The 261,875-nt window shown below is 48.1% G+C and overlaps 1 protein-coding gene across 3 annotated transcripts; it reads left to right on the forward strand.

Annotated features, from left to right (window-relative positions):
• The first annotated feature begins 43,447 nt into the window (after positions 1 to 43,447).
• Positions 43,448 to 176,268, forward strand: NCK2 (NCK adaptor protein 2). Of its 3 annotated transcripts, none has more exons than XM_061211280.1 (5): positions 43,448 to 43,630; positions 107,032 to 107,214; positions 132,810 to 133,051; positions 152,060 to 152,769; positions 174,967 to 176,267. In XM_061211280.1, exons 3-5 carry the CDS (start codon positions 132,826 to 132,828, stop codon positions 175,159 to 175,161), a joined length of 1,131 nt encoding a protein of 376 aa, XP_061067263.1. In that variant the 5' UTR covers positions 43,448 to 43,630; positions 107,032 to 107,214; positions 132,810 to 132,825; the 3' UTR covers positions 175,162 to 176,267. The 3 variants fall into 3 exon arrangements, with proteins under 3 accessions (XP_061067263.1, XP_061067264.1, XP_061067265.1); XM_061211281.1 differs by having other exon boundaries at positions 132,813 to 133,051; XM_061211282.1 differs by lacking the exons at positions 43,448 to 43,630; positions 107,032 to 107,214; positions 132,810 to 133,051 and adding an exon at positions 134,547 to 135,760 and having other exon boundaries at positions 174,967 to 176,268.
• Positions 176,269 to 261,875: the final 85,607 nt, after the last annotated feature.

Here is a 261,875-nt window from a genome sequence, read left to right on the forward strand (position 1 = left end):
TCCTGGGAGCATCCTGGGGACGTTACAACCCTCTGATGATCTGCCTTTGTTTTATAGGGTAGCGTCCAGCGTGCTGACCTGGGCCTTCAGCGTGAGGCGCTGACCCCGCAGTGGAGCCCCAGCGCCACTGCAGTGAATCAGTGCTTTGTGGGCACAGATGCCAATGTTCCCCTTTCTTTTTATGAAGAACGCTGTCTTTCAGGGATTGTACTTACATGCTGTAGTCAGGGGAATCTTCCACCCATCTCCAATCATTGAAGGATAAATATGCAGCAGTGTTTCAGCACTGTTGCTTCTTTGTTTGTTATAAACCAAAATACAGCGGGCTAGTTTTCCAGCCGGTGGAAAAATGCCTGTGTCTTGATAGAAGTAGGCTTCGGTTTCATACGAAGGAAATTTGAGCGAGGACAGGGCGTCTGTTCTGTAGATGCTCTTTCCACGGTGTTGTGATCACTCTATCAGGCATGGTCCCGGGGGCTCTGAACACAGGCTCCTGCAGTTTCTTGAATCAGAAATTGGGAAAACCGACTGGGGCTTCTGTACGCTGACACCAGAAGTGGTTCCTGAGCCCGGCATGCCCTCTGGGCGGTTTGTGGGCGCACGTGGCTGCCATGGATGGGCAGGCCCTCAGCACCCCAGGGGCCAGCCTGGCCTCATGGCTTCGCCACCCTGCACCCTCAGATTCCCAACTGGTCCAGCTGTGCAGACTTCACCTTGAACAGAAAATTCAAACAACTCTTGAGCACTGTCCTTTGTAAACGTTCTCCACTAACTACCCTGCGAACTTGATTAGTAGGCAATTGGCCATACGCCATTCATTTTTGTGAATCTTGCTTTATCACTATTGAAGAGGAAAGCATCTAACTAAAACATGGCCTTTCACATTTGAACATTAGAGTCCTTGATCTCGGAGAATGGAACCCTAGACGTCATTCGTGCCACACTGTCTTCTTGGGGTTTTTCCGGAGTAGATTCGGAGAACGAGTCTAGGACAAGTAGTTTACCTGCAAGACGGTCCCAGGGCAATGAAGGCAAGGCAGGCAGCAGAGGGCAGAGCTATGGGCTGAACCTGTGTCCCCCAAGGTCATCCTTGGAAGCCCTGACCCCTCGTGTGATGGTGTAAGAAGGTGTGACCTGTGGGAGGTGGTCGGGGCACCAGGGTGGAGCCCTCAGGCACGGGACTAATGCCCTAGAAGAAGCATCGCGAGATGACCTCTCTCCAACATGCAGCAAGAAGGCATCCACCTGGGAGCCTCAACGAAGGTTCTCCCCAGGACGAGCCACACTGGCTGGCGCCTTGATCTTAGACGTCCAGCCTCCAGAACTGTGAGAAATAAATGCCTGTCCTTTAAGCCCCAAGTCTTTTTTGTCACAAGAGCCGGAGCTGATGGAGACAGGAGGTTGTTTTTAAGCAAGTTACCAACGAGGGCAGCTGGCGCTCCATCCATCTGGGGACCCTAAGCAGCATCCTGGGGCTCCAGCCTCACCTGGGCGAGAGGGAGCTGGGGTATTTGTCCACCAATTCGGTCAGTGGGTGAAAGCACGGGGTGCTGGGTGCTCCTTCTCTGGCTCTTCCAGTTGCTGGGGCTCTGAGCTCGGAGAGGGTCCTCAGGCTGAGAGACGCGGGTGGTGAGGTTGGCATTCAAGGCCCCCCACTGCGTGGCCTGAGGGGAGGGGTCTGCCCCTCCCCCTCGCCGGGGGAGGGCGGTGTAAGCCGGGCGGCTCAGGGACAACGAGGCCATCAGTGCAGGTGGGGGCTGGTGACAAGGCTGAGAGCCCTGGGACGTGAGGTCGAGCGGGGCCATGCAGGGCGCAGAGGGGACGCGGGCTCTGACCTCTGAGCGAGGAGAAGGCCGGTGGCGCTCTGAGCACGGCAGGGGCGCGCTCGGACACATGGTGTAAAGGCACCACCTACACTGACGCTTCGGACGGGAGCGTAGAAGCGAGGAGACCGCTTAGACAGCTGTGGAAATAAGTCCCCTGCAAACGAGGACACGGTTTGCACCCGAGCGTGGCTGGAAAGGCCATTAAGAGTGACCTATTGTGGTTATATTTTGAATACATCAGGAAAGGCATCACAGGACACACAATATCCTCCCCAGGCAAACAAGCGTTGTTCTCGCCGGTGGGGAGGGGCAGGGTGGGCCTGGAGTGTATTACACCTGATCTTTAGGAGACGTGGCATCCAGCCCAGGTCAGCTCTTACCAAAGTTTCGTGGTTACAAGACTCGGGTCAAATCAATGTCTTACCTTAAACTTCAGTTTTCTCATCTGCAGGACCGAGCGGTCACTTCTGCTTCAGAACCCATGCTGTTCTGTCTCCTTAACAGCTTCACCCGTAAGGTGAAACACAGCTTCTGAGTCTGTCACTGCCACTGGGGTCCCCTCCGGGGGCCGAGCACCACGTCCCCCAGCCCTTCTTCATGTTTCCTTGTTCTTCCGCGGGCATCCCAGCCTCATTGTGACACAGGTCCAGTTAAAATTAAATTGATACGGCTAAGTTGAGAGTAAAACATCAGCTAGTCATACGAAGCCCACGTTTAGCCTTTAAAGACCCCCCACTTTGGGGAAGTTAAAGAACCGGAGAAGAGATGCAGGGTCACCGATTCCAGAGCTGACATGGTAGACAGGGGGCAGTGTCTGTGGTGGATGCCATGAGAAACACACCAGCAGAGGAAAGGAAACAGGGAGGGAGCCCTCCTAGGGAGGGGAGGGGGCCAGATGCGTCACCAATAGTGAAGGCTCAAGGTGTCGGGGGGAAGTGAATAAAGAAATCCAAGCCATGATGTGGAGGTGCCTTGGTGCCCACGTGAATAACAGAAACCAGACTAGTTAAAGCGGGGAGTGGGGCTGAGGGGAGAAGGGCTGGGTTCGGGCTCAGGGCTCTTAGGAGCATACAGGATGCTCTGAGACCTGGGAAGAACGATAAGAGAGGTCATCACGTGTACTGCCCACGAGCACTCACTGTGCACCAGGCTGGTGCTAATCACCCGCCATCCAGCTCACCTCCTGCCAGCCCTGCAGGGCGGGCTGCAGGCCCACGACCCCTCCCCGAAAACGCTCTGGGGAGACGTTTCAGAATTCAGAGTTTTTCTGATTGCAGAACAGAAACAGGTGCCTATATCATATATCACCCGAGCCCCCCCCGCAGAATCAAACACACAGCATGTACAGTCACTGGCATGAACACAGAGAGTACAGAGCCTCACGCTGACGCAGGCCAGATTTTGCCTGAAAACTCTCAGTTTTTGAACTCTCTGGATTTCAAAATCATAGATGAGGGATTAAAGGAGCCCCATTTTACGAATTATATAATAGAGGGACAGGAAGGGGATTTAAAGAGCCCAGGTCACAGTCTCAGGAAGAATAGGAGGGGGAGGAAACCAGACTCTCAGACCCCAGGCTATGCTTTCACACAAAACAAAACAAAACTCAAAAAGAAAGCAGCTAAATTAACATTTACAAATGACTCACTAATGTCTACAGAACATATCATATATCAACTTGGCTAATTATTAAACTCAATATACACGGACATTTTAACGCACTTGAAAACAGTTTGTAGATTTTTCATTTTGCAAAAATCCTCCAGTGGTTTCCATGGTTGCTGAGTCACTTGAAGATAAGTAATTTCAAAAGTAGAATGATAAAAATTCTTTTAATTTCTAGAGCCAAAAATTACATTTAATAAGGCAGTGGATGCATTTTAATATTTAAAAAATTTTTATTAGGGTATAAGTGACATTTAACAATATATTAGTTTCAAGTGTACAACGTAATGATGCGATATTTGTGTATTTGCAGAATGATCACCACAAGAAGTCTAGTCACCACACACAGTTACATGTTTTTTCCTTGTGATGAGAGCCTTTAAGATCTATTCTCTTAGCAACTTTCAAATATACAATACAGAATTGTTAATTATAGTCACCATGCTGTACATTACATCCTCAGGAATAGTTTTATTCATATTTTTATATATGTTAGGAATTCCAAAAACAGTTGTACCTAAAATCTATAAAGGTCTTAAAACTTCTTTTGGAAGAAATGGGGTAGGAAAACATTACCTTTTATTATAAGCTCATTATTCTATTTTATTTTGAAAGCATGTACTATATTGAGGGGTTTTTTTAATGAAAAAACTCTAACCTTCATATATTCCATGATGACTCAAAGATACAACTGTGTAGTTGGTATAAATATTTTATGATATATTTTGATAAAATATGCCTTAACTGCCTTATTGAATAATTCACTCTGAATCTGAATGAAGTCACACGGCAGTTGATCTGTTTTTGTCTGCAGAGAAAGGATTTCTGGATTTTTTCTCCAGAGACACCCTGGGATTCGCAGTCACCTTACATCACTGGCTGCTCAGGCCGGAGCCCATAGGGCCACCTTCTGGACCATGTCCTGCCCTGAGGAGAGGGCAGCAATCTGCCGCCTGAGGCCCTGCCTCTGCCTGTGGCCGTGCAGCTCCGAGGACCAGCTCACCTGGGCCAAGACGCCGAGTGCACTTGAAACCAGACTCATCCCTGGAGGCTTGGAGTTGCAGGATTGCCCTCAGCATCTTCTTTCCTTGCTGCCCAAAGCAGAACAAGCAAACGCTGCTGAAGTGTGAGTAGGAGAAAGAGAAAGAGAAACTAATACCTCCCCACTCATCAGGTCAACTTCTAAATAAGCGCATGACCTCCTGGCATTTTTCTTGTCCTTCCAGATCCTGGTAGAGCACGTCTGTGGATGCTGTGTTTCCATCACTACTTGTGTTCCTACAAGCCGTCTCCCTAAAAGTGCTGCAGGCCCTGCCCCAGGTGAGAAAGAGTTACTTGCAATTATTTCATGTTATTATTATACAATCAACCATCCTTTAAAAGACCACTTAACCATGACATCTTTTAATGACTCGACGTAGCCTTGGTCTTAGCTGTTCACTTGAAATAACGAAAAGAGGCCACTTTGCTGGACTTGAAAAGCCTTCACACTCCCTTCACGCCATTAACGCACGTCACCCGGCTGGGTGAGTCCTGGGTTGTGGTGTGTGCGGGTTCATGATGTTTTTTTCCCTTCCAGGCTGATGAGACTTCACTCCTGCTGTAGGGGTGTTTGTCTTCACATGACCAGGACAAGAGACGGGGCCAGAGAAGATCTAAATTCCATGGAATTTTTTTCTAACCAGATACTGCAGATTTGGGGGGGTGGGCAATTTTTATTCTTATTTCAAATTCTCTGAGCCATGGATTTCTCACAGTTTAAGAATCTGCTTAGGGACTTCCCTGGAGGTCCAGTGGTTAAGACTTCGCCTTCCAATGCAGGGGGTGCGGGTTCAATCCCTGGTCGGGGAGCTAAGATCCCACATGCCTCAGGGCCAAAAAAACAAAACATCAGGCAGAAGCAATATTGTAACAAATTCAATAAAGACTTTAAAAATGGTCCACATCAAAAAAAAAAAAGTCAAAAAAGAAAAAAAAATCTGCTTAGTATTTTAACAGCCGTTTTAGGAGAAACTTCTGAATTTTCTGGCCTCTAGTTTAGATACGGGCTTCTGATCCTGGAAAACAGAAAATGTAAGTTTGTGGGTCAGCATATCAGCTCCTGGGATGACACTCGGTTTCCCAGGAAAGATTCCTGGGAGAAAGAAGATGAAATGGTCTTTATCTTTTTGACAATCCCACCTGGTATGTGGGGTTTTTTTTAACCTTCAAAGAGAACATCCAGACTTGAGGATTCTGAGTTTTGACCTTCACAGTTTTAGATCAGATCTGCCCGGCACAGAATTGGGACTTTTCCATTGTCCATGAAACTGCCAAAGCATGGAAGGTAATCTTTCTCACTTATCTCGGCTAAAATACCACCAATTAAAAAGTTGGGGCTTCCCTGGTGGCACAGTGGTTGAGAATCTGCCTGCCAATGAAGGGGACACGGGTTCGAGCCCTGGTCTGGGAAGATCCCACATGCCACGGAGCAACTAAGCCCGTGAGCCACAACTACTGAGCCTGCGCGTCTGGAGCCTGTGCTCCGCAACGGGAGAGGCCGCGACAGTGAGAGGCCCGCGCACCGCGATGAAGAGTGGCCCCCGCTCGCCGCAACTGGAGAAAGCCCTCGCACAGAAACGAAGACCCAACACAGCCAAAAATAAATAAATAAATTTATATATATATATATAAAAAAAAGAAAGTTGCTTCTAATATAAAAAGCAACTCAAAACTACGCAATAGGTTTCGTTAGAAAAAATTAAAAATTTTTTTTAAGTTTTAGAGTTTGTTTATGAAAACCAGTCATCTGTCTCAATTTTTTATTTTACGAAATAAAAGTAAGGGAAAGATTTCTGAGTATGTGAAGAACTCTATTAATTTTTTCTGGGCAATTAGTCCAGAGAGAAGAATTGGTGTTTGATGGATGAACAGATATAAAATCACAGAGCATTAGGGATAGAAGGAATGACAGAATCGTTTAGACCAAGTCCTTCTCTTGGGTAGAGGGATGGAAGCCCAGTGAGGCACAGCGAGCCCCGCCCCCGCCGTCCCACGGCCCCTCATCTGTGGACCCAGCCATGCATCCACGCTCAGATCCATCTGGGAATCCAGCCCAAGAGGATCCCACTTGTGAAGGCCTCTCTCTGCTGCCTCTGGCTCAATTTGCTTGCAAACTAAGCTTTCCGCAGATCAAAGATCCCGCCCTCCCTGTGGCCCCGCCCCTCCAAACCACGTGGATTCTGCTGCAGCGATTTGCCTTTAGCATTGCACTCAGGGCTGGTGGCACCCAGTGGGACTTGCACCCAGCCCTTCTGAGGCCCAATCAATTCTCTTTCCGAACCACCTTCTGCTGGGAGAAAAGTAGTGACCAGACACGACAGCCTGGGATGAGCGGGACTTCTTACTGAAGAGCCGCTCTGGGGTCCGCAGCCCGGAAGCTGCGGGGAGAATTCAGTGTCTGCTGCTGTGGCCCTTCGGGTGCGCCTCCTTCCACCCCGTGGTCTGGTGCTTTGCAAACCGGAAACATTTATTTTTTCTAGAAGCCAGAAATATCCTTTTGAACCAAACAGTTCCAAATACTCCACGATTCTTGACAGCCCTGAAATGACTGGCCCTCTGCCTTTCCAGTTAGTTTTCGCTTCTGTTCTGGGGGTCTTCGTTGAGTGCAGGTGTTTCTTGACACCCTGCTGACAGCCCACTGCCCTGGGAGGGAGACCGCGGTCCCCCCGACGTCTGGAGTGCGGTCCTGCCCCCGTCTCTTCCCAAGGGGGCCCGATTTGTCCCGATGTTCACGTTTTATGCAGAGCCGTCTTTATAACAAGTATTTGCTGCCAGCCTCTTGCAGCTCTGAGAGCAGCCCGCTTTCTCTCTCAGGGCAACTTTATGAGGACGTCGGCAGAGCCCACTTCCCCGCCCTCTCACCCACTTCCTCCTCCCATCTCAGCCCTAAGAAGTGGTGATTTGGCAAATATCCAACTGATTTGATTAATATAGACAGGCTACCTGAATAATTTAGACCGCAAAGTGGATTTTTTTAGTCACTAAGCCACTCCACCTTGCCAGTGGTGTACATCTATCAAATTAGATGGAAAAATGCCAAGACTCCATTTGCTGTCGTCCTGCGAAGTTACAGCCCGGGCAACGGACGAGGTCCTGGGTTGCCTGAGGTCTGTGACAAGGGTTGGACAAAGAACTTCAATTCTCCATCCATCCTTTAAATTCAGGCATTGTTTTCTTTTCCCCAGAGGTTTTCAAACTGTGTCTCAGTTGTGAAATCCTTTATACGCGTAAAATTTTAGGGAGAAGCCCAAGAGGTAAATGGAGAAGACCTGGTTGGCCACACACAGACACTGTCCCCCCAGCGTTGAAGTGCATGTGGAAATACACTGATTTACAGAAAAGTTATCCTCGACCAAATTCAGCTATTCAATTTGTGTGGGTGAGGGAAAAGAAGAAAGAAAATAGATGGCACACTCAAGATTAGGATAATCCGAGGAGGTTTGCTTAAAAAAGTGTGGCCCAGTGCAGGGAACCGAAGTGCAGGAACTCAGGCCAGGAGCAGAGGCTTTGTGGCCGTTCTGAGACCCAGAGGGAGACGGGCAGGGAGAGGGCATCGGAGCCTGGAGGCAGAGGGGGGGCCGTACAGGGGAGGCTCCACGTCCGGCTCTTCACTCCGCTGGCAGGGCCTCACAAAGATCTACAGCCTCTCAGAACTGAATGATTCCAAAGGCTCCCTAACAGGCTTTCCCACTGTGGAGCTAACTGTCCTGAAACCTGGTGGGAGGTCAAGGCTGGGAAGCTCCCACAATGTTCTAGTCTAGCTCACTTGTGGTTCTTGAGCCCTGCTGGACCATCCGTGCCTGGGATTATAAAGCCAATGCTTTTATCCCCTTTCCTCCCCCTGGAAACCCATCTCAGCTCCATGGAACTTTGGGAGTTTGCTAGGTCTTCTAATGATGCACTAAAGTCGACTTCTCAGAAACTTCCACTGTTTGCTATTAGTTGTAGGAGTGCAGAGAAAGCCAATTCTCTCTTTCATACAAGAGCCATTTGTTCCTACATTCTAACACCCAGGTACCCAGTGCCCACCTAGCTGGATGCCTTCCACCTGCCCAACTGCTGGCGAGCCCTGCTTGCCTCCTGCCAACCGGCCCAGCTGATCGCTTGGTACACAGAGAGCCCTCAACAGATATTCATTAATGAGTGAATACATCCTGCGTGTGATTTCTCCTCTGTGATACTCTCCCGTTTCAATTATTTAAGGGAAGTAATGTGTGACTGCAGCTTGAGGCTCCTGCTGGTTTACTAACCGCCAAGGCTTGTTATCCTGAGGTTATTCTAACTCCAGTGAATGTTTTTTAAAATTTTCAAATCAAATAGTAGAATCTTATAAAGATTAAGGATGTGTTAGTCTTCTAGGGCTGCCATAACCCACTACCACAGACTGAGTGGCTTAAACAACAGAAATGTATTCTTTCACAGTCGTGGAGGCTGGAAGGCCAAGATCAAGGTTCAGCAGTGTTGGTTTCTCCTGAGGCCTCTCTCCTTGGCTTGTAGATGGCCACCTTCTCCCTGTGCCCTCATGTGTCCTTTTCCTTCTATGCATGCGTGTCTGTGTCCAAAGCTCCTCTTCTTATAAGGACTCCATTCATTTTGCCTTAGGACCCACCCTAAAGGCCTCATTTTAACTTGATCACCTCTTTAAGACCTTCTCTCCCAATACAGTCACATCCTGAGGTACTGGGGGTTAGGACTTCAACATGTGAATTTTGGGAGCACACAATTCTGCCCATGACAGAAGGTCACCCAATTCAACCTTCATTCTGGTCCCTTTGCAGAAACGTCTTCCAAAACATCAGTCATACACGTCCCCGCCAGGCACCTGCTGGGGTCCCTGTGAGGATGGACAGCTCACGTTTCACAAGCCAGAATATTCCTTTTTCTTTTTCTTTTAACGTTTATTGGAGTAGAGTTGATTTACCATGTTGTGTTAGTTTCAGGTGTACAGCAACGTGAGTCTGTCATACATACATATATACCCACTCTTTTTTAGCTTCTTTTCCCGTAGAGGTCATTACAGAGTATCGAGCAGCGTTCCCTGTGCTGGGCAGTAACTCCTTGTTAGTTACCTGTTTTATACATAGTAGCGCGTGTGTGTCAGTTTGAGTGCTAGTTTCTGCACACATTGGACCACGGTGATCACCCTTGAACATTCTCCTTTGCTCTCTTGCTTTAGAAACAGCAAGGGGGAGGGGACCTTTCCTTCTGCCACGGGGGAGCTGCACTTACAGACAGACTCAGCTTCACCGCTGACCCACAGCAAAGGAGGTGCCTCGACTGGGCCCCGGCTGAGAGCGCTCGGGTCAGAACCACTGGCGAGTGACAGCCTCAGAGGTCCTTTTCCCACGCGAATGTGGAGCCAGCTCCCCGGGCCAGGATTTTCCCAGGGCGGCTGCAGCTGGAAAGCCCTCCCTCCCTCTCACACCTCTTCACGGAAGTATCGGTTCCCGAGTCCCACGCAGGGGCTCAGAATCTACACGCTCCTATGTGTCGCCAGCATTTCCATAGTTCCTTAGTGTTGACACGGGATGAAGCCATCCCATAAATGTGGTTTAATAACAGACAGGCCTTTGTTCTTCAGAAGGGAGCCTAGTAGCAAGAGAAAGCCGTGCAGGCAGGCCAAGGTCAGGGCGGCTGCCGCGGATCACCCACTGCTCTTGGCGACGTCTCCGGCCCCAGGAGGCCCTCTGACCTCGCAGGGCAGCATGCAGGCCGGAAATCGCCTGCTTCCTTCTGGCCTTGATCAAACTACATGTCCATATTTCTCACTCACATTAATGTTTAATAGCATGGAGCCAAAACCTTTAAAGGCATGCTTCTAATCACGACTCCAAGTTCAGGCAAATCTTCCACGGATGCCTTTCACGCTGTGCGATTATACTCCATCTGCCACCTCCCTCCCCACCCCCCCCCAGCCCTGTCGGGCTCTGCCTTTGGGAGGCCAGCCCAGGGGCTTCTGGTTGGGTTTGGTCAAGAAGCTGCAGGAAACTGCAAGACAGGAAGAGAGGGGTTGCGTTCCCCCCACCTGCCCCCACCCCCACCCTGCTCAGGGCCACGCCAGGACGCCAGCCTCCTCCTCCAGGAAGCCTCCTCCTTCCCCAGGTCTAGGGGTGATGGGCTGCCGTCCGTGCCACCATCTGGATGCCCTCGTGTCTCTCCTTGAGGCCCCTACCCCTGCCCACAGCCTCTTGACCCGGCTGACTTGGATTCCGTTTCCTGCCAGGACCGTCACGATACAAACCCTCTGGAGAAGATCCCGAAGGAAAGAGAAAAATCTAGTTCTCATTCCCTCTGACTGTCCCAACTCGTACCCTGAACGTCAGTGAAACTCTTCTACCTGGGGTACCAAAAATCAGAGGACTTCAACCCAACTGCACATCAGAATTACTCAAAAAAAAAAATTTTTTTTTTTGAAGCATCAGCATCTGGGCTCCACCCTCAGAGAGTCTGGCTCCTTTGACCTGGGGGGCAGGGGGGGTCCACCCAGCCCGATGCAGGCGGATCAGACCGTAAACATCGGGCTGGGTGGGGCGGCACCGGGCCCAGGCATCGCCTGTTTAAAGCTTTCCAGGTGATGTTGACACGCGGGCAGGCCGAGAGCCGCCGTCCTGAACACGGCTCTTCCTGCCACTATGCTTAGCAGGTGTTTTCCCTTCTCTATGGAACAGGCCCACCTGCCCCCTTCTCATCACAGAATCATCATGGAACCCCCCCTTGGGAGCCCATCTCGCGTGGGCTTTTCCATGAAGCCATTTCACTCCTCCATCCCAAGCAGGGCTTGGTCATTCGAACACTCATGGCATTTATCCCCCCTTGTGTCACTCCTCTTCTCAGGCGTCATGTGACAGCAGCTGGCAGGTGGCCTGGTCGCACGATGACCGTGTGTGTTTGGAAAGGACCTCACGGATATCTCCCCCAACTTCCTGCTCAGTGAGGGAGCGAGGCTCAGGCAGTACTGGGTCTGGGGTCTCTGGGGTCACGGCTTGGTGTCCTGTTAGCACTTTTCCAAGTTAAAAAGGCTGGAATTGATTTCAGTTCAAATTCTAAGGCTCCTCCCCTTACACCTCCCTAGCCGTGTAACTCCACATCGCTTTAAAATGTTTTGTAGAAAATCAATTCTATAATCACGTTTTAGAACAGAAGTGTTTTGTTTAGATGTTACATCTGAGTATTAATTAATTGTTACAAATCACAATCCATAGTTACAAACACTGTGTTCAAAACAATCCAATACTTTCAATAAAAACCCTGATTCACTTGGATTTCAGTCTCTAATGCTACTACATGAAATGCACTTAAAAACAAATAAACTGCTTATTTGCTTCTGGGAGGTGAAGTCGTGTGGCGGTTTCCCAGGCTGGGCTCGGGCTGTGGTCTTAGTTGAACAGTGAATGAGCAGCCCCTTCATCCTTTTTCACCTTCCTCTCCTCCCAAATGCTTCAGTCCCCTTTAGCCTTGCTCTGAAGTCTCGTGTGCTGGCCCCTGATACTGTAATTACACTTAACCGATAACTGTGGGCGTGAGTGATGGCCACCTGCTCCTTTAAAATGTTCCCCACTCCTTGCTCATCTGTACGTCAGTATTTCTGCTTCCACGAATTTAGGGTGCCAGTGGTTGGAAGATGCACGATTATCTTCTATACCACTAAGGACAAAAAATCTGAGACAAATAAATAGGCAAGCTGTCCATTGTAAGATGCCATTGACCTGCCACATGTGCCAATGTCAGAGGTGTTAACGTATGAAAAGATGTGTGTCCTAGGATCTCTGAGATAGGGGTTCCAGGCCATCCTTGCTTCCTTCCTGGGAGCTGCATGTTGACCCCATTTCTGCCTCCTGGGATTGTCCAGAGTGGACTCTGGATTCCAAATCCGTGATCCTTCACTGAGGCCACGTCACCTTCTTCCTCCTTTTATGTAACTATCATCTCTCATTAGGTTACTTTGCACCCAAAGAGGCATTTCCATTCCTTAAGAGGGGAGTTTTCCAATTGGCACAAGGAGCTTATATTTTGTGTAGTTATGACAGAGTCAAGGATCTGGAAGATAGGATCTTTCAAAGAGTCAAGTTCAGTGGTGTCCTCCCTCAGCTCACCTGGGAGCCTTTTCTGAAATACTCGGTTACTTCCATGGCAGTAGCTGAAGTTATTTCCTGTGACAGAAAAGTTCATTACATTATCCCATTTTGAAGTGGGATTGTTTCTCAGTGGAAAAAGAGTAATAAGTATTACATACATTCTCGTGTTGCTCACAAGCTGAAATCACCTTTTAGGTTCAGTTGCTTTCATCTAAACTTTTCTTTACTGTGCAGAATAAAATAGAAAATCTATTATTTTCAATGCCTGCAAATTTTTTCTTAGATTTCTCACCAGTTCTAGAATACTCAGAGACATTAAAAAATAATACTGAGGGGCTTCCCTGGTGACGCAGTGGTTAAGAATCCGCCTGCCAATGCAGGGGACACGGGTTCGGGCCCTGGTCCGGGAAGATCCCACATGCCGCGGAACAACTAAGCCCATGTGCCACAACTACTGAGCCTGCACTCTAGAGCCCGTGAGCCACAACTACTGAGCCCACGTGCCACAACTACTGAAGCCCGTGCGCTTAGAGCCCGTGCTCTGCAACAAGAGAAGCCACTGCAATGAGAAGCCCACACGCCGCAACAGAGAGTAGCCCCCGCTTGCTGCAGCTAGAGAGAGCCGGCACGCAGCAACAAAGACCCAGTGCAGCCAAAAATAAATAAATAAATAAATAAATTTATAAAAAAAAAAAAATAATAATACTGAGGACGTAGGAATGTGTTTTCTGTGATTTGACATGAACGGCTGTCCCTTGTGAGGATAGAACCAGATGTCTGTTCTCAGCAACGTCAGGCATTCGATGCTGGAGGAGGCCGCAGCACTGAGACCATCACGTGGCAGACAATTTAGATTCCCCTTTCCTAACTGAGGTCATGTTCTCTTTTGATGTTTAAAATAAACTGTTTCATTTGGTCTCTATGATCCTAATTTCTGATAGAGGAAACGTTTGAGAACTTGAAAATCAAGTCCTTTTTTTTCCCCTTTTAGAATGAACCAGAGACAGTGCATACAGGGGTGAGAGGCAGAGGCCTGGCCTCCAATCTGGGCTCTTCAGTTTCTAGCTGGGTGCCTCTGAGCAGGTTGCCACCAGAGCCTCAATCATAATAACAATCTCAGAGGGTTGCTGTGCCCATCAAAAGAGCTGGGTAATTAGGAACAGCCATCATTGTTTTATTTTATGTTTATTTTATTTTATTTTGCTATCAACATTTTAAATGCACCTACTGGGCTTCCCTAGTGGCGCAGTGGTTAAGCATCTGCCTGCCAATGCAGGGGACACGGGTTCGAGCCCTGGTCTGGGAAGATGCCACATGCCATGGAGCAACTAAGCCCGTGCACCACAACTACTGAGCCCGCGCTCTAGAGCCTGAGAGCCACAACTACTGAGCCCGTGTGCTACAACTGCTGAAGCACATGCACCTAGACCCTGTGCTCCACAACGAAGAGTAGCTCCCACTTACCGCAGCTAGAGAAAGCCCACGTGCAGCAACAAAGACCCAATGCAGCCAAAAATAAATAAATTTATAATAAATAAATAAATAAATAAATGCATGTACTCTTCAACCCAGTAATTCCATTTGCGTTTATATTATAGGAATTTACATTACAGATATACTGTCACACTTGCACCAATGTGTGTATGTGTACACACCTACTAATATGGAAATATTCATGTACTTGTGTATGTAAAAAAAAAACAACACCAGAAAGAAAAGTAAAAGGCCAACTATAATGTGCTGAAAAGAATGAATATTCTTAATACATGAGAGGCCCTCAAACTTAATCAAGAAAAGAACACCATATTATAAAAATGGGCAAAGAATGTAAGTAGTCAGTTAATGAAAGAAGAAATTTAAGTAACTGCTAAACATGTGAGTATATGTCAACATTCACCAGAAATAAAACACACAATATAAAATAAAATAAGTATATCCTATGTGTCCATTATAAAATTGGCAAGATTTTTAGAGATAGTAATAGTTATCATCAGACATCTGAAAATGAATTTCCCATGCCCTGTTGATGGGGGTGTAAGCTGTACACAGTTTCTGGAGCATATTTTAACAGTATGTATCAAACATCCGAACCTTTGTATCCCCTCTGACAAAAGAGTTCCTCTTCTAGAAATTTATCCTGAGGAAATAAATATATTTGTACTCAGAGATTCGCCTATCTTGGAACAGTGTTGATAGTAGGAGGGGGAAAAGACATGATTTAAATTTGCAACAATAAGAAATTGGTTCAATAAATTATAGAGAAATACTATTCAGTCACTTAAAATCATGCGACAGAAAGTATTCGTTGACCAGACATTCTTTCCTTGCCCTTCTCTCCATCCTAACTCCGATTCTTCTCTGAGATCTGGGTTCAACCCCCAAACGTCCAGAAAAAAATCCAGAAAATCTGGGAAAGCCTCTCCTCCCCGCAATGTAACACACTTGCTGCATTCCATAAGTCTTCTTTGAAGCATGTTTCATAATTCTCATTAAATAATTATTTCATTAATTGACTTTTGGTCTGTGGGTCCCACTGGAACGTAAGTTCCAGAAGGACAGGCAGAGAAGCTGGGTCTGGTTCATGCCCCTCAGGCAGCCCGGTGCTAGAACCGTGTAGGCAGGAGAAGATAAACTTTAACATGATTCATTCGGGGGAGAAAAAAATATCTTGCAATGTGTGTAGGAAGATAATACTTCGGAATATTAATATTTGGGTTTTTCTTTCTTAAAGTTCTTTATATGCACATTTCTCCAAGTGCCATTTAGAGGTATTCAAATTGCCAAGAGGAAAGTTAGAATTTAAGATGGCTGTAGCAGAAATGGAAAGAGAAACAGCCAATGTGATTTTTTGATCTCTAAATTAGGTTCTGGAAGCTGCCATCAGAAGCAATGGTTTTGAAAGCCAGAGCTTTTGATTTGCAAGTATTGGCTTTTGTTTGAGAAAAGATTCTTGAGACTCAAAAGGGAAGGCCCAGGAAGATTAAGGCCTTGAGTTTGCCTCAATAAACTGGATGGAAAAAAGGAGGGCCCAGATAAGGGTCACCCGCAGAGGCATGGGGGCTGGGTGAAGCCGGCCTGTGTGGCCACGTGGAGGAAAGGCCAGGCCACACTAGGAGGTGGCTGGAGCTTCTGGTCACCTGCACTGGGGACCCTGTGGGTGATAAGCCCACACACCACCCACCTCAGGACACCTATGTCAAGGGGCCCTGAGAACTGAAATTTCTTTGAGGTCTGCTAGGTGTGACTTTGTCAAGTCTTAGTTTTCTAATATATAAAATGTGGTAAAAATGCCTAACTTCTGGGGCCCATGTAAAGAGTCAATCTGTGATAGTATTTGACAAAATAGATGGTTGATACAATGAATGTTATGATAGCCTGTATCCGTTTGACATTTAGTTTTTATTAGTTTTGTATTTTACATGTAGCTTTCTGATTCAGTGGATTTCCTTTGCAATGATGTTTGATCACAAGCTCCCTGAGGGCTAGAATCTTTTTCCTCTCAACAATCACTAGGTCTTAAGTGCCTTTAAACTGAATAAATCAAGGCAATTGACCTTTAGAAGTTTCTCCTGTAGGAAAACACTAAAAGACCTCAAGCATGGTAGTTTCTTGTTATTTTTCTTATTGCACTGACCAGGACTTAGAAAAAGTGTTAGTAAACATTCTTGATTCTTCCTGATTTTAAAGGAATATTTATATCAGAGATTGTAAAGGGAAACAGAAAATCAGTGGTTTGTTTTTTCATTAGTGGGAATAAAAATGCAAACGATCTGATTGCAAATTTTACTTTGTCTACTTACTAGCTGTGGGATCTGATTTAGATTTTTAAAACTCTTCTTAGCCTTCATTTACTCAGCTGTAAAATAAGGGTAACACCAATACAGGATGTTGTGAGGAACACAAGAGAAAAACCCGGGAACAGCCCCGGGCACCTACATACTCATAAGGGTTCCCCCTCCTGTGGCTTGTCCCACCTCTGCAATTCTCTAAGGGCTTAAGGCCATCCTTGAATAAGCTATGGAGTTGGGCGTCTCCATGTGCTTTCATTTGTGCCTAGATTTGTATAAATTAGAAATAGCACTCGTGAGAGAAGGAGAGCCTCGCCGACAGGGCTGTGCCAAAGGGGAAGTGTGGCTGAGAGATACGGGAGGGGTTCTGAGGTTCCCCCGTCCCTCTGCCCTAAAGCTCCTTCTGCCTTTCAAAGGAACACAGGGCAAAGCTGGGGGTGGACCCTTCTTCCATTGCTTTTGCAAAATGAATTTGTCAGTAAAAGTCATTTTCTAGAATGTCCAGAGGCTCCCCCAGAGATTCAATTACAGGGAATAGAATCGGCTGGCGGATGTGAGAAAAGTGTAGCCGGGGGAAATAAATGATTTAATCCCCACTGCCTCGCAATGGTTTTCTTCTGTTTCAGTGAACTGCAGGAAATGCTGGGCTCTTATTTGACATCCCTTTGTTATAAGCCTATTGGTTTCATCAGAACCTTACTGTTTCCTCGTGTAAGTTATTTCCTTCTGCTATTTGCTGGTGGGATGGATTTAAAGGGGGTCTAGGGAGCCTCCAGACACCACAATGGATTAACCCTCATGTTGGAGAAGTAATTTAGAAGCCAGAGGACCCAGATTTTATTCATTCTCCAAATTTATCTAGTGACAGCCCTGGCCCTGAGCTGAACTCATGGAGTTTTGTTGCTGTTGTTTAATTTTTTTTTTATTGTGGTAAAATATACATAACGTGAAATTTACCATTTTAACCATTTTTGAGGGTATGGTTTAGTGTCAATAAGCACATTCACTTTTTTTTTTTTTTTTGCCACACCACACGGCACGTGGGATCTTAGTTCCATGACCAGGGATCGAACCTGCGCCCCCTGAATTGGGAGTAGGGAGTCTTAACCACTGGACCGCCAGGGAAGTCCCAGCACATTCACGTTGCTGCTGTGCAGCCATCCCCACCTTCCGTCTCCAGAACTTTCTCATTTTCCCAACCTGAAACTCTGTCCATTAAACACTAACTCCCCGCTTCCTCCCCAGCCCCTGGCCCCCACCATCTACTTTCTGTCTCTATGAATTGGACTTCTCTAAGTACCTAGTATAAGGGGAATCATATAGTATTTGTCTTTTTGTGACTGGCTTCTCTCACTGAGCACAGGTTCATCCATGTTGTAGCGTGTGACAGAATGTCCTTTTAAAGGCAAATAACATTTTGTTTATCCATTCACCTGTTGTTGGACAGTGGCTTTTGTGAATAATGTTGCTATGAACGTGTCACTTGAGTTTTCAGTAAAGATAGGTAAGAATTTGAATAATATTTTTAAAAAATCTCATTTGAGTGATTAGTGTTTAACCAAATGGGACACGGAGTGACTGAGGTCACAGGACCACGGGGAGGGGCTTAGTCACCTTCCTGAGCCTCTGTTCTTGGTCACTGTAGTTGAATCATCACTGGCCTGGCCCCCATTCTCTCTTGGGAATTATCATAGGAGGGAATTGTCTGGGGGAGACTTCATCCAAGGTCCGCTCACCAAGCTCGCATGTAGCTTTGTGCAACACCAGCAAATACCAGAGTCAACTGGACACACTGTAGAGACGTGGTTACACTTGCCAGCCATGAGCTACTAAGAACTGTGGGCCAAACTTTTAACAGGTGACATTTTGATGCAAAATTCTCCATGTGTCTATGCTGTGATCCCGGGACACATACCAGTCAGTTTGGATAGATAGTCTCTCTCTCTCTCTCAGGACAAAATCAGTACAGAGCTGTAGCTGCCCACGTGGTCAGGTGAAATAGGAACCAAAGCAAAAAGGCAATATTAATACAAATAAGAGGCCAAAATGTCCCAGAAACAGATGCCGGTTTGTTGGGTATGGGTTAAGGCTTAGGAGTGAGCATTTTGGAAGACTCTGTTACCCGCAGTCAAGGCTTACGTGGAGACGAAGGTCTGGGGTGGAGAGAGCCTCTGAGCTGACGTCTGCGTGCCCCTGCAGCCTGTGTGTCCTCACAGCGACTCTGCAGGGAGCTTTATTGTTCACGTCCTGCAGGTAAGGACGCCGGACCTCCTGGACGTTAAGGGATTTCTCCAGGTTCACGCAGCTGGTAATTGGCAGTGCTGGGACTCTGTTTAATCCCAGACCAATTCCTTTCCCATCCTTAATCCAGCTCCACTGGACGTATAGAAATTAGGAAGGATTCCTAGCCCATGTTACGTACACCAGTGGTTCTCAAAGTGTGGTCCGTGGACCAGCTGCATCACATCAGCATCACCTGGAAATGTCAGAGATATTGATCCCCAGGCCCACCCTCGAGTTTTGACTCCAGGGCTCTGAGGGTGGGCTGGACAGTCTGTGCTTTATGAAGCATCCCACCCCCCCGGGATTCCCCTGTCCCTCACGTGTGGGAGCGCTGAGTGATGAGGCCCCGTCGGGGGAGCTATGGAAGGTCGGTCCTTCCACGCCATCCAGGTAAGAGAGGCGGCGGGCCGGGAAATGGCTAGGAATGGGGATGAGTAGTGAAATTCAAATGCAGCCCAGACAGTATTGTGATCCCAAAGAGCGTTAGCTGACTTAAGATCACACTGTGAGGTTCACACATGGGACTGTTAACTCTGACCTAAATTTTAATTTAGCCAATTACCCTCCTCCTCCTTCCACAGCCCAGCTGTCACTTCCTGCAGCAACTGACCTCAGGTGTCCGGCATGTATTGAATAGACAGTGCCTCCTGTCTCTGAGGAATGTCGATTTCATCAACAAACACCTCCCCCAACCCCCAACCCCTGCCCGCCACCTTTTCCTGTGCTCACACACAGTGGAATTTTTGGACAAAGATTTTGGTTCTCTCTATGCATGGAGCTTGAGGCGGATTCCTAGCAAAGGAGAGGACAGATGCTCAGGAATTTACCATCCAGTCATCGGATTTGCGCAGTTTCCTGAGGGTCTCTTGGGGACCAGGAACAATGAGATGCATGTTTCAGATGTTTGAACAAGATTCAAAGGCAATTTTCAGTCCGTCAGTTGTCAACAGAAGTCACAATAGATGAATACGGGGACTTGACATTGCAAAGCCCTAAAGATCTGACGGTGGTCCTTACAGGATGGCACAGAGATGGAACAACCTCCCACGTGAAGTGACCCACTGTGACATCCTGACATCCCCCCCGTCCCGAGGAAGGACTCAGTGAGTGAGTGGCAGGGGCGGGACATGAACTGGCGAGATGGTTGGCAGAGAGTGTCAGGGTGGAAATTTGTAGGAGGGTGTTTTCTGGCCTCCCTCCCTTGGGCGGGGGGCTTCCTGGGGTGAGAGGAGAGGAAGCTGGCAGACAGTGACAGCCCTGCTGCAAATCCAGCTTCCAGGAATGCTTTGTTTCATTCCACATCATATGTTTGCCAATGTCATTGTAGCCTCGTAACCACACAGGAAAGGTGAAAATAGCCGTGCTGGAGTCACAGTGAATTAGGGTGTCTGAACCTGATCAACAAGACTGACTCAGCAGGAGCTGCCTGTGCATTTAGGAGGCAGGAGCCCTTGATAGGGATGTTCACGCCCTGCACGGACCAGTTAAACCTGCAGAGCCGGGGAGGCTGGGGTGGGGGCTTGGGGGGGTTAGAACCTGGTGGCTGTCAGAACCTCCCTCTCCTGTTAACTGACCAGACCTGGCGGGGGGTGGGGGGTGGGGGTGGGGTGGGGCGTGGCTTCCTGCTCCTGAGGCTTGTATCTCCCCGAAAGGCTGCTTTGTAAAATACAGGTCAAATGCGTGCAGCCCTGGCTGGTGCTTTAAAACTGTCAGCCTCAGCTATTGTTATATAAGTATGCAGCCTGATTATTTGAGAACCAGGGTAAGTGTTAAGGCATCTCAGATATCCGCAAAATCTTTAGGAGCCATCTCAGCGTGTGGATTTATTAGATCTATAACACTTCGAATGTTATAATATCCCAGCAAAAAGAAGGGAAATTAACATCTACTGAGCGCACAGCCCTGCAGGCACGTGTGTGTCCCAAACTTTCACAGTCCTTACACACACACTGAACCTTACGACACAGTTTTATTGTCCTTGGTTATAAATAAAGAAACAGAGATGTTGAGAGGTATGTCTGGGTTCACAGAGGCAAGAATTTGAGCCGGGATGCCTGCCCTCCCTGCCTCACGCTGGACGCCTCGAAGTTCTGTCCATTTCCTTCTCACGCTCACCTTGCCCCAGACCCTGCCCTGCCAGCCACCTGAACTCAGAGCTGCTCTTTTCACCACGTGCCCAGAACCCAGTGCGGCCGTGCCCTCCGGAGCTTGGCTGGGAACCTAGTTTCCTGTCTCAGATGGAGTTCTTGCCTGGCAGAAAATACACGGCTGTCATTTTGGATTAATTTGTGAACTGGCTCATTTCAAAAGTCATAAGAAATTAAATCACAAGCATGCAAGTAACGGTAGGAAGACAATCACAGCTAGACTTTTATGACAAAGCATCACTAGCAGTTGCATGTAAACGGAAAAGCCAACATCCATGTGATACTTTTATAGTCAATGTTTCCATTGTTCATTTTGAAAAAAAAAATGGACTTTCAAAATTTTTGAGTTTTTCCAACAGTGTAACTACAGAATTCTCAAAAATGCAGAGAAAATGATCAGAAGCTCCTATCATTTGGGGATATTTGTCTTCTTAGGACTTAAGTACTTCAATCAACAAACATGTCATGGGAAGAGGGAGGATGGACTCTGCATTAGGGGCAGCATGATCAAAGGTACAAGGTGTGGGGACTTCCCTGGTGGCGCAGTGGTTAAGAATCCGCCTGCCAATGCAGGGGACAAGGGTTCGAGCCCTGGTCCGGGGAAGATCCCACATGCCACGGAGCAGCTAAGCCCGTGTGCCACAACTACGGAGCCTGTGCTCTAGAGCCCGCGAGCCACAACTACTGGGCCCACGTGACGCAACTACTGAAGCCTGCGCGCCCTAGAGCCCGTGCTCCACAACAAGAGAAGTCACCGCAATGAGAAGCCCGTGCACCGCAATGAAGAGTAGCCCCCGCTCGCCACAGCTAGAGAAAGCCCACGCGCAGCAACAAAGACCCAATGCAGCCAAAAATAAAAATAAATTAATTAAAAAAAAAAAGAAAAGAAACTTTAAAAAAAGGTATAAGGTGTGAGGCTGTGTAGAGGGGGCACAGGGAGATGGGTGTGGATGAGCTGCAGAGGGTCTGATGGCAGAAACTGGGCCAGGAAGTTAGCTCAGGGCTCATGGCCAAGGGGCACCGTCCACTCTGCCAGCCCATTTAATGCATCAGGGTCACAGACCCAGTGCCCAAGGCCTGCAGACTTTACAGGGCCTTTGAGGACTGAGAGAAAATGATTAGCCCTACACTAGGGGTAGACTCTGCAGTGGAAGTGGGTAACATAACACCCTGCTAACCAGGCAATGGGAACTCCACCCAAGCCCTCAGCAGGTAAATGTCCGAATTACTGTACCTGAAACGCAGTCTGATGTATCTTCATGCTGCAGACCCCTCCATCCCCGGCTACTCAACACCAGCACCTGGAGGCCTGGCAGCCCTCACAAACCCCCGTATCCACCGCGCTAGGCGGCAATGACATCCCCCTGGTTCCTGCAGCCATAAGGCTTGGAATCATCCCTGGTTTTCTCTTCCACTCGCATGTCTCACCAGGAAATTCTGTAGCTCTAGCTCCAAAAGATATTTGGAATCTGATCAACTCTCACCCTCTCATCTTTCCCCCATGCCTGGGAGTGTCCCTGTCGCCCCCTCATTCCATCCTCAGCCCAGGGGAGGAACTCCTCTTCCACAGCCATCAGAGCTGCCCCTCCCTGCCCAGCCCTGCAGTGCCGGCCCATCTCCCTCGGGGCCGGAGCTACACTCCTCACAGGGGCTTCATCTCTCACTACGCTCCCCTCACCCCCTGCCCCGCTCCCCTCGCCCCCCGACCCGCTCCCCTCGCCCCCTCACCCGCTCCCCTCGCCCCCTCACCCGCTCCCCTCGCCCCCTGCCCTGCTCCCCTCGCCCCCTGCCCCGCTCCCCTCGCCCCCTGCCGCTGAGAGCCTCCCACCTCGGAGCTCTGGCTGCACCTGCTACCTACCTCTGCTTGACGTGCTGCTGCCCTACATACCCACTGGCTAACTCCCCTCCTTTCCTGCATATCCCTTCTGACTGGGTTCCTATGCTGAGTGCTCTGTTTAATTCTGCATCCCCCTCCCACCTCACGACCACCCCGCACTCAGCGCTCCAGTCTCTCCCCAGCACTAACCACCTTCTGACACACGGAGTAGTTCATTGACCTACGTTTACTGTGTGTCTCCCTGGCCAGAACGCAAGCTCTGGGCGATCAGAGCCCTTCGCTGGGTTGACTGGAGCATCCTTGCTTCTGCAATTCTTCCTGGCCAGAGACTAGCCCTCAACAAATATTTGTTGAATAAACAGTGGATGAATTAATTTGGCAGAAGTGCGGAAGATTTGTTGGAGAAGGACAAGGCGTATGCAGGTAGAAACACCCGTCTGAAATTCAGGATTCTGCTGAAAAGACAGATCCGGGCTGAAGATACAGAGTCTGACGATGTAGGCCTAGAAAGTGAAACAGCAAAATTAATGTATATAAGTTCTGAATCTTCCTTTTCCCGTTTAAAAAGACACATCAATCTTCGTGTCATTGGCTGCAGCTTTCATAAGTAGTATATTAAAGGATTGTACTATTCCAGTGGGTGGTTACACAATAACCATCTCATATTTTTTGGGCATCTTGATTCTAATTTTTGGCTGTTACTAATGACTGCTATGAATATCTTTATGTTTATAGCCTTTGCTGTATTTTGAATCATTTCATTAGAATAGATTGTCAAAGGCTAACAAAAAACCAATTTTATGGTTCTCCATAAGAGTTGTACCAATTTCACCATCTCAACATTGTTGGAAAGTACACAATTCACCCTGTTATTGGCGACACTGCCAATTAATATATGGAAATGTTGGCTTGTTTTCAATATGTATTTCGTTTTCTGTATGATTTTCATTTGCATCCTTTCCTCGATTATTTACTTGAAGCGCACTTTTTGTTTTATCAATTTGTGTTAATCATTTGCCAATCTGAGAGGTTAAAAGTGCTATTTTAATTGGCTTTTTCGTATTAGGAGTAAAGTGGACATTCTTTCTTGTGTTCAGGAGCTATCATATTTCCTCTCCCATGAACTTCTTCTATCTTTTGTCTTTGGCCTCCATTTTTAATATTCAGTTAGTCATTCAATTTTTCATTCAGTAATTATTTAGGAAGGTATACGGTGGCCAAGGTTGTTGAGGGCTCAGAGCAGATGAGGATAGGAGGCTCTGCTCCACACGGCCACCCAGGGACCCAGGCTCCTTCCATGTGTTCACCTTCCAGGCTGTTGTCCTCTCCACATGGCCACTCTGTTTGCCACCAGCAAGGCTGAGTTCTGGTCTGCGGGCAGGAGAGAGAATAAAGAGCCTGCAGTTCTCTTTGTAAAGGCAGTGCCTGGAAGGTGCACGATTCACCCACCTGCCAGGGAGACGGGGGCACAGCCGGGCATCAACCGAGCTGTTCTGCTACAGCTCAGAGGTTTTATTGAAGAAGCAGGGGAGAATGGACCTAGAGAAAAATTACAGCCTTTGCTACAAGATCTAAGTAGATTTTCCCCAGAACTGCTAAACACTTGTCCAGACACCATTTGTTAAATAAGACACACCTTTCCCTTTGTTCACGGTGATCCTCTCCTGACATAATGCTTGTTCCAACAAAAGTGTTGTTTCCTTGGCTAGTGCCCTCATCCCACTGCTGTGATTATTTAATATGCAGAAGCATGTCACTATTAAGCACCTGAAATAAATTATTATGTTTTCAAGGAGAGAGCATTTACTTCTTTTGACAGATGCATTGACAAAATGAACATTATTTTAATCTCTGTCGTTGACAATACAGTCAAAAGACATTTGAAGATTCCAAATCTGTCTTGCCAAGAAAAGAATAACATTAATAAAGTAAACGTAGGAGCACATTTAGGGTCGGTACTAGATACCCTACTCAAGTCTTGATGGAAAACGTCATATATTGGAATCTAAGCAAACACAGACATGATGACACGATACAAACAGGCTGGATGAACCCTCAAAACCTGAAGAACACAGGTATCACTTCTTCTGCACTGAAAATGGCGCTGAGTGTGAAGGGTTGGGAAGATTAGACTTTTCTGTAGCAAAGGTGGAAAGGATGGTTAAAAAAAAAAAAATTGAAAGAGAATGAAGTTGTGTTTCTCCTGAGCTGCCATGTTTAGTTTCCTTTTTTAAAAATTTTCATTATTTTTTCCAGCTCAATTATTCCTGCTTGCTAATGTCATTTATTTATTTATTTATTTATTTATTTATTTATTTATTTATTTATTTTTGGCTCTGTTGGGTCTTTGCTGCTGCACGTGGACTTCCTCTTGTTGTGGCGCTCAGGCTCTAGGGCGTGTGGGCTCAGTAGTTGTGGCTCGTGGACTCTAGAGCACAGGCTCAGTAGTTGTGGCGCACGGGCTTAGTTGCTCCGCGGCATGTGGGATCTTCCTGGACCAGGGCTCGAACCCGTGTCCCCTGCATTGGCAGGCGGATTCTTAACCACTGTGCCACCAGGGAAGCCTGATATGTTCTTTTTTTTTTTAATGGTGGTGATGGTTTCTTGGGTGTATCAAATCGTACAGTTGAAACAGGGGCAATTTAGAAAATGTCAATTCTACCTCACTAAAGCTGTTAAAAAATGAAGTACTATGTCAAAGCACGTGGTAAACATTCCCTGAGAAAATATGAACATGTCCCTTTGGAATTCATTTTGTATTATTTTAGAAAGTCGGGGACCTTGTAAATACAGCCACATGTAGGAGTCCACTGGAACAACGGGTAAAAACCTGCATCCAGAAACCCCAGGTGGTCTTCATTCGTCTATAACTGAACTGAATTCTCTTTGGAGGGTACAGTCCACACAGGTGATATAAACTTAACCTTTGTGACTGCAGTGTCCCCTCAGACACACACACACACACGCTGTTTGTAGAGTTGGTCTGCATATTCACTGTCAGGGCACTGGGGCCTCCCTGAGTGGTGACACCCATCCTGCTGGCCCTCAGGGATGTCCCTCTTCCCATGGAGTCCTGCTCGAGCCCCTCGGGCCTCCTGGGTCTGGCCATCTGTTTGTGGCACCCGTGCCACCCTCTGTTGCGGGAGCTAATCTGTGGGTCCTTCCCAGTTCTGGGTTCCAGGGAGAATCTAGAAGCATCTGAAGCTCCATTCGATGGGCCCCGGATGGAGGGTCTTGGCGCCTCCTGGGGCTCTTGCCAAGAAAAGGGGCTCACGGCCTCTTTAATCTCTGAATCCTCGAACTTCTGTAGGGTCTTTTTCTCCCCCCCGGGTCAAGCTCAGGAGAACAGGAGTCTCCGTCTCACTCTTTTCTTTCCCCACTCCTTGTCTGGGAACCAAAGCCGCCAGATAGACATCCAAATCTATTGGGTTTGTCCAAAGTGGCCTCAGATTTTGACACTTTGCCCTGAGTTCTGTCCTCTGATCTGCCCCAGAGGCCATGGATGGGGGGGCGCCCTACATCACAGAGTGGGGAGCACAAGAAAATAGGGGGAGCGTGGGGGGACCCCTGGTTGGCGCTTCACAAAGTAACGTGTGATAAACGGTTGTGTGCATGTGTTTATCCGTGCCTCCTTTTACACCAGGGAACAGATAATTGAACCTCGGTAGCTTGCACAGCAAGTGTCCATGAACTGTCAATTATTCATCCATTGATCTCCATCGAAAAGCCAGAGCTATGTTTCCATGGAAAGAAAAATCTTCAGAAATAGAGTGGAAGACATTTGATGGGGAAGAGTACAACACATGTAGGCACGTAATAGACGACACCCTAAAAATTATTCAAGTCGGCAGTGTCAGTTTAAAAAAAATTAGTTCCTTATTTTGTCAATCCTGAAAATCCGAAGTTTGGCACCTCACATTCACTGTAAGAGGAGTATAGTTGTATTAAATGAAAAAATTCTGTGCTTTTACTATTTATTTATTACTAATATTTCGTAATCTGAAGATGGGAAATGGAGATACCCAGGAATCCGTTGGGGCATAAAGGAAGCAACCCAGATGCCATTAGCCTGTCCACATTCTGTGTCTACCTCCCGGACAATCTGGCTCCTTCTGTCCCAGCTTTGCCTTCTCTAATGTGATCTAGTTGCATTTTTTAGTCACTCTCTAAATCAGACCTGCTGGCTTTTCTGATTATTCAGTTTGTAAGTCCGTGTTTCTCTTCCCTCAAGCTGCTTTTGCTCTAGTTCGCTGATCATCTATACTTCCGCTGAGGGGTGGATGGAATAATTTATGAATAACAACAACAACAACAAAGGAAAGCAGGTCATTTGGGGGTAGTTTGTTAACTCTAATACAAAGCTTTTAGTGGAGTAAAGAGTTAGAATTATTAACTGGGACGATAGTTTAGTCTTTCATGCTGCCCTATGGAAATATCTGTAGGATGAAAGATTCTGGGGAAACCTCATATCACACAACTGAAATGTTCTGGATCTCTGATCAGGGTGTTGTGTCCCAGGCTATGTATTAGCTATCTCTTATTGTGTAACAAATTACCCCAAAACGTAACACTTAGAGCCATGTGCACACGTGATCTCACAGTTTCTGTGGGTCAGAACCTGGCACAGTTTCCTGGGCGCATCTGAGTCAAGGTCTCCCGTGAGGTTACTGTCGTGCTGTTGTCCAGGGCTGTGGTCGCATCTGAAGGCTCTTCTGGGGATGAGGCTCTGCCTCCGAGTTTCCAGGTTGACCCACGTGGTTGTTGGCGGGATTCAGTCACACAGGCTGTTGGGTTGAGAGCCCAAGTTCCTCACTGGCTATTGGCTGGAGACCTCCTTCCATTCCTTCCCACATGGACCTCTCCTCGGTCAGCTCACAACACGGCAGCTGACTCCCCTCAGCATGAACAGGAGAAGGACCTCACATGAGCTGGTGCCCAAGACAGAGGCTGCAGGCTTTTTGTAACCTAATCTTGAACTTGACATCCAATCGTTTTTTCCGATTTTAATTCTCTCCTTAGTTTACCTTTAAGCTTCTTCCTTGAGCTTGCGTCAGCCAGGCTTCTTTCAAAGCGGAAGATACATCCCCTGAGTTTACGGCATGGGAGTAGCAGCGCTGGGTGTGTCCAAAGCACTGGCAAAGTTTAAAAGTCAAAACTAATGCATGTTTGAAGAGCTGCTTGGAGAAGAATTCGAATACCTCTGATGCTTCCCCTTGAGAATCCGATGAGGATCTGCTGGGGAGAGAAGGAACCGCCAAATGGCTCTCATCATCCCTCTTGGGTTTCAGGTAATAAACATTTATAAATTTGGGCTAAAAATACATCCGCCTCTTTAGTTAATGTACAAGCCTTACAATAGCTGCTGGCCTAGCGCCTGCCCCCCTCACCCCCACCCTGCACTCTGCACTGGGAGGTGGAGCAGCTGAAACCTCAGGGAATCCAGATGCTCCGGCCACTGCGATCACCAGCGCTCCTGCAACACCCCAACACCCCAGTAGTCGGGTTCAGACAGGCTGCTAAAGACTGCCATTTTTTTTTTTTTTTTTTTGGCCGTGCCTTGCGGCATGAGGAATCTCAGTTCCCTGACCAGGGATCGAACCCGTGCTCCCTGCAGTGGAAGCGTGGAGTCTTCACCACTGGACCGCCAGGGAAGTCCCCAAGACTGCAATGCTAACGTAACTTTGAGCAAAAACCGATCTGCACTTGGACTGTCTGGAACCATATATGCTTTGAGGTTTACTGCGAACTGATGAAAGCCAGAGCTTTCCTTGCCCATTTTGATGTCACCCTCTGTGGGTGTTCCAGGGAGGGATACTCCACTTCATCCCCAAATTGACACTATCACCTCCTCTTGTCTACTCTGCATTTCAGGATATGAATGAACTCATCATACAGGTTTTTCCATGTAGATCCACGTTTTCCACACACATATCCAGCGCTTTATTTAATCGCATCATGCAGATGCTATTTTTATTAGCAGTGGCAGCTGACAGGTAACCAAGCTTCACCCAGGTGGCTCTCAATGCAGCTACTGCTGATGGGTGAGCAGGGGCTGGGCCACGCAGAGATCTTGGCACGTCAGCTGCTGCTTTCCGTAGCTGCTGAAGCAAGCACAGTCCTGAAACCTGGGCACCCACCAATTAGCAAGCCCTGGAAACTGCCAGTCAGAGCAGCGAAGGCTTGGCTGCAGCAGACCTGCTGTATGTCAACCCCGATTAGGGGCAAGAATTATCTTAACCTTAAAAAGTCACTTTGTATGCAGTGAGGCATGGTAACAGTCTGACAGGTAGGGACAAGGTCTGATTACAGAGCAGGAGAAGCCCTCTGGTGTGGTGTGCCCTGCCGTTTCCAAGGGGCAGAGTTGGGCTTGCCATCTCCAGCTCTGGGGGGAGTCCCCGCTGAAAGGCTCTCAGTGTCTGTGATGAGGGGAGAGGCTGTCCACCACCATCCCTCTGTTCTGACTCGGATGTTTACAAAATGCTGGGCATGATAAGGACAGGGAAGGCTTTGTTTCCTTTTCATTCCTGAAGAGAGTGATGTCAGCCACACAGACGACCTACGGTGTGATGTGGGCTCACTCAGGCTGCCATCTGCACTTAGGAGCTGGGCTTGCTGGGAGAGTGGGGACTGCGGATTCCGCATCGCACCCTGTGGTGGGCAGTCTCTGATGGACTTCTGTGATCTGTACTTGCTGGTGTTAAAGCCCTTGTGTAATTCCCTCCCTTTGAGTGGGCACTGGACCTAGTCTCTTGCTCCTAATAAAGAGATTATGGAAAAACCGATTGGATGTCAAGTTCAAGATTAGGTTACAAAAAGCCTGCAGCCTCTGTCTTGGGCACCGGCTCATGTGAGGTCCTTCTCCTGTTCATGCTCAGGGGAGTCAGCTGCCGTGTTGTGAGCTGACCGAGGAGAGGTCCATGTGGGAAGGAATGGAAGGAGGCCTCCAGCCAATAGCCAGTGAGGAACTTGGGCTCTCAACCCAACAGCCTGTGTGACTGAATCCCGCCAACAACCACGTGGGTCAACCTGGAAACTCGGAGGCAGAGCCTCATCCCCAGAAGAGCCTTCAGATGCGACCACAGCCCTGGACAACAGCACGACAGTAACCTCACGGGAGACCTTGACTCAGATGCGCCCAGGAAACTGTGCCAGGTTCTGACCCACAGAAACTGTGAGATCACGTGTGCACATGGCTCTAAGTGTTACGTTTTGGGGTAATTTGTTACACAATAAGAGATAGCTAATACATAGCCTGGGACACAACACCCTGATCAGAGATCCAGAGCATTTCAGTTGTGTGATATGAGGTTTCCCCAGAATCTTTCATCCTACATATATTTCCATAGGGCAGCATGAAAGACTAAACTATCGTCCCAGTTAATAATTCTAACTCTTTACTCTACTAAAAGCTTTGTATTAGAGTTAACAAACTACCCCCAAATGACCTGCTTTCCTTTGTTGTTGTTATTCATAAATTATTCCATCCACCCCTCAGCGGAAGTATAGATGATCAGAGAACTAGAGCAAAAGCAGCTTGAGGGAAGAGAAACACGGACTTACAAACTGAATAATCAGAAAAGTCAGCAGGTCTGATTTAGAGAGTGACTAAAAAATGCAACTAGATCACGTTGGAGAAGGCAAAGCTGGGACAGAGAGACAAGAATGTGTGTGTGTGTGTGTATCTTTTGGATACATGTCCATTTGGGTAATAGTTCAGTCTCCTGGTTCAATAATTTTGGAAAATTGAGAAGTTAAAGTTCAAATTAGAGGAACAGAGTCTTTAGAAATGAAAAAAAAAAAAAACACCTTAAAAATCAATTTGTCTAGGGATTTTCAAAATATCTTCCCCCAAGAAGCTTCTTATAAAAGTAAAATCTTAGGTAGAACTCTAACATGTAAAACAAAAAATATGGTATTTTGTTAGCATATATTTATTTACACATTCAAATCTATAACATTGACTCATAAAATAAATCACTGAGAACTATAGTATGAATACAAAGTTTAAGAATCAGGACTTATGGGTCTCAGATGCAGTCTTATGCACCCTTCAGTGTAGCTGAACAGAATTAAAACAATTATAATTCACAAAGACAGGTAGTTCCAAATTGTAAAAGTTTTTAAAATAGCTTTTTAGCAACCTAGGATACACATCAATTAAGCTAATTCAGAAGTTTGATAGAGAAAGAGTAAGGGAATTTTTATCTAACAATATCAAAGAAGTGCTGTTAGCTCTTAATTAATAGTTGTTAAATTTGGTGATGGTTGATCAAATACCTCAGCCCATTTTAATTCTCACTGGGAAGGAAATACTTTTTAAATGTAATCTTGAACAATATACAACTATATTAATTTTAAAAAAATCAGATACAGTAGTGCAGAATTCTTTGTCAGATAGTAATTTGAAGTTTCTAAATGTCTAATCTACTTTGTTTTTCTTCCTGAGTCCAAACTTTAGTTCTCAGTTTCAATCCTGACACTGTAACTGTAATTTAAGACATGCTAACATAGGGGCCCGACGTTGCCAGGTGGAAAACCTAAATAGACATTTCACCAAGGAAGACATACAAATGGCCAAGAGGCACATGAAAAGATGCTAAACATCACTAATTATTAGAGAGATGCAAATCAAAACTACAGTGAGGTATCACCTCATGCTGGTCAGAATGTCCGTTATCAAAAAATCTACAAACAATAAATGCTGGAGAGGGTGTGGAGAAAAGGGAACCCTCTTGCACTGTTGGTAGGAATGTAAATTGATACAGCCACTATGGAAAACAGTACGGAGCTTCCTTAAAAAACTGAAAATAGAACTACCATATGACCCAGCAATCCTGCTACTGGGCATATACCCTGAGAAAACCATAATTCAAAAAGAGACATGTACCACAATGTTCATTGCAGCTCTATTTACAATAGCCAGGACATGGAAGCAAACTAAGTGTCCATCGACAGACGAATGGATAAAGAAGATGTGGCACAGATATACAATGGGATATTATTCAACCATAAAAAGAAATGAAATTGAGTTATATGTAGTGAGGTGGATGGACCTAGAGTCTGTCATACAGAGTGAAGTAAGTCAGAAAGAGAAAAACAAATACCATATGCTAACACATATATATGGAATCTAAAAAAAAAAAGAAATGGTACTGATGAATGTAGTTGCAGGGCAGGAATAAAGAGGTAGACGTAGAGAATGGACTTGAGGACACAGGGAGGGGAGGGCGAAGCTGGGGTGAAGTGAGAGTAGAAGCGACATATATACACTACCGCATGTAAAATAGATAGCTAGTGGGAAGCAGCCGCATAGCACAGGGAGATCAGCTCGGTGCTTTGTGATGACCTAGAGGGGTGGGATAGGGAGGGTGGGAGGGAGACACAAGAGCGAGGGGATATGGGTATATATGTATGCATATGGCTGATTCACTTTGGTGTACAACAGAAACTAACACAGTATTGTGAAGCAATTATACTCCAATAAAGATCAATTAAAAAAAATATATCAGCAAGATGTGCAAACACCACAGCCCTGCTGTGATTGAGGGTTTTAGGTAAAGATGCTTCTGTTATGCGATAGTAATGGTCTCAGTGTAACAAGTGAACTTCAGTATGAAAAGTAAATTTTGGAATTTACCACGTTCATCACTGTAAATATCTGAAAAGCTTACAATGGGAAGGCAATCCTTTAATAAAAGTTGTTAATTTGGATGACATTATCCAACACCTAAAAAACAATGTTGCTTCTTTGTAACAGCCAGGGCTTGTTATGCAAACACACTTGCACACATATTGGCAGTCATGTCTAGGTGAGTAGTTTTTCTACCACTGCTATCACTCATTACACAGACACCGCTGCATATTTATAAGGTTATCTGTGGTGTGTTAGTTGTGTTCTAAGCAGTTAAATTTTCCCTTTCCTAAAATGTCTGTGGTGAGAGTTTCATAAAGTGATAAATAACCCTCTTGTCTGCCTGCAGGAACACATGTAAAACCTTCAAAACGGGGAAATCACCAACATCCATATACCTGCCTATTTGCAATATGAAGGTTTTGCTCATCTCGGTCTTCAAGCCAGTTGTATCAGAACTTGGGTCTGTGCTCTTAGGTTCTATTTTAGACCATGTCATTGGACACTGGCAATCGTCGTATGATACGAACCTTCACCAGCCCGCATCTCACTGACAGCACCAATAGCACAGGGTTCAGCAGCATTCTCCAAAAGTTAAGTACTGTGAAGGGTCTGAGATTTTACCTACATAAAAAGTTAGCTTGTTTATTTTTGTTTTTATTTCCATTACTCTAGGAGGTGGGTCAAAAAAGATCTTTCTGTGGTTTCTGTCAAAGAGTGTTTTTCCTGTGTTTTCCTCTAAGAGTTTTATATCAGCCATAAAAAGGAACGAAACTGAGTTATTTGTAATGAGGTAAATGGACCTAGAATCTGTCATACAGAGTGAAGTACGTCATAAAGAGAAAAATACCGTATTCTAACGCATATATATGGAACCTAAAAAAAAAAAAAGTACTGATGAACCTAGCTGCAGGGCAGGAATAAAGAGGTAGACATAGAGAATGGACTTGAGGACACGGGGTGGGAGGGTGAAGCTGGGGCGAAGTGAGAGTCGCATCGACATATATACACTACCGAATGTAAAATAGGTAGCTAGTGGGAAGCAGCCGCATAGCACAGGGAGATCAGCTCGGTGCTTTGTGATGACCTAGAGGGGTGGGATAGGGAAGGTGGGAGGGAGGCTCAAGAGGGAGGGTATATGGGGACGTATGTATGCATATGGCTGATTCACTTTGGTGTACAACAGAAACTAACACAGTATTGTGAAGCAATTATACTCCAATAAAGACTTATTCAAAAAAAGAAAAGTTAGCTTGCATAGCCTCATGAACGCTGCCAGAAGACACGAGATGCTTGGGTCAGAGACAAAGGGCTTAGTGTTCCCAGACAGCAAGTGGCATGAGCTTCGTGTCTGCCTTGGTTCCCCCAGCCTCCAGTCTCAAGGGGGTGACACAGAGTGGCCCAGTAGATGCTGTGCATGCGGTGGGTTTACATCAGTGCTGGAAAATCTAGAGCTCAGGGAACTTGAGCTTCTTATAATGGGCAGCAAGCAATCAAATTTGCTCAACCACTGCACTGGGGGGAATCATGATCTTTATTAAACTGGACAGTAAACAAACCTGCCCTGGCCCATTGGAAGACACTACCTGTATTTCCCAAGGCTCTTTGCTGTGCAACATCTTTGAAAGGCTAGTCTGGAATGAAGATTGTCAGTGTCTCTGTTTGCAGGATGAGCACAAACATGAAAGACCTATAATCACCTCCTCATACCCAATAGCACGTTCTTCCGCTTGCCCTGAAATGTTGCAATGTAATTCGAATGACTCCATGGGAGCCTTTCCTTTTCAGATTTTACTGTTGTCTGGAGCTCTGGAGAATCTTTAAAATCCTTCAGGGGAATTCCACACTTTGAAAATCACTTCTCCAGTTCAGACCCTTATTCTACCGTATGGAAACCGAGGCATGAAGAAGTTAAGTGGCTTACCTGGCTCACAACTATTTAAGTGTCCATCCAGGTAATGGAATTATAAATCCAAGCAGTACTAGACCACTGCCAAATACCCTTTTCTTTAATCTAGAAATAGGTCGTTCAAAAGGTATCAGGCCAAAGAACTTCCCAGGGCATCTTAATTTGGAGTTCCCCATAAGCAATCTCTGAGACTAGAACTAGAGCACAAGGTTATTTGGGAGGGGAACCCAGGAAACATCATCGGGGGGAGCAGGAGAAGGAAGGAGGGTGACGTAAGTTTTTTACGAAACAAGTTACTCCTGCAGACACCTGGACGGTCATTGCACGGGGAACTCTGCGAGCCAGTGGGGCACACACCCCAGCGATCCCACCCGAGGGAGGAGGGAGCTGGCATGTTTGCCAAGCAGTTCCCAGCAGTCAGTGGCTGGGAGGACTCTGGGAGGTGCTCCTGTCCTCACACGTCTGCCTTGCGCTTGAGGGGAACAGACACTGAGCCAGAGAGAGCCTGGAGCACTGTGTCCCTGGCGGCGGACGCTGGGCCCACGGGCAGGGAAAGGGTGGGTTCCAGGGGCGTGGCTGGACACCAGCTGTGTCTGCTACACTGGGTGCAGCCGACCTTCAAGGATGGATATATACCCGAGTGCACCTTCTCTAGTCTAATTCTCCATCTCTGCATTTGGGCAAGTTCTTCAAACCTGATGGGGATACTGGCGGATGGTGATTCAAAGAAGGAATTGAAGAATACAGAAAGCACTGATCAAGGTGCGGAGGGAACGCCTACCTGAAGAGAATTAAAAATATAGGTAGCAGAAGAGAGCAAGAGACAGGAAGCAGAGGATGAGGGTGGCTAGAGCAAAGAAGCGTGGGCCTGGCAATCCAGGAGGAAACTATTCAGGGGCTGAGGGGCTGTGTATAGGAAGCCGATTACAGACTCTCTCCTTAGACCCTGTCCACGGAGGTTCGGCTGAGTCAGAAATCTCTCTCTGTTACAGATTAGAACAGTGACTCCAAAATTTTGAGCAGGAGGCTGCCTTTTTACACAAACACATGTTTTTTCAAATATCTTCTTGTGTTAGTGATAGTAGTTTAAATATCCTTTGATTAGACAGCCACAGGACTAAAAGCTACAGTGAATTCAGTAATACCACAAAACGAATTTGTGTTTTAGTCCTCACCATGGCATCTGCATGGACTTGAAAAACAGCAGTTAATGCACGTAAGTGCACGAGGTGAGGTTTGTTCAGACCGCAGGTGGGGAGAGCGCACTGGTCAGGGACCCACCGCAGTGACTCTCGGCTGAAGGTGGGCCTCGGTCTCAAAGGGGGTCATGTCAGGAGGACCCTGAAAGGTCTACCATGGAACTGCTTTAGACATGTGTTCCTGTGCCCAGAAAACACATCACATGACACCTTCCTGCGATGGAACTCCCCTGGGAAATCTGTCTCCTGAATCTCCTCCCATCCATCAGGGTAGCTGTGCGTCCAACCTGCCTTTGTGCAGAACAATGGTAAACGGAAAGTAACTGGTGCAGAAAAAGCAAAATCCTATGAATGCATAGGCTCATCTTTTTAAGGAGAACCACCCACCCCAACTTTTATTCTCAGATTACGCAATCCAAGCCTGCCAGGAAACTGCTTGTGACGGTCAGTGCATTCTCTGATGTCAAGAACCCTTGCTTTGTCGAACCAGGGGTGTGTGTGTGTGTGTGTGTGTCTGTCCTTTATAACAGCTTTTTTCAAGGTCTGAGGCAAGTTGGTATATGGCTGTTTTAATTTGGGGTCACATCCTGAGATAATGATTTGAGTGCAAGTGATTTATTTGGTAGGTGTTATAGACTAAATTGCATCCCCCCCTCAATTTATATGTTGACGTTCTAAGCTCCAATGTGCCTGTATTTGGAGATAGGGTCTTTAAAGTAATAATTAAGGTTAAATGAGGTTGTAAGAGTGGAGTCCTAATCCTACATGACTGGTGTCCTTAATAGAAGAGGAAGAGACACCAGGATGCACACACAGAGAAAAGGCCAGGTGAGGATACAGCGAGAAGGTGGTTATCTGCAAGCCAAGGACAGAAGACTTGGATGTAAGACCTGAAACCATAAAACTCCTAGAAGAAAACATAGACCATAAGCTCCTTGACATAGGTCTCGAAGACTTTTTGATTTTGACACCAAAAGCAAAGGCAACAAAAGCAAAAGTAAACAAGTGGGGCTACATCAAACTACAAAGCTTCTGCAAATCAAAGGAAACCATCAACAAAATGAAAAGGCAACATACAAAGTGGGAGAAAATATTTGCAAATCGTATATCTGATAAGGGATTAATATCCAAAATATATAAAGAACAACTCAATAGCAAAAAACCAATCTGATTTAAAAATGGTCAGAAGAACCGAATAGACATTTTTCCAAAGAAAACATACAGATGGCGCCAACAAGCACATGAGAAAGTGCTCAACATCGCTAATCATCAGGGAAATGCAAATCAAAATGAGATATCACCTCACACCTGTCAGAATGGCTATTATCAAAAAGGCAAGAAATAACCAGTGTTGGCAAGGATGTGGATAAAAGGGAACCTTTGTGCACTGCTGGTGGGAATGCAAATTGTTACAGCTACTACGGAGAACAGAATGGAGGGTCCTCAAAAATTAAAAAAATAGAACTACCATGTGATCTGGCAATCCCACCTCTGGGTACATACCTGAAGGAGATGAAATCACTATCTCAAAGAGATATCTGCACCCCCATGTTCATTACAGCATTATTCATAGCAGCCAAGACATGGAAACGACCTGAGCATCCATGGATGGATGAATGGATAAAGAATTGGATAAAGAAAACACACACACAATGGAATATTATAGTTAATAGTCAGGGGAAAGAAGTAACTATTGTCATTTGCAACAACATGGATGGACCCTGAGATACTATTTTTAGTGAAATAAGTTAGACAGAGAAAGACAAATACTGTATGATCTCATTTATATGTGGAATCTAAAAAAAACCCAAAAAAACACCCCTGCCCGCCGCAAGCTCATAGATGCAGAGAACAGATTGGTGGTTGCCAGAGGTAGGGGTGAGGGTGGATCAAACAGGTGAAGGGGGTCATAAAACATAAAAGTATAAATATACAATAAATAAGTCATGGAGAAAAAAAGAATATAGCATGAAAGTGATATAATGGGTAATTAAAATAAGTGCTCTTAATTCATCTTAGTTGTATTTCTCAGGCACCTTGTGAACCAATATTTGTATGAGAGACCATGAAAAAAAATTCACAACCACCTGTTAGCTTTGTGAACTTAGACAAGGTTTTGAAGCTTTTTAAGCCTCATCTCTAAAATGGGGGCCACTGGGCTTCCCTCGGTGGGTTGTGAGGATCAGACAAAGCACTTGGCAAGTGGTAAGAACACAGTGAATGAGTAACTATAGCATTAATAATAACTTACAATATAAATAGCCGAACATATATTGCATTTAAAAAACACTATTTCCAAAGAGTTTAATTTAATCCCACAGCATCCCTTCAAAAAACCTTTATTAACTCCCAACTTTGTATGAGGTACATACAAAGAATTCAAAGAAATTTCCCTGGAGAATTCAAAGAAATCATTCCTGCTCTGAGTCAGCTTGTGGTCTTTCAGTATCACTTAGACGTAAATGACTAAATCGAGGCATTTGGGGCTAAGTACCCCAGCAGGAGTGTGGGGAGTGAGAGGGATTCCAAGGAGAGAGAGGGTTTACTGACTAATGAGTGGAAGACACTGTTTGGAAGGGAGGGTGTCCCAGACCACCAGGTGTAAACCGCTCAGGATTATTCCTCACCCACAGCCAGTTTCCAGTTTAAAATTTCCCACCAAATTCACTGAATAGAGAGAGCTGTTCCGAGCAGCACACCACAAACAGCGAAGTGAAAAAGGTATCAGATCACGGTGTTTCTAGAACATACTTTTGCATTAACTTCTTTGTGCTTTAGCGAAGAGTGTGATTAATGAAAGCAACATTCTATCCACCAGTCCTCTACTTGAGAATTGCTTTATATTCTAGAAATCTTCCCTTTTAAAATATGCCTGTAAGACATTGAATAACTAGACTTTACATAATGGGAACCTTCACTAACTGTATGTCTCCCTGCTCAGTACTCCACTTTTAGGGAAAAAACAAGTAGTAAATTCAGAAAAACAGATATGCTTTATTAACTTTTTATTTTTTATTTATTTATTTATTAAAAACATTTTTTTTGGCTGCGTTGGGTCTTCGTTGCTGTGCGTGGGCTTTCTCTAGTTGCGGCGAGCAGGGGCTACTCTTTGTTGTGGTGCGCCGGCTTCTCATTGCGGTGGCTTCTCTTGTTGCTGAGCACAGGCTCTAGGCATGCGAGCTTCAGTAGTTGTGGCACGTGGGCTCAGTAGTTGTGGCATGTGGGTTCAGTAGTTGTGGCACGTGGGCTCAGTAGTTGTGGCTTGTGGGCTCTAGAGTGCAGGCTCGGTAGTTGTGGCGCACGGGCTTAGTTGCTCTGCAGCATGTGGGATCTTCCCGGACCAGGGCTCGAACTCGTGTCTGGCAGGTGGATTCTCAACCACTGTGCCACCAGGGAAGTCCTATTAACTGTTTACAAAGCAATTTTAGCACATGGCCTTGACTTGGTGCACACTCCACCCAATCTTATACACACTTAGCACCATAAAATGAGGATTTGTGTTCAGAATGGTGATTCTGAGGCATTATGGGTACCCCAACATCAAAAAGGTTCATTTCACTTACTATATTGCATTTTTTAAGGTAAGATAGCAATTTGCAATATATATTTTTAAGATTTTAACTTATGTTCCAGCTAAAGGGGCTTTCTGGTTAATCCTTACCCAAAATGAAAATTTGATTTAGCAGAATAGCCCATTCCTGAGGCAGCCTGATTAACTGAGGGTTTATTGTATCCCGCAGAAATGTTTCATTGGTGATGTTCACCTAAAGGCAGATTTCAAAATGGAAATGTGAGTAAAATCCTCTTAGCTTTTCTAAAGTTATGGAGCTCCTCTTAAGATTTTTCCTATCTAAAATTAATTCACCCTGCTGCTAATAATCAAAAACAATTTAAAGTTTGATCATTTTTCTATTTCAGAGCAAGCAGGCTTCAAGTTTTAAAGTTCTGACGTGTGTATCTATAACCACAGGAAGTATTCTTTGACAAAACACATACTAAAGATTGCATAGCACGCTAACTTTCCTCCAATTTTCTTTTTACGCTAAATTGCACTTGACTTTATGGTGTTACCTCATCTGTTTTTCTTTAAACAATTAGGTAACACATAGCTGTTTCCTGAAATCCAGATCATTATTCAGAGCTAGAAGCAGGAGAATTGTATTGATCAGACGTGGACAGTATCTTACTTTTTTTGGTTTGTATGAACTTTACTCTTTGTATGTGTGGCTTTAAAAAAAAAAAAAATCCTGTCAGTCCCTGAGAGATGGATGAAGAGGTAATGGGGAGGTACTTTGGAGTTTTGGTAAGAAATTATCATGCCATCTTTCTGTCCCTTCTCCCTGTAGGCAGAATGTGGATAAAATGAAACGCTGAAATCTGCAAGTCCACCAGCGTTTGCTTTGAAATTCTTACAGTGAGTTCATAAAGGCCTCTTTCAAGGCCTCCTTGCTAACACAGTCCTCTGTTCTCTTTGGCGAACTCATAAAGGTTTGCCGTTTCCGTCCATCATCTGCGGACAGAGGAAAAGGCACTGGAGTCACAGAGGAAAATCAGACGTGGTCCTGCCCTCAGGCTGTTTACATCCGAGCTGAGACATGACACAAAGAGCAATAAAGCTCATTACGCCAGTGGAATACATACAGCACTAATAGCTAGTTTTCTAGCAAAAAGTCACTTGAGGGCAGGAACCGTGACTTGCTCATTTCTGGCTTCCTGTAGAGCACTCTCTGTGTAGTATGTCAGCAATAAAGATTCATTCAATGTAACTGAACGTACAAAAACAGAACTGTTTATCTCTCACAAACCAATTTACCCAACTTTTCTATTTCTGATATGGGCACCATCCTCTTTGAAGCTACCCATATCCAAACCTGTAGGTGACACTGGATGCCCGTTCTCCTCCGCCCCCATATCCAGGAATGCCCATTCCTTTTGGGCTTTTCCTCTCCACTTGTCCTAGACTGGTTCACTCCACCCCAGTTTGAGTTATTACCTTTCTAAGTGTCGCAAACTTTTTTTTTTTTAATTTTTATTTTATATTGGAGTATAGTTGATTTACAGTGTTGTGTTAGTTTCAGGTGTACAGCAAAGTGATACAGTCATACAAATACCTATATCCATTCCTCTTCAGATTCTTTTCCCATATAGGTCATCACAGAATACTGAGTAGGGTGCCCTGTGCTCTGCAGTAGGTCCCCGTCGGTTATCTATTTTATATATAGTGTGTGTATACGTTAATCCCAACCTCCCAGTTTACCCCTCCTCCAACCAGTCACTCCACCCAAGTTTGAGTTATTACCTTTCTAAGTGTTGCAGACTTATTTAAAATTTATTTTTACATTTTTATCTTTTATTTTTTTAAGTGTTGCAAACGTCTGACCGCTCTTTCTTTCTTACCCCTCGGCGTTCTTTGGTACGGGCACCAAATGAGTCATCCCGCCACCATGATGATGTCCACACTTAATTCCTGTATCTCCTGGTCTTATCTCCTCAGGATCCTCTGCAGGCATCCTTTGCTCCCTTCTAAATGGAGTATCTTCTGTCCTCCTGGAGTCCTCCCACTTTCCCCCTCTCTGTCCTCAGGGTTCTAAGCTCCCTCCCCATCTGTTTCCAAAATCCTAGTGTTTGCATCATTCGGGGGTTTCGGTTGCAAGAAGGGAGAGTACCTCTGGCTATCTTAAGCAGAACAGGGACTTACTGAAGGAAATCAGGTAGTTTGCAGAGGGCGGGGCTGGAGGAGCTGGGAGAAGGGGGGACACCAGGAGGGTTAATGGCCTCTGTAGGGAAGTTCTGGGATCCTTCGGGCAAAAGCAAACTCCATCTCTTCCTCCCTGGCCTCTGGTACCCTCTCCAGTTCCAGAGTCCTGAGTGGGAGGGGTCTATTGGCCCATCCCAGGCCATTTGTTCTCATGGGGCGTCTGGGAGTGGAAAGGCTGAGGAGGCCACTCTGCCTCCTGCCAAGGCCAAGCCTGGAGAGAAGGAAGGAAGAAGTCGAATTGCAATGACTTTCTCCCAGGAGCTGAGATGCCTGGTGGCCTCTTGGCCAAGCCTGAGGTCATTGGAGGAGGAGCTCCCTCGGGAAGGAGATAAGTTTCCTTCTGAACCTGGTGATGTTGAAGAGCTGAGAAGCCGCCCAGAGGGGCTGCAGAAGAGCAGGAAGTTCTCTAAGGCTGCAGATCTGGGAGTTAATCACTGAAAGTCAGACTGGAAACATACAAAACATGATCAACTCTCTTAAAAAAAAGGCACGTATCAGAAGAAAAACAAAGGGCCAAAGTGTGCTTTGGGAATATGACTTTTAGAGTTTGGGAGGATAGCATGCCCGACGAGGACAGACGTGGGCAGGTCAGAAAGGTAGCTGTGTTACATAATCGAACAGACAACTGCATTTCAGGAAATAGCACAAATGCCACGTGCTTCGGAAAACTGCATGGGATAAAGACCGAGAAAGAGACATTGGGTTTTAGATAATGTCCTTGGTGACTTTACAAAGAATCAGAGAAGGATGAGGAGTTCAACTCCTGATTCAACGAAGGTTACAAAACAGACAAGCAGTAAAAAATTGGGTCAATGTTGTTACACCCATTTTGAGTAAACTAATTTATAATTGGGCCAGACCATTTACTATAATTCTGCTTTCCTTATTAGGAAGACAAAGTTTTCACAAAACAATGGACTGAGGGAGCTTCTTTCTCAACACCATAGAGCAGGTGGCTGTCCAACTCCCTGACTTTGGACCCATCCTGGCTCAGTGCACTGTATCCCCTCCAGCCACTGACCACTGAGTGCTTTCTACTGCCAGGAAGCACGCCAGGGACTTACAGGGGAGCGAGGTAAATATTATCTCCCCATTTGATAGATTTTAGGTAGGTCCAGAAACACTTGTTCCGGAGTTGAAGAAGCAGAGACTCAACCACTCAACTGCGCTTCAAAGTTATACTGGCTCCAAGGACCCTCCTTGGGTACTTCTGCTGGGGAACAAGGCAGGGGATGAGCCATTCATGCAGTGACAACGCCTTGTCACCTTGGGTAAACTATTATTGCTTAATATAATGAGAAGCCTGGAGCCTAAGAAAGAATTTCATTAACATGGATCCGGGCTATTCCACCAGGAAATCAGAATCATTTGAATACTAGGATTTCCTTTTGGGAAGCCATATGGGGAGTGGATTGATGACAGACATCTGGGTACACGTGCCTGTTTAAGGAACCTTGCGTCTTTCCCCCTTCTCTGGGGTTACAGGTAAGCATGTGGCCAGGTGACCGGAGGGTCCCACTACCAGTGACAACTCCTTCTGGGGCCCACATTCCTGCAACTCCTTCCAGGATTCTGCCCGGTGGGCGGGCTCGAGCTGGACACGAGGGAACTCAGGCACACACTTTGGGTTTCCTCCCCTTCTTTTAAGAAGTGCTTCCGACGATAACAGAGTAAAAAAGTGTCTGGTTGGGAAAGTAAATAGATACAAGGCAAATAAATAAAAATGCCCAGAAGCAATTACAGAGAGGAAGTGACATTTTTCTAAGTCACTTTTCTGATGGACCGCAGGCCTGCCTCGCCGAGGGTGCCAGGCGAAGGCTTCCGGGAGGGGGGCGGTGGCCGAGCCACAGGGCGTCCTGATAAGAAAATCAAACAAAAAGAGGATGGAAAGCCCACCCGCCGGTCCTTCGATGCCGAAGTTGCTGCCTTGCTCGCCTTTCCCGTCCTCCTATTCGCTCCCCCGGCGCGCAGGGTCGGAGCGGGGCCTCTCCTCCCCTCCCCTCGGCGCCCGGCCCGGCCCCGCGCAGGGTCCCCCGGGCCGGGCTGCGACCCCGGCCAAGCCGGGAGCCGCGAGCCGCGAGCCGCGAGCCCCGCGCCGGTCCCGGCGCCGCCCGAGCCCGGCCGCCGTGCGCGCCCAGGTGGGTCCCGGGCGGCGGGCGCGCGGGCCTGGGCGGTCCCGGCGGCGTCACGGGGCGGAGCGGAGGAGGCGGAGGAGGAAGGGCGCGCGGCGGGCGCTGCCGGGAGGGGCGGGGGTGCCGCGGCGGGAGCGGAGGCCGGAGCAGAGCGGGCCGGCGGGCGCGGGGCTCGGCGGCGGGGGTCGGCCGGGCCCGCGGGGTCCGCCCGGGCCTGAGCGTCCGCCGAGCGGCGGGAGGAGCGAGGGGCGCAGACAAAGAGCGGCGCCTGGGCGGGCGCTGCGCGGCCGCCGCCCGGGACCCGCGCCGCTGCCCCGGCCTCGGCGGGCGGCGCGCGAGGTAAGCGGGGCCCGGGCGGGGACGGGGGACCGGGGACCGGGACCGGGGCCGGGGCCGGGGCGGGGGCCGCCAACTTGGGCCGCTCTCGGAGTTGCGGCGCCGCGGGGCTGGCGGGGCGGGGCGCGCCGGGGCCGGGGGCCGGGTCCCCTCGCGGCCTGGCCCCGCGGCTGCCGGCACCTCCGGCTCTTCCCCTCCCCGGGCCGGGCGGGCTGGGCGGGCCTGCGCGGCGGTCCCGGGACTGGGCCCGCGCGGGGGCGCGGAGCGGGGGCCGGGCGCGCCCCCGGGGAGGACCGCGCGGATCGCAGGCTCCGCTCAGGACGCGGGAGGCGAGCGCGGCCCGCGGAACTTCTGTGGGTCGCGACTGTTTGCGAACCCGCGTGGAGCTGCTGTCACTTGGCGTCCGGGAGGGTCTCCGGGCCCGGCGCTTTGTGCCGGGGCCGGGCTCCGTATCCTGCCCGAGATACCGGCCCCGGAAACAAAGTTTCTCACGATCGCGCTGCCCTGGGCTTATTCTGGGCGATCGAACCACCCAGCGGTTCTGGAAGAATTCGGTGTGTGACTTGAGGGCGTAGACGGTAACTCCCTGGTGAGCGCAGTCGGCGTGGAGTGTGCGGGGGGTGTGATTGCAAAACGCTTTCGTTTGTGGACCGTGGAGATCGCCCTGGAAGGGCTGCGCGGGTGCCCGGGGGTTCCGGACTCACTGGCGTCTCTACAGCGCGGGGGACAAAGCAGGAGCGGGCGCGGGTCGGCCTCTGGCACCCAGGACAGGTCAGGTCGGCAGTGTCCCCTGTATCTGGCTTTGTTTATTTTGCCAACAGGTTTAAGGCTGAACCTGGCAAGTTTGCGTCTGCACAACGGGATGAGCAGGCCGCAGCGCTGGGCCCGCGCAGGCCCACCCTTTCCTTTGACCCCAAAGAAACTGCACCCTGCGAGGCCACCCGGTGTGGCTTGCGGGTCCCACAGGTAGGGGAGTCCTTGCCTGGTCCCGGCCCAGTGCGGCTTTCTCCTGGGCTTCGCCAAAGGGATTTTGGTAGGAATGAGAGTTATTCAGGGTGTGTTTCATCCCACTGCATTTGATATCGTAAGCAACAGGGCTTTGCAAGGCTTAAAACGACTGAAAATGAAATTAATCTGGGCTGCTTTAACTTATCAAAGCAGATCTAAACTTTGCTTCTGAACACTCCCTTAATTCACTTACCCAGTGGCCCTAGATAAACGGGTAAATTAATGACAGCATTCAGGCATGGGTGGTGGGGTTGTATAAAGAGGGTGGCAGCCAGTGAACATGAGCAGATCAAGTGGGCCTAACCAGGAGACTGAGCTGTCAATGTAGGTTTTTAGGTGTTTGGAACAGGGGTTTCCCCAGATGTGGGTGTTAACCATGTTTCTGAATTAGTGACCACGAGGGAAAATCCTACTTTGATGTTTCTCTTCTCCAGGTTGGTTAGATGTAGTTGTTTTTTAAAAATTTATTATTATTATTTTTAAATTTATTTAGTTTTGGCTGCGTTGGGTCTTCGTTGCTGTGCGTGGGCTTCCTCTAGTTGCGGTGAGCGGGGGCTTCTCTTGTTGTGGAGCGCGGGCTCAGTAGTTGTGGCTCACGAGCTCTAGAGCACAGGCTCAGTAGTTGTGGTGCACGGGCTTAGTTGCTCCGTGGCATGTGGGATCCTCCCGGGCCAGGGCTCGAACCCGTGTCCCCTGCATTGGCAGGTGGATTCTTAACCACTGCACCACCAGGGAAGCCCTAGAAGTAGTTTTGAAGAAAGTGGTCGGATCTTAGTGGTCCTCTGGCTGCAGCTAGTTGAGGCTGAAATTGGGAACTTAAAGCAGCTGTAAGCTGGTAGTAACCTAGAGGCCTCACCTGGGCCCCGGGCTTCTCAGCTGCTACCTAAATACTCAGCAGGATTGATCCTGGGCCATGGGATGAAATTGGGTGGTAAATTGCCATCCGGAGGATAGGCTGACCCGTCCCCTTCGCTCCCCATTTAAGATGGGGCCTGATTAAGGTGATTGCAAGTAGCTGTGCTCATTTGTCAGGCTTTGAGGTTTTCTTTATTACATGCCCTATACTTCAGTTCTCTTCATCCCTCATCTCTTTGAAGCTGCCATTATTTCCCAGCCTCTGTTAAAATATTTGCATTGGGGGATTATTGAGGTTTTCCAACAAACAGATCATATGTACACAATATTTGAGAAATGCGTTATCATCCACTGTAAACACACCCGAAATCTTTCTTGTGTGTATACAAACTGGATAACCTTTTAAAATACCCTGAAGTCTTCTCCATTGCCCAGAATGACCTGGAGCTTTTTCCTTGGTCACTTCATTAGCATCGGCTGGATGAGGCTGTGTTACACATGTTTCTCCGGGATACTCATGCTTGTAACTGCCCAGAATGGCCTGCAGTGAACCAGGGGAGAGGGCTGGGGACATGCTTCCTCTATATGAAGAATCAAGGGGAAGATTGCTCGCTAGAACTGCAGGGTAGGGTGGTGGACCATGTTTGGAAATCTAGTAAGCTAACTTTTTTCACAGATGAACTGGAAACTCCCCACAACTCAAACCCGAGGCTTACGAGATGAGTTTTCCCATCCAGATGAGTTGCAAATGTCCCTTCCAAAATGTTTCTCTTTCCTAAAATGAGTGATGGAAACCCTTTGTGGCGTGTTTTCAAAGGCTAAAAATGACATCGTGATGATACTGTTAAATGCTTGAGTTAAGGCAGTTTAGAAGGAGGTCAAGAGAGCCATTTAACGGTTTCAAAAGTATGGAGCTAAAGTAAAGATAGTTTCTTGTTTCTTTAGGCCATTTTAGTAACACGGTTTTAAAAATTAGACTGTTTTTTTCTTTTCCTGCATTTCACTTTGAATGGTTCCCAAAGTGTGTCAATTTCTGAAGGTATAATCAACATTAACCAGTTATAACTCCCTCCCCCAACACACACACACACATTTGTCACAGTTGGCCCCGTGGTTTGTGTTCATTCCTTGTACACACGGATGCCCAGAGAATACTGATCGAACACGTGAATATTGAGTTCTGAGCCTGTCAGTCATTAAGGCTCTAGGTTCATAAGGTTTTGTTTCCAGCGTGTCCAGGTCCAGACAATGGGAGGATTTGGTCTGGTGGCCTCTCTATTTGGTAAATTCTCTGTCAAACGAATCATTTATAGTCCTGAAGCTAAAATTAATTAAAAAAAAAAAAAAAGCGAGACGAAAAGCAAACCCAGCTATATAACTCCCTGGTGGGTTGCCTAAATATTTTACTTTTCAATAGGTTGTCTGTCCAGGTTAACCTGAACTGGAAACTCTGGGCAGAGCATTTGTTATCCTGGCCTGGTAAGCTAGCCATTTAGTGTCCTCTTACCTCTTTTTATACCATTTTTTAATGTTTTTAAGAAAAGAAGCTTCAAGTGCGCTCAGAATCGAAATACTGCAATTTCCTCTTTTGAGAGTTTTGGAAAGTGGGATCGTTTTGCTGGTTGGTAGTTAAATGAAGATCTGAAACGCCCAAGTCAGATAAAAACAACAGGTACTAGTGTTCAAATGGAAAATTATGGTTTACCAATTAGCTTTCCCATCCGCCACCATACTTAGTATCGAAATAACATGGTGACGTGGGCTCCGGCCCTGAGGTCTGTGTGAGGACCCCGGAGCCCAGAGACAGTGGCGGGGTGACAGAGCCCCCTGCCTGCTCAGCAGGAGGAGACGACCCCCAGAGGTGCTGGGCATGGTAGTCCCTGGGAGGCTGCGGGTCTGCCGCAGGTCCTGATGGGCGGAGCATGTGGACCCAGTGGGCCCCTGCCCGGCTGCAGGTGGGAGCAGGGCGGGCAGGTGAGTTCACTCTGGAGGTGACCTCCTGTCCTGATTTCGGTGTCTGAGCCCGTCGGCCTGGACAGTCTCTGCGAGTTGAAGGGCGCTTGTCCCCATTCAGTGTGTGCACGCCTGCTCAGGCTGCCCTCACAGATCCCACAGGCTGAGCGTGAAAAGGAAGCTTATTTCTCGCCCTTCTGGAGGCTGTAAAGTGAGGATCCAGGTGCTGGCAGACTCGGTTCTTGGTGAGCCTCTCTTCCTGCTGTGTCCTCACATGCCCTGCATGTGGGGAGTTCTGGCGTCTGTTCCTCTTCCTAGGAGGACACCAGTCCTGTTGGGTTAGGGCCCCACCCTTCTGACCTCATTGAACTTTAGTTGCTGCCAAGGCTCCTTCTACAGACGCAGGCACGTCGGGGGTGAGGGCTTCAACATGTGAATTCGGGGGACAGTTCAGTTCATAACAGTGCGTCACTCTGTTCAAAACCAGGCTGCTGATTTTAGGGCTTCCTGTGGCTTCTGTCACCCCGATCTGGAATCTGGTGCTTGAGGACATCTGCGGCGGGGAGGGGAGGGGATGGCAGCTCAGTGTTCATCACGCAGCCTCCACACGCGGGGAAGGCGGCCGCTGGGATCCAGATGCTTCAGGCTTTGAGGAGAACCATTAGGAGAGAGAACTAGCCCTGACCATTTCCGTTTGTGGACGCTTGCCCTCAGCCGGTGTTGGCTCAGCTGCAGCGCGGTTTTTGGATCAGGATCATGATCAACTACGAGATGTACGGAAAGTGCTGGATTTGGTAGGGAAATGAGAGCGTTTCCTGGCCGTGGATGGAGCCTGGGGCCAGGAGCATCGCTGGGGCTGCTGCTGAGACCGTGGATCTGCTGGGAGCCAGCGTCCCCTTGGCGGGTGCGGGCGGGTTTGGTGATGTCCACCCTGATCACTGCCTGTGTTGCTGGCCTGGGCCAGTGTGAGCTGTTCTAGCTGATCACCTGTGTGACTGCAGCTCTCCAGCTGCAAACCTGTTCGTTCATGACTCAGTCGGTCATTCAAGTGAATCACCCGACTTCTCTCCGGTCATTTCCACTGAAAACTCTGAACGTCACAGCTGTCGGCACCACCTCCTGACCTGCCTGCCCTCTCGTTAATGTCCCCAGCATTGACTCACTGTGTCATCCTGGACTCTCCCTTGCCTTCCAAATCCCAATCTTATTAATTTTACCTCCAAAAGATCTCTTACATCTGAGTCCTGCGGTACTTACTTCGCCTCTCGCACTGGCGGAACACCTCTCTCACCATGCCTACCACCCTGCTCACTGCACCCGGGTACTCGAGCCTGGCCGTGGTCCCATCGCTGGCTCTCCACTGCCCTCGGGTCAGTGTCCCCAGTCCTCAGTGTGGCCACCGTGGGCCTGCACCATGGGCTCCTCACTGCTTTCCCAGCCTCTAAATATGCTTCCCCACCCACAGTACACACTGGATGGCTGCCTGCTAGTTGTGATAACGTTTATTGTCAGTTTATTTTTAAAGACTTCTGTACTTTGGGGCCGATTCAGTGTTACCCTTGTAATAACAGCATCACGGCGCAACTGCAGTTTTGTGCCCCGGAACTGTACCTGACCCTTAAGGAAGGAGGAGAGGCTGGTGCCGAAAACGCTGCCTGTGTCTGTTTTAATGCGGAATGTTTCCTGCAAACGCCCCTTGAAGAGATTGTCAGGAGCCGTGCTGTCCCATTGAAATATAATGCGAGCCACAGATGGGGTTTTAACTGTCTAGTAGCCACATTAAAGATGTAAAAAGAAACAAGTGAAACTAATTTTCACAATCTGTTCTTTTACCTGGTAGAGCCAAAGTATTTTTATTTCCACGTGTTCAACATAAAACATTATTAATGTGATGATTCACATTCTTCTATTTGTGTGAAGTCTTTGAAAGCCAGCACGTGTTCTCCGTTCGTGGCATACCTCTTCCCTCGCAACATTTGGGTGTTCAGTGGCCCCATGAGGCTGGTGGCTGCATGCTGGAGAGCACAGGTCTGTACACATTGATGATGCAAGCTTCATTTAGTCCGTGTTTTCCTAAGTTGAGATAGCTGAAAAGACACAGAGGAAGCCACCTGGGATCATAATAATGGTAATTATTATTCTTTAGTGGGAAAGGTGTAATCTGTAGTTCTGAGGAATACTGTGATACTGCAGGTACTCAAGCAATTTTAGAGTACTCAAACCAGATGTGGCTACCTATAATCAGGATACTTGTATATTTTACAAATGTTTTAAAATGTGTGTAGAATTCTAGAGGTTACGTTACCAATGCAAAATAACTTTTGGGGGATTGTAGTGTTCAGTGTATTTCCGATATATTTAAGTACTTAATTTCTAAGTATAGAACCTAAAAATCGTATTTCTTTAGTGATCACTGGCTTCTTCCCTAACGCACACACACCACACGTTGTAGTGACTGTGCTGACCACGTTACACAAAATACTAGCTCATTGAATGCCTTCAAAAATTGAGTGTGGGGCTTCCCTGGTGGCGCAGTGGTTGAGAATCCGCCTGCCGATGCAGGGGACACGGGTTCGAGCCCTGGTCCGGGAAGATCCCACACGCCGCGGAGCAACTAAGCCCGTGCGCCACAACTACTGAGCCTGCGCTCTAGAGCCCGCGAGCCACAACTACTGAGCCCGCGTGCCACAAATACTGAAGCCCGCGTGCCTAGAGCCCGTGCTCCGCAACAAGAGAAGCCACTGCAATGAGAAGCCCGCGCACCGCAAGGAAGAGTAGCCCCTGCTCACCGCAACTAGAGAAAAGCCCGTGCACAGCAGTGAAGACCCAATGCAGCCAAAGATAATAAATAAATAAAAATAAATAAATTTATATAAAAAAAAACCTGAGTGTGATTTCTTGCTGTGTTTCTCTTTATAGTCGAGGATATAAAGACATAGCAGGTCAGGCTGCCGAAGGTTCCAGAGCTGGTCAGTGGCAGATCTGGAATTCACACTCAGGCTGTCTGACTTCTGAAGCTCTGCTCTAATCCACTAAGCTAGGCCACCATCTCTTCATTAAGGTGTATCTGAAAATGCATAAACAGAGCTGTAAACTTTTATGATGGTGTAAGATTGGAGAAACATAATGGAAAACCATTGATAGGGAGTAGAGCTTGGAGGTTGTTCATTCTGGGAACCTCTTACCAGCCAAGTTATGCTGGAGGCCCTGGACTTTGGAAGGGCATCACGAATAATCACCAGCTGCTCCAGTGGTCCTGGTGGGTGTGCCGCGGAGGGTCACAGAGGCGCACCGGCGAGCATCACCGGCCTTGCTGCTCCTGCCTGCCAGCCCTCCTTTCTGAGTACCACGGGCCAGGGGGCCCCCAAACAGGCACACTCTCCAGCTCAGAGCAGGGCCTCAGCATCCCCTGGAGGGTTCCTTCAAACTCACATGGCTGGACACACACCAGAGGGTCTGCAGGGGGGCCTGAGAATTTGCTTTTCTGATGAGTTCTCAGGTGATTTGGAATTTTGGAAGACTGCTGTTCTAACTTTGTGGGAACTTTGACATCAGCTGCCGTCCTAAGCGAGGCTTGTAGTGCCGGACCATCCTAAACTCGCCCTTCCGTTGTTGGAGAGCCTTGGAAGCACTGGGTAGCCTCCCCTCGGGGCAGATGGAACTGACATACAGTCGAGAGTGTGGTGCTGTTGGGGGGACTTCTGTGTGTTTCCAGGTCGGGAAGGCGGTGGTCTCCGATGGGCTATCACGCGGGCAGGCTCTCTGAATTCACAGGCTTAGATTTGCTGTCCAGCTGCTTCTCTCCATGCAGCCTGTCCCAGGAGGAGGAGCAGCAAAGATTTATTTACTTAAACAAGCTTAATAATTCTCCCAGCGGCGGTGAGGGCGGCCAGCTCGGGAGGAATCTTAGAAGAGGGAGAGATGGGCGTGAGATGCTCAGAGAAGGCGCCAGTGGCTGTCTCATTGGACGAAGCCCATCAGTGTCTGCATCGATCTTCCTTAAAGGATGTGCCTCAGTTTCGTATCCTGTGAGTTCTGGCTGAGCATTTAAGGATGTCTGCAAGTCAACAGATATTTTAATTATGTCACTTGCAAGCCTGGCTACCGAAGAGCAGTTCTGTCTCTTTCCCCCTTTCCAGCTGTGTTCGTTTTAAGGACAGTCCCTTTAAAAGCTTGTGTCCCTGTTTTCAAGTCCGTGTGTGTTGTGGGCAGGGGTGGTGGGGAGATGTCGGGATTGGGGATAAACAGCTCTCTTGTTGCTCTGAGTGATGGGAACTAGCTTGGGGATATGGACGTAGAAACTGCAAGCTGCTGGAGTATTTTTAAGAGACCACGAAATAACGAGGGATTCAGGGAGTTACTTTAGAATCGGTTTCAGGATGTTTGATATAGGTGAATAGTGAATTTTCACCAAACTGCTTTCTTTTTTAAGGAACATATTTAGGAGCAGAATCTGGCAAGACGGATATAAAAGCAGATTTTTCCTTTCTTTTGGTTCTTCCCTCTGTATTTCACATTTGTGTGTGATTCCCCGACCCTGACCATGCAGCTTAAGTCATCTGCCTTCCTTACCTGCACTCGGATGGTTTTCCTTTACGTGTTCAGTTACTGCCTTCTTCGGACTGGCCTGGCTTGTATGTACAAGCTCCCCTCCCTTTATTAAGACGTCTGTGCTGCTTCATTTCCCTTCTTAGCGTCTCCGTCGTAGGTCTCTTTCATGTGGTTCAGGAGATAAGACCCAGCGGTGACTATAAAGAAACTGTCCTCTTAAAAACGGGGGAAGGACAACAGACCCTCTGCTGTTGTCATTTTCATTTTGAAGGGTGCCTGGGTGGAACTGAGGCTCCGTTGAGGGTCGTAGATGAGGGCTCCGGTGTGTAATTGTTGCTGCTTGAACTTGACTGTGCCTTGCACCTGGCGAGCTCAGCCCCGGGAGGGAAGGCTGCCCTGCCTTCTGGAAGTAGGAGATCCTCTTTTCCGTAATGTCTCAGGTCGGAGAGAGTTGTTACAGTCAAAGGCAGAAAATGTTTTTCAACATGCTGCATACCTGAAAATTCCCATTCGTTTTTGAATTTTCCTAGCTGGTAGATTTGGGTTAAGAAATAAAAGCAATTCACTTTTGCAAATACAAGAGGATACCTTTTCAGGTGTTAATATTAAAAAAAGAAACTTGATGGGACTTCCCTGGTGGTCCAGTGGTTAAGACTGCGCTCCCAATGCAGGGGGCATGGGTTTGATCCCTGGTTGGGGAACTAAGATCCTGCATGCTGCAGTGCGGCCAAAATAAATAAGTAAACAAATAATTAAGAAAAAAAAAAGGAACTTGAGACTTGGTCCTCTACTCTTGTATGTAAATTAGTGGTTCTCAACCAGGGGTGGCTCTGCCCCTCTGGACAATTGATGGTGTCTGAGGACATTTTCCAGTTGTCAAGACTGGAGAGTGGTCCTGGTATCCAGTGGGCAAAGACCAGGGATGCTACCCAGCATCCCACAATGCACCAGACTGTCCCCACATCAGAGGGTTAACTGGTCTGAAAAGTCAGTGTTTCAGCAGCCTTGTTATGAGCGACTGCTCTTACACTTTGCTTAAACCTTTCAATTAATGGCCCATGTATTCTTTCACACAGTTGCCCTCTTGGAGATCATTTTTTTCCCTGCAGTTTTATAAACATGAAAAGTAATACCTATTTAGAAAGCTAAACAGTATTTATACACCTCTACAGTTAAGTATATAAAGGAGAAACTTTAATATAACTGAGTTAACCATGGTTTATCTGTAATATTGTTGGTGGTAAAGTATGGCATGCATTGTTTTTTAAATTTTCTACTTCTGCCTCTTTGGACCATATAAATTTGAAATGCTGATTTTGTAGGAAGCATTATGAAATCTGGCTGAACCGTGGTGACAACACATTCCCTTTAGAATGTCCACAAACAGGGAAGTAATGGGGTCCCTTATCAATTGCTTTTAATAGGTAGTTGATTTTCAGAGTTTGGTTTAATCAAAGACCTCTGTTTACTTAGCTCAGAATCCTTACAATTGGTGATTGTTTATAGAAAAAAAAAACTGTTTTTGTTGTTACTAAAGTTTATAAGATCCTAGGTTCAGCCTGCTAATCTTTGAGCTGGTCGTATCTGTTAGCTTTTGAATGTTTTATTTCCTTTTTTTATATAGTTCTAAAATAAACTCTTCAGGGGAGAGAGAACCAAAATATCACAAATTAGACCTTATCCAGGGAAGAGGAAAGGGAAAATGATAATTGGGTTGTTAGTCTCTTTCAGCGTCTGGCTCAGTGGCAGAGCTGCCTGTTAGCTGGCCTGGATTGTCATGTTCTGTCTGCACTTCTTTTTCTTTATAAGCAGGCTCTGACTTGATAAAGTCAGAGAAGCCTAGAAATTGAGAGGGCTGCCGGTTAGAAGTTTCCTTGGCTTAATCTAGATCTGTTTTCTGTAAATCATTTCCTGTTGTATTGCTCTTCCCTTTTACTTGGTCACTTCTTGTATCTCCTCTCTTCCTGTTCTGTTGCTAGGATAAACACAGAATCAGCACTCTGGACATTTTTGAACTTTTCTCGGTGGAGATGGTTAAAAGTACAGTCAGTCTTTTTTTTCCTTAACCTCCCATCCTCGTGGGCACTGAGAAAGACCTAGGAAAGATGAATAGTAACTCTCTGGACAGACTTGGAGATTCTGCAGTTGTGTGCTGCATAACATTGTGTGTGTCTAATTGTTCTGTGTGTGTCATTGTATCATTTGATCCTGACACATCGGTGGAGGAGCAAGTACTGTGACTTGGCCACTGCGGAGAGAAGGAAAGTGAGGGTCACAGGGTCAGGGACTGGCCACAGGGGTCCTGCTGTCAGGTCATGCCCCGGATCTGGAGCTGCGGACGCAGGGCTTCCTCAGGGCTTTGTGTTTATGGTATTGAAATCCCCTCTTCCCTCAAAATAAAACGTTTGCCGAGACGGGAATAAAGACACAGACCTACTAGAGAATGGACTTGAGGATATGGGGAGGGGGAGGGGTGAGATGTGACAGGGTGAGAGAGTGTCATGGACATATATACACTACCAAATGTAAAATAGATAGCTAGTGGGAAGCAGCCGCATAGCACAGGGAGATCAGCTGGGTGCTTTGTGACCACCTAGAGGGGTGGGATGGGGAGGGTGGGAGGGAGGGAGATGCAAGAGGGAAGAGATATGGGAACATATGTATATGTATAACTGATTCACTTTGTTATAAAGCAGAAACTAACACACCATTGTAAAGCAATTATACTTCAATAAAGATGTTAAAAAACAAACAAACAAACAAACAAAAAAACGTTTGCCAGCATGCAGTAACTTCCTGCCTTTTCATTATGCTAGGGGCTGGCTTCAAGCAGCCTCATCCTGAACTTCAGTAATAGCTGGTCTAAATGTGAACTCGAGACGTCTGGTTTCCTGTGAGCAGCGAGGGTGTGCGTGCTCCTTTCCCCCTGCTGCTAGTTTGGCCCAAGCTGCCCGGCTCGCTTCTAACGCCTCTCCACCTCCGTCTCATCTTCTGCGAAGCAGGGGCTTAACGCTGACGTTTTCAGAGACCTTTTGTGGCTCTGCCTTCCCTGTTTAGAAATTGCAGCTGTGCAGTTCCTTATTCGAGCAGGGTCTTCAAAGCAGAGTGGGCTGAACCAGCCTGCGTGTGGTAAACTGAGGCTGCTTGGTCCCTTTTTGTGAATCTGGCTGGAGGACCGAAGGGCACGTGTGCGGGGACAGAGCACAAGCTGCCTTCTCCATCCCGATCTGACCCACAGATCAGACTGCCGGACTAGTTTGCTGTCCCTGAATTGTCACCCAGTGAATACTTTAGAGTGCCGGCTACAGCAGAAGCACCGTGCTAGGAGCTATGGACATACGAAGGTGGACCACACAAAGCCCTGCCCTCAGGGAGCTTGTGAACCAGCCCAGAGTGATTTTGCAGGTTCACGATCGACTCTCATCTCAGTGTACAAAATGAGTGCCCGTGCATCTCTGTGGGGTCCTGTGGGTGGTGCAGGGAAGACCCATGGAAAGTCCTCAAGGCCAGGGAGAATTCATTTCAGATATTCTCGGGAGAGTCAGGCAGCCCTGAGACCGTGGAGTGTCCGCTGAGCAGGGATGGTCCCAGTTGCCACTGGTAAAGCTCTGTGGCCACTGCAGCCGGGGCCGGCACCCTGTCCTCCCCTGACACCATCCTCCCTTCCCGGGACGGCGCTGTCTTCCAGGGCCTGCGTGAGGCCACGCTGTCAGTTTGCTTAGGATGAACATGTGGTTTTGGGGTCAACTACTCCGTAATTTTCAGATTATATAAACTCTGCTTACATGTGATTTATTTGCCTACGACTTTTAGCTCTTAAAAAGAAAAAGAACAAAACTACTTATTGCTGCTTTTAATGGAATGCCGGTGTCAGGAAGCCCACTGATACTTCTAATTCCTTTTTTTTTCTAATTGATGACGGTATAAGTGCATTATGCCGTTACATTTTAATCTAGAAAAGGTTTATTTAGTCAGATTACTGCTTCGCCTGGATTGGTGATGAATATTGTAAATCTGTCCTGTTCAGGCATTTTGCAGGTTTGTTTTTTATCCTGATTGTCGAGTTCGAAGTGTTTCCTTTGAAATGTGAACTATTTGTTCGCTCCATTATAGATGTTATTTTTTGTATTTTTTCAAATGCAGTGTTTCAGGTCGTTGACCACGGCTTCATCTAGTTCCCAGATCATTGTGTCCTTTTAACAGCAAGTCGGTGGACCAGTTTCTGTGTTTCTGTTTAGCATCTGGAAATAATTTAATCCTGGCATTCAAAACAATTCAAATCATAATTAGTGATTTGTCCTCTGTTTCACACTGAACTAGTTTACAGTTCCTCCTTTAACTTTTGATGACATGGGTTAGTGTAAAATAGTTTTTGTGATACATTGTAATTAATTTGTGATACACTGTAATTAATGCTTAGTGTTTAAGTGAAACTTAATTTGAGAATAACGAGAATTTAATTTGAAGTATGAGTTTTGTGTTGGCCGTTTTAAAGATTGATTGGAATACATTGATTCCTGGCTCTCAGGGACCTTAATAGGAGAGAATTTAATGCATGCTAAATAAGTCTTTTTTGGGTCTCATTCAAGGAAGCAAGATTTTTGTTGTCGTTTACAGACTCGTGTAGACTGTTATTTTATGTATGTAAGTACAGGTCATGTGTTCTCTGAAGAACAGCAAAAATTGTTCTGTTTCAACCAAGTAAATAACCTTATACTGTTGTGTTGAGCTAATCAATAAATGTGTTTATCTCCTTTTGTTGAGTACAGTTGTTACTAATTTTTCCAAAGTACACTTTGTAATTGTTGAAAGGCGTTCATGTTATGCTTTGCATATATGGATTTATGTGTAGTATGTATAGTACATATATATTTTAAAATGAACCTTTAATTTTAGAAAAGTCTTAGATTTATAGAAAAGTTCCAAAGAGAGTACAGAGTTGCCATACCCAGCATCCAGTTTCCACTGTTGTTAACATCTTCCGTTACTCTGGTACATTGGCCACAGCTCATGAACCAAGACTGGTACTTTCTTGTTAACTGAAGTCCATACTTTTTTGGATTTTCTTACTTTTTCCCCAATGGTCTTTTCTGCCCCAGGATCCCATTCCTGGAAACTGCATTCCATTTACTCATGGTCTCCTGAGGCTCCTCTTGGTTGTGACAGTTTCTAGACTTTCCTCCTTCTGACGATATTTTCAGTGTTGAGGAGGACCAATCAAGTGTTTTGTGGAATGTTCCTCTGTTGGGATCTGTGTGGTGTTTCTCTCGTGATTAGGCTGGATTACAGGTTTGGGGGAGAAGACCACAGAGGGAGAGCATCATTTTCATCGCATCCTATCAAGGGTGCATGATATCAACGTGGCTTGTCCCCGCTAACCTTGACTTCCTGGCCGAGGTCGGCTCTGCCAGGCTGTCCACTGCGGGCCCACTGGGGAGTGACCCAGGGCTCCTCTCTTTGCACTGCAGTCTTGGAAGGAAGCCCAATGCCCTCAGAGGTCCAGTGGAGGGAAATGGAGTCACAGCCGTGAACCCTGCCCTGCAAAGGTCAGTCTGGGCCAGAGGAGGGCGGTCCTCAGTGCCAGGCTTGTCTGAAATGGTTCCGTCATGTGTGTGTGTGAGTGAGAGCAGGTGAGTGTGTGCACGTGTGACGATGGGAGTGTCCGTGGACTTTGTCCAATTTGGGCAAATAAAAACCAGCAGCAGATCTTCCTGGTTTTGGCACAGGCCCGACGCTTCACGCTCTGAGATGGCCATCCTGTGCTCAGGCAGACCCGGTGAAGGGGGGGGCGGAGGTCCTGCTGCAGTCCCAGCCCAGGGAAGGTGCGCTGCATCTGTGGACACAGCCGCTCTGGCGGCCCTTACCAGCTGCCCAGGTGCCCTGATGCGGCTCCAGGTGTGCGTGCTAGCAGATTTGGGCTGCGGGGAGTGGGCTCAGGAGCTGGCCTGGGGAGGGGATGGCGTGGGGCTTTCCTCCAGCGGCTGATCAGGCGGAAGAGGGGTTGGCCTTTCTCTGGGGTGCAGAGAGGGTCAGGGTTAATAGGGCCAGTAACCTATTTCGCTTTCCTGTTTGTACCTCCCCTGTGTCCCGCCACTGACGGTATGCTTTGAGGATGGAGGTGGAAGGCCCCCTGTGGGGATACTACTTACCGTTCCGCCCTCCCCAGAGCTACGTACATTAGAGAGAATCAGTTACGTTCATTCGCGTTCATAGAACTTGTATTAGTGCATTTTGTTTATTAAAATTAACTGCATATAAACATCTACAGTGACTTTTTTGAATATTATTTTCTTTAAATCCATGCCTCCGTGTTAAAGTATAATTTATGATTTCTATTTTGACCTGTAGTTTCTGATAATTGTTAAAAAATCTTTCACTGAATTTTTTGTTTTGACTGGGGTTGTTTATGTGAGTTTTGGCGTCTATGTGTAGAAGAATCATGACATGAAAATGAGAACTCCCACTTTGCTGGGAAACGTTTAAGGACAGCATTTTTGGAATTGGCTGGGCTTGGGTTTTCTTTATAGCAAGTCTGCTGGAAGCAGCATTCCATATGTAGAAGCAGGGCTGAACAAGGTGGTCTCTTCAGCTTCCTTCCAGCTTCAAGTTAGAAGAGGGCTTGCTGGAGGCAACGGTAGTGAGTAGGCGGCAGAGCGTCAAACCAGGGGTGTGGGAAGGAGTGGGGGACTGGTCCAGCCCTGGGCTCCCGGGTCGGGCTGTCTCCGCACATCCACACGCGTTCCTGTTACAACAGCACAGGAGCCTGTGCTCTGACGGGTCCTCCCTGGGGCCCCGCCAGAGTCTGGAATCTAGGGATTTGTTGAATCTGCCCTGGTTCATGACATCATGGGAAGTTCTGAGTGGTTCCCCAAAGGCGGTTCTTATTCCGGGGGCCCTGTGGGGAGAGGATGGACTTCAGGGGGTCCGTGGCCTTGGGGTGAAAAACTTACATTTTTGTCTTCACTAGCTATTAACTAGTGTTTCCTTCCATTGTGAAAGTAGGGAGCAAAACTCATGACGTTCACGGCCATCAGAGAAACGAGCGGGGCTTTTGTATCATCCCATCGTGGTGGCTGCAGATGGTTGGGATTTGGGCTACTCTCATCTTCCTTTGAAATTACGGGGGTTATTAGACCTGCCATACCCTCTTGGTTAGCGTATTCCTAAAGAAGCACATGTACATCTCAAATTCTTTTTTTAAATCATACTTTAGTAACTGTCTTCTCATGCAACTGCATAAAATGAAAACCATTTAAAAGCATCCTGAGCGGGAGGCCCTGGGCCTCCCCTTCTGACATGGGGAGGGCATGCACGGCACAGGGCGTGGGCCTGGCAGGTCCGGGTGCTGTCTTGTCTGATGACGGAGCTGCTGGGACCCAGGCCTCGGGCCAGAGATGGTCCACATGGGCGTCACGGAAAGTAATTTAATTTTGTTGCCTCACAGAAGTCTCTCTAGTCATGCGGTGATGACAAAACATCCCCCAAGCGCATAACATACAATCCTTTGTCTGTAAGAAAAACCTAAGAATAATTGTACTTAAATCAGATAGAAGGCCTAGTCATTGTTATTGTAAATTTAATTATTTAAATTGTCATAGTGGGAAAATATCCATTTATTATCTGAAAAAAATGAATGTAAATAGTGTTCTGGGATTTGTGATGATTTGATTGGGTTGGGTTGTAGATTCGGGACTTAGGGGTTTAGAGTAACTTCCAGCGTCAGGAAACTGTCAGGGACTTTTAAAAATCTCTCGCATTAAAGAGTTTGACTTTCTGGTTCTTGCATGTTAACGTCAGAAGGGTCCCTGGAGTTTTTGACCTTGTATTTAACAGAAATACGTTATAAAATAAGAAGTAGCTTGGAAGAAGAGTTGGTGCACGGAGCTGTGATATCAGCTGCGGGGCTGTGTGGAGGACCCTTCCTCAAGAATGAACATGGCGGTAACGACGGCCGACATTTACCTAACGTTTCGTCTGCCCTCCTCTGATAACGTTCTTCACTGTGCCCCTGCAGGCTGCCTCCTCTCCGTGTAAATAGGGAATTTATCCAAGTGCGGTGCTGGTGGCCTTTCTGGAGCGTTTTCACGTGGGTGTGTTGTATTTGCACACGTGTGCGGTGACCCTTGGTGGCAGCTGGCTGGGCGTCTTCACCAGGCAGGTGGGGGGGTGGTGCAGCAGACACCCGCATCCCTAGTGCACCCTCATCCCTAGTGCACCCTCATCCCTTGTGCACCCGCATCCCTAGTGCACCCGCATCCCTTGTGCACCCGCATCCCTAGTGCACCCGCATCCCTTGTGCACCCGCATCCCTAGTGCACCCGCATCCCTTGTGCACCCGCATCCCTAGTGCACCCGCATCCCTAAGGCACCCGCATCCCTAAGGCACCCGCATCCCTAGTGCACTCGCCTGGGCTTGGCGAGCTGTGTGCTCTCAGGGCTGCATCCCCGCGGGAGCTGCCCCGCTGTGCCTGCCAGCTCTCCAGGCTGCCCCTTCCCTGGGAGCAGAATGATCCCGGTCACTTGCTCTGGTCTCCGCAGGTGGGTTTGCAGCACTGCCACGTATGAATCTGAACGTGCAGGCAGAACACACACCTTCCCATATGAGACCTGGCTTTCCGAGACATCTTTTCTGGCACTGCTCTTTTTGTCTTTTTTTGGTGGAGTTTCTTTTAATGATAAAGGCAACCTACTAACTAACTCTTAAAGACTGTATTTAAAAAAGGAAAATGCTTCCTGTCACCTTAACATCCTAAAAGAGAAACTTTTCACGTTTGTCATTAGTCCTTGGAAGTGTATGTGTGACCATTTGTACAGTTTCATATTCTTCTTAATATGAGCATTTTCCCACCTTATTAGTAATCTTGGTGATGTCTTCTTGTTGTTGCCCGATATCCCATAGAGGGACAGCGCCCTCAGTAGTGTAAGCTGCTCCCCGCTGACTTGGTCATTTAAATTCCTGCTCCAGTAGACGAGGTGCCTGTGTGCTCCTTTATATTTCTTTTCTTCTACTGAGCTGTTCCTTGACGTAAGTTCCTCGGCAAGGGGTTGCAGAGTTAAGTGGTATGGATGTCTTTATGGTTCTTGATACGTGTTTCCAAAATCCCCCCTTCTAAAGCGGCCACACCGATTCTCGGTCATGTGCAAGCATCAGTTTCCCCCAGGGTGTGAGGGCCCCTCTGGACAGGCACCTGGAGTCGACGGGTTCCAGAAGGCCTCACCTCAGAGTGACCATGAAACAGGGCCAGTGCCCTCTGACATCAGAGCTCCCTCCCGGTCATCCCAAGGCCAAGCTTGGAGCTTACTTCCTAGCTGGTGACTGTTCTTGAAAGGACTCTTGTGACAGCATCTGGAGTGTCCCCAGCATGTCTTGTCCCTTTGAGGGTGAATTTAGTTTTTGTTAGTAACAGATCATTCTTTGGAGCCTTGTTTGGGGCGTAAAGGGGGTGATGGCGTAGGATTAGCTTGGGTTTGGTCACTGGCCAAGTGAGACAGAGGTAACGGGACCACTCTTGTTTAAACAGTGATCTGATCTCGAAGGACCATGTCAGAGAGAGCGTTGCAAGACGTTTCCAGTACGTTTGCCACGCCTGGAAGAGGTACGTGGGAAGAGTCTCTAGCCGGGTGTGTGCTGTCTGTTGTCCGGTAACAAGCAAAGTGCCCAGGAGAGCCGTGCAAGCTCCAGAGGTGACACAGCCGCATGGTTTGGAGCCGCCGTGTGTGGCAGGCGGTGTGTGTTTCCCAGCGGAGGGTGACTGATGGCATCCAGGCCTGACGGTCCTCCCTGCCCCTCAGCCGGCTGTGCTCCCTGCCAGGCAGGACTCCCTGAAATGACAGCCCTGCTTCTGTGTCGGGTTTCTATGACCAACCCTAGTCGGCTCAAGGCAGAGTAGAGATCACTTTATCGTGTACCCTTTAAAAAGATTTTCAAAGAAAGTGAAGGAATGAAAGGGGGGTAGTGGGGGGGGGAAGGGGAGCACGATGCGGGCAGGGATGGGCAGGGCGCCCGTTCCAGCTGCGGGGTGCTGGGGACCACAGGGAGGGGGTAGACTCCATGGGTTTCTGTCTCCCTCGCCTCCTGGTTTCGATGCTCTTTTGCGCTTGCGCTGCGTCCCCTGGGGGTTTATCCACCAGGCCCCCTTCAGGGTGGTCCGTGCAGAGAAGCCAGGAGTGAGGGTCCCCAGGTGCACAGCCTGGCCGCCTCGCTGGGTCCCCACACCTCCTTTCCTCGGCCTTCCCTCTGCCTGGAGGGCGTGTGGGTTTTTCCCCCAAACCATTTCCATCTGTAGTGAGTCTTAGATTCATGAGCCAATATTTTTAAAAGTGTTCAAATTAGTTTAATAACTGACTGGAGCCTTCCTGCTGCGTTTTCCTGCTGTGCCGAGAGTGTTGGTCAGAGTTGGGAGTGGAGAGAAGGCTGGCGTGGGTACCTCGTCCAAGAGGACCTGGCACCTCGAGTACAGCGGCGCTCGCCCGCCCAGGTGCGTGGCATCTGTGCCGGAAGCCCCCCAGGTCAGGACACACGTGGGCCCTGGTGTTCCCCTCCCTCTGCAGAGGCAGGACCTACGCTGACCAGGAGGCCTCCTTACCCCTCCATCTGTTCCCCTGGGTGAACATTTTAATTTCATTTTTGTCACATGCGTCATCCACGTTGAAGCGAGTGTCATTTGCTGTGAACTTACTACCTCTAGGGATGATACCTAAATCGCCTGCTGTGATGTCCAGTAAAAGTAACAGTAAGTGACCTTGCAGGCTTTCACTTCCCTGGGTCAGCCTTGTTTCAACAGTACCCTATTTTGTGAAAGGTATTCTTTATAAATGTTGTATTTTGGCGTACTGATGTTAGATAGAATCACGTATTTAGGATGTCTATTTCTGTTCATGGTGTTGTTAAAAAATAAAATTCGGGGCTTCCCTGGTGGCGCAGTGGTTGAGAATCTGCCTGTCAATGCAGGGGACACGGGTTCGAGCCCTGGTCTGGGAAGATCCCACATGCCGCGGAGCAGCTAGGCCCGTGAGCCACGATTACTGAGCCTGCGCGTCTGGAGCCTGTGCTCCGCAACAAGAGAGGCCGCGACAGTGAGAGGCCCGCGCACCGCGATGAAGAGTGGCCCCCGCTCGCCGCAACTAGAGAAAGCCCTCGCACAGAAACGAAGACCCAACACAGCCATAAATAAATAAAATAAATAAATTAAATAAATAAATAAATAAATAAATAGTCCGTGGTGGAAGATGGGCTCGCCTACGTGCCCTGCTGCCTCTATTAAAAAAAATAAATAAATAAAATTCACCTGAGTAAGTGTTAGAGATCTTACTGGCTTTATTCAGCGTTCATGAATCGGGCAGCGTCCCATCTGCAGGTAGAGAGGAGCCCCGAGGAGCTGGACAGATGCAGGACTTTCATCGTCAGAAGGGAGCAGGGACAAGGAAGTGACGCTGCCCAGAGCGGGTTGGTTATTACAGGGTCACTTTCCTGTAGGGGACGGGTGGCAGGAGTCTACCAGGCAGCTGACCGGTGCTGGTCAGGCGGTTCCTGACCCACTGGGTTAAGATTCCGTTTCTGGGAGAGCGGAAACGGTAATGAGGTCTCAGTTTGGTGACGTGGGGTTACAAGAGGTGACTCCACTTGGGGGCCGTGGTCTTGCTTTTAGCAGTGTAGAGCAGGGGTTGGCAGACTCTGGCCTGGGGGCCAGACCCGCTCCCAGCCTGGTCTTGTGAGTAGTCTTATTAGAACGTGGCCTGTGTTTGTCTTCCCGGTACGGGGCAGAGCGGAGTCATTGCAGCAGAAACTGGCTCGCAAAGCCTGAGATATTTATCTGGCCCTTTTCCAGGAGAAGTCCGCCCGCCCTGGTGTGCAGGGACGCACGGGGGTGAAGTCGGGGGTCCTCGCTCTGTCACTCTGCTGGCGGGAGCTCGGCGCCTTTTTCTGTGCTAAGAGGCTGGGATGCTCGTCACTAGGGGGGCGTTGGGGTGAATCCACCCCACAGACCCAGCGCACCGTACACACTGCGTGCGCATCAGCTCCTTCTCCGCGTGGTCACGCACACCCTCCCATCCTGGTAGCCGCTTTCTTTCTACCTGTAAAAATCTGAGATGCAAAGACGGTTTCAGTCCCTGAATTTTCAGAAATGAAGGCATTTAAAACAGCGCTACTCACTAGAACTGTAATATAAGCCACAAATGTGAGCTAAATAGGGAACTTTAAATTTCCTCGTAATCCCAATAAGAAAGCAGAAAGAGAGATGAAATTAATTTTAGTAATGTGTGTATACAGCCCAATATCATTCCAACTTATAAAAAATAACCAATGGGATATGTGATTTTTATTTTTTATTTTTAGTCCTTTTCTTATTTATTTATTTTTGGCTGTGTCGGGTCTTCGTTGCTGCACGTGGGCTTTCTCTAGTTGCGGCGAGCGGGGGCTACTCTTCGTTGCGGTGCGCAGCCTTCTCATTGTGGTGGCTTCTCTTGTTGCGGAGCATGGGCTCTAGGCACGCGGGCTTCAGTAGTTGTGGCACGCGAGCCTCAGTAGTTGTGGCATGTGGGCTCAGTAGTTGTGGCTTGCAGGTCCTAGAGCGCAGGCTCAGTAGTTGTGGCTCGTGGGCTCTGGAGCTCAGGCTCGGTAGTTGTGGCTCACGGGTCTAGTTGCTCCACGGCATGTGGGATCTTCCCGGACCAGGGCTTGAATCCGTGTCCCCTGCACCGGCAGGCGGATTCTCAACCACTGTGCCACCAGGGAAGTCTGGGATATGTGATTTTTAAACGTTTGTGCTTTTTTCTTGCGTGCCCATCTCTAGACCCGGTGTGTCCTTAGAGCAGGACACAGCCAGACTGGCTGCATCTTGAGCGCTCAGCAGCCGTGGGACCAGAGGCTTGTGAATTGGACGGGTCTTGGATTCTCTGGCACCAACCGTGTGTCCTGTACTTCAGTTGCATTCTGACACCAGCTAGTGAGAGTTGGTGCAGACCCCGTAGGTGAAGAGCTCGGTCCCACAAGACCGCCCCTTCAGACGCCAGGCGTAAGTCCTGAGCCTCCTGTGCTTCTGACCCACTGGCCATGAGCTGGGGGTTCCCGTGACACCCCCCTGCCCCCTTCAGGTTTGATGATTTGCTGTAATGACTCAGAATCGGGAAAGCACTTTACTGTCAGTGGTTTATTACAGAGGATACAGCTCAGGGGCAGCCCGAGGGAGGAGAGGCATAGGGCCAGGTGTTCAGGGGGACGGGGGCGCAGAGTCTGAGTACGCTCTCCTCCCAGCACATCGGGGTGTTGAGTAGCCCGCGGGCTCCCTGCATCTTGTTCCTCCAGCCCCCTCCTCGCCCTGGTGGGGCCGACAGTTCTCACTCTCTGATCTCAAGGCCGGTCTTTCCTGGCCCCATCCCGAAGCCATGCGGGGAGGCCAGCTCTGGGCCACTTCATTAGCCTCAGCTTGCGCGTGGGGTAAGGGACGCCCAATAACCAGGGACGTTCCTATCGCTCCGGTCATTCCCGGGCCTTAGGAGCTCTGTACCGGGAACTGGGGACCAGGACCACGCATATGTGAGCCGCATCAGGACGCCTGACTGCTTCCCCACCCTTCCTCCTCCCCAGCGGGCTGTGCCCCCTTGGAGAACATTCCTCCTCTGTGAAACAGCTGATGCGGTCTCGTTTCACATTCTTCTCTACCCTCTGGACTAATCGCGGCTCTCACTGTGCAGCTAACTCCCCCAGTTCCTGGTTCTCAGGAAAAATATAGTAACATTTCTAGGGAAGCTCAGAGATCCAGACGGTGTAAGTGTGGCACAAAAATTGCGACTCTGCTTCTAATAACTTCAAGAAGAATAATGAAACTGTGGAAGATAGGCATCTGTGGCTGCAGGTTTTCTGAGAAATGGGCTGTGTGGAGAAGCCGTCCTGCCGCCTGCTGCGGGTGGAACCACAGGGTCAATTAGATCTGGGTCCTGGCAGCTCCCGTTGCCGGGAGCCGGCTGTCAGGCTCCTCCCCGGCATGGACCGTGCGCACTGAGGATAGCCAGTAAGACTGGTTTAGGAGGAAAGCCAGGGAAGAACTGGGATTTTTATTCCTCACATAGGCTTTGGTCTCCCTTCCTTGCGTGATGTTTCTGCATTCTTTTTTTTTTTAATTTTTATTGATTTTCTTTATTTTTGGCTGCGTTGGGTCTTTGTTGCTGCGCGCGGGCTTTTCTTTAGTTGCGGCGAGCGGGGGCTACTCTTCGTTGCGGTGCGTGGGCTTCTCATTACAGTGGCTTCTCTTGTTGCGGAGCACGGGCTCTAGGTGCACGGGCTTCAGTAGTTGTGGCACGTGGGCTCAGTAGTTGTGGCTCATGGGCTCTAGAGCAAAGGCTCAGTAGTTGTGGCACATGGTCTCAGTAGTTGTGGCTCGCGGGCTCTAGAGCACAGGCTCATTAGTTGTGGCGCACGGGCTTAGTTGCTCCGCGGCATGTGGGATCTTCTCGGACCAGGGCTCGAACCCGTGTCCCCTGAGTTGACAGGCGGATTCCCAACCACTGTGCCACCAGGGAAGCCCATCTGCATTCTTAGTGTTGACTTCTTAGCTTTTCCTTGCAGTTTGAAATCCAGGATTCTGGAAACAGTTCAGATCTTGGCCAACCAGGAGGACTCTGTCTCAGGCCTGTTGTCTCGCCTCTCGAGGCCTCAGTGGCCTTCACTGGAAAATGGGTTGTCGTGAGGACGAAAATGAGGAAAAATGAGGGAAAGCAAAGTCTGGGAGCTGTGTGAGTGGGGCATGGTTGCTAAGGAAATTTCTAAGAATCAGAATTTTAAAAAATGCAAAAATGTAATCAGAATTTTAGACATGGCCTTCGTGAAATTCTTCAAACCTTGAGGGCATGATTAAAATTTCTGTTACCGTGACTTGAGTTAGAAGTAGGCTTAGTGCTAAGCTCTGTCTAATGTTGAAGATCTTTAAAGGGTGGTGTTTGTATCTGGCTTTTATCTTTCTAAGAGTTATAGCTACATCAGTGATAAAATACAGTGTTTTTCTACAGCTAAGAAGTGCTGAAACTTACTGTAAAATGCATGTGTGTGATCAAAATGATCCCGTTTAAAATAATTTTATTATTTTAAAATTAATAATAATTTTATTTTAAAATTATAAAATTAATAATAATTTTATTATTTTAAACCTATCGTTTCCGAAGGGTGTGCTCCAGAAACATGGGCCTCTGATCTGTAAAATGAGGGCGTCCCACTTTAGAGTCTGAATCACGTGTTAAGTCACACTGGGCTGCCTGCCTATATGGACACTGATACTCAGTGGCCTGAGTTAATTTTTGTTGTTTTACATTCAGACATCTTGACTGTAACAGGTCAAGAAAAGTATGCTTGAAAAAGTATTCTTAGCCTTTTTATTCTTTCAGATATTCAAGAAAGTCATTTTAGGGAAGTAAGCTATAGTGCATTAGACAGATTTTTAGATTGCTTACAATTTCAGTTTTCCATGTTGACAATCCTGCTGTTAATATCACTGTTTCTGTCCTCTTTCATACTTTTCATTCTGACTGTATAGTGAGAAGCATGAAACTAAGTTATGGTTTGGACAGATATTTTAAGAGTATTTTCTTTCTCATCACATGGCTTAGGTGATTTATTTTAAATGTTATTTTCTTGTGACTAAAGGATAATTTTTTAAAAGCTAATGTTTCTTAAGTAGAGGCTGTCTTAGCTCGAGCTGCTGTAACAAAATGCCACAGACTGGGGGGCTTAAACAGCAGACCTTTATTTCTCACCGTTCTGGAGGCTGGAAGCCTAAGATCAAGGGAACAGCTGATTCAGTTTCTGCTGGGACCTACTTCCTGGCTTGCAGACGCTGCCTTCTTGCTGAGCCCTCGCGGGGTGGAGGGAGGGCTCTGGCCTTTTCCTCTAAGAACATTTATCCCGTTGGAGCCTCTCTCTCTTGACCTCATCTGGACCTGTAATCACCTCCAAATGCCATCACCCTGGGGATTAGGTCTTCAGTGTATGAATCTGGGGGAGACACAAACGTTCAGTCATAACAGAAGCTACTGAGACTCGCTGTGACTTTGTAAACCTTTCTAGGAAAAGCATGTGCCTTGGTTTAACACAGCTTGCCGCTGCCCCTACCTGACTTTCTTCCGTCTGAAGTGGAAAACCCTGCTGGTGTCCAGGGCTCCCTTCCGTGGACAAGCCCGCCCACCGCTCAGCTCTGTGCTTTTCCTGCAGCTGTTCCCAGGGCTTCTGGCTGACTCGCTCCCTCCCAGGGCAGTTGGCGGGCCTAATTTTCCATTCCCTCCCTGCCACCGTCTAGAAATTTGCTGCTGCGGAAGCGTCCAGGACTTCAGCTTGAAGCCTCGGGGAGCTAGAGCAGGCACGCTGTCCCCTGTCTGCGGCCGTGCCCCGGAGCCCTGCTCACCTGCGACAGGTGTCTCGGTGGGGAGGGCGCCCCGTGAGGGATGCTGCCGGTGCTCGGAGAGCAGTTTCTTGTCGGCTGCTTCCCAGCCGCCTCTCAGAGCCTCTCGGGGATGCTTGACCTTTCTGGCCCCAAGCTGGAGAACCACGAGTTAGACTGTTGATTTTAACTTTCTCAAGGCCCAGCTCATACACTCCGCTTGCTTTCTTAGTCCCCAGGAGAACCTTCCAGATAGAACCGTGTCCCACCCACCTGCCCATGGCTAGTGGGGGTGATGCCTGGAGAAAGGAAAGCGCGTCCTGGTCCCTCCTGTGAGTGTGGGCCGCGTCCTGCTCTCACTCGTATCCATCGTGCGGACCGCCCGTCCCATCTCAGGCTCTCCGGAAGGGGCTGATCTCCGGGCCTGGACCCCCTGCCCCCGTGCGGGGCAGCCTCGCGTTTGGACGTCTGGCCGCACCGAGCCTGCATGTGTGACTGCGGGCTCAGCTCGGGACCCTCCCTGCAGAGGACACGGCAGGAGACGGCACACCTTTGGGGCCTCTGAGTTTTGTTTCCTGAGCGCTTTCTGGAATTGGCTTCTCGGCCAGGGAGGGCACCTTGGAGGGCAGCCACGTCTCCCAAGCTCTGCTTGTGACCCCCCGCGATGTGTGTATGTAGCCTGCAGAGCAGGGGGCTCTAGGCTCAGTGGAAAGGCTCCTGTGCCGTCTGCGCCCCTCACACCTACCCCCCAGTCCTGTAAGAGCGCCCGCACTATAGTGACTGGCTCGGTTCGTGCAGGCAGATATCATGAAGTGCCGCAGACTGGGCGCTTATAAACGCGGACATTTATTTCTCTCAGTCCCGGGGACCGCACATGCGAGATCCAGGGCGGCGGTCAGTGAGGGCCTCGCCCTGTGTCCTTACTTGGTGGCAGGGGCCGGCAGCTCTGTGGGTCCCATTCAGGGGGCTTCGCCCTCACCACCTGATCCCCTCCCAAAGGCCCCACCTCCAGGCCCATCACTTCGGGGGTTAGGATTTCAGTGTGTGAACTTAGGGGGGATACAGACACTCAGACCATAGCAGCGACCCCTCGGCACATCATAGTGCGTTACTTAGATGCTGTAGCTTCTTGGTCTGTGGTTATCTTTTCCTTGAAAGGTTTCAAGCTTCAGTCTCCTGTTCAACAAGTATTTGAGTGTCTGCTCTGTGCTGAACGCTGTGGGAGGCCCTGGCACCCCTGCAGGGGAGGGGGCGGCCCTGCTCCCTCAACCTGCGGCCCTGGCGGCTTCTCAGAGAGCGCACGGTGGTGTAGACTCCTTTGGGTAGTTTGAGGATGATTTGTTTACCTGATTTAGTTTGTTTAAAAAAAAAGACCCTATTTGTATCATAGGAAAATGCCAGAGCTCCCAAGTGAACCACATGTCTAGGAATCCTAACAGGTGCCTCCGTGAAGCAGGTTTTGGGTACAGGGTCCTCTGCACAGCAGCCCTTCCTCTGCCCTGTGTGATGATGGTCTGATCGATGCTCAGTGTTTTCTATATGAGCAAAAATAAAGCTGACGTATTGGTTGGAATCCGGTGGCCCGTCCGGGGAGGGTAGAGGGGTGCCTTTTGTGTCGGGTCCCTGGAGTGGTGTATCCGGGCCCCAGAGCCCCTTCCTTTGTCTGTTAGGGCAGCAGTCCACGGCCGGTCTGGTCAGCTGTGGCCAGAGGACTCACAGACCCCACCATGGGGGACACTGGTGGGGGTGGGTGGGTCTCAAGTCGTGTAGGGCCCCATCACAGAAATCTGTGTCCACGAGCAGATCCAGGTTTAACTCACGTTTATTTAGCAGCTTGTATGCGGTATCTGTGGGACTCCGATTGAGTGATACGTAGTATCTCATCGATAAAGCAACTTTTTCTTTGAGTTATGTGTTCATCTAATGAAATACAGTTACCAACTTTTATATGACGTGTAATTGAAAAAGGACTTTCTAAAATGGGTACCAGCTTGAATCGTTTAGAAATTGAGTAATGTCCCATCGTCTGAGTACCCTGTGATCTGATTTTGACTTAACTGTATTTCGTGAAAAACAATAATCAGTGATGTTCACGGGCGAGGGTGGTGTTTATGTGCCCTTTCCGCGCTAAGTAATTTGCACTGTGTGTGGTGCACGGGTACCTAGTTGGTGAGAATTTGCTTGTTTTGATGTGGATTTTAAATTCTTAACAGTTTTGAAATATAGAGAGTGGTAACCCCAGCAAGCATGTCACTCAGCCCCAGAGGTCAGCAGCTGGGGGCTAGTCTTGTCCCACCTTCGCCCCTCCCTCCACCCCCTGCCGTGCTCCCACTACTTTATTGTAAAGCAGATTCTAGGTATATATCATTTCTTGATATTATTTTTAACCAGAATGTAATTTTTAACTTTAACTTCAAATTGGTTTGTTTGAAATTAATTGTGTTTCCTCCCATTTGTTTATTTTTCTCACATGTCATGATAGCCCCTTGATATGTTCTTTATTGTCTCCTTTGGGTTTTAAACATTATGTATGAGTTTGCGGCTTAATTTAAATAGCTTCTGCTGTAGACAAAGGAGCTGTCTGTCTCAGGCTACCTTTCAAGTGAAGAATAATCAGCTAATTATACCCTGTTGAAAATTAGGTTTTTTCCCTTCGTGACCCCCGTGCCTGGGTGGCATAACTAGAGTACCCCACTTCCCAGTGTATAAGCTTCCCAAGAGCTGGGCTGATTCACTGGGATTCTTCTGATGTGAATTTTTTTTCTTTATGCACTAGTCATGCTCCTAATCTCCCCATCTGTGAACAAGATAGACTAGCTGGTTGTTAAAGTTCCCTTTGGTTTTGTGGTTGCAAAAAAATACAAAAAAAAAAACCAATATGAGGCATGATTGCTGACCCCCAGTTGCTTAGGGAGTTCATGACTCCCACCCAGGACATGGCTTGAAGAAAATGAATGCCTGGCGTTTTGCTGTGGCACAGCACCGCGGAGGTCCCTGGCTGCAGGCCACCTCCGGGGAGAGGTGGGTGTGGAGGAGGCCACGTGTGGCCCTCGGCCGTCCCCAGGGAGTCCCGGCAGGGTCTGCGCTGCTGTCCGGTGTCACCGGCAGCTCTCGCTTCCCTTTCCTGTCCTGGGTGGGGTGGGAGGCCCCCAACTTTTGTCCCACCTATGGTGGTCACATCCTGGATATCCTGTAACACACTCGGTTCCTATCGTTCTCCCTTATTTCCGTAAAGCATTCCAAATATCTTGAAATTTCAACGTCATCTGGAAGTAGCCAAAGAAAGTTTGGGGGCGGGGTCAGGACTCTCTGTCACCAGGCGTGTGACAGGTGGGCCATCTGTGTGGCCGGTGCAGGGCCACCCAGCTGTGGATGCCGGCTGCTTCCTGTGCCTCCCCTCTCCGCCCATGGAGGGCTGCATGTGAGTATCCTGGTTGTCTCCTGGCCCAGAGAAGGATCTTTGACGTTTGGAACATGACTAGGGAAAGGAACTTGAGAATTTTCTCCTAGGTTTGGTTGCTGAGCGGCTGTTGAGGGCTGGCTGCCTCCCTCCCTCCTGCGGCCTCCTCCTGAGACTCCCTCCTGTGGCCTTCTATTGCGGCCTCCCTCCTGCGGCCCCCCTCCTACAGCCTCCCTGCTGCGGCCTCCCTCCTGTGGCCCCCCTCCTACAGCCTCCCTCCTGTGGCCTCCCTCCTACGGCCTCCCTGCTGCGGCCTCCCTCCTGCAGCCCCCCTCCTGTGGCCTTCTATTGCAGCCTCCCTCCTGCGGCCTCCTCCTGCGGCCTCCTCCTGTGGCCTCCCTCCTGCGGCCTTCTCCTGTGGCCTCCCTCCTGCGGCCTTCTCCTGTGGCCTCCCTCCTGTGGTCTCCCTCCTGCGGCCTCCTCCTGTGGCCTCCCTCCTTCGGCCTCCTGTGGCCTCCCTCCTGCGGCCTCCTCCTGCGGCCTCCCTCCTGCGGCCTCCTCCTGTGGCCTCCTTCTGCAGCCCCCCTCCTGTGGCCTCCCTTCTGCAGCCTCTTTCTGTGGCCTCCTCCTGCAGGCCGCCTGCCCAGCTGGTTCTAGTGCTACTGTCCTGCAGGGCGATGTGGTCTCTGCCCAGGCTCCAGGGATCGTTAGCCATCAGACCCCAGGTGACAGGTGAGGAGTGACACAGCCCTCTGGTCTCTTTCTGTTTCGACTCGACTGGGAGTCACCACTGCCGACCTTCTTTTCCAGGTGACTTCTGCTTTACTTGGGCCGCGGGTTCTTCCTTGGGGCCTCTCTCTTAGGAAATGGGAACCTCTCAGGAATTTCGGCCAGGCCGGATCGGACAGGGGGTGCGTATGAAGTGTGAGAAGGGCTGCAGCAGCCACGGGAGAAGGTGAGTCACCCAAAGATGGGAACTAAGAAGCTGCCGCTGTCCTAGGTCTGGGGAGCAAATCCAGGACCCCTGCACTGCGCCCCCGAGCAGGAAGCGGAGCTGTGGGCTCACGCAGGCCCCCAGCCCCGGGAGGCAGCTGGAGCCTCCCGGCGGGGACCGCAAGTCTCTGCCATTCCGCCTGCCTTTTAATGTCGCACCAGGGCCACTCTCCGGCAGAACTAACAAGAATCCGGCTGGCACGGGCCTGGGAAACAGAGCTTTCCAGTTTTCCTCCCTGGCGGCACGAGAGCGGTGCTGATGCCCATACCAGCAGCCACATGTGGTGCGGGGGCACTTGAGATGTGGGCAGAGCGCGTGACCCAGTGCGCTGGCCCGTGGTGGGCAATGGTGGTGGCTGCCGTGCGTCTTCCCTGAGGGGTCAGAGGTGGACCAGCCACGGGGGAGGGTCCACTGGTCCCGCAGACCTGCTCACCCGCTGGTGTGGACACGCGAACCGAGGCAGGGTTGGCACGGCCGGCCTGGGCTAACAGAGGTGACCGGCGCTGCTGGACTTGGGTAACAGGTCCTGGGCGCCTGCGTGTGCGTTTCTCATCCGGGTGCTGAATGTGAGGACTCGGGGGCCTGCGGTTCCCCTGGCATGTCACGTGGTGGGTGGAGGGACAGGCCTCTCTTTGAAGCCCTGGTGCAGGCAGTTCACCAGTGACAAGCAGGAAACAGCCCCAGGCATCTAGAGGATGCTGCGCCCTCCTGGCTCTCACCGAAGAGAAGATTGTTGGGGTGACGGCTCAGGAGGGTCGAGCCAGGGCAGAGGGCTTTCCTTGTCCATCCGCCTAGCGTCCCCTCTGACTGCGGGAGGCTGTCTCGTCTCAGGCTAGACTTTGTGTGGCTCCCAGCTCCTGTTGCCACATGTGCCTCTGTCTTCTCCAGTGGGCCTGGGGAGGTGACAGATGCCCTCTCCAGCTCCCTGAGCAAGAGAGGAAGTTGTCACTAGGGCGGATGTCTTGTCAGGGGATGTTGGCAGGGGACCCGGTGCTGGGTGGGGCGTGTAGGGGGCCTGGGAAGCCCCTCCCTCTGTCCCCCTTCCAGCGCGCATGGTGGGAAGTGGCCTCCGCCGGCCGCGAGGGGAGGGGTGTGTGTCTGTCACTGGCTCTGCTCTGAAGCCCACCTCCCGGGTGGGGTGCTCAGCCAGTCAGGGGACCATCCCCCGCGGGGTAGAGGGTGCTGTCCTGCAGGGCAGCCGCCCTCATGATTACCACGCGCTGGGCGTAGGGAAAAGGGCCCCAGGGCAGGGGGCAGGCGTGGGCTCGGGCAGCCTCCCATGGGGTTTGCACGCCCAGCTGGCGTCCCCGTGCACTGCGCCTGGATGGGAGGAAAGGATGCCCTTGTCACCATGCTGGTTGTGCACATAAATTGGGATAAAGATTATTTTAAAAAGAGCTTTGCGAATATGCTCCAAGAATATATAGTTTTCTAAATGCAGAAATCTGATTTTAAAAGATTTAAATTGAGAAGTTACTGAGAATAATTTTATTAGCAATGATTAGTGTGTATCAGAATCACTCAAAAGGCCAGCATTCAGGGCTTTTAATCTCTTTGCATTAATTTAATTAAGCGGCTGCTTTAGGTCAACTGCCATCTAATCATTATAGTGTCTTTTGCGTATCAGAGTGTGGCAGTGTCCCCCTCTACCCCCTGCCAGGGGGAGGGTGCAGCATCGCAGCTAACCTTGGTTTCCTGGGACCGACTTTGGCCCCAGAGTCCAGACGCTGTGGAGGACCAGCTGGTGCGCTGTGTGCTGTGGCTCGGCTCGTGGTGCAGGAGGGAGGGGGGAACTTCCCCCCTACTCTGGGGCAGGGGGAAGGGGTGCACAGGAGAAGGAAGGGGGACAGAACTCTGATTTTATTCCACGAATCAGCTTTGGCGTTGGACTTCTTGGTGAGTCCGTGGTGTACAGCACACCCCTGTATACACACATACATCCCGGGCAGAATGTTTATTTCGGGGAGCTCCTAAATCTGTACGATGGGCTTAATTTTCTTCGCTGTAGAAAAGGAGGAACTGACGTGAGAAGAGCAGTTTGGGGGACCAGCGCCCACGGGAACCGGGTGTGATCAGACTTCCTTCTCCTGCCTGCTCACGTAGCATCGCATACGCACCCTCACGCTTTACCGCTGAGAACTCTCTGGCGTTTACGTGTTTGCTGTCCCTCGATCGTTTAATTCAGTTCCACTCTGATTTTCATAGGCCACTCCTCCTTCTGTCTGTGTACTTTTGCCTGTTCCTTATGATATGACGTTATTTTAACCAAGCATATTTTGGATGCATGAGAAACTAGGCATACGTTTTTGAATTGAAAAAAATTTTCTAATTGCATGATTAATCAAGAGTAATGAGTTTTATTGTAGAATATTTGAAAGGATTTAAACGTGATATTTTCAGTATTAAAACGTTTGCTTCTCAGCATCTGGGATACGTTGGGGCCTGTTAGTCATAAACACGTAGACATCCATCACCAAGTTTTCATACTTTGGCTTCATATGTGTGAATTTATCTAAAGGACACACACACACACACACACACACACACGTGTTTTTATTTGGTCTCTGGGTTAAAATTCTTATGTCCACCTGCACATTTTGCTTCTCCCTCATGCCCTACAACCTGTCCAAATGGAATGGAGTAAGGTGATCGTATTTTTGTCTACACCAGGACCCCTTTGCGAGTGGAAAGTGGTGCTGAGCCTGCAGCCACAGGGCTAGGGTAGCGTGTGGTCCCCGGAGCCTTGAGAACCCGGCCGCTCCCTTCTCATTGCCCACGCGGGGCCTTCGTCTCTCGCCGGCTGTGGTCCTGTGTCTTTTGCTCCAGATTTTTCTCCCTCTCGTCAACCTCTTTATTGCATTCGACTTTGTAATACATACACCGCACTGTTTCACTTCTCTCCTGTGAGCCTCTGGGTCCCCACGTCCTGCTAAAGTCTGGGCTCCTTACGCATCTGACTTCTGCCTCGATGTCCAACGTGTGGCACTTGTAAATTCCACACCGGTCATTGCCAGCCAGGACATGCACTTTCCACCCCTGACCTCTGCACGTGCCGTTCCCGGTGCCTGGCCCACCTCCCTCCCGCCTCCTTGCGGGCCTGAAATGGCATCTCCCCTTTGAAGCCTCTGCGTTACCCCCCCGGGCCTTCTCCAGTTAATAGGCGTCGCCTCCTCATCCCCCGAATTGTCTCCTGGGAGGCAGGGCGCCGTCGTGCTGAGGATCTGGTGATTCTGATAATTTCTGAGAGTCCAAGGATCCCACCCGTTGAAATCATTTGGCCGGAGCTGTCCGTGGAGAAGCGGCAGCTGCGGGGGGTTCGGGGGAGGGGTGGCAGTTATGCTTCTTTCCAGCACTGGTGGCAACGAGCACGTGTCCCCAGAACTGACCTCAGGTCACATGGGCTGACGCAGCGTCCCTGACGTTCCCGATTGTGAGGCTGGCTGTTTTTGGTGGGTGAAGGGGCAGTGATTGCTGACTGCTGCGATGTGCCCGTGGGTGAGATGGGCGCTGCCCCTTTATTTAAGGTCATCACAAGCACCGCTTGCAGCTGATTGTCGGCGAGGGCAGCTGTCCCGCCAGCATACAGGCAGTGAGCTGCTCTGGGGCCAGGCCAGGTCGTGGGCACCTCGGCTTGATGGACGGGAAGCTGCCTTGCTGGAGCTTGTCGGCCAGGGAGGGTTAGGGGAGGGCAGAGCTCTGAGAGTTGGTTGTCACCCCTCCTGGGATCTGCTGTGCTTTCCCCTGACGCGGGCCAGGAAGGAGAGAGCCTGGCTCTTGGCTGCCGCTGGACTTGCACCAACACGGCGGCAGCGAGCCTTCACGTCGGGCTCTCTTTGAACTACGTAAGGATCTAGAAGGGGCAAGCAGTGGCAGTGAGAGTGTGCTGACTGCTGTTTAGAAGTGTCCAGAGCCCTCTGTAAGCTGCCTGAGCCTGGTTGGCTCCCAGCCCCACTCCCCGGGGAGCCTGCACTTTGTCACTCACTGGAGGCAGCTTCCCTAACTCCCTTCTTGCGGGCGGGTTTGTTCGGAACGGCCGAGGCTGTGCCGAATCCAGGAGGATGGACGGCATCCCCCATAGCATCTCCAGCTCCTGGTGAGCCCCTGCCCCGGGTACACTGTGCTCAGAAATGCCGATGGTCATGTCAGGGGTCAACCGCCCGGGCACGGTGATAGATCCTTTCGAAACTGAGAGCCTGGGTTTGTGCTTTACGGGAACATCTTATTACAATTTGATGAGCAGGCATGTGTGGGTACTTTTCTATCTACCGAGGATGGGGGTGGAGGGCAGATGGTAAAATAAGATACACATCGTCCTGGGACATCCACCTCCCCATGGGGATCTCTTACGCCACAGGTGGGTGGAGATTGCTTGGGTGGGAAGGGACAGAACGCAGAGTCCTGTGTGATGCTGTTGGCTGATGACAGTTCAGGACCGATTGTGGGCACGGAGTTGGCCTCAACCCCTGATCACTTCTGAAGAGCGCTGGGCAATTTGTGAACTGTTCCGTGTGTTACGTGCCTTATGTCTGCCGTGTGTATGAGATGATGTAGGTTAGTAATTGTTGGTGCTGATAACGTTACTGATTTGTCAGTGTTGATATTTGATTTTTAATACGTATCCCCTGGAGGTGACTTTCTTGACTCTCCCCTATTAAAGCTTTTATTTTGTGTAAATGATTAAGTCACTTCTTTTGGTATTTCTTCAGAGCATTATAAATTTCAAAGAGCATTGTTTTGTGGTCAGTGAGTTGAGAGATTATTGCAGTGTATTTCTTTCCCCAGAGATGTGAGAGCATGTGTCTGATCCCAGGTGTTTTTAATTTCTTTGATCCAGCTCTAAAAGAGAATCCTTCGCGTTTTGTGTATGGCTTTACAGCCATTTTTAAAAGCCCCCCAATTATTAAAGTCGAAGAGGAAATCATTTGGTTCTTTATCAGGTTTGGCTCCTTGGTGCCACTTAGTTGCCACTGAACTGTAGGACGTCGGCCGTCGAGGCTGGAGCCTTTCGGAAGAACGGCCCCAGTCTGGCCTTGGAGGCCTCCCCAAGTTCCCAGAAACTAACTGTATCGGTTTCCTAGGGCTGTGGCAACAAACTGGGTGTCTTAAGACAACAGAAATCTGTTGTCTCACGATTCTGAAGGCTGAAAGTCGGAGGTCAGGGCGCTGACACGCCCTCTATAACCTGCAGGGGAGTCGGTCCCTCCTGGCCCCTTCCAGCTTCAGGTTCCCAAGTCGTGGGCGCCCATCCTTGCCTCCCCAATCCCTCACATGGCAGCCCCTGTGTGTCTGCGTCTTCTTACCAGATCACCAGTCACATAGGGCCAGGCCCCCTTCACTGTGCTCCGGTTGTGATGGGTGCAGTTGGGAGGGGAAAAAAGGAACATCCATCCAACCTTCTACCATGGCCATCTCAGCCTGACCCCGGCTCAGCTGTTGGGTGCTGGCCTGTCCCTCGAATGGGCTCGTACAGCTGCTGTGTCACAGGTAAATTCAGAGACGTCACTGCTCTGAGCGTTGCAGGTGGAAGACCAACCTCGTATCTGTTAGAAGAGGACACGCTTAGCAATTCGCAACCCTAGTGCCAAGTTGCTGTAGATAAACCCCTTTTCTGTAAATAAAAATACTGCAGCACGGAACAGCCGACATGGGTCCTGGAGTGGTGGGAAGCAGGCCCTGCCACTCCCTCCCTCGGCCGTGTGTGACCTCCCGCAGGTCCCCGTCGGCCGCTGTGACCCCCTGCAGGTCCCCCGTCGGGCACTGGGGGGCCGCGGAGGGACGCATGCATGTTCGCAGGTGCTCCTGGCACAGAGGTCGGCCCACAGGGCAGGCTCCTGGCCTCTCGGGGCTCCTCCGAGGCTCAGCCCTGGCAGCAGGCAGTGTATGCGGGTTCCTGGGTTTGCCTGGGCTCAGCCAGTCCGGCCCCTGCCCATGCTCCCTGGGAGGCATCAGGGCACCCCTTTAGCTCTTGAGGCGGAGCCCAGAAATGCACGGGGTGTGGCTGCCATCTCAACTGGACCCTCCCATCGCGGTGGCAGGGACGGTGGATGCAGCCTTGCCGGCCTCGCTGTGCTTTGTGTGTTTCCTTCTCCTCCCCCTTTCCCCTGACGGCCCCGCCGGCAGTGAGCGCTGAAATATTGGCTGCTTTTCTTGTTCTTGGAGGTATGGGCTCAGCTGCTGTGAGATTTTCGTTGACAAGGTTGACATCAGGGATGAGGAAAGAGGGTAAATCACCCAAAGATACTTTGAAAGAAGAACCCAGTAAGCTAATGAGGAAGTAAATAGGTGGGCCGAGGGAGGAGGAAAGAAGTCTTAAAAGACCTAGAGCCTAGCCCGGAAGATGGGAAGGATGGAGGCACGGTTAGCAGTCTCTGCATTAATTTGTTCCTGATTAGATGTTACTGAGATGTTAACTGGTCTACAGCTGGATAGGAGTTGCCTCCGATAGAATTTTCGGTCAGAGGCAGAGCTAGTGAGTGATTCAGGGTGCCCATGTTCTGGGACTCTGCATGGAGCTCACGTATACCATGCTTTCTCTTTAGGGTAAAATAGCTTGATGCAGACGTGACTCTGAGCTGGCCCTTCTTGCTGGCTGTCAGCTTTGCACCTGAATTGGCGTGTGCTGATCTGTGGTAGTTCCCACAGTGGGCGGGTTCCTAGAGAGGCAACCCTTACTTAGAATAAGGGCGTATCTTTTCCACTTTGCTCCCTTGGGGATTGTAAACCAGGTTGGCATGAGGAAACCCAATGAACATTCCAAGTAATAGTCCTGTATAAATATGTCCAGGTTGCATTTTCCTCCGGTAAGAGATTAAAAATGGAAAACTTCAGCTCTTGGAGAGTGAAACAGCAAGGCAGCCCGTTCCCTGAGTGTGTGGTGGGGATTCATGCAGAGGCCCCGGGGACGGGCGACAAGGACTTTCCTTCCCAAAGTAGGAGTCATTTCTGTTCTTTATGTTATTGCCTGGGACAGTCAGAAATCTGAATGAATTCGGGATTTGCACGACAAAGTGAAATGCTCTTTCCCTGCGGATGCCTTTTAGGGTTACCGTGTAATTATCTGGACCCCCTTCCGCTATGGGGCAGGTCCCTTCTGTAGGATGCCGCCTCCACACCACAGTCTAGTGTATGGCATTTGGCAGTGATGTAATCCATTTTTATTCAGGAAAGTGTTTACTACGTTATTTTTAACAGAAATTTGCCATCTTTCTTCCCACTCCAGTGATGTACCCAGGGAGAAGCATTGCCACCTGCTGGTTGAGCTGGGGGGTGGGGGAAGGGGGAAGAGGGGTTAGGGGTTAATTCGCTGCCGTAGCAAGGTGTTTAAAACAGCCTGTTCAGGCCCGTAAGTGTTGGTGCTGCATTTATTGAGGCGAAGGGACATGTTAAATCCAAGAAACATTTGGTGTTTCTACTGTGAACCAGACACGGTGCTGAGAGGGCAAAGGAATATATGTCGTTCTCCCCGCGTCCCAGTGGGGAAGGGTCCAGGGCTATGCAGTGTGAAGAGGTTTGTGGGTTTTTACAACATAGGTGAGCATAAATGCACTGACTCATTCCTATAATAAAAATAATCATCACTCACATTTAAATTGAGCACATCTGTGGGTCAGGCTGTAATGAACACTTTCTTTTTTTAATTTATTTTTCATTGAAGTAGAGTTGATTTACAGTGCTGTGTTAATTTCTGCTGTACAGCAAAGTGATTCACTTATACACATGTATTCTTTTTTCATATTGTTTTCCATTATGATTTATCCCAGCATATTGAATAGAGTTCCCTGTGCTCTACAGTAGGACCTTGTTTATCCATCCTATACGTAATAGTTAGCATCTACTAACCACAAACCCCCGTTCCGTCCCTCCACACCGCTCCTCCCCCTTGGCAGCCACAAGTCTGTTCTCTGTGTCTGTGAGTCTGTTTCTGTAACTTTCCATTGAAAGGTTCTCGCTTCACCTCGTGGAAACTGTAGCGCCATCACAATTGGGAACCAAGGGCGTGAAAGGCTTGGCCTGGGGAGGGCACGCCTGCTCCCTGCTCCGGGCCTGAGGTCCAGCCACCGGTCCATGCCCCGAGGAGCCAGCGGAGGAGTGACCTCAGGCCACTAGCCTTTCTGACATTTCCCATTTCAGTGTTCCTACGATACACACAAGTCGTTCGTCCTGTGATGCTGGTTGCATGGAGATGTGGGTGAAGTTAGGAAACCGTGGGTGCACTTGGGCAGCTGGAGCCCGAGGTGGCCGTAGTGTTTATAGACAGATGGGAAAAGAACTGGGACCATCCCCAGCTCCTCCATCCCCGAGGAGCCTGGTGGGAAGTTTCCCCGAGGAGCCTGGTGGGAAGGTTCCTTCCCTTGAGATGTCCTAGGAGAGAGTAGTCGAGGTATGGTCATGGGGGTGTATTTCCTATTATCCAAAAAGATAAAAGGGACTCAATCAAAAGACAGCCGGTGGAGAGCTGTACTATGGTTATTCTCACACTCTGCATGGACCCAGTGGGTTTTTCTGCCCTGGACATACGGGAAATGTCAGATTTACAACAGCTCCGGTGGCCTGGAAACCGCCTGAGCTCCTCTGACACTCATTCCAGTGTCCCCAGCCTGGAACCCTCCCCTCCCCTGCCCCGCGGTGCCGTTTGCCTTGGGGCTTGGCGGGAGGTCGGGGTAGGGGGCTTACTTCCTAGGACCTGCTGTGTCTGTCTGTTCTCGCTGGTGTGCTCCAGTGAGCCAGTGCTCGTAGCTGCTGGTGGTGAGATAGGTCCATTGCCAAAAGATGCCCCAGGGAGAGGCAAACGATTCAACCCAGACCGCCTTCCCCGGCACTGAGCTTCTTTCACCTCTTTTTTCTTCGCGTCTTTTCATCTACGTACGTGTGGCCGTGGCATTTCTCCTTTACCTCCTGCCTCACCAGCCTTATTCTCACATCCCTTCCACCGTCCGTTTCTCTACCAGTTAATTAATCCACTCATCCGGCCTTTTATTGATCCACTCTTCCGTGGAGGGCAGCGTGACTGCGGTGCTGGACGGACCAGGAAATTGCAGACATCTCAGCACCCCATGTGAGGGAGGAGGAGGCGTGTAGACAGATGCCTGTGATACCGAACACATAGAACAGGACGCTTATCCTGAGTCCGTAACAACACAGTCATGGCTACCCGAGCGCGAGCCGGGTGCAGGGCCTGGCACCTGGCACCCGCCTCATCCCAGCCGCCCCGGCGCAGGGAGTGGGCTGGCCCAGGAAGGCCTGTGACTGGGGGCCTGGCCTCCCCACCTTGGGGTTGGTGTTCGCCTCCCCTCGGTGCTCTGCCTGCCCCTCTCTGGGCATGAGATGCCTGGGGGTTCCTTCCACTCGGGGCCGTGAAAGTTAACCCTGTGAAGGACCTGGCAGCTGCCGGCCCCCGGCGGCCCCGTGAGTGCTGTCTGTCTACCCAGATTAACTTTTCTTCCTAACAGGGATAGATGTTCTGAAACTACTGTTGCCTTGTCCTTATCTCTTGTCAGATATTGGGCTGGCCAAAAAGTTCGTTCAGTTAGCAAATACATTGTTCAATAAAATTCTTGAAGATGAAAAATGTGTCTTTTAGTCACTTAAAACCGAACAAACTTTGTGGCCAACCCAATAATAGAAATACTATATATTTAAACATTTGCGTATGTATATGTAGCTGTACCATCTATCACACTTTGTATAGGGCATGTAAGACTTCTCTGTTTACCATTGCAGAACTGACTAACCTTCCCCCAGTGTCCCTTCTCCTAGGGCTTTCTGGTGTTTGTTTGTTTTCTTTCAGTGTTCTTTATCCATAAAATGCATATTTCCCCCCACTTGTTTTCTTCTTTCCTTTTCTTCATTCTAGAATAGCTTAAATCAGTTCTAAACCATTGCCATTCAGTTCCCTGTGCTTTAAGACAAAAGCCATCTGTATTAATTCTGTGTGTTTTTGACAGAGGAGGACTAGAGAAGACCATAGAGCTCTTATTTACTGGTTTGAGTTCTTAAAAATGTATTGGAGTTGCATTTCATCTTTCCAGAATTCTAAATGGATATAGACAGATTCCTATTTAAAATGTATGATGACCGCGATCTGTTTAATGCACGTTCTCCGCCAGTCTCCCCTCCCCCAGGCCTCCAGTCTCCCCTCCCCCAGGCCGCCAGTCTCCCCTCCCCCAGGCCTCCAGTCTCCAGTGCTTGGGCCAGTCCAGGGCCCAAACTTGTTCTCCTTCCTCAGCTGATTGACCGGGACCCTCCCATGGGGTGATGACCAGGCTGAGGGTGAACTTGGACCCAGGTGTTTAATAACTTCTTGCAATGAGAAAAAAATTAACCGACTTCTTTTTTTTTAACTTCTTGGGTTTGTTTATTTAGTTATTTATTTATGGCTGTGTTGGGTCTTCGTTTCTGTGCGAGGGCCTTCTCCAGTTGCGGCAAGTGGGGGCCACTCTTCATCGCGGTGCACGGGCCTCTCACCATCGCGGCCTCTCTTGTTGCCGAGCACAGGCTCCAGACGCGCAGGCTCAGTAATTGTGGCTCACGGGCCTACCTGCTCCGCGGCATGTGGGATCCTCCCAGACCAGGGCTCGAACCCGTGTCCCCTGCATTGGCAGGCAGATTCTCAACCACTGCGCCACCAGGGAAGCCCTAACCGACTTCTTTTGATCCAAATAAGAGAGTTCTTTCCCAATGAAGAAGTTTCTCTGAGTCTTTCTAATGAAGCTGATTCTCTTGCCAGGTACCATCCTAATAATATGGCCAATATAAAGGGCTGGAAAACACCCGGTAAAAGCATTATTGCCCATCACGGTCTCCTGTGAGGATCCAGCCCTGTGGTTCCTGGTTCTCAAACTTGAACTTGTTCCAAATTAACCAGAGGGCTTTTTAAGACACAGAATGCTGCCCGCACCCACTCATGCCCAGTTCCTGCCTCAGGAGTCTGGAGTGGGCCCCAATAATTTGCATTTCTAAGAAGCTCCCAGGTGATGCTGCCGCTGGTCAGGGCGCAGGTGGAGCCACCAGATAAGGAAGAACAGCCTGGGCGTTGGTAGCATTAGCTGACTTTGTACACGTGGATGTCTGCTCTGCCTTCTCCCTGCTTTGATGGGGGGTGTCTGCGTCGGAGTCTAGCATCCTGGTGTCCTCAGGCATCCGTTGAACGCAAAAGAACAGAAGTGGCCCATCTTCAAACACCTCAGTGTTTATTGCTTTTGCCGTGTGAAATGTTATCCCCTGTTTGTACGATGGGAGGGATTAAGAGTTGATTTGTGAGCTAAATATGCGGTACCCCATTTCTCCTTCCTCGGAACCCCCAGGAGGGCCTGCACGTGTTTTACATGTAAAAGTAGCCATTAGGAAACGGCGCTTTTGTCATCAGAATCGGTTGATGCGATTATGATTGCAGACTCTCGTCTCCTCCCTTCCTGCAGCCTGTATAATCGCTTCCCTCCTATTTTTAGTGGCTCTCGCACTGTTGACTCAAGGTGGTAACCAATGCCGGGCTCTGCCTCCCAGGCCCCTTGGCTGGCACGGGGTGAGGCTCTGGGCCTGGTGTGGGCGATGTGGCCTGCTGGAAAGTGGATCCCTGGGCAGGGGGCCCGGGAGCCCCCGTGAACCTCCACCGGCCCTTTCTTGCGAGCCCCCCCCCCCCCATCCCAGAGGAGCCCGGTAGAGCCTCCGTTTCCAGGCGAGGCTGCATGGAGTGTCTCACCACTCGTGGGGGGGGGGGGTCTCGCTAACCCCAGCCTGTCCTCACTTTCAGGCGAACAGCTGGGTGCCAGGTGGGCTGCAGGTGCCCCTCTTCTCTGAGCCCCTGGGGGAGGGAGGCCCCGTCCAGGTGGGCCTGTCACCACCAGTTGGTGTGCACAGTCAGGACGTGGGTGGAGCGTTCGCCTCTTCAGCTTTGGCCTCTGAGTTGTGCCCCAGGAGGGGTCTGGCTGGCTCGTCCACGCCCGTGTGGCCAGCGAGGAGAGCTGTCACCCACAGGGGTTCATAAGGAATCAGCCAGAACCCGACGATCCCCCTTTCACGTCAGCACACAGATCCAAACCCCGAGGACAGTTCTCTTGTCATTGGAACTTGACAGGAGTTGGAGGACACTGCTGGGGTGCTGCCCCTCCAGCTCAGGATGCTTTGGGGCTCTGGAAATACCCTGGACCAGCGTAACCGAAGGCGCCTCATACTGTGAGCCACCCCGAAACCCTGTGGCCTGGGGCTCACCCGTCCTGCACCTGCCTTTTCTCCTTTGTTAAATGAAGTGCTTAGAGCAGAAGAGCTTTAATCCTTCCCTTTAGGGTTTAATTTCTCGTAATTTGTAAGAGAATGTGGATTTCATCTGGAGGAGCCTGGGTAGGGATGTCAATTACCGCCACATTGTAAGGACTTGGCCATTTTTCCTCTGCCCCCCCCCCCCCCCCCCCGTTAACCTCCCGTGCTCCCATCTCTACCTCTTCACCCCAGAAGGCTAGTGAGCTGTGCGGATTTCAGGATGACTGTCCTTTGGGGCCAGCAGGGGCCGAGGGTGTATGGGGTGTGGGTTTAGGGAATGCACGTTCTCCCTCTCACCGTCCTCACCAGCCAGCGCTTCCAGCGGTGGTCTCGTGATTCGATTCACCGTCCCTGGGATGTCCTTACTCTTGTATGTTTATGTGTGTAGTTTACTGTATGTTTATACAGCGCTCCGATGTGTTCCTTTGTTTTATATGGTCAACTTTTCTAGAGGAAGGAGCATTTCTAATTGGCTCACTTTATACTAGAACTGATCACCGTGACCTCTATAAGGAAGGGCTTGATGCAGGTTTTCATTTCTATAATTTTATAATTCAGACACATCAGGGCCTCACACTCTTCCTGTCGCCCGTGAGCCGGGAGGAGTGTGCAGAGTCTGATCGGTGTGAAAAAGACACAGCTGCTGTTATTCATTGTGTTTTCGTAGGACACTACATTTTTTTTTTTTTTTGTGGCTGCATTGGGTCTTTGTTGCTGCACGCAGGCTTTCTCTAGTTGTGGCGAGCGGGGGCTACTCTTGGTTGCCGTGTGCGGGCTTCTCATTGCGGTGGCTTCTCTTATTGCGGAACACGGGCTCTAGGTGTGCGGGCTTCCGTAGTTGTGGCACGTGGGCTCAGTAGTTGTGGCATGTGGGCTCAGTAGTTGTGGCACGCGGGCTTCGTTGCTCCGCGGCCTGTGGGATCTTCCTGGACCAGGGCTCGAACCCGTGTCCCCTGCATTGGCAGGCGGATTCTTAACCACTGCGCCACCAGGGAATCCCAACACTAAATGTTTTAATATCTGTTGTATATGCAGCCTTTGCATAGGTAAGACTATCGAATGAACGGATTTCATTTTGGGCGGGTAGCAGGGGGGAGTTCAACCTGCTAGAAACCTTTTTAAATTTTTTTTTTTGGAAGTATGTTCAGAAGCAGCAGGAAGGGCCTTAGTGTCTTAGCAGTTGATTGTAAACCGCAGGCTCGTGCAGTGTGCATGAGGCTCTGTAGCGATTCCTCTGTGGCCTCCCCCATCTCCTCTACCCGGTCAGGCCTTGATAACTGGAGAGACAGGAGGTTCCCGTTGTGGCCTCGCGGGTAACAGCTTTCTGCCCTGGAGCTGCTTCGCTGGCCTTCGTGCGTAGAAAGCAGTCTGGAGCCTAGAGTTTTCTAAAGGCCCTTCAAGCTCTCATATCTTCTGATGCTGTCCTGTTGTAAGATGGGACTTCTTAGTTAACAGTGTAATCAATTCAGTGTCGTTTTCTTAAGGTAGAATCAAAGAATGAATCATGGATATGTCAGCTTCAGGACTTACCAGTTAATGGCCAGTCTTGTTTATCTAAACTGCCACCCTCTCCAGTGATTTATTTTTAAAGCAAATCCCAGATATCCTTTCATCTGAAAATATCATAGGAAATATTCCAGTAACAAAAATGCCTTATTAATTTTTGTTAATTAATAAACTGAACCAAATAGGCAGCCAGTGTTCAAATTTCCCAGCTTTTTCTAACATTTTATTGAAAAATTGCTTGTTCAAAGCAAGATCCAAATAAGGTCCATACATTGCAGTGGAATCATATTTTTCCCCACTGTGGATTGACTGGTTGCAGGAACCGGGTCTTTTGTCCCCAGTTTGGGTTTCCCACTGCTGCGGTTTGCTAACTAGACCCCTGTTAATCATTCTTCTGTGTCCTTGTGTGTCCTGTAAACTGCTGGCCAGATGGAAAGCTGATCCCGGTCTGATTTTCTGGCAAGATGACTCCATGGTGCCATGCATGCTTCTGTCAGGGTGAAGCCGAATCCGGCCTCTGGGTCCTGACACCGAATTAAATCTTGGAGGCAGAGTTTTGGGTGAAGTAGAAAAGAATAGCTTTATTGCTTTGCCAGGCAAAGGGGCCCATAGCAGGCTAATGCCCTCAAGACTGTGTGTCCCAACCCGGAGGGGGTCATGAGGAGTTTCATAGTAATGGTTCAAAGAGGGCGTGGTCAGCTCATGGACACTCTTCTGATTGGCTGGTGGTGAGGTCATCGGGAGTGGGCATCACCAACCTTCTGGTTCCAACTGGTCTGGGGTCTCCGTGCTTGTGAGCAGCAGACAGTTAACTTCTCCCACCTGGAGGGGGTTTCAGTATCTGCAAAACAGCTCAAAGATATTGTTGTGTGTATCCCTTGAAGTGGGGGAGCCAGGACCCTGCCCCAAGGCTGTGCTATTGTTTCCTGACTGTTCCTCCCTGGTCTCTGCATCCCGTCCCTTCCCTGATTAGCAACTCTTTGAACCTGCTCCTTGGAACTCAGGGAAGGTCCTGGAGGCTGAATGAAGCCTATTTCCTGTAATCAAGAAATGGGGAACGCAGAAAGGTTTCTGTGCCCAGGAGCCCCACAGGGTCCTGCTTGGTATCGGGGGACACGGGAGGCGTGGAGGTCGTGGCCATGGTCCGTGATTCATCATTCCAGAGGGATGCTGGCCCTCGGCCCTGACTGCCCTTCCACACGTACCAGCCCAGCGAGGAGGACACAAGGCCCAGTTATGCTGGGAGGTCAGTGCTTTATTTGGCAGTTTTCAGAAGAAATAGTGCTGGTTCCCCAGCATCCTCATAAGCCACTAGTGAGGTTTTTGTCTGGTTTTAGAGAAATCAGGAGCTCGTGATTTCAGATGTTTCTCAGGTGTTTCCGTCGCTTGCAGCTGACATCCTTGCTGCTGTGGGGAGGCCCAGCTGCAGCCAGTGCCGGCTCCCTGGGGGTGCTTGGTGAGCACCTGTGGGGCTTCAGGCTCCTTAGGCCAGTGTCTGCCTCTGGCCGGGCTCCCTTCAGCAGGAGATGGAATTTGGGGACCACAGTTTGGGAGTCAGGGATGCTCAGTGGTCCCCGGTTGGCCATTGTGTTTGGGGCTTTTCAGTGGACAAAGGTGGTATTGTTTTGATCTATTTTTTTATTTAACGTAATCTATTGTAAATTTACACGATTTTTAATTCAAAATTAGAATTACAAGGTATTTTACTTCTTTGATTTTATATTTGTATCTCTTTTCTCTTAGGCTGAAAATTTTTGTCCCTAAGAACATGAACATAATCACTTATTCGCTTATTATCCTACTTTATTTATACACAAACCATAGAAAGGTTTAGGATATCTCCACCAATATTTTTGGCAACACCGTGAGTACTGAAAACAGCTGAAGATGTTTTGTCCTCACCATTTATCCCACTAGGAAAATGCAGTCAAATGACTGTGCTTCAAAGTCTTTCAGAGTATTTCCCCTCTGTGTTAATGCCACCACCTCAATATATAATTTGGTTAATTTGTTTCCATTCTGCTTTTGATTTTTAGGACTTAAAAAATTAATATTGGTTTGTAATTATGTAAACCGTTTACATGGTCCAGAGCCAAAAGAATGTTCTCAGAGAGGTTCGCTTTGTGTTTTCTGTCTTCTCTCCTTCCATCACTATTTTTAAACGGATTATTTTTCTTTTCCCCCTTGTATTTATTGCTTTCTAATGCAAGCACATACATGTCTTCATAAGTTAGATATTTGTTTTTAATACTTGATGTTTTCTTAAATAAACAATAGCATAGTCTATACACTTACCCCAAACTAGAGTTTGAAGGGTTGTCTTCTAATGATGGGGCAAGTTGTATCTTAGTTAATCATGACATTGAGTTAAACCGTGTGCGCCTACTTATTTGGTTATTTTGGAAGGGATAACTAAGGCGACTGCCGCCTAAATATTCTAATCCTATTCCAGAATAGTTAGAAAATGCGTGAATATTTCTGCCTTATTTTTGCTGTTTTAAAAAAAACCCAAACCTGGCCTGTTTAATTTACATGTATTCTAGTTCAGCGGTTCTCTGCCCGGTGATTTCATCCCCAGGGGATGTGTGGCATCGCCTCAGATGTCTGGGGATGTTTTTGATCATCACAACTCGAGGGAGGGTTGGGGAGCCGCTCAGCTTCTGCAGCGCGTGGGGCAGCCCTCCAGCCAAGAAGCATCAGGCCCCGTGTCCGTGTCCGTGCGTCTGGTCAGAAACCCTGCCTGATCCCAAGGGGCCTTGAGAGCTTGGGTCACCTCCTTCCCTCTCTCCTTCCCTCCCTCCCTCTCTTCTTTTTCCTCCCTTTTCTCCCTTCTTTTCCAGTAAAACTAGATTTTTACCTCTAGGGCTTTAGGAAAACGTAAACCATTTACAGTGAAAAGACAAGAGAACATCAGCGACTTGTACTTTACCGGCTTGTGTGGAGGGAGAATCCAGCACCAGAAAGCGCTGTTTCCTTTACTCTGGCATAAATCCTGTGTGCGACCAAGTATTTTGGAGGAAGCAGATTCTGCTTTATGACGGGTCTCAGGAAGATGGGATTTCTTGTTCGGTGCAGGCACGTGGAACACCCACCAGCAGGACGGTTTAAAGTGCTTAAGTTGAAATTGTGATTCTGGTGACACTGCGACTTCAAAGTGGATGCTGACGTGCTACCCGCTTATGAAGGATGTTCATTCAAAGGCACATGTGAGTGTAGGTGACCAGTGGGCAGTGGGCAGCTTTGCTGCTCTTAGGAAGTTCTCTTGTCATTGATGACATTCCCCCTTCCTCTGGGGGAACTTTTCCCATCTCCGTACTTTCCATGCCGCCCTTCAGTGTCTTATGAGATACTCAGTTTCAACTAAGAAGAGGGGTGAGTGATTCCATCTCATTGTGGTTTCAGGTGACATGGATGTGGAGCTCGCTCCTTTTCTCATGTCGGGACACCTGAGGGGTATCGGCGAGGGCCCTGGTTGCCCTCGAGCATTAGCAGAGGGGGGGCCTAGAGTGTGATCGCGGGGCGTCGGAAGCAGGTGTTGGAGGTGGTCGTGTCTGGTGCTGTGATGGGCTTGCTGGCCTTGGATCTCAGCATCCCTCCTGCCTGTGGTGATGCAGGAGACAGGTGATGTGGTGTCCTTCCCTAAGGTCCTGCGTCACCGCTCTTCCCCGCCCCTGTACCGCCCAGCCTCCACCAGGTCAGTTCAGCCAGCTGGACAGACACTGATCATGTCCCTGTGACACAAGTGAACGCAGTACAGGTTGATTCCGTGGAAAGGAAGAGGTGTCATGGGAAAGTCAGACACTAAGGTGATGGCTCACAGGTCGTCAGCCCTGGGGAGCTGGGTTTATAGGATCATTTTGTTCAACGTTTTCCTGTGAACTTTGACTGTTGGGGCTGCTTGGATGGCACTCATGGGGGTGAAAGTGTCCTGTGATGGTTACAAGGGTGGTCCTGCAGAAATAGATCAAGTCACCAAAATCCCTTTTGATTTTAGATTCACGGCCCCAAGACATAACATTTATTATCCTTTTTAGGCCCTTGACTGGCATTTTATACCACTAACCCTTTTCGTTCAGTGTTTCCCCTGCCTCCCCCCATCCCCTCTCAGGAAGAGTTGACATTGACTTACAGGCCTCTTCCCTTGGACTCTGAGAACCTTTGGAAGGACTCACCCCTATTTCAGCGTTTATACTAGCTTTGGCGGCGACCCCTAAATGTTGACAGGGGTCTGAAGCCTTGGTTGATTTTTTAATTTATTCAGCACAGAAATAAACGGTTTGTGTTGTTTTTGGGTGGTGGGTGTTGAACTCAGGGTCTAGGGCAGGGAGTAGTGCCCTGTGAGGGCAAAGTGGTTTCCACGTCTTTCCAAGGAGAAGAGGGCACCCCTAGCGGCAGGTGGCCTTCTGATGGGGGCAGGTGGGATGAAGTTCTTAAGCACTCCTGCGCAGGTATGGGGGGACCACGTTCCAGACAGCCCCTCGGGCTTCAGGATTGATGGGGGTCACGGTCCTGGCCTTGTGGGATCCCTGCCCAGCGGTGGGCGAAGCTCCTCATAACAGTAAAGGAAGACGTCATGGATTCATTGTGAGTCTCCCGTGGTCTGGCTTAGGGGTAGGTACCAAGCCTTTGGTAACCGTATTCAGTTAAAACAAAGCAAAAGGCCTTAAACTGGGAAATCCTATTGGTGTCTGCCTTCCCATAGAAACTGGATGCTTCTAGAAAAGAAAACCAGCTCAGAAATCTGGCACTGAAGAACTCTGTCAGTGATGTAGTGCAGACTCATTGGTTTATGGTTTCATAACTTGTTAAAGGTTCTGACACTGACTGCAGATTTCCAAGCAGTTTCATCACCTTAAGTAAGGTCTGACTGCAGGATGACTAGCTGTATTAATCTGATTCAAGTCATTTCCTAGGAGAACAAAATTACAACTCCATTTTCATTAATTTACCGTTGTGATCCATCTATTTCAGAGCCAGGATTCAATTATCTCCTACTTCCCAAAGATGCGTGTTTGAACATAACTTCTGTGGGATTTTGATATTCTGTGAAAGGCGTAGGAGTTAAAGTTAGCTTGTTAAATTTTGTTTTCTTCTATCTACTATTATCATTTTGTCGAAAAAAATTTAAAAAAAATTTTAATGCACTTTTTTTTTTTAAAAAGGCAGCTGAAACCTAACATCAGGGGAAGCCTCCCTTCTGTCTCAGGCATCCAGATCGTGCCTAAGCAGGGTCAAGGCCACGGTTTCTTGTGTGTACATCCAGAATGTTCTGGAAATAGCTAAGTACTAGGTTACTCAAGCCGTTTGTTTTCTTCTGGCTTTCTGCCTCTTTCTTCTTGTAATATGAAGACACCTCTCCTTTCCTTATTTTTAAAAATAAGTAAAACCACTGAGTCGTACACTTTAGTTGGTGAATTTTTATGGTCTGTGAATTGCATTTCGATTTAATAAAAAGTAGCCTTAGAGTTTGAGGACTGATTTGGAGAGAAGAAATGAATGAAGCGTGGAACGCTTTCCTCTTTATGTTGTCACAAGGGACTAGTGAGGTTCCCCAAAGATCTGCGTAGCTTGGGTTAAAAACATGTTTTTATGTATTGTTTAGATGGAGAAGCCTGTGGTGAACCCACCAAGGTTCCTGGTACATAGTTAAGTTCACTCGGGTGATGCATCTCAGCAGGAGGAGGGTAAACTGCGGGTCTGTAATTAGTCAGCTTAACTGGGCAGCAAAGTGGTAGTTAAGATTCTTCGTGGGTAAATACATTTGCGGAAAAGAACCCAAAATGTCCTTACCTTACTTTTCTGAGTTAAGAATGTATGTTTGAAGTCTTGCCTATTTAGAACTTTTGAGACATTCATCCTGTTTTGCAGGTGGATGGTACTTCAGTATGGTGCTGTTTATTAAACTGTTTGCCTACTGATGGCATTTCGGCCGTGTCCTTTTGGTCCATTTTGATACGTCCTACCCGCATTCCCCATGGTGCCGTGTGGTTCTGTACTTTCCTCACCAGCCTGTGAGCACCTGTGTCCACTGCCACCCATTGCAGTATGCTATTTCATCACACTTAAAATTAATTTTTTTTACTTTTACTTTTGAAATACATTTTGGCTTACAAAAAGTTGGAAAACTAGTACAAAGAATTCCTGTATACCCTTCATCCAGCTCCCTCACATCTTACCCAAATTGCACAAAGTAGGAAGTTGACACAGATGCCCTGCTACTATTATCCTATTGGGTGGGCCAAAAAGTGCCTCCGGTTTTTTAGGTAAAAATAAAAGACACATTTTTCATTTCCACCAAGAACTTTATTGAACAAAGTATTCCCTCTTTTGTTGTTCCACTGCCTTCTGCCATTTTTCAGGCAACTTCGTAATTCCATCTTCCCGAAACTTTTTATCTTTTTGAGCAAAGAACTGTTCGAGGTGCCTTTTACAGTCTTCCAGGGAATTGAATTTTTTTTCCATTAAGAGAATTTTGTAAAGACTTAAATAAATGGAAATCCGAAGGTGCAATATCTGGTGAATACGGTGGATGAAACAGAACTTCCCAGCCAAGCTGTAACAGTTTTGGCCTGGTCATCAAAGAAACATGCGGTCTTGCATTATCCTGATGGAAGATTATGTATGCATCTTCTGTTGACTAATTCTGGACGCTTTTCGTCGAGTGCTGCTTTCAGTTGGTCTAATTGGGAGCAGTACTTGTTGGAATGAATCATTTGGCTTTCTGGAAGGAGCTCATAATAGAGGACTCCCTTCCAATGCCACCACAGACACAACACCACCTTCTTTGGAGGAAGACCGGCCTTTGGTGTGGTTGGTGGTTCATTTCGCTTGCCCCACGATCTCTTCCGTTCCACATTGTTGTACAGTATCCACTTTTCATTGCCTGTCACAATTTGTTCTAAAAACAGAACGTTTAAGTGGAGACTCGCATGCGGAAATACGGTCAAGAAGATTTTTTTCCGCTTAACTTACGTGGAACCCAAACATTAAAGTGATTCACATAACCAAACCTGGTGCAAATGATTTTCAGCGCTTGATTTGGATATTTTGAGTATGTCGGCTATCTCCTGCGTGGTATAACATTGATTGTTCTCAATTAATGTCTCGATTTTATTGCTATCCACTTCAACTGTTCTACCCGACCGTGGAGCATCGTCCAGTGAGAAATCTCCAGCACGAAACTTCACAAACCACTTTCGACACGTTCGATCAGTCACAGCACCTTCTCCACACACTGCACAAGTCTTTTTGTGCATTTCAGTTGTGTTTTTACCTTTTTTGAAATAATAAAGCATAATATGCTGAAAGCGTTGCTTTTTTTCTTCCATCTTCAATATTAAAATGGCTACACAAAAATTCACCAATTTTGATAAGTCTTTTTTTAAATGCACGCTGATATGACAGTTGTCATGTACAGTCTAACAAAATTGTTTCAAATGAAGTTAAAGACAACTAAGTGCTACTAGAACCATCTTACGGAAAAAAACCAGATGAACCTTTTGGCCCACCCAGTACTTTCTGATCTCACAACCTGATGGGTGAGAGGTGATATCTTGGTGTGATTTTAGTTTACGTTTATTTTATTATGAGTGAAGTGCAGTACCTTTTCTTATGTTTGAGAGCCAGGTATCTTCTTTCCTGGTTTTCCTGTATCCATTGTTCTTTTGATTTGTTTTTCTTCTTTCAAATTAACCAATTTTTCTTTTCCTCTAATCATTTTTTTTTAACATCTTTATTGGAGTATAATTGCTTTGCAATGGTGTGTTAGTTTCTGCTTTATAACAAAGTGAATCAGTTATACATATACATATGTCCCCATATCTCCTCCCTCTTGCATCTCCCTCCCTCCCACCCTTCTCTAATCAATTTTAAGGAGCGCTCACTGTGTCAGGACAAGTAGCCCTTTGTGTCATGAATTGCAAATATTATTTTCCCTAACTTTTTGTGTTTTGAGTTTGCCTGGAGTATATTTTGACATGTACAAAAGTTTTTATATTTATATATATTGAATTCATCCATCTTTTGTGGTTTTCGGATTTTTAATCTTAGATTTTTAAAAAAGTTCTTCCTTCAAGGTTATAAAGTATTTCTTCCATATGTCCTCCTATGCTTCTGTTTCACTGTAAATCTTCAATGCATTTGGAGTTTGTCCTGTCGTAGGATGTGAAGGTTCCAGACGGTTACCAAGGTATCCTGTGGCCTTGTTTTGAGAAGTCTTACCTTTTCCACAGTGCTTGAGCTGGCACCCTGTATCATGCACCAAATTCCCAGATACTTTGGGTCTGTGTTCTTATTTCCTCATGTGTCATTAGTCTGTCCCTTATAGCCCACACCAAACATGAACAGGTGAGTTCTTTGAAATCTTCCCATTACTTTAAATAAACAAAACAAAGTGGCATTATATCAAAGTCTAAGAAAAGCTAATTCCTGTGCTTACATGTAGGTAAATGAGACAGCACAGGCCTGAAGGTCACTGAGTGTTTGGCACGGGGTAGAAGGCAGATGGCCCCCTCCATTGTGCACCCAAAAGTGGGTAAAAAAATGAATATCCATTCAAGAAGTCATTACGGTGGCCTCGCCTGGACTCCCCTCCACATCCTGCCAGCTGTGTTCTTGGGTGCAGGAGGAGGGAAGGATGCCTGGTGGGAAATTTGAATGAAAATAGTGACATTTTTTTTTTAAAAGATTTTTTTGATGTGGACCGTTTTTAAAGTCTTTACTACATTTGTTACAATATTGCTTCTGTTTTATGTTTTGGTTTTTTTGGCCGAGAGGCATGTGAGATCTTAGCTCCCCGACCAGGGAGCGAACCCGCACCCCCTGCATCGGAAGGCAAAGTCTTAACCATTGGACCACCAGGGAAGCCCCAGTGACAACATTTTTTTAATGGGGGCGGGGGGGGGAACATTTTGGAAAGCATGTAAGAGTTCCCTGAAGAACTTTCTTTAGTAAGTTTAGCTTCTGGTCTTTAGGAAATCTGTATCATTTAGGAATCTTGTCTGTGTTCAGATGACACAGTGAAACCTCAGTGTTTGACAGAGGTCGTTACTGGTTTCCCCCTAAGCACTTGCTCCTCTGGAAGAAAGGGTCAGTGCAGTGTCTGGCTCGGTCACCCTGCGCCGTCTGGCTCTCCTTGGTCTCCGCATGAGGGGCAGCACGCACAGGGTCAAGGCTAGGGACTCCCAGGTCAGCGGGCTTGCAATTCTCACTGCACTTGTGCACTGGGCACACCTGTGCGCATGGCACACCTGTGTGCATCCCCTGACTTCTCTGGTGTGATTGGGGACAGTGAAGTGTCGTCCTGGTGTTAGGACGGAAGGTGACGATGCAGGAGGAGCCTTAGCCTTGTCTGTATCCCCAGTAAGCGCTGAGTAAGTGACAGCCAGTTCCTTGGTCTGTTTCCTTTCCTTGGTGTGTGAAGCTCCGCGGCACCGAATTCCTGGACTCGTGGGCTGAAGGTGAAGGTAGGCAGGGCAGGGCTTAGGGTGGGTAAGAGAGGGGCAGGTACGTGTGAGGAGCACGCAGAAAGCTGGTCCCGGTGAGGGAGGCTCGCCCACGCGTTCCAGGGTCTGACTTTGGTCTCTTTGAGAGGATGGCGGGGCGTCTGGGCTCGGCGCTCGTGAAGGTGCCACCGGGAGCAGGAGCCCGCGTGATCACGTGTCACGTGTGTCTGGGTGTCTTGGTTGCTGTCTTTTGTCCACAAGAATGATCTTCAAGACAGAGCGTATTGAACACACATCCTTAAGAAGGACTTGCACCGAGACGGGAGGCAATCCGTGGGAGAGCACCTCGCGGCTGCACTTGCAGGGCTCGAGTTGGGATGATTATGTGCGTTCATGGCTGGTTGGCGTAAGTCCTGCCGGGATTCTCCGGTGGCCTCGAAGGAGAGGAGGGCTGGAAGATTGGAGCAGGCAGATGTTCTGATTTTCTAAATGGAGGGAAAAGCAAGGTCAGGAGAGAGACTACTGCACAGATTACGGAGTGGGCGTGAAGCCGGGAGGCCTGTGGGCGTCTCTGCCAGCCCCCCCGACGCCCTGTGGCTTGATTCCGCAGGCGGCTGGGTCAGCTTGGACCCCCTTGTGAACGCAGCCCTCAGGTCTAGATGTCACCCTACCTTCTCGCCTTGGACCCTCCCTGCTGCCCTGGGCCGCCGGCTCCTTGGGGATGGCCTGTGGTCATCCGCCCTCGCCGTGCTCTGTGGGACCCCGGCCCCATCCGCTGACCAGCTCCCTTGCCTCCCTGCGTGGTCTTGTGACACAGCGCATGGTTGAGGGACAGTTCCGTTTTACTTTCATAGTCTGTTTGCACACACATAGGGTGTAGGACGTTCACAGAAAGAAAAGGAGAAGATCCGAGGCACAGAGTGGTGAGAGGCTCTGGTCCAGGGCTGGCTCCAGCCAGTCTGGTGACGAGTGTGGTCCAGGGCGCAAAGGAAACACGGCGAGTGCTCCTCCTCCCCCCACGTCCTCTCACCCCCCCAGTGGCTTCTCTCTTTTTTTGTCTTTTTTCCTTCTTATGTTTTTAAACCGTTGAATTGCACACTTTTAAAAAAACTTTTTAATTTTTAATTTTCTTTTTGCCCGTACCACGTGGCTCGTGGAGCTTCCCCGACCAGGGATCGAACCCGAGCCCCCTGCAGTGGAAGCGAGCTACTGGACCGCCAGGGAAGTCTCCCCCAGCGGCTTCTTATCTCCACAGCGATGGCAGCTGCCGGGGTTGTTCGGGTCGTCTCCGGAGGCCCAGTTCAGAGGTGGGGTGTTTGGGGCAGGGTGGCCCTCTGTTCACCTCCCCCCGCCCCGGCCCTTTATATTAAGATGCTAGTACAGGGGACAAAGTAGCCTTTTCTTTGAGCACCTACTATGGACCTGGAACTTTGCTAGGTGCTTTGTATGCTATTTAGTATCTACAGCAGGTATGCAAGGTAATGCTTTTCTCGTTGTCCTCCATCTTATAGGTGAGAAAACTGAGCTTTAGAGACAGGCATTTTGTCGAAAGACAGGCCAGTCGGGGACGGAGCTGGCATCTCATGCACCCAGGTGACACGCCCGTCTCCCTACGCGGGAGGACTGTCGTGTGCAGTGGTAGCTGGTAGGATGGCCGTCCCCAGAGTGTGGTCTGCTAGTTTGCTCCCTCCCAAGGAAGGTCTCAGGTGTGTCCTGCCCTTGACCATGATCTGAACAACAGCGTGGACACAGAGACCTGGAAACGGGCGTGTGGGGTTTGCAGGTGAGGCATGGATGGAGGGATGAGGTCATCCAGGGCTGAGGCAGAATGAAAACTCTCGAGAAGCTGGAGCGCTGGACTGAAAGTGGAGTGGAGACGTGGACCAGGAGGGTCAGGGAAGTGCACGTGTCCTCTGCTTCCTCTCAGAAAACACCTGCCAGGTGCAGTGTGAGAGGCCGTGCAGGTGTGATGCTGCCTACGCGACGCGTCCCAGGCAGCACTGACGTGCATTTCGCATCGTCAGCATCTCCACTCTCTGCAGGGATGTCCCCACCGAGGCCACGTGTGACATACAGAGGTGATGGAGGAGGACCCGCTGGGGCCTGAGCTCCCCTGTTTGGGCTCTTACCGTCCACTCGTCTGTGTGTCTGCTTTGTGGAGGCAAAGCCTACGTCTGTGTTGCCTGTTGTGTGTCCGGCACCCAGCACAGTGCTCGGAGGGCTTCAGAAATACTTATGGGGTGACTTATCTTGAAGTCCATGCAGAAGAGAGAACGTTTAGGAAACCTGTCATTTTTCAACTTAGGAAGGGTTTGCTTGCAGAAGAGGCCCGAAGGGACACTGCAGTTCCTCTCACGGTTGGAAGGTTAGTCTCGGGAAGGAGAGATCAGACCTGCTTTCTAGTGCATCATAAGTTACTTTTTATGTAAAGCTATTATGTTCACGTGTACGCTGTTTGCTTGTCTCCTTAGAGTTTTCTTTTTTAATTCTAAGGCAGATATTAGCAGGTATTTTGGATAGCACACATCTGCTTTAGAAGTTATCTAGAAAAGTTTAACTGAATTTTTTGTAGGTGAGTTTTCTTGCAGCAGATACAATAAAGAAGTACCACTGTGTCATCCCACGTTTGACTTTGGCCCCTCGCTGGACCGAGTCCCTTAAGAAGGACGGCATCTGTGCTGTGCCTTATTTACATACAGTGTTTGCACGGAGCAGATGTGCATCACATTTCCATTGAATAAGTGTGACTTTATTTTTATCAACGAGGTGACTGATACTGTCTCCAAGGAAACCCAGTGTCCGAGGCCAAGTGGCAGCCTCCACAGCACACAGCTGGTAAGATGCAGACTGGGCTGTGCAGCCACTGGAAGAGGTTCCTTGTGTCCTTTGTCACATGCGGAGGCGTGGCTGGCCTCATCACCTGGGTGACTCTTCTTTCAGACAAGCCTGGTGTTCGATATTGAGGGTTTGGAGATAAATGTTTTTGACTCGACCCTTCTCACTTGCTCTCCTTTTCTCTGCAACAGTGGTTCTTACCTGGGGCTGGTGTCATAACCAACTCCAGATGGTCCGATACAGCAGGTCTCAGTGAGATCTGCGTGCAATGAACAGGCAGGGGGGACCCTTTCCGTCTCTGGAATGTGTGGTTAGAACACGCCGGTTTCAGCTCTTGCACGTCACCTGAAGATACCTTGTGTTTTGCTGAGTTGTAAATCTGAGTAATGGATCACAAGGTACAGGGGAGATTTATCTTATTCCCTGACTGTCCTGTCTCTGCTTGCACATTTTCACGGAACAAGTTACATGCATGGAGACGGTGGTGAATTTCAGGGTTTACTGATTTCAGGGTGTCCTGCATAAGGGGTTGGTCAGGGAGATGATGAATTCAGAGAAGGCTTGAAATCTCGTCTTGATTCTGTTTCCTCTGTGCACAGAATGGCATGGTGGAGCCCAAGTTTGTCATTTCACTGCGCGCTTAAACGAATGGATCGCAGCTTTTCTTTGACACGTGCAGGGCATGAGGATTATCTAAGGAGACCTGGCTGCACGAAGATGTGGGCTTTCTTTCTGCCAGATGATGGTTGAAATGTTTCCTTTGTGCCCAGTTGAAAAGCTGGGCATGTAGACTTTCATGCTCTTGTTGGGTTTCAGCTCTGGAAGTGCTTACACAGCTAATCTGGCATTTGCAATTATTTCCACTTCAAACTCAGCAGGAGGCTCTTTGGGGATATTTGGACAGAAATGACTTAATTGGATTTCAGCCCAGACACAGTATTTAAATGGCTTTATGGATGACATCAATTGGGCAGCTGCCATGGGAAGTCATCTATACATTTTTGAGCTTTAGAGTTTAGAAGTCCTCTTTGATTCATTCAGTCTCTCTCATTGGCTTCTTGCTAATTTATATAGTAAATGAAATACTCAAGAAAAATAAATTTGTAGCAATAAAATGAAGACATATGGCTCGTAAGCAGAACCATCATTTGGTTTTGGCAGAGATGTGCTGCTTTCTGTGTTGAAGGCTCCGTGTCGATACTGAAGGGCTGGTTCAGGTAGTTGTGTAAGGGATTTGAGGTCTCTTGGTTTGAAGTTTGGGAGAAGAGGCTTCTGGACTGTGGGGCGCTGAGTGGGCCAGGCATTGCACAGTAGTTGCATCACATCTTACAGATATCACTGAGGAAGTGGAAGTTTATTGGATGATGAATGTCTGATAAGAGTCATTTTGCCGAGAGCCTGCCATGTTGCCGAGAGCCATATGGACACCAGCATGTGGACGTCCCTTCCTAGAGGCACTTCTGTCTGCACAGCCTTTAAAAGAGGAGTCTGGTTATAAAAGAGCGATGGCTGCAGGAATGGAGGACATTCCTGTAGAAAGTTCCAGAAGATGGGGCGGTTGAGTTCATTCCTGGGCGATGAGTTGGATTTGGCTGGACAGTGGTTTTGGGAGACTGGAGGTGGGAAGGCCGTTCTCCGGGTGGCGGAAGAAATAGCAGACATAAAGGCACAGAATTGTGAAAGCAGCTGGCATTTGGGGAAAATGTGGGTGAATACACTTTGACCGTTTTCAGAATATTCAAAAGCCCCTAAACATACTTTAAAAACACAGTGGCATTAAAATTTCTATTCAGTTGGAATAATCGTAAATTTGTTCTCTGAAAGTTACGTTTTGATAATTATTAGACTTTTTTTTTTTTTAATGGGAAAATTTAATTTATTCAACTCCCTTTTCATTCTATACTTTGTGGAATTTTTATGGAATACATTTATGGGATACTGTAATCTACATGAGCATCAACCCTACACAAAAATGGGGGAAACACATCACGTTGACTCATTACCCATCAGAAGTAAAGTAGGGCAATGTGAAGTGAGGTGTTTTTTCACAGTTTCTTAGAACCAAATCCATTCTGCAGGAGGCTTCTCAGTTACCAGTAATTTATAAAATTAAAAACAAAAAAAGCCCACCTTCCCACGAAATCTTTCCCGACCTTTTGCTGCAGAGCTTAATAGTTCTGCCCTCGCAGGGGCTGCTCAGATGCCAAAGGTCATGCATGGGCTATTCCCGGTCTTTTTTTCCCATCACCTTCATCTAATTGCTGTAACAACCCTATCCTCCGCACTCATGGTGAGAGGCCGGTTCTGTTTCGTAAAAGGCCGGCGATGTGATGTGACCTGGGACACAGGTGGGTGTGTGACACGCCAGATCCCTGGAGCCCTGTAATCCACGTTGTCCTCGTAGCCTGCTCAGCGATGGGAGGGAGGGAGGGGCGGGCTCCCCGTGTCCGGCCGGGCTTCTGGCAGAGGACGGAGTGGAGGAGGGAAGGGAAGGGAGGACGGAGTTGATCTCACAGCTTCCATCTTCATTACCCGAGTGAGACATAGTGTGAACGTGTTCCAGAAAAGAATCCAGTTAAAAGTAAAATTATACCTCCCCCCTGATTCCACCCCACAAGTTTATTCGTTGTAACCCCTCTTGGCACACCCTGGTCTGGGCTTCTTGCCTGCTTTCCAAGATTCTATTTTTAAAAAGTGTGTGTGTGTGTGTATGTGTGTATGGCCTTTCTTGCAGTTTCCCTCATTCTTTCAGTCCTTCATCCCCCAAAGGTAAGGGACGTGAACTTCAGCAAAATAATCAAAACAGTGCTTCCACAGACGCACAGTAAGACGGGCCCTTTGGATCACCTGGTGTCTAAGTTATCTCGGATGAGAATTCAGTGTCTGTGTGTATGTCTTTCTTCCTTTCTGTCTGTCTTTCCTTCTGTCTGCCGTTTGCAATAAAAGGGATTTTATTCTAGTGTGTTTTTGTGTTGAAAGTTTATTTTGGTCAGCATGCTTTTTATTAGTGGTGTAATTACCTGGGCAACAATGAAATCCTGCAGACACTTCATAAAGAACGCGGGCGACCCTTTTAAAATGTCTTATGTAATTAGACTGTCTAGTTATGGCGTTGAGATGTATACACACACACATATGTATATATGCTGATTCTGAAAACTACGGTTTGGGTTAGTGGAAAGAGCTTAAGACAAACACCTATCAGGACTTTTGGAGGATGGGGGACTATTGTATTTAAGAGGCTAACATCAACTATATACACAAAAGCTTACAAACCATCAGAACTGGTGTTACTGATGTCATTCCTCTCTGCTAGAATTCTGAGGCGGCGACTATAAAATTTAAGTCCATATTAAGATTTGCGTTATGACTTCCTTGTCATGGTATTTCAGATAAGCTTTAATACATTTTTGGTACCACACCATCGATTTTGGATAATTCTTACGTCTACTCCCATGTGCTGATCTCACAGCTACAGGTTGGAGCAGGGGACCCTCGTCACGGAAGAGGACACAGAGGCACAGGACCACCGGGACGTGTGGTGGCTGAGCTGGGCCTGGGACCCACGGCCTCGTGCCACTTTGGTCCCGGTGTGTGTGGCTGACCCACTGCTGGCAGTTTTGTTCTCAGTCCTGGAAGACCTGTCTCCCTCAGGCTGTCCACAGAGTTAGAAACTCGTGCTTTTTCTGCCCCGTTTTCATTAATCACCGTCTGATCCACAGATACAATTAACTGATAACCAGTGTTATCGTTTAAAATCGATTCCAGCCCATTGCGGAAAAATTTGATGGCTCCCTTTTCAGGACAGCTCTATCTTGAGTAAGAGTCCTAATTTCGGCGGGACCTCCTGACATGTGGAACGCCGCTTCTGGCCGTCAGCACTGAGGCCTGGCGGGGCCGCTGCGCGAGGGGTGATGAGAGGTGGGTGGGTCCTCTCCCTGGAAGCCCGGGTGTCAGATCCAGAAGTGTTTTCTAAGCAGCCCGGTGTCCGTCCACACGAGGCAGGAACCAGGGTTCATCTTCAGCCAGGTCATTCATGGAGACTTTTGTGTAGCTCTGTTCCGTGTCCGAAACCAGCATTCTCCCACTCGAATCAAGTTTTCCACCAAGTCGTTGAGTAGATGTGAAATACAGCCAGTTCTGCGGGAGGTCAACGAGGCCACGCTGGCCCAGGTGGGCCTGGTCAGGGGGCGATCCTGGTGTTCATTCTGAGCTGGGCGACCACCTGGGCCACCGAGGGGTCTGGTCTGGAGAGTGGTGTCCCATTGGGATGGGGAAGAGGCCGAAGAAAGGGCCTATAATAATCATGGCTTGTTCTTTCTTTTTAATAAAAGAAAAAAGACATTTGCCTTTAGCTCTGTCTGCAGATCAGGGGTCTGGGTGGTTCCCTGCGTGCGTTTTGCATAAAGTATGAGGTTTAGTCATGATGCTCACCTGCTGTAACCTGGGAGTCTTCAGCTTGTGTGCAGTGTTCAACAGTCAGATAATGTTACTCAGTAATTTTTTTTTCTGCATTGACATCTAAGAGAAACAGTACCTTTGTTTTTATTTATTTATATAATTTATTAAAAAAAATTTTTGTTGAGGTATAGTTGATTTACAATGTTGTGTTAATTTCTGCTGTACAGCAAAGTGACACAGTTAATACACATACATACGTTCTTTTTTAATATTCTTTTCCATTATGGTTTACCCCAGGATATTGGATATAGTTCCCTGTGCTGTACAGTAGGACCTTCTTGTTTATCTATCCTATAGAGAATAGTTTACATCTAGTAACCCCAAACTCCCACTCCATCCCTCCCCCACCTCCCCTCCCCCTTTCTCAAATGAAGGTGGTGTGTGTGGTCATGGGCTTGAGTCTTGGAAGCCGTGTGATGCTGTCCCTCCCTGATTTGAGGGGCTGAAGCAGGGCCCCCCAGCGTGGCAGACACTCCAGACAGATGGTGGCGACGGATGACCTTTGCCCGAGTCTCCAGGTTCTGGCCCTTTAGTGGTGATCTTCGTGGGGAGAAAGCCAGGCAGGGCTTTGCAGTCAGACAGGCCTGGGCTCGAATCCTGGCTGTGGCCTGAGGGTCTGGTGCTTTCGTTCCTGAGCTGATAGTCAGGTGTGTCTCCCAGGGTTGCCATGAAGGTGGACGACGCTTTGGTGAAGGTGGAGCCGCTAGGGCTGTGTCCTCTGGGACCTGTCCAAGCGCTTCTCCCCAGCCTGCTCCTCTGTTTCTGCGAGTCAGGAGGAGGGAGACTGGTCTCTGCAGGGAGCCTTTTGGGGATTCTAGTCCTCTGGGCAGTTCGGCCAGTTGGGAAGTAGGCAGGGCAGTGTGTCCAGTGACCTTGGGCCTCAGCAGAAGGGCACAGGCCTCTCATTAACCCCGAAGACTCCACTGCAGGGAAGCCCGTTAGTGATGGACGCCAACACTGGACGGCCACACGCATGGAGGTTCGGAGGAGACTGCCCAGGCTCCCCAGAAGACCAGCTGGGGCAGGCACCCTGTGGCACTGGGAGTTCAGGCTGCGCTGGGACAGCTGGCTCGGGCGTCCAGAAGCCAGGCCCGCGGGGACAGACAGTGCTCCTGTGGGGCAGCCACCCCGGGCACCCTCGCCGATGTGGGCGCTCAGCCAAACGCCCCCCGAGGCTGTGGAGAACCCCAGGTCGGGCCTGGGCTTTCCAAAACATAGTTGAGAAAAAGAAAACCTCATTGTTGCAGGGAATTCAGACAATCGCATGGATTTTGCATTGGTAAAGTGATTGGGGTCCAGATCAATGTGGAGAAAGAGGTGCATTTGGTATTCGTGTTAATTCCTTTCCACTCCTTCCTCCTCCTCTCTTATTTCTGTGGGGAGATGCAGGCGATGCTAGTGGAGAAATATCTTTAAAGACGAGCGTGCACCATTCCATGTGTCCCCTCCCGCCTGAGCGGGCTGTGCGGCGTCCTTGAGTGACCTCTTGGGTGAGGGCCTCCACGGTCCCAGTGACCTTGAACCTGGCAGTGTTTGCATTCGGAGGTGGCTTTCTGCACAAAAGTGTACGCTTTCCTGATGGATTTGATCACAGGCTGTAATGAAGACCTGATCTGAAATGCTCATCCTTAACAGAGGTTTTGAATAAGCCCGTAACCCACGTTAAGCATCGTAGTGGGCAGACTGCATGTAGACCCAGCGAGAGAGCGGTTTTGGTCTCTGTGTTCATTTCTGTCTAAGGTGTGTGCTTCGTTCATTGACGCTTCGTCAGTGAAATGCTTTTCTCAAGGAAAACGCTGCCCCTCCATCTCCCACAGTCAGTACCCAGGTGGCCAGGGCATCTTTACGTGAACTTGAAGCAGAGCTTCTGGTTGGGGCTTCTCCGTTAGCTCAGATCCTGCACCTTTGTCTGGCTTTTCCGCCACACCGAGTGTCAGAGGACGGGGCTTCCAGAGCCAGGCCATCGTGCTTTTGCACTGGGAGGGTAAATTCTCCGGCACTAAGTTTGCTACTGGTGCGGTGGGTTTAGAGCTTTGGAGGCCTGCATTCCTCACTCTAAAGCCTACTAAGGAGAGCCTTTCACCTCTCTGAGATCGTTAAGCCCCGTGTAATGAAAGTGGGTGTTAATATCTAACCCCGGTGGTTATTGGGAGGGTTAAATAACACCCCCCGTGAGAGCATTGTGCACGCGGAGAGCAACCCAGACAGCCCTCCAGAGGCCCATGGGCATTGGCTTGGGGAGATCTGACTCAGGCATGTTCACTTTTCAATGAAAAATTTAAAACTACAACTTAAGTCCAGAAGGACCCATGAAAATACTAATACAGCGCTGGTGCTTGCGGGCACAGCTGTGTTTAGCTGGTGGCTTTCTCCAGTAAACGGCACGTGTAAGGCCCACAGTGAGAAACCAGAATCCTTGGTCAGGACCCCCAAGTCCAGATACCAGAACGTCTATTTCTGCAGAACCTGTCGTGTTACTGTAAACACTTGTCAGAGAGAAGGGCGCCGTCATCCTGTTGTACGTCTAACATCTTGTCCCGATCTCGTATCCCCGCTGTGTTTGCTCAGTGCCTTGTCCTGTGTTAAATCGTACATTTAAAAAGAATCATGCAAGCCCTTAAAATAATGCCAGAGAATGCATAAAGAGGAATTCATTTTTTAATCAAAATTTATGAACTTGCCTTATAACATTTTTATGAGAGCCCTACTTGAATTATCCTTTTCTATTCGACTAAAATAGAATTTGACTTTTCTGTGGGGTATTTAATGTTTTGGGTCATCATCATGCTGGGGATGAATTAATAGATCTTGTCTGAGTGAACTGTCAGGACGGATCCCTTCTGGGTTTGAAGCGTAATAAAAGATGACAGTGAACCCCCTCGGAGGTCCACAGAGCCTCAGGGTCCCCTGAAATGATAGGTTGGGACTGAAAATAGTTACCCAGGTGTGGTGACCGTGAGGTGACAGCAAGCTCCACGGCCAGGAGGGAGGGGACTGCGGGTCCCCTCTGTCGGCTCCTTGGCTTGACTTCCTTGTAGTTTTGGGATGCTGTCCTCAGATTCCTGCAGGGATTTTTAAATTTTTATTAGAGTAGAGTTGATTTACAATGTTGTGTTAGTTTCAGGTGTGCAGCAAAGTGAATCAGTTATACATACATATATCTATTCTTTTTCAGATTCTTTTCCCATAGAGGTCATAACAGAGTATTGAGTAGAGTTCCCTGTGCTATCCAGTAGGTCCTTGTTAGGTATCTATTTTATACAGAGTAGTGTGTGTATGTTCACCCCAAGAAGCACAAAGCTGTGGGTTGGGGGGAAGGGGTGCACCTCTCTCAGTGAACGGCCAGTGCAGGAGATGGAGTCTCTAAATGATAGCCACGCTCTGTAATTCTTCTCCCTAATTAGGCTCCCAGACAGGCTTTTTGAATTTCCACTTGGCAACCGCTCTTTTCTTTTCGGCGGTCTTTGAGGCCATGGGCAGGGGCATTGGGGTGAGGGGGCTGGGAGACACCTGGGAGCTTAGGTCCCTCGGCTATGGCCAGGGGTCCCCAACCCTCCCAGCCTCTGCCTCCGAGCCGGCCCGGGGCCTGGAACGTGGAGCAGGGTGAGGGCATTTCTGAGTGGGTTGAGGTCAGTAAATATAAAGCACCTGTTTTCTGGGGTCTATTAAAAATAATGGTTTTAGGCAAATAAATAATCAGTTATTTTTCTCAAGCAGTGACTTAAAATCAAACAAGCAAGCGGTCCTAATAGACGGTTCTTTCTGTTTCTTTTCAGATTTCCTATGTTCCTTTTCTACAAGTGATTTCCCGGATCATAATTCTCCGCTGAGGTTTGAGTTGGATTTGAGAATTTGGAGAATTCCTGCAGCTTGGTGACTTCGGGGGCGCTGTCAGTTGAAGAATTCACTTGTCGAGGAGCTCCGTGTCGTGCGTCCTCTCTCCTAACTGAGTGCCGAAGGTGAGTGCGGCTTCCTGCCTAAAACAGACGGGAGGACTTGCTGCTTTTGCCTCAGATGCTTGCTCTATATTAGTAGAATGGCAATAAAGGTAGCTCTGATTTGTTGAGCCCCGTAAAATGTAAGTTTCCAACGGATCGGGTTCAAAAATCAGACTCACCGTTCCTGCTTTGGCACGTGGTGGCATCAGGTAGCTAGGAAGCAGGACAGCGGGCACATCCAACCTGTGAGCCACCCCAGCGCCTCTGCTCCTGGGCCAGACAGGTAGTCTTGGGTCTGGAGGAGCCGGGCCTCCTGTGTGCCGCCTGGGCCGGGGTGGGGGGTGGTCCAGGATATGTAGGAGCTGTCTTCAGGGTGAGCTCCATCTAGTGAAGACTTCATTCCAATTTGGATGCTGGGAAGATAAGTCTGCATCAAAACATGCAAATAGATAAGGATTCTGAGGAAGGGTTTGTATGAGAAATCTGCTCGTGCGTTAAAATAAGATCGTGCCTGTGATACAGCATGTGGATTGAGATCATAGCAGAACACTGGACAAAAGCACGTGTTGTGACAGACGTTTCTCAGCCCTAACAAAGGGTTTGGGACATTTGATTTAGATTATAAGAGATGCTGTCTAATGGTTCAGTTCATCTGGGGTCCCAGCTCTGGCTGGGCAGTAGAAGTGCTTTATGAGAAGGTCCAATTTCACCTCCAGAGTGTTGCCCCGAAGTGTAGGGGTAACACCCAATTTATGAGCTTTCCTTCAAAACCTTATTTTGCTTCTATTATTCACAAATTGCTTTGAACTATCCTTTTTCTTTTTTAAAATTTTTATTTTACATTGGAGTGTAATTGATTTACAATGTTGTGTTAGTTTCAGGTGTACGGCAAAGTGATTCAGTCATATATATATGACTGAATGTATACACACACACACACATATACCCACCTTTCCCCTTTGGTAACCATAAGTTTGGCTTTAAACTATTCTTGAACGTATAACTTTGGACCATAAAATCTCTTGATTTGATTGCTGTAGATTTATTAGTTTAATATAAGTTAGAATTTTCCTTCATTTGGTCTAAAACTACTACTAAAATTTTTGTAAGTCAGGTTTTTCTCCTCAACCACTTTTTTTTTTTTTTTTGGAACCAGCTTGATTTCAATTACGTTCCCCTTTGATGTGTGATGAGCACAGGGCATGGAATCAATATGTAGTGTTTCATAGGCGAAAATGATGAATTCTCCTCTATGATTTCCTTGGAGCAAACGACAGTCTCCCATCTGTTTAAAGGGGGGAGGCATTCATTATGATTTCCAGGTCTGGGTCCTGGTTTGGAATTGAGAGCCTAGAGCTCATCTCAGCAGCTGATCCAAGCCCTTCCCCTTACTGTGTCCCCGTAAGTGACCCTGAGGTCCCCCTTCCCCCAGGACATTGCTGGTTTTCACTGGCTTTACATCCCCCCAGGCGCTGGTTGGACCCTCCAAGGTTTCTCTTCCAGACCTTATACGGGTGGAACGCCTTTGGGTGTTTCATGTCTAATCCTGGGAGGTTTCCATTACATAAAAAAGTCTTGGCTATGACCATTCAATTTTTTCAATAGCCATTGAAGTGGAACCTTTTAAAACTTGGTCGTTTATAAATGCAGTCACGTATTAATCAGTTTGTCAGATGTCATGGGAATATAAGCTAGGAATTAGCGCAAATCCTGGAAATCTGGTCATCAGAATTCTTTAGTGATTCATCAGTCACAGAGTCTGACACGACTTCTTTAGAAGGTCTTGGTCATGGGTGACATTAATAGACTCTCAGTGACTGTCAGGGTCCTCTTCCAGAAAGTGGTGAGTCGGGGAACTCACACGCTTAATTGGGGCAGTATATTCTGCACAGGTGCCCAGGAGAAGTCTGTTACCATCACACAAACAAGAGTCGATGCCTGGGTACCACTAGATGGACAATCATACATAGATTATCACGCGGATATACTTACAAAAATATTTATATGCACGTAATTCTAAATAATTACTCCTATAAGTTTATGAGAGCCACACCAAAGCCCTGATTTACTTATTAAAAATTACTTTCGTGGTTTTGAAAACTGTCCAGTGGGAAAACCACTAGGGCTGTCCATTCGTGTAATAAATATTGACTGTGAGCACAGCTGGATTCTGGGCTGTTTTTCCTGCAGTGACTGTTTTAGCAGCTACAAAAATAGATGAAATACAGTTCCGGACTCTCTTTCTCGTGGCCTTGTGGGATGGGGTGCGACCCTGACGGCTCTGGGGCTCTGGTGACAGCTGCAGTCAGGCTCTTAGAGCAAGTTTCAGGTGCCCGAGGCAGGGTAAACTGAGTGAGTTTTAAAGAAGGGGCGAGTGGGGCTGAGGCGTCATGGGTCCCGTGGCACAGGGCAGGCTGGGTGGCTTAGCGGGTAATCGGTCTCCACGTCGTTTAAGCAGTAACGGGTGGGAACCCGCACGTGCTGCTGGGTCAGGGGTCTTTGATGTGTCCGCAGGAAAAGTGACGGCTTGGTCAGCCTGTCACTTGCCCTGTCCTGGAAAGAAAGGAAAGCAGTGCCGACCTGGTAAAGTGCTACGTGAGGGGTCAGCCTCAGAAGCATTTCCCCGCTGCCGGGCACCCAAGCTGGTGCCGTCTCAGCCCGCCTACCCCTGGGGCTGGGCCGAGGGGAGCGGTCTTGGGGAGGGATGTCTGAGCTGCATCTCAGGGTGACCTGAGGGGGTCCCTGAGCCCCCTGTGTCCAGGGGCTGCATTTCCCTGCCCTGTATTCTTGTCTCCCAGCTCACTCCTCCCTGCCCTCCCCGCCATCCCACTACACACACACACACACACACACATTGAAATTACGGAGAGCTCATGGGAGGAGCGTGGCCACAAACCCTTTTCCACTGGAATGAACTTGACAATGTATATATAGTCTGCGCTTAATTCTTCCCTGGATGACTGAACACTGAGTGTGATTCACTGTTGTGGGAAGCTGGCTGGTGTTTCCTGGGGATGGAGGGTGTGAACAGCGTCATATGCTGTACGGAAGATTGTTTATCTTCTGAAAATCTACTTGGAGGCTTTTTCAGGAGAGAAGCCTGGTGAGTGGAAGGACTTGGGTGTTATGGGGGGAAGGTGGTGTGTAGGGGACGAGACTTATGGGTAGAGGAAAGTAATCGAGACCTGGATTTCAGACTGTGTTGGTTGCTGATGTGAATACCCAAAATGTAAATGTGAGCATAGGCACCATTTTCTTTTTTTCTTTTTTTTGAGCTTTATTGATGGGTAATTGACAAATAAAATTGTAAGATATTTAAAGTGTACATTGTGCTGATTTGATACACGTATGCATTGTGAAAGGATCCCCCAATCTAGTTAATTAATACATCCATCACTTCACATACTTATCCTTTTTTAAAAATGAGAACAGTTCGGTTCTCCTCTCTTAGCAAATTTGAATTATATAATAGTGTTATCAACTGTAGTCACCATGTTTTACATTAGATCCTCAGACCTTATTCATCTTAGAGCTGAAATCTTTTTACCAGCCTCTCCCTGTTTCCTCCACCCCCCAGCCGCCACTTTTTTACTCCCTGTTTCTGTGACTTAGACTTTTAAAAAAAATTCCAGATGTAAATGCTACCATGCATTGTCTGTCTTTCTCTGTCTGGCTTATTTCACTTAGCCTAATGCCTTCAAGGTCTGTCCATGTTGTCACAAATGGCAGAATTTCCTTCCTTTTTGTGGTTGAACAGTATTCCTGTGCGTATGTATGTGTGTTTACACGCATATACATACCTATGTATCGCATCTTCTTTATCCATTCATCCATTGATGGACACTTAGCTTGTTTCCATATCTTGGCTTTCATGGCTAATGCTGTAGTGAACATGGGGGTACAGATACCGCTTCCAGATCCTGTTTTCATTTCCTTTTTATAGATACCCAGAAGTAGGATTATTGGATCAAATGATAGTTCTGTTTTTAATTTTTTTGAGGAACCTCCGTACTGTTCTCCATAGTGGCTGCACCAATTTGCATTCCCACCAACAGTGCGTGAGTGTTCCCTTTTCTCCACACCCTCATCAGACACTTGTTATCTCCTGTCCCTTTGATGATAGCCACTCTGACAGGTGTGAGGTGATATATGATTGTGGTTTTGATTTGCATTTCCCTGATGATTAGTGATGTTGAGCACCTTTTCATGTGCCTGTTGGCCATCTGCATATCTCTGCAAAAATGTCCTCTGCATATTTTTTAATCTGATTGTCTTTTTGCTGTTGAGTTGTATGAGTTCTTTATATATTTTCGATATTAACCTCTTATCAAGTATATGATTTACAAATATTTTCTCCTAATTCGTTGGTTGCCTTTTCACTCTGTTGATGGTTTCCTTTGCTGTGCAGATGCTTGTTATTTATTTTTGGGTTTTTTGCCTTTGCTTTTGGTGTCAAATCCAAAAAATCATCACAGGAGAGATGTCAAGGAGCTTACCCCCTATGTTTTCTTTTTAGGAGTTTTATGCTTTCAGGTCTTATGTTCAAGTCTTTAATCCATTTTGAGTTGATTTTTGTGTATGGTGTTAAGATAGTGGTCCAGTTTCATTCTTTTGCATGTGGCTGTCCAGTTTTTCCAACACCATTTATTGAACAGACTGACCTTCCCCATTGTATGTTCTTGGCACCTATGTCGTAAATTAAGTGCCCATATAAGGCCAATTAAGTGACCTTATTTCTGTGTTCTCTATTCTATTCTATTGATCTCAAGGTCTGTTTTTATGTCAATACCATACTGTTTTGATTACTATAGTTTTGACTATACAGTTGACCCTTGAACAACTTGGGTTTGAACGGTGGGGGTCCACTTTTACTCGGATTTTTTTCAATAGTAAATACGACAGTGCTGCACTTTCCATGGTTGGTTGAATCCATGGATGTGGAACTGCAAATACAGCAGAACTGTGGATCCAGAGGGCCAACTATAAGCTCTAAGTGGATTTTTGATTGCCCATAACCCCTGCATTGTTCAAGGGTCAATGGCAGTTTGAAATCAGGGAGCGTGATGTCTCCAGCTTTGTTCTTTCTCAAGATTACTTTGACTATTCAGGGTCTTTTGTGGTTCCATACAAATTTTGAGATAGTTTTTTCTATTTCTGAGACAAATACCATTGGAATTTTGACAGGGATTGCATTGAGTCTGTAGATTTCTTTGGATAGAATGGACATTTTAACAATGTTAATTCTTCCAATCCACGAGCATGGAAAATCTTTCCATTTATTTGTGTTTTCTTCAGCTTCTTTTTATCAGTGTCTTATCGTTTTCAGTATACAAGTCTTTCACCCTCTTGGTTAAATTTATTTCTAGGTATTTTATTCTTTTTGATACAGTTGTAAATGGGATTGTTTTCTTAGTTTCTCTTTCTGATAGTTCATTGTTAGTGTATAGACACAACTGATTTTTGTATCTTTCAACTTTACTTAATTCATTTGTTCTCACAGTTTTTTGGTGGAGTCTTTAGGGTTTTCTTTAGGGTTTTTGATATTATGATGCATAATATCATGTCATCTGCAAATATAGACTGTTTTACTTCTTCCTTTTTGATTTGGGTCCCTGTTATTTCTTTTTCTTGTCTGATTGCTGTGGCTAGAACTTCCAGTACTGTGTTCAATAAGTGACAAGAGTGGGGATCCTTGTCTTGTTCCTGCTCTTAGAAGAAATGCTTTTAGCTTTTCACTGTTGAATATGTTGTTCACTGTGGGCTTGTCATATATGACCTTTATTATGGTGAGGTATGTTCCCTCTATACCCACTTTGTTGAGTTTTTATCATAAATGAGTATTTGTCAAATGCTTTTTATGCACCTATTGAGATAATCATATGTTTTTTGTCTTTCGTTGTGTTAATGTGCTGTATCATGTAGATTGATCTGCAGGTATTGAACTATCCTTGCGTCCCTGGGGTAAATCCCTATTGGTCATGGTATATGATCTTTTAATGTGCTGTTGAATTCAGATTCCTAGTATTTTGTTCAGAATTTTTTGCATCTATGTTCATCAGGGGTATTGGGCTGTAGTTTTCTTTTCTTGTAGTGTTCTTGGTTTTGGTATCAGGGTGATGCTGACCTCTTTTTTTAAAAATTATTTATTTATTTTTGGCTGTGTTGGATCTTCGTTGCTGTGCGTGGGCTTTCTCTAGTTGTGGTGAGTGAGGGCTACTCTTCATTGCAGTGCGTGGGCTTCTCATTTAGGTGGCTTCTCTTTGTGGTGGAGCACGGGCTCTAGGCATGCGGCTTCAGTAGTTGTGGCACATGGGCTCAGTAGTTGTGGCTTGCGGGCTCTAGAGCACAGGCTCAGTAGTTGTGGCACACGGGCATGGTTGCTCTGCGGCATGTGGGATATTCCCGGACCTGGGCTCGAACCCATGTCCCCTGCATTGGCAGGCAGATTCTTAACCACTGTGCCACCAGGGAAGCCGATGCTGACCTCTTAAAATGAGTTTGGAAGTGTTCTCTCCTCATTTTTGGGGAATAGTTTGAGAAGGATTGGTATTAATTCTTCAATTGTTTGATAGAATTCACCAGTGAAGCCATCTGGTCCTGGACTTTTGTTTCTTGGGAGGTTTTTGATTACTGAGTCAACCTCCTAATAACTGGTATGTTCAGATTTTTTATTTCTTCATTATTCAATCTTGATAGGTTTGATGTTTCTAGGAATTTATCCGCTTCTGGTATGTCCAATTTGTTGGCATATAGTTGTTCATAGTAATCTCTCACGATCCTTTTTATGTCTGTGGTATCAGACGTAATGTCTCCTCGTTTTTTTTTTTTTTTTTTTCCTGATTTTGTTCGTTTGAGTCCTCTCTTTTTTCCTAGGTGAGTCTAGCTAAAGGTTTGTCTATTTTCTTTATCTTTTGAAAAAAAAAACAGCTCATAGTTTTATCAATCTTTTCTATGATCTTTTTAGAGTCTATTTCATTTATTTCTGCTCTGATTTCTATACTTCCTTCTACTAACTTTGGGCTTCATTTGTTCTTTTTCTAGTTCCTTGAGGTGTAAAGTTGGTTGTTTATTTGGGATCTTTGTTTTTTCTTAATGTGGGTTTTTATCACTCTGAACTTCTCTCTCTTAGAACTGCTTTTAATGCATCCCATGAGGTTTGGTCTATTGTATTTCCATTTTCACTTGTCTCAGGGTTTTTTTTTTTTATTGAAGTATAGTTGATTTACAATATTATATTAGTTTCAGGTATACAACATAGTGAGTCAATATTTTTATACATTATACTCCATTTAAATTTATTACAAAATAATGGCTTTGTTTTCCTGTGCTGTGCAATATATCCTTGTTGCTTATACATAGTTGTTTGTACCTCTTAATGTCTCAAGATGTTTTTTGATTTCTTCTTTGACCCATTGGTTGTTCAGTAACATGCTATTTAATTTCCACATATTTGTGAATTTTCCAGTTTTCTTCTTGTAACTGATTTCTAGTTTTACACCATTGTGATGGGAAAAGATGCTTGATGTGATTTCAGTCTTCTTAAATTTATTAATACTTGTTTGTGGCCTAACATGTGATATCCTGGAGAATGTTCCATGTGTGCCTTAGAAAAAATATGTATTCTGCTGCTGTTGGATGGACTGTTTTGTCAATGTCTGTTAAGTCCATCTGGTCTAGTGTGTAGTTTAAGTACAAATTTCCTCATTGATTTTCTGTCTGGATGATCTATCCATTGTTGAAAGTGGTATACTGAAGTGCCCTACTATTATTGTATTGCTATCTATTTCTCCCTTTAGGTCTGTTGATATTTGCTTTATATATTTAGGTGCTCTTATTTTGGGTGCATAAATATTTATAACCATTATTTCCTCTTGTTGGGTCAACTCCTTTATCATTATATGATTCCCTCCTTTGTCTCTTAGTACACTTTTTGGCTTAAAGTCTATTTTGTCTGATATAAGAATAAGCTACCCTGGGTTTCTTTTGGTTTCCATTTGCATGGGCTATCTTTCCATACCCTCACTTTCAGTCTGTGTGTGTCCTTAAAGGTGAAGTGAGTCTCTTGTAGGCAGCATATAGATGGGTCTTGTTTTTTATTCATTCAGCCACTCTGTGTATTTTTTTTTAATTAATTAATTAATTTATTTTTGGCTGTGTTGGGTTGTCGTTTCTGTGCGAGGGCTTTCTCTAGTTGCGGCAAGCGGGGGCCACTCTTCATCGCGGTGCGCGGGCCTCTCACTATCGCGGCCTCTCTTGTTGGGGAGCACAGGCTCCAGGCGCGCAGGCTCAGTAGTTGTGGCTCACGGGCCTAGTTGCTCCGCAGCATGTGGGATCTTCCCAGACTGGGGCTCGAACCCGTGTCCCCTGAATTGGCAGGCAGATTCTCAACCACTGCGCCACCAGGGAAGCCCCACTCTTTGTATTTTGATTGAAGAATTTAGTCTATTTACATTTAAAGTAATTATTGATAGGTATGTACTTCCCTTTTTAAAATTGTTTTCTTACTGTTTTTATATTCTTTTGTTTCTTTTTTCACCTCTTTGTCTCTTTTCTTTGTGATTTGCTGATATTTTTGGAGTGGTATGCTTAAATATCTTTCTCTTTCTCTTTTGTGTCTCTTTTATAGGTTTCTACTTTGTGGTTACCATGAGGCTTACATAAAACATCTTATAATAGTCTGTTTTAAGCTGATAACAATTTTAAGTCTGTACGCATCATTTTCCATTCTACTATAGAAGCAGCAGTGGTTTGTTGAATTGCGCATCCAGCAGGAGAAAATAAGTTAAGCATGTTTGTCACTTTCATGTTTGTAAGAATGCTATCCTGTCATATTTCTTTTAGTAAAGGAAATTTTTATTATTTGTCTTCATATCAGCCTCAATTTTTATAACAGCAGTTTCCCAAGCTTCATATACTAAGTAAAGTTGACTTAAATTTACTCCTGTCTTTTACCATACCCCAGCTTTTTGGTATTTTGGAGATTGCTGGTCACTCACTTTGCACCCACAGAGATTCTTTAGAAAGACTTTTCACATGCAAGACCCATTTCTCTGTCATTAAGTTTTTAGGGTCACAGCTGTTGCTGGGAGGCTAGATACCTGAAAGTACCTTGTTGAGTTTCTGCCAAAATAGAAGGGACCATCCTATCCCCTTACCACCACTCCCGATTCACTGGGACCCCTGAGGCACCTGGGGTAGGGCCTCTGCAGCTGGACCAGTTGGGTCTTTCTAGGGGCTACTGAATGTCTAGGGATGGCCGTAGCCTTTGATGTTCTAGTCGATATCGTGGTTAGCTGTAATAATTGGTTAAATAGTTGACCAATAGGTATTGAGCGTTGCTAAAAAAAAATATTGCTGTGTTGATTCTACCACAGTTAAGCTGCTGGTGAGTCAGTGGGAGCAGCTGTAACGTACCGGGCACTTGCCAGGTGCTTGGCCCCCCCGTGTCTCCTGCAGGATATTATCTGTGGCTGGAATGAAGATCTTTTTACCCCCATTTCATAGGCAGAGACACTGAGCCTCAGGGGAGCGAAGAGGGTCGCCCAGGGTCACAGAGTGGAACCCACAAGCAGCGTTCCGTTCTGGCCCTGAGCTGCTGCTTCCAAGCCGGTGTTCCTTCTCCTCCCCGGCTCTGACCTTCCGCGGCAATGACACGGCAGCGATCTGTATCTGCCTGCTTACCTTGAGCCTGGGACCCCTCGACGCTCTGAGAGATGAAACAACCTGGCCAAAACCCTGTGCTCGTAGGGCGGAGTGGGCTGTGAACCCACATCTTCCTGACCCAAAGCCTTTCATTCGTACTTGACCGTGAATTTTATTTATTTATTTTCCCTAGCAAAATCTCGAGCAACCGAGGAGGGTTTGGAAGCGAGTCCCTTTTGGAAACCTAAAGATGGGAGGAGGGAGGAAGGCTTTGGGAGGGGTTGGGGGGTAGGAGACAGGACCTGAATCTTCCAAAGGCCTCGGTACCTCCTGAAGACCCCAGGGCCAGCTCAGCAGCTCAAGGCCCAGCTGAGGCCAGCTCAGCAGGCCTCGGACCTGCACCTGTCCTCTCCCCAGATGTTGCCGTGTATTTGTGACTCCCAACTGACCTCTGAGAGGGAAGTCATCTGTGGAGGCTGAAGGACCTCCTACACTTCGTGTGTGTGGGGTCATCCCTGGGGTCCCCTGCTCTTCCCACGGCACCTGTGTCCAGAGCAAGGCTGCATAAAATCGAGATTTACCGTTTCTTTACGTAGCAGTGAAATCATCCTTTTCTGATGGTTGAGGTGACGGTCAAAGTTTAGCCAAGCATTTCTCTTTTCTGTCACAGCCGACCTGCCCCACCGGTGTGGCTTCCTCGAAGGCTGGACACAAATTAAAAACACAAAAAGCAAATCCTTCCCCCCACCCCCTGCCCCCAGTTCTTTTGCTTAGGACAGATTGTAGAACTGAATTCATAACTTTGCAGTCATTTCTCCACTATTCTCTGAATTGTACCTTACAGTTTACAAAGGCATTTTCATATAAATTCTTTCTGAGATCAGGTGATGTGGCTATGTCCCCCCCACCCCCATTTCATAAAAGATGGAAAAGAGCCAGGAGAGGTTGCTTTACTTGCCAAGACGGCCCGGCAGACGGTGACCCGTGACTCGCGGCTGCACTGGGGCTGCAGGGTGCTGACCGCACGCGCGCTGTTTGCTCTGAGTCCCTGGACCAGGCGTGTAGACGATGCAGATGTGAGAGAGCGATTCTAACAAACAGGCCACACCGGCCACACGGAGCTTTAAATGAAGCACTGCTGCGCTTGAGGTTCCGAAAGTAGGAGAGGTGAAGTGTTTTTCTTGGCCTCCTTCCTCCAGAAAAGCAAAACATATTCCTGCTGTATGTTTGTGTGTATTGCCGGGTAGGGGGGTGTAGGCTTTTGAAAAGCAAACTAGACCTTGAACGGGTACATCTTTTGGAGGTGATGGATGTGTTTATTACCTTGTTTGTGGTGATGGTACCAAGTGTGTTTGCGTATGTCCAAGCTCACCCAGTTGTACACATTTAATACGTGCAACTCCTTGCATAGTTAAGTGTACCTCAGTAAAGCTGAAAAGCGCTAAACTGCCACGGTAGAATGAGAATCCCTGTACGGACCCACCTGCAGTGCACGCTCATCTGAAGGGGCTGTGTGGCAAAGTGCAGTGAGCAGCCCGGTGGTCCCGGAACACCGTGGAGGGTTGGTGGCGGCCCCAGGGACCCCACCTTCCCCTGTCGCTGGCGTGTCTCAGCGCAGAGAGCAGAAGGGCACCTTGAGCTTTAGATTTCTGCTGATCAGGGTCGACTTTCCTGTTGGCCTTTGTTATAACACCACAAGTGCGTTCTTTGGAAACTGGCTCCAAGATGTTAAGATGGTTATAAAACAGGATGAATAACTCAGACCGTGAAAGATCACCGTTTAAGGAGAGCGACTTTTGGTGCTGTGTTAATGAACAGGATGGTAACAGAAGCAGGTTCTGAATGGAGGCCGGTACCCCTCAGTGCTTGGTGAGTGGGGAAACCGTGTCCACCTGCTGGGCCCTGACTGGGGGCCAACCCCACATCTCCCTGTGAGACGACATTTGCTTTCTGAGCCTCTCGGAATCGACCTTGACCCACAATCACATTGACACGTGAATTGGTGGGATTGCTGGAGGCTCCCTGGCCCGCCCCTGGCTCTCCCACCTTTCTGTGTGCAGACCCCCCTGGGCACACAGGGGCAAGCCGCGGTCAAGGACGGTCCAGGGCAGCCCCCCGGCCCATTGGGGAAGCAGAATGCTTCATCCACAGATGGGGTGTTTCCGCAGAACGCTGCTTTCTGCTTAGGTCCCCCAGCACTCAGGGAATGAGTGGGAAGTGGAGGGGATGCGAGACCCCCTCCCCCAGTCAGACTGGCTTTGGTTGGAAGCATTGGGGGTTTGTAGCCTGTGCTCTGAACCTGAGTTCTTGAGGTAGATTCTGTGGCACTTACAAAGGCTAAGAGGGACATGCCGTGCCCAGACGGCGAGAGCTAGGAAAGCCGTCGACATCTTCCCTGTCGGTAGCCTGGGTCTGTGGAGGCCTGTTTTGTGGGAGGAGCTGAATGCTTACAGGCCACCTTCAAATGACCACATCTTATCACCCAGAAGCTCCTAATGAAGACAGTTTTGCAGAACGTTGGTCATGTTTTCCCAGGGGGTAGATCCCAACTTGTGCTCGGAACAGAAGTTCCAGGAGGAAGCGTCAGGTGCGCGGTGGAGGGGCTGAGAGCCCCATCGTGTGTGTTGCCCCCTGGGCCTTAGTTTCCGGGACAGTCACGCGGAGGCATTGGGTGAGCGCTGGGTCTGTGATCTGGACATCTAGGGACAGGACTGCAGTCAACCCTGCAGATTCTGGGCAAAGGTCAGGGTGTGCGACAGCTTAGGCCCCTCCCCAGGCGCAGCAACCTCGTGGCGCCCGTCCGCCACCTGAGTCCCACCTCCAGGAAAGGGCTCCGGGGCCTCCCTGAGCTTCAGCGGCGGAGGCTGCCGGCTCTCGTTCTCCCATTGGCCCCGTGGGGCGGGCGCAGGGGGAGACGGACGCTGGATTAGGGGCTGGGGGCGGCGTGGAGAGGGACACACCACGGCCCACCTCCCTCCTCTTTCCAGAAGAGGCACACAGGCCTCGGCTGCCTCGTGCCTGCCGGCTGCACTCTGGGCTGGGCGGGCAGGTCCGGGTCTCCAGGGCTGAAAGCTCCCCGGGATTCCGAGGAGCTGGCGGAGGGGAGAACCGAAGTGTCAGTGCTTCATCAGAGACATCCCCATACCTGGTTCCCTCTGAGGGTCGTGGAGGGACCTCTGAAAACATGCACCCCGGGCCCCAGCTCCAGGGACTTGAATTTGGGGAAGCCTAGACGTTCGTGCTTTCTCTCTGGAGCTTCCCAAGCCCTTCTGATCACGAGTTTGGAAACTGCTGACCCGGACCCTGGGTTTTGCATCCCCTGCCAGCTGGGCCGCCGCGGGGCTCGTTTGGGGCTGAGGCCTAGTGAGGTCAGAGGGAGGCGCGGGATCGGCCCCCTGGCCCTGCCGGCTCCCCTTGTGCACGTTCACCCCCGCTGTGCCCTGGGCCACCTTGAAATGTGCGCTGTCCTTGCGGGGCCGCCTGGGATGCTCGGACCCCACTCCAGACCAACCTGGAGCGGGCCGAAGGGGCCTGAGCGTCTGTATGTTGACACCCGTCTTCCCTAAAGGGACCTTCTGAGGTCCTCCACTTGAGGATTTTCATATATTCACACTTCAGATAATTCATGAGCCTTTAGAAAATTCCGTTCCAGGCCTGATTACAGTGTGTGTTGGCAGTTGTGGTTTTTGATCCTTGCAGGGAGCTGACCCTCGAGGGAGACTGCTCTTAGGCACAGAAATCTAACAGACACGACAGAGAAGCAGGCAGCAGTGCCGGGCACCGTGGTGCTCAGATCACAGCAGGCCCGGGAGCCGATACCTGCCCTCCACGCCTTGTGTTCTGTGCTTGGAGATTCCAGCGGGGGGCGGGGGGGTGGGGGCGGAGGTCGTTGGTGGAGAAATCACATGGCAGAGTCTGTATTATTTGTGTGAAAGGGAAATGATCATTTCTCTTCTTTTAGGGATTTCTTGCCCAGTGGGGCCAGTATCTGGGTCACCTGCAGAGAAGGGATGGGAACTGGTTCCACTTTCATAGAAGGCAGTGCACGTGGTCAGTCCCGCTCTGTCACTTGTGTCATACCCTGCAAACCCTGAAGACCTTCGCGATGCCTTCCCTTCCAGAACTGGACCCTCCAGCCCTCAGGGTCCGAGCCCCTCCCGTCTATGTGTCCTGACCATCAGGATCAGAGGTCCTGGCCCTGTAGGATCCCAGCGGATCTTCTGATAACCAGAAGATGATTACACTGTGTCCTTCCTGACTCAGGGGCTGGGCCTCGGATGTTCCCTGTCCCTGGGAGGCTGACGCCGGGAGACCCAGTTCTGTCCCCACAGGGGTTTTGCTTGCAGTGTGGATGACATTTGTGGGGGGCTGGGGAGGCTGTCACTTTGACTGTCTCAGGGATGGAAAACTTGAGGGGGCTGCTGTTCAGAACACCTGGTCACTCAGGGCTTGTCCTGCAAAAATGTAACTAACATGCCGGACAATTCTTATTCCCAAATGAGAGCCAGGTTCCAGATGGGTTCCCGGGTAAAGGGCCCTGAACTCCTTTGACCAGCGCTAGCCCCGGGGTGGGGGCTGTTCCTGACTGGTCCCCATGGCACCCCTCCCTGTCAGCGTGAAATACCAGCCAAGTCGGTGTCCTTTACTCTCCTGGCATGCTTTATAGACGTTTTATATGTGTGTGTATATGTTGACAATGAAAGGATCGAAAAAGGTAGACCATGGAAACATTAATCACAATGGAAAGAAAGCAGGAATGTCTGTGTTAACATCAGATAAAGTGTCTTTCAGAGTGAGGACGACCCGCGGGTGTGGACGATCCCACCAGGACCCACATCACGCATGTCACAGGTAGTTGCCATGTGTCCTCAGGCTGTGGATTCCTCAGGCTCGCCCTGTTTTTATGACCTGACCGTGGCAGTTTTGAGGAGGACGTGTTGGGTGCCCCTCGGGTGGGATTTGTCTGCTCTTTTTCTCCTCGTTGGACTGGGGTAGTGTGTCTTTGGCGGGAGGACCACGGAGGTAAAGTGCCATCTTCACCACAGGGTATCGGGGCTCACACGTGCATCTGACCTGTCGGTGAGCGGGCGTGGCTGTCAGCTGTCTCCTGCCCGCTCTTAGCTTGTCCTCTCTGGGAGGGCGTCTCCAGGTGCAGCCCACCCTGAGGGTGGGAGTTACGCTCTACCTCCTCCAGCGGGGAGGATCCATGTCACTTCCTTGAATTCTCCTGGGGAAGTTGGTCTTCTCCCCCATTGGTTTACTTACTCGGCCATCCATTGCCTTGCTCCTTTCTCATTTATTCTCATTTACGGCCCCTCTTTAACCGACGTAAGCAGGGCTGCTCTGCGTGCAGCTTGCAGGCCCCCTGACCCAGCGCAGAGTTTCTCTGCATGGAGATGCTTCCTGTGTGCTGTGTCAGCGCCCAGCTTTACCAGATGACCCCACATTGTCTTCCCGGGCAGGGCTGCCGTGTTCCTGTCTTGGCAGAATATGAGGACTCCCACTGCCCCCCAGCCCCCCTGACACTCACGCCATCCATCACCTGGTCCATTTCTGTCCATCTAGCGTAAAAAGGCATCTCACTGTCATCTCAGATCATGGACGAGGTGGAACTTTTTCTGTGTCGATTCATCATCTGTGCTGTCCTTCTGGGCAATGACTTTGTCTTCACTTGCTTTTAATTGAGTTGTTGGTCTGTTTCTTCATGAATTGCAGGACTCTTTATATATTCTAGGTACCAGTCCTTTGTTATAATATGTACTGGTTTCGTTACAAGTATATTTCATCATATTTTGATCTATGAAGATCGATAATTCTCACTTGAGAATCCAGACTTTCTTTGAACAGAGTCTTTTACTGTGCCAGCAGTGGCACAAATGGCATACCACTATTTATAAACGTTAATGCTTTCTTATAAAAGGGAGTCTTGTATTCTTATAACTCTGCTGGAAGGGTTTTATATGTATTCTGTGTTGTTTCAGTGTTCAACACCTATTTTTAAATTTGGGGGCAAATAAAGATAACTGCAAGGTTTTGAAATGCCGGAATTTTATTGACAGTACTTAACTGATTTTTGCCAGGTATATCATAGAGTCTGAGACGGTGCCTTCTCAGTAGTTTAATGAGCTTTGCTAAACTTTCCTCTTTCCTTTTCTGCTGCTGGCTCTCACCAGTTGGCAGAAAAAGTTGGAAGAGTCACCCTTCCTTATTGATCTGTATTTCATGAATATTTATGTATATTCCACGTACTTCCCCCGTTTTATTCACAGTAGCTGCAAGACATAAAATTTAAATTTTCAATTGGAATTCTTCCATGGCTTCCCTCATGAGTGAAGAGCCCTTATTACGTAGAGTAACAATGACGGTATCCAAAGGTGAGATTGTTCTAAATGAAGTTTCTTAAATTTGAATCCAACCGCAAACCAGGGCTTCAGCATCGGAGGCAGCATCTCAGTGTCTTGTGTCCACCAGGGGGTCTGGTGGTGGAGCTGGCACAGCTGCAGAGCGTCCACGCACGCCTTCAAGTGCTTGCTGGGTACACGGGCTCAGGCGCTTCTAAGCTCTCGGTTTGCGCGGAGACAGAATCCTTGTCTGCAAGGAGTCCCACTCAGCGAGCAAACAGCCAGAAATATGCGCGAAGTCCCCGTAAGTGCCAGGAAGAGAGAAAGCAGAGCAGGGAAATTGTCGGGCGGGGGCGGCAGGGGGGATGCAGCAGCTCTTCTAGATGAGCTGGGGCCGTGGGGCTGGGCGGAGGCTTGGGTTTCATCAGGGGTGGGATGTAGACGTGAAAGGGAGAGGAGGGCAAGGGAGGTGCCAGGGAGCAGGGGCTGTGGGCTTGGCGGAAGAGCTGGCGTTGGCAGTGGCTTCGGGTTGTGTTCTAGTGTGATGGGAAGGGATGGCGGGGCTTGAACGGAGGAGGCCCAGCCCGCTGTCCGTTTGCAGGTACCACAGGCTGCTGCTGGGGAGTCAGACCAGAGGGTGGGGACGGACCGGGGAGGAGAAGGCCGCCTTGTCCGGGCCCTGCTGCTGCTGGCTCGGAGCCGGGCGGCGGCAGGGCCAGCGCTGGTCCCATCTGAGACGGGTTTTGAAGGCGAGCCTGCGGGGTTTGCTGATGAAATGGATGGGGACGCCACGTGCTGTGGGATATGCTAGGATTCTTGCCCCGACGGGCACCTGGGTGAATGGTCGTCTCATGTTCGTGTACTCAGAGGGGACCTGGGGAGAGAGGGGGGTAGGATTTTGTGTTTGCTGTTTGTGTGATTGGTTTTCGTTTGGTTTTGGTTCGGTGTGGATGGCGACGAGCTCTGTCTGGATGAGTTTGGAGGGCAGTGGGGCGTCCACGTGGAGGTGTCGCCGCGACGGGGTAGCAGGCGGCATCTGGAGGGGAGCAGGGCTGGAGGCCGCGTTTGGGAGCAGCCTGGGGAGAGACGGGGGTGAGAGGATCGAGGCCTGGCCGCTGCATCTCTGGGTACGAGGAGGGGCCAGTAAGAGACAAGGCAGGAGGCAGAGCAGGGCTGCGTGACCCCAGGGAGCCGAGTGAAGGGCGGCTGCCCCCGACGGGCTCATGGGCCGTGTCTGCCGTCAGCGGGCAGGAAAGATGACCCAGAAGAGAGTGGAGTACTCATGCCACGGTGGAGAGAAGGGGGAATGACCAGAGGAGCAGATCCTTCGGGAAGAGGGCGTGGGTGGGGTCCCACATGGAGGAGGTGGCCCCCGACGGTCACCCGGGGACCGGAGGGACAGAGGCGCCTGCAGCCCTGGGACCCCCGATGGCTTCTGCTTCCTCAGTGAAGGAAGAGGCAAGGTCATTCACCAGCTCCACGGCGGGAGTGGGAGGCGGTGCTCAAGGGCAGAGAAGCAAGATCTGGAACAGCCCTCACCAGGGAGGGCATTCACGGAGGACATGGGCGTGGCTTGCCAGGCAGCACCAGGCTCCCTTGAGCCGGGGTCAGACACAGGACGACAGGACGTGGGCCGGGGGGCGGGTGCGTCTCTCGCACGATCAGTTGCCCTGGGGCAGGTGGGGAGTGGGTGCCACCAGAGCTTCCTACACGTGCACTTGGGGCTCTGACTTACAGCACGGACATCGCTGCAAGTGCTCCTGACGTGTTACCGCGTCCTGGCTCCGCTAAGTCGAGGGTAAAGGATTACGCTTGGAGGAGCTGAAGTACGTACAGCCAAGACCGCAGGTGGGACCAGGGCAGCCTGGCCGGTTCGGGGCAGGTCTGCGAGGGGGTGATGGCGCCGAACCTGGAGAAGCAGGTGACGGTGGACATGGAGGGGACGGATGGCTGCAGGGCAGACGCTGTGAGGAGCAGGTTAGGGACCCAGCGGAAGGTGTCACTTAAAAGCATTGTGTGGTGGGAGGGAAGGCGCGTGGAAGACACATCAAATCCCATCACTCACAAGAGCTTCTTTCCTTTCAACAACACCCAGGAGCCGGACTGGAGTCAGCGCAGGAGAGCTCTGCGTGTCACACACACCAGAAGTGGGACGTAGGTCCCGCCGGTGCCAGTACAATCCGCCGCAGTGGTCCCGAGACTGGGGCGGCAGGTACACACGGTGAGCTGGAGTAGCTCGCGGCGCCAGAAAGTCAGGATGTGCTCAGAGCGCACGCGCACGCACGTGTGCACACACAGACACACACACACACATACAAAAACACACACAGACACACATACAAAAACACACACACACAAACTCACACACACAGACACACATACAAACACACACACAGACACACATACAAAAACACACACAGACACACATACAAAAACACACAAACTCACACACACACACAAAACACAGACACACAAACTCACATACATACGCACATACAAAAACACACACACAAACTCACAGACACACACACATACAAAACACAGACACACAAACTCATATACATAGACACACATACAAAAACACACAAACTCACAAATACAGACACACATACAAAAACACAGACACACAAACTCACACAAATTCACACACACATACACAGATTCACACACACATACACATACAAACTCACACACACAGACACACAAACTCACAGAGACACACATACAAAAACACACACACACAAACTCACACACACACATACAAAAACACACACACAAACTCACAGACACACACACAAAAACACAGACACACAAACTCACATACACATACACACATACAAAAACAGACACACAAACTCACACAAATTCACACACACATACACATACAAACTCACACACACAAATTCACATAGACGCACAAGCTCACGCACACACAGACTCACACAAATTCACACACACAGACACACACTTGCAATGACAGGGTATGTCAAAGGGACACAGGAGCCAACGAAAAGAGCTCCCAATAGCCAAAGTTAGCACAATTTGAGCAACAAAATAAATAAGAAGTATTGGTTGTAGCTCAAAGTATAAAATAAATATGTTTATACTAATATGAATAAATGATTGAATAAATCTAAAAACAGGGAGGAAGAGGCAAATCTCCCAGGCAGAATCCCAGATAATTTCTGCAGATCCTCTCCATCAAGGAGGTGGCACACCACCCCCACAGCAACTGTGGGCTGTGCTCAGAGCCTCCTTCCCCAAAGCCCGGGGGGGAGGAGGAGAGAAGGACTTTGCAGGGGGGAAACCGGACAGTCAGGACTCAGCCAGGTGACGGGGTCAGCCCAGGGGGCAGTCACAGTGACAGCAGGCACCCCGAGACAATGCAGGGACTGTGGGCTTTCACCTCTCTGGTCTCCTCCCCAAAGCCCAGAGCCCAGCCCTTGTGGGGAGAAAGACATCAGACAGATTCCACCCGGGGGACATCGTGCAGCACACCTGCCTGGTCCTCCTCAAAAACGGAGGGTCATCAGAACGAGGGAAGTCTGCGAAACTGTCAGCAAAGAGGAGGCTCGGGAGACGTGACGAGTCAAGGCAAGCTGGTGTCCCGGATGGGATCCTGGGACAGAAAAAGACATTAGGGAAAAACCTTAGGAGGCCTGAGTAGAATGTGGACTCTAGTTAGTGTATCGATATTGGTTTATTAATTGTAACAAATGTATCATAGTAATGGAAGATGTTAATAATAGGGGAAACTAAACAGTACTAAGCAACTTCCTCCCAGGGTCGCTCACTGGTAGGTGCTGAGCCTGGATCTCCATCTCTAGCCTCCTCCGACCAGAGAGGAACATTCCCAGGAAAGGCTCCCATCGGTGCCCACAGAGGAGGTTCCCGTTCTGAGTCCCTCTGTGTGGGCAGGGTGCTCGGAGCTGTCTTCACAAGCTCCCAGGTGAGGTGCTCTTCTTACCCCGTGTGACAGAAGGGCAGCTGCGCTAAGGTGCACAGAGGGCTCCAACCCCGGCCCGTATGACACAAAACCCCGACCCCTTAAACACGACATCATCAGGCTGCTTCCGAGCATCCGAGGTATCTTCTGAGGCGAGGCAAATGCTGCTGTTCCCATTTTACAGAATAAGCCAAAGGCCAAGGAGGACATACAAATGGCTCAGCTAAGCGTCAAATCCCAGATTCTTGACTCATGTTTTCTGTTTGCAGTTATGACCGAGTGGTTCGACGTGGTCCCCGTGACCCCTTTGGAAGTACCTGTGAGCATTTGGGCTGTTGGCTATCAGGAGGATTATGTAACCCAGTCATAAACCGGCCAAGACGCAGTTCAGGGGATCCTTTTTAGAAAGAGAGTCCCAGAATAGGATTGATATTATTTTAGGAGTTAGTGACAACTACTGGGCCAAGAAAGTTTTTATAGCTATTCTAGTCTGTTTGGGTTTTTAAAAAAAAATCTTCTTCCATCCAAGACTTGAAAAAGCAGCTTATCATGTTAGGTTTTCTGAGAATTTCTTTTATTTAGTATAACATGGGGTTCTTGCTGAGCTCTATTCCAGACTGGTCACATGACATGAGACATGATCTGGCTATAAAATATTAAATTCGTGGCTCTTCTTTCTGTTGTCTTTAGGTGGGTGATAACTAGCTTAGTTAATGAAGGCAAAAATTAGACTTTCTTCAACTGCCCAAGCTGGAGGGATAAACGTGCATTATGCTTTGCATCTGACCTCTGTGATTCTTAGACTAAATCAGAATCCCATTTCTGACTTAAAGTTTCAGTAGTCAGAATGTACTTTTTCAGACTTTCCTCTGTTACAGCTTTTCCATATTAGGAATTTAAGTCAGTTGTACTCTCCTTTCTATTGGGGAATAATCTTGTTTCAGCTCCAGCCTCTTGGCTATTGCAGTCCGTCCGACGCTCATAGCAAAGCGCTCACGACTGAAAGGAACCGCTCCGGCTGGGCTCCTGGAGCAGTTTCCCGGGGCCTCGGGTGGAGGCCCCAACTCTCGCCCCCCGCACGGCTCCCTCCAGGATGGGCGTCCGAGGGGAGGCCGTGGGGTCTGTGGCCTGGGTGCTGGGGGGCGGGGCGGGGCGGGGGTCTTGCTGCACCTGCGCGCTGATTGACCGCAAGCAGGAGAGGAAGCATCCGGGGTTTTATTCTAAGGCGCTGTCCGGGGTCACTTACGCCGCCTCCTCCTGCTTAGCCCTGGGTTCCTGCCCCGTCCTGAGCGCGGCCCTCACGTCCTGTCCCTCCCTCGCCCACCGGGTCGTGCAGCCCCCAGTCCGTGTCCCCGTCCACGCGGCTCTCCTCCCCTGGTCCACAGCGGGACCCTAAGGGACCCTGACCGCATCCGCCTTCGCCCAGGATGCCGGCTGCCCGCTCGGTTCCCACCTAGCTCCGCTCAGGAAGCTTTGCGCACCACCGGGTCGGTATCTGCCGAGTATCTGAGGCGGAAGTTCTCACGGATTGGTTGACCCTTAACAGCGGATGCTGCTTAGGACAACGGGACAGCTGTTGATTGGCTGACATGCGAAGCGCTGAAGTGAGCAGGTTGTTGATTGGTGGACTGTCCTCGAATGAGGCGTCCTCATTGGCTGGCTTTCAAAGGCGCTGGGCTAGAACTTGGTTGGCAGCCTTCGCTGGGGTGACGTGGTTGTTGATGGGAGGCTGTGATCCCTGGGTGGGGTGGTTGTTGATGGGTGACGGTGATCCTTGGGTGGGGTGGTTGTTGATGGGTGACGGTGATCCTTGGGTGGGGTGGTTGTTGACAGGAGGCTGTGATCCCTGGGGAGGTGGTTGTTGACAGGGGGCTGTGATCCCTGGTGTGGGGTGGTTGTTGACAGGAGGCTGTGATCCCTGGGGGAGGTGATTGTTGACAGGGGGCTGTGATCCCTGGGTGGGGTGGTTGTTGATGGGAGGCTGTGATCCCTGGGTGGGGTGGTTGTTGATGGGAGGCTGTGATCCCTGGGTGGGGTGGTTGTTGACAGGAGGCTGTGATCCCTGGGGGAGGTGATTGTTGACAGGGGGCTGTGATCCCTGGGTGGGGTGGTTGTTGATGGGAGGCTGTGATCCCTGGGTGGGGTGGTTGTTGATGGGAGGCTGTGATCCCTGGGTGGGGTGGTTGTTGACAGGAGGCTGTGATCCCTGGGGGAGGTGGTTGTTGACAGGAGGCTGTGATCCCTGGGTGGGGTGGTTGTTGATGGGAGGCTGTGATCCCTGGGTGGGGTGGTTGTTGATGGGAGGCTGTGATCCCTCGGTGGGGTGGTTATTGATTTGATGGACTCCTGAAGCTTTTATACTGATGGGAAGCTTTCATAAGTCAATTACAACAGGTTTAAAGCCCTTTGTTATGTCCAAGGAACAGCTGCTCATTTTTTAGGTGCTTGGAAACTTATTTTTCTTCTGTCCCAGAGTCATAGATTTCCTGGGTGGAATAAGCCTGTCAAAGACCCCACATTAGTTCTCACCCCCTCCCCAGCTCACTCCAGAAGTGAGCACAGGAGCACAGCCCTGCCCTCAAACCCAGGCTCTGTTGTTCAGCAAGGCACTGAATCTCTGATCCTCTGTCTCCTGAAAGCTCACACTTCCCTGAAAGGCGGGTGTTTGCAGAGTGAATGAGTGCCCCCATGCACTCCAGTGTCCTCCCCCAGACTGAGCAGTGTGCTTAGTCCACGTCCCGGACCCAGGAAGAGCACCTGTGAGGAGGGCTGTCAGAGTCACCTGGGGCCATAACACACTGTGGATGCTCAGGCCCAGCTCCTCGAGGGTCCCATGGGGGTGAAGCCGGGCACAGCATTTTCTAGGTTCCCTCCCGTGTGGTGTTCGATGTGCACTGAGACCTACCAGGCCCAGCCAGTGCCTTACTTACCTCCTTTTCATGTAGCTAAGACGTGCAGAAAATTTATAAATTGTTTTGACTGGTCTTAAGTGATGATCTGCTCTTATTAAAATCTCTTTTTGAAACTGTAATGAAGACACAAACCCAGTATTCAAATAAAATATTCTCTGAAGCCCATTCCTATTACTGCTCTGGTCCCTCCCATTATTATTGAAAAAAGAGAAACGACCTTCATGACCTTCAGAAATCTAACCTGACAGTGAGTTCAGTATAGAGGGAGACACGGCGTGGACTTGAGATTTTCTGAAAGTAGACAACAATATTGTCTACAATTTGGAAATGAGATTTGTGTAAACACTATCTTCTTGAATATTGTGTACATTATGCATAAGGTTTATGAAACATCTCCTCCTTCCCCAAAGGTTTGTTATCTCTAAATTTGGAAGTTAATTCATGAAAGAGGAGAACATGTATTATTTATAAGTGTCTTTAGCATCTAGCAGAAAGTGTCATGTTATTTAAAAATGGGATTCATGCTTTTGTGGAGTCAGTGCGCTAGGTCCCCTCTGTCATCCTGAAGCCATCCCTATAAATAATGAGAACTCCTCTCTGTCAGAAAAGAAGGGGATTTGAGTCAATAGTCTTTCCATTATTCATTTCTTCCTAGTTTTGAGTAAACTTCTAGTCATTTAAAGGACTGAATGTTGAATTTTTCTGCTGCAATATTCCCATCTTCTACCCGAGAAGTTACGAAATAGCTCATAACTATATTCATTACAGTCATTCAGGTATACCTTTGCTATTTATTACTTCCAGGTTTGACTTAACTAGGTATGCAATGTACTGTATTTTTTTGTTTGTTTTAATAAACTTTTAACTTTGGAGTAATTTTGTATTCCGGTTCACTCTTGGTATTGAATGTTCTATGGGTCTTGACAAATGTGTCATGACATGTGTCCACTATTATAGTATTGTGCAGAATTGTCTCACTGCCCTAAAAACCCTGTGCTGCACCTAATCATCCCTCTCTCCCCTGTGCCCTTGGCCACTACTGATCCTTGTAATGTCTCTGTAGCTTTGCCATTTCCAGAATGTTATATTCTTGGAATTATTAAAGAAAACCTGACACTTGTTAAAGAACGGTTAAGCAGACTTTACTCAGGGGAGGACTCCGAGGGATTTTTGCCATAGGGGAGAGAGATTGGGCTCAACCCCACATACAAGAAGGAAGAGTAGGAATGTATAGCCCAGGAGCTGGGTGGGGAGTAGATGGATGGAAAACTACTAAGAGGAAACATCAGAGGTAAGAGGGGATTCTGGCTGCCCTGACCTAACAGGGTCCTTCCTGAAAACAGGCCAGGATGGTCAGACATCACCTGGGTGAGCGTGGAGGATTCTGGCTGAACCAACTCAGCAGGATTCTTGCTGAAATTGGGCAATGGACATGGAAGTACAGACACAGAAATACAGTAGTCAAGGCCTAGTCTGGGAAGAGGACTCAGAGGAGCCTGACTAAAGTTTGGTAAAGGAGAGAGTCTTTGTGAGAATCATACAGTCTTACCCTTTTCAGATGGGCTTCTTCCACTTAATCGTGTGCATTTGAAATTCCTTCATGTCTTTTCATGGCTTCACAGCTCATTTGTGTTTTTTTTGTTTTTTTTTTGTTTTGTTTTGTTTTTATATTTTAGGCTGCATTGGGTCTTTGTTGCTGCGCGCGGGCTTTCTCTAGTTGTGGCGAGCGGGGGCTACTCTCTTGCAGTGCGCAGGCTTCTCATTGCGGTGGCTTCTCTTGTTGCGGAGCATGGGCTCTAGGCGCGCGGGCTTCAATAGCTGTGGCACGCAGGCTCAGTAGTTGTGGCTCGTGGGCTCTAGAGCACAGGCTCAGTAGCTGTGGCGCACGGGCTTAGTTGCTCCGCGGCATGTGGGATCTTCCCAGACCAGGGTTCAAACTCGTGTCCCCTGCATTGGCAGGTGGATTCTTATCCACTGCACCACCAGGGAAGCCTAGCTCATTTGTTTTTATCACTGAGTAATATTCCATTATCTGGATGGACCACAGTTTATTTATCACCAACTGAAGGACATCTTGATGGCTTCCAAATTTTGGCAATTATGAATGAAGCTGCTGTAAACATCTGTGTTTCAAGTTCCAGGAATAATTTTATATTTATGAAAAAGCTGCAAAGATAGTGCAAAGCATTCCTGACACCCCTCACTCAGTTTCCCTTAGTGCTAACATCTTACCTGACCAGGGACATTTGTCAAAAGTGAGAGATTAACGTTGGTTAGTGGTAGACTGTTGACTAGCTTCACTTGGATTTCATTAATTCTCATGTTTTAGGATCCAGTCCAGGATACCACATTGCGGTTTGGGTGTGTCACGGTCATTAAATATGGTCATAAAATTGAGCTTATCCTGAGGAAATGGGTGTAAAGATATCAGCTCTAAGGATCTGGTGTTAACTTAATCCAGTGAACACGTTTAATCGTGATACGGTTATTTAGAATTTTTTGGAAAGTTTTCTGTTGTTGTTGTTTGTTTTTAGCAGAGAAGCAGAATTCCCCATGTGCAAAATTAAGATTCGCTTTATAAGGTCACCGTTTCTAAACAGCGCGCTAAAGCTTGTTGAAAGGAGGTCATCTTAAGGTTGAGTATTTGAGACCCTGGAGACAGCTGGTTGCCAAGCTGTAATGAAAAGCTGTCCGGGTGTAGTTTTCCGAGTGGATGCAGCAGCCATGGCGCTTGGCCGGGTGTCTAATGAGCCTCTCCAAATGTTTCGCTGGCAGAAGGACTCCATGAAAGATGACAGAGGAGGTCATCGTCATAGCCAAGTGGGACTACACAGCCCAGCAAGGCCAGGAGCTGGACATCAAGAAGAACGAGCGCCTGTGGCTGCTGGACGACTCCAAGACCTGGTGGCGGGTGCGCAACGCGGCCAACAGGACGGGCTACGTGCCGTCCAACTACGTGGAGAGGAAGAACAGCCTGAAGAAGGGCTCCCTCGTGAAGAACCTCAAGGACACGCTCGGTGAGTGGCGGGCGCGGCAGGACCCCGGGCCCGGCCTGGAGGGCGGGGGGCCTGGTGCTTTCTCAGCGGGATTCGGGGTGGAGGGCATCTCTTTCATTTGCGTTTGAGGGGGGAAAAAAAAAGGGTATGTTTTAAATATTGACATCTTTCTACTTGTCTTTTTAAAAAATCTCTGGACATTGAGAGATCTAGTGCAGAAATATCCAGCTGGTCATTTCCTAGAGGTTCTCGAGTTTGGAGGTTTATGTAAGCTGGCCTTTCTGTGTGTTTCGGAGCCTGCTGCATGTCTCTGTCTCCTGGCATCAACTTTCTGGAGGGTCCTGAAGTGGAATGACCACCTCCGGGCATGTTCCCCAGGTCCGCCCAGGTCATCCCATCAAATCTTTTTCTCTCTCACGAAATCCTGTGTGTGTGGTGTTTGCACATAGAGGAGGAGATGGCAAAAAAGCACTTTGAACCCGGGGAATTTTTTCCCTCTGTTAAATTGGTGGTGTTTCACGCCGCAGTCCTGGACGGTGGCAGCTAAAGTGGGGACTCAAGCGGCGGTGTGATGCGAGGCCACCAGGGTGACCTGCAGGGGGCCTGCTGGGCGCCCAGCTTTCTTCCCACGTGCCTGTTCCCTTCCCTGGTGTCCGGATGTGGGAAAGACCCCGAGTCCCCTGAAGTTGATGGTGTCCAATCTCGCCTTTGCGTGGACGTCCTGCAGAGGATGCGAGAGGGTGACTTCCTGAAAGTCAGCAATGCCTCCTTCTGTGAGCACCATGTGGGTGGCCCCCGGGACCGCTGGTTATCACGGAAGAGTTTGCTCTTGAAACAGGTCAATGTTATCACCCACGTTACATTTCCTTGAGGTTTTCCTTTTTATTCTAACTAGAGAATTAGTTTCACTTGAGGGAGGGGAACAGGCAGGAAACCTGAAAAGAAAATTAAACTCTGAATGTGATGAGTGTTGCAAAATATTCATCTTTCGTTTTCTGCAATCTTGAAGGGTCCACTAACTCTCTTCAAAACCAAGTAAAGCCTTCATTCATTGGGTAGTAATTTTGTGTTGTGGGTTAGGTTATTTTCACGGCTTGGAGAGAGAAATGAGACACTGGCCTGCGTGAGAATCACACCAGCTACCGTAGATTCTGCCTGATGGAGAAATTCCGTTTTTCATGAGCAATCTGATTCTTTTTCACAAACGTGACCCTCTTTATCGTTTTTTCCAAGCATGTCACTTGAAAGAAACGTTGTTGTCCTGTGCTTATAACTCTCTATTAACTGTGACTAAGAAATGCGGGGAGCGTGAGTAGGTAAATACTTTAGGAGTGCCCTGCGCTTAATTTTATTTATTTTTTCCAATTTCAGCTTCTCACCCACTAAAGTACCTTGTTTTGGAGATGCTCAACATTGTTGACTTGTTTTGTCTTCTTATCCTTTTTCAAAACTACATTCTCAAGATTCTAGTAAAGAATGAAACACCCAGAAATGGAACGGAACGCTGGGGAGTGAAATAAGGCGAAGCAAGCCCTCTGAGTTACCTACAAATTCCCTTGAACAGCTTGTCATCCCTCCCTTCAGTTTTTAGCGCGAGAAGACAGCTGAGCTCCGAAGCACATCTGGCGCTGGGGTTCGGTTTTTCACGAGCGGCAGTCAGTCCCCGGGGCTCCTCTCAGAACTCGGGGGGCCTGGCTCAGACAGCCTGTCCTCGTGTGGGTGCCGGGCTGGCTCCCCCGCCCCGACAGATGGCCCCCCAGCTCTGCGGGCACACGTCTCCTTCCACAGAGCCAGCCAAGTTCCATTTTGGGAGAACACAGATTGTTAGAAAGCTCTTCCTTAAATAGAATCAAAGTTGGCTTCTCTTTAACCCTCTCCCCTCGGCTCTGCTTGGCCCTCGAGAGCCGTGCTGGGGAGACGTGCTTCTCCTCTGTGGACTGACCACCCTTTTCCAGGCCTCCTCCCCCGCCAGGCACATTACTGCCTTGGAAACGTTTGTACCTAGCATTATTTAATGTAAAAACACCAACAAAGCTATGTTCTGAACATCCATACCTATTCGTGGCAGTTAATATTTGTAGTCTAGAGACTGTTGGAGGTCAGTATGCCCACTGCCGGGGAGAAATGCCCCCATTCATTGTCTGTCGTTTTTGCTTCCATGTGTTTGTCGTGGTCACCCAGAACCTTGCTTTTGTTGGACAAAGAGAGACCTTGTTGTCTCGCCGTGAGTTTTCCATTGCCCCCCTTGAACGGTGTCACAGAGAAGGGAGGTACCCCGACAAGAACCACCGTGGCGGTGTGACTTATTTCTCCATCGTCAGACCTGACAAGGCATCAGCGTCGAGAAGGAAGGTGGGAAAACTTTCCGCGGCCTCTCCTGCCGCCCACTGGTCTCCGTTACAGAGAAGACTGGAGCTAAAGCATCCGTGGCTTCCTGTGTAAACTACCGTGATGGGTGTACTGTTGGAATTATAGTGTGATTGTAGACTGATTACGCACCCAGCAGAAATTCTCTCTACTGTGTATTAGAAGGCGTGAAAACAACGTCAAAAACACCACCACACATGTTGACCTTCTAATAGCGACTCATGACATCATCCACGTTTGTAATTCTACTGCCATGGAAATCCACCCAGTTTCTAAAGCCGTGGTTAAGATTTCCCCGGCAGGCACCTGGTTTGAAACACAATTTCCTGTGTTCTCCTTGCGTGTTGGCATCTCTAACTGCAGGTAACCGTGACTCGGCAGAGCTCTCTCCTGCTTTCCTGTATCCCTGTGCTGTGCTGAGGTCGGTCGCCAATTTAATTTAATCACATGTAATAGTTTGTTACAGTAACCTCCAGAAAGCAGTACCTTTCCCGAAAAGGTCTCTCCGTTAGGAAAGGACTAACGCTCTTCCTTTTCCCTTAATAATTTATAATTAAATAAAACAATATGAGCTCATATTTGTAGATGGGTAGCACGTTGATACACTAGGTCTCCTCTCACGTTCAACTTATGATCACGATTAGTCAGAGAGAGCTTTTCCACAGATAACAAGGAGCCGTCCTCAAGAACTGTTCCTGCCGGCAGAGCCCAGGCGATGTTTTGAAAGGCTCGGTGCGTTCCTGGGCTCCGGCCTGGCCTTGGTGTTTTACACAACCCGACTCATAAAACCATGCAGGTTAGGTGTTGGAAGGCGTTGTGCTAAATCTTGTGAGATGGGGAAGCTGCTCCCAGGAAGGGATTTTACTGAAGCTGCTCCCAGGAAGGGATTTTACTGAAGTTTTTGTCACCACTTGACGACAGCAGCTGGAACCCGCCGAAGCCCCGAAGGTTAACTGTCTTCGCGATGGTTGCCTTAGGCCCAGGTGCTGACTTGGGCTACCCAGGAAGCTACGGTTCCGTTTATAACCTGTTAGCATCCGCCCGTGGAGGGTTTGTTCCAAGGCACACACATCCTTCGCTGACCACCTCCTGCGGCATGTGGAACCAGAAGTGAGCTGCCCCCACGGCTGCTGCTTTAGCCTTGGCCCCAGTGCGACCCTGCCTGAGGCCAGTTAGTCACCTGCCGGTGATGAGCTCCAGGACCTGTCCCCACCTCTGCGACTCCAAGCCAGACCTGGGAGCAGAGAGCGGCTACCGAAGGGGACCAGTGCTCACTAACTAAAAGAGCCCTTGCGCTGTCTGGGTTGATGCTTTTGGTCGGGGAGGGGCGGTTCCTGGGGGTGAAGTTCCCAGGGTTCCTCAAGGCATATCTGTGTACGGTTGACTGAGCGTCTTCCCCGAGAGAAGGCCTGTGACGGAGACGGGTCACATGCCTTTAGCTTGAACTTGGGTTTTTTTCACCAAGTTGAATATCAGGGCTTACTGGGTGGGTGTTTGATAGGGCTGCGTCACAGAGATAAGCAGCTAGGATGTTAGAGGGAATCCTAGTGATACTGGGTTCCCTGTTTTACAGATGAAAACCAGGGCCTTACTAGCAAAACCGGAGTGGGGTCTGAGTGTGACAGTAATCGTGTTATCGGTGTTAACGTCCCGGTTTTGTGTGGAGGAGGAAGGATGCCCTTGTGTGTGGAGATGCACACCAGGTGTTGAGGTGATGGGACAGGACGCTGGCGGCTTACTCTCAGATAGTTCAGGGAAAATAACGTCCTTTGTGCTGTTCTTACAGCTTACCTGTACATTGAACCAAACGGGCAGACATAGAGTGGCTTAGGGACTACCCCAGGCCATGATGCTGGACCATAGCAGGCGAGAGGTTGTACCTCGGGCTTCCTGCTCTCTCCGGGCGTCTGCGCTGCCGCAGGGCCTTACATTTGTCATCAGTCGTTCACAGGCCAGAGGATCGCCGAGGACCTGCTGAGACTGGACCTGACGCACGAGGTTGCCACCGGGTGTGAATGTGCCAACCGATTCTTCCTCAGAACGGTTCCCCAGGACTTGGCTCAGAACTTTCCGTAATCATCCAGCAGGTTCCCTCCGTATCACTGGCAGGCAGGTGAGGGAACCCTGCTTCCTGCTGGACCGGCCCAGGCTGCTCTGTGCCAGTTCGATGTAGGCATTTTTGTTACAACAGACATGGGGCGAGAGATGGGCTCCAGCCTCCGTGCTGGTGAGGCCGTGGGGGGATTTTCTTTCCGGCACCGCAGGACTGTGGGTCTTTGCTGTGATCAGAAGCGTTCCCAGTAGGGCTGAAGCAGGGCAGGCGGTCTGTCCCGATGAGCCATGGGTGATGGATGCTGTAGTCGCTGGTTGTCGCAGGCTGAGTTGGAGGCGTCCCTCCCTCGCTCCGTCCCTTGGAAATCCTTCTAAGCCACCTGGTTCCCCGCTGAGCGACCTTTGGGAACAATAACCAAAGGCTTTGAAACAGGGATGCAGACGTGCTGTCGAGATCAGCACCGTGTCACAGGGTGTGTGTGGATCAGACGGGGGAGGCCGGCTGCACGTTCTTTCATCCGGCGGGCAGTGTTCAGCCCCTGACTCTCTGGAGCCTGTGATGTACCTGGAAGAGTAACACTGGCCCAGATGCGCGGGGGTCATTAGGACAGTGGCGCTGCCCCTCCTGGCCCACCAGAAGCGGCTGGATGGGGCCACTCGGGCCTCTCTTATCCTTGCGGAAGCAGCATACATAGGAGGGTGAGGCTGGGGTCTTTTCAAATCCAGGCTCGGCACATGCCCACACGCCGGTTGAGCGATTTGGGGCGAGCCGTGGAAGCCGCAAAGCCTCAGCTGCAGCGTCTGTAGGGCGGGACAAGGGACCACTTGTCTCATCAGATGGTTGAGACTGAAATCCTTCACGTGAAGGATGCTCGGGGCTGGGCTTCGGTGGAGGGAAAGGCAGAGGCTGGGAGCAGGGGGCATGTGGGAGGACAGTAAGTGAGCCGGCGGCACTGAGGGCCCTGGGTGACCCACACTGGGGAGGCCCCCATCATTAGGTCTGATGCTTTTGAAAAGGGGAGCCCCAGCGGTTGCCCCGTGGTGGACGGAGGGGTGGCCATCAGGGTGTATGGCAGGCATCTTGATCCTGGTCCTTGGGGTGGGAGTGGAGGTGCCAGTGTGTCAGCAGGAGGCTGGGGACGAGGTCTCAGGGTGGCCCAGGGGATGTCACCAGCCCTGGGCTTCGCAGGGAAGGCCCAGAACTCTGTGCCAACTGGGTGTGAAGCAGCAGGTTAGTCACAGGTGACTCAAGGGTTTCCAGCCTGAATGAACAACCAGCAGAAAGACCAGAGGGTTAGGGAAGTAGGAAGAGAACCTGGGCTGTGATGACGAGACGCGTTGGAGTTGATGGCAGGCCCTTCGGTGGGAATGTTTCACGCTTCAGGCATGAGTCTCAACTTCAGGAGACAGAATTCAGATTTTTGCTGTCACATACGGGCTGTGCTGACGGGAAGCTTAGTTTTTGACCAGTATAAACAGTTCTGTCTCGGCCTGCAGGGGAGCCCTGGCGTTTGAGGCATTTTGGGAGGTTCCTCCACCAAGGTTCCGCTCCGCTGTGGTCTCAGGGGCAGGTCCCTGGCCTCCGTCTACTTTCTACAGCCGCCCCCGAGCCCTCCCCTGGCAGGAAGGCCCCGAGGAGGCCCTGTGCCAGCCGGTGCCTGGGACCCACGGGCTCCGTAACCACCATCTCTGTGCTCCCGACACCCACGTCACACCCGAAGCCAAAGGGAAAGCTTAATGCAGCAGAAGAATTCAACCCGAGACCCGGGACTGTTGTCAGGTGCATTTTCCAGTGTGTAGGCAGTAATAATGATTTCTGTGTGCCTCGTTGGTGCTGCCTACCTGTACACCTTTTTGTTTAATCTTCCCAATAACCCTCAGAGGAATATAATAACATCCTTATATTTCACGTGAAAAAAATGAGACTCGGAGGTTAAGGGATGTGTGTGCCCAAGAACACACAGTAAGTGATGGGTTGAAATTCAAAGCAGGTCTGCCCGACTCCTCAAGCTCTGCTATTGTTGGTCAGCCTCGGGGGTTGGGGATTCAGATTGCGGGGAGCCCTGGGGGGTGAGGGGAATGCTGCCTGCTTGGCATCGGTATTGGTGCATCCAGTCGCTCCCTGGTCCCACCTGCACGGCTGGGTTGGTTTTCTCTCACCCTTGCTGCAGCCCCTGGGACTCGAGGGGACCAGCTACTTCATGAGCATCGTTTTCTCCCGGCCCTGGGGGATTCACTTATCAATAACTGCCTGTTTCCTTCATATTGAGGGGAGCAGGAGCCATTAATTAAAATGATTCAGAAGCCGAATGTCCCAGGAACACACCTGCTTTTCCTTAAATCGATGCTTATTTTGGCAGCAGTTGTGTCGGCAGCAGGCATGTTCAGGGGGTCTGCGCGCGTGAGATTTCAGCCATCTTTGCCATTCACAGGCTCTTTGTGTGACACGGGTTTCTGCACTCAGGTAGTCCTCAGAATTGTCATCTCTGAAATGCCTGTCTTTTATAAAACTATTCATTGAAGACTGGCATACTTATTAAAAAAAAATTGGAAGATAGAAAAAACCATAAATCACCTGTGATCTTATCACCCAGAAATAATCACTGTTGGCATTTGCATCTGTTTGCTAAGTATTTCTACACACGTAGAATCAAAATCAGGTTGCACAGGTGACTTCTTCCTGGCATCAATACCACTGTCACCAGGCAGTCAGTCCCGAAACGTCTACCCTTTCCGCGGACGCCTGATTGCGACACGTGCTGGAAAGGATCTTTGCCGAGTGAGTTTGGTCCATGCCTCCCAGTTCCTTAGCGGTCAGGATGCTCTGTATAAACCGGAAGAGGAGAAGCTGATTCTTTATAGTGAGTGCATTTGTCTTAGAAGTAGTTTGGTTTTCTAGATTGAATGTCCACAAAGAATAAGAAAATTACCGTTAGTCTTTTTACATGTCACTTAAACATACTTCCTAAACTCAGTCACCGTCTAAGGAATCAGTACAAAAAGTATCAAGTACATTTTTCTCACTTAAAGTGCAGAGCCAGACCACGCCCCATGAAAAGTTTGTATGTAACATGCGAAGAAGATTGACAGATCTCAATTTGATTTTAAAGGTCCAGCTTCTCCAAACTATCATCTCTTCCCCGTATTAAAGCAGGGACTCTGGGTTTTCAGAGCTGCATTTAACATTTGAGGTTGACCTTTTCGGTCTCTGTTGTATAATCTATTGTTGTACGAACCTGAATTACGTATTATGTGGCATAACTTAGAACTCTTTAGAATTCTGTCTTGCGAGATCGTTCACGGTACAAATGACCCGCCAAATGTAATGCCCACAGACTGTGGAAACGTCTACAGCGATTGTGGTGCCAGCGCCCAAAATAAACTTGGATTTGTTTGCGTATATCGTAAGTGTCCAAGTATTTAGAACAAGAAACGTAAAACAACTCACAACAGATTAGTGGGAGGATAATTAGAGAGAAAATAGAGACAGATTGTTCAAAAGAATGCTAATGGGAGAAAAGCCAGGAGAGGGGATGGGGAAGGAGGAGGGGTCTACACTCTCGGGAGATGGAGGAGAAGCAGGTTTGCGGTGACACGCGGTCTTGAAGCCAGACGCGTCGGCCCCCGGGCCCCTCGTGCCCTGAGGAAGGACAAGGACACCATGTAAAGCATTTCCCAGTTTCTTTCCCAGCGACTGGCACCTGGGTTGCTTCTTATTAAAATTATCGTTTTTCTAAAGAACATCGATACCAGCCTTTCTTGACTCAAAGTTACTCAAGTGGGAGCCTTCGGTTTTAGAATAGAGAAAACGTGGACTACAGATGCTGAGAATTAAGTAAAATCTTCTCTCCGTGTTTCCAACTGTGCTTCCCCATATGGCCTGCACTCATTTTTAGATCTCATCCATATGTCTCAAACGTTCCTTTTCCCTGTTACACGCTCATGTCTGTCCCCGGGGGCCGGTGTGGGGTGCAGGGGGTTTTGTTCAGGACGGGTGCCGTGGTGCTGACTGCAGAGCCTCTGGGGCTGCTGGCAGGCCAACCAGGCCCCTCCTCCCCCGAGCCCCCCACCCTGCACCCACCGCTGCTCTCTGTACGGGAGGGCCCCTGCTCACCTGACCCAGGTGAGGCGGGGCTCTAATTGTCGAGCATCAGTGACTTCGAGTGGGCAGAGTGTTTCTCTCCTCCTCGCTGAGCCCCTGCTCACATCATCTTTGTCCACAAGCCGCTGCCCTGATCAGCCCCTGCAGGCTGCCGTCCCTCTCTCTCAGCTCTTAACTTCCTTTCTCTGCTTCCAAACTCACGGATTCTGTGAGCATCCAGATTGTCCCCTGTGCTTCTCACGGCTGGGAAGCCACCTGGAGGGCAGCTCTTGGTGAGTTTTCGGGCTGGGGGTCTGCCCGTGTTTCCTCCTGGAAGCCAGCCATCCTGGGGTGGCTGTTTGCAGGGAACCTCCATTGATTTTGTAGTTTTGGCTTTTTTCAGGAAGCAAAGCAGTTGCGTGTCTAGCTTGGAAAATTTACAAGTGGGTGTTCATAGTGGAGTGTGAATTGGTAGTGAAATGTTTGGGGTCCTTAGGCACTGATCTAAAGTGACCCGTCCTGTAATATTTAGCCCAACATGCTCAGCCAAACACTGGTGACAGGAGTTGGCTGTAGGATCCAAAAGGGCCACTTAACGGTTCTTCGGTGGTTGTTTTTGTGTAGCCTAGTATGTACGGTTAAGTTTAAAAAGTGAAGTTCATTCGACACTTTGGGCTCTCTGTGTAGAATTCTTGAATCCTGGAAGGGGCTCTGGAGATAACCTGGTCCACAGCTTTTCTATGAAAATCAGGCACGTTGAATTACTTGTCCAGGGTAACAAGGTGCTTCACAGCAGAGCCAGGAGCAGGCCTTGGGCCCAGGCAGGGCGCTGCCACAAAAGCCATCCGGGAACGAGGGCCTGGAGGCCGAGCCCAGCTACATCAGGACCCCTTCCTGGAGCCGGCAGGGGCCTGGCCTCTTAGTAACCAGCGTTCGCCTTGTCCAGAGCAGCGTGTGGTCCCGGAAGCCTTTCTGTCCAGCCTTGGAAGATGGGGTGCCTCTTTCACTTCCTTACTGAAGGCCAGCTTTGCACTGAGGAGCATCCTCTCCTGAGATTCTTCAGAGGGGCCCTCGTGTCTTAGCTGCTCCTGACCCAGAGAGCAGGACTGAGGTCAGGCTGTCCCGCAGGAGCATTTTAGGGAGAAAACAGACACGTGCACATCTCCGTGGAGAAAGCACCACCTGTTCTTTTCTCCACCGGACCTTGGCCCTCAACCAGAGAGGAAAACAATTTATGGAGCGATGATAGCAGTAAACACCACGACCACAGTCGCGTGGCTCCTGCTGTGTACTAGACGCTGCATTCGGTCCCTTCCTCAGGCTTTGGACCCTCACAGCCGCCCCGCCAGTGCCACTGACATCCTCGTGTTACGGATGCAGAAACGGGAGAAGAGAGTCCAGAACTGCCAAGGCCACAAGCCAGTGGGGCAGGAGCCGGGCCTGGAGCGGGGTCAGAACTGGGGTCCAGTTGTCTGCCAGCCCCTCGCACCCACCAGTGTGTCGTCCCTTTACTCGCTCTCTTTTGTTACCATGTTTCATTTTGCTGAGCAGGCGTGGGCTCAGAAAGTTGCGCTTGTGAGCCTCTGCCAGGGGCTGACACTGCGTGGTGCTTCAGAAGGTCACGTTGAATCCCTGCACGTCCGCGGCCCACTCCCACCCCCGTTCTGCACATTCAGAGATGCTTGTGCTGATGCAGCAGGTATGTGTGTTGAGAGGTACTGAATATGTATTTTTCGTTACAATTTATAATTACAGTTTTTTAAAAACTTCTTTTCACTAGCATCCGTGTTACCATTTGAAATAAGCATTTGGTAGACCATGCTGTGCTTCTAAACCAGTGTTTTTCAGGCTTACACGTTGTCATGTTATTTGCCTGCCTGCTCACAAGGGAACGGGCTCTCTTAGGGGCAGGGATGGCAATTCCGGCTCTGGGCCCTGGACCCGTGGACCCGTGCGATGGTAGCCTTTGCCCCCAATGCCTCTCCGTCTTGTGCTGGCTGCTGGCACTTCTGCCCGCTGGAAAGGGGACCATCTGGGCACGTGGATGGTGAATGGCTCCTTTGTCCCTCGGCCAGCTGGCGGCCCGATGCGGGCCGTGTGGATCCGCCACAGGGGTGGCAGCTCCCATCCATCTGATGAAGGCTCCTTCCTCCCCCTGCCCCATCCTGGACCACCCCTCCCTGAACTTGGGGGTTCCGTACAGCACATAAGGGCACGTTTCATTGTAGGGTGAGGGGTACGCACCTAAGGTGCACATGCCTAGGAATAAAGAAGTAAACCCCTGGGTTCATGGCAGTTTCGGGGGGGAGCATGGAGCCCCCGGTGTTTCCCACAGGCCGTACAGCAGGCTGACTCCTCTTTAGGAAAGGACAGTGGTTTTCATCTTCAAAAGCTCGATTTAAGCTGCTAGCGGGAGAAAGGCTCCTGGCCCGACTTTATCCTCAGCCCTTCACCTCCCTGGGTTCTGGCACATCCCGCCCGTCAGGAGAAAGCGTTCCCCGCGCTTGTTGTCAGGACCTTACAGGGCAAGCGTCTGCTTTGCTGGCGCTGATGTGGTCCTGGCAGCGGCAGCCGCAGGGCTGCGGTTTCATGCGGGTGAAATCGGTCCCCGGGGACCAGCTGTACAGTACCGAGCGTCTCAGACCTGGGCACGAGAGCCATCACCCGGCTGCTCCAGGTGGCGCCTGCCCCTCCTGCCACTCACTCAGAGGCGTGACCGAGGTGCGACCCGCTGGGCGTGCAAGCCCAGGGAGGACGAAGCTGGACGCCTAGGGCTGCATTTAGTCCTCCGTCTTGGACGCGGCTGGGAAGTGGGGTGTCCTCCTCTTCGAGTAGACCCGGTCCCTGTCAGTGAGGCAGGCGCGGTGCCACGTACAGTATCTTACAGCAGTGACGCGGGGACGAGGGTGAGATGGGCCAGCTCTGCGCCCTGCCCGCCAGTCATGCTGCCTCCGCCGGACGCGTCTCTGCTCCTCCCTCCCCGTCCCCTCCCTGGGCCCCTGCCTGGTTCCCCCCCTGCTCTCCACACGTTCTTCATTCTCCCCCCAGGCTCGCACGTCCAGCAGGTAGCAGCGGTTGCGCCTCTGAGTGACAGGAGGGGCAGGTGCCACCTGGGGCAGCCACGCCCCAGTCTGCTTGGCCTGAGCCCCGGCCGGGTCTGAGATGCTCTACACTGACCGGCCCGTCGCTCTCCGGGCTGCCCTGGGGGGGTCCTCCGAGACCGACCTCTGATGGGGCCGGTGGCCCTGGGTCCCCATGCAGAGCAGAGAAGAAGTCGAGGTCGGGGGGCTTCGGTCGTTTAGGCCTAACGTCCGTGCCTCCCAGAGTCACAGACCTCGAGTGCGGGCTCTTGGGGTAAATATTCAACCCCAGGCTGCTCTGGGATTAGGAAGCACGGCCTGTGTCTGCTCACCCCCGCGCACAAGCGTGGGGGCTCCCCAACTTTCGCTCTGTTTTCTGCGGCGTACTCACCCAAGCATACCTCTTTTCTGAGTGGGGCTCACCAGTTTGGCGTATTTCAGGAGGTGAGGTGGGAGCAGAGGAGCGAGAGTGGGGGAGGGTCATTTTATTTTTTCCAGAGCCCTTAATCGAAGTGACAGAGATCAACTCAAAAGTAGCTAAAGAAAACAAACAACAGGAAGAAGAGGACAATTTAAAGAGGGATTAGCTCACATCATTGGGAAGTGTGGTTGGATTCCCGGGCTCAACTCACATCATCCAGGTTCTGTCTCTGTCTCTGGGCCTCTCCTTCACACAGGCGCCTGCGGGTGTGGCTGACTCTGAGAGCCGGTTCCCCCCGCCCCAGACTGCAAGGGGAGCTCTGCTCCAAGTCCTGGGGATGGGCCCTGCTGAGACCACGAGAAGAGAGGAACTCTGTTGAAGAGGGGTGGCGTAGAGGGTGCGGAACAGATTAAAGCAAGAGAGAACTACTGCATTGATCCTAAACGGTGGCCCTTCAAAAAATCCTTAAGTTTAGTAAATGTGAGGTTTTTTCAAAGCATAGTTTACCTTTAAATCCAACTCAGCTGTTTACCACTTAAAATGATGCTGTCTGCTCAGAATCAAATGCCTATTCCTGATGGTGCACGCGTATTTTTTTTTAATTTATTTATTTTATTTATTTTTGGCTGCGTTGAGTCTTTGTTGCTGTGCACAGGCTTTCTCTAGTTGCGGTGAGCGGGGGCTACTCTTCGTTGCGGTGCGCGGGCTTCACATTGCGGTGGCTTCTCGTTGCGGAGCACGGGCTCTAGGCCTGCGGGCTTCAGTAGTTGTGGCACGCGGGCTCAGTAGTTGTGGCTCACGGGCTTAGTAGTTGTGGCACGCGGGCTCCGTAGTTGTAGCACATGGGCTCAGTAGTTGTGGCTCGCGGGCTCTAGGGCACAGGCTCAGTAGTTGTGGCGCACGGGCTTAGTTGCTCCGCGGCATGTGGGATCTTCCCAGACCAGGGCTCGAACCCGTGTCCCCTGCATTGTCAGGCGAATGCTTAACCACTGCGCCCCAGGGAAGCCCGGCACACGTTATTTTTTTATACGGTTGTTAAATGCAGATAAAGTGTGTTGCACAGCACTTGGCTGGTCTTCCATGTGGTGACTGTGGACGTGGCCCCGTTGAGGAGCTCGGCCGCCACCTCCCTCGGCCGACTGTCCAGGGGCAGCTGCGGAGAGGCTTCTGCCTGGGACCCCAGGGTGGGGGGCACAGCTCACTAGAGCTGCTGGGGGCGGGGAGAGTAGACTCTGTGCCCCTCCCAGGCAGCCTGCTCCCCGCAGCAGCAACCAGAACACAGATGAGCAAGCCCGTCTCTGAGATTTCTTCTCCATCTTAAATAGCACAACTTTATGATCGTAGATTTAAGGAAACTGAGGTCTTCTCAGAGCCTGGTCTTCACGGTGGACATTAGAATCCTGAGCACCCCTGAGCACCTGCCACGTCAGACAGCATCTTGCTTTTTTTTTTTTTTAAATAGTGATTTCCATTCCTTCTTCGTTCTTTCCTCGTGGAAGGTATGGCAGTTTATACATTATTGAACGAGCTTAGAGAAAGTCGTAACTTTGCGGGAAAAAAGCTGCTTCACATCACCGAATGCAACGTGCTGGCAGTAGGAAAGGTTTCCTGGTGTCCGCGTTCTCCATATCCTCATCCATGATGTGATGGGCCCAGTGCGGGCCGCATCAACACCTGCAGCAAAACGTCCAAACACCACATTCTGTACAGTGGAGGACTTTACGATGAACTTGGGAACTAAAAGAGAAGCACACCATTTGAATTCGTCCTAGATCTTGTGAACACATGCGTGCTCCCCGGGCCTCGGTCCGTCCATCGCGGCCTGGCCAGAGCCGCCTGGGTGTCCCACACCACATGGTCGGTACCCGAGGCCGGGGTGTGGTGAGGAGCATGGCCAGCTGCTCTGGGAGGTGCTTCCGTCTGCGGCCCAGGCTGCCCCGGAATCCACGCTCTGGCCCTGGGGAGCAGGCCTTGGAAAGGGCCGGGAAGCGCGTTCTCCCAAATGTGGCCCAGAGAGGGGGCGAGCGGAAGCCCTGGTTAGCGAGGGCATCTGGTGGGCCAGGTCCTGGTTAGTTACTGTTTAGTAGGTGAAGATGGGCTGGGACTTGGCAGAAGGGGTGTGAGGCTCTTGCCTCTCCTGTCGGGAAAAATGTGAAATCATAGAAGGAAATTAATCACATTAGCCTTGTTAAAATCAAAACACACATTGGAGTCAGGTTGTGTTTTTGATACAACTGGAAGGAGGTGGTCTGACTTGAATGAACGAAGAAAAAAAAAAGCAGAAGATGTGGGGAAATACACAGGCAGAGAAAGTGGGGAGCAGGGGAGTTCCCACACTGCCTCCTTCCCTAAAAGATAACGGACTTGCCTTTGAATTAGAGCCTGGACGCCAAGGCCGTCCAGAGCCTGGGGCTCACACACAGGTCTCTGTCCCCTCCGACCTGGCATCTCGTAGCTGGCACGCGGCGGCAGTCACGTGGCCTCGGGTGAGGTCCAGGCAGGGGGAGGTGACGGGGTCCTGAACCTCCAGAGCCGGCTCGTTCGACGTCCTTGTGATCCTGGCCGCCTGACTCTCCGGAGCCCTTCACCTGGTTGTCTTCATTCAGAAAGGCCGCCCTGGCTGCTGGTGGGTGGGTCCCCTTCCCTCTGACGCCTTCCTGCTCCCTCCTGCTGCTTCCCGGGGCTCCCCGGGGCTCCCAGCCCTTCGGCCCCATCCACCCAGGCTCTGGCCTTGGGCAGAATCAGGGTCAGGGAAGAACTGGGGAAGAAGAGGAAACGGGGAGAGCCTTTGTCAACAACCCAGGTGACTCTGTTCTATTCACACATTTCCACCCGACGCCCCCTCCAGCCTGCCCCAGCCGCCCCAAAACTTGTCCTGGGGCCCTGGCCTGTTGCTCCTGATGCATTTCTTATCCCAAACCTTCTTTCCGTGACCTCAGCCCCACTTCCACCCGGACACACAGGGCCCATTTCATTCCCTAGAATCAGAGGAAGGGTTCATCACAGTTTGGGAGGGTGCGTGAGGGGATCTTGAAACCCCATTTCAGAGCCCTGATTGCATTTGCCCATGGAAATCATGACACAAGTAATGAGCATCTGCCATCACGCTTCACACTAGCCTCTAACGGAACTGTGTTTCTTGATGATTCTGGATTAAATAGGCTTTCATTGGATCACGGTCTGTCTGTGCCACTCCACTGGCTGCGTGTGTTGGGCCAGTTCCCTGGTCTCTTTCAGCCTCGGTTTCCCCATCTGCAGAAATGGGGGGAGCCTGGTCTGTCACAGGACCGTTGTGAGGTTCAGATCATGTAGATGTCAGTGAGGTCGGGCTCCTCCCTACCCGCCCCTGACACACACCTGCCTCTTGCATTTCACTGCACCAGCCGCCATGTATCTCTGCTCCCATAAGACAATGTTTCCCAGGTGCCAAACGCCTGACGGGCAAAGTTTCTGTTTGGGTGGCCGTTTGGCACATAGGGCCACGGCCAAGAGTGTTCAGAGAGGACTTAGACCCTCTCCTGGTAAAATACCTGAGAAAAAAGAAATTCAACACCCAGCTCAACACCAGTTAGTAAGAGTAATAATTGTCATTCATAAAGCACGTTCTGTACTTTATATGTGTAATCTGAATTTAGGTACCTGTTTTAGGCTGATTTGTCCACCCTCAAAATTCACGTGTTGATGTCCCATCCCCCAGAATCTCAAAGTGTGACTGTATTTGTATCGGGCCTTTAAACAGGTAATTAAGTTTAAATGAGGTTTCTTAGGGTGGCCCTAATTCAGCATGACTGGTGTCCTGTAAGGAGAGGAAATTAGGACACAGAATGCAAACGCAGTGAGAAGGCAGCCGTCTGTAAGCCAGGGAGAGAGGCCTCCGAAGGAACCAGCCCTGCTGACCCTTCATCTGTGACTTCCAGCCCCCAGAACCATGAGAAAACACATTTCTGTTGTCAAAGCCCCCCAGTCTGTTATGGCCCCCCTCACAGACTGATCCAGTGCCATTGTTGTCCATATTTTAGGGTAAGAAAACTAAGACCCAGAGAGACTAAGTAACTTGCCCAAGAGCACACAGCTAATTAGTGGCTGACTCGGGATTCCTGCTGGGGCTGTGCTCTCAGTCACTCTGCTGTGCTACCCCCAAGACCCCAGCCCAGAGTTGCCTCAAAGACTGTTTAGGTCATGTTAGAGCAAAACAGGTTAATTTTCCAGGGGTGTTTGTATGTAGAAAGTTCCAGTCTTGATAGAGACATATAAGCTTCTCTTATGGGCAGGGAGTGTGCCTGTCTTATGTCACTCTCCCCAGAGTCTAGGAAGGTTCCTGGAAGGAGCTCAAGGCTGAAGTAATTAAATTGTTTTGTGTTTGAAAAAAGCAGACAAAGTAGTATGTTCATAAGTCAGTGGTGAAGTGTCTTCCATGACGTATTACGAGGCGTAAGGTCTGCCGTTGTCTTTTCTGTTGATCTTGACACCTTTCCGCCTTTTTTTAGTATATATTTTAATTTTATTGGATTATAGTTGACTTACAATGTTGTGTTAGTTTCAGGTGTACAGCAAAGTGATTCAGTTATACACATACATATGTTTCATTCTTAGATTCTTTTCTCATATAGGCTATCCCAGAATATTGGGTAGAATTCCCTGTGCTATACAGTAGGTCCCTGTTGGTTATCTATCTTATATATAGTAGTGTGCGATGACACCTTTACGTCTTGATGAATATTCTAAAAGCTGCTCTTCCCTGGCTCTTCAAGTAGGCTTCCTTGCTCACAAATTTGGAAAGGTCTCCTAGAGAGTTATTTTTAAATGTTATTTCTTGAAATCTTTGTTACCCATAAAAATTGCACTCTGCCTGCCCATTCCTGCTCGGCGTGCTGACTGCCCCGGGAGGTTTGAAGGCCTTCGTGCCCGAGACTTCTGGATGGAAGTTGACTTCCATGAACTGTCCTGTGTGCCTTCTGGATTAGGACGCCATTGAATCATCACAATGCCATGCCACTGCAGAGTTGAACTCACCTAGCTCTGAAATCAAAGGTTGAGAGGTTCATGTTTTCAGGTGTAAAGCAAATTAACTCTTACGTGGAAATCTAAGTGTTTAACTTGGTCCAGTGTCCCGGCTTACTCTTCATGTCCCATGCACTTGAGTAAGACGCTAAAGAACAAAAAGAAACAGCAGAAGCCATTAGCTTAAAGAATTGGTGTCTCGGAGCTTCCCTGGTGGTGCAGTGGTTAAGAATCAGCCTGCCAATGCAGGGGACGCGGGTTCAGGCTCTGGTCTGGGAAGATCCCACATGCCGCGGAGCAACTAAACCCGTGTGCCACAACTACTGAGCCTGCGCCCTAGAGCCCGCGAGCCACAACTACTGAGCCCACATGCTACAACTACTGAAGCCCAGGCACTCTAGGGCCTGTGCTCTGCAAAAGAGAAGCCACTGCAATGAGAAGCCCGTGCACCGCAACGAAGAGTAGCCCCCGCTCGCCGCAACGAGAGAAAGCCCACGCGCAGCAACGAAGACTCAACGCAGCCAAAAACAAATAAATAAAATAAATATATTAAAAAAAAAAAAAAGAATTGGTGTCTCCACTTGAAGACCCAAGTGAATGAGCGCTTATCACGGGTGTGCTGTCACCTCACACTCCTTGCTCTGCTGGTGGCACTGAGCAGAGCACTGTCCCGGGGCAGAGAACACAGCCTGAGGTGGGTCTGCTCCGGAAGCCAGCGCCCAACTCTCCGTGGTCGGACACGATCATGATGCCTCCTTTTATTCCTCTGACCTCCCCACCTGGCAGGGGAGTAGAAGCAAAGGTAATTCTCAGGACCAAGCTGTCTTTACTGCAGGGAATTAAGGGAGAAGGAGGTACAAGCTACCCATAAAAGCGCTTTGGTGTCCTTTCAGGAAGAAACAAACATTTGCCAGTGGCCACAGTTTCCATGCCACGAAAACCTCCACACTGACTTAGCTGGCAGACACGGCGGGTGAGCGGCACGGCGGGCCCCCGGTCCAGGGGCACGTCCCCATCTCTGGAGCCGACGTGCCTTCCTCCCTTCGGCTCACTTTCTACAAGGTCCCGGAATTCCGTGCATTTTAACCAGGTTAAAGCATTTTTACCTTAGGGCTTTTCCAGCTGTGTTCCTCAGGCACAGGAAGGGATAATTTTCACATTATAGCTCAGCACTGACTCACATATGTGACTGAAGCAGCAATTCTATGTTTGATGCACTCTGAGATTTTCTATTTTGTTCCCTTTTAAAAAGAAGACAGCAAATACATATAGGCTGGTCACAACCCCGTTAAACCGATTTTCTGATCCATTAGTGGTTTTTCAATCAGAATGTGAAAAATTCTGCCTTAGATTTAATGTATCGGCTATTTTTTTTTCTTCTAATTCACTCATCACAACTTGTGGGAAGTCTCTGCAGTGTTGAAAGAAAAGAACAGGAGGAAGGAGGGGTATGGGTTTCTGCCCAGTGGGGCTGCTCCACTGCCAGGTGGCCCTGGGAGGGCACTGAGTGTCCTCGGATGGAGGAGAGGGTGCTGGCCTGAGTGCAGGCCAGCCCTGAGGGGTGCTGAGAGCTGGGGCGGCTCTGCAAGCTCATTTTGTCCAACTTCCCATCCAAAACGCATAAGACGTCTTCTGTCCTGATGCCTTGTTTTTGTTTTTGTTTTTGTTTTGTCTTTTGTAGTAGTGGCACGGGGATGCTCTAATCATTTTCAGACTTTACACTGTTTTATCCTCTTGGTTTGCTGGTGCCCTAGCAGTTTTTTGAGGAAAGCAGAGAGATCAGTTTTGGTAATTCGCAGCTTTTAGGCATTTAGCCACTGTCACCTTCTCTGCTGGTGACTGGCTGGTCACCAGCCACGGGACCCAGTCCGTCCTATATCAGGTGCAGCTGCTGCCCCTTGGACCAGGCCCCACCCTGAGCCCTTGCCGGGTCGCCGCACGCTGAGCCCCGTGCCCGCGTGGAGCCCATGCCGGGTCCCCGCGCGCTGAGCCCCGTCCCCGCACTGAGCTTTGCCGTGTCTCCGCAGGCCTCGGCAGGACCCGCAGGAAGACAAGCGCACGCGATGCATCGCCCACACCCAGCATGGACGCGGAGTTCCCCGCCAACGGGGGCGGCGCCGACCGCATCTACGACCTCAGCATCCCGGCCGTGGTCAAGTTCGCGTACGCGGCCGAGCGCGAGGACGAGCTGTCGCTGGTGAAGGGCTCGCGCGTCACCGTCATGGAGAAGTGCAGCGACGGCTGGTGGCGGGGCAGCTACAACGGGCAGGTGGGCTGGTTCCCGTCCAACTACGTGCTGGAGGAGCTGGACGAGGCGGCCGCCGACGCGCCCGGGGGCCCGAGCCTGCGGCCCAGCGCCGCGCTCAGCAACGGCCAGGGCGCGCGGGTCCTGCACGTGGTGCAGACGCTGTATCCCTTCAGCTCGGTCACGGAGGAGGAGCTCAACTTCGACAAGGGCGAGACCATGGAGGTGATCGAGAAGCCCGAGAACGACCCCGAGTGGTGGCGCTGCCGCAACGCGCGCGGCCAGGTCGGCCTGGTGCCCAAGAACTACGTGGTGGTGCTGAGCGAGGGCCCGGCCCCGCACGCCGGCTCTGGCCCCGCGGGGCCTGCGCGCTCCGGCCGGTTCGCGGGCCGCGAGTGGTACTACGGGAACGTGACGCGCCACCAGGCCGAGTGTGCGCTCAACGCGCGGGGCGTGCAGGGCGACTTCCTCGTCCGCGACAGCGAGTCCTCGGTGAGTGCGGGGTTGGGGGGGCAGAGGGGTGTGCCCGTGTGTGTGCACGTGTGTGCGTGTGATGTGTACACGTGTGCGTGTGTGCGCAGGGCGGCCCGCTCATCAGGGACAGAGAGTCCTCGGTGAGTGGAACGCTCGAAGGAAGCAGAGAGATGTGTGTGTGTGCGTGTGCCATTCCCTTCTCAGGTGTGTGAATGGCCTCAAACAGCAAGGGTATTTGGGGCTCATGTCAAGAGGGATGAACACAGTTGGTCTGTGTCCTGAGACCCCCCTCTCTGCCTTGGGCTGAAATCCGCCTGGACTGCCCGGCCTCAGCTGCACCTCTTCTCCGGGAGGTGCGTTCTTGCAGATGGCACGGTAAGTACAGTGTGTTGTTAGCTTCTGAAGGTTTGCTGCCTCTTGACTCAGATCACCCCTGTTCTGTCGTGCAGACTCAAATGTCATTTTCTCCCCTGGTTTCCCCCTGTTAATGACACCGTCTCAGCCCTGGCGGTTGACCTTGTTTCCTCTCTGGATCTGAGACACATCAGATGTTCTCAGCAAGGCGGGCACCCGGTTTCTGACACAGCAGTGACGCGGTTTTGTTGGTTGGTTGGTTTTGCTTTTTAAGCCGTGTAATCCTCAGTACATCTCTGCCTCAGGCACCACTGAGTTTATCTCTGAAAAGCTTTTAAAGCACTTAGGAAGAGAACGGAAAGGGAAAAGAGAGTTGTTGAGAGAGAGGAGTTTGTGTGTGTGAGCAGAGTCGGCGGCATGAGGCCCCTCGACTTGGAGCAAATTGGTTTCCAGCACAAATTCAGAGGTCTGTGTTTCAGGTGTGTGGCCGAGCCCGTCTGGGGGAACTGGGCTGTGTCACAGGAATTAGCCTTTTTGTGTTTTCATTGTGGAGGTACTACTAAACCGTTTTGATGATCCCTGCAAATACACCTTCCGAGTGAGTCCCCCCAAAAGGAGACTTTTGAAGATAGAGTCCAGTGTAATTACTTTGTATTGGTTCCTGCAGACTTCAGTTTAATTTTTAATTATTATTATTATTTTTTTTTTGGCTGCATTGGGTCTTCGTTGCTGCACACAGGCTTTCTCTAGTTGTGGCGAGCGGGGGCTACTCTTCGTTGCAGTGCATGGGCTTCTCATTGTGGTGGCTTCTCTTGTTGCGGAGCACGGGCTCTAGGCGTGCAGGCTTCAGTAGTTGTGGCGCACGGGCTTAGTTGCTCCACGGCATGTGGGATCTTCCTGGATCAGGGAACGAACCTGTGTCCCCTGCATTAGCAGGCGGATTCTTAACCACTGTGCCACCAGGTAAGTCCCGGTTTAATTTTTTAAACGCAACCTGTAAGACTAGTAAGCTCGTGCTATGTACTGTAATTGTTGTCTTCTGAAAAGGTTGATACCACAATAAGTAAGTGCATAGTCAAGGTTCCTGTTGACTGATCTGGGAGGAGTTCGAGGCCCCAGAAGTGATTTTCCCCTTAAGAGAGGGGGGCAGATGTGATGGTGGTGGAAACTGGCCCCCCTGATGGTGGCGGCAGGTCGTGGAGACGGCGGCGCCTGCCCTGTGCTTCGGCAAGCGCACAGGGCCTGAACGTTAACTGCATCTGAAGTCTGAATGCTGAGCTTTTCTTTAAAATTTTTTAATGAAGTATAGTTGATTTACAGTGTTGTGTTAATTTCAGGTCTACAGCAAAGTGAATCAGCTATACATATACATATATCCCCTCTGTTTTAGATTCTTTTCCCATATAGGCCATTACAGAGTATTGAGTAGAGTTCCCTGTGCTATACATTAGGTCCTTATTCGTTATCTGTTTTATATATAGTAGTGTGTGTATGTCAATCCCATTCTCTCAATTTAGCCCTACCCCCTTTATCCCCTGGTAACCATAAGTTTGTTTGCTATATCCGTGACTCTACTTCTCTTTTGTAAATAAGTTCATTTGTACCTTTCTTTTAGATTCCACATATAAGCGATACCATAAAGACAAATATCATATGATATCCCTGAGCTTTTCTTATCCAGAGTTGGTGGTTTCTGGCAGGACATCACGTTAAGTTGTTCTAACGTGAGGTCAGCTCCGTGCACAGATCAGGGCGGAGGCTTCAGAGATCGGGTCCGGAGCACTTCCAACCCTCCTGAGAGAAACTCAGAGGAAGCACCGGTAACCCGATCACAGTAGGAGGTGATCAAGGGACAGGTATGATCCAGAGTCGAGGAGTATCATCTTGATTTAGGAATGTTGGGTTTGAAGAGACGTCTTAGAAGGGAGAGGGGCGAAAGCGGCCCCCCAGTGTGGAGACAGTGCCCCATGTCCTTCTTTCCGGGTCTGGGGTAGGGGACCGTCCTTGGCAGAAGGTGGAGAGGCGTCGCTGGCTTAGGGAGGACCTGTCGCTTTTCCGTGGGACAAACACATGCAGGCAGCGGTCACTGTCTGATCTCGGGACCGAGTCCTTTTGGAGGTGGAGGGGTACTTGGCTTTATCTGGCCTCCATCCCAGAACTTGAAGAAGCTTCAGTGTCGCATTTGTCTCGCATTATTAGAGAAAAAGCTAACTTTTTCTAAATCATTGAGACATTAATTGTTTATATTTTATTTTAACCATTCTTTATGGGAGCCTTTCCAGATTTTTTTTCCTTCTGTTTTAACTTAGAAAACCAAGCTACGACATCTCATCGTGTGCTGGGGCCATTGATTCCCGGGGCAGAGGAAGGGGTTTGTTTGCTGGGACTTGGTCAGCTCTGCACCCACGGTGTCACTGGCTTGGGCTGAAGGCTGCCAGGTGGCCCGAGGGTGCGCAGGGCTGCTTGTCCTGATGGAACTCGCCGTGATGTGGCATTTTCTGCTGTTCGTGCGCCTGCCTTGTGCCAAAGACATGCTCAAGGGACACTCAGGCGTGTCGCTGCTCTTCTCCTAAGAAGAGAGAGGCCAGCTGCGCTGTCTTCCTGCTCATAGCCTGTCTGTCCTCAGCTGTTGTCTGCAGCTGTGAGGAACCGTCCGGACGTACAGCTGGACAAGTCCATTGCTTATTCCTTTTCCTCTGTCCACTGCCTCTGCTTCCTGCCACTGTCTCCCCATCTCCTTTCCTCCCCTGCTTTGTCTTTTTTTCTGTTCATCTTGGCATCTCTAAGGTGAGAGCCTGGCTTCCAAAGCCACCGCCAGGCCGGTGTGAGCCCTTAGCTTCATAATCTTGCACAGCTCCTGGGTCAGCGTTCCTGCCGGACTCAGAAGCATCCCCATTTAATTTCCTTTCCTTCCTTGTGGTCTTTGGGCCCAGGGCTCGCCTTTGGTTGAGGTCACTGCAGGACCTGTGATTCCCCTGTAAGTACGGCTTTTTTAGAGTGCATCTTCAAGATGTGTTGCATTTTTAAAATATCCTGAGTGATTCCAAGATAAATAAGCTCGACTCTTGCTTGATATTTTGCATTTAAAAATATTTCATATTTTTCTGTTTTGAAAAGTAAAAATATACCCAGCTCTGAGTCCTGGGAAATCTGTGCTTGCGGGGGACGGATGCGGGGGGGTGGGAGGGAGGGATGTGCATATTTCAGAAAAACAAGCAAAACTTTGGCATATCCTGCAATATCCCGGGTCAGTGATATGCTGAGTGTTTCAGAGGTATCTGTTAGACATGTTTTATCAGTCAGTGAATGAACGGGACCACCCTGCTTTGGCTCTCTTTGCTGTCCTGAATCTTAATATCGACTGTTCTTTCTTCATCTTCTCTCTTCCCCTCCCTTTCTCTCCTCCCTCATCTGCAATTGTCATTTATCCTCAGCAGCTAAAGATGAAACGGTATGGCTTCTTATTCTCCATGTTTAACCATTATACCTCCACCTGCTAATCCAAACCTCATTAAATCTAGCAAATTCAAAATTCCTACCTGCCTTCTGATGCTTACCGTAAATCCTTATATATTTGTTCAGTCTTATCCTGTGGATATGGTTAGGAAGCTGTACTTACGATGAAGAATAACCAGTTACTAGATTTCTGTGTGCTCTGTAAGTGGTCAGTGTTTTATTTTTTCCATTACTATAGAAAGTGACAGGTTACAACTAGGATGAGGTCTGCAAAGCATCAGCCTGTGGTATAGGAAGGCATTTTTCTCTGTAAAACATTAAGGATCCCAAAGAGAGCATCTGTTTCACCTTATTTATTGTGTCCGACAGTAGTATTTAGATACTAATTTTTTGTCATACAGCACATTCACGTGTGAAAAGACTTGCTAAAGATAACTTACTGTATATATTGGCCACACTCACAGTCTATTTGGGTTTCATCTCATCTCTTACTCTTTTTTTAAAAATCTATTAAAATTATTTGGCCAGGGAGAAACAGAATAGAAGGATTAGCATAGTTCCTTGCTATATTTTTCAAATTGCATTTCTTACAGTAATTGGAACTTTTAACCAAAACCCTGTTTTCAGGCAGTTTCATCACTCCATCTCTCCAGATCAGTGGTGTTCAAACTGCCGGTGTGTCAGAAGCTTCTGGAGGGCTTGGTCCCAACAGCCCACAAAGTGCCCAAGAATTTGCCTTTCTAGCAATTCTCTGGTGATGTGGATGATCTAGGGACCACACTTTGAAAACCCCTGGTTCCTGTTGTGACATCTTCATGGTTTTATACATATTTACAGCAATTATTCAAACTCATTTCTGCTTACTACTACATTTCCAATAAATATAAAGATGCTTAAAGGTGAAGATTATAATTACCATAAGGCTTAATTTTATGTAGACCGTTAGGTTTTGTTGAGTGGAATTCATCTCGGGGAAAGTGTTTTCTGTTCGTTTTTTAGCTGTTTAGAGTTTGGTGACAAGCCAGCTGTGTTTGCAGCGCGTTTCTGGCAGAGGATGGGAAAGGCTTCAGAGCCAGGGCAGAGTGAGGGCTGCTCCCTACACAGCTCAGAAGATGAGCAGCACGGCCTGAATTCCCTCCTGCAGAGACTTGCTGACAAGCTTCCTAAGTCCATGGTCTGACACCACGATCCCTAGATATTTCCTCATAAATTCGTTAATGTTAAGAAAAAGCCTGTTGTACGCATCTTTCCGGTTGCAAACATAATGTTGTTTTTAATTGTCAGGCTTTTGACCCAGGACCTGATGGAAGTTTTAAGCCTAGATATTTAAAAATATTTCTCACCTCAAGCATATTTAATTCTTAAACCTGGAAGGGCCACAAAGATCATTTCGTTTGGGTACTTTTCTAAGAAGAGCTCACTCCTCGTCACCTGATTCTCAGAACCCTGCCTCGTCAGCCCTGACTGGCTCTTCAGTACTTGACGTTAAAAAACCAAACACGATGCAAACCCCCGTGCCCTATACTGGGGTCAGTGAAGAAGCCACGAGTCCTATCTAAAGCTAGTCCCTAGAGTATAATCAATAGTGGCCCCCGCTCAGTGTGTCCTCTTTTCTGTTGGGGCCCCTGGAGGACCCCTAAGCTGCCCGAGGCCTCGTTTAAAGGTGTGGCTCCCAGTTCTTCCCAAAGGCGGGGCCTTGCTGGTTCCGTTCTCTGCGAGCTCCACCTCGAGCTCCACCTCGGGGCTCCCGTGTTGGCACAGATCTTGTTAACAGAGCACGGAACTAGCAGGCAAAGAATAACGGGCCTTTCAGTAATACAGAAGGCACTTGAGAATCGTGGAATTTCAGCCTCAAAGCTATCATTTATTATGAAGGGCTTTAGATGGAGTTTTGTTTTGTTTTTAACTTTTAAAAAATTTTTATTGGGGTGTCGTTGATTTACAATGTTGTGTTAGTTTCAGGTGTACAGCAGAGTGAATCAGTTATACATATACATGTATCCCCTCTTTTTTAGATTCTTTTCCCATATAAGCCATCACAGAGTACTGAGTACAGGTCCTTGTTAGTTATCTGTTTTTATATATAGTAGTAGTGTGTACGGATGGAGTTTCATCTCTGCTATATTATGGGTAAAAGAAGGTAAATAGGACCAAATCCCTTTTGTTTGGAGGGAGATGATGTAGAAAGCAGAGCAGATACCTCCATTTCATTTCTTTTTATGGCTGAGTAATATTCCATTGTATATATGTGCCACATCTTCTTTATCCATTCATCCGATGATGGACACTTAGGTTGCTTCCATGTCCTGGCTATTGTAAATAGAGCTGCAATGAACATTGTGGTACATGACTCTTTTTGAATTATGGTTTTCTCAGGGTATATGCCCAGTAATGGGATTGCTGGGTCGTATGGTAGTTCTATTTTTAGTTTTTTAAGGAACCTCCATACTGTTCTCCATAGTGGCTGTATCAATTTACATTCCCACCAACAGTGCAAGAGTGTTCCCTTTTCTCCACACCCTCTCCAGCATTTATTGTTTCTAGATTTTTTGATGATGGCCATTCTGACCGGTGTGAGATGATATCTCATTGTAGTTTTGATTTGCATTTCTCTAATGATTAGTGATGTTGAGCATCCTTTCATGTGTCTGTTGGCAATCTGTATATCTTCTTTGGAGAAATGTCTATTTAGGTCTTCTGCCCATTTTTGGATTGGGTTGTTCGTTTTTTTGTTATTGAGCTGCATGAGCTGCTTGTAAATCTTGGAGATTAATCCTTTGTCAGTTGCTTCATTTGCAAATATTTTCTCCCATTCTGAGGGTTGTCTTTTGGTCTTGCTTATGGTTTCCTTTGCTGTGCAAAAGCTTTTAAGTTTCATTAGGCCCCATTTGTTTATTTGTGTTTTTATTTCCATTTCTCTAGGAGGTGGGTCAAAAAGGATCTTGCTGTGATTTATGTCATAGAGTGTTCTGCCTATGTTTTCCTCTAAGAGTTTGATAGTGTCTGGCCTTACACTTAGGTCTTTAATCCATTTTGAGTTTATTTTTGTGTATGGTGTCAGGGAGTGTTCTAATTTCATACTTTTACATGTACCTGTCCAATTTTCCCAGCACCACTTATTGAAGAGGCTACTCAGCCATAAAAAGAAATGAAATGGAGGTATTTGTAGTGAGGTGGATGGAGTTAGAGTCTGTCATACAGAGTGAAGTAAGTCAGAAAGAGAAAAAGAAATACAGTATGCTAACGCATATATATGGAATCTAAGGAAAAAAAAAAAAAAAGGTCATGAAGAACCTAGTGGCAAGACGGGAATAAAGACACAGACCTACTAGAGAATGGACTTGAGGATATGGGGAGGGGGAAGGGTAAGATGTGACAGGGTGAGAGAGTGGCATGGACATATATACACTACCAAATGTAAAATAGATAGCTAGTGGGAAGCAGCCGCATAGCACAGGGAGATCAGCTCGGTGCTTTGTGACCACCTAGAGGGGTGGGATAGGGAGGGTGGGAGGGAGGGAGATGCAAGAGGGGAGAGAGATGGGAACATATGTATATGTATAACTGATTCACTTTGTTATACAGCAGAAACTAACACACCATTGTAAAGCAATTATACTCCAATAAAGATGTTTTTAAAAAAAAAAAAAAAGCAGAGCAGAGAGACGCTTGTTACCTGAAACCCACCTGCCTCACGGCACCTGCAGAGGGAGGCCGTGCAGGCCGGGCTGGGCCAGCGGACGCTCGGGGGAGTCGCAGTCACACGGCTGATGGCAGCTGGCGGGTCCCCCCGTCCACACCTGCATCCCTCAGAGCCCCGCCAGCCTCTCCCTCCTACACCTGCGCTCCTGCCGTGCTGCGTGGACCCTGCTGTCTCTTCCTCTGGACCTTTGCACACATCTGGAGGACTCCGGAGTACAGTCCCCGCCCCCTCCGGTGCACACACAGCCTTCACGCCTCGTTCTGCCACCTCGGCTTCTGGGAAGCCTCCCTGCGGGCGTGCTCCTGGGTCCCACGGCAGATCCTGTGCTCACAGGCGTGACAGCTGTGCCAGCCCCATCACAGCCAGCTCAGCACGCGGAGTGCATGGTGTGTCGTCCTGCTGGCCCTTGACTCCTTGTGCCACGTGGGACTCCAGGAAGTGTTCTCCACATTCACGTGTGGAGGTCGATTGTCCAGAACATGCATGTGGATTCAGGGTGACCGGGACCCGGCAGGGGCCGCAGCAGGGGGATGCCCAGCCCTTCCTCTGCGCCCGCTGCCCCCTGGGCTCCTACTCACGCACTCGTGAGCTTGGGTCGGACCCGGTGGCCTCTGGCTCATGATTGCTGCCGCCAGAGGGTCCAGACGCCCTCTCCTCAGGCCTGCAAGTGTAATGGGGAGAGAGATGGTCGTCCAGTAAACCACTGGCAACTGAAAAACGACTCTTTCAAGCTAGAAAAGAGAACTGTGTCAAAGTAAATAATTCATCCATGATAGTATTCAGAAGTGTTTTCATAACAGTCCCTCAGATCATTAGCTCCCTTGATGTGAACATTTATATTGCTGTCACGTAAAATCGCTAGCCCCTGTTAGGAATAGAGACTGTCCACACGTACGCTCTGGACAATCGATCTCCACACGTGAATGTGGAGAACATTTCCTGGAGTCCCACGCGGAGCTAGGAGTCAAGGGCCAACAGGATGACACACCATGCACTGCCCCCAAATATTAAAAAGCTGTAGTGGAAATTAAAAAAAAACTGGATCAAATATAATAAGTTTTTGGCACTTAACGTATTAGAAAGGTGTGTATGGATGCAACGTGTAGACCTTTCAGTCTTTACTTTTAGCTACAGCTGGAAAGAAACAACTACAGAAATAACCCTGAATAGGCTTGTCTTCTAGACCAAGGGCTCCCTTTGGTTTACAGAAGAGGTGAAAGGCTTATAGTCTGATGGTCACTGCGCTCTATTAGCAATGAGAGAAAATGGTTGAAATTGTTAGGGTTTCTCTGAACTGTACCTGTTGTTTCTAACAGCACACACGCACAGGCAGACCCGGAGTGAGGGGCGGGGGGCTACCGCCCCAGCAGGCGCACGTGGGCCCTTCCGGCGGGTGTTTTCTGCCCTGGTTGTGGTTTCTTCCCCTGGTGAAGGGGAAGCACCTTGTGAAGCGAGGTGAGAAGCCTGGACAGAGGGAGGAACGTTTGCCTTCGGCTCTGCTCGGCGCATTTCTTTCTTGGAGGCAGGCACGCCCACCTCTTCTCTCCCCGCTGCCAGGGGTCTTCACCGCGTGTCCTTTGGAAACAGTTCCTTGGCGACTTGCAGAAGAAATTCTACAAGAAGCACTTACGTTTTGGTCTCAAGATGCGGGCGAGGAACGTACTTGCCCAGCAGAGATGGTGTCCGAGGCATCTCACTAACACTCCCGATATTCAGATACTCAGGAGGCCCGGTGGGTGTGCCAGCCAGAGCCGGGCAGAGTCCCTGTTGCATTTCGAGGAGGTTGAGATAGAAAAACGTCAAGTTCAGGGATGATTGTTGCCTGACCCCAGGCCAGAGGGGAGCAACCCTTTTTGGTTCAGGAGTCGGGTCTGAACCGTGTCGAGGGTGATCTGAAGGAAATGATGGGTTCCTTTGTACCCCCGCCGAGGCCCCTCCTCTCAGCATCCCTTCTGCCGGGGCCCCCCTGCCGACTCCTGCAGTAACTTCCAAGGCAGGAGAGCACGTGTCCTCACCCATCCTGCTACTTTGGTTTCCTCTGTCCAGATTATAAGGTTTCCACCGGAATTTCACCAGTGTTTAGCACATCAACTTTTTTAAAAAATGTTTGTTATTGTGGCAAAATATATATAACATAAAAGTTGAACATTTTAATCATTTTCAAGTGCAAGTTCAGCGACGTTAAGCGTGTTCACATTGCTGTGCAAGCGTTACCACCATCCTTCCCCAGAGCTTTTCCGTTTCCCTCGCTGGAACTCTGTCCCCATTAAATGATAACTCCCCATCCCCTCCTCCAGCCCCAGGCTGCTTTCTACTCTCTGTCTCTATGAATTTGACTAAGTACCTCGTATAAGTGGAATCATGCAGTGTCTGTGCTTTTGTATCTGGCTTACTTCACTCAGCATAATGTCCTCAAGGTTCATCCATGCTGTAGCCTGGGTCAGAATGTCCTTCCTTTTTTAAAGCTGAATGATACTCCATTGTATGGATGGACCACACTTTGTTTATCCACCATCTGTCAAAGGACACGTGGGTTGCTTCCACCTTTTGGCTACCGTGAATAATGCCGCTGTGAACATGGGTGTGCAAGTGTCTGTTCAAGTCCCGCCTTCAGTTCTTGAAGGTCTATACCCAGCAGAGTTTTTGGAGCAAATGGTGATTCATTGGTGAATTTTTTGAGGAACCGCAGTCTGCTTTCCACTGCGGCTGCACCACTTTACCTTTCACCAGCTGTGCATAAGGTTCCAGTTTTTACACATCCTTGCCAACAGTTGTTGTTTTGGTTTTTTGTTTTTTCATAATAACCAGCCTCATAGGTGCAAAGTGGTGCCTCACTGTGGTTCCGATTTACATCAGCACAGAGCCTTTCAGTCTCAGCTGCGCTTTTGGCCTATTTGTGGATGTTTCTCACGGCGCTGTTACCAAGCAGTTCCTAAACGTGGCCTCAGTAGCACGGCAAGAGCAGCACAGAGAAATAAAAGAGTCGCCCCACGGAGCTTGTAACACAGAAAGCTGTTTTATCATTCTGTTAGATCACTCTCCCTAGTCGTCCAATAGAGCCTTCTTTTATTTTTATTTTAGTTTCTTATTTTTTGGCCATGCCACGCAGCATGTGGGATCTTAGTTCCCTGACCAGGGATTGAACTTGCGCCCCCTGCATTGGAAGCGTGGCGTCTTAACCACTGGACCACCAGGGAAGTCTCGGTATAGCCTTCTTTTAATCAAAATTGATTCCCCGTCTGTACTTATGCCACAAGCTGTCAATTGATATGTGTAAATATATAATATCATTTATTATTGATAAGTCACTCCAGGCATGGCATGGCCAAAAGACAGAGAATGACAAGGGCAGTATTCTAAAAGTCTGTCTTCCGAGGTGTTCCCATTAACTTTAGGAAATGCATCTGGGGACGCAGAGAGGGATAATCACACATGCACATACTAGCTTACAAATGGACCATAAACACTTCCGTTGAAAGATTAGGTAGATGGACTTTGAGGGCCGTACTGTGGTTGCTGGTCGATTTCTCTTCACTTGTGTAAACAAGTTTATTTCAGAAGCTAATGAGAGCCATAATATTTGATCATGTCACCTGTGGGATTGGCTTTAGGCCTATAGAGTAAATATTTCAGAGACACGTTTATAGGAGAATAGAAAATGCCAGTTAGAAGGTAAACTGATGTAAACACAAAGAGTAGAGCTCCTGTATAGAGAGGGAGTCAATTTTGATTAAAAAAGGCTCTGCTGGACGGCTGGGGGTGGCGGTGATCTAATGCGTGATGGACCTGGAAGGCCACTTTTCTGAGATTGGAACCGGGAGAGTATTGATCAGCGGAGTACAATCTGCCTTCAGCCCACTGGCTCTCAGGTTTCTTTGGCAAAGGAACTACTTCTCTGGACAAAAGAATACCTTCCTTAAAGAAGCAAAAAAGAGAGAAAAATTTCCATGTACCAGACAAGGGGGAAAGAATGATACAGCTTTTGATAAGAAACCGACAAGGTGACCCCTCTTTGGGGGCAGAGAGAGCGTTAAATATTTGTATCAGTTGTTGGTGCTTGAAGACCAGCATGACCAGAAATCCACCCAGTGCCCACCTGGGAGGCTCAGTAGACCACACAAGGGGCACTTCTATTCTCATCTTGCCCTAAAATCTGAAGTGAAAGATACGTGGACATTTTAAGGTTATTAAAGACTCAGGAGGGGGCTTCCCTCGTGGCACAGTGGTTAAGAATCTGCCTGCCAATGCAGGGGACACGGGTTCGAGCCCTGGTCTGGGAAGATCCCACATGCCGCGGAGCAACTGGGCTCGTGAGCCACAACTACTGAGCCTGCGCGTCTGGAGCCTGTGCCCCGCAACGGGAGAGGCCGCGACAGTGAGAGGCCCGCGCACCGCGATGAAGAGTGGCCCCCGCTCACCGCAACTGGAGAAAGCCCTCGCACAGAAACGAAGACCCAACACAGCCATAAATAAATAAATAAATTTACTTAAAAAAAAAAAAAGACTCAGGAGGGCCTGGGAGCAAGGTCCCTGCTTCCTCTATTATTTCTTCACAGCCACATGCTTAGAAAAAAATCATATCAATACCTAGGCTATTGTGGATGGAGGATGAAGCAAAGGATATTATGGACTGTTCTCAGTGCTCCTTTTTTTTTTTTTTTTTAATACTGGTGATGAGAAAATCGTGATTAAATCTTGAGTAAAGGAGAGAAATATTTGACCAGGGCGTCTACTTTATAAAAATGCAAAGGTGCTTTTCAGCAAGTGTTTGAAACAATGGATCAAGTTGGTGAAGCTGTAGAAATAGTATCAAAGAGGGTATAATTTGGTTTTCCTTTCTAAAAGTTGTTGTGAGCAGAAATTGCAAAGAGGTAAGATGTAAGAATTACCTGAAGGAACAAATAATGGAAGAGATGCTCAAAATTGGAGATTCACCTGTCAGTGCACTTATTGAGCACCTACTGTGATCCCGGTGTGGAGACATGGAGTTCAATCAGGTTCTAGTACTTAGAGGGATTATATTCAAATAGGGACCTAAAACCTAAAAAAAAAATAGTGATAATAATAAAAGCCCTGAGAGAGGGTGGTTTTTTGTCAGTCTATCAGCTGTCCTCACACTCCCCTTGGAAAATGACTTCCTAAAATGTCAGGTGAGTGAATGACTTAAACTAACAGATAATTCTTCAGAACCCCAGGTTCAAAAACTGTGAGAATAGAAAAGTCAATCCTTCGAAGAATAGTCCGAGGGAAGGAGAGAACAAGAAGTGATGTGATGTTCGAATTGAATTTGAAAAGTTAGCACAGTATTCTGCAAAGAGAAATTATACCAAATAAGGAGAAAGGGAACCATGGGGAAGTTTGGGCAGTGGGAAGAAGCAGGAAGATAGGATTGAGGGGAGGACGGAAGCTAGGTGTTCCAAAACTGGAAACAGGTACAGGACCCAGTCTAGGTTTCAGTCTAGCCCAAGTCCGCTTTCACAAGTTGCGGTCCCGTGGTGGCTTAAAAAGATGTCCACAAATCATCTGATACCCCTCCCTTCAAAGAGTGGAGGTGACGGCCTCCCCATCAGCAGGGTGTCACTTGATAACTCACATCTGATGAACAGTATGTGGTAGGAGAGGTGGTGGGCGACTCCTGGGACTGGATCGTAAATGCATGTGGCTTTGCTGCGTCTGGGATCGCTTGATTTGTGGGGAGCCGGCCGCCGCGTTGTGGAGGTGCTGAGGCAGCACTGTGGAGGCTGCAAGACCAGGGACGGAGGCCTCCGAGCGGCTCATGTGAGCGGACCACCTTGTATGTGGACCTGCTTCCCCAGCTGGGCCTTCAGATGACCGCAGCCTCAGCCCATGTCTTCACGACAGCCTGATGGAGCTTGGTGGCTCCAGGTCAGTCAAGGTTTAAGGTACTCCCAAATTCCCAATTATAAATCGTTATTTAAGCCACTGGGTTTGGGGGAGATTTGTTACACAGCGGTAGACGAATAGTACGAGTAGCCCAGGTAGAAAACAGGACCGTAATAAGATAGGAGACAACAGGAACTGAAAATTAAAGTTCAGGAGATCGTGCTTTGCCCTTTGTGTTTAAAGAGAGAACAGACAGGTGGCTTTCGTGTCAGCGATGTTCCTTTCCTTCTGCTGAAACCCAGGAGGAGACCTCAGAGGTACCAGGTGGCAGACGTAGGGGTCTGTACAGCCTCAGTCACTCCTGGGCCAGTTAGCTCAGCGACCATCTATCGAGTGCTTATTATGTATCAGGCCCAGTTTTTTCTCCCAAATATATTAAAATAAGAAAGAAGGAGCCTCTCCCTCAGAAAGCTTAGAGCCTCGTAGGAGAGCCATGTAAACAAGCACTGATGACAGTGATCAAGGTGCAGTGTGGTGTAGTGCTTCTGTGATAGGATGTAGGCCTCTTGTAGGTGTTCTCTGGAGACTTTAATTGAAAGACGTTTTAAAAAATCGACAAGATGCTGATGGCTGTCTTTATAAAGCTTCATAGAAGGAACTTAAAGAAGGGCCACTAGGTGACAGTTTTGCTTAATACCTCCCCAAAGACGTTGTGCTTCTGACATTACTGTCGTTTATTCAACTGCCCCAGTCTCTTCCCAGTTTCAGGAGTTATCTCTGTTCCGTAGTTAACAAAAACTGAAGAACTGTTGGGATACTTGCCCAAGGTCTCAAAGCCAGTAAGTAAAGGAGCCAAAATAGGAGAGCAGGCAGCCTGGTAACGGAGCCAGTGACTCAGCTCTCCTGCTTCTCAGCAGCACGACTGTAGTGGAGAACTGGGGCCTGGATGGGTCACCGCCTGCCCGTGTCACGTGACCATCTGCTCATGGTGGACTGGTTTCTTAGAGACTGGCGCTTCTGCTGAAAACAGCTAGAAAAGCTGGACGAAACATTGAGACAAACACAAAGCAGCAGAGAAGTAGACCTTCAGTAGTCTGTGGTGCTGGGGGGCAGAAATGGGAGGTCAGGCCCACTGAGGGGGCAGGGCCCCCAAAAGTCTATACACTGGGATCAAACGCAAACTGGGAATAACACCAGACTGTAATCAGTTACATCCCTCATTGAACTAAGGCGCCCTGCCCACCCTGGGTGCAGAAGCAAAGCAAACCCTCTCAGAGGGCAGTCATACCGTTGAGAACCTCAGAGTGTCTCTTTGATTTTTTTTTATACACAATATGCAGCATTCAAAGAAAAATCACCAGGAGACAAAACCGGAAGACCAAAATCAAAGGGGGAAAAAAAAAGACATTAGAACAGACCCACAGATTTCGAGTTTTTATTTATTTATAAATTATTTATTTATTTCTACTTTTGGCTGCGTTGGGTCTTCGTTGCTGCGCACAGGCTTTCTCTAGTTGTGTTGAGCGGGGGCTACTCTTTGTTGCAGTGTGCGGGCTTCTCATCGCAGTGGCTTCTCTTGTTGCGGAGCACAGGCTCTAGGTGCATGGGCTTCAGTAGTTGCAGCACGGGAACTCAGTAGTTGAGGCACTTGGGCTCAGTTGCTCCGCGGCACGTGGGATCGTCCCGGACCAGGGCTCAAACCCGTGTCCCCTGCATTGGCAGGCGGATTCTTAACCACTGCGCCACCAGGGAAGTCCAGATTTTGAGTTTTGAAATGCAGTCTTTCAGGTATATGGATGAATAGGTTCAAGAAACTCAGCAAGATCAATGTGAGCAGAGAATTAGAAGTAATAAGGGAGAATCAAGTGAGAATCCTAGGACTAAAAAATACAGTAACTGAAATTAAGGACTTGGTGGGTTTACAGCAGATTAAACACAGCTGAAGAAAGGGTTAGTAAATAGGAAGATAGCTCAGAGGAAGAGAGATGTTAGGATACACATGCAAAAAAATAAAAGGACAGAAAATACAGAAAAGAGCGTAGAGATTTTGCTACAGACCGAATGTTTGTGTGTTGTCCTTCCCCCCCAGCTTCCCGCCTTGTTAAATTCATAGGCTGAAGCCTGATCCCCAATATGATGGGATTGGGAGGGAGCCCTCATGAATGGGATTAGTGCCCTTATAAAAGAGACCCCCAGGAGCTCCCTGGCCCCTCTGCCACATGAGGACACAGTGAGAGGATGGCTGGCTGTGAACCAGGAAGCAGGTCTTCACCAGACACTGAATCTCCTGGCTACTTCACCTTGGACTTCCAGCCTCCCGAACCGTGAGGAATACACTTCTGTCATTTTTAAACCACCCAGTTTACGGTATTCTGTTGTCGTAAACAGAACTAAGATTTACAGGACCAAGTGAGAGGTTTAACATACATGTACTTGGTGTCCCCAAAGAGGGGACATCAGGGTGGGGGTGGACAGGAGAGTGGAGCCGTGTTTGAAGAGAGATGTGCCCCTGCCCCGTGACTCACTAGTGGCCGAGCCTGGTCTTCCAGCTTCAAGTTCAGCACCTTTAGAACATCTTTCATTGGGACACATAATACACAAAAAAACTTCATTTAAAAAGTACTTGCTGGGCTTCCCTGGTGGCGCAGTGGTTGAGAATCTGCCTGCTAATGCGGGGGACATGGGTTCAAGCCCTGGTCTGGGAAGGTCCCACATGCCGCGGAGCAACTGGGCCTGTGAGCCACAACTACTGAGCCTGTGCGTCTGGAGCCTGTGCTCCGCAACAAGAGAGGCCGTGATAGTGAGAGGCCCGCGCACTGCGATGAAGAGTGGCCCCCGCTTGCGGCAACTGGAGAAAGCCCTCGCACAGAAACGAAGACCTGACACAGCCAAAAATAAATAAATTAATTAATTAAAAAAAAAAAAAAAGTACTTGTTGAACCCAGGTCAGGAAGGTCGAAAAATAGGGCCCAGGTCAAGGTCAAGAGGTAGGACGTTGCTGGCCCTCTGGAAGCTCCTCCCATACCTGTGTGTGTTTCCTGATTGCACCACACCTCCTGCTAGAGATCACTATTCCCTTTCATTGTAAGCTGGTCGTTTTCTTTACCGTTTTAGACCTATGTTTGTGTGTTTTGGTTCTGCCTGCTTCTGGGTTGTACAGTTGGTATCGCACTGTGGCTGTTCTGTTCTTACTTTCTTCTTTTGTCCACACTTTGTGAGATCGTTCAGTCCGTATTGACGCATTCATTTTGTTGTGTGATGGAGTGTCCCCTCCTGTGTTTATCGACTCCTGCGGTGGACGTGAGGCATGTCGGCACCTGGGGCCAGCATGAGTGGTCCCGCTCAGACATTCATGAACCTGTCCCCTGCTGCGCCTGTACACGCTCCTCTGAACCCGAGCACGTCCTGGGGTGAAACAGCCGGGTCCTGGAGAAAGCGTGTCTTCAGCTTCTCGATGATGCAGAGACCCTGTATCCAGGCCCGCAGCAGTTCTGGCTCGTGCTCCCACCACCGGGAGGGGTTCCCGGTCCAGCTCTCTCCCTACCTCGGAAATGACCGTGGCTTGTTGGCTCTGGATGAGGGACTCACCCTGTACCCAGCATGGGAAGCGCACAGCACTCCCTCGTGTGGGCCTGCGTCTCCAGATCATTCGCGCCCCAGATGCTGGGCTGCTGGGTTTCGGTCCTCTTGTTCAATGCAGACAGGCCAGCAGACACCTGTCAAGGTTCTGTGACAAGCTTAGGGTTAGAGCATCGCTGAGTCCTCCCGCCGGCACCCCCCGCCAGTGCAGGCGAGTGTGGCTCCGTCCTTCTTCGCTCGACTCCCCGGAGGCTGTTTGGGAGCTGAGCCTGGAAGGATCACAGCCCTCGTGTACAAGGCCGATGGGGCCGACTTCTCAGGGATCGTGCGGAGCAGGTTCGTTCTGGGTCTGGAGCAGCCGCGTCTCCGTCAGATCCAGGGGACCGGCTCAGGGTGAAGGGAAGAGAGTCCCTGCTGTCCCTTCTGGGGGCTTCCCCACAGGGACTGTCTAGAGCAGGGCCTGACTTTTCAGGACAGAGTCAGAAGGGCATCCGCCGCCTGGGGGTGAGCTTGGCCGCGGAGCCGGAGCCGCCTCCTTCGAGAGGCTACTTAGCCCGTAAGTCGCATTCCTGTCGTGTCCTCGTGGCTCTGAGCATTTGAAAACACTTCTGGTGGTTGGCTCAGAGCCCATTTCTCAAACTGCATCAGGATCCCCGGGAGGGCTCATGAAACACAGATGGCTGGGCCCCGCCCCAGAGCTGCAGATTCAGGGGTTCCGTGGCGGGGCCTGAGAATTCGATTTTTCACCTGACAGATTCCCAGGAGATGCTTATGCTGCGGTCTTGGGAGCTCAGTTTGAGAACCACTGGTCCAGTTCATCTTCAGGCTTCGTTTAGAATTCAGCGGTAACACGTAACAGTGCATTTTAGTACATAGATTGGAAAATGTACTCATGCTGAATTGAGATTTCCCCAAAGGTTCAGCAGCCCTGCTTGACATAAATTTAGTTCATTCTACGTCCTTAACTTCAAGGTTTCTACTCAGAAATTAAAAATTGCTTTCTCTGCTGCATTGGTTTTACTGCTGTAATGCGCATATACACATGACACACCATGATGTTAAATTAAGGAGCTTAAATTAAAAGCGAATTCAGAGTCGTCTGTTGATCATGGGGCTTAATTAAAATTGAGCCTATCACATACCGACTCTGACTGACTCACCTACTCCCTCCCTACGATGCCACTTTGTCTATGAATTGATTAAAGTATCTCTAAAACTAGCTCAGTGCCTGGCTTGTGCTAAACTATAAAACTGAAGTCGCCTTCTATCTTTATCTGAAGGCACAGACTTACGGCACAGAATGTATATGCTTATAAAAATTAACGGATGCTCGAAACTAAACGTGACTTCACAAAAACCTGAAGCCCCAGGAGAGAGCTGAGCGGTCCGTAATGTGTATGTGCTGCGGGACCCAGGGGCGTGGTGACTGCCCACGGAGTGTCGGGCGGTACCTGTTTTAGTTTGTTCTATTTTCAAAACCATATACAACATCCAACTTGGGTGGGAATACTGAAAACACTGAGGCCAGCTCGCATCCATCGTGTTCAGTTTCGTGAAAATAGTAGTGATTTGAGAATTGTGCAGATGATTACTTAGAATGTCCTTCTGTGCTGTTTCGCTGGTTGACAGGGTCATCCGTGACATCAGCGTTCGTGATGATTCGTTTTTTTTGAGGGGGCATCCAAGGCCCCTGCGCCCCATCCCCAGCCGCCCTCCTGGGCTGGCTCAGAAGATCTTCACCCCATGGTGATTGATTTCTAAGAGATCAAGTTGGGGAAATAATTTTCAAGTTCCATGTCTCCTTCCCCACCTGCTCTGGGCCCCTAATCCTCTAATGGCCATGATTCTGAAACTAATACATAGCCCAAGGCCTAGTCAGAGATAAAACTTCCTGTCTCTTCCTGGGTTTCCTCCAAGTCGTCAAGCCCTGGGTTTAGTATGGAGATAAGGTGAGGTTTTTCCCTTAAAGATTTGTTTTTATTTGGTCAGTTTGGGGCAAAGGGACACACAAATACAAGCTATAAATCCATCTGTCTCTGAGCTGCGTTTCTGCCGACAGCTGTGATAGGTGGCAGCCCGCCCCAGAGTTGGATTTTCTCAGACCCCCATTTCCCTGAGTTGTCATTCATTTATATGGAGTGATCTCTTGTTTTGCAAGATTTGTACACCTTAAATCAAATGTTTGCAAAGTCGGCGTAAAAGCCAGAGGACGGGGGCAGGGTGCTTGCTGGTTTTGCCCTGTTGGGAGGGACGCGAAGCAGGGGCCGGGCTGGTGGGTGGTCACCAGCAGTAAGTTCCTGGGTTTGGAGAAAGGAGGCAGCCTGGTCTAGGAATTCAGTTTAGACCTGGATTATCCGGCTCCCACCATCCGTAGGGCTCCCTGCGGAACACAGCCGTGGATTAGATGCGGCCCTACCCGGCCTGATGCGTCAGGACGCTTTCTGCTGGACAGTAGCCAAGGGGGGCAGAGCTTATCCGGTTTGGATGGGGAGGCTTCTCCAGGGTGGTCAGCTTGTGAGCTGAGACCTACGGGAATGGTCGACCAAGGAGGGGGACAAAGGCCGGCTCAGAAACCACATGAACAGGAGTGAAAATGGGACTGGGGTTGGGAAGGGCATCCTTCTGTTTCATTGGTCGGATCTGGGGAAGCGGGGACAGGTGACACAGCCCTGGTGGGCCGTGGTGGGTGGTTGGGTTTTATTCTGAGGCCACTGAGGGAGGCCAGTGTCCCTCCTCCTCTCCCTCAGCCGCGCCGGCCACTTAGTGCCTCCGGAGAGGCAGGACCCTCTCCCTTTCTTCACTGACGTCCCCCCTCCCCTCCCCAGCACTCACCCACCAGCGCGCCTCTCAGGCCCAGGTCTGGTTTCTGTGGAGGCCTTTCCTGACCTCCCGCCCCGAGTTTAAATGCCCTGCGCCACCTCAGTACTCTCTCCTTTCTCTCTGCAGAACTCAGCACAGTTTGCACCTATATACCAGCTCCTTCTTTATCCGTTTCCCCCACTGGATGGTCACTTCCAAGAGAGCAGAAACCCATGTAGAGCATACATGCTGTGCTCTCATGCACACGCATCCAGGGCGTGGCCTGTCTCGTGTGAGTCCAATTGTTTATCGAATTCAGCAATACTTTTTTTCCCCAAAGAATATTCCTCATTCAATGTCTTACCCTACATATTTTTCAATAAATTAAAGACTAATTTTAGTAAAAGTAATAATATCTTTCTAAAATATAATATATTCACATATACGTAGGGCACTGACATAATCACAAATTTAAACATTTCTCAATAAAATCTATACATGAACCATAGTATAGCCGCCTCTGGGATACTATGAACCATGTTAAAATGCAACCAGAATTTTCCACTGCTCTTAAAATATTTATTTTTAAATAGCTTAGAATTAGAAAAATTTTAAATTTTTAAATTGAAATATAGTTGATGTACGATATTCTGTAAGTTACAGGTGTACAATGTGGTCAGTCACAATTTTTAAAGGTTATACTCCATTTACAGTTATTATAAAATACTGGCTATATTCCCCTTGTTGTACAATATATCCTTGTAGCTTATTTTATACCTAAAGTTTATACCTCTTAATCCCCTACCGCTATATTGCCCCTCCCCACTTCCCTCTCCCCACTGGTAACCACTAGTTTGTTCCCTATATCTGTGAGTCAGCTTCTTTTTTATGTTTGCTAGTTTGTTGTATTTCTTAGATCCCACATGTAAGTGATATCGTACAGTATTTGTCTTTCTCTGCCTGACTTCTTCACTTAGCATAATGCCCTCCAAGTCTATCCATGTTGCTGCAAATGACAAAATTTCATTCTTTTTTATGAGTGAGTAGTATTCCATTGTATATATGTACCACGTCTTTTTTATACATTCATCTGTTGACGGACACTTGGGTTGCTTCTGCGCCTTGGCAATTGTAAATAATGCTGCTAAGAAACGTTGGGCTGCATGTATCTCTTTGAATTAGCATTTTGGGTGTTCTTTTTTTTGGATATATACCCAGCAGTGGAATTGTTGGGTCATATGGCAGTTCTATTTTTAGTGTTTTGAGAAACCTCCGTACTGTTCTCCACAGTGGCTGCACCAATTTACATTCCCACCAACAGTGCAAGAGCGTTTCCTTTTCTCCACGCTCTCTCCCAACATTTGTTATTTGTGTTCTTCTTGATGACAGTCATTCTGACAGGTGTGAGGTCATATCTCCTTGTGGCTCTGATTTGCATTTCCCTGATGATTAACGATGTTAAGCATCTTCTCGTGTGCCTGTTGGCCACCTTCATTTCCTCTCTGGAAAATGTCTATTCCGTTCATCTGCCCATTTTTTTAATTGGGTCGTTTGTTTTTTGATATTGAGTTGTATGAGCTGTTTATATATGTTGGATATATATAAATAACCCCTTATTGGTCACATCATTTGCAAATATTTTCTCACATTCAGTAGGTTGTCTTTTCATTTTGTCGATGGTTTCTTTTCCTTTGCTGTGCAAAAGCTTTTAAGTTTAATTAGGTCCCATTTGTTTATTTTTGCTTTTATTTCCTTTGCTTTAGGAGACAGATCCAAAAAAATATTGCTACAATTTATGTCAGAGTGTTCTGCCTATGTTTTCCTCTAGGAGTTTTATGGAGTTTTCCAGTCTTACATTTAGGTGTTTAATCCATTTTGAGTTTATTTTTGTATATGATGTTAGAGAATGTTCTAATTTCATTCTTTACAAGTGGCTGTCCAACTTTCCCAGCACCGCTTACTGAAGAGACTATCTTTTTCTCCATTGTATATTCTTGCTTCCTTTGCTGTAGATTAATTGACCATAGGTGCGTGGGTTTATTTTTGGGCTTTCTATCCTGTTCCATAGACCTATGTGTCTGTTTTTGTGCCAGCACCATGCTGTTGGGTGAACTTCTAATAGTGGTAGAAGTCAGAGAAAGTGAAACTTCTAGCTGCTGCCTGTATAGAAATCACTTTTTACAAATTCATGAACTAGCTCGGGGAAATGAAAATTTAACACCGGTTAACACTGGTGCTGTCCATTCCATAACGAGTCTCCAGTTTTCAAATAACGACATACATTTAGCACCGAAACCCTACTAAGCGAAGTGTCAGTTGTCTTCACTGCAGAACATGGGCATCTCAGCCGGCCTCCGGGTCATTGTGAAGATCAGGAGCTGCCCCGGGCGTGGACGCAGACCCCGGTGCCCAGCCCCCGGCCCTGCTCACGGCTCGTGGCCCAGGGCCGGGTGGTAACTGGTGTTCTCTTTCCCCTGCAGCCCAGTGACTTCTCCGTGTCTCTCAAAGCATCAGGGAAGAACAAGCATTTCAAGGTGCAGCTGGTGGACAACGTCTACTGCATCGGGCAGCGGCGCTTCCACACCATGGATGAGCTGGTGGCGCACTACAAGAAAGCCCCCATCTTCACCAGCGAGCGCGGGGAGAAGCTCTACCTCGTCCGGGCGCTGCAGTGAGCCCAGGGGACGCGCCCCGGAAAGGCGCCCCGGCCCGGGCTCTCCTGCAGGCCCGCTCCCGGTGGTCGTCCCGTCCTTGCTCTCTCCAGCTGGTTTCCCTTTCTGTCCGGGTCGGGTCGTTTGCCATCCGCCCTCCTTTGCCGTCCCAGGCCCTCCTGGACGGTTTTAGTGACGGGGAGGTGGAAGGGGGCGAGTCGGCTCACTTTATTCCTCTCTGTGGGAGCCAGCCTTAGTCTGTTCAAGTCGCTCGTGCCAGCAAACCCCCCCTTTAAAGACATCGGGCGCGGTTTGGACGCACCGGAGCTGCCCTTACTTCCGTGAGCCACAGCGCACGTGACAGCGGGGCCAGGCCCTGGGTGGCACCTGCCCAGGGACCACCTGTCCTGGTCCCGGCATCCCTGGATCTGTGTCATTTGCGTTCACACAGCTCCCAGACTCTCCGGGGGTGACCCCGGGCACTCGTAGCAATACTGGAACCACCGGGTGAGATGGGAGGGGAGAAGCTGTCCAGTGCCTTTGGGGCTGCACTTGCAATAAAGAAAAGAAGTCCTGGAAAGTCAGTCCGGAGACTCGGAAGGACAGAGGTTTCGGAAATGTTCCCCCAAGATGTGCCATCTGCATAGTGCTTTTTCCTGTTGCCCTTCGGCTCGTTTCAATTTCACAATGATATATTTAATTCTCAAAGTAATATGTATCTATAGCCATTGGTTGACACTAATACAGATGATTAAGGAAAACAGCTGATCTTTGGGAAAGGGGAGCGACCAACACTTCACACACACACACACTATATATATATATATATATATATATATATATATATATATATATATATATATATATATATAAATTTGCTTTACAGGGAAATTTTTCAGGGTTTACAAAAGGATATGTGATTGGTAGTAGGAGACACAGAATGTTTATGAAGAAATTGCATTTTCTTTTTTCTTTACATTTGAACTCCTTTATAGTTTAAATATACACTCTTGAGATGGCACATTCCTACAGCTGAGGAAGGGGTCTTGAGACCTCCTAAACTTGCATACTCAGTTTTTTGGATATTGTAATAAAAAAGTATTATGACACGACTCTGTGTGTGTTCGTCTGTGGCAAAGCTCGGACTCAGCGATGGGGCAGGAGCCCCTGCAGCCTTTCCTGAAATGCTCAGTGCCCGAAGGAGAGCATTTCTAGAGAGGTGTTCTAACAAATTTATTACTTGTGTGTTTTCTTTTTCTACCGCTGCATTTTTGTATCTTGAAATAATAAATTTTAATTAGAGCGACTCCAAGAGAAACCAGAATCTCAAGCTTGGTCTTACCTTTACTCTTTGGAAATTATCTGTTAAAAATATTTCACCAAACTGTTGTCAGCTAGCCCTCCCTCCTCCAGCTTTCCTCTCCCCCCTCCAGCTTTCCTCTCCCCCCTCCAGCTTTCCTCTCCCCTGTCCCACCTGCCTTCCGTCCCACCTGCCTTCCGTCCCGCCTGCCTTCCATGCACTCGGGAAAGCCTTTGTCGAGCCCCCAAGGGCACTGGGCACCGGGAATACAGAGCCACAGGGCACGGCCTTGGTGTCCCCATGGCTGATCACAGCTGACGTGTGCTCAGCACTCCCTCTGGGCCGGACATGGCATCCTCGTCCCAGCTCCTTGAGGCGGTCCTGGGATCGTCCCCATCACACAGATGGAGAAGGTGAGGCACAGGTGATCGCACGGGGCATGGCTGGTGCCTCGTGGGGCAGGTGACAAGCCCAGGACTCTGGCTTCGGGGCCACGCCCTCCCAACAGCGGCCGGGGAGGCTTCCAGGAGAAGTAAGGTATGTGGTGAGAGTTTGCACTGAATCTACCATTCCTGTTCTCTGTGAGTTCATTGTATCTTTAGTTGTTGCCTTTGAAATTAGACGTCTGGTGTCTGGGACCTGAGGTTGGGGGCACCTAGTTACATAAGAATAGAGCTCCAGGTGAGTGAGGCAGACCATCACCTTAGCCAAAACAGGCGGGTTCTGGATGTTGTCATGCAAATCCCGCTTCCTCCCGACTCTCTGATCTGCCTGCTGTGTGTACCACGTTGACATCATGCGGGAATCCTTCTACACCGTGAGTGCGTGGACAGCAGAAACACTGATTTACACAGCAGTTCAGGAAGAAACAAAGGACACACTACAGACACACGTTTTGGCTTCAGGAACTTCTTTAAGGCTTATAGTTGTCATTGACAATTATTTTTAGTCTCAAACGACCGTGTGGGAGTCTCCAGCTGCGTGGGCTCGATCAGGATTCGTATCTGTGAGGTTCTGCACTCCGGGACGTCCTAGCACCAGGTGGGCCAGCGGAGGCTGAACTGGTCGTCCCAGTATGAGCCTGTCGATAGAGTGGGTGCGGCGGAGAGGGTGTCAGGCGGGGTACCCGTGTGGTTTGGAGTGTGGACCACCGACGCTCTGTCCAGGTGGCACTTGTGCCGTCACCTTCCTGCCTGGCCAGAGATTTCCTGGACAAATCTGGTTTTGCTGTTCCCTTGCTTCTTTGCACAGACAGCAGAGGACAATAAGGTCGTCTCTGCTCATTTGTTTGCATTAAATGTGTCTTCATTTTCCATTCACAGCCTGTGCATTACAGTCTGGAACTACCAGGATCTTCACAAGTGGCTTTTGCCAAATGCCATTAAATCCTGTTTCTAGCAGCTAAAACTCCATCTTCTCTTCCAAAGTGCCTCACAAATTAAAGTCTTAAACTGTAAATTAGAATCTTTGTATCTCCTGAAACTCTGACATTTCCAAACAAAGCATTTTTGGTGCCTTACAGTTTTGTCTTTGGTTTCTATGTACTTACTGGTTTATAATCTACTTTTTCTCACCATTTCTACCGCCCAGCACCAGAATGCCAGCATAATTTCTCAAGACCAAAGTTCAGAACTGAGAGGATAAAAAAGCTTGAAAGTATTCTTTTAAAATGCTACTTTTCAATAAACACAGGTCTAGTTTTGGCCATTTGCTCGCTAGAATCCAGCATTATTCATCTGTGAGCGTATGATTCATGTAATTAACATCATTTCCGCTCTAACACCTGGCCCGGGTGCCCTCTGCTGTCCCCAGAAACAGCCTCCCCTGTCCAGACGTGGCCGCTCCGGTGGGAGTGCTGTGTCATCCTTCTTGGCCCCGTGACTTCAAGCAAATTATCCAGCCTTTCTGAGTGTTTGCGCACAAGTCATTAGGGCTGCTTCCGCCTCTGTGTTGAGGGTCGTGCGGGGTCGGCTGGGGTGGCGCCCTGGACAGGATCGTATGATGTGGCCACGACCACAGGGGACGCCAGCCAGGCCTCCGTGTGTCGCGTGACCCGCGTGACACTGCCCTCGCTCCCCGTGGGCTTCCTCAGGGGCCCCACCCAGAGCTCTGGCCCCAGGAGGCCCTCAGGGAGCGTGGTCCTCACCCTGCGGTCTTAGAGCCAACCCGCCCCCTCTCTTAGAGCTCAGCCTCGTCCAGCGTTTGAAGAGGTGCTGCTCCAGCCAACTCCTCCTCCTGGAGCTGCAGCCCCGACGCCACACTTGACCGCATCCTCACTTGGGTAGCTGACAAGCCCGCATCCCTGGAAGTCACCTCTCTTGAGGGGGACACCCCTTGGTTTTCTCCATGTTACTGGGAGGAAGCCACCACCTTTCTCAGCCCCAGCTGGCAGCACCGTAGCCGTCGAGCATTGGGCAAAAGCTGAGCAAGCCAACAACCAAGGGTCCTGAAGACCTTTGCCCTGTCTCAGCTGCCGTCGCTGGGACAAAATACCGTAACCGAGTGGCGTAGAAACAGCAGATTTACTCCTCACGGTTCTGGAGGCTGGAGGTCTGAGGTGGCTGTGTCACCATGGCGGGGCTCTGGCGAGGGCCTCCCAGTTTGCAGACCTCCGACTTGGACCCTCCAATGGCGGAGAGAGAGCCAGCGGCCCTCCGGCTGCTCTGATGAGGGTGCTAGCCCCCTTCAGGAGCGCTCCACCCTCACGACCTCATCGCCGCCCGAAGGCCCCACCTCCTGACACCTCACGGGCCCGCGGGTTGCCTCTTCCGAGCACTTCCCTGGAGGTACCGCGTACCTAGTTAATATGCACACGTTACTGGTAGGTTCCGAGGGTCGACAAATGTGTTTATGGTTCTCTGGCTGCCCTTGCTATGTGGATGATGCTGACGACTTGAAAGGATTGTAAAAGAAAGTTTTGGTTTTTTAAGGCTCTACCTCTTTCATGGTAGAAAATGCAGTTTTCTATTGCATTACAAATATTACAAAAAAATTATCGCAATACAAATATTTTTTAACTTAGAGGCAATGGAAAAAGTTGGACATACTAAAAATATATACTTGTTCCGAGGAAGGTGACCAGGAAAATTAAAAGTGTAATTCTTCGATCAAGACACTGCCGTATTAGGGAAATGATGATAGTCTCATAAGTTCTTAAGTAGGATATCATCTGATGACAGGTTTGATAACAATCTTTTCCATGTACAGTAAACTACCCTAAAGGAAGAAACTGGAGAAGTGGGATCGCTCCACCACCAGATTCTGTTGGGGGGCCGGATGCAAACATGCAGCCCGGAGCACCCTCTTCTCAGCAGGTGGTACCCCACTGCCGGATACAGCAATTCAGACCTGGAGGGTAACAGCTCCATCCGCGAGAAAACGCTCCTCCACGAGCTCCTCAACTGCGCTGATACCCACTGGAGGGCAGGGGCTCCCGGGACCGCCTGTGGGTAGTGGGGCCGGCACGGCAGGTACTATTCTGTCTCCCACTCTGTGTGCACACCTCCTGCAGCCTCACAGCCTGCCCTTTCTGTGCCTTGTCTGAAGAGAAACATCCGGTTGTCAATGACTAGAATGGGCTTTTTTAAAACACAAAAAACCAAACCACTCCTTATTTGCCTGCACCTCCACTTGGATTTCTCCTAGCACAGCTCCCAGCCTCACAAGCTAACTGGGAAGACGCATGATGTTTCATCCTGGTGGGGAGGTCCTGTTGCTTGACTGGAAGTCACTACTGAAGATGGATGAGCCTGACGGCTGGTATAAAAACCCACGGCATGGACATATATACACTACCAAATGTGAAATAGAGAGCTAGTGGGAAGCAGCTGCATAGCACAGGGAGATCAGCTCAGTGCTTTGTGACCACCTAGAAGGGTGGGATAGGGAGGGTGGGAGGGAGACGCAAGAGGGAGGGGATATGGGGATATATGTACATGTATAGCTGATTCACTTTGTTATACAGCAGAAACTAACACACCATTACAAAGCAATTATACTCCAATAAAGATGTTTAAAAAAACCCAAAAAACTCACGGTGACAGTGTCTTAAAATGCATGGCCTCCTCCCCAGGGGACGGGCATTTGGCCAGCTCCTAAGCTCGGTTCAGGGACCAGGTTCTGCAGCCAAAGTCAGGAACCAAAGGACCAGAGCCGTGTACTCAAGCTCCCGCTGATGGGTGAGCCCATGGAAGAATAGGTCATGGCCTGGGGAAACCCCAAGGCCAAGGAGGCGGTGGTCCTCCCTTCCTGGTTGTTGAACTGCAACTTTGGCGTCCACCTTGGATCTAAGCCTGAGCCTGACCTGGGTCACTCCAGCAGCATGACCTCCGCCAAGTCCTGAAACCCCTCTGCCTTCATGGCCTTGGAAGCACGGGTGCAGACCTACTCTCTGCTCAGCCATTTAAGGGTGATGTTATAACTGTTAGACGTTATCATACGTGTAGATAAGGTGAGCTGCTTTGCATAATAATGTAAAATGCTTAGAACCTTTGTACAGCCTGTTAAATGATCTTAATGAAAAGGGAAACATAGATTAATATGCTGAATTATTATCTAAATGAAGCCATTGGTAATCCGAGTTTCCAGACCACATCTGCTGGTGGGACCACGGAGCCCTGGTTCAAACGATTTCAACCTAGAACATGGGTCTAGTCACAGATGGAATTCAGACGCAGAATTCCTTTCTACAAAGACCAGAAGCTCCCTTCCAATGCCATGAATAGTAGACAATAATAATAAGGCATGACCTTGAAGTAATGAAACCAATTAACATATTTGCCCAACCAGAATGCAGATGTCCAAATAGATGTTAATTCATCACCGGTCACATTCGGTGTTGGAGGTTTAGGGGCAACATCTTTGCTGAAGTGCTTTGGCTCGTTCCTTGGAGAAAGCCCATCTCTACTGTGGTTCAGCCTTTGACTCCCCATGGTAGACCTTTAGGGTTGTTGTTTTGTATTTTGGGGGTTTTTTTAGGTGGGAATGGTGGCCTTGGTTATAAAACTATCTAGAAATAATTGTAAGGAATTGGTGACATTTTATTTTCTTCACACTTTCTAATATTTCCCATATTTTCTACAGTGGATATGAATGATCTGACCGAAAAGTACATTTTTTACAATTCTTATGTATTTTAAATGGCAGGGACCAGAATTGGGTGAATAAAAATCAGTGTCCCATCGGTTGCACTGGTTGTAGAAAAATATTTAGGAGAGAGATTTCTGCTGCTGACTTTGCTTGGTTTCTGGTGGTATTAGAAAATAATTTTATCGTTAGTCAATGTTTTCATCAAAAATGCCTGTTAGAAACCTGTTTGTCAAATTTTAAAATGTAACAAAGTCAGTTAACAGCATGATGGATGGTGCAGAATACTGAATTCATAATCTAGGTCATGTAGAAAGATTCCTTGAGAACCTTCTCAGTGAAGCCGCCCTGGCCATGCTGATCTCCCTTATTCTGCTCTTATTTTCCCCTCCATAGTACCTACCAATTTCTGACATCCTGGATAATTCCCTGATTTACTCTGGTTATTATTTACTGTCTGTACACACACACCTCGCAGGGCTGGAATTAAGTTCCACAAGGGCGGGGATATTGTGTTGTCAACAGGTTTAGCACGTAGTAGGTACTCAGTATTTGTCGAATAGCTCTGCGTGAATCAACCTGAGAGGAAGGAACAGTGGACTCAGTCCTTTCATCCCTGAACGTGCCTTGAGGACGCCCTTGAAAAAGATGCTTGCTTGGCTGGGAACGGTTAGTGCATCCACATGTTTTCTTTTAATAGTCTAGGTGAAGTTCCATCATCTTTCTGGCTTTTGGTCAGCCCAGCTCTGTCTCCGTCTGTGTTCCCGTCCTCCCCCCACCCCACCTCATCACCTGCTCCTGCCTTTCTCGGGCAGCTCCCACGGCCACTCCAGCCCCGCACCACCTCTTCCTCCGTGAGGGGCTCATGGGCCCCCGGTTCACAGCGCCCTGTTCCCTGTCCTCCTGCGCTCTGCTGTGCTGAGTAGGAACTGCCAACCGCGCTGCCTTGCCTATTGCCTCCCCTCAACCATCCGTCCTTCCCGGACATGGGCTTCCATCTCCTCGCTTGGCTGCTAGGAAGGCCCATCTGCTCCTTCCTGCCCACAGGCACGATGACGTCCAAACTCCAGAAGCTGGCACGATCTCGCTGCCCTTGGCCCCTCAGCTTCTCAGCGTCTCCTGATCAAAACTAGGTTCTCACAATCCCACAGACAGGCTCTGCCAGGCACTCCCGCCTCCCTTCTGCGGCCGATTCTGTAATAAGCGTGACTTTGCCCATCGGGCCCGCGTGCCAGCCTCACCCCCACCTCCTCCTGGTCACACTGACCCTCTTGGGAGACCTCGGCGTGTGTCTGTGCCTGACTGCCGCTAGCGCGCCTCTCCGTGTGTCTGTGTCTCCTCTCTCCCATCAGACTGTCAGCAACTCTAGATCAGGTTGAACAGCACAAAATTGCCTTTTTTTTTTTTTTCCAGGTCAGAATGGTTGAATGTTGGCAATTTCTTAAGGTTCAACCTAAAAACTTTTCTCAAAGTTCTTAACACTGTGCTCCCGGACATTGTAGGAGCTTAGCAAATATTTGCTGGTTAACGAGAGAGAAGAAAGGAAGCTGTAAAATATGAAAATCGCATCCTTCTCTCTGGCTTAATGAAAGTTAAACCAAACCCACCTTAAACACTCGGAAGGAGGCCTGGGCATATGATCACACTTTGGCCGGAAAGTATATTCCAGGTCCCAGTGGTACTTTGATTTATATGCAAACCTTGTGGGAGGACAGACCACTGGCCCCTGGGTCTGCATCTCGGATTAAGATCACGTGTCATCTGGAAAGGAGCCCAGGGTCTCGTTCAGTAGAGCTGTTATTCCTTATCTGTCTAATCTACCACAGCATTTCTGGAAAATCCTTTAAACTAGACACCACATGTGGCCTGTGACCTATTGTGAGTTTTTTAAAAATTGTGGTAAAATACACATGACAAACTTTACCAGCTTCATCATTTTTAAGGGCGCAGTTCGGTGGCACTAAGTACATTCACGTTGCTGTGCAACCATCCCCCCCATCTGTCTCTAGAACTTCTTTATCTTCCCAACCTGCAACTCTGTCCCCGTTAAAAACACTAACTACCCAGTCCCTCCCCCCAGTCCCGGGCACCCACCATTTACTTTCTGTCTCTGTGCGTTTGACTCCTCTGGGGACCTCATATGGGTGGAATCATATAGTATTCGTCCTTTAGTGAGCTTATCATAATGTCCTAAAAATTCATCCATCTTGTAGCATGTGTCAGAATAGAAAAGATTATCTGAAAGGAAGTTACATGAGTTAAAAAAAAAAATACAGTTACCAAACCCTGGTTCTTCCTTAAATTTTAAAATCCAGCTTACAAATCTTCTTATTCTATTTACAAACCCAGCATTAGGCAATTCCTTTTAATTACTTTGATTAATGTCTGTTTTCATTTAAAAATGGAATTAAACTCCTTTAAGCATTTTAAATTCATTTATATGTCTATTAATTAAATTTCCTTTTTAAGTGCTTAAGTTATGTAATTAACAAACCTTTCCAAGTACTTAAGTAATCCTTGGAAACCTAATAAACATATAAATATGGTTAAGTCTTAAGCTCTCTTAAATACTCTAATGCTGTTTATACATTTACTAAGATTCCAACCTAAATTCAAAAGTCTAAATTCAATTATACATTTTAAATTAACAAGCCAAATTCTCTTAAATTTTATAAATACATGAACTACCAAATATACACAGTTTCTTATCTCAAAAATATTAATGCTATAATTTAATTTGATTAAACATCTATATATTTAATTCAAAAATCTTCCTAGGATTGAGAAATGTTTATCTACCAAAAAAAAAAAAAAAAAAATCATTGTCATCCCCAACAATGTGGCCTAACTTTCCTAAAAGGAATCTGGGTTTGCCTTCTCCGCTACAGGGATTTTTTATGATGGGGGAGGTCCCCGGCCCAGACATCCATCGACTAGGTTCCTCTCTTGGACTTCAGACTTTCAAGCTCCTTTGTCTGCAAACCTGCTTAAAATGCACGGTCAATCCACACCACTTTGATAAGCTTTCCCTGTCACTTTCCGACACCCAGGAGCCAGTGGTCCAAGCTCGTCAGACTGGCTCCTCTTCCTCCTGGGCCAGCCCTGCTCTCCGTGACCCTGGCTCCTTCCTGAGGACAGATTTACACAAAGACCTCTCCTAGCCAATTCCCTCTGTCCCTAGAGGTCCCTGGGCTGAGTCCCTGGGTAGCAACGGAAGCCACAGCCAAAGGCAGTGACCCGATCGTGCTATTGTGTGAGCTGGAAGTCATCAGGAGGGCAGCGGGGCCCAGGGCTGACTCACAGGCACACCTGCCCACCCCCTCCCTCAGGGCTGGGGCGGGCGGAGCTCCCCGGATGCCCTGGGCCTCACTCCACACCCCTGGCCCCTGGCCTGACCACTGGGGGCCCCTGTCCTGCCTCATCCTGGCTTTGCCTTCTCTCCGCCAGTACAGAGGTGCTGAGTACAGGCCCTGGACATGGCAGCCCCCCAGCCCACCCCAGTTCCTGAACCAGTCATGACCAGAACTGCCCGTACACGTAGGAGGCGCACCCCACCCAGAGTTAGTTAGAGGTTGGGCAGAAACTGGTCGCCTGCCGGCTCCAGGGCTCAGGATCTCAGGTATGAGCCCTGTCCCAGCTTTCCTGAAACCTTCAGGCTGCAGCCTTTCTAGCCGGGTTGAGAGGCTGGTCGGCTGGGCAGTAGCCCAAGGTACGGAGGCTGGGACAGCAAAGCTGGGCTCATACGTGGAGCCCAAGGATGCCAGTCACAGAACCAGACCTGGTGGAGAGACGGACGGGGCAATCCCTGGGGAACCAGCACTTTCAAAGGGCTTAAACCCAGAGCAAATGCACTAATACAGATGATGTCCAAGGCGGGGGCCGGTGAGGCCTGGCTGACGGGGATCTGGGAAGGAGTGATGGGCCAAGAGGGCGGCCAGAGCTGGGGGTCAGGTTCCAGAAAGACTGGAGGACATTCTTGGGGGAGCCAGGGCAGCTTTGAAATGAGCCTGCAGCTGCCCTGAGCTGTCCAGCGCATGCAGCTCTTGAGCACTTGAAATGTGGCGAGTCCAGATGTGCTGAAGCGTAAATTACATACCCAGTTGCAAAGATGCACCAAAAAATGTGAAATAACTCATTAATATGTTTTTGTAACAATAATATGTTGAAATGAAAATGTATTGGATCTATTGGGTTAAAGAAAATGCTTTCTTAAAATTCATTCCAACCTCTTTCTTTTCATTTTTTAAGCTGTGTCTATTAGAAAATTTAAAATGACATAATTGGGTCACATTATATTTTATGGGACAGAGTTCCCCTGGGCTGTTTATCCACCTGAATTCCCCGGGTCCCCCAGCTGGGCCCCTTTTTCTCCTTCCAGCCCGTACCTCTCACTGTTGAAGAATTCTGTCCTTGGAGTGCAGTGTGGCCATGAGAGGGAAAGGATGGTGCTACAGAGCAGGAACGGGGAGAAAACAAAGCAGCTCCTGGAAATTAATCATAAGATGCCCTTATTAATAGATTTATCAGAGGGGTTGAGTAGTACTTTTGAGAAAAATCTTCTAAAATAGAGAGAAGAGGTAAGAACAGTATAGGATATACAAGAACTAACAATCAACAATGAGGAATTCTCACCCCCAGAAAATGGGAGAAAATGGCCAGAAGAAAATGATCCCAAGTACAGGGAGACGGAGGAGAGGACGCAGAAGCTAAGTCCTGGTCTGTCACAGCAGGAACGTGATAGAAAGTGCCTAAAACTGAACAACTGGGAAAGGGCAGTTTTACCACATTATGCAGACATTTGGTCCAGACGTAGCTGTTAGGTGGTGGTCTCGAGAGAAGGGGGCAGGGCATCGCAAATCCGCGAGGAGGAGAGACCACCCAGCCCACCGTCGAGGACCCCTCACCCTCTTACTTACAACAGGACACATGATCCCAGCCAAAATAAAGGCATAAATGTGAAAAGCAAAGCTTTTAGAGGACGCCTTAAACAAGATTTTTGTGAATTTGAAATGGAAAAAAAATTATAAAATGTGTAAATCCTGAAGGAAATAATAGACAAATGTAACCCCATTAAAAAGAAGAATTTCCACTTCTCAAAAGAAGTATGTCAGCATTTTCTGAGCTGGATTTTATAACAGCATTTATGTAGGTTATATAGGTTATTATCTCTGCCTGAGCGAGAACTGCTCACGTATTAGTGAGTCATTCATGCATTCACTGAACAAATATTTACTGAAAGCCCACTCTGTGCCAGGTCTCGACATGCATCAGGGGGGAAAACAGTAAACATCACCTTCATGAAGCTTATATTCTGGGGGTGGGGGGGGAGGGAAGACAAACAATAAATAGTTAACATAAAAATGGGTAAATTACCTTATCTCATTAGAAAGTGCTAAGTGCTATGGAAAAAATAGAATAGGGAAAGGGGCCTGAACTTTGGCGGGGTGCTGGTTGGACATGTGATTTTAATAATGTGGTCAGGGTGGGTGTCATTGAGAAGGTGACATTTTAGCAAAGGCTTAAAGGAAGGAGCTTGCCACAGAGATATCTGGGTAACAAAGGCCTGATATCTTTGAACAGTTGTGTGAAGAGCACACATGCTGCATCTGGAGCTGAGTGATCAAGGCAGAGAGGAGGGTAGACAGGCCGGGAGAAGCTGGAGGCTATGAGTCCCACTGGGCCAGTGGATGAGCCGGGCTTCCCGTCCGAGTGAAGTGGAGGGTCTGAGCAGAGGGCAGACTTAGTCTGTCCTAGTTATTTCTTTAACAGCTTCGTTGAGTTATAACTGATATACCACAAACTGCACATATTTAAGTGCACAATTTGATCATTTTGACCTAGGTATACACTTGCAAAACCATCGCCAAACCAAGATAATGAACAGACCCGTCCTGCCCCCTTTGTACTCCTTCCCCCAACCCTCCGCCAGGTAGCCACTCACCTGCTTTCTGTCACCAATGATGAGTTGCATTTTCTAGACTCACACGGTGTGTACGCATTTCATCTGGCTTATTTGTGACTTATCCTCACTGTTTCATGTTTCCACAATCCATTCCTTTTCTTTGCAGAAGAGTGTCCCATTGTACGGATGGACCAGAATTTATCCCCCTACCTGCTAGTGGGCATTTGAGTTGCTTCCAGTTTTGACTATTACAAATAAAGCTGCTATAAACACCTGAGTCTTGGTCTGGATATGTATTCGTGCCCTCTTTTCTCTTGGGTAAGTGCCTGCAGTGGGAAAGCTGGATCACGTAGTAAGTGTAGGTTTACCTTCACAAGAATCAGCCAAACTCTTTTTCAAAGTAGTTGTGCCATTTTGCAGCCCACCACCAGGGAGAGTTTCAGTTGCTCCACACCCTCACCAGCACTTTTAGATTTTAGACAGTGCAACAGGTGTGTCGTGATGTCTCACTGTGGCTTTAATTTGCATTTCTCTAATGACACATGATGTTGGACATCTTTTCTTGTGCTTTTTTGCCATCCAGATATCTTGTTTGGTAAAATATCGGTTCAAACCTTATGCCCATTTTTAAAACTGGTTGTTTGTTTTCTTATTACTGAGTTATCAAATCTTTATTCTGATATATCTGGCAAATATTTTCTCCCGGCCTATGGCTCATCTTTTTATTCTATTAACTGTGTCATTCAAAGAGCAAAAGTTAATTTTTTTCTTTTATGGATCATTCTTTTTGGTGGTGTAACTAAGAAATCATTGCCTAACCCAAAGTCACACAGATTTTCTTTTATGCTTTCTTCCAGAAGTTTTATTGTCACACATTTAAGACTATGATCCATTTGGGGTTGATTTTTGTATAGGGTGCAAGTTATGAATCCAAACAATTTTTTACATGAATGTAAATTATGAATGTTTGAAACTATGAATATTCAATAGTTCCAGCGCCATTGGGCGAAACGATTATCCTTTCTTCACTGAATTGTCTTTGCCCCTTTGTCAAAATTAAGTTGTTTATATATGGGTGGGTCTACTTCTGAACTCTATTCTGTTTGCCAATGTCTATGCCAGTAACACACTGTCTTGATTATTGTAGCTCTACAATAATTGTTGAAATCAGGTAGCATTAATCCTCCAACTTTGTTCTAAGTTGTTCTGCCTATTCTAGGTCCTTTGCATTTCCATATAGATTTTAGAATCAGCTGGTTAATTTCTACAAAAAAAAAAGGTCTGCTTGGATTTTGATTGGGTCTGTTTTGAATCTGTGGATTAATTTGAGGAGAATTGAATCTTCCAGCCTATAAGTAAGGTCTATATCTCCATTAATTTAAATCTTCTTTAATTTCCATCAGCAAGGTTTTGCCGTTTTCAGCGCACGGATCTTTCTCATCTTTGGTCAGATTTATCCATAAGAACTTAATATAGTTGACGTGATATTAAGTAAAATTGATTTTCATTTCAATTTCCAATTGTTTGTTCCTAGGATGTAGGTAAGTACTTGATTTTTGTATTTGGATTTTGTGTGCTGCAACCTCGCTAAACTCATTGATTCTAATAGCTTTTTGTGAATTCTGTCAGGTTTTCTACGGAGACAATCATGTTGCCTGGGAACAGAGAGGAGGAGGTGTAACAGACCGTGGGGGGCTGGGGTCACCTGGCAGGCTTCCAGGAGGCGATGACGAGAGGAAGTGAAGCTGCCGCTGCAGGCCCGAGGCTCCCTCCTCAGCCCCCCTCGGTGCAGCCGAAAGCTGGCATCACTTCGGGTCCACCCCCTGATGCAAACAGGGGAGATTTCATTTGGAAGCAGTCAGGTGGCCAGAAAGGCAGAGCCCGAGACACCTGCGTCGCTGTCTGAGGAGAGCAGAGGCGGGGGGACCAGGAGCCAGCAGGTGCGGGCTGGGCGCTGGTGGTGCGGCCCCTGCCTGGTCATCATGGGTGCAGCTGGGTCTGCTGGGTGGCTCCTCCTGGGCCCTGCTCCCACTCTCCAAGCATTCTGGAAGCCACCTAGCCGCCTGGGATAAACCCCTTTCTGTTTCAACTTCCTCACGGTTCTAGGATCCGGGGCGAGCACTCGCCTGGATGTGGCAGCCCAGCAGCCCTAATAATTGGGCAAGAAGGGATGGATCGGGGCCCCTCTGGGCTGCGTGGGGGGGAATTCTATGTTGTCAGGCCTGGCAGGAATCTAGCATCCCCACTTTGCAGCAGAAAAAAGTAGATGAAAGAAGACATTTAGAATTATGGGAGCCACATCTTAAACCCCAGGACCAGCTTCTGGTACATACGGGGCACTTGTGCCCAGAATGGTGTTGCAGAGGAACCGAGTGGAATCTATTTGATCCATAATTGGAGACTCCCCTTCAAGCCCACGTGCGTTGGGCCATCCCCCGGCGTGAGAATCACCGCGAGGCCAGCAACTGGGCCCGTGAGCCACAACTACTGAGCCTGCGCATCTGGAGCCTGTGCCCCACAACAAGAGAGGCCGCGATAGTGAGAGGCCCGCGCACCGCGATGAAGAGTGGCCCTCGCTCGCCGCAACTAGAGAAAGCCCTCGCACAGAAACGAAGACCCAACACAGCCAAAAAAATATTTAAAAATAAATAAATAAATAAATAAGTCAGGAGCTCTTTAAAAAAAAAAAAAAAAGAAGGAAAAAGCTCGTGACTGTTTTCCCCTGTGTCAAACTAATGTAAAAGCAGTCTTCCCAAGGACCAAATTTATGCTGATCGATGAAGTGCTTCGCCAATTAAGGCAGTGAGAGGCTGTTTAATTCTAACAGGGCAGTGGTGTGCGTTACATCAAACATTTGTTTTACATCTGAAAACCCTAGAAATGGAAATTAATAGCTTCACGCAGGAATGGACTTACTCGTGGGAGACCAGCGATGCTGAGCACACCCGCAATGACTCATTTTCCTTCAAATTCATTTCTGTGATGGAAACACAAAAAGTGATTTCAAGAAGGAAAGATCGGTTGCACGGAAATCTGGCAAGTTTTCGCAAGAACTGAATTGCTCTTTTGTTTCCTGACCTGCGGTATGAGGTTGTCAGCTGAAACTGGGTCTCTGCTGCGTCAGCACAGCGACAGGCCTGCTGAGAGGCGGAGAAGGCCGCGCGTCCGGTAGTGGCCCTGCCCTTGGACTGGACACCGAGGAGAAGGGAACGCAGGTCCCCCAAGGCTGGGGCGCTGCCAGCTCAGCGCGATGGGAGAGATTCCATGGGGAGGGTTCTCGAGGCAGACGCGGTCCAGCACGAATCAGGACCAAACTTTCATTCAGTTGTCACCAAGATTAAAGAAACCAGGAGGAACAATGAGTTCAACCAATGAGGGCTTTTTTAAAAAAACACCAACTCAACCGATTTCGTCCATTTGCGCAGAGTCCAGAGGGAGCTTTTCTTTGTGACCCACCCTTAGCCCCAGGCCTGGCACGCGTACCTGCTCTGTTTAATAAACGATTGTTGAGTGATGTGAAACCAAGGCAGAGCTAGGAGTAAGAAAATGCCTCGGGTGGCAAGGCCAGCCTACCGGCGGCATTCTGGTTTTTGAGAAAAATGGGCTGGATGTGGGACCCTAATGATCGACGCGGATAGCAGGAGCTGTAAGCTTCTCTGTAGCTGAGTGGAGTCTTTGGGAGGATCTCAGAGGGGTAGGGGGCAAGGAGGGCGGACAGCCTGGGGTGGAATGTCATAGCAGCCACTGTTAGCAAAATGGATGGAAGAAAATGATCTTCTTGGCCCCCTTCCAGCCAGACAGCCCCAGCCTGCTGTTAGCTCCCTGCCACCAGCCACAGAGAGGCTTTATCCTCTGCCGCCCCGCACTCTGGGAGGGTTAGAGCCCCTGTATGAAATAATACGGATGATTACTGAGTAAGGTCCTTCAGCCAACACTTTGCAAATCTTAAAGCTGCCTGTTGGAAACCGAATATATTTTCCCCCCGAGTTAAATGAATCAGGCATTGCTAGAAGGCCCCCTCTCTTACCCCCAGTACAGAAATTACACATATTTTTTTGAGCTCTCCTATGATCATGTAAATCAGAGGGCACTTAAGTTGTTCCAAGGGCTAGAGGAGAGAATGTCAAAACCAGGCAGAGGAAAGTGGTTGAAAATGGTTGAAAATTGGCAAATTCCTCTTGTTGGTAAATCAACTGCCATTTTGCTAAATGCCAGTGAACAAAATATTCTAGAAAGAAGCAGCTCCAGCTCCCTCTCAGATCCAGCCTTGGGTGCCTCGTAGCTCTGGCTGCTTCCTCCAGGGAGGGGGAGGGCCGTGAGCAGGACGGATGTTAGAGAACACACAGCCTTGCCTCATGGATGCTCAGCCGATGCTCAAAACAGGCGGCAGGGATCCGTCCTCGTCCGATTTGGGGAAAGTCATGGGAAATGTTTGGCCCTCGGGGAGTCACAACACCTATTGATGTATAAAGGCCCTGAGGATTCCTGCACCAGGAAAAGCTCCCTTGGAGCTCGCGAACAGCGTTTTGCGGGTCACACCACAGAGCACACAGAGAAACAGGCACCGGGAGACAGGCTCGGGATGCTGTAGCGGCGTTGGGGGGTGCTCTAGACAGAGTCTCCAGGCCGTTGCAGAGTTTCCCAAGGCCCTTTTAGGAGGGGTCCCTGGGGGAGGCATGTTTTTGACTAGAGGAGTATCTTCTTGGGTGTCTCTGACTCTGGAGAACCAGGAGGGCCTAAAGGTTCAGGTGGGGGGTTCAAAATAGACAATTCTGGAAGTCCCACAGAGCCCTTCCTTCCTGGGGTCCTGGAGTCAGAAAAAGTGTGAAAGGGAATCTTTGATTTCCTTCTAGATCAGTAGACAAAAACACAACCTGCAGATGTCATTTTAAATTTCCTAGTAGCAATGTACACTTGAAATTAAGGTTAATAATATATTGTATTTAAAACAATATATCGAAATAATCTTATTTCAACAAGTATTCAATAAAAATTATTAATATTTTCTTTTTTGGGATTTTTTTAAGTAAGTTTTCTAAATCCAGTGTCTGTTTGACGCTTAAATACATCTCAGCCCAGACCAGGCACACTCCAAGGGTCCAGTGGCTGCAGGTGGTGATGCTTCCAGATGGGACAGCCCAGCCCTGGATTGGTACAGCTTCTGCACGAGAAAGGAAGCGGGTTCCGGGCTTACCCTGCCCTGTGGAAGTATTTGGGTTAAATTGTGATTTCCCCTCTGAGATGGTAAATTTTGTGTCAACTTGACTGGGCTAGGGGGAGCTTCATTAGCTGGTCAAACATTATTTCTGGGTGTGTCTGTGAGGGTAGTTCCAGACTATATTAAAATCTGAATCTGTGAAATCAAAACTGCAATGGGATGTCACGTCACACCGGTCAGAAGGGCCATCATCAAAAAGTCTGCAAATAAGAAATACCGGAGAGGGTGTGGAGAAAAGGGAACCCTCCTACACTGTTGGTGAGAATGTAAATTGGTACAGCCACTATGGAGAACAGTATGGAGGGTCCTTAAAAAATTAAAAATAGAGCTACCATATGATACAGCAATCCTGGGTATATATCTGGAAAAGACAAAAACTCTATAATTTAGAAAGATACATGCACCCCTATGTTCATAGCAGCACTATTCACAATAGCCAAGACATGGAAACAACCTAAATGTCCATCAACAGATGAATGGATAAAGAAGATGTGGTGTATATATACAGTGGAATATTACTCAGCCATAAGAATGAAATATCACTATTTGCAGCAACATGGATGGACCTAGAGATCATCATACTAAGTGAAGTAAGTCAGACAGAGAAAGACAAATACCCTATCACTTATATGTGGAATCTAAAAAATTGATACAAATGAATTTATTTGCAAAACAGAAACAAATAGAAAAAATAGAAAACAAATTTATGATTACCAAAGGGGAAAGCGGGGAGGAATAATCAGGAGTTTGGGATTAACAGATACACACCACAATATATATGAAATAGATAACAAGGACCTACTGTATAGCACAGGGAACCATACTCAATATTTTGTAATAACCTATAAAAGAATCTGAAAAAGAATAGAGATATGTATGTATGTATAAGTGAATCACTTTGCTGTATACCTGAAACATTGTAAATCAACTAGACTTCAATAAAAATAAATCTGAATTGGTGGACTGAGTGAAAGACCGCCCTCCCCAGTGCAGGTGGGTGCTGTCCAATCCCCTGAGGGCCTGGGTGGAGAGGGAAGGTGGGGGGAGGAGACCTTGCCGTCCAAGTGAGCTGGGCGTCCATCTCCTGCCCTCGGTCCTCCAGATTCCGTCCAGAACTTACACCTTCAGACTCGCCTGAGTTACACACCAGCCTCCCGGGTCTCCAGTTTGCAGATGGCAGACCATGGGCCTTCCCAGCCCCGTCACAGTGTGAACCCATTCCTGTGATAAACCCCGTCTGTATGTCTCTGTGTACCCTGTCGGTTCTGTGTCTCTGGAGAACCCCGGCCCACACCCTCTGTCCTGGGAAATCTCGAGGCCAAGAACCCTACCCATCACGGAGTCCTCCAGGAGCCCCCAGCATTTCATCACCGTGTGGTCCCCAGACACATTGGTCCTTTGCTTTCCTGAAAGTCTCCTGTGACCTGAGTCCCCAGCATCCCTGCTTCTTCCTGGCACACGTGTGGTGAGCGGGCTTCCCTCTGACGAGCCATGTCTGTCTGTCTGTCTGTGCAGCTGATCCCCACCCCCTTGGCTCCCTGACCTTTGACACCAATGGTCTGCATGGAGCAGTCACTTTTTCTTCTCAGTTTGATCCAGGGAAAAAAATGTGCTTCAAATTGGACAGACTTGGGTCTAAGTCCCATCAGGGGGTGAGTTTGGATGTGGCCAACTCCTCAGACATCCATTGAGTGGCCTCCACGTCCCAAGCCCCAACTCAGGTGTCCTCCTGGGGCAGAGTGAGGGCAGCCGGTTCTCCCCGGGACCCCTCCCTGCCCACCCTCGGTGGAGGCACCTGGAACTCGCAGGCACTGCCCCCCGGTTGGGGGCTGTCAGAGGCAGGGCTCGGCTAAGCGGGTCTAGGGTGGGCTGCTCAGCACCTACCCCCATCCCCTGAATTTCTGCCTTGTTCCCGCTCGCTGTCTGCTTCTGGGGGATGCAGGCCTGCCAGCAGGGCAAGGAGTCACCCAGCCACACTCCCCGTTCCCCACCCACCGGTTTCTGCCACTTTTACCAAGATGCGCCCTCCCCCAGGATCCTATAAGACCAAGTTGCTGATCAGTTTATGTTCTGGTTTTCCTTTTGCAGCGTGAGGCCCCAGCCTTCCAGGGTTGTCTGGAGAGAAACATGCTAACGCTGGGAAGAAGTCACTTCGGGGCAGTGCGGGGATGGGAGCGATCCAGCGATCCGGGACCTGGACAGCAGAGGTCCTGGCCCCAAGACCTCCAACAAGCGCTTCCTGCTCTGCGGTTCCAGAATAAAAGTGCCATGGGATGGACTTAAAGGCGTTCCCTTCACAAGGCCAGACGTCTGAGCAGCCAAAGAGGCCCAACCAGGCGCCGACCGTTCTGAGCTCCTGCAGGCCTGACCTCAACTTGCTGCGTGACCATTCCCCTCAGGAGTCTGGTCCAGCTCTGCCCCAGGACCCGCCAGCCTCCTCTAGCTCACATCCTGCCTCGTTTGCCACTTTTCTCTTACTTTTGTTGTTTTTATCAAGTCTCTCCAAAGGAGGCTGGGGAAAGGGTGATACAGGGAAACCCAGTGACACGGCTACCTTCTGACAGGCTTAGAAAGATGGTTGGGTGAAAAGTCTATAAAATTAAGGGCTGAAAAAATTTTATTTCGGCGGAAGTGGTCTTCGATGAACCAAGTCGTGACTGGACCCTGGAAGGGGGCTCCGTGCCTTTCTGGGGGCGGCCCCGCCTGGTGACTGGTGACAGGCAGGGGGCTGGGGGGGAAGGGATGGCAGCCGAGGACCTCCACCCTCCACCGTCTGCCTTATCTGCTCATCAAACGCTCATACTTTCTATTTGAAAGGTAGTTATTTCTGTGCAGAGACTGGTTTTTAAAACATGGTATCCAGCGTTTTGTGATTTCCTGTCTTCTGAGAGTGTGGTTTTGGGGAGCTGCCCCCGCTTTCGTGAGCGCTGACTCTGCCATGTCAGGTCGAGGCCCGGATCCACGGGCTGAGTTCCGGGAAACCTCTGGGGGAGCAGGGCTTCTTCAGGGCCTGCTCCCTGCTCCCACCTCAAGGAGTCACAGAGGCTCTTGTCTCTGAGGACAGAGCCTTGCTGGGTGGAGGGGAGGCTCCAACGAGAGACCCCGCCACATGCTCGCTGCAGGGAGGGAAAGCCTGTGACTGCCCCAAATGAGGGGGCTGGACCGGCACGTGCATCCTTTAGACCTCATCCCAGAGCATCACCTCCCTTCTCTCCCCTGACTTTACATTCTTGAAGAGCATGTGGCCAAGAAAGCGGGTTTTGGCTCTTCTCCTTCGGAAGGAGGAGAAAGGAAAAAGCACACACAGCCAAGCTGGCCGCGTCCGTCCCCCGCCCTCCTTCCTGCTGCCCTGGAGCTGGCGCCGTGCCAGCCGTGGCCCTGATGTTCCCGCAGACCCAGGCAGTCTGCTGATGTCACCAAGGGAGTGTGTGCTCTGAAAGCTTCCATCTCTCAAGTTCCATGGGGATGTCACTGGAAAGCAAGGCCAAGGTCCCGAACCCTTAAAGAAGCTGCACAAACAAGGCTGTGGGTTTTGGAAGACAGAATAGAAACACCCAGAGCAGCCAGTACAAGATACTGTGGGTGACCAGCCCCCCTGCAGCCAGGGGCCTGTGCACAAGGTTGAAGAAGCTGCAGAAGAACAGGAAGGGCTTTTCCGCACCCCGATTTGTTCAGAGGGAAATTAGGAAGCCCCGAGGTGCTGGCTCTGACTGGACCCAGCCTCAGGGAATCCGAGGGGCTCACATTCCGGAGCTGCCAGGGGTGTCTTGTCCTCACATTGAAGATGGAGGTGACACAGACAGAAGCAGAAGGACAGACAGGATTACTTGGTGACAATGGAAATAATACCAAAGCCATTCTTTATCCCCTGGACTTGGAGACGTGCTAAGGAGATTAGGAAAGATGCCTGGAAGGAGTAGTAACGGTAGGAGGGATGGTCATTTGTTCATTATTCTAGAATGTTAACTGAATGACTGCCCTGGCCAGGCCAAGTGCTGGGACTCAGGATGCACCGTGGGCAGTGCCAGACCCCAGACCCTCCCTCTGGGGCTTACGCTCCAGGAGGGGAGGTCAGGGGTCACATCTGCCTACAGGGATGTGGAGGGCACAGCTCAGGGACAGAAGCTACCAGCACTTGTGACGCTCATAGGACAACTGGACTCTCCATCACCCCAAGTGGTGGATGATGCAGGACGTAGAGATTCCAGGCCGTGGCTGGTCCTTGGGTTTGGGCGCAGACGTGGGGTGAGCGAGGGGCAGGGGTTGGACACAGCGTAGCCCTGTCTCTCCATCCACACCCGTTGGGCCCGTCTACAAGGTGAGATGTGCTCACGGATCCATCCGCTTCAACAATTCTAGAGAAATTCAGGAGCAATGGACCCTGAAGGTAAGTAAGAAGAAACTAAGGGAAAATGAGAGATTCCAGGATCGTTTTCAAATTGTTTCGTTTGTTGTACAAAGTAATCAACACCCTGCTTAGGATCCCCACTGGGCCCCTGCTTCACCTCGGGGGTCCCCAGCTGGAAGCACGTCTCTGCCTTTCAGGAAAGCGGAGGTCCTGGGTGTCATCAGGCTCAAGAACCTCCCTGGGTGCTGGCCGGGCATTGGGGCAGCCCGTCCCCGCCTCACGCGGACATCGGGGTGAAGGGCGCCCTGAGGCACAGGGTCAGAGCAGAGAGGCTGCGAGGGCATCTGGCCCTCCTGCTGCCCGGCTGTGTGAGTCTTGCGTCTGGACACTGGATCTCCACCACGCGCTGGCTTTCCAAGGCAAGCTTTCAGAAACCAGAGGGTTTTCCCTGATGACCTTAGAGAAACAAAATCAGCCTGGAGGAAAATAATAAAGATCTTTTTAAGATGATGAGAAAGGACAGAATCCCTTAAAAATAATAATATTTTACTTAAAATACGGCTGCGTCACAAATGTGAGAAGCTACAAAAGCCACTCAAAAATGGCAGGGCAGTTAGAAAGTTGTTTAAGTAGTTAGTGACGCAATTGTGGTGCTTAAAATGCCCCTGGGTCTTGGAGGTATTGGAATCAACTTAGATTGAATCTAGCCTGAATCAGATTTTCCTCCTGAGGTCAATCTGCTACATCTCTAACCTAAAAGCAGAGGCTTTAGGAGTTCTCAGGAAATGATGGCTAAGTGATTAAGTGCAACTCTTGGTAAAGCATCTGCTCCTCTCAACCAGAGTTTCTTGTACTTGAAAAAAATTTTTTTTTCTCCCTCTGCCCAAAACATGTAGCCAGCCTCTTGAAGATTTAATCTGCATTTGTGAAAGCTTTCAAAATTACACCTAAGGCTTCTCTTGCCTGTGTTGAGGGCTCTAGCCAGCACTTTGACCTTCAGTTTCCTGTCTTTTCTGAAGTGGCCTCACCAGCCCCCCTCCAGCCTATGCCTCACCCCACCTCGCCGTGTGCCCACCAGGGCGACAGAGTCGAGGCAGAGAAACGGCCCCACCGTCCTCGTGGCCTCAAAGCACGAGCCGTCTGGGGCGTGAAGTGTGTGGCTGCGTGTAGGGTAGATCCCTGCGACAACAGCAGATGCCGGGACTTTCTCTTTCTCGTAGATCGGAAGGTCCAGTATTCAGAGTAGGGGCCCGACTATAGGGCACATCTACCAAGGTAGCTTCATGGAAGGGATATGCCTGCGATGTTCACTGCCAGATGCAACTGTGTACCTGCGGCTTGAAGTCGGTTTTCTGCTCAGACGCCCCATCCGACGTACACACGTGGACACACACACACTCACTCATACATTCCCACACACTCCCACACCTCTACCCAGCACACACTCACACTCACACGCACACGTACACACACTCCCACACCTATATCCAGTACACACTCACATGCACACACACACACACGCGCACACACACACACCCGTACACTCATACACCTCTACCCAGCACACACTCACATGCACACACACGTACACACACTCCCACACCTCTACCCAGCACACACTCACATGCACACGCACACGTACACACACTCCCACACCTCTACCCAGCACACACTCACATGCACACACACGTACACACACTCCCACACCTCTACCCAGCACACACTCACATGCACAATCACATGTACACACACTCCCACACCTCTACCCAGCACACACTCACACGCACACGCACACGTACACACACTCCCACACCTCTACCCAGCACACACTCACACGCACACGCACACGTACACACACTCCCACACCTCTACCCAGCACACACTCACACGCACACGCACACGTACACACACTCCCACACCTCTACCCAGCACACACTCCCACGCACACGCACACGTACACACACTCCCACACCTCTACCCAGCACACACTCACATGCACACGCACACGTACACACACTCCCACACCTCTACCCAGCACACACTCACACGCACACGCACACGTACACACACTCCCACACCTCTACCCAGCACACACTCACACGCACACGCACACGTACACACACTCCCACACCTCTACCCAGCACACACTCACACGCACACGCACACGTACACACACTCCCACACCTCTACCCAGCACACACTCACACGCACACGCACACGTACACACACTCCCACACCTCTACCCAGCACACACTCACACGCACACGCACACGTACACACACTCCCACACCTCTACCCAGCACACACTCCCACGCACACGCACACGTACACACACTCCCACACCTCTACCCAGCACACACTCCCACGCACACGCACACGTACACACACTCCCACACCTCTACCCAGCACACACTCACACGCACACGCACACGTACACACACTCCCACACCTCTACCCAGCACACACTCACACGCACACGCACACGTACACACACTCCCACACCTCTACCCAGCACACACTCACACGCACACGCACACGTACACACACTCCCACACCTCTACCCAGCACACACTCACACGCACACGCACACGTACACACACTCCCACACCTCTACCCAGTACACACTCACATGCACACGCACACGTACACACACTCCCACACCTCTATCCAGTACACACTCACATGCACACACACACACGCGCGCACACCCCCACCCCCATACACTCATACACCTCTACCCAGCACACACTCACATGCACACGCACACGTACACACACTCCCATACACTCCCACACCTCTACCCAGCACACACTCACATGCACAATCACATGTACACACACTCCCACACCTCTACCCAGCACACACTCCCACGCACACGCACACGTACACACACTCCCACACCTCTACCCAGCACACACTCACACGCACACGCACACGTACACACACTCCCACACCTCTACCCAGCACACACTCACACGCACACGCACACGTACACACACTCCCACACCTCTACCCAGCACACACTCCCACGCACACGCACACGTACACACACTCCCACACCTCTACCCAGCACACACTCACACGCACACGCACACGTACACACACTCCCACACCTCTACCCAGCACACACTCACACGCACACGCACACGTACACACACTCCCACACCTCTACCCAGCACACACTCACACGCACACGCACACGTACACACACTCCCACACCTCTACCCAGCACACACTCACACGCACACGCACACATACACACACTCCCACACCTCTACCCAGCACACACTCACATGCACACGCACACGTACACACATTCCCACACCTCTACCCAGCACACATTCACATGCACACGCACTCATACACACGAGCACAATGCACACTCACATGTACACACACACAGACACACACACACTCCTTTCCACTTACAGCCCTCCCTTCATCGTCCTGTTACTGTATCTCACCCTCTTCTTTCCCTTGTTGGGTTACTCTTAGGAATAAGACCTGCCTAGACGTCTTCAAGCCTGGGTGACCCAGCTAATGAGCAGCGTGGCTGAGAAGAAGGTGATTCCCAGTTTTATGATCCTCAGACCCTGGGATCCAGGGTCCCCTCCCCCAATGTTACCATTATCTTCCGGGGACCGGACAGAAGCTCGGCGTTCCCCCCGGGCCATCACCCTTTCCTATTAAAATAGAATCTTAGCTGGCCTCCTTGCCCCTGGCGTCTGTTCACAGAAATCCCCCTACTCTGTGCCGCCAGATGGGCTTCTAAGTTACCACGTCTCTGGTTGCTTCCTACCCAACTATCCAGGGCTCCCCATTCCCCACAGGGGAGAGTCCCTCGGGGGCTTAGTCTGGCTTTCGAGGCCTCTGCCACGCAGCTGTGTCCCCACCGAGGCAGCGTGGTCAGGGAGTAAAACTTTCTAGATCAAACTGAGCTGGGTTTTTTTTCCCAGTTCTGCCACCCACTGACTGGGAACTTTGGGCAAGTCTTTTAACTCTCTGAGCCCTGGGTTTCTCATCTATAAAGTAAAAACAGCCACTATTATTGAGGGCCTCCTGAATGCGAGGCCCCAGGCTGAGCTCTTGTGAAGGGCTGACCCCACCAGTGTGGCCATTGCCAAGGTCAGAGTGTGTTCTTATTGCCCCGGTGTTTTCAGTGGATGTAAGCAGACTCTGGTGGGAGTTTATAGGTCACCCTATCTCATCCTTTCTGGGTGGGAAGTTACAGTGATAGCAAATGGCAGACTGACCTCTGAGCAGGCCCAGAGCAGGCCCGCCTCTTCCTGAGATGCACCAGGAAAGACAAATGCCACCCACGAGGAGTTCTTGCCAGAACTGGGTCTGAATCTGGTGGAGCCGACAGCTCCAACTACCCGATCCTGCAAACCTGGGAGAGAGTGTACGAAAGGATCCCAGGAGGATGCAGTCGGCAGGGCCCAGAATAGAGGGAATGTTGCATAAACTGAGCTGAGTCATGCATGGGTTTCCTCTCTGAGCAAAGAACACCTACGTCAAGTTGCCATCACCACCACCTCCATCGCTAAAGTTGGGAGAGGCCGGAGAAGCGTCTAAGGCTGCCCCCACTAGGAGCTCCCGTCCCTGCAGGCTTGTTCTGTCCTGGCTGTGTCACAAGGCTGCATCCATGCCAAGACGGTGCCTGAACACCCTCCATGTGCCAGGCTCAAGTCAGAGCCCGGGATGCTCCAGCGAGAGGGGTGGCGGGGGGATACCTGCCCTCGAAGAGCTTATCCAGAAGGAAGGAAGCCCAGAGCTGACGGGGAGGGAAATACGGCCATGATGCGGGGGAGAGCTGTGATGAAGTCTTTGGAGGGACAGTTAGGGGCAAACAGAAATGCTGTGGGTCTGGGTTAGTTTTTGTATTTTAAGAGTTGGGGGAGGGACTTCCCTGGTGGCACAGTGGTTAAGAATCCGCCTGCCAATGCAGGGGACATGGGTTCAAGCCCTGGTCTAGGAAGATCCCACATGCCGCGGAGCAACTAAGCCCGTGCGCCACAACCACTGAGCCTGTGCTCTAGAGCCCACGGGCCACAACTACTGAGCCCGTGCGCCACGACTACTGAAGCCCATGCGCCTAGAGCCCGTGCTCTGCAACAAGAGAAGTGACCGCAATGAGAAGCCCGCGCACCACAACGAAGAGTAGCCCCTGCTCACTGCAACTAGAGAAAGCCCGCGCGCAACAACAAAGACCCAACGCAGCCAAAAATAAATAAAATAAATAAATAAATAAGATAAATAACTAAAAAAAAAAAAGAGTTTGGGGGACAGATTTGTCAACATCTGTCCGTCCTCAGTAATGCACTTTGGTAAAATGGAAAAAAGTCTGTCACGTCCACCACGGATTAGCAATACAAATACACTTAGTTTTATTGTCTCTCTAACCATGTCTAGACCCATCCACAGAGAGGTCTCTCTCCTGTTCTCCCTGATGTCCACTTTCATCACGTCACCTCCAACCTCGATCGTCTTTTTTGCATAAACTCTGCTTCCCAGAGCCCCGCCTCCCCAAGACATGGTCTCAGTAAAAGGGGTCATTCAGATCCTTGTAACCGAGGAAGAGCTCTGGGGAGAGCTTTCAGGACGGAGAAGTGCCCACGGCCAGGCCCTTCCAAGGTGAGCAGGTGTGCAGGGGAGCCCCCGGCATCTCCTCCCTCCTGTGTCTCTGGCACTCCCCCTTGTGACCAGACCCGGACAGCAGGGGACTTGGGGCCACCCAGCCCTCCCATGGCGGCATCCCTGATGTGGACCACGATGTGGCCAGAATGTTCATGAGAACTTGGCATCTGAAAGGAGCCCAGCCTGGCTGGGACTCTTGGGACTCTGTTCCCGTGTGTCCCGCCTTGCCACAGTGAGCCGAGCCACAGGCATGTCGCTCTAATTACCTGGCCCCGCACCTGGATCCCAAGTGGCAGTAGAAGGGGCCGAGCTGTTTGCTTCTGAGCTCATCCCAGGTGCTCACCTCCAGCTGCTGGAGAGCAAAGCCATCACAGCGGCCTCTGATGCCGACGGCCCTTGCATCCTGGAGGGATCGCGCGCAAGGTGGAAGGTACACCTTTTCTTTTTTCTCTTGTAGGAAAGAGCAGGGTTTGCTCTAGCAAAATAGTCAGAAGACTGTTTTTGCCATTTAATGAAGTTCTGAGGTTGAGATTCTGTGAAGAGAATCTGAGGCAAAGGGACAATTTCCACCCGAGTGGGGAAGGCTAGTGCCTCATTCTCTCGGCTGCTGCCATGCTGGTGACCCCAGGTAGCGCCCTGGGAGGGGCAGGTGTGTGGTTCTTTCTCTCACACCCTCCCCCCGCCGGGTTCTGGCTGCGTCCTGCTGGGGTCCTCACTCCGGTGCTGAAGGAGCACATCTGGATGCCGCCGGGTTGCCACTGCCTCTCTGGAGAGGATGGGTTGTGCTCGGTTATTTTCCCACAGCTGGATTTGGAGGGTGCATTACTGACCCCAGTTCTTCAGCCCCGCTCTGTACCTGGATCTTTGCTGTGTGAACTTACGGTTTTTCCCCAAGAGGAAGAACACATCTCCCTCCCTAAATTTTGGCCACGTGACTCGCTTTGGCCAGTGAAAGGAAACAGAAGGGATGCTGTGCCGATTCTGAGCCCAGTCCTCAGGGTGCCTGTCTGTTTCCATTCGCTCTCTGGCACCTCTGCCTGAACTAGACACATAAAATAAGTAAAATGCTAAATTTCATCTTCTGTATATTACGCATATCTTACCACAATTTTTTAAGTATCTAAAATTTCTAAACGTAAATAAGAAATAAGAAAAATGTTTTAAAATGAATTTTAAACATTTAAAAATAACACACGATGAAATCAAAAGTTATCTGTGTAGTGGTTAGAAAACCTTGATGTTCAACCAATTTTCTTTCAAACAATAGAGTTGGCTCTGAAATCAAAAATTTTAGACTCATGAAAACATTGCCAAATAAGCATAATTGGCCGAAAATAGTTGTGAGGGAGGGGAACAAAAATGGAAGTCTGGGTGACAGAGGCTCTGTGTGATGTTGCGTGAGGCACTTGACCTCTCTGGTCCTCGGTGGCATCCTCCACAAAGCAAGGGGTCAGCCCCAAGAACCAGGACTCTGTCCTCTTTGGTCAAGTGAGTTGGGTGTGGTCCTTCCAAGCTTTACTGCAAGGTCAGCAGCAGTCCTGCCCCGAAGGCAGCAGGACTCCTTTCCTGCAGCGTGAGGTCCCCTTGCAGACGGAGAGCATCAAGACCCATTTCCTTTCCTCTCGCGCCATGACTTTGGGCTTCACAATTAACCTGCTGTTCGTCGTCTCCCCTCGACCTGCCTGCCCCCATCAATAAATGACGCGTTTTTGGAAAAGGAAGGGCCACACTAAAGCCATGCTGATCAGTACGTGCTTCATGGAGACGGACAATCGCTTAGAAATCTCTTTCTTGAGAAAAAGGAAGAAAGAATATGTTAGGTCTGGTGCCAAGATATCGAGCGAGCCTGGACTTTCTCCCCTGTTGGGAAAAGATGTGAACGGTTGACGCTGAGCAGGAGGACGCGCCCACCTCCTCCTTCCGAGCTGCAGGCAGCGGCCTCTGTGCGGCTCTGTCAGGACCATCTCCGCTCCATGGACGGGCGAGCGCTGGGCGGCGCGGAGAGCCTCAGTTCCCGGACCGACAGCTTAACAGAGGGAGTGGGAACACTTGTGCTGTCCTGCCCAAGCCTGTGCGGAAGCTGAAATGATGCAAGGACTTGGCATTCAGAAACCGAACACACACTTACCCGAGCCCAGGGAAGGCTTTCAAGGGGAAATCAGGGACTTCCCTGGTGGTGCAGTGGTTAAGAATCCGCCTGCCAACGCAGGGGACATGGGTTCGAGCCCTGGTCGGGGAAGATCCCACATGCCGCGGAGCAACCAAGCCCATGCACCACAACTACTGAGCCTGCTCTCTAGAACCCGCGAGCCACAACTACGGAGCCTGTGAGCCACAACTATGGAGCCTGCGTGCCACAACTACTGAGCCTGCACTCTAGAGCCCACGAGCCACAACTACTGAGCCCGTGTGCCACAACTACTGAAGCCCACATGCCTAGAGCCCGTGCTCCACAACAAGAGAAGCCACTGCAATGAGAAGCCCACGCACCGCAACGAAGAGTAGCCCTCACTTGCTGCAACTAGAGAAAGCCCGTGCGCAGCAATGAAGACCCAACGCAGCCAAACATGAATAAAAAATTTTTTTAAAAAAAGGGGAAACCAAACACTTGGGGTGCCAAGAGGATTTGCAAGGGGCAACCTGAAAACAGGTTCAGGATACACGATCGTCCCTCAGTATCTGTGGATGCTCCAGTCCCTTATATGAAACAGCGTGGTGTTTGCATACAACATAGGCACTTCTCAGTATGCAATCCTTCTAGTTGAACGGAAAGGCAGGCTAAACAAAGCATCAAGGATGTGCTCCTTGCTGCTCACATTTTAGAAAGGAGAGAAGGCTGTGAGCAGCTGTCGCTAGAAACACGGGGATTGCTGCAGGAAGCAGATGGGAGGCGGGATGATTCTTGTCTGGAGGGAAGCACAGAACCGGGATACTGTTGTCATCCCGAGCATTCTGACGTTCTAGTCTAATCAACAAAGAAATGATCTCAGGCCAGATAGGCAGCTGGTTGGCAGCCCCGAGGACCAGCCTTTGCCTCTCGCGGCCCCTCTTCTGATGTCTGATTCTGCTTTCAACCCAGCCTTCCTCTTCTGACCCCCCACCCCGAAGTTTCTCCCTCCCTTTTTTGTTTCCTTGCTTTTTCTCTACAATTAGCCTCATTTTGAGTCTTCAACCATCCAAAGGCCTCTTCGACCACCCCGTGGTTCCTTGGCAGTATTTTTCTCAGACAAAAGACTGGGTCCCTTGCCCTGGGGTCAGTGACAGTGAAAGTCCCTCACCTGCAGCATTGCCTGGTACTCCTATAATCCAGCCCCCGATTCTGCAAGACTCCACACAGTTTCCACTGGTGCAGATTCCAAGTAGGTCAGGAGCCAGTGTTCGGCTGATCAGAGGCTCCCAGGGATCTGCAGATCAGAGGCAGTGGGGTGTCTTGTAACCTCGGAGGTGACATCTTTCAGAATCAACACAGGCTAATCTTGGTGGTGCTGGAAGCGATGTGGAGATAATGAGCCTCTGTCAACTTGAGAGGAAGACGTTGTTTACATCACCACCCCCTCTGCTGAGCCATTTTTGGACACAGTTGGGCTTTCAGTCTCTCTATAAAAAGAAATTTTAACAAAAGTCGTTTCCAAGTGGGAAAGTACCGCTGTTTCTTCCACGGGAAAGTAGAGTTGTTTAGCAAAAGCCTCTTGTCCAGGTCCACACGTGGGGACCCAGGGGAGCCTGCAGCCTCTGTTCCGGCCCCAGGAGTTGCCGCATGTGTGGAGTGTGAGCCGGGGTGAGACTGGGGTCCGAGTTCTCGTTGCTGTCATTTGTTTCTGGATCCACTCACTTAGCAAGATGGCTTGGGTCTGTAAGAGGAAAGTAATCGTCTTCGCTCCTTCCTTTTGGCCCAGCTAAGACGGGATCGGATAAACCGCTGAGGACAGCAGTCTCGGCCTCTGTGCCTCGGTTGATGGATTGATTGGGATCCTGGCTGATCGGAGGGATGAGGGGCCTGAAAGTCTCGGCGGCCGGCGTCGGCAGGGGACCACGCTCTCCTGGAGGGCTGTCGGGACCACTGAGCACAGATCCTCTTTCTGGGCTGCAAACGGCCCCCCTCTTCCCTGGAAGAGTGATTTCAGCTCCAGGGAGAAATTTGCTCTGCTCCCCCGAAGGATCAGACCACCGGTGTCTATATAATCCTCAGTGCCTCAGGATGGAGGGGTCGGCGGTATTAGTCCCAGCTGTATAAACGCCACATAAATGTTGATATTGTTTTAAATTGCCTATTAAAGGGAACAGCCAACTCCATGAAACCGTTTTATTTATTTATTTTATTTTTGGCTGCGTTGGGTCTTCGTTGCTGCACACAGGCTTTCTCTAGTTGCAGCGAGCGGGGGCTACTCTACTTTGCGGTGCACAGGCTTCTCATTGCGGTGGCTTCTCTTGTTGCGGAGCACGGGCTCTAGGCGCGTGGGCTTCAGTAGTTGTGGCACGTGGGCTCAGTAGTTGTGGCGCATGGGCTTAGTTGCTCCATGGCATGTGGGATCTTCCTGGACCAGGGCTCGAACCCGTGTCCCCTGCATTGGCAGGCGGATTCTTAACCACTGCGCCACCAGGGAAGTCCCCATGAAACCGTTTTAAGTAAATGTAGATTGCCCATCTCCGTGGCCTCTGTTTTCATCCTCTGTTACCTCAAGGCTTTTTGTCTTAAAATGAGCTCCAACCCACTGCACAATACTGGCAACTTGGCTGAAAGCTGAGCTCAGCTCCGTGTCTATTGGAGGGAGGCACCACTGCCCGATTCCTCTAAGGATGGTTCTTCCAAAGGAAGGGGTTGGGGGCAAAGGGAGACGGGAACAGAAGAGGAAAGGTGAGCATGCAGAAAGAGGAGAGGGTCTGGGGGTTTAAAAAGTGAAGGAAAATAAAGACAAAGAGGTAAAAGTAAGAGGGAATGAAATTAAATTTCCCAAAGCACAGGGAGGTCATGGCCCACGCCTTACCCGCTGCCAGGCTCTTGCAGACATCCCTGCTTTCTTAAAGATTTCCCTAACTTTCTGGCTCTAAATCATTACTCTTTTGATTTCCTGCTGTGCTTCCTCTAGCCTTCCCCTGTGGACAGGGCAGGAGTTGTCATTGATATTCCTGCATACCTTTCACAGGTCAGAGTACAACTTCCAACAAGTCAAAACTATGGTGTCATCCTAAGCTTGAATAAATATGTCAAAGACCTATTAGATTATTAATAAGGGAACACATATAATAATAATGGTGATTCAGAAAGCAGTTGAAGGAATGGGGTAGTTATAGGCATCCAGAATAAGATTGTTGATTCTATCTGTAAACAGTGGTTTAATGTTCTACAGGACGATGGAACCACAGCTTCTCCAGTGGGTAGAAATCCACCAGTGACTGCACAGCCTGGGCTCTAACCAGTGACCAGCAACACGGAACAGGTATATTCTCCTTGAGATTTAAACACCCCTTGGGCAGGCCTGTTAATCCCACAGTGTGACACTGACAGAACAAGCTGTGTCCCACTCCTTATTTCCAAGTTTTAGATAACTTCTCTTAAGATAGGGGTTCACTAAATATTTAGGGAATGACCACAAGAACAACATATAAATCTCACCTTATGTCCTATAAGTAAACAAATCTTTTCTAATTCCCATGACCTGTTTAGTGTAGCTCTGGGACCCCTCACTTGACTGTGGAAATTTGAAGGACGCAGGCCTGTTGACTTGGGAATGCCCTTTCATACTGTACGGTTAACATACTTTAATAAAGTCCTGGGTCACACGTGCACCCTGAAGACACACAGCGTTCGATGAAGCTACGTGTAACACACTTGCTGTGCTAGTAAAAGTCGGTTATTTCATGTCACCTCAAGCAGGCCTAGGCTTTTCCTCCCCGCTGGATCTCATTTTTTATTGAAAATTTTTCATATAACTAAGATATTAAGTGGTACTTAGAATATTAGCTTTTATTCAACTCTAAGTTGACTCTGAATCATTTCATATGGTTAACAGTTGACAAAAAGCAATGTACTTACATCCAGGTCTCACATAAATAGTAAGGTCCAGTTTAATGGAAGCAAATGAGGAGAGTTTTGGAAGGACCATTGTTTGAAACATTTTGCTAAGTTCCTATGTTTCTCCTCTGCCCCAGCTCTACGCTAAGAGGCCAGAGCTCAGCTCAGCTAAGGGCAGAGTGAAAACCCTCAAAACCCACCCTCATTCAGCCACGCAGAATTCTGCGCCCCTGCCTTCCTGATGACACGTGTGCTGGTGGTGGCCCTACTGTGTCCCCGCTGCATCGCTCTCCACCCAGAAACCCGCCGCTGGCTGCGGTCCGAGAGGGACACGGAGCAAGCCTGTGGGGACCTGCTGGTGCCTGGTCACGTCTCCCAGACGTGGATCTTCAGTCGCCTAGAACTGCTGTCAGGCTGGAGGGTTCAACCAGTGCTGATAAACTAAATCCTTTGGGGGCTAAGGATTCTGCACCGAGTTCCAACATGCGTTTTTTTCCCCACACCCAGCCATTCTCTGTGACCCCAGCTGGGTGTCGTCCAATTCAACTCAATTCTGACCCTGTCTCCCTGGAGATGGCATCAGATCCCACAGGCTAAGGGCTGTGTGCACCTGCTGTGCTTCCAGCCCACTGGCTCTTCATCCCGTTTCTAATCTGTGCACAGGGGACTCTCTTTCCTGGGGGAGTCATTGACTCGTGTGTGCATGTGTGTCTGTGCATGTGTGGGTCTGTGCATGTGTGTGTGTGCACGAGCTTCCCTCCCGGAGGTTGCTCTTGCTTTGCCCACTTAGTTTAACACAGTGGTTTTAGCATGGCCCCTCGTGTGTGAATTGAGCTTCAAGCTGGGATGAAGCGAGAAGAGGCTCAGAACTCAGAGGTCCCTCGTGTAGCAGAAGCGCAGGGCTGCCTGGGGTGTGACGAGGAGGTGAGTGTGGAGGGGGAGGAGGAGGGACTGTCAGGAAGGTTCTCGGATGCTGAGCTGAGGGGCACGGCTTTTGCTATGGAGGGAAAACAAAATGTCACATATAGAGCAAATCATCACCTCTCTTACCTGTTTTGTGTATCCCGAGTTTTATATATGACCCTCTGTAGAGGCAGACAGAAATAGCCATTCTTCCCTTCTCTCAAAATAACAAAATCCGCATTCCTGCCCAACCAAAAGGCATTCCAGCTTCTCTTGCAGCTACAGAGGTCACATACAGATGTTCTAGGTAATGAGATGCAATCAGACCTGCCCAAGGCACTCACAGGAAATCGCTTTCCTTGAAGCCAGAGTTCTCTCTTCCTAGATGTCGGCTGAAGTGGCTCAAGCTTCACTCCCTCCTGGACCAGGAAGATGGGACAGGCCTGGGAGTGACAGAGCAGATCCTGATAAATTCATGGAGCCACCAAATAGCCCTGCACAGGCTCTCCTGCACCTGACTTCTTTATGCTTCTGGTGTCCTTGGGAATGCACTCACTTAGTGGTCTTAGTTCTGTGCAGCTTCTCTGCCTGTCAGCTCCTATTTAGTTTGAATTCATCTCTTAAAACAATTTCTTAGGTTTTAGAATTGTCAACTCTACCTTTAAACATTTTCGGCTTCCTTTATTCACTTTTAATTTTTCCTCTACATGGACAGTCCTCAGTGAATTGGATGAGTGAAGGATGAGTTATCCTTTGGAACTTTTGGTCATATTTTCCCTTATTTAGAAACAGAGACTACAAACAGGGGATGTTAGACTTGGAAGACATTGCAGAGCTCCTGACTTCACTCTCCACCTCGTTGACAAACACCTCCTGTCCCGTGAGAGCCCTGCCCTTTGTTTCCACTCGCAGCTCCAATAAATGCTTCTTTCACATCACCTGGAAAAATTTGCTCCAAACGACTTAAGCTGCATCCTCCCAAAGAGTGAAGACTTCCAGACAATCTGCCCTTAGGCTATGAAGCAGAGCAAGGCTCGTCTCTGCTGCCACCACTTCCCAGCCAGGGGGACGCCTTCTGGATATGGACCGTTATGCAAGGCCCCAGCCCTTCAGAGCATCACCTGCAGTGCTCAGGTGTGGAACTGTGCCCTTGAGCGGCTGCTACGACAGGTGGGTGGGAGAGGGTGGGAAGATGCAGGGAAACATCAGGGAGGGCCTCCAGCCTCCGAGGGGTCAGGAGGAACCCACACAGGTCCCCAAGGCAGCCGCCATCCTCCCTAGCAAAACCGACAGTGTCCAGATAAAACCTGCCAGCAAGCTCCAGCTTTCCTATCACTCTGAGTGATGTTAATCAAAACTCACATGGGCCAAATTCTCACCAGACGGACAGCAGCTCTCCCCTCTGTGCCGTCAGGCCTGCCCCTGGCCCTGCCCAGTTAGGCTCAGATGTTTGAGGCCTGAAAGAATAAAAGCAGGAGAATGATCCCCACTTCCATGGACTGAGAAGCACTGAGCAAAGGGACAGATTCTTGGTCTCCTGTGGGCAGACAGGCTTGGGACGGCACAGGTGGGCCCTCAGCAGAAGACCCGGCATCGCCCCAACCCAGGTCAGTCAGGGCCAAGCAGCATCCTCCATCACCCCAGGGGGAGGCGAGGTGGGGTACGGCTCTGGGCCACGGTCAGAAGCCAGGATGAAGCAGCCCAATGGTCAGCGTTTTAAGAGGTGAAACAGCTGGTCTGCCATCCTGGAGATTCAAGAAAGGGCTCCACTGGGTTTACAAGTCCCCACTGAGTCCCCGGGGAGTAAGCTGGCGGCTCTTGGGTCCGTGAGGTCAGAGGGCTTCGCGTGGCAGGGGTGTGAGGGCTGCAGAGGCAGAGGTAACCCTACCGCCCTTCAATTCTCAGTGCCAACAACAGGCTTTTAAAACTTCTTCAGTGAAATAGAATACACAGAAACGTGCACTCAGGGGAAGCGTGCAGCTCTAAGGTTTTCCAGAATACTCCAGCGTTTCTCCAGATCAAGAAGCAAGATGTGCCACCCTATATTTAGAGAGAGCTGCCACCTTCCCAAAGAGAAAACCCCACAGAAAAGTGGATGGCCCATCTGAATATGTGAATTTCTAGCAACACGGGTGACATATTCGGGAGTCTTATAATACGTGCCAGTTAACCTGATAATGAGAAATATTGAAAAATCACATTTTAATTAAGAAATATTGTCTCTTTTCTCTCCCATATCATGAAACAATATTACTCAGAGTCTTTACATTTCTCCTTGGTCTCAAAGTCTTTTGTCAACTGATCTGAACAAAGGTACCAGGAATACACAATGGGGAAAAGATAGTCTCTTCAATAAATGGTGTTGGGAAAACTGCATGTCAACATAAAAAAGAATGAAATTGCAATCTTATCTTACACCAGGCACAAAAATTAACTCAAAATGGATTAACAACTTAAATGAAAGACCTGAAACCATAAAACTCTAATAAGAAACATAAGGGAAAAGCACCTCAACATCAGTCTTGGCAATGATTTCTTTGATATGACACCCAAAGCACAGGCAACAAAAGCAAAAATAGACAAGTGGGAAACAACAAACTGAAAAACCACTGCAAAGGGGAAAAAATCAACAAAATGAAAGGCAACTGACAGAATGGGAGAAAATATTTGCACACCATATATTTGACAAAGGGTTAATATCCAATGTATATAGGCAACTCCGAAAACTCAACAACATAAAATCCTCAAATAAACAGATTTTTTTAAAACCCAGGGTGTGGAACTGTGCCCTTGAGCATACGGATGGCCAACAGGTATATGAAAAGATGCTCAACATCACTAATCACCAGGGAAACACAAATCAAAACCATGGTAAGGTATCACCTCACACCTGTCAGAATGGCTATTATCAAAAAGACAAGAATAGCAAGTGCTGCTGAGGGGGGACTTGCGGGGAAGGGAACCCTCGTGCACTATCGGTGGGAATGTAAATTGGTGCAGACACTGTGGAAAACAGCATGGAGAGTCCTCAAAAAAACTTCAAATAGAGCTACCATACAATCAGCAATCCCACTTCTGGGTATGTATCCAAAAAATTGAAATTAGGATCTCAGGTATCTCTGCTCCCATGTTTACGGCAGCGTTATTCACAATATCCAAGGCATGGAAGCGACCTAAGTGTCTATTGATGAATAAATGGATTAAGAAAAATGTACGATTGCATATATATACATTTAGTTGAATATTATTCAGCCTTAAAAAGGAAAAAGATCCTGCCGTATGTGACAGCATGGATGAACCTGGAGAACATGATACTAAGTGAAATAAGTCAAACACAGAAGGACAGACACTCCGTGATCATGGAATCTAAAAAAGTCAAACTCACAGAAGCAGAGAGTAGAATGGTGATTGCCAGGGGCTGGGGGGACGGGAGGACGAGGAGGTATTATCACAGGGTACAAAGTTTCAGTTATACAAAATGAGTAAATTCTAGAGATATATTGTCCAGCCCAGTGCCCTTAGTTTGTAATACTGTATCGTATACTTAAACATTTGCTAAGAGGGTAGGTCTTATGTTAAGTGCTCTTATCATATATATACACACACAAAGAATAATAATAAAGAGGGCAGCAGGAAGCTTTTGTAGGTGATGTATGTGTTTATGGGATAGATCGAGATGATAGTTTCATAGGTGCATACTTATGTCCAAACTCACCAAGTTTTATATGTTAAATACAAATAGATTTTTGTATGTCAATCATAACTCAAGTGTTTTTTTAAAAGTCTGTTTTCTACAGCAACAACAACAACAGCAAAATGTTACCAGTGCTTCCAGAATCCTGTCCCCTGCCACTTCCAGTCACCACGCTCCCACTGGGAACCCTCTCCTGACCTCTGACACCATGGATTCCATTCCTTTTGTCTGTGTTTGCACTTTATATAAATGTCACCATGCAGGGTGTATTCTTTTGTGCATAGCTTCTTTCACTGCACATTATGTTTACAGATGCATTCATTCATACTGTTGCATGTGGTTGGAGAGCATTTGTTCTCCTTAGACTATAGAACTCCGCTGTGTACAAAGACCACAATCTGTTTATTAGAGACTTGGTTTTAATACACTTCTGATTAGTGTCATTATCTAGGCTGGGTGTGTAATAGGGAAGAACCTTTGTATTCTATTACCAGTTAATCACTAAAGGGATGCTGCCTATAAGCTTAAATTCTACATAACGGCCCATCTCTGGGAGCCCTGCCTCCCAGGTAATGAGCATTCAGCTAAAACACCTGTGTTTAGCTCCCAGGGAACCTCCTGAGCAGGCCCACCTGTGAATGACTGCACGAGGGAGAAATTAACACGTCCCCTCCGGAGGCTGATGGGAACCAGGAAGTGCTTGGCTTTAGTCCCGCCCCTTTAAATATTAGAATGGTAAATTTGAACTTTTTTCGGCAAAGTGCCTTAGATAATCAGGAGCAAGTTGGAAAAATTAGATGGTGCATTTGGAATGAACCCTTGTCAATTGGTAGATGGTGCATTTAAAGTGTTCAACAGGAAACAACAACAGAAGAAAGAAGATGCAAAAGGAAACGGCACTTTTTTGGTAAGCCCCCATTGGGGAAGGAACAATGTGCTTACTGTCAGGAGGAAGAACCTTGCAAGACAGGTTGCCCTGGGCTAAAATATAAGAAAGAAAATAATAAAAGATGAGAGCCTCCCACGTGATAGAAAGAGGGGAACACTCTGATGAATGAAGAGGCCCAGGGGCCCCCTTGGACTTGAGGTGCTTAATGTCCCACAGGAGCCCCGGGGAAAACTGACCCTGAGGAATGAGCTGATGAACTTTCTGATAGACCTCGTCCTGAAGTTCTTCACCAGAACAGCTTGACCTCAGAGTCCCACCAGAATGCACTTTAAGCCTACAGATGGCGCTCATGAGAACCCCAGGAAAGGAGACAGAGCTCTTCCCCAAGGTCTACGAAAAGGTAAGACCAGAAGTGTGCGCTGATGGCACCCCGGGAAGGCCAAAAACACACGGCCAATATGAACCCCATTAGAAAGGGACGCTGGGACACCTAATCTAAAACAATATCCTCTGAGGCAAGAGGGTCACTTCTCCCACAGACTGACTTGTCAAAATACCAGCCAGCGTAGGCACAAAGGACAAAGAGAGGGCCGAGGCGCAGGGTTTCACCGGCTCGCACCTCGCCTGCTTAGAAATGTAGCCCACAGTCGTCCTGATTCCTGAGGCGCTCACGCACCTTACGCTTCAGCACATTCGTAATAGTAGCCATCACAGAGAGATGCCACCTTTCAACGGACTCGGATATATATGATGGGGCCTAACCTACACAAGTCCAGCAGAGGAGTCACCCAAATTGCATCATTTGCGCTAAAAATAACCCAAAGATGGCTATCAGACCTCCCCAGATGGGGACCCAACCCAGAGGAACTTGACCCACCGAGGACTGGTCTCAAATGCCTTGAGCTGCAGGAAATTTCAGGTAACCTGCTAGTGTTTGTGGACATTTTCAGGATGGGTGGACGCGTATGCCACCTGGACAGAAAGTCTCTGAAGTGGTGAAAGCGTTCCTTAAGGAAATTATCCCCTGATTTGGATTGAAGCACTGGGACTACATTTATCCTGGAGACCACAGTCAACAGGAAAACACGAGAAAATGAATCGCAGGTTAAAAAGGAACATCTCTAACTTATGTCAAGAGGCTAATTTAACCTGGGATAAGATCTTGCCAGTTGCCCTGCTACAGATCAGTGGCTCCCAGAAGCAGCTTAAATTAAGCCCCTTTGAACTAGTGTATGGTAGGCCGCTCCAGGTGCCTGCCCGGGTGGGAGAATCTATAAATGCTCTAAAAGACCTGGTGGTTGCCAAGTGTGTTAAAACTTTGGGCTCTGTTCATGAGTTCACCTCCAACAGGTCTGCCCACCCAATCGAAGTAGATGGGGATTCCACTGTAGTGGAGAAGGGGCAGCCTATTTAATTTTGTCCAAGTAAATAGCACAGGGATTTAGTATATATATTGGGAACCAAAACCCCAGGTTCCATTACAAATTAGACAACAAAGTGCTAAGGAGTTTCATCAGGTTCAAGTAGTTGTAGACAGAAAAGGAAAGAGGATTTTTACCACCAACTAAAGATTCTAAAGAATGTTCATCGCCCCCGTTCAGCAGGAAATAGCCAGAGCAGTGTTCATCCCTTTCCCCACAAGACTGTGGAATGGACGTTGACAGTGGGGAATTGTAAGAAGGAAGAACCTATTAATTAATCGAATTAACTTGTATTCTATTACAAGTTAATCTCTAAAGGGATGTTGCCTATAAGCTTAAATTCTACACAATGACCCATCTCTCGGACCCCTGCCTCCGAGAGATGAAGGTAAATGAGCATTCAGCTAAAACACCTGTGTTTAGCCCCCAGGGACCCTCCTGAGCAGGCCCACCTGTGAATGACTGCGCGAGGGAGAAATTAACACCTCCCCTCCGGAGGCTGACGGGAACCAGGAAGTGCTTGGCTTTAGTCCCGCCCCTTGTAGTATAAAAGGAGCCTGAGCTGGAACTCAGCAAGACGCTTCTTTGGGCTTCCGGCTCGCCGTCCTGCTCTGCTGGCTTCCCAGATAAAGTCACTATTCTTTGCCCCAGCAACTCGCCTCTCAATTTATTAGCCTGTCGTGTGGCGAGCAGTACAAGCTTGGACTTAGTAACCAATTTTGATGAAGCCACCCAGGAGCCTTGCTGCTCGTGGCCTGCCAGCCCTGGTTGGGGAATTCTGGGGTGAGACCCTAGCAGCTGCCGGGACCCCTTGTCCTGAGGATCTGCCCTTCAAAGTTCCTTGAAGCAGCACCGGCCGCCCCAGCGCTTGGCAGTGGAAGGAAGGAATCGACATTTGGGAGCCGACGGGCTGCGTGCGCTAGGGTAAGTGGCTCCGGCGTGTACAGCCGGGACCTTTATTCCTCTCCGTTTGGGGCTTTTTCTCTGGAATAAGCCAGTTCGTTTCGTATTGGAGTGGGGTATACCCTGTTGGAGAGAGGAAGGAGTTGTTGGACTTTTACCCGACTTGTGAACTGGTTCGTTTGCGTCTCTGAAGGCTAGCACTTGTAAGTGCTGTTTGTGTTTTATCTTGAATTTCTGTCTTGAAAAATGGGGAATGTTTACTACCAACTAAAGATTCTAAAGAATATTCATCGCCCCCGTTCAGTAGGAAATAGCCAGGGCAGTCTTTGTCCCTTTTCCCACAAGACTGTGGAATGGACGTTGACAGCGGGTAATTGGCATCGAGAAGAACCTCTGTATCCTATTACCAGTTAATCACTAAAGGGATGCTGCCTATAAGCTTAAATTATCCATAATGGCCCATCTCTGGGAGCCCTGCCTCCCAGGTAATGAGCATTCAGCTAAAACACCTGTGTTTAGCCCCAGGGAACCTCCTGAGCAGGCCCACGTGTGAATGACTGCACGAGGGAGAAATTAACACCTTCCCCCCCGCACCCCCCCGAGGCTGCCGGGAACCAGGAAGTGCTTGGCTTTAGTCCCGCCCCTTGTAGTATAAAAGGAGCCTCAATCTAACTCAGCAAGATGGTTCTTTGGGGCACGAGCCCACCATCTTCTTGATCTGCTGACTTTGCGAATAAAGTCGCTATTCTTTACCCCAGCAACTGGTCTCTCAATTTATTGACCTGTCGTGTGGTGAGCAGGACGAGCTTGGACTCAGTAGCAGATGGAAACAATGTAGTTCACTGCAGCCACCTCTTCCAAGATGGCAGTGCTCCATAAATTCCATTTCATCCAACGAATATTTAGGAGTAACTTTCCCTTTCTCCGAGTCTATTTCATCGATATATTTGTGGAGCAGTTCAGACTGTGAGTGGCCTTCAGGCAGTGTCCCTGTAGAGGTGCCAGACCAGGTCCTAGAAGGAGCAGTTTCGACAGCTCTGGGAACCGTTGTGGAATAACCACTGCGGTGAGCCAGTCCAGTGACCTGGAATTAGGAACATCTGCCCTGCTTCCTCCCAGGGCTACTCTGAGGATGAAGTAAGATAACGCAGATATTACAAGACTGTTAATACAGTATGATAACAACTTCATAAAGAGATGTGCATGTTATATCCAGGCTAAACCAAAGCAAAGCAAAAAACACCCTCATGTGAGCTTAGGGAGTTTATTTTCCGATGACATTTTTTAAAGTCCATATATTCTGCACAGAACATGCATGTGTTTTAATAAGAATATGTCATAAAGGTCAAATCTATTCATAGAAGAGCCCTGGAATCTATGAATGACAACATAAATAAAAGGCATCACATATTGCTTTATTGACTCCCAAGAAAGACTCCGCAGTGTTTTAAAAATAGAAAGTTTTGCACGGTAATCTAATTTGGCAACCAAAGAACAGAAACAGCCCCTGCTGAAAGATTAAAAGAAAAATAAAGTGCTTCATGGTTCAGGCCGCCAAGAGATAAGGGGTGTCTGGATTCCTAAAGTTACTTTTCTTGAACAAGCAGGTAGTTGTCAGGTCCGAGAGCGCTGCTCTCCTGCCTTCTGTGTGGTCCTAGGTTCTTAGGCATCATGATAAGGGGACAAAATAAGGTCTCCCCGGGAAGCAGTGTGTCAGCAAGACTCAAGCTTTGGATTGAAGCACGTACAGCTAAGAGTTTGTAGAAAACTATGCTCCCACCTTCAGTAAAATCAGGTAACTCAGGGGGCTTCCCTGGCGGTCCAGTAGTTAAGACTCCGCGTTTCCAATGCAGGGGGCGCCGGTTCGATCCCTGGTCGGGGAACTAAGATCCTGCATGCTGCGTGGCGTGGCCAAAAAAAAAAAAAAAAAAAAAATCAGGTAACTCAGAGCAAAGGAATAATCTCACCATCTAGGCTGGATGAGGCCAGGTCTGCACTTCTGTTACTTGAAATCCAAGTGGAATCTGGAGATTTTGATGGACTTTTTTTTTTTTGGTATGCTTTGTCATTTGAGGCCAGTTTTAAACATAAGAAGCACTTTATTTCTAAAAGGTCCGTTTTCTTATAATCCATTGTTTGAATAGGATGGCTTATGGAATAGCAGTATCCATATCACCTGGGAGCTTGTTAGAAACATATCTTAGGCCCCTACTTGCTGCTTGGACCCCTGCCCACTGAATCAGAATCTGCATTCTAATAAGGTCACCAGTGATGCACATTAAAATTTGAAAGTCCTTCTCAAGAAGGGAATTTTGGAAAATCTAGGAAGAGTGCAGAAGAATGGTTTCAGTATGTCTGCCTCCCGTTCCCCCACCATGTGTGTTGACCTCTTTCCACAGTCATCATCTTATCACATCCTTTTCCGTAAACAGTTCATACGGCTGCACAGCATCCAGTAAGCGAATGTACTCGTTAATTCCATTCAATTACATCAAGTTGGACACTTAAGTGGTTTAAATTTGTTTATAAGTAACGAGAAATATTTTTGAGCCTAGCAATGTACATATTTAGAGTTTTTATTTTTTTTCTGGGACAGATTCCCACAAAAGAATCTAAAAGTAAAGCTTTTCTCTTTATAATAAGACAAGAACATTTTCATTATAAAAAGTTTTAAAAACATGAGAACACAAATCTACATATGTGGTAAATTTGCATAGAAACACACACACACACACAAGGGCATGTAGAAACTGGTGAAATCTGAATAAGGTCTGGAGTCAGATTAATAGTTAACTTTCTGGTTTTGATGATTGTATTATAGTTATGTAAGATGTAAGCATTGGGGGAAGCTGGGTGAAGGATACACAGGATCTTTCTGTACTATTTTTCTAACTTTCTGTGAGTCTAATTTAAAATAAAAAGTTAAAAATATGAGAGAAGAAAAACCATAAAACAATCCCATCCCTCGAGCACAAATCTGGTTAACATTTTGGTATATTTCTTTTCAATCTTCCTCTAAGCAGTGATTGAAAATAGTAATGCAAGATAGATCAAGGGCTTTTAAAACATTTTTATGCCGTACTTTGCTGGGCATAGATTTGGTGAGAAACCATAATAACTAGCCAACAGTAATGGGCTCAGAAAGGCTGCTTCAAGCTGTGTTGATTGCAGTGTTGAGAAGGACATCCCCACCAAGGAAAACATATATTGTCATCAACGTTTAAGCTTTACTTCCCCACAGTCCTTTCCTTCACTTTCTGGGCTATGTTTCCATCTCTGTCTTATCTATGCACCAATCCCAATTTTTAATTTGATGGCTGTGAGGAAACTGTACGAATGCAGGTTTGGTGGGCAATAACTGTATTTGCTTTCAGGGGGTGTACACAGAAGGCACAAAGAATTCCTCCAGCTAAGCACTCAGCTCCGCTGCTTGGCTGCCTTTGCAAGAAAGGACACCAAGAAAATGACTCGGGTGTTTGCAGTTAATTAATGCCCTGATTCCTAATGGGAAACACTTAAGTCAATGGCACTGGAGGACACTCGAACTCCCCTCCAATTCCACGCTTTGTGCCTTCTCAGCCCCCAAACTCATCTCCATGGCAACACAAGAACCTTTGTTAAAACTCGGTTCAAATGGCATCTGTGAGATGCCAGCTCCAGTAAGCCTCTGGGCACAATGATGGGCCCTGCTCCGTCCTGCCCCACACCTGGCCTGCAGCTCATGTGCTGCCCTTTGGGGCCTGCAGTGAAATGTGGAGGCGTGTTCTGGCTCCAGCCCCTCTCCATGACCTTGGCCCAGGCAGTTCCGCAACAGGGCTGTTTCTGATCTAGAAACGAGATGGGTGTACAGGTCTTCCTGTTTCTTCCACTCTAAGATTCAAGGCTGTCTTATCAGGCAGGTGAGGGTCAGAATCCCAGAGGCATGATGATGATGGAATTAGTGTTGCTTTGTCCTGCTAGAATTTCAGGCTGACCTTGGCTGTGTGTGGTCTGTTGGGACCAGAGGAAGGTGACCTTTCTGGTCTCTTTTTCACCATCTGGCGAGTAGGCATTCCTTCCTGGATGGTTGGCGTGAGCGTCTACCTTGCCTTTTCCCTGGAATGGCAGGGGGTGTTAGGAAAAACACTGAAGCCTTAGTTCCACCCAAAAAAGTCTGCTTTCGCCCTTCCTGGCAGGACCAACTCACCCAACCAGGCGCAGCTGGCATGGTGCCTGGGGCCCACAAAACTTCTACGGGCCCACAGAATGTTTGTATTTTGTCTAAAATCAGAAGAAAAAGAACTTTTAGATGAAAGGTTTTATATGCAACATTAAGATATTTGTCTTTCTACCAACACAGTCATAAAATACGATTTTCAATACTTTCTACAGAGGAAGGGCCCACAAAGATCATAACATGGCCCTGGGCTGGGGTCCCCTGCGGCATCAGGACTTTAGAAGTCTTCCCAGGTGATTCTGTGCAGCCGGGGTGGAAAACCAATGTCTTTAAGGGAACCCGAGTGCCCTCTACTGTTAAATATCCCCACCTGGCCTCCCCGACGCCTGGCCAGATATTTCAGTTTTAGAGAAATTGAAATTGATAAAAGGTTTTCAATTCGATGGAAAATTTGTTTCTAGGAGTCTTCATTCAAATACTTTGCAGTTACTGGAGACAAATAGGCCATGGAAAGGTACATTTTGGTGTGTGACAAGAGGAAGGAGAGATTCGGAGAGATTCTAGTGGTGGCACCGCAGCGGGGAGTGTCTCTGGGTACCTGGGGGTCTGGGTGGGCTGGGAAGGGGGTCTGCTGACAGGATGGATCGCAGGGGCCATCTGGACAGCCAGTGCCCCCCCCCCCGCCGTGGACTGTTTACCAGGTCATCACGACAGGTGCAGCTCCAGGAAACCGTCACCAATGCTGGGGCCGCCCACCGTGGCCAGCCGTGTCCTGCAGCCTTGGGAACTTTGATAATTTCCAACCCTGAATTCCAGCCAAAAAGAAAGCTACTGTCAAATTGTGTCTGGGGGAAAATGGAAGCGTTTTCTCAGTCTCCGCCAGCTTTCAGGGCTGCCTTTGAGAACTGCCATTATTTCCACAATCATACCGTGAAGCAGAGCGTCCTTACCTGACGTGCGCAGGTCGGTGACAGGTGCCTTCTGTCCTCCCTTTGGGAACAAGCTCTCTGACTGCGTCCCCGGCTCCGTCCGGAGCACAGGACCACAGCACCACCTGTCGGCTTCCTGAGGACAACTCTGTGATTCCCTCAGGTGTCCAGAGGGTGTAGACACTGACTGCTGCCCCCAGTACAAGAGAAAGCGAAGAAAGGGAGGTGCTCTGTAGCCTAGGCCAGCAACCTTGGTCCTCCCTCCCTGAAAGATTAGGTGGTTTGACTGCATTTGCCAGCATGGAAACTGTTACAGCAGAGTGCAGAGAAAAACAATTTGTTTTCAAATTTAGAGTGCTAACATTGAACACTAAGAGATCAGTGCAAAGCGTGATATTATTCCCAAGGTCTGAGGGCCTCATTAAAACGTGTATTGGGGTAAATCTATCAAGAGAGGGGAATACATCACAGTCTGTTAGAAGGAACCAAATGTAGGATTTTAGCCTGGAGAGACGTTACCTCCTCAATCTCTAAAACATGCTCTGCATCTGATTTAGAGCTCAATTCTTATCGTTACAAATGTCTGAGCATATCGCCCCATTATATGTCTACGCATGTACTTCTACACTAATGTCTTCTGCACACCGTAAAACCTACCAAACAAATGAAAAATCGATATAGATATAACTCGATGCTCTGATGTTCTTTCCCACTGCCCAGTGGGGTGTCTGGCATGTTCCCCAGGGTGTACCCCTCACGTGGAAGCCCCAGTCCAGACAAGGAGGCACTGAGTGTGGCCAGTCGTTTAATCAATTATCTACTTAATAAAATCAGAACAGAAACTCAGGACACTAAATCTCCATTAAGCTTCCTGGTTGGTAACCATATATCGATGTGCCAGGAGGGTGTGCACATTAATTCTACGAGGCTCCGCGACTGGAACCTTCCCAGACCTCACCCCAGGGGTCTCTTCTTTTGGCTGGTCCTGATTTGTATCCCTTTTAATAAACTGTAATCATAGGTATAGTGTTTTCCTGAATTCTGTGAGTCGTTCCAGGGAATTATTGAACCTGAGAGGGTCGTGAGCCCCCTCTGGATTTGTAGCCTGGTGGTCAGCAGTGTGGGTGCCTTGGGAACCCTGGAACTTGTGGCTGGTGTCTGAAGTGAGGGGAGTCTTCTTTGGGACCAAGTCCTTAACTCCGTGAAGTGTGTGCTAACTTTGCCTGGCTAGTGTCAAAACTGAATCGCGGTATTGCACGCCTTCTAAACTTGGCTATGTCCATCAGACTTCCCTTAGGGAGGTATATATAAGCTATTTTTTAAAAATTAGCATGTGTAAGCTGTTTTTAGATATGTATATAAGCTATTTTTTAAATGGAATATTTGAAAGAAAAAGGTGCTAATAGTAAATTTATCAGTGAATCCGAGGTTTCCAAAATGAAGTGTTATAGAAATTCAGCCAGTGTAACATTATACATAAAGATGTGGACAGACCAAAATTAATAATACATGATTATATATACATACTGGGATATTAAAAATTCTAGCTAATTTAGAATTCTAGTAAGTTGCTTTGTGCTTAATTAAAATTTTACAGTATTGGAATCCCTAAGCCAAAATGATTTTTTTTTTCCAGTTTATGTGCCTATTTATTTACTTGCTTTTATATCATTTCAACCTATTTAAATAAAAACAAATTCAAGAGGTTATCAAGGTTAAATGAGGTTTAAAAATCACACCAGAAAAAAGGATGAATTAGTGCTGATCCCTGATAAGATGTTATCCTTGGAGATTTGGAAATCCTTCACCCTGTATTATTAGTGCCATAGTCTTTTAGTGTTTGGTTTGATTTTCCCAGACTTACAGGGCAGGGGACCCCTACAGGAAAGGCTGGTCTAAGGGCAGGGACCTCCCCGTTAGCCAGGGAGAGCCTGGGCCCAGCAGGCGGAGGGGCCTTCTCAAGGGTCCATGGCTCCCAGTTGGTTGACCCCTCCTCCCTCGCAGGGAAGACGTAGGAGGATTTCAGTCTCAGGGTGCCTAGTTCCTTGTGATTTATGGTGTTGCCAGACCAAATCCCAAGCCCATAATTCATCTGGCCCTGTTAGCCAGGATCATTTTCACATGGAAAGGGCCCAGATGACTGAATTACCGAGCATTATCTGACCCACAGGGTATACGGCAGAGTTATTTCTGCAGTGTGGATTTGCTCTTGCTTTTTAGTCATATGGCAGAGAACAAAAGGGACCTCTTCAAAGGACCAGGAAAAAGCCTTTTTAGCTTTGTAAATAATTTGTCAATGGAACCACAGGTGGGAAAGATATATTTTGCCTTGCGAAATTGAGAATGTGTGTGTATAGGGGCTTTGAACGCTCCAGGAGACTGAAGGATTTAGGTGAAAACCCCTGCTTTCATAAATAGCTCTCTACCCACCCAAGGAGCCCATCGTGGCAAAGCCCTTGGGAAAGAATACCTTTCTCAAATTCAGTGGTTTATTTACTCAGAGAAATACTGATTCATGGCTGTATTTTTGTAAACATAATACTGTAAACTATTCACTTCATTTGTTAAGAAATTTGTTTTTGTTATTATTTTTTGAGGGTCTCCTCTCTGCTGGGCGCAGGAGCTGTAAAGATGAATAGCATCACTTTGTCTCCAGGCCTTTATGGTCTAACATGGGGAGGGGTCACCGGAGAAGCACAAGCAGCCAGGGCGGCGGGGTCCTGAGAGAAACCGGGCACCAGGGAGCCTTCTCTACAGCCCGAGCGGGGAGCCAGGAAGGAAGTTCTGACATGTAAGTAGGGCCTGGTGAGGAGAAAGGGTTGGAAAGCTGGAGGACCCTTCAGGCCGAGTTCAAGGAACCTCTCACAGCTTTGAGAAGCAGCCTCTCAGAGTGACAGGGCCATGGTGAGCTGGGATCAGACACCTCGCGACAGCTTTGGCTGCCGTGCCACCCAGCTTTGCAATGGAGCATTGCACGGAGAGCTCAGAACTCCAGTGGCCCCAGGCATCTGCGCGTGGGTTCTGGGGTGGGTGTGTCTCCTCCTTCCTTCCGGCAGCCTCTCCCCCCTTCTCCTCGCGTTGCCACCTCTCCTGAGAGGCACCTTGTATCCTCCAACTGGGTGCCGGCACTGCCAGCTCACCTGCGGACTCCGCACCTGCACCATCACTGCTCGGCTGGATCTGCCCACCCGCCTCCGTAATAAACTTGGGGGCCATGTCTTTGTATCTCTTTCAAAAACAAGTCCTCAGGAGTTGTGAGCTGTCACCTGAGAAACCAATCAACTAATTCACACTACAATAGTAAAAACCATGTGACTTTAATATATTACCTATCTTTCGAGAATTTACGTTTACACAGTAGGAAAAGTGTTGGAACTAAAAGATGAATCTCTAGGGATGACATTTCAAGCAAATGTGGCAAGCATCCACTCGACTCCAAATGAAACTGTAAAGGTAAAGATCACATCTGTCTATTTATCCTGGACACATCCCAGAAGGTTTTTACAAAATCTTTTTGTTTTTTAAATTCCTGGCACAATCCTTTGGGTTTTACAATCTACCTTCTTTTACCAGAAATAGATGGCAGGAAAAATCTGTTTTCAGAGTCCCAGCTAGTCTCTGGCTAATAGTGGTAGCTGAACCAAAAGTTACCTTGCCTGTGCGCATTTTATAGAAAATGCTGTGTGAGTCTCAGTACAGGAACACACAAAGAAGGCTAAAGAGAGACATCCCTTCCTAAAGAAGCTTGTGGTTGAATGAGGGGAAGGCGTGTGTGCAGGAGTTTTTGTTGAAGACCTAGCTGGGGCTCCTGGAGATGAGAAGGGAGGGGATCAGGTTACCAGGGAACAGATCAGGGGGAACCATCTTCCAGACTGAGATGGAAAGAGCAACTGGTGGAGACAAGACCTGTGGTTTGGTCCCAGCCTGTTGGCGTGTCTGTGAGCGGATGTACTTTCAGTGGCTGGTGAGTGCGGGAGAGGCTGGCCCGTTTATGACATAGATCAGCTGCCTGCTGAGAAGAATGGGAACCCCTACAAGCTGATGGAAATTTATGGTCAATGCAATCAGGAAAATACATAAAGCAAACCCAGCAACACCATGCCAAAATACTCCCTGGGGGCTTGAAACAAATCTCCCGCACCTGGACACAAAGGTCTAGCTTATTACAAGTTCCGTCTGGTATGTGGATCCCAGCACCTGGAAACCTCGGTTTCATGCAGTTCGTACGGTTAACTTCAGAGGTCGGAAGGATTCTGAAATGTCTTCCCAGTCGGTGGACAGACGGAGACAGAATATAGCACAAGGAAAGCATGGAATTTGTTCTGTTTTAAATTCTCTATTTTGAGACTTGTCAGTGTTGAACTTGACTGCCTGACATGTGCTAAGCCGGGCTCTGGGCTCTGTGAAGGGTAAGTGTGTCCATCTTCATCCCCCAGCGCAGTGGTGGACACCCTGGAGGCTCAGTATTTCGACCCTCCAACACCAGCTAGCTCACGTGTGAAATACATACTGCATCTGCACGCTCACTGGGCTTTTCTAACAATTCAGTGGTTTTTAATATATTCAAAGAGTTGTACAACCATTATCACAAGCAATTTTAGAATATTTTCATCACCCCCAAAAGAAACTGCAGCGGTACTAGGAATCACTCCCCATTTCACCCCAGTTCCCCCGCCCCAGCCTGAGGCGTTACTAGATGCTCTGTCTCTGGATTTGCCTGTTCTGGACATTTCATACAAATGAAATAATACCACATGTGGTCTTTTGTAACTGGCTTCTTTCACTGAGCATAATGTTTTCAAATTTCACCCACGCTGTGGTGTGTGTCAATGCTTCACTTCTTTTTATTACTGAATAACATTACACTTTGTGGATGTACTTAACGAGTCATCCGTTTTGGTTGTTTCCACTGTTTGTTACTGATTAATGTTGCTATGAATATTCATGTACACGTTTTTATGTGGACGTATGTTTTCATTTCTTTTGGGTATATTTGAGGGTGGGAACAATTTGGGTGTAGAATTGCTGGGCCATGTAGTAATTCTATGTTTAACCTTTTGAGGAACTACCAGACTGTTTTCCAAAGTGGCTGCACCATTTTACATTCTCATCGACTGTGTATGAGGGTTCCTATCTCCCCACATCCTTCTCAACGCTTGTTATAATTGTCTTTTTCATTGTGCCATCCTAACAGGTGTAAAGTGGTAACTCAATATGATTTTGATTTGAGTTTCCCTGATGGCAAATGGTGTTGAGTGTCTTTTCTTGTGCTTATTGGCCATTTCTATATCTTCTTTGGAGAAATGTTTATTAAGATCTTTTGTCAATTTTTAAAGTTGGGTTAATTTTTTTCTATTTTCTCTTTTTCTCCTATTTCTGTGTCTTGTCTTTTCAGTTTTTTGATGGTATTCATTGAAGCAGAAAATTTTTTAAATTTGAGAAAGTCCAATTTATCTATTTTTTCTTTTGTCACTCATTTTTTTGGTGTCATATCTAAGAAAGCTTTGCCTAACAGAAGATCATGGATATCTGCTCCTGTATTTTCTTCTAAAAGATTTATAGTTTTAGCTTTTATATTTATATTAATGATTCATTGTGTGTCAGTTTTTGTGTATGAAATGAGGAAGGGGCACGATTCCATTTGTTTGAGTGTCAATATCCAGTTGTCCCTGTATCATTTGTTGAAAATACTGTGCTTTCCCCATCAAATTGTCTTGGGACCCTTGTTGAAAATCAACTGATTATAAGTTGATTATAACTGATTATAAATGTACTGGCTTATTTTTGGACTCCAAATTCTATTCCATTGCTCTATATGTCTGCCAGTACCACACAGTATTGATTACTGTAGTTTTGTAGTAAGTTTCATAACTGTTAAGAATCTTCCAACTTCTTTCTTTCTCAAGATTATTTTAGTTGTATAAGGTCTCTTGAATTTTCATACGAATTTTAGGATAAGCTTGCCAATTTCTACAAATAAGACAGCTAGGATTTTGATAGAGACTGCATTAAATCTGTAAATCAATATGGGGAGTATTGCTATCTTCAGATTAAATCTTCTAATCCATGAACATGGGATCATTCCATTTATTTAGATCTTATTTAATTTTTTCAATAATGTTTTGTAGTTTGCAGTATATAAGTGTTGCCCCCTTTATCTAAATTTATTCCTGTTTTTTGATGCTTTTGAAGACGGAATTATTTTCTTGTACCCTGCAACCTTCCGAATTATTAGTTCTAATAGTTTATTAGTCATATACATCAACATTTCTGTATATAAGATCACATCATATGAAAATAGAGATTGTTTTACTTCTTTCTTTCCAATCTGAGTAACTTTTATTTCTTCTTCTTGATAAATTGCCTTGGATTGAAATTCTAGTACAATGCTGATTAGAAGTGGTGAGAGTGAACATCCCTTGCCCAGTTCCCAATCTTAGGGAACAAGTGTGCCTTTCACCTTTAAGTATGATGTTAGCTGTGGCTTTTTGTAGATACTCTGTATTAGGTCAAAGACATTCCTTTCTATTCTGATTTGGTGAGAGTTTTTTTTATCATAAATGAATGTAGGATTTTGTCAAATGTTTTCTCTTCTGCATCTATTATGTTTGTTCTTTATTCTATTAATATGGTGTCTTACATTAATTGATTTTCAAATGTTACACTAATCTTGCATTCCTGGGATAAATGCCACTTGGTCATAGAGTATAATCTTTTTCATATGTTGCTGGATTCAGTTTGCTAAGTTTTTAGAAGAATTTTGCATCTATATCCGTAAGGAATAGGATCTTGTGGTTTGTCATATCATTGTCTGCCTTTGGTACCAAGTAATACTGGCATCATAAAGTGAGTTGGGAAATGTTCCATTATTCTCTATTTTTGAAAGAGTTTGTGTAGGATTGGTGTTATTTCTTTCTTAAAGGTTTGATAGAGTTCACTAGTGGAGCCACCTGGATCAGGGATTTTCTTTATGGGAAGATTTTAAATGACTAATTCAATTCATTTTACTTGATAGGAGTCTAATTCACTTTAAAACTTTTTTCTTTAGTCAGTTTTTGTAATTTGTATGCTTCAAGGATTTTTTCCTTTTCCTCAAAGTTGTCTAAAATGTTAGCATAAAATTGTTCATAATAATCTGTTATAATTCTTTTAATTACTGTAAAGTCTGTAATGATGTCTCCTCTATCATTCTTGATTCTGTCAGTTTGTGTCTTTTGTCCTGCTCAGTATAGCTCAGGGGTTAGCCATGGCACATGGGCCAAATCTGGCCTATAGCCTGTTTTTGTATAACTCAGGAATAAAGAATGGTTTTTACATTTTTAAGGAGTTGTAAAACAACAAAAACGAAGAAGAAGAAGAATATGCAACAGAGACCATACATAATCTGCAGAGCTTTTAATATTTACTTTTTGAACCTTTACTAAAAGTCTTCCAACCTCTGGTTAATCCCATTTTTAATCTTTACAAAGAACTCACTTTTAGTTTCATCGATTTTCTCTATTCTTTCTCTGCTTTCTATTTCATTGAATTCTGCTTTGATATTTCCTCCATTCTACTTATTTTATGATTGATTTTTCTCTTCTTTTCTATCTTCTTGAATCCAAAGCTTAGCTTATTGATTTTAGATTTTACTTCTTTGTGAATATAGCCATTTAAATATAAAACTTTAACCAATAAAAGTTGATACATTGTATTTTCATTTTTTTCAGTTCAAGAAATTTTCTAATATCCCTGGTAATTTACTCTGGCCCATGGATTATTTAAAATATGTTGTTTAGCTTTCTAATATTTGTGGGTTAGGTTACAGAAGTTCCTTTCTATTGCTGGTTTGGTGAGTTTTTTTCTATTATTGATTTCTAATTTAATTTTCTTTTAGTTGGAGAACATACTTTGTATGATTTCACTCCTTTTTCCTTGAGACTTCTTTGTGATTTAACATATGGTCTATCCTATAGAATGTTTCATGTGCATTTGAGAAGAAGATGTATTCTTCTGTTGTTTAGTGGAGTATTATAGACATGCCAGTAGAGAATATATATAAATTAGGTCAGTTTGATTTACAGGGTGGTCAAGTCTTCTATATCCTTACTGCTTTTTCCATTTAACTGTTCTATCAATCACTGAGAGAAGAATATTGGAATCTCCAACTCTAAATGTTGAATTGATTTCTTTTTTCAGTTCATTCAAATTTTGTTTCATATAACTTCAGGCTCTTCTGTTAGGTGCACATACATTTATCATTGCTATTTCTTCTTGATGTATTGAGTCTATCATTAGGAAATGTTCCTCTTTGTCTCTAGTAATATTACTTTTCTTGATTCGATTTTGTCTGATATTAATATGGCCTCCCCAGCTCTCTTATGGTTAATGTTTCCTTGTATACCTTTTTCTATCCTTTTATTTCAGTCTAATTGAGTGTTTAAGTATAAAATATGTCTCTTGAAGACAAGCTATCATTGAGTCTTCCATTTTTTATCCATTCTGATAATCTGTCTTTTGACTAGACTGTTTTGTCCATGCCTATTGAATATTTTAATGATGAAGCTGGACTTATACCTACTGTTTTGTCATTTACTTTCTATATATCTCATGTTAGTTGTTCTCCTCTGCTTATCTTTTTTTTTTAACATCTTTATTGGAGTATAATTGCTTTACAATGGTGTGTTACTGCTTTATAACAAAGTGAATCAGTTATACATATACATATGTCCCCATATCTCTTCCCTCTTGCATCTCCCTCCCACCCTCCTTATCCCACCCCTCTAGGTGGTCACAAAGCACCGAGCTGATCTCCCTGTGCTGTGTGGCTGCTTCCCACTGCCTATCTATTTTACATTTGGTAGTGTATATATGTCCATGCCACTGTCTCACTTTGTCCCAGCTTACCCTTCCCCCTGCCCGTATCCTCAAGTCCATTCTCTAGTAGGTCTGCATCTTTATTCCTGTCTTGCCCCTAGGTTCTTCTGACTATTTTTTTTTCTTTTAGATTCCATATATATGTGTTAGCATACAGTATTTGTTTTTCTCTTTCTGACTTACTTCACTCTGTATGACAGTCTCTAGGTCCATCCACCTCACTACAAATAACTCAGTTTCGTTCCTTTTTATGGCTGAGTAATATTCCATTGTATATATGTGCCACATCTTCTTTATCCATTCATCTGTTGATGGACACTTAGGTTGCTTCCATGTCCTGGTTATTGTAAATAGAGCTGCAATGAACATTTTGGTACATGACTCTTTTTGAATTATGGTTTTCTCAGGGTATATGCCCAGTAGTGGGATTGCTGGGTCATATGGTAGTTCTATTTTTAGTTCTTTAAGGAACCTCCATACTGTTCTCCATAGTGGCTGTATCAAATTACATTCCCACCAACAGTGCAAGAGTGTTCCCTTTTCTTCACACCCTCTCCAGCATTTGTTGTTTGTAGATTTGAGGATGGCCATTCTGACCGGTGTGAGATGATATCTCATCGTAGTTTTGATTTGCATTTCTCTAATGATTAATGATGTTGAGCATTCTTTCATGTGTTTGTTGGCAATCTGTATATCTTCTTTGGAGAAATGTCTATTTAGGTCTTCTGCCCTCTGCTTATCTTTTGATATAAAAATTTTATGTTAGAATAGTTTCAGATTTACAGAAAAGTTACAAAGATAGTACAAAGCATCTGTTCCCTTTTACTTTCTTCTTTTGTGTTAAACAAATATTTTTAGGTGTACCATTTTATTTTATTTTTAGCTATATTTTTGGTTACTTATTTATTCTTAGTGGTAGTTCTTGGAATTGCAGTATGCATCTTCAATGTATCACAGTATTCTTCAGGTTACTACTGATTTAATTCCAGTAAAATATAGTAACTGCGCTCCAGAATAACTTCATTCTACCTGCCCCCACTTCTTTTTAGCTATTATCATCATATATATTGTATCTATGTATGGTATAAACTCAACAATACAATGTTACAATTACTGCTTTAAACAATCTTACATTTATTAAAGAAATTAAGAAAGTCTTATATTTGCCCACATATTTACCATTTCTGGTGTTCTCTGTGCGTTCCTGTGAATCAATTTCCTTTTATCCTGAAGGACTTTTAAAAAATATTCTTGTAGATCAGGGCTCAGCTTTTGTTTATTTGGGAATGTCTTTAATTTCACCTTTATTTGTGAAGAAGAATTTCACTGCATATAGAATTCTTGGTCTGCAGCTGACTTCTGGCACTTTGGATATGCAATTCCATGGCCTTCTGGCTTGCACTGTTTCTGATGGGAAGACAGATGTTAATCTTATCAATGGTTCATTATATGTTGTTTTCTTTGGCTGTTTTCAAAATTTCTCGTATTCTTTTGCTTACAACTGTATGTCTGTAGGTCTAGCTGGGGATCTCTTTGTGTTTTTCCTATTTGAGGGTTGCTGAGCATCTTGAGGCTACAGATTAATGGTTTTGATTAAGTTGTGAAGTTTTCAGCAATTATTTTTTCTCCCTCTTCTCTCCTAGTACACTTGATTTTGTCTTATATATTGCTAAGACTGTTCTTTTTTTTTTTCAATCTTTTTTCTCTCTGTTCTTCAGATTGGATAGTTTCTATTGCTCAATCTTTGAATTCACTAATTCACCTTTCTGCCATCTGAAACCTGCTGCCAAGCCCAGCTGGTGATTTTTTTTCATTTTTTAATTATTTACAACTTTATAATTAATTTTTAATTTTGTTAATAATTTCTATTTCACTGTTGAGAGTGTCTATTTGAGTCGCTGTTATATTTTCTTAATTTTTTGAACATATTTATAATAGTTGCTTTGAAGTCTTTGTCTACTAAATCCAAAATATGGGCCCGTTCAGTCTGTTTATATTGCCTTTTTTTTTTTCCCCTGAGTATGAGTCATACTTTCCTATTTTCTTTTCTCTTCAGTCTAGTAAAATTTTAAACGGAAACTGGACATTTTAGTTCATGTATTATAGCAATTCTAGATTCTGTTCTATTTTTCTTTAGATTGTGATTCTTTTTTATCATTGCCTGGACTTAAACCCTGGAATCTGTCACCCCTGTGGTATACAGGAGACGTCTCTACTAAATGTTTGTTCTTATATTTTTTTGCCTCCCTTTCCTAAGCGCTGCTCCTGTGTCTACATAGCTCTGTAGTCACCAATGCTTCAGGCCTCGAGTCTGTAAGGCTCACACCCTCTCTGAGGGACCCATGTGTGGGTTGGAGAATGCTTTGTCAGTTGCAGCTATACCTCCGGTTTCACTTTTTGTCAGGCTCTCTTGGGTCTTTTCCACGCTGAATAGTTTTCCAGTCACTCAGGGATGTGGAGAGGGCTCATCTCAGTCCTTCTATAGCTCTCTCATTTCTGGAATTTCTTTGTTAAATTTCTCGTGGGTCTGCTGCTTGCCCTAATTGGGTCTCCAATCTCAGGCTATTAAAGCTGCAGGTTTTCCTTTGCTAAGAAACCAGAGCTGGAGAGTAGTCGAAGTGGTAAAAATAGATGTTATTCAGGAACTACCGCAATGGGGGAAAAGAGCCCTCAGTATAGAACTGGGCTCGATTCCAAACGCAGCAAGGACAAGAGGAGATTTATAACCAAGGGGCAGGTGACGCAGCTCGGTGGCTGGAAAATTACTAAGAGGAGACATCAAGGGTGGGGGAAGCTTTTCCTAAACTGACTTAACACAGTTCTTTCTGAGGGCAGGCCAGAGTGGTCAGATATGACCCGAGAGATGGTAGCAAATAGGAACTTGATCAGATGTTGAGGGTGATTAGAAATGGGAGGCAGGGGATTCGTGCTAACCTGACTTCGAAGGATTCTGGCTAAAATAGGGCTGTGCAGGCCTGAGAACAAGACCCAAGGATGAGGCCTAGTCACGAGAAGAGCTTGGGGGAGCTGCCTGAAGTTTGGACATGGACGGTCTCCACCGCCCTCCTTCATCCCCCACTGAGCCCACCACTTTCCGCCAGCAATCACAGGGGCTTTTCCCCCAGCTCCCCCAACCCCCAAGAGTGTACATTCTGACAACAAAGCTGCAGTTCTGAGAGTCTGAGAGCAGCCCTGGGCAACAAGGCCAGACTCCTACTCAGAAGTCTAGCACTTTTTCCAAGAATGCTTCTAAGTTTGTTGTTTGCCTTTGGTTTCCGGTACCCTGAAATGGATATTTCAGACAATTCTGTCCAGTTTTACATGTGTTTTTCCAGACAGGAACTGTGGACATCTTCGTGCCCCCATAACTGCAAGTCCCTCTAAAGGCTTTTGGTCATCATCATTTTATACATCAAAGTGTTTTGTGAATAACCAAGTGTGCAAGGCAGAATTCAGTGCTCTTCAACCTCTTTGGCAGTGGAACCTCCTCTTTTTTATCCAGAGCACCCTGAAATATATATTTCATATTATATATTCTGTTGTTATAGATAATTATATCATATATATATATATATATAAAATTTGTCAAGGTCTCAGACCTTCTCAACAAAAGGCATTTACTTCTCCTCACAATGTTTAAAGAGACTGGTATGGAAGAGATGGTACCCCAAGTCTGCTTCCACATCCTTCCTGATGATAACACAGAAAAGTATGCCTCTTAGCATCTTGTAGTTGGGTGGGCCACGGATTTATACACAGAGTTGATGGTGGTGAGTAACTCACTTCCCAGCCCACAGCAGTGAAAAGCCCACGTGCTGTTCTTCAATCTCTTGTCTCCCTGTCGGTGGCACGACAGGTGCGGGACCCTGTATGAAGATGGCAGGGCTGCGAGTCTGACAAAGTCTTTTGATCCCTAAGCCTCACCTGCCTTTGGACAGTAAAAGACTTTGGATGAACAAGAAATGAGCTCTGAAGTGCTAAGCCACAGAGATTTAGCACTGTTTGTTTCCACATCATGAACCTGGCCTAGGCTGACTTAGGGTTATAGGAAGGGCAACAGTGAAATTATCTTCTGAAGCAGCTGAAAGGTCTGAGGAAAGAAAATGCTATTAGCAGTAAACCAACACTCTCGAAAATGAGTGACTGGCAAACCCGAGTGTCATTTGATCTAGCTCCTTGGACAGTGAGGTAATATTCAAAATCCACCTGCCTTTCCTGCAGTTGTTAAGGTCTGATCTTTTAAGTGGAAAACCGTGTCTTGGACCTAATCTAAAGGACAGATATAATGTCAATTAACTAGACCCATCTATCCCGAACCTTCACTTGTAAAAATAGTTTCAACTCACAAGGTGAAAACAAGAGTCTTTTGATTTTAATCTTCAGTTAACCAGCAGATCTTTTTAAACTGGAATGCACAGCCTAAACCGTGAGCCTTTTCATTGTTTGAGGTTTTACCTTATATGCAATGATTTTAACAATATGTAAACACTGTGGAGGAGGAAAATAGATGGTGTGCTTCATAATAGAAAAAGAACAAACAAAATTAGTAAAATTGCTTTCAGCAGGGAAATACTTAAAGCTTCCATGTCTAGGAAAAACACTAGCAAAATTAAATATTGCAGGTTGCATTTTGTCTTTAAACACTGACTCTCAGCCTTAAAGATCCACAGTTTCCTCAAGCTTGTGTACCACCACTCGCCTCGCCCACCCTGATTTAGTACCGCCTGCCCTTCGCCCACCCTCGCCTCCACTGCTCCCGCCAGAAAGGAGATTGTGGTGCCTGTTTGCTCCATCACTGCCTTAATGATCGGCGAGCATGTTGGTTTCAGGTTGGAGGAAACGGAAAGGCAGCTGCAGCTCATGGAAAACAGTGTGAGCCCGTGCAGTGAGGATCACAGACATACCATGAGAGTGAAATTGTCACCCTCTCCTGCTTTCCCTTTATTAACCTCGACATGTGCATGAAAATTAAATCCTGGTTTCCTGGGGGTTCATCGGCTCCTGCAGCTTCCTCCTTACCTGCAGGCTTCATCCTCTGTTGGTGACGTGATAATCAGGTCTCCAGCAAGCAATTATGATGTCACAAAGAGGCAATTATCACTTCAGGTGAGAAAATAAATGGCCCACAAAGAAGATCACTTGAAATCTTCAGTATTATCTTAATGCAATTTTTTCCTCGTAAAGGCTTAACTTCATAGGAGAAAATGACTATAAACCTAGAAAACGAACCCACAAGGCAATGGTAAAAGTGTGCATTCTAGGCTCTGAGCCAAATATTAGTGTGGGTCCCTTAAATCCTTCTTGAACAATCCTCGGGCTCACTTCCCTTCTCCTCTGATGTCTGCTGCAAGGGATGCTTTACTGACCCCGTGGAGACCCATCTGTTGGACCTTAATGCTTCTCCTCTTTAAAGCAAAGTGAACACAAGTTCTCCAAAGGGAATGATGTCATGGAATGATACCATTAATTAGGAAGAAATTTCATTGCACAAAAATTAGACCATGCATATTAAGAAAAAGAAGGCAATAAAAACCATCTAGGGTCCCACTGCCCAGTGAAAACTCCACTATTTTTGTTCCAGTCCTTTTTCCTTCAGTGGTGGGGGGGGGGGCAGGGGTGGGGGCGGGCAGTGACTGCGTGTGTGGTTTGTTTTGCAGGAATTAAATCGCAAAGTACACGCTGGCTTGCAATTGGCTCTTTCGTTTGAGCGTGTGTGAACGCCTTTGTAGTGCAGTCTTACATTTAAATAAGGGAAACCGAGAGTCTGATTCTAGGAAGTAGACAAATCAGTGTCCAGTGTGGCTAAAGAGGCAACGTTTTGATTCTGGCCAACCAGAGAGTTACATGTACTCGATGGTCGCTTGGCTGATGACGGGGCCCTTGATCAAGACCGTGTCCAACAGTGACCACCCATCAAGTGAGACAGACCGACGTAATGAGAGCCATGCAGGCCGAGGGCATCTAGAATGTGGTGTGGCTTAGACCACTGACGCCCAAGTAAGTCTGTTCACCACATCCCACGAGCCTGATACTTCAAGACATGATCACGATGTTTTAATCGTCAACACAAACATAAGATGATTTTGAATTTTCCAATCACCCCCCGCCTCAAATATGCAAATCTCTTTCTCCATCTGGGTCACGCCGCTTAATGACATCTTAAGAAAAGTCACTTTCTGTTATAAACATTTAGTTTAGTCTCCAGGGAACACTTTACTCCTTTTTTTTTTTTTTTTTTTAGGGTATAATTGCTTTACACTGCTGTGCTTGCCTCTGCTGTACAGTGAAGTGACTCCGCCATACGCATACCTATATCCCCTCCCTCTCGGACCTCCCTCCCCCCCCATCCCGCCCATCTAGGTCATCACAGAGCACCGAGCTCAGCTCCCTGTACTTTACAGCATGTTCCCACTAGCTAGCTATTTTACGCATGGTAGTGTATATATGTCAATCCTAATCTCCCAATTCATCCCACCCTCCCCTTCCGCACCGTGTCCACATGTCCATTCTCTACGTCTGTGTCTCTATTCCTGCCCTGCAAATAGGTTCATATGTATCATTTTTCTAGATTCCACATATGTGCGTTAATATACGATATTTCTTTTTCTCTTTCTGACTTACTTCACTCTGTATGGCAGACTCTAGGTCCATCCACGTCTCTGCAAATGACCCAGTTTTGTTCCTTTTTATGGCTGAGTAATATTCCATTGTATATATGTACCACATCTTCTTTATTCATTCATCTGTCATTGTACATTCATGTTTTTTCCATGTCCTGCCTATTGTAAATAGTGCTGCAATGAACACTGGGGTACATGTGTCCTTTTGAATTATGGTTTTCTCTGGATATATGTCCAGCAGCGGAATTGCTGGGTCATATGGTAGCTCTACTTTTAGTTTTTTAAGGAACCTCCAGACTGTTCTCCATAGTGGCTGTATCAATTTACATTCCCACCAACAGTGCAAGAGGGTTCCCTTTCCTCCTCACCCTCTCAAGCATTTATTGTTTGTAGATTTTTTGATGATGGCCATTCTGACCAGTGTGAGGTGATACCTCATTGTAGTTTTGATCTGCATTTCTCTAATGATTAGTGATGTTGAGCATCCTTTCATGTGTTTGTTGGCCATCTGTATGGCTTCTTTGGTGAAATGTCTATTTAGGTCTTCTGCCCATTTTTTAATTGGGTTGTTTGTTTTTTTGATATGGAGCTCCATGAGCTGTTGGTATATTTTGGAGGTTAATCCTTTGTCCGTTGCTTCATTTGCAAGTATTTTCTCCCATTCTGAGGGTTGTCTTTTCGTCTTGTTTATGGTTTTCTTTGCTGTGCAAAAGCTTTTAAGTTTCATTAGGTCCTATTTGTTTATTTTTGTTTTTGTTTTCATTACTTTAGGAGGTGCGTCAAAAAAGATCTTGCTGTGGTTTATGTCAGTGTTTTTCCTATGTTTTCCTCTAAGAGTTTTATAGTGTCCAGTCTTATATTTAGGTCTTTAATCCATTTTGAGTTTATTTTTGTGTATGGTGTTAGGAAGTGTTCTACTTTCATTCTTTTACATGGAGCTGTCCAGTTTTCCCAGCACCACTTATTGAAGAGGCTGTCTTTTCTCCATTGTATATTCTTGCCTCCTTTATCAAAGACAAGGCGACCATATGTGCGTGGGTTTATGTCTGGGCTTTCTATCCTGTTCCATTGATCTATTTTCTGTTTTAGTGCCAGTACAGTACCATACTGTCTTGATTACTGTCGCTTTGGAGTATAGTCTGAAGTCGGGGAGCCTGGTTCCTCCAACTCCATTTTTCTTTCTCAGGATTGCTTTGTCTATTCAGGGTCTTTTGTGTTTCCATACCAATTGTGAAATTTTTTGTTCTAATTCTGTGAAGAATGCCATTGGTAATTTGATAGGGATCGCATTGAACCTGTAGATTGCTTTGGGTAGTAGAGTCATTTTCACAATATTCTTCCAATCCAAGAACATGCTATATTTCTCCATCTAGTATATCTGATTCAAAATGCTCCTCCCCCAGGAATTCCCTGGTGGTCCAGTGGTTACGACTCGGTGCTTTCACTGCCTGGGCCTGGGTTCGATCCCTGGTCAGGGAAATAAGATCCCAAATGCCACAAGGTGCAGCAGCCAAATAAAAAAAATAATAATAAAAAACAAACAGAAAAGAAGAAGAACTACAATCCTGCAGCCTGTGGAACAAAAACCACATTCACAGAAAGATAGACAAGATGAAAAGGCAGAGGGCTATGTACCAGATGAGGAACAAGACAAAACCCCAGAAAAACAACTAAATGAAGTGGAGATAGGCAACCTTCCAGAAAAAGAATTCAGAATAATGATAGTGAAGATGACCCAGGACCTCGGAAAAAGAATGGAGGCAAAGATCGAGAAGATGCAAGAAATGTTTAACAAAGACCTAGAAGAATTAAAGAACAAACAAACAGAGATGAACAAAACAATAACTGAAATGAAAACTACAGTAGAAGGAATCAATAGCAGAAAAACTGAGGCAGAAGAACGGATAAGTGACCTGAAAGACAGAATGGTGGGATTCACTGCTGCAGAACAGAATAAAGAAAAAAGAATGAAAAGAAATGAAGACAGCCTAAGAGACCTCTGGGACAACATTAAACACAACAACATTCTCATTATAGGGGTCCCAGAGGGTGAAGAGAGAGAGAAAGGACCCGAGAAAATATTTGAAGACATTATAGTCGAAAACTTACCTAACATGGGATTGGAAATAGCCACCCAAGTCCAGGAAGCGCAGAGAGTCCCATACAGGATAAACCCAAGGAGAAACACGCCAAGACACATAGTAATCAAACTGGCAAAAATTAAAGACAAAAATTATTGAAAGCAACAAGGGAAAAACAACAAATAACATACAAGGGAACTCCCATAAGGTTAACAGGTGATTTCTCAACAGAAACTCTACAAGCCAGAAAGGAGTGGCATGATATACTTAAAGTGATGAAAGGGAAGAACCTACAACCAAGATTACTCTACCCAGCAAGGATCTCATTCAGATTTGATGGAGAAATCAAAAGCTTTACAGACAAGCAAAAGCTAAGAGAATTCAGCACCACCAAACCAGCTCTACAACAAATGCTAAAGGAACTTCTCTAAGTGGGAAACACAAGAGAAGAAAAGGACCTACAAAAACAAACCCAGAACAATTAAGAAAATGGTAATAGGAACATACATATCAATAATTACCTTAAATGTGAATGGATTAAATGCTCCAACCAAAAGACACAGGCTGGCTGAATGGATACAAAAACTAAGACCCATCTATATGCTGTCTACAAGAGACCCACTTCAGATCTAGGGACACATACAGACTGAAAGTGAGTGGATGGAAAAAGATATTCCATGCAAATGGAAATCAAAAGAAAGCTGGAGTAGCAATACTCATATCAGATAAAATAAACTTTAAAATAAAGAATGTTACAAGAGACAAGGAAGGACACTACATAATGATCAAGGGATCAATCCAAGAAGAAGATATAACAATTATAAATATATATGCACCCAAGATAGGAGCACCTCAATACATAAGGAAACTGCTAACAGCTATAAAAGGAAATCGACAGTGACACAATAATAGTGGGGGACTTTAACAACTCGTTTACACCAATGGACAGATCCAAAATGAAAATAAATAAGGAAACAGAAGCTTTAAATGACACAATAGACCAGATAGATTTAATTGATATTTAGAGGACATTCCATCCAAAAACAGCAGATTACACTTTCTTCTCAAGTGCACACGGAACATTCTCCAGGATAGATCACATATTAGGTCACAAATCAAGCCTCAGTAAATTTAAGAAAATTGAAATCATATCAAGCATCTTTTCTGACCACAACGCTATGAGATTAGAAATCAATTACAGGGAAAAAAAGACAAACACATGGAGGCTAAACAATACGTTACTAAATAACCAAGAGATCACTGAGGAAATCAAAAAATACCTAGAGACAAATGACAATGAAAACATGACAATCCAATACCTATGGGATGCAGCAAAAGCAGTTCTAAGAGGGAAGTTGATAGCTATACAAGCCTACCTCAAGAAACAAGAAAAATCTCAAACAATCTAACCTTACACCTAAAGGAACTAGAGAAAGAAGAACAAACAAAGCCCAAAGTTAGCAGAAGGAAAGAAATCATAAAGATCAGAGCAGAAATAAATGAAATAGAAACAAAGAAAACAATAGCAAAGATCAATAAAACTAAAAGCTGGTTCTTTGAGAAGATAAACAAAATTGATAAACCATTAGCCAGACTCATCAAGAAAAAGAGGGAGAGGACTCAAATCAATAAAATCAGAAATAAAAAAGGAGAAGTTACAACAGACACCGCAGAAATACAAAGCATCCTAAGAGACTACTATAAGCAACTCTATGCCAATAAAATGGACAACCTGGAAGAAATGGACACATTCTTAGAAAGGTATAACCTTCCAAGACTGAACCAGGAAGAAATAGAAAATATGAACAGACCAATCACAAGTAATGAAATTGAAACTGATTAAAAATCTTCCAACAAACAAAAGTCCAGGACCAGATGGCTTCACAGGTGAATTCTATCAAACATTTAGAGGAGAGCTAACACCCATCCTTCTCGAACTCTTCCAAAAAATTGCAGAGGAAGGAACACTCCCAAACTCATTCTATGAGGCCACCATCACCCTGATACCAAAACCAGACAAAGATACTACAAAAAAAGAAAATGACAGACCAATATCACTGATAAATATAGATGCAAAAATCCTCAACAAAATACTAGCAAACAGAATCCAACAACACATTAAAAGGACCATACACCATGATTAAGTGGGATTTATCCCAGGGATGCAAGGATTCTTCAATATACGTAAATCAATCAATGTGATAAACCATATTAACAAATTGAAGAATAAAGACCATATGATCATCTCAATAGATGCAGAAAAAGCTTTTGACAAAATTCAACACCCATTTATGATAAAGACTCTCCAGAAAGTGGGCATAGCGGGACCCTACCTCAACATAATAAAGGCCATATATGACAAACCCACAGCAAACATCATTCTCAATGGTGAAAAATTGAAAGCATTTCCTCTAAGATCAGGAACGAGACAAGGACGTTCACTCTCACCACTATTATTCAACATAGTTTTGGAAGTCCTAGCCACGGCAATCAGAGATGAAAAAGAAATAAAAGAAATACAAATTGGAAAAGAAGAAGTAAAACTGTCACTGTTTGCAGATGACATGATACTATACAAAGAGAATCCTAAAGATGCCATCAGAAAACTACTAGAGCTAATCAATGAATTTGCTAAAGTTGCAGGATACAAAATTAATGCACAGAAATCTCTTGCATTCCTATACACTAATGATGAAAAATCTGAAAGAGAAATTAAGGAAACACTCCCATTTACCATTGCAACATGAAGAATAAAATACCTAGGAATAAACCTAAGGAGACAAAAGACCTGTATGCAGAAAACTATAAGACACTGATGAAAGAAATTAAAGGTGATACCAACAGATGGAGAGATATACCATGTTCTTGGATTGGAAGAATCAATACTGTGAAAATGACTATACTTCCCAAAGCAATCTACAGATTCAATGCAATCCCTATCAAATTACCAATGGCGTTTTTTACGGAATTAGAACAAAAAATCTTAAAATTTGTATGGAGACACAGAAGACCCCGAATAGCCAAAGCAGTCTTGAGGGAGAAAAACGGAGCTGGAGGAATCAGACTCCCCGACTTCAGACTATACTACAAAGCTACAGTAATCAAGACAATATGGTACTGGCACAAAAACAGAAACATAGATCAATGGAACAAGATAGAAAGCCCACAGATAAACCCACGCACCTATAGTCAACTAATCTATCACAAAGGAGGCAAGGATATACAACGGAGAAAAGACAGTCTCTTCAATAAGTGGTGCTGGGAAAACTGGACAGCTACATGTAAAAGAATGAAATTCGAACACTCCCTAACACCATATACAAAAATAAACTCAAAATGGATTAGAGACCTACATGTAAGACCGGACACTATGAAACTCTTAGAGGAAAACATAGGAAGAACATTCTTTGACATAAATCACAGCAAGATCCTTTTTGACCCACCTCCTAGAGAAATAGAAATAAAAACAAAAATAAACAAATGGGACCTAATGAAACTTCATAGCTTTAGCACAGCAAAGGAAACCATAAACAAGACGAAAAGACAACCCTCAGAATAGGAGAAAATATTTGCAAATGAATCAATGGACAAAGGATTAATCTCCAAAATATATAAACAGCTCATGCAGCTCAATGTTAAAAAAACAAACAACCCAATCCAAAAATGGGCAGAAGACCTAAATAGACATTTCTCCAAAGAAGACATACAGATGGCCAAGAAGCACATGAAAAGATGCTCAACATCACTAATTATTAGAGAAATGCAAATCAAAACTACAATGAGGTATCACCTCACACCAGTTAGAATGGGCATCATCAGAAAATCTACAAACAACAAATGCTGGAGAGGGTGTGGAGAAAAGGGAACACTCTTGCACTGTTGGTGGGAATGTAAATTGATACAGCCACTATGGAGAACAGTATGGAGGTTCCTTAAAAAACTAAAAATAGATTTACCATATGATCCAGCAATCTCACTCCTGGGCATATACCCAGAGAAAACCATAATTCAAAAAGACACATGCACCCCAATGTTCATTGCAGCACTGTTTACAATAACCAGGTCATGGAAGCAACCTAAATGCCCATTGACAGATGAATGGATAAAGAAGATGTGGTACATATATACAATGGAATATTACTCAGCCATAAAAAGAAATGAAATGGAGGTATTTGTAATGAGGTGGATGGAGTTAGAGTCTGTCATACAGAGTGAAGTAAGTCAGAAAGAGAAAAAGAAATACAGTATGCTAACACATATATATGGAATCTAAGGAAAAAAAAAAAGGTCTTGAAGAACCTAGTGGCAAGACGGGAATAAAGACACAGACCTACTAGAGAATGGACTTGAGGATATGGGGAGGGGGAGGGGTGAGATGTGACAGGGTGAGAGAGTGTCATGGACATATATACACTACCAAATGTAAAATAGATAGCTAGTGGGAAGCAGCCGCATAGCACAGGGAGATCAGCTCTGTGCTTTGTGACCACCTAGAGGGGTGGGATAGGGAGGGTGGGAGGGAGGGAGATGCAAGAGGGAAGAGATATGGGAACATATGTATATGTATAACTGATTCACTTTGTTATAAAGCAGAAAGTAACACACCATTGTAAAGCAATTATACTTCAATAAAGATGTTTAAAAAAAAAAAAAAAAAGACACATGCACCCCAATGTTCATTGCAGCACTGTTTACAATAGCCAGGTCATGGAAGCAACCTAAATGCCCATCGACAGATGAATGGATAAAGAAGATGTGGTACATATATACAATGGAATATTACTCAGCCATAAAAAGGAACGAAATTGGGTCATCTGTAGAGATGTGGATGGATCTAGAGACTGTCATACAGAGTGAAGTAAGTCAGAAAGAGAAAAACAAATATCGTATGTTAACGCATATATGTGGAACCTAGAAAAATGGTACAGATGAACTGGTTTGCGGGGCAGAAATTGAGACACAGATGTAGAGAATAAACGTATGGACACCAAGGGGGGAAAGTGGCTGGCGGGGTGGTGGTGGTGGTGTTGTGATGAATTGGGCGATTGGGATTGACATGTATACACTGATGTGTATAAAATGGATGACTAATGAGGACCTGCTGTATAAAAAAATAAATAAAATTCAAAAAAAAACCCAACTTGAAACTTACATTAAAAAAAAAAGAGAGAGAGAGAAAAACAAAAAACAGAAAACAAAATGCTCTTCTCCCAGCCCAGATCTGACCTGTGTCTCCAGGACTCAGCAAGGGAAGAGGCTGGGCTTTGTCTTCTCACTTTCTGGTCTGGAAGAGGGTGCAGGCAGCCTGGCTTTGCTCTGGGTGGTCTGGTGTGGATGACGTGGAGGTGCCCCCAGGACACCCCAGGGTTCTCTTTGCCACCTGCCCTGGCTCTTTGATCTCCGACACAGCAATGCATGTGGCCCGGCCTCCTGTGATTACTCCTGTGACCCTGGGGGAGCTTCACCTCCCTCCCGTCTCTGAAAAACCCAGAGGACCCTTCCAGACTCAGGGGATGGTTGTGAGGATGGAAGACTAGCTGGGCAACAGGGGTTCAGTGAGATACTGTTACACCCAGAAGCTGGGCCACGAGGCAGAGTGAGAAGGTAAAAGTGCGAATTGTTTTAACTCCTCAAGGAACAAGTCTAAAAATAAGGATGAGATCCGTTCCCCAACTGCCAGGGCTGCAGGCGCGTCCTAAATTACACCAATTGTGCAGACAGAACTCTTTGCAATGCTCATTTGCAATGAAAGGACGTTGCATGAAATGAAATGTCATTTTTTGTGCAGTGCTGTTCAAAGAGGATCCTTTGAGCTGGATTCTCAACTGTGCACGATTTTCCACCTTTAAAATGGCCTGTGCATTTCTCACATTTGAGAAGCGCTGGCTGGAAGACTCAGAGCAGCCTGGCAGGCATGATTTCCACAGGGGTGTCTCAGGCCTCCAAGCCGCAGAGATGGGAAACTGCCTTTTGGGATCCCTGCCAGACCCTCAGGGGACGGGAACAGCCGTCCTCAGTGTCGATTTGGCTGCTGAGTGACCCACAGTACCCGGAAAAAGCAGGGAGAAAGTCAGCAGCTTTACTTCACTTCTAAGTAAGCATGTTGTTTGCACAGACTTGGTAAATTAGGAGCTACTGGCGAGATGCTTCTTGGCAGACACTGAGCCCTGGTGATCCTGAATCACAGCTGACTGGAAATTAAAGCTGTAAGTGGTGCCAGGAAGCCCAGGGGGCATTCGAGGGCCCCCGAATGCTTACAGGACTTGACAACGCTTGTAGCATGAAGATGGACAATAAAATGTGAATTAGGGACTTCTGGCACAGTGGTTAAGAATCCACCTGCCAATGCAGGGGACATGGGTTTGAGCCCTGGTCCGGGAAGATCCCACATGCCGCGGAGCAACTAAGCCCATGTGCCACAACTACTGAGCCCACACGCCCTAGAGCCCGTGAGCCACAACTACTGAAGCCCGCATGCTCTAGGACCCATGTGCTGCAACTACTGAGCCTGTGAGCCACAGCTACTGGGCCTGCGCTCTAGAGCCCGCGAGCCACAACTACTGAAGCCCTCATGCCTAGAGCCCGTGCTCCGCAACAAGAGAAGCCACCGCAATGAGAAGCCCCTGCTCGCCGCAACTAGAGAAAGCCCGCGTGCAGCAACAAAAGACCCAATGCAGCCAAAAAAAAAAAAAAAATGTGAATTAGATGGAGATGAACATGCCATGGAGGCAGGAAGAACTGGAGCAGATGCGTGTGGAAATTAATGGTCTGGAGATAAATTTTGATGTCCACACAGCACCTATACTGAGGAAAGGGCCCCAACATCCCTTTATTTTACAGGGGAGGAGCCTCCTGAGAACATTCTGGAAAATCTGGGGGGAAATGCTTTTGGATTCCATGCACTTGATACATATAAGGTGCCTTCAGCTCGTGTCAGGAATGCAATTTAATTTGTGCTGCCAAAAGCTTTTCTACCAAAAAAAATAAAGGTTCAATATTCATTGGAAAAAAATGTATTTTCAAGGCTTCCCTGGTGGCACAGTGGTTAAGAATCCGCCTGCCAATGCAGGGGACACAGGTTCGAGTCCTGGTCTGGGAAGATCCCACATGCCATGGAGCGACTGGGCCCGTGCGCCACAACTACTGAGCCTGTGCTCTGGAGCCCATGAGCCACAGCTACTGAAGCCCGCGTGCCTGGAGCCCGTGCTCTGCAGCAAGAGAAGCCACCGTGAATTAAGACCCAACGCAGCCAAAAAATAAATAAATAAAATAAATAAATAAATAAAAAGTGTATTTTCTATTTCTTCTGCTTTTGCCACTCTCACCCCCGCCCTCATTCCTCATCTTCTTCCCAGGAGAAGAGGGAGGAAGTGACCACACAGGGCAGGAAGGACAGCCTGCAGCAGGGCGCACTTCCCCAGGTCAGCTCTGGTCTGGACATTCACGCAGGGCTTTTAACAGGGAAGCTTTGCAGACTTCACAACATAAAAGAAGCTCAGAGCCTAAGCCTGGATCCTGGCAGGCTGTGACTGGCTTTTGAAAAGCCTAATTTATCGGGGAATTCCCTGGTGGTCCAGTGGTTAGAACTTGGCGCTCTCACTGCCAGGGGCCTGGGTTTGATCCCTGGGCGGGGAACTAAGATTCCGCAAGCCACACGGCATGGCCAAAAAAAAAAAAAAGCCTTATTTATTGCAAAGGAGGAGAAGACAAGGTGAGGAAGGCACTGCTCTGATGACTGGGACAAAACTCTAAAATTAAAAAGTGACACCAAGATACAGCTTCTGTAGAGTGCAGATTTCACAGTGGAGAACACAGCCCAGTGACCCGGAAAGGATGGCTGGCTTTGGCGTTTGAGGAGCTGGGGTCGGTTCCTGGCCGGGCCCCGTGGTAGCTGAGAAGCTTCTACAAGTCGCCACTGGTCTGGGAGCACTTCCAGGCTCACCTCATGCTTTCTCTACTCCAGACCCAAATCAGCCATTTTGCGCAGGAATCCTTGTTTTAATGGTGAGGGATTCTAAGAAACTAAAATCTGGGGACTATAGGTGCTTGTCACTCCTAGGACATCATTACTTCTCATCCCTTTCCGTGGAGAGAGAGAAGTAATACATTTTTCTAAATCATGGCTGCATCCTGGTACCTTCAGTTCAAATAAATCCAACACCACAGAGTCACAGTAAAGCTAATCTACTGACACCGGGTCATGGTGAAGGAAAGTGCAGTGTTTATTGCAGGTGCCAAGAAAGGAGTCCAGGGCAGCTAGTGCTTAAAAGGCTGGGAAAGGGACTTCCCTGGTGGCACAGTGGTTAAGAATCCGCCTGCCAATGCAGGGGACACGGGTTCGAGCCCTGGTCCAGGAAGATCCCACATGCCGCAGAGCAACTAAGCCCGTGCGCCACGACTACTGAGCCTGCGCTCTAGAGCCCGCGAGCCACAACTACTGAGCCCACACGCCACAACTACTGAAGCCCTCATGCCTAGAGCCGGTACTCTGCAACAAGAGAAGCCACCGCAATGAGAAGCCCGCACACAACAACAAAGAGTAGCCCCCACTCGCAGCAACTAGAGAAAGCCCACACGCAGCAACGAAGACCCAATGCAGCCAAAAATAAATAAAATAAATAAAAAAATTTTTTAAATGGCTGGGAAAGGTTTTTAAAGACAGGGTAGGGGGGAGTTGCAGGGGTGTGTGGTCAGCTCGTGGACACTCTTCTGATTGGCTGGTGGTGAGGTCATCGGGAGTTGGCATCATCAACCTTCTGGTTCCAACCGGTCTGGGGTCTCCGTGCTTGTGGGCAGCAGACAGTTAACTTCTCCCACCTGGAGGGGGTTTCAGTATCTGCAAAACAGCTCAAAGGACATGGCTCAGAATATTCTCTATAGCCCTTGAGGAAGAACTAAAAGTCCGTGACTGTGTTTAATGGCTAAAGTATTATTATTTTGTCTTGCTTGACTGTTTTCCTTTCTTTTTGCATTTTCTCACTTCTCTGATTAGATTTATTCTTTGGCTAAAAGTTTTCTATAGAGGAAATGCAGGCAGAGGACACGGGGTGCGGGGGTCTGCTCTGGGAGCGCCCCATAGGGTCCTGCTCGGTTACAACATGGTATTTTGAGAATTATCCAGATCATTTTTGGTGAACTTTAAAAACTGGAATTGATCATTTAGGAACAGAAAAATATTTTTGTTTTTTAAAATAGATACGTGGTGTAGACCAGAGAACAGGGAGATCGTCTAGGTCAGCAGAGGGTCCAGCGATATCTCCTCAGGGACCTGCGATCTCGGTGTACGTAAGCTGCGGGATGTGATGCCAGTGTGATCCCAGACTTCCAAGGATTCTATCAAGGATCAGAGTGAGGAAAGGCGGGAGGAGGGGGAGGAAAGGCTGAAGGAGCGCGGCAGGCCGGCTCGAGGCGGAAGTCTGATCTTCCTTCATTTTCTGGCGTGCAATGTTCCCTCCGAGACAAAGCACAGTTGCATAAACAGATCTGTGCTGGTTGCGAGACAGAGACGGCCGGAAAACAGGAAGATCTTGCCTGAAACAGAAGAGCACACGCCTCCAGTGGGGGGTTCCTGGAGAGCTCGTCAGGAGTAAGTGAGAGTCAGACCCCGTGCAAAGGAAAGTGTGGCCAGGCTGCATGCCGGTTGCACACCAACCGGCCAGGGCCGCTTCTCCTGGTCCTGCATGCAAGCAGTTGTGAGCAGTGGGGACACTGAAAATTCCACTCTCAACCGCCACCTCCTAAGGTAAAAAATTTTTGCCTCTTTGTAAATATTTTAATGAGGTATTTAAAACTGTTCTTTTGCCCTGACCAAAGCTGCCTGTGTTCCACCCCATTCTCTGGTAACTTTATTTTCCCCTGCTGTCTATCCAGATCCCCCTTAACCAGGCTGATGCTTCTGTTTACGCACTAACGAATGCCACCAGTTCAGGGGCAGCTGAAGAGCTGGGTGCTACTGCTTCCCATTAAGCCCTTTGGTCTTGATGAAATCATATATTTAAAAAATAAAACACAGTATCCAGGGCCAGGGAGAATTTGTTCCATGCTCCAGACTGGCCATGCTCCAGCATGGGTTGGGAAAAAAAATGAAATGAACAATGAGATACCAGTACACACTTTTTTAAAGGATGGCTAAAATTCAGAACACTGACAATAGCAGTTTCTGGCAAGGATGTGGGGCAGCAGGAACTCTCACTTGTGGCAGGTGGGAAAGCAAAGTGGTGCAGCCACATTGGAAGACAGTCTGACAATTTCTACAGAGCTAAACAAACTCTTACCACACGATCCAGCAATCACGCTCCTAGGTGTTTACCCTACTGATTTGAAAACCTATGTGCACTCAAAACCTGCACACACATGTTTATAGCAGCTTTATTCATAATTGCCAAAACCTGGAGACAAGCAAGATGTTCTTCAGTAGGTGATGGGTAAACAAACTGTGGTCCATCCAGACAATGGAATAGGATTCAGAGATTAAAAGGGAATAGGGCTTCCCTGGTGGCGCAGTGGTTGAGAATCTGCCTGCCAATGCAGGGGACATGGGTTCGAGCCCTGGTCTGGGAAGATCCCACATGCCGCGGAGCAACTGGGCCCATGAGCCACAATTACTGAGCCTGCGCGTCTGGAGCCTGTGCTCCGCAACAAGAGAGGCCGCGATGGTGAGAGGCCCGCGCACCGTGATGAAGAGTGGCCCCCGCTTGCCGCAACTAGAGAAAGCCCTCGCACAGAAACGAAGACCCAAACACAGCCATAAATAAATAAATAAATAAAATTTAAAAAAAACTGATATATGAATCAATATTTTAAAAAAAAAAGGAATAGACATTCAAACCACACCACGTGGATGAATCTTAAATGCATTATGCTCAGTGAAAGAAGCCAGTCTACAAAGGCTGTGTGCCCCCATGACTCCATTTATATGACACTCTGGTAAAGGAACAACCACAGAGATGGGAAACAGATCAGTGATTGCCGGGAGCTTGGCTGGGGGAGGAGGGTTGAATAGGGAGAGTACATAGGGCTAAGAATCTCTTTTGGATGACACTGTAGTGGTGGAGACATGACATTCTGCATTTACCAAAACCCATGGACTCTTACAGCACAAAGAGTGAACCTTAATGTGTGCAGATTATAAAAATCAGTTATGAGGTCAGGGATTGCAGGATGTAATGCAGACCGACAAGAGAATCTGTGTCACAAAGTATGACACAACCTCACTGAAGATGGTAGGGCAGTGCTGTCCTGAGTACCTCTGGGCACAAGAGGAGCCTGGAAGGCTGAAGATAAGAGACACTGTCCTTGCACACTGTACTCAGGTGATAAAGTTGTTTCTTAGAGGTGTGTGGAGTGGGAGGTCACAGGTGACCAAGGGGAAAGCCTAGGATGAACAGTGTGGAATTCTATGAGAGTCCATATAAGACATCAGTATGGATTCATGTTTAGCTTAATCTAGACACAGATGGACAAATGCAGAAATAACAGTGGGTAGTACACACAGGTGAATATACACTCACGTATTTCCAAGTTCTGTGTGCTGAGAGGGTTTAGGAGCAATGACACCCCAGTGGCAATGAGCACAGCTGGTGCTCAGATCTTGGTTTCTAATACCGTTCTTCAATAAAAGGAACCAAGGCTCCTTGGAGAGATGGCTGAGTCTAGGGATGAGGGAGGGACTATATCTGGAGATGAACCTGGAGCGTCTTGTAGTGCCAGAAAGTAAAGAAGAGCTCAAGAACCAAAATGATGGGCTTATGTCAAAAGGACACAGGAGCCAACTGAAAGAATGGCCGAAGCTAGAACAATTTGAGCAAGAAAACTATGTAACATTGTTATAATCCAAAGTTTAAATAATATCCATGTGTCTATACTTGCAAAAATACATGATTGTAAATAAATAAATGGGGGCGGGGGTAGTTCTTATGTTCAGAATTCCAAATAACTTCTGTAGCTACTCCCTTCTCAAGGAGCTGGGGCGTAACTACCACCTGAAGTGTGGGCTGTGCTTAGCGACTCCTTCCAAAGAGGACAGTGTGGACAAAGGTGGGTTTGGGTGGGGAGAGTAACCTTACAGTGGGGAGGCCTGACCAACATGACCTCCACCAGGTGGCCAAGGTCAGTGTCATCAGTGATAACTCATTGATGACATGATGTGACACGAAGGACACGGCACCTCTGTCATCTTCCCAAATCCCATAAGCCCAGTGTAATCATGAGAAAAACACCAGAGAAACCTAAATTGAAGGGCCTTCTACAAAGTACCTCAAAGTGGAAAAGGTCATTAAAAATAGGGCAAGTCTGAGAAACTGTCACTTTCCAGAGGAGCTTAGGGAGACACACTCAACATAGTGATGACCCGATGTGACGTGGTGTCCTGGACGGGATCCTGGGACAGAAAAGGACTTTAGGGAAGAACTAAGGACATCTGAACAGAGCATGGACTTAGTAATAATAATGCATCACTGTTGGTTCACTGATTGTGAAAAATGTACCCCAGTAGCGTAAGATGTTAACAAGGGGAATCGGGTGTGAGGCATACAGCAATTCTCCATGCTAGCGTTCCACTTACTTTACATCTAAAGCGATTCTAAAATGTAAAGTTTATTGCAAACGGAATGGATGAATATAGCTAATATTCCTACTAAAGCAGAGAACATTACTGTTCACCAGAATTCCTCAAAATTTGATCAGAAATCTAATGATTTGTTTGAAAGAGATGTTTCGATGATGGCTTTTGTAATCGAGGGTGGGTCTCTCTGCTCCAGAGGACCGCAGCTGAATCCTCAGGTGTGAGAGGGGAAGGGGGATGTGTTTGCACAAGGATGTATTCTGCTCATGAGACGATCAAGGCAAGAGGTGGGAGAGAAGGCAGGTGAAGCGGCCCGGGGCAGGGGGGTGTGGGGAATTGCGATGAGGCACAAGGAAGCTTCCTTGGCCCCCGAGTCTTCCACAAAAAGTCTTGGTGGGAGTGAATTTTTACATTTTTAATGGAACACTGGTGAAAGGGCTAAGTTTCCCGTTGGGGTGAAAAAAGAGGAAAGAAGGAAGTCAAAGGTTTTCAGCCCTTTTCAGGATCTACAGTGACTCAAGTTCCCTGGAGACTAACAAGAATCTTCCGGGGGGGCCTGAACTACCGAGGCCTGGAACTGAGGGTTTCGGGGTGATGGACGGAGATGTCAGGGGAGCAGGCAGGACCCCCAGATGGTGTCTGGACAGATACTGTCTTACGTTGTTGACCCAAGCTGAAAATTATCCCTTCATAATTAGAAGTCGAGAGCTGTCTCTGAACGTTGGAGAATTTATTCACTAAATCAGTGCTCTGGCACTGACACACAGACATACACAGACACACACGCTCACATACCACCGTCAGGTGTTGGCCATTCGAAAAGCCGGTTAGTGTCATTTTGGGGATTCTTCCTCCATCCCACCTGTTTTTAATGTCCTTCTCCCCTCACTTTCCCCTTAAACTCCATTTCCACCCTATTTCTTTCCCCTTCTTTAAGTCACAAACACCATAATTTCGACAGTTAAGTTCCAGTGCCGTCTGCCCTAAAGAAAAAACAGGGAAAAGTATCTCATAAATTGATTTCTAAGGCTTTTAGACTCAGTGGTCTTAGCTTGGTCTGGGAAACGTGTTTGGGGTGGGCTTCTGGTATTAAAATCACACATTAGTGCATAGATTCTCCATGTGAGGTCCCGGACCAGTGCTGTCGGCATCACCTGGAAACTCGTCAGAAATGCACAGTCTCGGGCCCCACCCAGACCTGCTGACTCCGCTCTCGGGATGCGGAGGGGCGGGAATCTGAGTCTGAGCAAGGCCTCCGGTGATTCTGACCCCCCTCAAGTTTGAGAAGTGCTGATTTAGGAACCCCGATTTCTCCCCACAAGGCCAGGTTGTGCGGTAGGGCCCCTGCACTAGGAGGGGTGCACTTTAGCATCACCTGGGAACTTAACCCACTGCCAGGGCCTCGCCCCTCAGGTTCTGATTCGAATGTTATTTTTTTAAAGCTCTGCATGGTTTTGCTGAGCTGAGCACAGCGCTGAGAAGCTGGCCTCACCCCTCCTTCCGGGCCCTGCTCAGACCTGAGCCACCGAGAGCCAGCATCTGAATCCTCGGCAGGACTCACTCAGCACCTCAGAGTTTCTGTTTCAGGGGGTCCGGGGTGTGGTCAAAATTGTGCGTTCCCAAGTTCCCGGGACCACACTCGGAGAACCGCCGGTCTCGGGTTCAGACCCGAGCGTGTGACTCTCGCCCCCGCTCCATCCTTGCCGACCCCCCATGTAGACATAGCGGGACCTGCGACCATCAAGCTGGATTTGCCTTGAGCTGTGGCTGGCCCCCTCCCCATCCCAGCACTACCCCTCCTCCCCCGCCTGCATCCCACAGAGCACACACGGTGTGGTCGGCTGAATAATGGTCCCCAAACACGTCCTTGCCCTAAGCTCTGGATCCTGTGAATGTTCTCTTATCTGGCAAAAGAGACTTTGCAGTGTGATTAAGTCAGGGATCTTGAGATGGGAGATTGTCCTGGATCCCTGGGGTGGGCCCGGTGTGATTTCAAGGGTCCTTATAAGAGAGACTCAGAGGGAGGTTTGACACAGAAGAGCATAGATGCTATGTTGCTGGATTGGATGATGGAAAATTGAGCCGGGAGCCAATGAATTCAAGGAACGCAGCTCTAGATGCTGTGAAAGGCAAGGAAACGGATCCTCCCCTGAGCCTCTGGAGGGAGCGGGGCCCTGCCCACACTTTGATTTTGAACCAGTGAAATGAATTGCAGACCTCTGGCCTCCAGAACTGTAAAAGAATAAATGTGTGTTGAATTAAGCCACCAAGTTTGCAGTAATTTATTACAGCAGCACTAGGACACACACACACACACACACACACAGCAATGAGAGGATCAGAGATCATGGGTAGAGTTTTCCTATAACCCCCTTTCTCTCCACAGCCCTGGGGGTAAGCAGGCATGTGTTAGGAGGGTTCCCACTTTACAGATGAGCAAAGTTTTGGCCGCTGTCCCATTACGAGTAGGCAGGAGATCCAGCACTCAGACTTTGTCTCTGGGGACCTCTCTGTTTTAGTAATTGAGGTGTTCATGCATTTTCCTCTCAGGAAAAAGTTGACACACTACTTTATACTGAAGGGTTAGGAATTTAATAATTTGTCCTTTCCAGGAGTACCTAAATTTTAAAAAACAGCCAAACCCTCTCCACCTCCATCTCATTTCTAGGTTTCTCTTTCGATGTGCCCTTAAATGTCGGTTTCCCTGTAGGTTCCCCTAGGCACTCACCTTTCCACTTCAGCCCATTTTCCTGGATGAATCTCTCCACTTCTGTGGAATCAGAGACCCCCATACGCTGACACTCTCAAACCATCTCCAGCCCGGTCTCTCACATGAGCTCCAGACCTGCCGTGGATGTTCAGTTGCCCACTGGGCACTCCCGCTGGGTGTGTCGTGGGTCTTTCAAATTCAACAGATCTGCCAGGTCGTTGAGTCAGAAATGCAGAGACCCTCTTGCCCCTCTCGCCATCCCATCCTCCACAACCCATCACCCAGTCGTGTCCATTCTCCACCCTGAATGTCTTCTGAATTCTGCGCACAGCTCTCTGCCCCTTCCAACACCACCTTCGTCCACCTCCATCATCTCTCACCTGGAACAGCTCAGGGCCTCCCGCTCGGCCTCCTGTGTCCTCGCCAGGCGATTCAAAACACGAAATCCGCAATGATTCTTAAAATTTACCTTCTATTTCTTTATCCCTTTGTACAGCAGCGGATAAGTTGTGATGTGCACAACCAAACTCAAAAAATGTGCAAACTGACATCTTTGCACATGACAATTGCTTTAAACTCCTTAAAAGACTTATGGGAAGAGCATCTCTCTCTAACAGGCAGCATCCACTTCCCAGCACGAGTCTGTAGTGTTTATTTTCATCCCGTAAAAAGTGTTCTTATTAAGGTTGTTGTTGTGGGGTTTTTGGTGTGTGTGTGTGTGTGTGTGTGGAGTGGAGTTTTCACTGTGGCAGGCACTACAGTTCCTACACTAAGTCCCCGTAGTAACAAGAGTCGGGCTGAAGCCCACCCCTACCCCTGTCCCTCACCACGTTTGGGCTTTGCCTGCAGCAGTGAAGGTCACCGTGTGTTTTGGTTCACACCCCAACTGGGGTTTTGACGACATGCATCCTGCCACCCAGTGTTTATTTATTGATTATATTCCTGTCCCCATTTTCCTCCCCTTGAGTCTCTGCTTTGGTTGTTTTTGTGGTTTTTTGTCTCTTGGCTCCTGATACTACCTTGTTGACAAGGTTTGAGTTTGGCTGGATTTATTTATTCACTGATCTTCATCACAGGTCCTCTGCGTCTATCTCCCCTGAGCTGGTCCTGGAGAAGGGTATGTGGAGCCACCCTACCCACACATCCAAGCTCTCCTCCACCCATGACACCCTTGTTTCTTGACCCTCCAGATACAGAATCAGCTCCCCAGTGCAGCTCCTAACCGGGCCTGGGCAAGGTCCTTTCTGGGCAACCCTCCCCAGCCCCTGGCAGCCAAGATGAGCTAGTCTCCGGCCAGTTATTCCAAGATCTGATCGCACCTTGGACAACCAGTGGTCTTAAAGGGGGATGACCTACAGTGACGGGGCCTGTGGCCCTCCAGCTACCCTGTCATGTGGGAGAGGAAGGGTCAGCGGACAAGAAGCCCAAGGAAACGAGCACCGGGAGGGGAAGGGTCACGGGGGGACCGCTGTTCCCTGGACCTTCTCCATCTTCTCCTTCATTTTTGCCACGTTCGTCCTGATAGCGGATTCAGAGGACAGTCAGACCCACAGCGTTTACCAAAACACAAGCGACTTCTGTGAATGAGCGTGGTCCCTCTAACAGTATATTTGAGAGCTTAAGAGAGTAGTCCTGGAAAGTGGCTGTTTTACATTCAAAAGATTCTGCCATTCTTGTTTGATCTGGAGTTGATTCTATCAATGAACAAACTTTAAATTCTCCCATTCCTACAGGCAGGGAGATGGGTTATCTGTAAAGCATAGCTGGGATAACTTTAATCATTGATGTTTAAGTCATCTCCCAACTCTTTGAACATCAAATGCGTTTGGAGGAAGTAAAAGGCATTGTCTTGTTGGTAGTAGAATTGGACGTACAGGTCAGATTATGAACAATTGAATCTTCTTTATCAGGCTCCTCACATGTTTGCCATCATCAGGAATTTTGATGAAGAAACAAAAGCTGACCCAGAAAAAAAAAAGTGCATCTAAGCTTTGTAAAAATAGTTTCACTTGCATCCATAGTCAGTAGTACTTAATTGAAGTCCTTTTCACCAAAATGTTTGACAATTAATCTTGGGCCAACTAAGTATTCAGTTAATTATGTAGTAGACTTCCATGGCATTGAAGCAGATTCTTTTAAACAGAGATGCTTTTAAATTCCACCAAAGGTATTTAAGTCTCCCTCCAACACCAGAGGCAGGCATGTCCCCCACCCTTAAGGATCTTCAAAACTGTGAACTTGAAAAATTTTAGCAATATATTCTTTGAGCCGCTTGGGATTGTAAGGAAACATTTAACCTCTGGAATTTTATTTTCTTGCAGAGTATCTGAATGCTTCTGGCCCTTTTTCATGCTGTGCAAAATATGACTTGATCAGTATAAGAAGCGACTATTATAAGAAACCAAAATGCTTGGTATAATCACCATGGGCTGCGTATACATGGGGCCTTAGAGGAGTTGGAACTGCTAATTACATCCAAGTCCAATCTTGACAACCCGGGGCTGGGTGTACGCAAGGGGCAGGAGGACAGATGCTAGAAAGACGCCCCCCTCCCATGGGCACAAAGTGCTTTAATGTTAAATCACACGAATGCCCCACCATTCAGGTGGGAGCCTTGTTGCTGCTGCTTCTTCTTTTTTTTTTTTTTAACATCTTTATTGGAGTATAATTGTTTGACAATGTTGTGTTAGTTGCTGCTGTATGACAAAGTGAATCAGCTCTATGTATACATATATCCCCATATCTCCTCCCTCTTGCGTCTCCCTCCCACCCTCCCTATCCCACCCCTCTAGGTGGCCACACAGCACAGAGCTTGTTGCTTCTTATTAATGCTCTGGGCTCCCTTCCCTGCCCGGCAGCTTCCAGCACTGCCTGCGAGTCAGAGCATACGAACCCCCTCAGCTGCCAGCCTGGTGGGTGTAAGAAGGAAGTGCACAGCGGTTTTGGCCCAAATGCAACAACATGAACCCTAACAGAGAACTCTCTGTGGGGCAAGCACTGTCGCTTTCACACCATTTCAGGGTCCGTGTTGAGTCAGGAGCCGCCTGTCTCTGGAAATTTCTGTGTATCAGGCCACTTTGTGTCTAACGTGGCAAAGTCCTATTGAGCTCACTAAAGCCAGGACTTGGATTTGTTGGGAAGATTGCGGGGCATCACGGAGGCCTGGGCAGGTGGTGGACCCGGCGGAGCTCCGGGTGCCCGTGTCTCATCCCCGTCCTCCCTCCACGGCTGTGGACACGCTCTGCACGTGGCGGACACGGGCCCAGCTGTTGCTCCCCACATCCCCCAGCAGAGCCTGGGCCACACTGAGCCGTGCTGCCCCTGACACATGTCCAAGTGTCCCAGGGAAGGGACTGGAGTCCACTGTCCACGCCTGGGGTCACCAACCGACACGTGGAGAGCGGGTCACCTCGGAGGAGGGCACACACGTTTGGAGCGCGGCAGGGAGTTGTTGGTAGAGGCAGGTAGAAAGAGGAGCGTCGGTGTCAGACAGGGCAGCGCTTCCCTGCACGTGGCGAGGTGGGGCTTCGTCCTGGTCTGGGCTGCAGAGCCAGTTCTGGTTGGTCCAGGCTTTCTACGGTCTTTTATCCAATATCCCACTGACATGGTCATCATTTCATTGGTTGAAAACCAAAAACAGCAAGGAATATTCCAACCAACACATATATAAACCTCACAAATGCAAAGGAACACAGTCCTGATACACAGAACAACACGGACAAGTTAAAAACACGATGCTTCGTGAAAGGAGCCCGATGTAGTGTGTACTGCAGGCTTCCATTCGCGTGGATTCTAGAAAAGTCAGATCCACGTGCTTTGTGGTGGAAAGCAGGTCAGTGGCGGCCGGAGGGCAGGGGAGGGGGAGGCTGGGGGCGGCACAGGGACCACACTGGGGTGAGGGGGACATTCTTCACCGTGACTGTGTGCTGCCTACACAGCTGTATACTTTCGTCAGGACTCTTTGAACTGCACACTTGAACTATGTGCTGTTGCTTCTACTTCAGTTGCCCCCCTGTGCAGTCACGAGAGGATGTAGGTGTTGTTAGCCTCCGTTTTTAGGCTTGGGATAGCTGGGGAACGTTATATGCAAGTAACTCAGCAGGTATTTGTCTTTGTCTGACTGAGTTCACTTAGGATGATCACCTCTAGGTCCACGCGTGTTGCTGCAGCAGATACAAACTATTGTATATAAAATAGATAAACAACAAGGACCCACTGTAGAGCACAGGGAACTCTACTCCAAATCCTATAATAAACCATAATGAAAAAGAATATGAAAAAGAATATATATATATGTGTGTGTGTATCACTGAATCACTTTGCTGCACACCAGAAACTAACATCACGTGGTGAGTCAACTGTACTTCAATACAAAAATTAAAATAAAGGTAACTCAGAGGTTGCATGATAGGGAGTGGGGCCCCGATAAATTCTTTACTTCACTGACTGGTGCCCTGGGGCTACCAGATGGAGGGAAGGTCACTGCGCTCACCCACCGTCGTCTGGGATGGGGGTGGGTGTCGTCGTGCGGCCACGCCTTGTGACTGCTGTCACCCCTGCCTGGGGCAGAGCTTCCCTGCTCCCAGGACCTTTCAAGTAGAGACAAGACTAGTGGAAAAGGGCCACTGGGGTCCCCCTCTGTGACAAAACCCTCCACCCGAGTCCTGGAGCCGCCCCAGCGCCCAGGGCCACCCCACCCCTTTCCTGCACCCGCAGGCAGTCCTCCACAGATGAGGTCCTGAGGAGGCTGTAAACAGTGACTCAGGGGTACACATCCCAAGCTGGAGGGTCTGACTGATGCAACACGAAAAATGACTTAAAAATACCTCCCTCCCCGCGTAACACACGCACGCACGCACACGCACGCGTGCACACACACACGTGCGCACACACGCGGGAGAAAAAATAGAGCAAAGACTAAATGCCGCAAAGGAAATACCTAAACGATTTGAAACTAGCATGCTAAGATGATCTAAATAAGCATTATACCCACCAAAGATAAAAGGAAATTTCCTGCCTAAATATCTCAGGTGAGACAAGCTTCTTGAGCAGAATCTTAAGATGAAGAGACAGGTTTTGGCAGAAAAGAATGACCTCACCTCTGAACCACGAGTCTGAAATAATGAACTCTATGGGAAGGTGTTTATAAACCACCAATCGCTTATATAAAGCTGTATCATTCTTGTTTCTAATGATAGTAATCTTGACTGTTTGGGGCCCTTAAAATGCCAGTTCTGAGACAGCTTTCAAACAGCTGCAAAAGCTAACTACAGTCTGTTGCTCCTGACACTTTGATATGTATGTCCTGCTTCCCCCACTAGATGGACAGCACCCTGAGGACCAGAATCGGACTTCACACTTGCCCGCGGACGGCACGCAGCACGGCGTCTTGTCTCTGGGCCACCTGAGGATGCCAACAGACCAAAAGAATGGAGGAGCACCGGGCTGAATCAGCAAACTGCTGACGGGCAGGTCACAACCTCTGACGCCCCAGGTTCCTAATCTGTAAAATGGGGGGGCCGCTCCTGCCCGCCCTGCAGGACCTGGGGAGGACTTGGAAATCTGAAAGCACCATTTAGCTGTAGGCTTTGCATCCCTGGGCCACCCTTTGTACCTAACAGGTGCCTGCATCCTTGGAGTGGACAGAATGCGTGCCCGTGATGGTACCGTTGCAGCTCTCCATCTCCGTGAAGGGAGGATATTTCACTGTTATTACCCCCTCAAACATGTTTGTATTTGAGTGGAGAGTCTTGGAAGTACACTGCCTTAGCAGAAGGAGTGACTCTTGCATGCTCACGTCGGGGCTGGAGGGAGCTAGTTTGAATCACACTTTCACTCTACCCATACCGCTGTCTCAGAATTCTGCACTCAGTAATTCACAACATCAATGTACTATGAAACGAAACACCACCAGAAACAAAACGCAATTACAACAGCCCCAGCCATCTGGGGGAGCTCCGTGGACCAAGTGGGGGCTGGCGCTCTAATCGGGCAGCCCCGAAGAGACCCCAGCCGGGCTCCGTCCCTGATGACGCATGACTGCAGGAGCGAGGCCACGGCAAGACTCCCTCCCACCTCTTTGGGATTCAAGGTATCTGTCAAAGTTGAAAGGACTGCTTTGAGTCATTCATTAAGGAAGAATCACGGTGGTGCTTGTGGCCCTGTCAGTACCGTGGCCCCATCTGTGCCAGGCGATGGCAGGCCTCATCCGGTTCCTGGCCACCCAGCGTGGAGCCAGGACCTGGCTCTGACAGCAGGCCTCTGGCCTTGGCCTTGGTGCCCGAGGCTGGGACCCCTCGCGCCTGGAGAAGCACGGCCCCAACTATTATACCATCCTTTGCAGCCAGGTGGTGGAGCCGCTGCTCTGGGTTTCGTGCTGAGAATCTGCGTGCTCCCTGCCCCACAGGGCAAAGGACTTCAGGCAGAGTTCACAGGGGCTTGTTCTACTGCGGGCAGCTACGCTACCTTCAACCGCAGCAGTCTACTCTGAGTCTCTGTGGTCTCCTCAGCTTCCGGGATAGTTTTGGTTAAAATGCTGGAAATTTTAAGGTATGGAGAGACTGGAAACTGGCCCCATTTAACGTGCCAGTCTGTTTTAGTAGCATCATCTCTTTTCCCCAGAGGCCCCTTAGGGATCCGAAGACCATTGCTTCAAGACGTTGGCTATCTCTATACCCGGGGCTAGGGATCTACGCTCACCTGCAGTAAGGACAGCGTCTGCCTGCAGGACCCCATCACTAAGGGCCATGTCTGCCTTCAGGGTCACATCACTAAGACCTCGTTTGTCTGTGGGTCCCTGGCCCCTCCCAGAGCCCTGCTCACCGAGCCTTCCATGAGCAGGGCTGTGCATAAAAAGGACTTTGTGCCTCTCATTATTTTTTTCGGCTGAACGGAAACTCTCCTGCTTTCCCTGCCTTTGACTTCAGTAAGTTATTTGAAATGGCAAAAGTTATTAAAATTCCAATGTGGGAATTTGCTTAATAAACAGGAAAGGAGTTTTGAGGACCCGTTGCTGAGCATGAAGATTAACCCTGCAGTTGCCAGTCCTGCAATGTCAGCAGTTTCTACGCTGGCCTTCGGGGAGGGTATCTACTCAGGTATCCTTCCTTATTACTATTCCTGGGCTGCTATGAGTTTTCGTTAGCTATAACACGTACTTTTCTAATATCAAACTTAAAAAAGACATATGAAATGATCTCATTTTTTTTTTTTTTAATTACACTATACTAGGTGTGCTTATTTATTTATTTATTTTTGGCTGTGTTGGGTCTTCGTTTCTGTGCGAGGGCTTTCTCTAGTTTTGGCAAGCGGGGTCCACTCTTCATCGCAGTGCACGGGCCTCTCACTATCGCAACCTCTCTTGTTGCGGAGCACAGGCTCCAGACGCGCAGGCTCAGTAATTGTGGCTCACGGGCCCATTTGCTCCGCGGGCATGTGGGATCTTCCCAGACCAGGGCTCGAACCTGTGTCCCCTGCATTGGCAGGCAGATTCTCAACCACTGCGCCACCAG

Source organism: Eubalaena glacialis, chromosome 14 (genome assembly GCF_028564815.1).
Source record: "Eubalaena glacialis isolate mEubGla1 chromosome 14, mEubGla1.1.hap2.+ XY, whole genome shotgun sequence".
Taxonomy (NCBI): domain Eukaryota; kingdom Metazoa; phylum Chordata; class Mammalia; order Artiodactyla; family Balaenidae; genus Eubalaena; species Eubalaena glacialis.

Coding starts and splice junctions, on each gene's coding strand:
- NCK2 (XM_061211280.1), top strand. CDS start 132,826: ATGACAGAGGAGGTCATCGTCATAGCCAAGTGGGACTACACAGCCCAG. Junction 133,052..152,059: donor GAACCTCAAGGACACGCTCG/GTGAGTGGCGGG, acceptor GTGTCTCCGCAG/GCCTCGGCAGGACCCGCAGG. Junction 152,770..174,966: donor TCCGCGACAGCGAGTCCTCG/GTGAGTGCGGGG, acceptor TTTCCCCTGCAG/CCCAGTGACTTCTCCGTGTC.